Genomic DNA, 288,358 nt, shown 5'->3' on the forward strand with positions numbered 1-288,358 from the left:
ATTTCTCCTTCCTTAGATTTAAGCCTTTTAAAACTGGCAAGGTTATTTTATTATACAGTTATGTTTCTGTGAGTAAATCCACAGGTGAGGGAGATGCACAAATCTTATAAGGATAACAAGATTACTCTTAGTAAACGGGGTTGACGGAGCGCCTGAGTGAATTGTGCAGGAAACGTTCATTACTGAGCTCTCTGCCAGCCTTCATCCTTGGGAACTACTGATACAGTTTACTCCTTAATTCTTAGTCCTTATTGGTTGTTTCCATTGGAAATATCCTGGTTACTACAGTGCAGTTTACTTATTTTGGTATATACTAAGCACCTGTTGAAACATATTTTTTTAATATACCATATATGTGTAAGAAGTGTAAATGATAACTGCTGAAGAGAAATACAGGTTTACAGTTATTTAATATTTATTTACTGTGTTTTCTGTGATGAAACTAGTTTAAGGTAGTTATGACTTCAATCAAATGTTTATTTTACGTTAAGAATGGGCACTAATGAAAACCTTCTTCTAGACTCTAATAAGTATTTAAGCATCCCAGATCAGTGATGAGGATTACAAGAAATGTCCGTCTCGTTGCATCGTGTTCCTATTTTTGATCACCGCCTGCAAAGGAACCTGGGTTAAGTGAAATTAGTCGTAGAGAACCTTTGCGCATGTTTCTGTAGTGAAAGTATTTTCAGGAAGGGCGTAATCTGTCGAGATCCCATGTCACATCCGTGAGGAGATATGACGGGCTTTATATCTCAGTCATATTCTGAGCATTTAACACTAAGGGAGCTCTATCCAATTCAACATCCTCTACAGTAAGTTAAACCTTATCGAACTCCACATTTACCGCACTAACTCAACATTTTGGCGTTAGTGATTTCCACTTCTAGATATCCATGAGATTGTCTAGGTTCTGTATATTTTAACGACACAGATTGGTTTTCGTTATATCGTTGTCGCTTCAACTGGAAGGGATAATCCAGACATGTGTGAATCCTCCTGAAGATCTATTTACATTAGGAGTGGAAATTGATGAACACTACAGAAGTGTAATCAGGACCTTCGTTCGATATGGCTCTGTAGTAACTTTTTGGTTACTGAATGGAATCTCCTAGTCCACAGCATAATGAGTTTAAATACTCGTTTGTGTAATTTACTTTCATTTCATAATATTTCTCACATAATGTGACTATTTACAGGACGTTCAGAAAGTATAACATGGGGACTCTCATCTGGATATATGTTTGTCCTGTGAGCTAGACTTTATAATCATCATTGGACTATGTGTTCAATATGAGTAACTAGTTACTTCCTTATGTTTTGTTTTATGCTGTCGATTTATAAACAGACAATATAACTATTATTTTCTTGCACTCTTCCTTCATTCAAACATCTTCCATTCAAATGTCCCAATAACAAAACTGTGTCGAAATATACATATTGCCCAGCATAATTTCAAAACAAAAACCTTAATTTATGAATTGTTTGGGTTTATTCATTAAAAATTAAAATCTAATCACATAATGAAGGGATCGGTGGATTTTTAATACGTAAATTAGCAATGATAACTAATTCTTTCGGTATTTGATCCCTGCACCGGATTTATCTAACTAAATTGATTTAAAACATTTATGTTTAAAATAATAATTCCATTAAAAGTTTTTTAATACCAAATAAAGTCTTATTATTATTCAATCTTTTATTGTAAATTCTTAATAATGAAAATAAATCATTAATGGAACTAAAGGGAACAAGACTAATTATAAATATATTATTTATGTCAATTTTATTTAATAATTTAATAGGGCTGCTTCCATACATCTTCACCTCATCATCTCATTTAATATTTTATTTGTATTATTATGCTAGCTTTACCTTTAGAGTTTTAATAATAATTTTAGTATGAATTAAAAAAACTAATCATATATTTATTCATCTAACACCCACAAGTACCCCTGGAAATAATGCAATAAATTATTATATAATTATAATATTATTAATCATTTTCTTGATTTTAATAATACTTGAAATTGCAGTGGCAATAATCAAATTTGCTAAATAATAAAACAATCATATGTGTTTAATTTAATTTTTAATTAATTAATAAAAATGTATTCTAGACCAACTAAACGAACAATCAACCGTTTATTTTAGTAGATCCTTGACTTGTTGTAGAGTTAAGTGGAGTAAAAACTATTATTTCTGGCATAGTATTATGATTCCACATATTTAGTATAATATTGTTTATCCTAGGAATTGTAATTGTAATTTTAACTATAAGTTAATGATGACGTGATGTAACCTGAGAAGCAACATTCTAATAATTACATACTAATAAAGTTACACTAAGAATAAAGTGAGGTATATTATTTATTATTTCTGAAGTATTCTTTTTCCTCAATTCTTTGATCATTCTTTCATAAAAAAACTATCTCCAACAATTGAAATTGATTTCCAATGACCACCAGCTGGTATTAAACATTTTAAACCAATAAAAATTCTATTATTAAATAAAATAATTCTACTCTCTTTAGGTATTAGAATAACTTGAGCACAAAATGCACTGATTAATAAAAACCCAAAAACAAAAAAAGTCAAGATTAATTATAATTGCACTTTAAGATTTATATTTACTGATTTACAAACTTATAAATATATCGAAAGTCCTTTTAGTATTTAAGATTCCGTTTATGGAAGTATTGGCTACTATAGATTCCAAACATGTAATTAACGGGGTAATTTTTATTATTGTATCAGTCATTCGAATATTACAAATTACATATTCAAGAACTCGCCGTGTAAGGTTTAAAGCGTCTGCTTGATATTGGCATTTTTTTATGTTGTTTGATAGTTCTTATACATTAAAAAGTATATCAAACCTCCAACTTGAAGCTTCATTAGTTTAAATGAATAATAAATGTAACTATTATTTTTAATATTAATTTAATACAAATAATAATAACCAATAATAATACATTGCATATTAAAAATCAATTCAATTTGAATGTGGATTTAATTCGATTTCATATATACAATTATCCATGTCAATTAATTTCTTTTTAATCGTAGTTTAATTTTTGATATTGAAATTATTTTATTAATCTTAACGATATATAATCTAAACATAATTATATGACTACTTACTTAAATATTATTGATTATTATTTTAATAATTGGACCGTCCCATGAATGGTATCATGGGATATTATCCTGAGTTCAATTGTATTGCAATTGTATTGTATTTATTTATAATATTTAATTTGCGTTCAAAAGGTGCTTATTAAGCTAATCTTAACATAGAAGTGAGAACATTATATTTAGTTTCGACCTAAAAATTTAGGAACCAATTTCATGTTTTAGTTAAAGTCAACGCAGAGGCACCTTATTGTTAATAAGATTATTGAATTAATTGTAAGTAAAAGTAGATAAAAAAGACTTTTCTTAAGGGGTAGTTCCATTTACCTCTTATCCATGTACTTGAATAAAACACTTTATTTTCATAAAAAAAGAATTAAATACCTATAGACTGTTACTAGTAATACATATTCGCTTTAATAACTTCAATATCAAACTCTTAATAGTAAATTAAATTAATAATAAAATTTTAAAACGTTATTGAAAAATATTTATGTTATTTTTAGAATAAAATTTAATAACATTTTATAGATTAACTAAATATAAGGAATTCCTATAGGGCCATAGTAATAATATTTAAGAATTAGACTTTATATAAAAATTTAAATAACCTGATACAAATCTTATATTAACATTAAGTAAATAGTATTTTATGTTAAAGTAATAATTTAACTTACATGATTCCTTCCATAATCTAATGCTCATTAATACTAAGGACAACAAAGTTAATTTAAGTTTTATAGGTATTAAACTGTAATATAAATCAAAATATATTAATCATAATATACTACATCTAGTGAAGATTGAAAATAAATTTCAAGTAAAAATATATTCATACAATATTACTCTAATGAACTAATTATTATGAATTATTCTAATAATAAAATAATAAAAAAATATAAAAAGATGTTAAAATTAACGAAAGTAATCAAAAACTAGATAATCAAATCGATTACTTAATATACATTCATTAATTATATCCTGAGAATAAAATGAGATAAGAATGGAATACTGCGTAAAGTTAAATTAGCTATGTTAAAGAAGTAATAAAGAGACTGACCCTATTAATTATCGCTTTTACTTCCTTTGCTTGACATCTATTAACATTGAAATGGATAACACGTACATAGAAGAAATAGTAATTCGGTAACACCTGACTTCATTATTCTACCATGAAAGATCATTGCAGAACGTATATTATTACATCGGCAAGTTTAGACTACTAATGCGCACATAAATTCATAATTTCCCTCGAGGATAGTGCAACGTGGAAACTAAGCAGCACTTGACTAGATGTACATAACCGGGTTTCATTATCAGGAGTAGTTGTGATAATACTGTAAGGATGTTTGAGATATTAATAAACAAGTTTAGTATTGACAATTAGGAAGACATGATTCGTTAGCCCCGATAATTTTGGTGTAAATGAATTTTGAAGGGGAATACAAGGTAGAAAATATGAAAATGATTCTTTATCAGATCATATTTTTCTTAGCCTGCCACACTTGGAAGCAATCGTCAGGCACTTTAACAAAATTGATGAATCTTAGTCAACTGACCATATGCAGACGCTTAAAGTATCTACTTAGAGTCTCTTTAACTATTTATCTTACGATGATAATAATTATTTATGTGTTTGATGGTAGTTTTTATTTTTAAAAACATAGAAAAAAGATAATCTGAGGAAAAAGTATCTTTTAATATTTGTACCCCTTTGGCACCCTTCCATTTCAACCTCCACCATAATTATCGCGGCTTAGACAATACAAATTAGCTATCGGCTCCTGGAATATTATGACAGTTAAAACGTGGCTTTCCTGTCTATTAATCAGTATGATTGATAAATATTTCAAAATTGATTGAAAAACAAAAAAGGAAGAACTGCAGAAATAGAGTAATATAACGTACAGGAAATATATAATATGAATTATATAGTGCAAAAATATAAAAAAGTAACACTAATAAAACTATATTAATGGTAATAATAATGTATGTGCTGTAAAATAAGTCCATTAACCGACTTTTATTACTTAACACATATCTATGGATGGAGCAAGGTTGAATATTCATGTTCTCACATCTGTTGCCCATGCTTGGGGCTCCGTGTGTAGTACACGGAGCATACGCCTACAATACGTCTATTTCTACTTTGGTATTATTGTATCTATGACAATGCGAGTTCATTGGCAACCTAGTGATAATAAGGAAATTGAATATAAAATGTTATATTCTTTTGTATTGTGATTTCATATGACTTGTATTTATATTATTGCCTCACGAAATAATCTAATGACATTAGGTGTGGTGTTACCATCATAACCACCAGCTGTAACCGCTATGGCCATATACTATCGGTTTGATTTTTATATTACCTACTAAACAGATGAATTAAATAAAACGTACGTATAATACAATATCTTTAGAGACGGATCAGTAATTTTCGTTCACGTAAAACCGGCAACAGTGCATGGCGAGAGGTGTAGAGGAGGCGTGGTCAATCATCGGATTTTTTTGTGCGAACTGCTCTAATGCTCGTGTTCATGGGATTGTTATTTGGTAGAAGTGGCTCAAACTTCAATTAAAAATATGCTCTAAAATTTACAAAATAGTGATTAAGTTTGAACTAATTATTAAATTAAAGAAAATGGGAACGTGTTATTTTCTTTCATTTTTGACACGTATAAAAAGGTTTTCCTAATAAAACCTATTTTAAATGCAACCAAAGTCCAATTTAAGATTTAAAGATATAATAATAAACATATATATTAGTTTATTATCTTATAGGGGCTTATAAAAATTTATGGGTTGAAATAATAATTCAATTGTTATTACCTACCTAATGTTTGTGAACAAAATCAGCGTTAACAAAAGTCCCTGAATTAGACTTACAGGTACCCATATAACAAGGAAAAATGGCGTTGTTGTGTTTCAGCATTAAATAATTCAACGCGAAAAAACTTGAGTACGATCGTATGAGAAATAGCAAAACATGAAACATCCTATTAGAATGATAAGAGCTACAAACATCATAATGAGTGCCGTACTTTGTAAATGAGGAAGACCTAATATTGTCTTGTGCAGATATGAAATATAATTAAGACCAAGAATTCAATATCTAGCAACTAGTATCATTGTAGCAAGAATTAAAAAAAATGATACACTTATAAATATTTTTTCTTGCATTAAATATAGCTTAAGAATATCGTTTGTAAAGGAAATTATTAGCATTGTAAAGTAGTTCTGCTGCAGCAGGTCTGAACGAGGCAAGCATTTCTTCCACGTTGATGTTGGTAATGTGGGTTATATGTAAAGCACGGTACTTATCGATGAACTGATATAGTGTGCTCTGTCACGTGACGCCATATTTCCAGTTCTAACCACTGGAGGAGAAGTTGAATCATGTATGATGCCTTCTTTTTTTACAATCTTCATACATGTATTTATTTATTTCAACTGTACAACACCAATGTACAAGTAGATCCGAATGAAACCAACAATAGATAATAATTATACAAACAAAACGATATCAAGGTATTTTAACATATAGGAATTAATTGTAAAACAGAGAATACGTAGCTCATGCACCACGCATTACTTCCAGTCTCTCAGGAAACCAATAGCATCCGTCTTGAAACAAGAATTCCCGAAAAATTGACGGATTCAGAAGCCGCTTCGCCAGTCTTCAAGAGTCTGGATATGCCGTGGTTTTGAGTATAATTAGTTGGCTGGAAACGCCTACTGAAAACTGACTTCGAGCGAGTCCCTCTCGGCACAGTGAAAGTCACAACTCCAAGCAGGTCAGGACAGTCTCTATCGCCGTTGACCCGCCCTCGCAGAAAGTTGAGGTCTTAATAAGCCCACCGCAAAAAGAGTGGTTGGATGTCGAACAGTTCCTCCACGGTGTGGATTGGGGTCTCCATGTACTGATACCCAAGCCTTAATATTCAAGAGTTTAATAGAAATTGAAGTATATGCAATGAGCATAAAACATGTATGTATCTAAACCATTAAAGTTTTTTGAACTTATAATTTAAAATGTTCAGCATAACTTCTTTATTTAATAATACGATGAGAACAAACTCATTAACTATATTAGTTATTTTTATATATTTCTACATTAAAAGTTTGTGTCTACAGTTAATGTTTTAATACATTTCAAAGTATTCCTGAAGAAAATCTTCAAAGCCATTATTATCAAACAATTAACCCTCCAAGTGGCGGTCATTTTTTCCTGTAGTGGCGGCATGTTTTAGGGCCTCGTGCAAGGGTTTAAAAAAAAAATTATTAAAAATATAAATTAAAAGTAATATATATAGAAGTATATATTTTTGTGTTCAGAATTAAACATATAACAATATTAGTATTTAAAGTTGGCCTTAAAAAAATTTTTACTAAAAATGTTTTTCCATGAAATTCAAAATTTACATTTTTTTTTTAATTTGGGGGGGGACCATACCTAACAAACCAAGTTATAGTAAGAAAACTATAAAAGTGAGATAGCCATTTTGTGTCAAATTTATTCTAGTTTCAGAAAAACATAAGCATTATACAAATTTATGAAACTATAATAACGCTATATAACAAAAAGCAGCGATGCGCATAAATTGTGAAAAAAGGGTGTATATGTAAGTTTGCTAATAAAAGTTTTACTAATACAGTTTTACTTGAATACATGTTATATTGCATATTTTATTACTCAGAATGAAGTAAACTGTACAGCAGCAGGAAAATAAATTCCATAACTTTTTTTTGAAAAGTCGAAAAAAGTTTCATTTTGTCATTACTCAAAACTTTTGCGAAAAACTTTCAAAGAGCAAAGTATAAAATGTTTTTCAAAGCTTGTATTATATCCAAATTTATAAATCTTTGGTTTACATCTGATGGGAAATTTTATGTAGTTTTAGAAAACCATAAACTGTGTCTAAATGTATTACATATATTTTGATTCTACAACTACATGTATTACTAAAACAACAGTATATAGCCTACGCGACTAACAATGACCCTGGAATGGTCCAAACAGTTATCATACATAACCAAAGAAATTACGGTAAATATATATTTGGTTGTGAAAATTGTTATTTCAGAACTAAAAGAGTGCCTAAAATAACGTTTAGTGAGTGAAAAACAATAACAAACTACGTGAAATGAATTTTAGCCAAGTCATTTTGCAATAGCCTACACAGATTCGATAATTCATCAAACATATTTCAGTAAAAAGAAATTTATTTATTCTAAAATATATTTATTTGCACTACTGCAATATCTAACAACTGACCACACACTAAACACAACACTAAAACACAAATAAAACTTACTAATAAACTCGTCACAGAAAGAAATGTGAACGGCAGCGACAACATGGCGGTCACAATGAATTGCATCATCTTCTTTTACGTTCCAAACTACGAACTTGGTACGTTGCAACTACAATACAACGAGGAATAAAAGTATAGTATTTCTTAGGCTTTTTCTTCCCGAATCCAATGGTGCATTAATCGAATCGATACGTTGCCGGAATATACTGTAATGAGTGATTATGCAAGGGAATGTTTGTTTGTCCATCAAAACCATCAAACACTTAGAGGGTTAAACCAAAACGAAAAATATCAATGGCTTATTGGTTTTTACCATTGTATGTAAAAGTAGTTTGTTCTCACTTTAGTTTCAGCATCTATGTGAATGATGATATAACTCTATTACTGAGCAAGTAACTACTGAGGGGTTATTTGTGAAATATCATATTTTAGACCTCACTAATCCAAATTCTGTAAAACATAACTCTTACTCATAAAAAGTTTGTCATCCCGTTAGAAATTGAAACTCGCTATATAAATTTATAGCTCTAAATCTTAGGCAGAGAGTCTGATTTTTCGGAATCTCAAAGTTTTTTTAAATGGTTTATTGTAATTTAAATATCTCAATTTTATACATGTATATATATATATATATATATATATATATACATTAATCTTCAATAATATATCTTCAAATTTATGTTTATTTTCTTCTTATAGCCCTATTTATATTTTTGTAATTTCCTGAAGACGGCTTAAGCCGAAATAGAGAAACTGTTTAATTTAAACATTTACAGATTTATTATTGATGTTATCTCCTATGGTTTTTAAAATATTGAGCCGTACCCATACTTTTTAAACACCCTGTATATATACACATATACAATTTAACATATGCTATAGCGTTTGTTTCATGTTCAGATTTATCAAATTTTTCAACATAACCTTTATATTTAAATATATATTATCTGTGGATTGCAGCCTAAAATAAATGCATTCCGTTATTACGCAACGGCAAATCACGATAATTTAATTTAACACTTCATAGCACTTAATCATGAAGAAAAACTAAGAAAATATTAATTTATCTTCTGTTTAAAAGAGTGAGTAGATGTTAAGGCATAAAACAAGAGAGAACGGAACAAAAAACTGTTCTTGATATTCAATATCTGAACATCTTCAGACGGTAGAGACTTGTGCTCCTTTTATCATTTTAATTGATGCATCCCGTTATTTCAAGAAACTTAAGCCATTTCAACCTAAAGTCTGATTAAATAACACTGTGGTAGATTGTTTTTGTGCATGATTTGTGTAGTAATATTTCCGTTGAGTTAAGATAAAATGTAATAATAGGTGTCTAGTACTACATCTTAAAAATTACTGTTTACTTTAAGCAATGAGAATAAAATTGCATTTATTAAATTCTAGGGGTGATCGTAAAACCATTGGTAAATCTCATTGGTGAAGTTATTGTAATTGATTTACTTGATCACAGTTTTATGGAATTTATCAGATGTATTAGATACTCCCTAATGCGTCTTCAAAATAAAACACACACACACACACAAACACACACACACATATATCCTAGCATATATATATTATATATATATATATATATATATATATATATATATATATATATATATATATATATATATAGCATATATATATATCCTAGGATCTATTTAAAATATACAAATTATTTACTATTTGCTTCTGAGTATATGCAATAATTTATGTTAAATTATTGTTTATTTAGAGGTCATCGTTCTTTTCAAGAGGACAAAAATTCAAAACTGTTAAATGAAGGGTCCACCTGTCCATACTATATAACTGAAAAAAACATACCACTCTGTAGGATTTTGCTGAACTCTAACGGTCGTTTTTACATTGGCCTTATAGGTAACCATGATTGAAGCGAGAAAACCACAAAATAGCAGCCATATGACATTTATACGTGTGATATAATAACACATGTAGCTATTGACATGACATTTTGCATGCAGCCTCAGCATGCATGTAACGCGCCGTGTGGTGTGGATAATTATTCCTTGTATCATACTCACACGCACACGTACATATCAAAATAATTGTAAGGCTTAAAAACCAATTCAAATTTAAATTTTACAATAATGCATCGTAAATAATTTAGTTAATAACGTTTCATAGTACAAAGAGTGTTGTAAAATGAAATATAAATATCTGAATTTAAAGAATACGACAAGAAAAACTAAGAACCGAACTCCTCCAAAATGCATTCAACCATTACATAACCCCTTGAACTTTATATACATTGGGAAATGTTAGTACGAGATAATCTTCCAGTTAAAATAAAAAGCGTCAAAATACAAATACAGTGAATGAATATTATACCCTAGTATGTAAATAACCTACTCCTTGTTAAGGCTACGCGAATTTAACTCAGTTGCACTATTATGATATAAGGAGCTAAGGATGTTTTAACTATGAAGTGTGAAATGTATAAGGCATATACATTTTTTGCATTTAGTGAAATTTTTATGTGTGAAATAGATTAAACAATGTATCGTCTTTTTTAATATTCTTTCCATTATTTTCCACTTTGACCATGTAAACATTTGCAATTAAAATACTTTATCCTTTTTTTATAATTTCATGTGTGGTTGCAGTATACACCAGGAAAGTCTTTCGATTGTTTTAATACTTATATAATGTTGTGAGCCTATTTGGCAAATATCTTTACTTTTTTGTTGCTTATACTTAGCTATTTTAATATTGTTGTGCTATTAATAGAAGGCAGTTCTCTACTCAGACTAAATGTCATTCAAATAGATCAAAAACACTGCTAGTCCAATTTGGCAGCCTTTTGATAGTTGAACATTTCTTTTTATTTTAATTTATTTCAAAAATACTGTATTAATAATAAATGCTAAACAAGTTCAGGGTGTTAATATGCAATGCTTTTGTTTAAATGGACCAAAGCCCTTAGAAAACAATACATGTTTCAAAGGCAACGAAATATTTGACATATACTCCAAGATGTTCAATATATTATCAAACTTTACCAAAGCTTACGCAGTCCTTACATTTCTTAATCAAAAAGCTTTGTCACTAGGAATATGTTCCTTATTCCCTTAAAAACAATACAGCTATCAAAATAATAATGTTGAATTTGTATGTACTTATATTATTTGTCCATTTATTTTAATACATTGTTCATTAGTATCATAATGTATCCTTAAACGATACTAGGTAAATTTATTTAGGCAATCTATTACTCGAATCTATTTATAGAACTTTTATGAAAGGATAAACATTGATAGAGGAATAGTTGTACTATTTTTTCTTACTCACATGTGAAGATTAAAGGTAAACAACCGGTAAATTCATTCTGATATTGTCATATTGATCTAATTAAATCAGAGTTGTTAAATCAACAACTAGTTATACATCTTTCCACTTGGCTTCTCTCATTGCGTTTGGAAAATTTTCACCAGGATGATAATTATGGACGCTATATTTGTTAAATATAATCTTATTTAAACATAAAATATCCACTAATCCTACGTTAATATTGTTATTTTTACCGAAGTAATTGAATGTATAGCCATACTTTAAACAATCTATTCTAGCGACGAAATATTGAAACTATTCGCAATTTTTTCTGTATGTTCAAGTTTAAACTTAACACATAAATATAATACACATATAATTTCCCAGTACACCAATGTATTTAAGATGGTTGTGATAATTATTATTTCTTTTTTTAATATCATTATTTAGTGTTTTTAAGTCTCAGTAAAGCTCTAAATGTTTCTTACAGGACGGCCTTCTTTCTAAAATATAAATATTCTATCTGGTATTCTTTTTAAATTTTCTGTAATTCATTTTCTTGCAACAACTAATACTGCCATGGTGCTCTCAGATATAATATAAATACTATAAAACAAAATATGAGGCTAAAACTGACGACACATCATATACACATAAGAGTGTGTAAAATTGCCGTTATCTTTAATTTGGGTAATTTAGTATTATTGTTAAAGAGACTGTGGTTTTTCCATGTTGATTAGTTTAATCGATTATTAATTCTTCATTCCTCATATTCCCTTTTTTTTAAAATAAAACTACTAACCGTAGTACAAAGTCAAGATGTTTTTATTTTCGCAATATACATTAATTTGTCCACTGACAACTCAAGTTTTGAGTATGAATATGTTGATGTAGCCATCAAGTTTGTTGAGTTTCCCATATCTGTGTAGAAGATGTTGTCACAGGCGAGGATTGCTCTCCTTATAATCTTTCCCTACGCACAGTGGAAAATAAAGTCAATAATGTGTTTAATCTACAAAAGATAACAGGAAAATATTTGTCTAGAAAGTAGAAAGGGGGTATTTTTGACTTCTAGCAAAATATTGCAATCAGTTTTTGCAATAATTAACCTTCTATACATAAAGTGAAAATTCAGTTTGATATTTTGAGAAGACAGCGACACATAACATGAGCTATTCTTCCGATTCTGCTGGAAGGGATATTTTAACTTCTGGGAAAATATACGTTTAACAAATACGTAAATTTGTCCATAAGTGATCTAGTTCAAATCAGGGAATGTTCTTAAAATAACGGTCCTTAAAAGCGGGATTAAACTTTCCAGATTGTTCTATAAAAAATACATTTTATCTTGTGTCTATGCCTTTCCATAACGGTGACTGTAAAGTTTTCTTTTTAAAATTTAGACGCACATACGAAACTATTTTGAATATAATTTATTCAAGAAAACATCCTGTTTTGTTGGCATTTATTATCCAGAGCAATCAAAATTAGATCTACGTATTGTAAAAATTATTAATACTGTATAAGAATTGAAGATTTTCTATACATATATGATGCACCAAAAATAAAAATAAATGTCTTTTTCTTTTATATCACTTTTTTCAATGTATACATTACACAATCTCTTATAAATGAATTTATATAACATATTTATTATCATACATTTTTATTGACAAAAAGCAAAGCGTTATAAAAGTCATATTTTCATTAAATTTAAAGAACTTTTTCTCCCAGATGATATTAGTGTTTAGAGAGTTCCAAAATCTAAAGAAACTAGAAAGTTAAAGAAGGTGAATACTGACATTAACTTTGGTCTTCATCGAATAACAAGACTCTTTTGAAACCCTAGCTGTGAGTAAAAGCTTTGAGCGTGTACCTTATTTTATTCCGTCTTTTAGCATAATCCACTTTCAGTAAATGGATGTTAAGGAAATTTAAACCACATATTAATTGGTGATTTCGAGGTTCCCTTTAGCAGCAGGTGTGACTTTGAAATGATATGTCATAATGGTTTAGAACGTGATATGTACAAGACCTTTTGATTTAGGGAAAAAGTGATTTCATTGGCAGATCGTAACATCATTTTTGTGGTTCAGATATGTAATAATTGCCATTTTAATACCTTAATAATAAACGGTAGACTAAGTAAAATCTGTGAGATAATGTTAGAAATAGCACTTTTTAGTCCAATGAAATAATTTTTGGCATAATAGTATCCATATTTAATGTTTGTGTAAATCTATTTTGAAAATCCACATAAGATAATCACTCTAGAGAAATATCCATATTGGCTTACGATAAGATCTACTAAGTAAAATATGGAACTCGTAGAGTAGTAAATGTGGACTTGGGTAGTAGGCCAAATAAGCTAATAGTAACGAGGTAGGAGTAAGCCACACTACGTTATGCTTAGCTGAGATTGCATGCACAATTGCACTATGTCATATATTACAATGTCACATGATATTATGTAGAATACACATTTAATTATTCGGATATTTTTTTATTGCTTCATGGTTGCCCATAAGATCAATCTAAGAATGTTTTGCAGCCAAAACCTATTGGGTGACATATATCATATAAATATATGCTGTCAATATAAAAATTAAGCTTCATGGAGAATTTCAAACTGATAGGTCAGTTCGTTCCAAGATAGAGTTTAGGAATACGAACAGAATTGAAATTTGTTCAACCCTCGAGTCATTGGCATCGTTAATGCTCAGTCAATAATGCAATGAAAAAGTTACAGGATATTCCATCACTAGAAATTGTAAGGGTTTAAGTAACATTTTTGGCGATTATAACCAGGTAAACGGTTGAAGATAACGACATAATTTTGTACAGTGTATAATATATAATATTTAATATATTATTAATATAATATTTAATTATATTAATAATATAATTAAAAGTGACTGAAGGAAATTATAAGAAATTATATGTATGTACAGGATGAATGTGTGAAAGGACTGAAAACACCTTAGTATTTTTTAAATAATATCAGATTAAATCTACAAACTTTGTTCATATTTATACGGCTACCTCAAATACTGTTTTTTGCAATAATCGTGACATGCATACGTTGTGGGGGGACGTATGGATTTCTATGGATGCAATCCTAGGTCAATATGCATATAACTTTAAATTTATTTTATTTAAAAAAATAATACTGTAAGCTTTACTTCATAAGATTTATTCATTGCAAAATGGCGGTTATAGAAAAAATATCATTATTGGAAATGTTTATTCTGCAAAAATTGAATAAAACAATGTCAGTCAATATAATAATATTATTATTTTTATTCAGATATATTTTTTAAAGGTTTCTCCTAATCTGTTTCTTTTATTCCTCTAAAGTCAATTTAAAAACAAATATATTGATATTTATTAAAATAATTGTATTGTATATTTGGGAAATAGTAAAAATTAATAGGTAAAATGTAATTGTGACTAAAAAAGAAGGCTATATTTATCTCAAACATATAATAATAAATGTCACTGTTATATGAAAAATAGTAAAAGAGGTCATCCAGAGGTGCGAAGTGTTCATGTCGAGACGGGAAAATCTGTGTTTGTAGCGCAATCTAGTATCGGGTGTGAGATTTATTAGGCACTTTGTCAAACTGCCATTTCCCTTCGATTGCTCATGAATGTACGCGAATATATTTCTAACGTACCGGTACCAACGTTGTCTTTTTGTTGTAGTATTTTCAAATGGATCTAATATTTGTAGACTTAATATAATAGAAGCAATTTATGCTACCCGAGAAGCAATTTAAATGAATACAATATATGACAAAACTAACTAAAAGTTTTATTATAATAAATAAAAATTAATTAAGTATTAAACCATGAAAAATGCTGAACGATATGAGTGCTAAGAAAATTGAAGTTCAGTGCTAGGATAGTGCTCCCAAAACGTAAATTGTTATTGCGGTCACCTTCGTAGTAATGTTAGGAACAGGATGGTGACATGAGGAACTATTATAGGCTTCTCTTATGTAACTGGATATTGCCAATATCTGGACAGAAAAGCAGGTCAATTCTATTCAACGTAATACTATTTTACAGTGGTTTGAAGCATTTATAACATTTACCTATTTTCATATCTATGCAATTATACAAAAAACTAATAAAGTATATCTGTGTTTTTATCAATCACATAAAAAATACTGGACCTTTTACTGAAACTTTCAAGGACATTGAAAGGGTGTTTATTTAAACAGTTAGGGAGCAGTATGTATTTCATAGTAGTACTTGTGGGCACTGATACATTACGTAAAACGAAAGCAATTGTTTTAAACGTAATGTAAGCTATTTATAGTATATTTTAAATTAAAATTTATAAAATCACTAACAAAAGGAAATTAAAGTTCAAACTATTACTTTCCTTCCTTGATTTGAGAGTCTAGAATATAACGCTAGTAAGTTGAAAGTTGTTTGAGTCATAATCTTAAACCTCTAATTTGAATTATTACTTTACTATTTAAGAAAAGTTATGACATCAATATCGGAACGCATTTGAAATATGAGAAACAAAACGGCTCGTTCAGCTTTTTATAGTTCAGCATATTTTAAAATATGTTCCATTTGATTTTATGTTTTACAGAGTTAGCATTAATTTATATATATATATATATATATATATATATATATATATATATATATATATATATATATATATATATATATATATATATGGTAATAATGGATCGTTATTGTAAGGTAACGGTATACAAGTTGTATAATCCCTAATTTCTTATTTGTTTACACTTTCTTGTGTTTGTCCAAAACTTAAATCAAAGAAATGTTTTACTAAATGTATTTAAGATCACATATATAATGTGAACTTATAGTGGTGTCAGAAAATTGTAAATAACCGGAAATCCCACTGACAACGAAGGAAGAATCATGATTGTTCCCTCTTTGCATGATATTACTTGGAAGGTTGTTCCTGAGATGCTAAGTAGATGTGCTCAGACAGGAAACATAAGTTTATAGCGCAATCCTGTGTCTGGTGAGAGATTTATTACGCAGCTTGTCACGTTGTCATTCCACTTCGTCTTCCTACATCAGTGGTGGAGTAGATACATGTACTATATGTGGTGCATGTGCACAGACGGGGAACAAGTGTGTTTATGGCGCAATCCTGTGTCTGGTGAGAGATTTATTACGCAGCTTGTCACGTTGTCATTCCACTTCGTCTTCCTACATCGGTGGTGGAGTAGATACATGTACTATAATTATGTAGTGCATGTGCACACACGGGGAACAAGTGTGTTTATAGCGCAATCCTGTGTCTGGTGAGAGATTTATTACGCAGCTTGTCACGTTGTCATTCCACTTCGTCTTCCTACATCGGTGGTGGAGTAGATACATGTACTATAATTATGTAGTGCATGTGCACACACGGGGAACAAGTGTGTTTATAGCGCAATCCTGTGTCTGGTGAGAGATTTATTACGCAGCTTGTCACGTTGTCATTCCACTTCATCTTCCTATGAATGTACGAGAATGTAACACTGACCATTTCGTATTCCCCTGAATGTATCAGTGGTGGTATATGAAATAACTGAATAATGTAATAGTGGAGTAGTATCATAACCCTTGGAATTTATATGTCATGGTATTTAATACAACCTTTTTAAGCAGTGTATTTTGTTTAAAATTTTAATTTCGTAATTCTAGTTTGGAAAACCTTCAATTTTACTACTCTATGTATGTTTTTTACGTGTTGGGCCCTTTCTAATTCATATTTTTTATATATTAAAAAGCCGGTTCTTTATAAACTCGCGATAATGAAAATTACAAATTATAAACCGTACTTGAGAAAATACTTTAACTTTAAAGCGGATGAATTAATTAAAGGCCCTAATCCATAATTGTTTTGGGCATTGTTTAATGAGTATTATAACACCAGTTGTGTTTAGTTTAAGAATTAGGCTATTTACACTGCTTTGAACAACCGATCTGTCTCCCAGTCTGACACCACTTGGAAGCTAACACGGCTTCCTTACCTTTACTATCTGCAGTGTGTAAATCTTAACTTACACTGTGCCGCCATTCGTATTATAAGAATGACTAAACCTACAGGACAGTTGAAATGGTAGTGTTGAAAATATCAATTCATTATTGCAAAAAGTTTTTGCCTTTGCAATGCTTTGGAATATTCTATATTTTACTATGCAGTTTCAAGTACGAAATGACTTTTTAAAATATTTGATTTTTGACAAACGTTTTTTAAGCTACTCGTTCAGGAGCTGAAGCGTACTAATTATTTTATATATCAAACGTTTGAATTCGTTTCAGCGCCTTGTTTCAGTAATTATAGATTTAATAAAAAAAGAAAAAGCAGATGACGTAATTATTAAGTGAATCAATATTGTAATCATATTTTGTTTAATAACAAGTTTGATTAATGTAAACGACGTGTACTTCAGCATAAACATGAAATGCGATGGAAGTATTAACTGGAAATGCTGATGAAAGGTACGGTTTTTCTTCCTTAGTATTTTATTTTTATTATACTTAACTAGATAAACAAACTAAAACTGTACTTTATTGTTATAACAGCCAAGAAGTTACAATACTGTTACAAGTTGTATACAATATTCTTTTAACAAGTGAGAGGCAGTTTTCTCTAAAATTTAAAATAAAAATTGCTAAATATTCATCAAATTGTTCAGTAAAATTACATAATACAGTTAAAGAACAACAACTAATCAAATTGAAATATTTCGACGCTATTTATATTGAAAATTTAAATAATATGAACGTCTGAGTTGATAATTTTGGTAACTGTGCATTATGTCTGATATTATGTAGCTTAAGTATATTTATATAGGACTTCTAATAGTATTTAATATGATGATGGCGTTAAAAGATAATTTTAAAAGGGAATCGGAGAATAGATTGATAAGATGAAAGTGACAATGATTAAAAAAGAAAGGGCCACAAGATTGGTGAGTGACATTCAAGAGGATTTAGAAAATATAAATTTAACAGTAAACTATTGTGTAACTACTCTGTTTTCTAAAAAATGTGTGTTTTGTGATGCAACTAAAAATATCATTCAACATACCTGGTTCAAATTATACTTAACCCTTTATGCTATAGTAAGCACTTTTACAATTATTTGTTTAATATATATCTTACAATTTTACCGTAATAAATATGTTTTAAAAAATTATTAAAAAATACAAAACCTTATAAAAAGGCCTTATAAGGTTGTACATTATTTCCATGGATTTTATTCACCTTTTGTAAAAATATAACTTAAGAAACCAAAACATCATTAAGCTCCTTGCTTTATTATTACAAAGAGACCTATGTGTAAATGTTTTATACATAAAAAATAAACCGAAATATGCTTTCCCGACATACTATTTTGAGAAGAGAAACAGAAAAATTCAATAACGAACATATTTCGCAGATATTGGAGATTAAATTTAAGGAATGAATAGAAAATGTTTATCACCTTTAATTTGTAATTAAAAAACAAAAATAATCTTTCTTGATAAAAAATGACTTTTAATAGTGCTAATTTTACTCTTAAATAAATATTAGTTATTTGTTGATAACATGCATTATCAAATAGCAAATAAAATGCGTCTTTATTGCTATGATTAAATGAACTTAGAAAGGAAATGAATCCATGCAAAGAGAAGAAGAATTTAAACAATAATTTAATAGTGTTAAAATGAATCCAGTATAAAAAGAAATCAATCAGATAAGTAAGTCAACTTTGAATTTCTTACTTTGGATCACAACACTTATTAAAAGTATTATTTATAATTTTTTTTAACTTGTCCCTTAATATACTTTTTATATATTGTTGGTGAGGAAAATTTCCACTTAACAGGAGGAAAAACGTTAAATTTAAAAATAAATGCTCCAATAGAAGTTAGAGTAGTTCCGTTTTGTATTCTGTACATAATATCGTACTAAATCGAATAATGGCATTGAAGAGAAGTGCCACTTCAACTAAGCTAGCTCTGTTCTAACTCCTTGTCGTTAAGATTAATATTGCAGCACCGGTATAATAATTTGAAGAATTCCTTCATAAAAAGGCTTTTCAAAATTTCTCTGTAACAGTTACAATATAATTTGTAGTTTAAAAAACTGTTGTATTTTTAAAGTGTCTATTATTTAAAAAAATTCGAACATGTTGAACTTTTGCATTAAACATAAGGTGAACGTAATTTTGGTTGTTGTATAAGTTATGAAAGTTCTTGCAATCTTGTCGGAACTATCTTTACATATTATCATGGCAAAACGTATATTTAACATAAATAAACATATGCTTGAATAACATGCTATATTAATTAACTTGGTTGCAAACAAATGTTTAAAATTTTATTTAGATACTTAAAAGACTCTTAATAGGTTATGTTTATGAACTGGTATTACTTGGTAATTTAATCATATTTCTCTGCTTTCTTGCCTGGCCACACTGTTTGCAAAATTATTGTCTTTTGGTTTAAGTGTTCTTTGTTGACAGATAATGTGTATGAACAAATGGAATGTAACCTAGCTTCTTAATTGTAGAAACAATTTAGATTTTACATTTTTTGAGTACGTTTGCGATTTCGAAACTTTGTCCACATTTATAAAGTAGGACAAAAATACGGTTAATAGTTACTAAAGATTAATTGTAGATGAACTTACTGATGTTCAACTTTGACGATTGATGGAATAAATCTGACACTGGTTTGTACTATTTTGAGCTCTATTAGTTAATGCACATTCAAACTCTGGTGAATTAGAAATACCTATCTGAAGTCATTTCATTCAGTTACTTATATTTGCGAAACCATCAATGTGTATCGCACAAAGAAGCAAATTATATTGATATTTGTTCTGTCTCATGCTGCATATGGATTCATCGTTATTACATAATAGTGGCGTCACTCGATATATCACTTTAAGACTTATTACTGCAGTATGAAATAACTAAGTATTAAAGTTCGTATGGACTTTACAGTTAAGCAATAACACTCTTATTGAATTAAATAACCGATATAACTCAAATATCGGATTAATGTATCTATTATATTTAATACCTAGTAAATTCAAGAGGAGTATTAAACATATGCAAAGAAAACAGCTTTTCAATTCATTATTATGATTATAACCTAAAAGTTACCATATTTTGTCTACAACCTGTAATAAATTAATAAATACTTTTTAAAGTTAGAAATACGCCAAATCACGGGGTTTATTGATGTGCAAAACTCCAAACCTATAGCACATTTCATTAGGCTGAATTTGTTACATAGTAAACGTTAATGTGCTTTGTTATAAATGTATTTTTTATGTGTTTTTATCGTTGTAATCATCCTAGCTCAATAAAACCAATGCATTTTTAAAGATATTCGCTAATGATCAGCAAAATCCCATGGAATGATACGTACTATTAGCTTCATCCAAAATAGTCCAAATAAGTATAATAGGTCAGTTCGTTTTCGAGCATCGTGTAAACTAACAGACATGAAATTATTCCAGCCCCTTGAGCGTATGCTACAATTATAAAAATAATATCACAAGATTGCGTAACCACTGCTACTCTGAAAATGCTTTATGTTGTGGGTTGTGAAAATTGGTTTTGTTGAAAGTGAAGGAACCCACAGCGCCACACGTTCTGAAAGAACCTCTTTGTCTTGTCATTAGCTGTCAAACCCTTGTCAAATAAATGGACTTGACAAGCTTTAGATTTTGATTGACATCGGTCGGTTCCAATTTTACACAATGTTTTGGTCGTTCGACTGACGTATTAGTTTACATCATTGTACTGATGGGAATATGAAGGGGAACTATCCATACTGACGGTATTATTTTGTTTTTCTTTTGTATTCTGTTTCTAAATTCTGTAGAATAACCTTCTGATGTAAGATATTCGTCTAATAATAGGCTACATATTTTAGTAAACCACATAATAACGTATCATATTACAACTGTTTTTACATTATTTACAAATGTATTTAGTCTGCTATTTTTTCGTTGCAATCTATTACCTATAAGTGTAATTAGAAATATGCACTAATGCCTAGCCACACATATTTGTTAACAAAATAATATGTATGATATATTCGTTTACAGCCGATCAGAAATAACACTTATCGAGTTCCTGAACGATGGGAATCGCTAACACCCTGACAATAAGCACGATTCTGGACACAAGTCAAAATCAAAACAGCCTTAAATGTAAAAGATTCTACATTATTTGCTTCTCAATGTTGTAACAATTTGTTTGTAAGAAAAGAAATCGGGAACTGTATTACATTATTTACAATGTATTATTCCTTTAGAGTGAAAAAAATAACAGGTTATATTGATATTTTGTTTCAAAAGTATATTTTAATGGCAGCAGCTGGTCACTAAATTACAAGTTGATATAAATAAACCTTCATTTATGTCAGTAAAATTATCGATTGATATAATTAATTAATAGCAAATCCATAACATAAACATCATACATCAGTCGACAATCCCTGTTCAACGAAGCTGACTGTTCATTAAATGGCCCTTCGGTAAATATAAGCGAACCACCTACCAGCGAATATTACCACCTTAATAAACGTTATTTTATTATATTCTTAAATAAAATACAACAACCAAACCAAACCAAACCCTATGAAATAGTCCTCAAGAGGAAGTTCACATTTTAACAATTTCAGTAAGGCGGAATTCTAGTGCACAAAAACCATTATTTTTTATTATCAATATTTTCAGGGCCATTCTACATTTACTCTGCTCCTCAGTAATTCGAAAGTGGTGGATAACTGAGATTCTTCTAACTAATCTTAGAGTGTAGTGTTAGTTTATAAACAATATAAAAAGAAATTAATATCATAAAGGAGATTCGTTGATTCTTATAAAACTCTTTTATATAATATATAAAATATCATTTTATTTTATGTGACATTAATTTAAAATGTAAAATATCATGATGTAAAAATATATTAAAACAAAATTTCTTCTTTCTAAGTTAAATACTATGTTCTATAACTATTATAGCGCTTTGATAAAAATTTTCTTAAATATTGGCAGTATATGTTTATTAGTGTCATACGGTACATTAGCTAAGGAGTTAATATGTGTTAACGTAATAATGCAATTAAGAATATGAGGATATAAAAGGCTTCACGACCTATTATCATTAGTAATAGGGTATGAACAGCAAAATGCTAATACAACTAAAGGATTTCTTATCAGGCAAAGTTATGGCTAAGAAGCCTAATACAACACAACCTACAGATCGGCTTAAAGATGACTTCAGAACCGGCAAGCGGATTACTTATAAGGACAGGGTAACTCACCGGACACCCATCCACAGATCATCCACGCTTGTCTAATGTACATTAATAGTAGAGTTTTATATTAAAAACAAAAGCTTTATTTCAGGGTCTACTGAATATATTTTTATAATTTGGGCACAGCTGTTAAATATTTCCTCCACACGTTTGTAGTAAATTTTAAAAGTAGGGATTTTTAATTTTTGTGTTAAAACAAAAATATTTTCTAATAGAAAGAAATTGATGGATTTCTCTGTAAAAGCTAAATCCAAAGCCCTAAAGAATTATTTTCTTCATTGATACGTAATTGAAAAGCTCTTAAGCTAGAAAAAAAAAATTGTTTTACAAATGTATGATATAAATAAAATGACTTGTTTTCCTTTAGAAATGTTAGTAATGATTTTTTGAATTTCAAAGACGGCAAAAAGTTTGCACAATTACTGTAAATTGAAGTGATCGTATTGCAAATTCACGTTCGTGGCCAACGTCAACGTTGGCAGGAGCCCAAAGTAGACGGGCTAGAATCTCAGCCAAAGCCACAAAGCGTTCAGAAAAAAGTAACGTGAGCATAAATTCATGGTGGTTTATATAATTTCTAAAAACTCCTAAAGATTATGTAGACCAAAATGTACGGACGATAGTAAATTGTTATAATATACCTTTGTAACAAAAAAATTGGTACATTATGAAAATAAACCTGCCGGGGTCACTTCCTGCCTCACTTAGCAACAGAAATGGGACGAAAAACAAATTAATTTTCACACAAACTAAGAGTAACCAAAAATGAATCTCTAGAGTGATTGTGTCATGGGTGTCGTACATTTTCACGGGTGTTGTGTAAATAGTTCCATAGTAATCGCTAAGATTCTCGAACTCGAGAAAAAGTTAAAAAAATAAATTGTTATTCCATTATTCATATGAAAAATCCTCTCTGTACTCATTAGGCAGACATAATATACTTTTTTGCTCTGTAATTTTTGAACCTTTTCATACTTAACAAATGAAAGGCATTTACTACAAAAAAAATTTGATATTTAATGGAATGTTAAATAAAATTATATTTCTTGACCCTCTCAGGGAGATATGGATCAGTCTGACTCAAAGAAATGCGGCGGCAACTTCGAAGGTTATGATTGCATAATGTTTAATAGATTGCTTTTCTGTAATGCATGGAGCTCATTGAATAGTCAGACGCAAGACGGATTAAGTTCCTAAGCTGGGGTTCTGTTGTATTCTCAAATGTCTCTGTTGCTATTTTCTGAATAAGGAATGTAGCTTTCTTTATTATCAGATATTGGAAGTATTTGAGTATCGCCAAGATATAAAACAGGACTCTCATTAATTCTACATCCGTAGAAGAATTTCTACAAAACACTGTCTATTTTAACTTAATAGCATCCTGTTGTGAAACGATCTTGAGTCTTACTCCATAGACACAACCTTAAACTTAATATACTTTTCCGCCATCATTTTGAATTATGGCATTATGGAAGATGTGTAGGTCTCATTTTAATTATATAATTAATTCAAATATTTTATAAATATCTTATTACAATATTGAAAAGATTTAAATCTATTACATATTTCAAATGATTCATCTCATAATTCTTTGATTTCTTTGATAAAGTTATACAAGTGTCTATGTTTAATATTATTCCTATGAGGTGTTGACAATGCTGTTCATACATTATGTGCACAATGTTAAACTAATTCCAGTCTTCGAGACAGCATGAAATATATCACGGTCACTCAAAAGCGGACACCATTCTGGCCAGAAGAACGACTCCCAATTGACCCATGTTTACCATACTAAAATTTAATATTAAAAGACGTTTTATTCCAAATCCAAAAACTCTATGTTAAATCGTATACAACAATGGAAAATTATCATGTATACTGGCGGAAAAAACGGAAAGTTTGAAATCTGATCTCGTTACCATCAGGTTAAAGATATTTCCCTACAGGCTCAGCCAATGACATTTTTCAACTAGGTAATTCTTTGTCTAAATATGTGAATACGTATGACAGGTGCAACTGTATATATTACGATGAATGACTTTATTCTAACATATTATTCCTGGTACATATTATATACACAAGCAGAAACAAACCGAGTTTACTTTCGTCTGCAAAACCACACTGCATTAATAATACTGATAAATAAAAACTGCATTATTCAGTAACAAGCATCTACTGATTCTCACACAGCAGAGCTCATTGTTTACGGGCACTTTCATATGAAAACACAAACACCCGTTATACATTATATATATATGAATGGTTCCTATGTAAAATAATTATAATAATCGCAATGTTATCTAGTTTTGAGCTATGTTTCAAATGTAAGAACCTAGGTTAAGTTACGGATAAAGCGATAAAATATTTATACTTAACAAATAAACAAGAAAACAATGAGTTAATACTAAAATGTTAATTAGCTTATATGAGACAATCTCCTTCCATCCAATTTTAAAAACCATAATACAGAGAAGAAGGATTTTACCGTTTACCTTGCATACAAATTTTAAGTTGAGATAAAATGTTGAACCTTTGTATGAAGACAACCAAATCACATGTGTTGATAGGTTACAGAAAACGGTCATATGATTTATGTTTACATCATACTCTTTTTACTAATTTGTTTATTCTGGGGTTTTCTAAAGTACTTACCATAAAAAAATCTAACCAGAGTTACTTTTTTACAGGCAGAATATAAGACTCCCAAATGATTCAAGTTTAACAATTTTTAATAGCAATGCAGAGATAGTAAAGATAATGTTTAATGCCAAATTTCAACTCTCTAGGCCAACCTCTTCGATACTTACTGTGTGTATTTAAACTCGATTTCACAGGCAGAAATCGAGTTGTGTTCATCAGCAACTCACGGAAGAAGAGTTGTTGATCGCTCAGACGGTAAAACGCGTTTTTGAAGCTTGAAGTTTTTCTTTGGCTTCAAGCTACCACGAACTCTTAACCAATCACCTAATGTGTGTATTTAAACTCATAATTGTTAATGACCAATGTTAAGTATGCCATTCCCAACCATTTAAATTGGTTTTCAAAGTTTCCAGTTCAGTAACATAAAAATAAATTTATCACTAAAGAATGTAAAACATGATAGTCTGTTATTCTCATATTCTGATAAAGCCAACTATGAAAAAATATAAATATTTATGTAGCTATCGGTCGTAAAATAAGGACCAATTTGAATCGATCAGGGAATGTGCATCCAGCGAAATACTCAATAAGCCTTTCAAAGTATTCAAAATCTATTAAATTGATCTTTTAATTTATGTTTCAATATAATAAACATATAAATATATTAACATTCAAAGCAATAACTTTATCTAATTTCATAGAACATGTCTACTTTAACTGTATGTGTGATGTGTGTGTGTGTGTGTGTGTGTGTGTGTGTTTTTATACAAGTTAGGGAAAGACAGCCTTGTCTTTGACAGACCAGTGGTTCGAGCCTGGAAATGTCGGACTCGTTATGTTTACGTTGTTCATCAAAACATTGTTCCAACCTAAGACCCTGTTCCGGAGAAGTTCACTACTGCTCTTCCATCAGGTGGTTGAAGTTACTTCTTCTTTTGTTAGCTATGGCGTTGTTTCGGTCTCTTTCTTTCGATGGATCGTAATCACTTAAGGACGTCCGGGTGAAACTGCTAGTCGCGTTCCAGGCCTCCTTTGATGTCAGCATTGCTTTTTTTCTAGTTAAATTTTCTGATTTATAAAAGTCTCCAGATCATGTTTAAGTATGGAATTCTCAACTATTTAAATTGATTTAGAAATGTCTCCATATCATTGTCTGTCGATTTGAAACGAGGACTCGCAATAGCACGCGTTCCGCTTCATCAGGAACTTCGGGACAGGACGAGCGTAGGGAGGGGGAGGGGTCATAGCAAATGTAGCGGTGAAAGCTATGTGTGAGCATCTGGAACAAACTGTGTGTGTGTATTTTATCAGGATAATATAATTTTTACTTATTCTGACTATACTTGTTATGAGAATTAAAAATTAGTACACGTATTACTAATGTTATAATAAAAGTGACACAGTTCAGAAGTATTTCAAACAATAATAGCCCAACTTAATAGAAGGAACTAAAAGTTACATCTACGACTTTACAGTACGACTTTTTAGATATTTTACAAAATTGCCCATTACCCTTTTCATATTTTTACTCTTTGCCTCAGTGCACTGGTCCATTTTTGTTTAAAATTTAAATGTAAATTTCTTTTTATTTGAAATGTTTTCGCGATATCGTGAGATTTTATCATTTATTGCTAGGAAGGGTAGAATAAATTTACAATTTACTACAAATAACTATTGTAAAATATTGGTTACATATTTAGTACTTTATTTGTTATTTATTGCTTGATAATTAGAATTATTAATAGTGTAATAAAGGTTTATATTTAATAAGGGATAACTGCTCGTTTCTAATTATATATTATGTGTGGCTACTGAAATATTTAAAATACTCATCCAATTACTATAGCGTCTTTATTAGCGGTCAAATAATTTATTTTTGTAGTATTGCTCCTCTACATTACCTATTTACTATCTTTTCAAATCTGAATTAAACCATCATTTCATTAGTATAACCTCAGAACTATTTATTTGGTTGAACATCAACAAATAATAATAATTTAATAAGTTATGCATTGCTTGAAATACAGTACATTGGAATACGTCTTTGAGTAATTCAAGTTTTTCACAATGTTTATTCTCTTCCTAAGAAGGACTTTTTAAAGAGGTTTTTCTACCTTAAGGCTCCAATTAGGTAAATATACATTTGTTATCATGGGTATATGTGACACAACATGTTAAAAATAGCCGCCAGTAGAAGAAAACGAGCCCCCAATGGAGCTATAACAAGGATAGTAGCTAAGTTGCCTGGAGTGTTGGGGTCGAGTAAACCTTAACGATGTACTAGTTAGAGCTTGTGTAGCGCCCCCATCTCGTCAAATAAACAAAGCTTCTGTTTTTCTTACAATGATATGAAATTATAACATACGTAATATTATTATATGAACGTATTGTGCTGTTGTACGAAAATGCATTTGTATATGAATATATATATATGATCACCAAAGAAACTCAGAACAATTTTAAAGCATAATTATAGAATAATTAAAGAAAATGTAAAACTCTCTTAATATGTACTATTATTTGCCGATATTATAGTCAGCCAGATAAAAATATGTAACATGAGTTTTTAAGTATTTTATTAGACTACTGGACTCATTTTATTTTTTACTATTGTAGTTCTTAGTTCAAATAACAACAAAGAGGTTATACATAACGAAGCTATGTGGGGAAAGGTTGAATCAATGTGAATATTGAATTTAATCCAGGTCACCTTCCTCCTTAGTTAAGCGTTCCATCATAGCTTCATTATATGTAAAATCATCTACTGTATATAGAGATTGAGTCTAAAACATTGTAGTGAACTTGATGATACAATGAGAATACCTCTTCCCCTGGATTATACTATAGTTTTCTGTACGTCGTGTCTCAGATGTAAAAATTATTAAAAAGTTCATTTTGAGCTTCTCGTCACCGAATGTTTTTAGCTGTTTTCAGGCGAACATTCTTCAGATTCTAGGAGTTAAGTCAGTGACAGCACTGATTCCAGACGCTGAATTAAGAGAAAGGAAAACTGAAGCTAAACTCAATATTCACGGCAAATAAGTTGTTATACAGTATTTTAATTTATTATGGTACAACGTAAATTATTTATTCCGAAATAGGTTTGTATTTACTCTCGCAGGTATTATTTCCCGAGTTCAAAGAGACACATTAATTGCAGAATGGATAAGAGGAAAATCTAGCCGAGAAGTTTCTTACCATCCGGGCAAGGTTTGAATACAAATTGGAAAGTATTTATTTATTGAATACAAAACTCAGGACCAATTTAGCAAACATTTTTACTCAAAGCATATTAATATTGATAAATTGTGTACACTTCTTCTTTTTTTCTATCACCATGTTTCACAAAACAGTATTTGCTGAGCTTGCTCACAAAACTTTGTAATAGTTACAATAATTAAGATAATTTCATTCTTGAGATGCCCTGCGGACAGACAGACGATTATACAAACAATAAAGTTTTACATCCTCCGGCAGATAAATGAGATATAGTACAAAATGCCGAGTGATAAGTTTCAATAACGCTCAACCAAGGCCTACATATGGACATGAACCATCACCGAACTCATGTAGCAGTTATTGTTGTCTATGTAGAAATTGTTGTAAATCATTTTAAGGGTTCAGGTGAAATCTATCTCTTGATATATTTTTGATAATTAATATAAACTATTACTACGCCGCATGTTAGTGTCTCATAATGATTTAATTAAGTCTTTAAAAATGTATTTATACTTTATTTTCTCGTTATCATCATGATTATCCATTATGCAATTGTAAAATGTTTGCTAACGTTCAGGAAAATTCCATCCAATCACATATATTATCATCGAGCTCAATATTTCTAATAAAAAAATAAAGTTTTATAAGAAATTCCAGATTATTCAGTAATAACAATAGTGAAATAATTAAATTTTTGCATATTCAATTACCATGGGTGGAGTAGACATTACATGTATTTCCACAGGTTTCATGTATTTTTGCATGCTACATATTGTTAGTTAGGAAAATGAAATGATGTCAATATATGCTGGATTATCATACAGCATAAATTATTAAGTAAAATAAATGATGTGAAGAACTTATCTGATGTCTTACAGAAAAATTGGGTAAGTACTAGAAGTAAAAAGAGGAGGGAGGCGACATCGTGCGGTCAGACAGATAGAAATAAAATTATTTCAGATCCTCGGGTTATCCAACGAGTAAAGTGTATGTTAAAATGTTTATAACCACACTCCGTTTCATGTTGATAATGTCGGCTATACCAGACACAGCGCAAACAATAAGGTTCGTGCTAGCTTGGGTAGTGCCCCGTTGTGAAACGCTAATTTACCGGTCAATACTCGTTGTGTCGTACCGTTGGTCGTGGTGGCTATGTCGTCAAGTGTTGGGGACTCTCATTATCGAGTACACTTCATTATAAAGGTTGGCCCACAGCCGCTGGGGGTGGTGGGGGCGGGGGTGGCACTTGTTGAGTCGGGGGCGGCGCAAGTCCGTAGTACAGTGGCGGATCTGGCGGCGTAACGGACGTCGCGTTGCTGTGAGTACGCGAGTTAACATTTAACTTGTGTTTTGGTGAGGGGATATGGTGAGCTGAACTGTCTCTTCGTCATTCACTTCGATACCTTTACACGTTGTGTTGGCGGTGTGGATTTATTTCAGTAAGTAATAGTTGGAACATAATTGTACTTGAAATAAAAAATTTGTTGATAAATTAAAATCCTCATAAAATTATGTTATATTATTAAGTTATTTTAATAAAACATATTTGATATGATATTAATGAATAAACAATATTTTCTAAATCGAATGTAGAATAATAAGAATCGGTGTTTAGAGTTTTTAGCAAAACGAAGCAGGCAAAAGAAAAACAATTTTTTTTACGTAATTAACAGGTCTAGGTCTCTCTTACGTTACAATGTAAAGTGTTGTATACATTTAAAGAGACATGTACACTATAAATTGTACATTCTTACAACAGTTCTGATTAATAACATAAAATTATTTGACTACAGTAGATTTTTTATCCAAGAATAAAATACTCCTCAATAATAAAAAGTAGTAACTAAATTATCACCAATAGAATGAATCGTAATCCGGTTTTAAATGCTGTTTGCCTTAGCTACTTCAGTGAATTCAAAAGTGCCAAAATTTTGATTTTGATTAGAAAATAACGAGCTCTTTAACGATTGAATGATCCAATTGCTTTATTGAAATATCTTTCAATTGAAAACAACATTTTTACAGATGAAGAGTTAAATTTTGGAGGCAAGTTAAGCATAGATATTATCTGAATTTAAAATACGATTTTCTATCAAAACTTTATTTTGTGTAAATCAGAAATGTACTGACATATCCTTTACTCACTGTTTCATCCTTGCGCTGAGTCTTTCAGTCTTATAACCTGAAATAATAAACAACAAGCAAAAGGATGCACTGGATTATTGCTGAAGATAATACAGTAGATAAATTACATTGGAAGTAAACGCCACAAATTTAGGTATTGCAACAAATAAAGTCTTCTTATGAAGTTGAAAATGAAAACTGTGACACAATATTCGCCTGTATAATAGAGTCATGATTTACTGTGTGAAGTACGAGCGATTCCAAAACCTTTAGAGATTGGTTTCCAAACAAATTCAAACGCTAAACTATTGGTTATTTTTATCATTTAAAGCCAATTAAAATGCTTTAAAATCTGATTTTCCTCCTTTTTTTTAAATAAAGAGGTAGGAGTACTTCACATTACGTGTCTCGTAACAGGTTTCGCTGAGACTCAAGATGACGTGGAGACAAAGAGGCAGATAATTATACAGGAAATAAATGTTTGCATTCCTCCGGCAATATTGAACTTGTACCAGCTTACTAAGTAATGCTATGGTAGCGCACAGATAAATCACATGGATAGAAATGCGCAATCGTAGATCCTAATCTACGTATAAATTAAGTTTCATGAAAAATTTAAAGTCCATGGATTAAATATTTTTCATGATATCTTACGGATGGTTATGCTATTATTTGTTTCTATGTCATATTTTAAATTTTCATACGACTGTACTCAGTTTGTTTACGAATGTCTTTATTTTGCTCTGTAACATTTTTACACTGCTCTAATAACCCATAAAACACATAGAAATAAGAAAATCATAGAGTAAATAAATTTCTTAAAGAACTTGGTACAAGCATTATGATATTTTAACATGTGAAAGCAAATATATGTCATAAAACATCACTAACGCTTGGTAAGTGACACTCCTACATTGTTGGCCGAGCGTCAGCGTACTATCAGTCTGCAAGAAAAATATTTTTCTCTTTTCTTTACTCTGCAATTTTGAAATTTTCCATAAATCCTCATTTCTACATAGGAATCACTGAGTTGTATGATGGTGGAAGTCACTCCGTGGGATTCGGCTGAGCTTTAATGAATAGTTTTACGTTAGTCTTATGAATAACCTTGATGGCAACGAAAATAGCAGAATAAATAAATTTGTAAGAAAATTAGAACATTCTTATGATATATTGACATGTTGGCATTTTTATTGATGAATCCAAACAAAATAGAAAACAAAATAAAATGGAAAGTAATGTTAGAAATTTTAGCGCACTGTTTTAGTATCTTCTGTAGTTTACCGGAACGTTTTTATATGGACAGTTATATGAAACCTAACTCAATGAACAAAAATGTAAATGTATCATGTACAGAATACATAATCTGTAGACCTGATATTTTGCTACATAAACAATAATGTGTTCTTTGATTGTACACATCTAACTTTGGAAATTGGCTGAGTGTCATTTCGCTCATTTCGCTATAGGATCTTAGTAGGCTGTAATATCTTCTCTTTGTGTACAGAGAGATGTAACAGTTTCTTTTCTGTATCTCTGTCTATATTTTCGCAGAACATATTGAGCAATAGAAATAAGCTAGGCTATATATTTAAAACTTTACTACCAAACTCAGAATGGCCTGTTCTGCAATACATGGTGTGACGTATACTTACTATGTTATATATATGGGAAATAAATATTGACTGCTAATAAAATTGAATTTGTTGGTTAATATTGTAAAAAACTGTTATATTTTAGACTGTTTTTTGTTTTAGATTCACAAATTAATTGATATAAAGTAAACTATTTTATTGTCTAGATTTGAATTCTTTACACGCACTTTTCTTCTTCTTTTGCTAATTAATATTTCAAAATATCACAGTAGTTCAAACTTTATCCATATAGAGTTTCGTTGGAATGAGGCGATAGTTGGGTTGGCGATGATATGGGTTAGTGGTGTTGTCTGCTCGGAACAAACAAAAATGGCAGGAACGTTTAATCACCTTTCACCTGAGCATTCACTGGCGAGTCAGCGTTTATTAAAATTGTATTGTTAATTAAAACCCAGACTAACCAATTTAATTATTTTAACCCCAACGTACGAGTATAATATCACACCCAAGAGCACAAATTGGTATGAGTTTAAACTGGTTTGTTTAAGAACTTGAAACCATAACCATTCTCATTTCGAGATATTCGTATATTTTGAAATACTTTTGTGCTTATACACATATTGAGGGATCTGTAGCTTAATGAAATACTAGAAAATGTTTTCTGTAACATAGATAGCTCTTTTAAAGACTTTAAAATTCTTTAGACTTAAGGTTTGGTTCTTTCTTCTCCAATTGTACTAAACCTTTAAACTTCGAAAAGAAACAAGTTGAGATCACTGGTTTGGTCGGTTTGTCCTTTAGTTGAGAAGTGATAGCGGGTTTAAAATATTTCAAAGGGGTATATTTTTTACTCTAAAATAGGCGAGGTTGGTCCAGGTGCATTTATCTAGTTCTTACGATCCATATAATGATGTTTTTACAGGCTAAACACTTCATCACTAACAACAATTTCCCAGGCTCTATAAAACTGCGGAGGATTAAATTGTAAGGAGGCATTGGCTTCTATAGAACAGGCATTACCAAAGCTCTGGATTTCCTAGAAGAACCAAGAGGTCCAAAACTCCTGAAAAATGCCGGAAGCTGTCACAGGTTGGGAACTTCCAGAAACTGGAAGCCCTTAGAGTTGAAAATTCCCATAGTTGGAAGATCTCGGTATTCACAGTGTTCAGAAACCCATAAAAGTCGTTAGTTCACAGTGACTGCAACCCCTTAGCATATTGTAGAAGTTGAATTCTTTCAGAATCAAGAGATTTCTATGAGTCACGGAATATTAAGTAGGTCGAGGTCTCACGAGCTCCTTGAGGCCAAGTAATCCCAATAGAAAAGGCCAAGTAATATACAAATAGAATTCACATAGGCCCAGAATACCTGTACTTTAAAAGTTTTAAAATATTGTTAGTAACAAAATAATTTCAGGGAATTAGGTGAAGATTACAAGTCACGCGCTTCTAGAACCAGGAAGCTTCTTAATTTCTCAGAGAGTTGGTCTTTCTGAGAAAAAATGCCATAGACAAACTGCCAACATAAAAACTGAAATGTAAAAAACTCGAACAAACTAAGAGGCTTTAGAGGTCAGGAATTCCAATATAAAAATATTCCTAACAGCTGGAGGATTCGAGAGTCGGAAAATCTCTGAAAACATGATCACGCAGATTCCTTAAGCGTCTATAAACAAGCCTCATAACTAGACGTCTTAAAGGCTTGGAAGTTTTAGACATTTAGACCACTGAATCTTCCATATTACAGAATGCCCAAATGCTGAAAGTTGTGGTATACCGAAAGCTAAAGGGTAAAGCCTAGGAAGTTGTAAACCAAATACAGATGTTTTTCACCAGTTTTTACATAGATAGATAACAACAGATCAGGTTGATCAATATATAAGCATCACCGTTGTCTGGAAATGTATATAATGCTTAAGCTTATACGCTAGATGTAGCTGTGTCTGGGTAATAACAAGTAGATCTTCTACAGATTACATTTTTCCAGAGGTGATGTTCTGTTCACTATTGAGGTGGAATGAGAAAAAAAACTTAAATTAGTTTTTTATGGATTAAAATCGAAGCAAAAATAGGATTATATTAAGAAGGAAATCGCCTAGGTATAAGTAAGATTGGGACCAAGTTCAAAAACCCATCACGATTTTCTAAATCCTAACTCAGTTTGACCTTCATTACCATCAATGCTCTTTATTGAGTTTTATGGTAAATTCTCATAATTTATTTGCGTTAGATGATTTTTAACTTTCAATGATTAGTTTAAGTTGTCATTGGAGTAGAATTGTAGCATAATACAATATAAAGGACAAGATCAATATGTTACTCTGTTCCAAACTAAGTTACAACATAATATTCTATGTTGTCTGTTCCTCGTAATAGGCAATTTCCTCCTTTTTTCTTTAGAACATTTCTCGTTTTTCTTTACAAGGTTGAACTCGAGCTCAAAACAAAATAAATTATGAACAATAAAATCAAGGTCTGATTAAGGGCAATCCTAAGAACACCCTTTAGTCTCTAACACCTATACCTACTGTATATAAGTGTTAATAAGCTCCTTCGACGTATATCTTTATATGATGATGAAATAGATTGAAATCCAGGGGCAATCAGAATCTCTGTGAAGAAAAAGATTAAGGTTTGATTATTAGGTCCTAGGGCGAATCTCCCTGAATAGCTCCTGAACTCACAGACTATATTAATTGATAATCATCCCCTAGGGCAGAGTGCTATATCACATCACAACCTCTTTCCAAATAATTATTTCCTTTAACTATCAAAATGTAAATCTTTGAAAATTTTACTAAATTCTGTTAAAGGTTGAAAAACAATACGGTTAAAAAAAAAAAAAAAAAAAAAAAAAAAAAAAAAAAAAAAAAAAAAAAAAAAAAAAAAAACTGCAGGATCCATCGAGCTAAAGACGGAATTCGTCTCGCATTTTGTCTTCACTATTGAACATTGCTAAGAGTTTAATGAATTCAGTAAGAAATTCTTATTCTTGATTAATAGTCTTGTAGATTTTAACCGTTTTAGTGAACTGATGGAAAAAATTATTTTCCCATCAGTAGGTTTTAGGTAAGACATGTTATTACGACTAAATGGTAAAGCATCATATAAGCTAGATTCATGATTAAATTAAGAGAACCATTGGAGTCTGTGTGTCAATAAAAGAAATTCAAGGATACTTATCAACGTTAGATTGTTTGTTAAAAAGTAGGCAATTATATTATTAAACTTTCTTTCAACGCTTTACAAAAAGAAAGGTAAAGCACCAGCTTTCCACCAAACTAGCCACAAAATTTTTATTAGTGGTTTTAGTAGTGTAAAATTTAAGAAACCGCTTATTTGTTTATAAATATTAAGTCATTTCAATATTAAAAATTTTTGGGTTTTACTGCTTAAAAAATAAAAATATTAACATGACATCTATACAAAAATTACAATATTGTTAAAATATGTTTACAAAGTATTATTACTTTTGAATTTGATCCAGATTACAGCTACAAGAGTAGTTTAATTTTTTTCCGAATGTGTTGGAAGTGGTATATAATATCATTTATAACTTTTTATTGTATTAGTTAGAGGAGATGAATTATCCAAACGAACATGATAAGCTGATTGTTACCGTTCAAATATTTTTGCCTGACTTCTCACTGCACAGATGGCAGTCCGAACACCCACTTTTGCCTCAATTTATAACATCACATGAGGTACTCTTGTGTAATTAATTAAGACATATCGCATGTCCCGTATAGTCTGATGCAATAATATGCAATTGGAGTTTACCAATAGTCCGTCATTATTTCAGTTATTTTGAAATTTTACAAATGCAATATTAGTATCACAATGTGTTGTATAGGTCTCGTGTAGTGTAGGCATATATGGTAAATCACTTAACAAGAGGTATGAACACTTATGACATTACCTTAAAGGCTACGAACATTGCACAGGGTTTTAATTTGTTTTTCCTTTCCCTCTGGAAATCTTCCATTTCCCCACATTTCATAAATATCGTTCCTGCATGTAGACGTAAAAAGTATATAATGGCAGGCTATGTGTCCATATATATTTAAATAACAGCATAGTTACTTATAAAAGAAAAGCCTTTTCGAAACAAGATTAGAAATCTGTAGCCCAATTAGTACCTGAAAATGACATAAAGCATTGTTGTATAAAACTTTGTACAGAAGATAAATGTAAATTCTTATTTGAGAGAATTGGAATTATAGTGTTTGTTTCAGAAGCAATGGGTCAACCTAAATGATCCATATCTCTGTTGACGACATGGTAAACTACGATGTCGGGTGTGTTTGTGAAATTTATTATAGGTAAGAAATATGTAAAAACATTTCCCACGTCAAAGGTCAGCGTATTAGGTTTGATGGTTTATTTTACGAACAGGTGCATCCACTTTTACAGCATCATATATCCGATATTTTATAAATAAGTACCTGCTGCTTGCCTTTGGATCCTAAAAACGAAAAGTTTTTCCTTTATAACTGAAGCTTCCATAAAGAGAATAAATTGCAATATTGCTGAAACGTACTGTAAATTGAAGAAATATGAATAACAATCTTATCGTGTGCGTGTTGTAGGTTTAGTAACACTGGGAAATTTTCTCGTAAAGACACAAAAAGCCTGGTTCAGCCTTACCGAACAAACGTTACACTGATTATAATACCAAATAAACCGTCATAAGCGCCCGTCAGAAGGGCGCCGGGATTTACATCAACATTTTGTTCTCTATATTCTTTTAGCTTGCGCACTGTCTTATCCAACTCTATCTCTGTTCCTGTGAGGACTGAAACATAACCAAAATTTAAATAGCGTCTAAAATTATGAAAATTAAGAAGAAATTTGCTAATACATTTCAATTAAGAAATTGCTCTAAAAGGAAGGTTAGCTGAAAACCCGTCATTTATATTTATTTTGCCGAATTAAGTGGAGTAATGGATTTAAGTCACCTACTAATATTGAGGATCAAATTATATCCTAAACGAATCAACTTGCTTAACTGGAGAGTTATTTAAATTTTAAAGTTTTTTTATGAAGAAAAACCTGAGATAAAAATACATTTTTTCAAAGTTCTAAAACTATTATAGCTAATTAAACCTTTAATATGCGACTGAGGTAGCTCGCTATAAAATAACTTAATGAGCTAAATTAGAAAAACGTAAAATAAAGAGCGGAATTCATGAAGGGCACAGAGTACTAACATTTCTACCAAATACTGATTGCAATTAATAACGCAACGCACTGATTGGTTTGAATGGGGTCAGCTTGGTGTTATGCGCTGACTAATTATAAAGCGCAAAGAAAAACCTCAGAGAATTCTGTGTTTCTTCATTAAGATATTAAAGGTTTGGAGTTTTGGGTGATTAAGATAGGGTTTTAACGACGATTTTTAAACAATTATATGAACCACAATTCAATATATATATATATATATATATATATATATATATATATATATATATCTTATATATATAAAAATCTTGAGTCACGATGTATGTTGCCAATAAACTCCAAAAACGACTGAACCAATTTCAATCAAATTTCACATGTATCCGTAATTTAGTCTAACTTAGAAGATAGGATAGTTATTATCTGAATTATTCGCTTATGTCGTGAATATAAACGAATAAAATGAAGAAAAGTTTTCAAAGCGCCTGCACATTATAACCTGCAATTACGAGATAGATACGTATATTAAACAGTGAAACACTATTTGAAGGCGCTAAGTTATGATGTATAATTGTCTAAACTAAATTTTTGGTTGAACTTAAAGGTTGAGTGGTAGACCACTTTGTAATAAAATACATTATGCATGTACAATACATTTTTGACATATTTTCTTGATCGTGACATCAAGGTAAAATCTACATCGGGGTTGGAAATATAATTTACTTCAACCAGAAATGCTCATACGCGGGCAAAACTTACGAAAAGCGTGCGAAGCCGCGGGAAACAGCTAGTATATATATATATATATATATATATATATATATATATATATATATATATATATATATATATACAAAACAATTCTTTTGCTAAAAAAGAGTGACTATGTAGAACAGTTCGTGTTTTTAAGATTGACTGGGTTTAAATACATTAAAATACATTGTATACATCACGGTTTCTTACATGAAAATATACTATTTATAAATTATTTATAGAACAATTTTTATAATTTATAAGCAACAAAATTAATTTTTATAATAATTATATAGCAGCAGTAGTATTTATATAGTAACAAGAAAGTAGCAAATAAAAAAACCATCTCTACACAGTACTGTACAGCTTGTTTTCCAGTAGGTCAGGAAAAAGCCTAATTGCTCAATCTTTATACTATTTGCTAGAATAATAATTTGCTAGAAACTTGCCAAATTCCAGCTTCAATATTATATTGGAATTAAATTGAGTTCGCTAGCAATAATGTCTTGCCACAGGCTTTATCAGCTCTAGTCTCTCGTCAGCCTATTGTCAGAATCGGCAGCATAATTGCTTTACATCGGCAGCATAATTGCTTTATCGGCATAATGCATAATGCTTTATGGGCAGCATAATTCTATACATCTCCCTCAATGCAGGGTGATGGATTCCATTCGATGTCCACTAATTTAAAACGTTATAAAAGTTGGTCTAGGAATCGTTTAGTTTAAAAAAATCAAACAAAAGTTCAAATAAGCCAAAAAATGTATCAACTTATAACTAAACAATTATGTGTTTATAACATTAGGTCACAATTCAGATCAAATCAGGTCTTGTTTGAAATAGGGCTGATCCTCTTTATTGTCTGAATCACTTTGTAAAATTACACATGTTATGGACAAATCAGGTGATATTTTTCATAATCTTTACTTTTATAAGAGGAATAATACATTGCACATAACTTTGCGATGGTAAGGATTATTCGATGCAAAAGTTTGAGGCCCCAATTTTATTAGTTAGATAGATTATTTTGAGAATTTACCTTAAGATTGTCCACAGTGTCCCAAATTTCAATGGATGGGTTACTCTGAAGGTTTGTCATAAGTTTTTGGTCCAAAATGTCTATGGGTTGGGCAGTCTGAGACCTTGACACATGGTTCAGGTCAAAACTGTCAGTGGGTAGGGTATTCTGAGAGTTTGTCATAAGTTTCAGGTCAAAAAAGTAAATACATTAAGAATGGCGCGCTCAATTTAAAAATTTGAAATGTAAAATAATAATCGTGTTCCAAATAAAAACCTTCAATTCGAAATTTATTCCACAAATTCTAAAATGTTCACTAAGGTTAAGTGACAATTACTTTATGGTACCATAAATACTGTGATTGAGTTTTAAAAGTATTCCTGATATTTTAAACAAATTCTAAATTATGTATTTAGACCTACTCGAAGGTAAGTGAAGATTACGTGGCACATGGTGTATCGCAGTCATATCTTGTTTGTAACATATACTTTTAACATTAACTGTTTACCAAAAAATACAATATAAATGAAAGAATTAATAAACGTTATTTAGATCTAACAATATATTGCCCAGTGAGGTTAAGCTATATAGAGGTAAAGAGTATCTACGTACTAAAAGGGTTAGTAGTACCTTTTACTTTTAAGTTATTATGTGAAAACTTCCGTCAGCCGATTAAGCCGTGGTAAAATAGTTGCCGCTATTTTTATGTTTTTCACAATAATTGAGTTTTGTTACTACACATTCAGGATTATAAAAGTGTTTCACGATGTGAACTACAACAATAATGAGGGGTTGTAGCTGTTGACCTACACCGAGGGAGAAGGTCAAGTAAGTTGATGGTTACTGCTTTCAATAAAAGTTGGCAATCAATAACTCGGAGCATCATGTATGACGAGCTCCTGCTGTGTATAAATTTTGTAGCTGATATCATCTGGCCTCAAAAATTAAATGGATTAGAAATAATTTAAGCGATACAGCCACAGTATGTTTTTTTTGTAAGTATACGGTTAATGCCTGTGAGGAGTGAAGTATTTTTTGAAAAATTTCATTATAAATGGCGAAGTAGTTGTAGTTTATCCTATCAATATGTAAAAGTAGCATAAACATATTAGAAAATATAGAACAAAATTATTTTATCAGATTTTTCTTTTCTTCCTTGACACACTTTAAAATAATTCTATCAGATAGATAATAGTGATATCACCGTCAGACAACTAAATAAACAGGCAGAAAGTCCCAATAAAAAATGATAGACAACACATAACCAAATATTTGGTTGCATTCCAAAATAATTTTATGTAACGTAAAGTAGGTGTAATGTAAAATCTGTTTTATAAAAGTGTAGTTAAATTAGTTTTCACTAAACAGCCTTATGGGGGCTTTAAAGCAACTTATAAAATTAAATATTTTTGCATTCTAAAAAAAATTTTGGAATCACACATTAAATTCCACTTAAAAATTATTAGACTGTAAATTATTTTAAAACTGTTATAAAGGGTTAATTTTGTGAAGAACATACTAGTTTATTTCCAAACAGAATTTCAACTTCAAGGTTTTTTATCATTTTCACATTTTAGAATTATTATTTAGTTGCAAAATTGAAAATATATCAATATTAATGATTTTTTCAGATTTTTCTTTCCTTCCTGGACACACTTTAAACAGAACCCGACATAAATAATTGTGATGTTGTTGAGAAACCTCTTAGTTTCATATTATAATATGTGTTTAAAAAATATTAATTAAACATTCTTTAAATGACAAATCAATAATGTAGGTAGTCTTTAACGGTTAAAATCAAATAATAATTAAAACGTCATTTAAAATATTATTTCATATTTCTAAACTAATTTTTAAAACACCGAGGCGCATAAAGTATTGTAGTTATTTATCTTTGCAGCTTACTATTTTATAATAAAAACAAGACTCGTCAGTTGGGAATAAAACTTTAAATTTTCAAACACAAAAAACTTTTAAACATTTTTTTAAAATTGGTTCTTATATTATTTGAATAAATCCGATGAACAGTATTCGTATTATAACTGTTTTATGTCCATAAAATGTAAATATTTGCTTTCAAAAAGAGTAAACCAAATAAAACCAGTTTAGAAAAAAATGTAAAAAAATGTAAACTTTTTTACTAAAATTCATACATTTTACCAAAATAGGTTCTGAGATTATTTTGAATGTTATTATATTAATTCTTATTCAGTTAAAAATACATAATTTATTTCAACGGCACGTTTGGTCATTTTATCGATTGTATTGAACTTCATCTATTAATTATTTAAATTTTCAAATTAATAAAAGTTACAATTTAATACATCACTTTTTTAAAGTCCCTGCAAAAGAAGTAAAGGTTTAATTATGCTAACAAAAATAATTTTTAACATTAAACTGTATATTTAACTAAAAGATTTGACCAAAAAGGCCTTAATAAAATTTGAAATATTGTAATATTAATTCCTTTTCAGTTATTCAAAGACAAGTACATATTTGACTAAGTGAAATCTTGGTAGTTTTATCGTTTATACTGAATTTTATTTATTAATTACATAAATATTCATATTATTCCAATTTATAAGTGATAATATATGAGTTTTTATAAATACCCTGTAAAAGAAGGAAAGGTTTAATAATGTATGCAAAAATCATTTCTACTTATTTAAATGTAGTATTGTTGTTTTCTGTATTCAATTTAAACCGCTCGAAGACTTTGTTCAAAGTGAAAAAGTTTCACTCAGAGCACTCAGCAAGAAAACCGGGTGAAGTATGTGATCCTTGGCTCACAAATGTCTCCAGCTCCCCACTTTGTCTGTCTCAGTTCCCCTGTTACACAAGTTTGCCTGCGACAAATGCAACTAATCATAAAACAGATGTTTTCACTGTCAAATACAGTAGATAGAATATCAGGTTCTATACAGTGTCAAGCAAAACGGCTTGGTTTGTTCCCTCTCGAACAATCTTTAACTTTTTCATGGTGCACACTATTGCTGAAAAAATCCTTTTTTCTGTAAGTTTCGACAAGGAATTATAAATATAGTATGTATCAGATATTTGAAAACATTTTTATCTAGGCAATGACACCAAATAAGACACAAATAAAGTATTTATATAATTGTTTATTTTCAGAAATCACGTAAGTCCACACTCATAATAATTCTGTAAATACTGTAGGGTTTAATATTTAGAATAAATAAATGTATAAATACGCCAACAATTAAAGCGCTGTGACACCTTAAACATAAACAACTTCTAAAGTTATTAATGCATATTAAATTATGTATTATCCTGATGAAATCCACAGATAAAATTACCTTTTTTCGAACTGATCCCTAAATAATATTTTACTAAATTGGTATTAAGTTGGACTTTCAAGTTGATATTCATGACAGTTTAGTTTTAGGCACTAAAATAAATACATTTGTTATATTCTTGTTAATGTTGAAAATGCTACTGTTCAACATTAATAACAGTCCTTATTTTAATAATATTACAATTGCAAGAGAATAAATAACTATTGTAAAGAACAGTTAAATCAGCAATAAATGTTCACAGTGTTAATTGGATAATTATAATCTTATATCACACTATTATCTACGCCATTCTTAAATCTTAACAGTTAAATGAGCAATAAATGTTCACAGTGTTAATTGGATAATTATAATCTTATATCACACTGTTATCTACGCCATTCTTAAATCTTAACAGTTAAATGAGCAATAAATGTTCACAGTGTTAATTGGATAATTATAATCTTATATCACACTGTTATCTACGCCATTCTTAAATCTTAACAGTTAAATGAGCAATAAATGTTCACAGTGTTAATTGGATAATTATAATCTTATATCACACTATTATCTACGCCATTCTTAAATCTTAACAGTTAAATGAGCAATAAATGTTCACAGTGTTAATTGGATAATTATAATCTTATATCACACTGTTATCTACGCCATTCTTAAATCTTAACAGTTAAATGAGCAATAAATGTTCACAGTGTTAATTGGATAATTATAATCTTATATCACACTGTTATCTACGCCATTCTTAAATCTTAACAGTTAAATGAGCAATAAATGTTCACAGTGTTAATTGGATAATTATAATCTTATATCACACTGTTATCTACGCCATTCTTAAATCTTAACAGTTAAATGAGCAATAAATGTTCACAGTGTTAATTGGATAATTATAATCTTATATCACACTGTTATCTACGCCATTCTTAAATCTTAACAGTTAAATGAGCAATAAATGTTCACAGTGTTAATTGGATAATTATAATCTTATATCACACTATTATCTACGCCATTCTTAAATCTTAACAGTTAAATGAGCAATAAATGTTCACAGTGTTAATTGGATAATTATAATCTTATATCACACTGTTATCTACGCCATTCTTAAATCTTAACAGTTAAATGAGCAATAAATGTTCACAGTGTTAATTGGATAATTATAATCTTATATCACACTGTTAACTACGCTATTCTTAATCTCGCCATTTTATTTTAATAATAAACGTTATACACTTGTAAAAGCCTCAGCAATATTTTTTACAATATTAAAAGGTCAGAACAATTTTATAATCACCACTTTCCAGCCGTTTGTAGTTCATTGCACAGGGAGAATACAGAATACAACAAGAACTTAAAAGGGAGTTGATAGCTAATTAAACGACGGAAATACGAATTCCGTTGAATAATGAGGAGGAAGAATATATCTATATTTTAGGATTACAAAAATAAAGGAGAGTATAAAACAGCTAGCGATTTCTTTAGAAAACTGCCCCCAATATAAAGTACAGTCTCCCAAAAACTGCGTGAGATAGTCACGGTGGGGAGAAAGAATGTGCTCGCTTTGTGTTAGGTTTTCTAAGCCGCTTTGTATCTTTATAAGCTTGCCTTTTATGGTACGCAGAACTTAATCTTGTTTCCACATTAACTGATCGTAATTTATTATATTTGCACACTCAGTACTACTTATATTTGTGTTTTGCAGCTTTTGTGCCAACCGATATCAATAATATTATTTTAGCAAGGATTATTTTGGTAAAATATTGCTAGATATGAATACATATCTTTAACTAAACGTTCACACATCTATAGCTCTCAGACTGTAACACAATATTGTATCTATAGGTGATCCGAAATCTATGATCATTGATATCCGGGACGATTAGAATTCGTTTCTCGATCCACTCGGATTGAGGCACTGTTGTATTAAAATCAGAGACGAGTGTATGTGGTATACGTGATGTGTATTAAGACACAAGAACGTCCTTGAAAAAGTCATTATTTTATTCAAAGCTCAGGCAAAACAAAATCCAGTGATCGCAATCTTTATATTGTCATTTTACAAAACAAAGGGCAGTAAAGAACAAGAAGAAGAGGTTAAAACATTGTATTAAAAGGAACTGATGTGATTTAAAGGATCCTTAGTATTTCAGGATGCAGTTGAATTCTAATTCCTAACATATTCTAAAAATATAAGATAAGAATCTGAAATTACCTGGATATGTGTTGGTTTTATAGTCAGACTATAATATTTAGTTGAATTTCAGGCAAGTCTTACTACTACTTTTGTCTCAGAGCTACCTTAAGATCTATCAAAATTATTCCCACAGCTGTCTATATGGAAAACGCTGAAATGAGGCGTAAAACAGCCAGCGTGTTTGTACAAATAACAAGGGCGCAGATGGTAAATTATTGTTCTAAATGATATTACACCATTTAGGACGCAAAGTATAGGCAATTATAGGAAGGATTGTTTTGTTTGCACCTGGTTCTATCCACATCGTTGTTGTCAAGTCAAACATCTATTCTAGCAGCACCCACCATTTTATTTCACCAATCTGAGTTTTTAGCTCTAAAATTAAAAACGTGTTTCGAGAATCCTCTAATATATAGCATATATTATCATATATAGCTAATATATCATAAGAAACCTTCCCAGTCACTATTGAGCCTAAGTTTAAGCCTAATCCAGGAACCGTAGGTACTTTATGTTACAATTCATGTCTTGAGCGCTGGATGGGTATTTAATTGAACTTCCCTCTCTCGATGGTACTCTGTTCCTTTAGAGATTTCAAACTTCTCAACGCTTTTTACCCATTACACGTCTCCTCTACGACTCCATAAGCAATGCAGTTTTTTGATCCAAAGAACCTTAATGTTCATGAGAGGTTTAGGAACATATTCAACTCGTAATATGAACTCGTTGTCTCAGTTGCTCTCTTCCGTATGTAACTTTCTGCCCTTGCTATAGTATAATTTTATGTCATTTTATTTATCAGTAATATATAGGACACTTTATCATTTCAGCCATTAAGCTTTTCTAAATGTGTAAATTACATTATATGGAGATATTGGATGGATGGAAACAGAATAAAAAGTTTATACACTAGCCTTAGATGTTTTGTAATGTAATAAATGTAAATGTGTATAGTGTATGAAATGAGAGTTGTTTGTCGCACTCAAGGGACTGCTCTAACACTCTGTACTTAATTGATCAAACGGCAGACTCAAACCTTGACCTATATGTATAGTATTAAACAGGAAACTGTATAAACATTGTATAATGTGCGCAGTGTGTTCTAAGTTTCATCCATGTAATTTTATGAAATGTGTCATGTAATTACAAGTGAATGCAATTTTGTAATAAATTGTGCTGTGTGTTTGTATTGTGACAATGTTTAGTCACTATGCCAGAAAGCCACTGTAGCAGTGGTAAAGGCAAGTCCACTGATACGTTGAGAAGTATTAAACTGGCTTTGTTTAAACTCAATAATTAGCTTAAGAGAACCTTGATGTTTCTCTTTTCCAAGAATTGTCTTCTAAGAGTAAAACATCGTAACTATTTGCAATGAGTAAAATAGTTTATTAAGCAATAATACTTATAACACTAACAACGATTTAATTTAATTTATAAATATGTTTCTTATCTACCTATGAGGGATAAACGCCACAGGCCATAAGGCAGTGTTATGAGGGATAGGCTATAACAAGGAATAGGCTTGAAAATTGAGGAGCTAATATAAACAAACCAAATCACTAATAAAACATTGAAAAGTTGGAACGTTATAAAATTGTGGTCCGTGCAATATATAATTTGTTAGTTTTAGCAAACTATTCACACAGTTTGTCATAATCCGTAAGGACGCTTTAATCATTATAAGTTTGACCAACTGGGAAATAAACGTCTATTACTGCAGCACCCTAACCTCCAAAGTCCCATTTTCTATGACAAACCGGCTGCTTTCCTCTCTGGAAATCAAGTTAATACAAGAAAGTTACTAGTTTATAATTTCTTTTACCTCTCTTAAAATAGTTGCTACCTTGACAAAACAAGACCTTATAATCCAGGTCATGTGGCCTTCAATAGATTTCCTGCTTTCTGTACCTTGGCGGTTGCTATCTTATTGCTTAGAAACTGATTTATATTGATTGACTCTTATTCGAGATAAATATAAGCTCAGAGACCTTGTAAGTATTTTGAGCCTTAATAGTTTATAGAACTTTAGATGTCCTTATCACTTATAAGGTTAGAATCATCAGAAACTATCTAAAAATAAATTCTATTTTCTACCCAAAATCTTTTTAAATTTTGGGTTTTTTTCATAAAAATTAAATTACTAGTCATATCGTAAAATAGCAAGGATTTACAAAAGTTTAAAAAAACTATGTTTAAGTTTCGTTATCAGTTCTAGTTTACAAGACCTCAACGTGGAACAGTTAAACATTATTCCGTATACAATAGGTTCTAAATTCAGAAAAGATGTTAAGTAGTAGTAGTAGTAGTAGTACAAGTATTTTAATTAATACAGTAGCAATGCCCATGAACTGTTTCAATTTTACTTCTATACTTAGCTATTACCTCGTAATCGCATTGAAGTTTAAAAGATTAAGGTTTTTGAAATTGTTAGGAAGTTGTGAAATAAAAGGTTACTGTTTGTATCTGGTAAGTGTATTGTAATTAAAAAGGTACAAAGTTCATGTTGACTAACTAACATTTAAGTTCAAAATAACATTTTAAACAGTAGACTGACTTAAAAAAAATGTTTGTGAGAATTTGCAACGTACGTTATTTGTAGATAAAATAATTTACAAATATTTCATGTCAACAGAGAAACATAGCAGTTCATTTTAGAACTATTTCAAGCGATTATTTGTTTTTCTTGCACACTTCTCTTATTTCGACGCTATCTATGAGTAAAGTCATTGAAATTATGAACCAATTTATTACATAAAATCCGAAAGTTTTAATATAGTAAGAAATATCTCTAGTTGCTGGTTTTAGCAGTGATGTGTAAACGGCGACTGTTTTTAAACATCATCAAGTTCAATACGTTGCACATGTAGATTCTAGAAAATAAAAACCCGTATTTAAACTTGAAAATTAATTATGTCGTGTTAATATTCTGTTATGAAAAAATGTCAGATTTATTTGGTCTTTACATTATTTACAGATATGTTTACTGTTATTTAATTTCATGTTTAAATCACATAGCCCAATGCTTAAAATAAGTACAAATGGGAAAATTTGACATTAATTCAAATGTAAAAATATTACTCCAATGAAGATTAATTCATTACTAAGTGTTAAATAATAGCTGCTTATGTACTGTATATTGTACGACTTGTGTACTGTATTATTCATGAACTGTATTTAATAAAAAATTAGTTTTTTTGATTTTTAATTATTGGCAATATATAAATTTTAGTCTTATTAACTTTGTATTTAAAGTAACAAAAACAGTTACTCGTATACTTATGCCATGAATAAGCTAATTTCTCGAAATAAGTGGAGAATAACACCTAAATAATAATTGAATTAGTGTGTAACCTTCTTCAACGTAGCATGCTGTTAATTGCTCCGAATATTTCGACTGTAATCGTATTTACACCTGTTTTAATGGCAACTCGGTTATAGGAAAAGAACCTTAAATTGTATTTGTAAACCATGTAAAACTAGTGGATTATGCAATATAATTGAATTATTAAGGATATTGATTTTAATGTGATCGCCGTTATATTAAGCAACCTTAAGCTGTCTTTCGATGTATAAAAATGCGAAATTTAAGTGTATCCAATGATGGTCGATATGTTAAAAATCCCTAACATATTTGCATCTCAAGCAAGAAGTTGCTTGATTTGTGAGATGAATTAAAATCAACTGAATCTATTTCTAGATACGAACTGTCTTATATCTTAAGCAAATGGTTTTATATATTTTGTTGCGCATCATCTGTGAGGCCTATCAAAGGGTAAAAAGTTTTCAGGAGTTAAAATGGGTATAATAACGTTAGTATTTTGAGGATTACAACAATACTATCCACATTGCTGGAATTATTCGTCCGTCAAATATATAGCAACACATGCAATGGTTCCATATCGTATTCATATGTTGACATAGAAAGGTTAGAGCGCGAACTGTCGTTGAAGGAAAGGAGATTAGGTTCGGAGATAGATGGTGCACAATGAAATGGAAATGTTCAATTCAGTGATTGCATGTTCAACACGATGCTCAGCAATAAACGTATGTATTTATGATCAAAGTGTTCCACTTGAGTTATAGAAGTTCTACTAAAGGATTTATGTTTATGGTTAGCATCAGAATTCAACACATAATGATAAAAAACTTTTTATTTTACATTTTGTTGTTTCCAAGACCCCATTGGTGGTACAACACCATGCTGCCATACATATTCTTAAAATATTAAAACAGGTAAATTATAATTTAAGTTATGACTGATTTTCTTTATAAATTACAACCGTAACTAAGTAAAAAACATCCAGAGTGTTTGTTAACGACACAGAGAGCTTTACAAGAAGAAAACACTTTAGAAAAAAACTCAACAAAAGTATGTTAATATGTAATAATAACAACCAGAGTAATCACCAACAAACTAAATAAACATATAGATAATAACTACGTATGTACTAAAAATAAATGCAATAATAATATCAGGAAACGTTTGGTCCTCTAAAGGCAACTACCGAAAACTTAAACAATCATGATCATGACTGAGCTCTTTGAAAACCCAGAAGGCGCCTATTAAACGGGGATCCATTGTAGCTGAGTAGGTGAACATTGTTAGGAATGGCGTTTCCGTGCATGTGGAAACCACCAACCGGGCAAAGAGGTCTGTGGATATAGTGCCAGATGTACCTTTGAAGTTAACTCTTTCAAGGAGGGCAGGCATTCGAGTTCTGAGGTGCAAAAACGGAGGAACAGGACGTCATGGTTTAGGTGGCTGATTCTCTTTTGTTTTCAATTTTAATGTCATGTGCACATATTTAAAGTGTATGAGTACAGCATGTACATAACAATCTACTTATTTAAAGTCTTAAGCCACAGTGATGGAGGTAGCTATATTCTGAAAAACAAAACCCCTTTTTTACTTTAACTCTAATTTTAAAGTTTTAATTGAGCTTTAATTGTTCAATTCAATAAGAGTTCTATCCCAATCCTCTTTTTAAGACAACCCTTCGTACTTGTCAAAGTAATAAACACTTTAGAACATTTTAATATATACTATTGTTATGCACACACACACACCACACACACACACACACACACACACACACACACACACACACACACACACACACACACACACACACACACACACACACACACACACACACACACACACACACACACACACACACGCACGCGCGCGCGCACACACACACACACACACACACACACACACACACACACACACATACACACACACACACACACACCTCGATTCATATTTTAATATAAATATAGGAGTACCTATTTCATTATAGGTAATTATTTTATTTTATTTACTGTGTTTTATGAACATTATCATATTTGCCAAAAAACATGCCACAGCACTACGTAATGGTACAGGTTCTTAATCCAGAACGGTCCACTTCAATGGGATACGTGTACATGGGCTCTATTTGACGTAAAAATGACACCCGTATGACATCTGTGATCAAGGCCAACGCGTTAAACCGATCACAAGCCGAAATGATTGAATGTGTTGGTTTCACAGTCACAACCACACAGCATCAGACGTACATCACCGCCATCACTATTCTCCTCTGTTTTTGAGTATAAGGGAAGGTTTTCACGCCCAAAGTCTAATCTTATTAATGAAAACCACAGTTAAGTCTAAATAAAGTGGGTTTCATTTGGTGGGTTTTAATATTTTATCAAGACATGAAAGAATAATTAAGGCTTTCTTTACGTGATACCACATCAGACATTTGTGCTTGTCATTAGTGAATCTGGAAGATTGTGCGTGTTTTCTTTACATAGGAAAATAACCACATGAGTTACGAGTTACGAGTTTATATAACTTTTACAATTAACTATCGGATACCAAAAACTCAAGGGCTTATTTCCCTTCTTTTATAATTGTAAATAAAGGAATAAACATGATGGCATCGAGAAAAATAAAATATATACAGTTTTTAATAACATGAGCACAATTAAAGATGTGGCAATGTAACATATGTAGTCTAATGAAATAAGATCTAGAATGTTAAGCGACACTTATCTGCATTACTCCTACCGTTAAGTTATATAACTATATCGACATTAAAATTGGAATTATAACCTACTTTGTATACCAATATTAACCCATATTAAATGTATTTTTCAAATACGTTCATATTTTATAATATCGTGAGTTCAATTTTTTCCCTAAGTAATTAAAATGAAATTACCTTAGTAAATTCCAGGAGTAAAGTTATTATACATTTCTTTTACTTTTGCTGTATTTCTCACAACTCGTATGCCAAAAAAGAAAAAAAGATTGTATAATACTCATACTGCACCGTAATCAGTATATAATTTTACAAATGGTTCCTTGTTTCAAAGATATAGGCAAGAATAAATATGCAGTACGGACTCAATTTAATTGAACCAGGCATTATTCCACCTAAGGGTTCTAAAATGTAAAAATTAAAAAAAAAAATGATCCTATGATATAGTGTAAACTATCATTTTGGTGGTGTAAACTACAATTGCTTCGTCTATTGGAAGGAAAAGTTTCAAACAGCATGGGTGTATCGATTAAATTATTCCTAATCCGTTTAACTGTTATGGAAAGATGTTTTTCAGCTAAAAAATATACACACAGCAGGAGCTCGTCACACATGATGCTCTGAGTTATTGATTGTGAACGTTTACTGAAAGCAGTAACCATCAACTTACTTGACCTTCTCCCTCGGTGGAGGTCAACAGCTACAACCCCTCATTACTGTTGTAGCATACGACAACCCGCATAAAACTGTATTTATAGCCCTGAATTTAGTATTTATAAATTCAAATTGTGTACAGTACAAAACCAACACCAATAATTTAATCTGTTGACCGTTTAATCGGATGACATACATTCTGAACATAAGCAATTTAATAACTTACGACGGGAAGGAGCTTAGGAGCAACAGTTTATTAAGTAAATTTTCTTGAACTCTATATTCTTAAAAAATCACTGGGCAGTTTTGCGAGCTTCATACTTGTATATTATATTTTTGTGGTAAAAAGTTCACGTGGAAGTTATTGTGAAATTTCACAATTTGATGGGAAATAGTCAATTGACTGCTTTTGTGGTACACGATATTATTTTTTGGTTATAACTTTATAAATGAGTGCTAATTCGATGTTATTGACAATTGGAACATAAAGCTTGTGGCAAACTCTCAGTGTAATCCACCTATTGACATTTGGTACCGGAAACACGAGGCAAACTCTCGGTAAACCTGATTTTGTCCATAAGATGTGTTCTTTTCCAAAGTTATTCAGACAGTAAAGAGGATCATCCCTACTTAAGACAAAACCTGATAATCCTAATGTGAACGAATGATTTAAACACCAAGTTCTATTGTTAGAAATTATTATTTAAGTTTTTTTAAATTTACTAGCACGGATTACTTTCATTAAAGTTGGAAAAAAAGTTTTGTTGAAGATGGAGCTTGTATTGGCTAATTTTTAATTGTTAACTAAAGTGAATTTTGTAATGTAATCTGACGAAGATAGCCTTGCTATATAATGGTCTAAGAAAATTAAAGTTTTAAATATTGGTTTATGTATTTGATTGTAAATAAGTTAAAAAGGTATTGTTTTAAGTACGTGTATAACGTATTGATCAAAGACTGCGATATTTTCATGTTGCTCTTTATTTTAATGTATTCAAAACCCAGTCAAGATCTTATAAACACGCGCTTTTCTACTTGTTCACTTATTTGAAGGTAAAACAGATTTTGCATATCTTAAATGGTATAATGGATATTGTCACAATCATGACTACCACTATCTTAATGAAGCAATGGAATTTCTCAAAGGTATTACTTTGAGCTTCATAATTAATCAAGCATATAACATCAAGCTGACCTCAATTGAGTGCAATCAATGTTTTATTGAAATGTGTTGTGTTCTCTATCTGCTCATTTTTGCAATCAATACCTCAGAGCATCATGAGTGACGAGCTCCTGCTGTTTGTACACTTGTAGCTGACAAACATCTGGCAATACCAATTACTTGAATTACGAATAATTAAACGATACAGCCTTAGTATGCTTTTTTGTGTAAATATAGTTATTGCTTCCTGGAATTAATTTTGATTTTTTAAAATTTTCTTTGCAATAGATGAAGTATTTGCAGTCTTCACGACCGAAATGGTTATTATATCATAGGGTACTTTTAAAGATATTTGGAGTGTAGTTAAGTTTAACAAATGTACAAGGTTTTTGTACAATTTTTGACATTTTAGAACCATTAGTTCAACCATTTTGCAGTACTTGTGGCTAATTGAAAATATTCAAATGATTTATTTTTTCTTTCCTTCCTTAACACGCTTTAAAACGACACTATGAATAAGTAATAGTGATTTTGTGTAGAAAACTCATAGTTAACCATAATGATAATAACAAAAATATATATAATATATATATATATATATATATATATATATATAAAATATCAATTTACTAATATGACCAAGCAATTTAATGCAAGTAAAGGACCTTAAAACCTATAATTAATTTAAATTGAATTTTACTGTCAAAGCGAAATAATACTCGTAAATTATAACGTCCTTTAAAAGATAATTTCATATTTCAACAAAAGTTTCAAAACTTCGAGGCGCATCTACTGTAATTATTTCTCTGTGCAGCATTCTCTCTTTAAAATTAAAAGAAGTCTTTTAGTTAGAATAGTTTTTTTTTTTTTTTAATTTTCAAACAGCGAAACTCTTTAATATAATATATTAAACTTTTTTGCTTCCTATATTATTTGATTACACCGAATATACAATGTTCGGGCCACAACTGCTTTATGTAAAATAATAAATAAATATATAATATTAAATATTGTAAATAGTATTAATTCCTATTCAGTTACTCAAAGACAAATACATATTTTATTTAAGCGGCAAGATTGACCATTTAATATTTTGTATATATATTTTTTAATATTGAGCTTCATTTATTCATTATTTAAATATTCAAATGATGAAAGTGTATACATAGTTCAATACATTAGTTTTCTGTAAATCCCTGTAAAAGAAAAAAAATAATGCAAACAAAAATCATTTATAAACATTAAACCGTAGTATTTTCCCACTCAGTATTCTTATAAAATCGCTTGAAGACTTTCTTAAAATGAAAAAGTTCCACTCAGGTCTCTCAGCAAGAAAACCAGGTGAAGTATGCGATCCTTGACTTACAAATGTCTCTAGGTCTCCACTTCATCTATTTCAGTTCCATTAGCTGTTACATTAGTTTGCCTATGACTATGCATCTAATCACAAACATATGTTTTCGCTGTCAAATACAGTAGATAGAATATCAGATTCTATACATCATTAAGCTCATACATTAAACAGCTTGCCTTTTATTTATTTATTTATCAACGGTAATACACCATTTTACAGATAGGGATATCAAGATGACAATACAAATTGTAGAAAAACAATACAAAGGTATCAATAAATAACAAAACAATAAAATATTGCAAGCACGTCAACCAACAACAAGCTAAATAAATAAACAAACTTAATAACTAAAACAACAATTCAATAACCAATCATTTTTGTTTTGTTTTGTTTTGGTCAACCAACAATAAGCTAGTTCAATAAGGCAAACTAACAAACTATATAACAATTCAATAAATAGAGGTAACACGAGGAAAGCAGTATAAATAATAACAATAACAGTTTAACAATAATAGCAATAGCTAACATAACAATGACAAGAAACAACGATAACATACATAAACATAAAAACAATAAGTAAGCTCGAGATATAATATATTTATTTATATAGGAGAGCTCCATTCCGGAAAAGAAACATTCACCGGGGAACCCGACTCTGGAAGACTCCTCTGATCACAGATTGGCTGTCATCAAAGAAGTCGAACTGGCGACACAGCTGGTTGCCCAGTCGATGCAAACGTGGAAGAGGGCCGTGCATGATGTAGTTGGTGGGGTGCGACCGACCAAAAAACAGGTTACATGAGCGGGTCAGTCTTGAAGCTCGCAGATCAATACGACAGAGTAGGTCAGGACAATCGACCGTTCCACGAAGAACTCCCCATAGGAATAGAGCATCAGCCTGTTGCCTTCTAGTAGACAGAGGGAGAAGTCCAAGAGAGGCCTCAACTAGATCAATGGGTACATCAAAATAGTTGTAACCCAGCCTAACACCGACAGCTCGGACGAAGCGTCGCTGGATCCTGTCTAAGCGTTCAATGTGATTGTGCTGATATGGAGACCAGACAACAGAACAGTATTCAAGTATACTCCTTACCAAGGACTTATATAGGATATTCAACGCCACAATGCCAAGACCACCCCTTGAAGCTCTTAGTATGAAGTTGAGCATTCGTAGGGCTTTCCCGCAGATGAAGTCAATATGCTTATCAGGGCTAAGATCTGCAGAGAAGACGACACCCAGATCACGGACGATTGTACTGCGAGGTAGTACAGTTCCATTGAGCACGTAGTCAGATACGACAAGAGGTTGGGCAGAGCGAGTGAAAGAAACCAATGAACATTTGGCGGCATTTATGCTCATAGCGTTAGTGATGCACCAGTTCTCAATTAAGCATAGGTTCATCTGCAGTCTCTCAGTGTCAGAAGGGTTCCTAACAGCACGGAAGACCTTGACATCTTCCGCAAACATTAGGCAGTCAACATTTAATGACTTGACCAAGTTATTAATATAGAGATTGAAGAGAAAGGGGCCCAGGCGTGACCCCTGAGGGACACCAGAAGTGGCGGTGAAAGGTCTTGACAGGGCTCCAGCGAAACTAACTAGGAAAGTTCTATCATTTAAGTAGGAGTGAAACCAAGAAAGTAGGCTACCACATATACCATAACCGTGAAGTTTGGCCAGAAGGTGCCCATGGCTGATAGCATCAAAAGCTTTGCTAAAATCAATATAAACACTATCGACCTGAACGCCACTCGAGAAGGCAGACAAAATGTAATCCACATAAATAACCAAGTTGCTAACTGTTGACCTACCCCGGACAAAGCCATGTTGCTGCAGCGCTATGATATTTTTGAATTGGAAGCTCACATAGTCAAGAACTAAGCTTTCGAAAATCTTCCCCAGAACTGGCTGAATAGCAATAGGTCGGTAATTGTGGACATCAGAAGGATCAGACGACTTATGAATTGGCACAATAAAACAGCTCTTAAGTCCATCAGGGAATATACCATCCTCAAGTAATCTATTGAAGATGACTGTAAGTTGAGGCGCAACAATGGGAGCACAGAAGCGCAAGACGGATGGAGGAATCAAGTCAGGCCCAGTTCCCTTGGAAGTGTCCAATGAAGAAAGTTTTCTCTCCACATCCTCAACCCCAAACGAACAAGACGACATATTGATCTGGGTAGAGAAGTCAAACTGAGGGATGAGGTCAGCCGAAGGTCTATATACGGATGCAAAATAATCAGCAAATAGGTTACATATACCCTCAGGACTAGATTCACGTTGATCATCCGAGAAATATTCGTTTGCTCTGGTAGACTCAGATTTCAAGTTCCTGACAAAACTCCAGAAAGCCTTGATATTTAGGGGAATAGAGTTGTTAACTCGCTCCATGTATGTTGCATGGCAAAGGTCACTCAGCTTCTTACAATGGTGTCGGGCCCTCCGGAATTCTAAATAATGCCCATAGTTACCAGTAGCCTTGTATTTTCTGTGCAAGATCTTTTTGCACACGACAGCACTCCTCAACTCAGGAGAAAACCGTGATGGAAATCTACACACTCCGCCTCTCTTCAACGGAGTATGCTTCAGAACAATATCATGAATGGTCTTTTGAAACTTATCGAAAAAATCATGACTATCAGGTATATGATAAAACACCTCACCACAGCAAAGACTAAGCTCATTGTAAACTTCTTGAGTGTTGCATCGCATAAAGTTATAATTCATTGCAACATTGGACACCGACCCACAGGTTTGTACGGGCACCTCGATGTGAAGAGGAGGATGAGCAGCTTCAGAAGGCAAGACAGGATCAGAGGCAGGAGAGACGACACACTTCTCATCACTGCTGAATACAAGGTCAAGCATAACCCCTCGAGCATTATGGACTCCATTAATCTGATACAGTCGGTGCAAGGACATCAGGTCGCGCAATAGCTGAGATGACTTATTGCTGGCAGGTGGAGACATGTCAGACCAATTAACATCAGGGAGATTAAAATCACCAATCAGCAGTACCACATCATAATCAGGACCAGTACTCAAAAACTCTTCAATAATGTCGCAGAAGTTCGAGTAGGGTTCAGTAGGTTTATTTGGTGGTATGTAAAGTCCAGCAATAAACATGGATGGACTTAACGATGTCTTGTTAATTTGAAGAAATACAGATTCAGTTGTGCTAATGCAAGGACTAAGTTCGGTAACCATTATTGAATTCTTCAAAGCCACCAATACTCCACCACCACTAGATTTGGAACTTGTGTCAGAAGATCTATCAGAACGAAATACTTTGAAATTAGAAAGGCCAAGCTCGGCTGAGGATATGTCATCACTCAGATTGGTCTCAGTCAAGACTACAATATCGTATACAGAAACAGGGATGGACTGTTTGATATCTTGAATTTTAGTTCTTAACCCATTAACATTCTGATAGTAGACACTGGTGACTACGCCGCTCAGTTTTTTGAAGCCTGCTTCATTATCTTCGGCGTTCCATTCACGTACCTTATAGTGAGATTCTTCTCTCCCTTCTCTGAGCGCACTTTGAGCTGGTCCCTCAAGCTGTTGAGATGATCACGTTCACGGGGAGTACGATCTCTTGACACTCTTACATCAGCAAAGTCGGGATCGGTGCTACGAAGGACGTTTTCATCAAAGTTTCTGAAGAACTCAATGACAGCCTGTAGAGTAGGAAGAATGAGTTTTAGGGGGCGCGCCTTTTTATTAGTCGCAGCACCAATACGGTAGCACTTGAAGGTAAGATCAGTTTGGGATGGACAGAAGGCATTAATCAAGGCTTGAACCTTATCTGAATCGTGACGCACTCTCATAGCCACATCGCCACTTTTGCTTTCAGGTAAGCTATACACAATAACATTATTGGCACGACGAGCTCTGTCATTAGATTCCTCCAGTATTGATTCTAGATTTTCAGTTTGAGGGCAATCTTTAAGTGATTGAACGTCTTGCTGTAAAGCAGTTATCTTGGACTCATTAGCAGAGACTCGAGGCTCCAATTCAGCAATAGAAGCTTTAATGCTGGATAAATCGTGTTTTATATCCTCTATTCCCTGTGACAGGCCATCAAGCAAATTCAGTTTACTAATAACACGATCAAATTTCGATGACAGATCAGATATTTGAGCAGACACAGGTCTAACGGACTGTGAGTCTACACAATCAACGCGACCACAAGACCAGTTCTTAGTAGTTCCATCAGCAATCTTCTTGTATTCACCGGCAGTAATCTTGACGCAATCGGGGTGAAACCAGCGTTTACAAGCCGAATCACATTCCACCCCTTTGTCAATCACTTTTTTGTAGCAGACTATGCAAACAGATTTATCGGCAAGGTTTGCCATATCAAATTCTTACTTCTTTACCAATACACTGCACCGACCACCGCTAGCTACTCGATCCACCAACAGTAGCCGGAAAACCAGGTATTAGTTATAATGCTGATCTTTTTGAGTAGCGAAGATGTTTGAGAACTAAAAGGCTGTGGATTTCAAAGTGACAGGGATTGTTTCTCTTTATAAATCTGTTGACGGTACTTGTTATTGACAGCTGGACTGGAGAAGAATGGAAAGCGAGGAGCAACAAGAAACGAGATAATACACTCGTCAAACAACCATACTAAGCGAAGCGAAGCGAATTTAAAATATACAGACTACATGCATAAATAACATGCCAAGCTATTGGGATTCAGTTGATTGAATTTTAGTGTCTATGACTTACTGAGTGATGATGATAGCTGGAGATCGTTTGCACTCTCAACGGTAAGTGAAATAGGGTTGAAAAATTAATTAAATTATGCAAGGATTAAACAATAGAATTTAAGAACTAATAGGTAGATGCACTCACTCTGGTTCGATTCATGATATAAATACAGTCTAATTACACCTGAGCACCAATAACAAAGTATAGACAGTAAAATAAATTGCACTGAATAAATATTCATATCAATAAATATTCTACCGAGAAAAAGACGTTGTCACGTAAAATCTTCGCCTTTTTCGCCTCTAAGAGTCTGTAATTGTTTCACGATGAACACTATTGCTGAAAAATGCTGTTTTCTGTTATTTAACAACGAGAAATATTCTACTCTTGTAGATAATAATCATGCTTATACTGTATGGTTTAAACTGCAGAATAAATGTATGTTTATACGACCACTGAAGTGTTATAACAGCTACAAGATAAGAAACTTCCAAAGTTACTAAATGCATCTTAGATTAAGAACTTTTGAAGAATTCCACAGACAAATTAACCCTTTTATAAATGGTTCCTTACGGATATTAGACATTAATAACAGTTTAGCTTTAGGCATTAATGTTTGAGTTTCGATTTTAAAACAAATTCATCATAAAGGTGTTCACAAAAAGGTCTCATAACTTTCTGTAAGTGATTTATAACATTAAACAGACAATGCCATATAAATATAGCCACTAGCCGTCATTTTGTATTTTATATTAAAACCTCTAAAACTAGTTGAGCTAAGGAAACCAAATTTGGCACTTATGTTTGAATACATTAGTGGAAAGTTATAAAAAACTAACTGTTTTTTATATAAAAAATAGCATGAAGGAAACAGGATTGTTCCGGACATTTGCAATCGTTCAGTGAAACAATAAATCAGTAACACTACGTTTCGAGATCTGAAATCTGATCTCTTCTTCAGGTAATAACTAACCTAATACATAATTAAAAACTAGGTTAAAATAAACAAATCATACCAAAGCGTTGTGGCACGCCTAAGTCAGGAATCACAACCACCATGTTGTTTGTCAACTTCACTAACTCTAAAACATGCACTTAATAAAAAACTATACACAACACTAATCATTAAACTGAACTACAGAATACAGGTCACAATGCGTCTGCATTCGTCTACCAACAACCTACGACTGACCAGAGGGCACTAGCCAATGGCAATCGTCACGGCAGACAAAAACAACATGGCGGAAATAAAAAGGAAGAGGGACAGGAATGGGCCCTTTTTATTATTATTGGTTCATGCTAGATGAACTTTTTAAAACCATATTGTGACTCCGCATTGGTTTATTACAAAAAATCTGATACGTTTGATACTTTTGGTTTTATTTTTAGTTCATTTTATATAATTGGCAGCCAAAGCGGCCTAATCTCGACTGATGGTTGACTGATTGGTTCGTCTGCCAATTTAATGTATGTTGCTTCAATTAATTTCCTTTTAAAGAAATGTGGTTCCCGATGTATTATGTCGACTTCATCCCAATTCATAAGATGGTCTTAGGACCAACAATGCTGTGCATTTTTTGACTTTTCTGTGAGATCCTTTCTTATGTAACCCTTACGTTTAGTGGTCTTTTTGTCTCGTCTATGTATTCCCTATTGCAACTACATTTTATACTGTAAACACAGTTTTTGTAATCCTGTGTGCCATTTTTTGTTTTGTTTTTACGAGACTTTGTCTAAGAGTATTGTGTGTTTTAAACTCGGTTTTAATGTTGTACTTTCTACCTACTCTTCTAATTTTCTCCAATAATCCCGACACATAAGGGATTGACATAAACGCAAATCTATCACAATTCTGTTTTTCTGACTCAGGAACGATTCTTCTGGTTCGTTTGCACTTATTTATAACTAATTGAGGTTATCCGTTGCTTCTGAGATCCGATTCAACTTTCTTTAATTCCTCTTTTAATCCATCTTTATCTGAGCACAAGCTCTTTGCTCTATCAAACAGCGAGTAAGCTTCTTTGACAGATTTTTGATGGTTGGATTGATAATTTAAATATTTTCCTGTGTGTGTTTTCTTTCGAAAAACAGTTGTCTTAAGGACATCCCTACCTCTTAATACACACACATCCAAAAAGGGAAGCTTGTTTTGGACTTCCACTTCTATTGTGAGGCGGATGGAAGGAGAAATACTATTAATGTGATTCAAAAACTTATTTAATTCAATGTCTCCATGAGAAAAAATAACAAAGGTATCATCCACATACCTCCACCAAATCTTTGGTTTGAACTGAGCTGTAGCCAAAGCTTTTCGCTCAAATTCCTCCATAAAGATATTGGAGAAAATAGGAGACAGTGGAGACCTTTGCCATTTTGTCTTTTGATGCACCAGCTGTATTACATAATTTTTAATAATTTATACAAGATACCAAATATTTTGAAATTTGTATATGAATTTTAATGGTAGTTTTTTAAACGAAAACTACTTTAAAGATACGCTTGCACTAGTCAGGATATATATATATATATATATATATATATATATATATATATATATATATATATATATGTATATTCGATTTATAGCCTGCTTAAAATGCTAGAAGTAAAAGTTCTTAAAAATAATTTATTATTAATATTGAAAATGTTAGAAAATATGTATCTATTGTAAAGAAAAATTCAATAAGCAATCAATTTTTACAAGGTACAATATTAAGAATATATTTAATTTTATATTACCCGTTTAACTACGATTTACGTAAAAACCTAAACACTTTTGAAAATCTCAGAAATATTGTTATAGTTTCAAAATGCCATTAAATCTGTAAGAACGCCACTTTCCGGCCGTTTTAATTTACTGTATAGGGAGAATACAGAAAACAACAATGTTCAAAGGTGCTTATAACTTAAAAGGGTGATTGGCAATTAAGCGACGGAAATACGAATTCTGTTTGAGAATGGAGAAGAGGAGATCTATAAGGGCTTTCAGGAAATAAAGGGGAGTATACAATTCTAGGTATTAAATTTGAAATTTGCGCTTAATACAGAGTATAGTCTCCCATAAACTGCGTAGGATAGTTACGTGGTGGGGAGGGGTGATCGCTTTGTGCAAGGTTTTCTAAGCCTCTTTGTGTGCTTGCCTTTTATGACATCCACAACTTAATCTTGTTTCCATATAAACTGATCATACTTATGTTAGTTAGCATGGATAATGTCCATTATAATTGCACACTCAAAACTAGTTACGTTAGTGTTTTGCAGCTTTTGTGCTAACAGATATCAATAACGTTTTTTTAAAAAGAATTCTTCGGGTAAAATATTGCTATGGAGGAATACGTTTTTTCTTAACTAAAGGGTTAAATTTCTACCTCTCAGAATGCAACGACATGTCAGAATCAGAGAGGGGCAAATGTGGCATATTGTCACAAGAACATCCTTGAAAAAGTCATCGATTAGCCCTAAGCACAGGAAAAACAAAATCCAGTTATCCCAACCTTTCTATTGAATTTTACAAAGCAAAGTAAACAGCAAGATTAAAAGGATTAATTCTCCTAATAAATTATTTTAGGTAACAGATGAATTATACTTCCTAGTCTATTAAGTCTCAAATAAAAAAATTAAATCTGAAATTACCGAATATGTGTGGGTTTTACATTCAAGCTATGTAATTTAGTCGGTTTCAGGCAAACCATGCTACACTTACTGTATCTGAGTTACCCTAAGACCTAGTCGTTATGGAAAATGCTAAAAGAGGTGTGAAACAGCCTGGGTGTTTGTGCAATTAACATCGGCTCAGATGGTAAAGTATTCTTCAAGATGCTATTACACCGTTCTTGACGCTAAGTATAGGCAATTATAGGAAGGATTGTTTTATTTATACCTGGTTCTATCCACATAGTTTTTGTCAAGACAGACACCTATTCTGGCAGCATCTACCATTGAGTTTTAGCTCTGAAACTAAACACATGTTCGAGAATCCCCTCTAATATACAAAATACAATTCAGGTACCTTCCCAGTAAATACTTGTTATAAACGTCATGGAAAACCAACTATTGATCCTTTTTTTAAAGCCTAACCCAGGAACATTAGATACTTTTCGTCTTGAGCGCGCGATGGGTATTTATTTCAACTTCACTTTGTCAATGGTACTCTAAACGTTTAGAGATTTCAAACTTCTGAAAGAGTACGTCTCCCCTATGACTTCGTAAGCAATGCAGGTTTTTTACCCAAACAATCTTGATGGTCATGAGATATTTGGAAAGCTATTGAACCCGAAATAGTGCCGTTGTCAGAGTTTCCGCCTTCCGTATGTAGTTTTCTCAATGGTATAATTTCATGTCATTTTATTCTACCTGTAATATATAGGACACTTTATTTTTTAAGTTATTAGGGTTCTCTGTATGCGTAAATTATATCATATGTAGATATTGAGTAGATGGAAACAGATTCAAATTTCTGTTCACTAGCCTCAAATGTTGTGTAATGTAATTAGTGAAAACGTATGTAGTGTCTGAAATCAGAGTTGTTTGTCGCACTTAAGGGACTGCCCTAGCACTCTGTCCCAAATTGATCAAACGGCAGACTCAATCCTTGACCTATATGTATCGTATTAACAGGAAACTGTATAAACACTGTATAATGTGTGCGGTGGGTTCAAAGTTTCATCCATGTAAGTTAATGACAGTTGTTATATAATTACGAGTGAATGCAATTTTGTAACAAATTGTGCTGTATGTTTGTATTGTGACAATGTTTAGTCCCTATGGCAGAAAGCCAATGTAGCAAGGTAAAGGCAAGTCCACCGATACGTTGAGAAGTACTAAACTGGCTTTGTTTTAAGTCGATGATTAGCTTAGGAGAAGCATGTTGCTTCTCTTTTCCACTGTCCCTATACGTTTAGCTCTAAGAGTAACACATCGCAAATATTTTCAACGAGTAAAATTGTTTATTAAACAATAAACAAGTTTGTTTACAACTCAAAATAATATAACAATATAATTTAATTTATACATGTCTCTTATCTATGTATGAATGATAAACGCCACTGGCTAAAAGGAAACTTTAAGAGGAATGATTTATAACAAGGAATAGGTTTGAAAATTGAGGAGTTAATCTAAACACACGAACTGGCTGGTCAAAAATTTGAAAAGGTTTACAACTATGATTCTTGCAAGAGGAGATGTATTATGTTTTAGCATACTTTTTACACAGTTTGTCATAATTCGTAAAGATGGTTTAATCATAACGTCAATGACCAACTAGAATGTGAATCCCTAGTATATCAACTGCAGCCACTTAAACTCCAAAGACCCACTTTGGAAAACCGGCTGCTTTCCTTCTTGCAAAAGCACTGACTGTACACACATGATGCACGTGATCTGGTTGTACGTTATGTACAAGAGCTTTTGATTACTCATACCTTATATACTTATTACTTGTAGCTATCAAGTTAAAATTTTTAACTCGTATTAGTAATACACCCTTATAAATTTAAAATCTGTTGGGTTTTTACGTTATTCACAAATATGATTTTCAAATCACATTATATTGAGCTTAGAATCAGTAAAAATGTAAAAAAATGTCTTTAATTTAAGTGTCAAAACATTAATCCAACCTACATTAATTCATGTGTAAATATTTCAATGTTAGCTGTTGATATACTGCATACTGTATTTTCGCAGTACTTGTATTCTCTAATATTCATTAACTGTATTGTATTAAAAACGATTTTTCTATTTTTATTATTAAAAGTATATGAATTTTAGTCTTAATTAATATAAGTTTTTGGAAAAATATTTATAATAATCTGTGTAATGTTCAAGCCTACAGGTTCTACTACTTACGAACTTAATGAAATAATAACCTTCACCTACAGGCATTAAAGACATTACCTTTGTATTTAAAGTAACAACAAGACCTGTTTCGTATAATTATACCGTGGAATAATCTAACTTCTCCAAATAACTGGAGAATAACATCTAATTTAATTGCTACGAATATTTCGACTGTTATTTACACCTGTTTTAAGGGTTACCCGGTAGTAGGTAGAAAACTCAAGCACCTTCAGTTATACTTGCAAACCACGCAATACTGGCGGATTATCCAATATTATTTGAATTACTAAGGATATTGATTTCACTGTGATCACTGTTATACTAAGCAAGCTTAAGTTGTTTAGCATATGTATATATGTATAGCAATGCTACATTTAAATGTTTCCGATGATGGTCCTCATGTTAAATATCTCCAAAATGTTTGTACCTGAAGCAAATAATTGCTTGATTTGTGAGAAATTTAAATTTACTCCCGATTCAAAACTCTGTTATGGAAATAGTGGAACTGTTTTAAAAGTAAAGTTTTAGTTAGTGTTTTATACTTTAAGAACATGCTATCACACATATGCACCGTCTTATTATCCTAATCAAATTTTTTTACATTTTGATCCGCACCATCTGTGAGGCATACCAGAGGGTAAAAAAGGTTTTCAAGGAATAAATAGGTTTTTATATCGTTATTATTTTCATGATAAAGATAATGCTACCCAAATTTATGGGATTTTAGTCTTTCAAACACATGGAAAAACATACAAGGGTTTCAAAACGTCCTGCTCATCTGAGGAATGAGTGAGTAAAAAAGGTTAAACGAGATTTTTACAGTCTTTCAGATATTTAATTAAGGACATAGAGGGTTAAGGGGCGAACTGTAGATGAGGGAAGAGAGAGATTAAGTTCGGAGAAAGATGGTGGAGAATGAAATGCAAATGTTATTTAGTTTATCACAAACGATCCTCCACATTTGCGTATAAAAAGTCTTTATGATCTAAGAGTTCCACTTAAGTTCTACTTGTTCCACTTAAGGACTTTCGTTTCTGGTTAACATCAACATTAAGCATATGCTGTTAAAAATAATTCAATTCTATTTATTTAAAACTTTTTGGTTTCTAAGATTGGTGGAACAATACCATGAAATCATAATTGATGATTTCATAATTAAAAGATTTAGCCTGTTAATGATCTACTTTATAAATTTATAACCCTAACCAAAACAAAATCATACAGAGTTTCAAACTTAACTGTGTCACCAAACGTATCTAAAAAAAAATCAAAATCAGTTTCATCTCAGATTGATCTAAATTATATAATTTGTGTAACTTCATCTGTTCTAAATAACACTCAAAATGTACTTAAAATACAGTTCTTATAAAACGTAGTAGTTGTTTCCACGATATGTAATTAATCGACGACCAATTTGATTAAATCAGTGTGATGTCTTGTGATAAAAAAAGGTAACGACTTCAGGAATGCGTGGAAAGTTTGCAGCGGAAAAATTTAAAAATAAGATAGAATTATGTTTTAAGACAATCTTCCTGATAAAATTAAAAATGTCACTTTGGGGATGCTGACATATACAACATTTTCAAAGGAATCGGCCAGACAGTGATTTTGTGAGACGGATATTTAAAATGTACAGGTATTTCAAAGATAATGAATCTCTTGCCTTTAACTAGCTATGTGGACTAAGCTCGTGAATGGTTACGTCGGTCAAGAACTGCCGAAACGGAGCTAGGCAGAACTGCGGTGCCGTGAAAAAAGTTGCGGTAAAAATCGTGGATAAACATAATCCAGCCGCTATCTTCATAGAAGTAAGGAATGTTACACACACAGAGCGCTCATGTGACCTTTTGCTTCATTCGCAGTACGCTTTTTTCGCATTATCATAGTTGCATGTTTCAAAATACAGAAACTAGTGTAATAGAGAAACAGGCAGAAGTATCACAGCTAACTGTGCCAGTGTGATGTAATTGCATGTACGTTATCAATTGTTCAAACGATCATTGTTCGTTAACGACACTCAAAGCATTATTCATTTAACTTCTAACGGTAAAACTAAAATTTACAGATAATAATTTAAACGTCATAACAAAATTTAAAATACAATTATGGCCATGTAGCTTATTTAATGTGGATAGAGTTCAATAAAGTAGAAGAAAAAGTACTATAAAGCAAAACTGAACAGTAGCTATGCTAATGTGTAATAACAATAAATAGAGTAATCATCAACAAACCATATAAACAGAGGGATAAAAATTACGCCGGTACTGGCAACAGAATAGGTATAACATATCAAGAGAAAATAACGATTTATAAATCTCACATGACAAAAAAGCACCAAAAACTTCTAAAAACAAATGATCATTATAGAGCTCGTTGAAAAACCCACAAGGCGCCTCTTAAACGAGGATCCGTTGTAGCTGAATACGTTAATATTGTCACGAATTGCGTTTCCGTTCTTTTTGGATCATTAGCATAGGGCTGCAAAGAGGTCTCGGGGTATGGTGCCAGATGTACTCTTGAAACTAAATATCAGGAGGACAGGCAGTCGAGTTCTGAGATGTCAAGACGATGCAAATTTTTTTTAATTGCATCTGCACATATTAAGTGTGCTGTATATAAATATCTCCTTAGTTAAAGTGGATATATAAATATCTGTCTTACTCAAGTGTGTTGAAATTGGAGAAACCTACAGTATATTATGAAACACTGATTATTATGTTTACTTCGACTCTCATACCAAAGAGCTTTTTTAGCTAAATTTCAGAAAAAAAATCATACAATAAAGTATGCATACTTAAATGTAGTAAAGGTGCAAAACTTCGCGTGCTTTATGTGGTTCATGAATTTAATTCATCACTAAATTCACCTAGGGTAAAAACTAACAAAAATAATTAAAAATAAGTAAAAAGTAGAAAAATAATTACTAACAAAAATAGTAATTATTTTTCTACTTATATACAAAGACCAAAACCACATAAAATATAGTTATGTTTCAAATACATTTTAAAGTAATTTAAACTCCGAATTAAATTTATTTACTTGTTGGGCATAGAACAATTTTCTTAGCACATTTAATTGTCCAAATGTAAATTAAATAAATTTAAATAACCTAACTGTGCTTTGATAAATAATCCATTTACATTGAAATCCATTCTTCAATGCATACGCAAACAAAGTGCATTAAATGAAATAATATTTGTAATACGACAAAGTTGTATATAATTGAGGATAATTTTTCCATATATGTCCTAGTTTTTCATTGAGGAAACAGTTTTCATACGATCTGATGTATTGCTGAATAATAAGAGGATAATTTGGAAGGAAATTGCCATTCGTGCCAAGAAACGTGCTTTGCGTGTGAAATGTAGAGTAGAACGCGTTATGAACATGAAAGAACTTACCATAGTTGATTACTGTTATGTTTAAAAATGGTTCTGTTGAAATAAAACTTGAGTTCAATCATACTTGTATTTTTGATTCCATAGCTCTTGTTATTGTTGAATATATACTTAAGTCTTGCTATGCATAGGTGACCACTTATCGTTCAAAATAAAACCAAATAACTTTTTCTAAGGAAAATATTAGTTTACTGATTTATTACTTTTCTTTTGAACAGATTAATAAGATGTTATAAGCAAAATATTTATGATTTCACTTGTATACAAAAAATTATCAATGTCTGATATGGCAATAATAAATAACTATTTATATACACAGGAAAGTAATAAATGATATTACATTCTTTACATTTATTTCACTTAGAATCTTATTAAGTTTTAGTAGAGTTACAAATCATTTCAATATAAAAAGTATTTATGGAAGCTATATAAATTTTAGGGTTTTGAATTGGTATTAAAACAATATTTTTATAATTTTAAAATCGTGTTCTATAATTTGTTATGTAATATTTACAAAAACCAAGGAAACATCAACAATTCCAACACAAGGATAAGGTTGATATATAATATTATTTTTTATTTACTAAGCGGACAAAATGTACCATATGTACAAATATATAATACATATAACAACTTACCGTCCGGTTAAATTACTTCGGTTAAGTTATGAATTATCACCACCAAGCAAAATTTGAAATATTTGGGCACTCCGTGTAAGCTATTATGATATAAGTAGGTCGTACAGCACATTCGGTCGTTTAGGCATTTGGAATTCAGAAACAACTATAGATTAATCCTCAGGTGCAATAACGCCTGTGTAAATTAAATTAAGTTTTTTTTAACATGAGTGGTGACTGCATTCCATGCGTCCTCACTCTGCAGCATCAGCTCCACAATGGTGTCTGCCGAAAAATCGCCAACTGTGGTGGCGAGCGTTCGCCTGGCCTCGGCGAAGCGCCCGCAAGCGAAGAAGATGTGATAAACATCATCATCTTCCTCCAGGCAGTAAGCACACCGAGGCGACCTGACTTTTCCCATCCTGTAGAGGTACTTCCTAAAGTAACGGTGCTCCGTCAGGAACTGACACAGGTAGAAATTTATCTCCCCGTGGCCACGATCTATCCAGGGTTGAAGCTCTCGAATGAGACAGAAGGTCCAGCGACCGTCCGATCCTTCGTCCACCTCCGCTACCAAATTAAGTTAGTGCTGCGTATTAATTCTTGCCTACATCTTTGAAACAAGGGATTGGTGGTAAAATTATCTATTGATTACTGTACCGTATCGGTGCTATAAAAAACTTTCTCTTTCTTGGCGTAAAAGGTGAGAAATGTAACCAAAGTTAATAAACATATAATAACTCTACTTCTGGAATTTACTAGGGTAATTTAATTTAATTTACTGACCCAAACTTTTGTACTAACGATATTTTAAATTAGAAATGTGTTTGAAAAACATGGATAATAGACTTTTAATATTATTAAACTAAATAGGTTACAATTCTTGCAATTTTAGTGTAGGTTTTACTATATAACAACGGTTGAGTGCAGATACATACTATGTGTCCGTTAACATTCTATACCTCTTTTCAATATATTACCACGTCTTTAATTGTGCTCAGTTTATTTAAAATGTTATCTATTTGTAAATAATCAGTTTATTTTTAATTTGTAATACTTTAATTTCTCGATGCCATCATGTTTACCTATAAGATTAATGTAAAACTATTCTATAACTTTGAGCAAAATCCTATAATGTAACATACACAATATTCAAACATAATGTTGCTTATGTAGAACATAATTTTGCACAATGTTCATGCACAATTTCAAGTCCGTTTGTCCGTTAGATCCGGAGATATTGTGCTGCAGGCAGTCAGACAGATAAATGCAATATAACAGAAACTATATTTTCAGCCCTCGCGTGATAGACTTCGCTAACGGTCAGCCAAAATGTGAGAACTGGGTTGTGCCGATAGCGGATCGTGATTGAAGGAGATATGTACTATTAGTTAGCATGCGTATTTGTTTTCATAATAGCTATGACCAATAATCGATTGCGTTAAGCACTGTTATCGGAGGAAGTACCATATGGGAAGGACTCTGACGGTGAGACAAATTCGATATCATGCAGGAGTAATATTATTTTGAAATGGGTTTGTTTTGATTACTTTATTCGTGTCTGAAGACACTAGTTACCTTGGCTCGTTAAATTTTAATTTAGAATTATAAAAGATGGGAAATAACGCACTTGATTCGTTGGTATCTGTTAGTTAATTGTAAAAGTTATAAAACCTTGTCAAACACGCATTTATTTTCCTATGTAAATACCACACAAAAATTCGCACAGTTTGCTCAATAATTAAAAGCACAAATGACATGATATCAGTTAAATAATGCTTTAATGTTATATTGCATACTTAGTTAAAATATCAAAATCCACCAAACGAAACTGAAACTTTATTTAGACTTACCGGTGATTTTCTTAGGGTTTCCAGTATTAAAATTAAATTTTGGTTATAGAAAACGCCAGTTATATTCGAGAACATCGGGAAAATAGTGATGGCGATGACGAACAGCTGAGACTGTGTAGGTGTGACTGTGAAACCCATATATCTGGTCAATTCGGATTGTGATCGGTTTAACGCGGAGCCCTTGAGCACACATGTTACATTTTTACATCAACAGACTTCTCTGATTTATATACGTACATCTATTCATTGAAGTGGACCATTCTTGATCACGTCTCTTTAAAATTACGTAGTGCTAAAGCACGCGTTCTGGTAAAGATGGTAATGTTCATAAAATGGAGTAAATGAAATAAAATATTGTCTGGCTGTTAATCAAATTAGTACTCCCATACAAAAATATTTATTGAGATATATATGTATGTATATATAATTATTTATATATATATATATATATATATATATAATTATAATTATATATCTCAAGTATTTTTATTTGTTTTTATTTAAATTTTGAAATTCTCATCGCTTTACCCCGTTATTTGAGAATAAGCCGATAGCTTTCATACTACTAATATATTAATTTTATTATATATTATTATATATTATATTATATGATATATATTGTATTATATTATATATATATATATATATATAATATATAGTATATATTAGGAATATGGCAATAATCTGACGTACAAAATAATGTCATTTTTTTCTTTTTTATTGACTTTTATTGAAGCATATCACCGGAGAGACTTTCACTTCTGACTTTCCACCATTTTATTTACATAGATAAAAAAGATTAGGAAGTTCATGTTAAAAGTCGGTGGTTTAATCTCGTTTTGTAGTACCCACCCTATTTCACAGGAACTTTTATTATTTGTTCACTGGCATTTAGCCTAATTATTTAATGAACAAAAATGTGCATGTAGGATGTGGAAAGATATTCAGAAAAGTATTTCATCGAATACTTTAAATTGTGCAAGAAATTTTAAGTATGCTTGTGCATGTCTTACCATAGAATGAGGCTGAACGTAGTTTGTGTGTAAATTTCTGTTCTTTATGATCGTACAGATATGTCCGTCTTTGTGCCCAAAGTACACCACGAGATTGAAATGAATAACTTTGCAGAACATTTTTGTAATTTACACAACATTATATGAGTGAAAAACAACTACTCTATATATCAATCCAAAAAAAGAGTTGATGCAGCGTGAGTTTTTCAGTACGTTGGACTTCAATTGTTACTACCCCCTTTATGTATTTTATGTGTGATTTTATTTATTTAAAATCATGCAGAATTTTAATAGCTAAATGTATACCTGATAGAAAGATACGTTCGTTTGCATACTCAAATTTAAATTCAGTTCATTCAAATTAATCATTTGAATTAAAATACTTCTCAAGTGAATCAAGGCTTATTGACGATACGAATTAAAACATAAAAATTTTCAGGCACACCCTTTTATTGCTTATTCGATTGTTTTGATCACTTTTATTTATTAGTTTGTAAGTACCTACATACATTTAATAAACTGTGCCAAAATGAGGCAGATAATAAAAAAATTTACAGCTTTTCCACACGGCAATTAACTATCCTATCCATATCATGCACTTGGAATAAGAGAACATTAAAAATAAACTTATTTAAGATGTAAGAAATCCCCGCTATAGAGAATGTTGAGGTGTTTTGATTTGTAATTTTCTAGATTTGGTTTCAAAATTGGCCAAAACATTATGGTATCGATTTGCATTATGAAAGAATTTGGAATCGGTGGTATAAATAAAACTTCAGACCTTTGACACCATGAAACGAACAACACGAACAACGTGAAGTGAAGTTAGAATATAGTCCATATAGAAAGATCCAGCCTATAATTGATCTTAATGAGAATTTTTTAATTTTTTAATAATATATTCTTAAAAATACCATTAGCATTATTAAAAAAACAGTTTGGAGCTTGAATTATATAGTACAGCGAATTATATAGTTGGGATTTCATATTTAACCTTCGCATTTACCTCATTCACCAAAACATTTCGGAACAATGGTTTAACTTTCCTTATCTTATTTAATAATCTGTCAGACGGTGTAAATAAAGGTTTAATATTATTTTCAAAATATCTCATAAACAATATTTCCATTTACTCGTAGCAAAAGAGTTTCTGTAATTCAGAGAAACGGACTGTTTAAAAAGTTTCCATAATACAATGGAACGTAGTCACAGATGTTGCAGCCACTTTATAGCCAGACGAGTTGCAAACTATTCATCTCATCCTTCAACAACAAGTCCATAGTATATATGAGTTAAACAGGCATGATATTTACAGTTCAACTCACTGTAAAATGATATTTTGTTTAGTCGGAAGCAACTTCTAGCGAGCAAGGTAAGTTTGTGTACATCATTCTTTTCACAAGATAATTATTAAAGTGGAACTGTTACTTAATAATTTTAACTTTATTTTAATTGTAGACAAAAAGAGTAATCGTGCCATGTGACGGATTTCAGTTAAAAACTATTATTATTATTACCATGTATCATATGTATATTCTGACGCATAGCTGTTCTCAATGTTCAGGTTAATAAAAATATTCTGATTCTGATTTCTTAACCTACTTTTATAAATGAGCTGTTTTTGGAAACAAAACATTATTTAAAAACGTTTTTGTGTCATACAATTTTGATAAAAACTGGTTTATTTATATTTCAGAAAACAAAAAGTAAATGGCCGTAATTTTAGAAAATATAAAAAATTATTTTTAAATATATTTTTATTCTATAATACCATCTGACATGGACCCTTATATCAAGTTTTGTAACAGTAATGAATACAAAAACAAGGATAAAATTGTTTTAATAAAAATAATAGCATAAAGCTGTAAAAGCTTTAAGTATTGGTTTAAGTATTTTAAATGTAATAAGGTTAGCATGTAGCTGTTAAACGAAGTTGAATTAGAAAAAGTGATTCTCCATTAGCTTAGAAACACACATTGAATCTGAAAATGCATAGCCAGCCCAACCTGTATGTTACACCCTGTATTGGAATGTGTTCTTTTTTATACATAAACTTATCATCATGGAGTAATCATCAATTATATGTTTTTTTAATTTTTAGAAATTAAACAATCCTTAATTTTTTCTATCCTTAACTGGAACATTAGGATAAAGTAATGTTACATTAAAATGTATGATATATTCGTCTCTATATAGAATAACGTCTTTGAGTGATTCCATAAAGCCGTATCTGTTTTTGATAGAATATGAAATAAAAACCTTCTGAAGTTTTAAGGATTTTCAACAACCATAAAGACAGAAAATATATATTGGGGACACTACTGGACGCGTCCATTCCCGAGTATGTATATTTTTTGGAGGCAATATAATTTTGGAGTTGTGGGAATATGAACTATAAATATAATTGGTTGTCTATTAAATTTTTTGTAGTTAAAAAAAGTTTGAGACATTGATTTAGAATATTTTTGGATTAGATGTTTCGGAATGATTTATGACATATAATACAATACATGATTACAATAAAACAACTTATTTTATATAATACATTAAATAAACTACATTAATTTAGTTTAATTTTACTGGAAAGTATGAAGGGAATATCAATAAAGCTCCAATGTTTGCCTAATCCTCGTGTCTCATTACCATTCAATGAGTTTGAGATTCAATGAGATAAAACCGAATGTGAATTGGCATGGAAACTAATATGGATACTTACGTGGAATTGTTATATTCTTACCAGAAATAGTAAGAGAGGATTTATTTATTATTCCACCAATCGAAAGCAGATGAGAGAGTTTGTGAATTGATATATTATTATCTTAGATTTCAAGATTTCCGTGCAGCATACGGAGTGGTGCAACTAAATGTGGGAGGGGGTAATGGCGATTACTGTTAGGTCTCATGACTCAAACTTTAATCGAAGAAAAATAAGTATTAGACAAAATTAAACAACATTTGCGATCAGTTAATCATGTAATATATAACACTGCTTACAGTCAGATAGTATTGCGCAAATGTTTGTTATCCCCGCATTCAAAAATTATAATTTTCTACTGGGATGTTATGTAAAAAAGTGTATAGGCGTAATTTTCAATGAAGATAAACTGAAACACACTGGAGAACGGATTAATAGGAGATACAAGTTGGATCCTTGGCTGAACCAGCAGAGCTCTTGCAAAGTTAGCGGTTATCTTGTTCCACCTTGAAATACTCATGTAATAAGAGAACTCAGGTTATAAATATTATTAACAGTAGAATTGAGATCAAAGTTTATTAGTAGCTTTTCGCTCTGAATCGACCAAATCGAGAGTCATTCGATTGAGTCCAATAAAAATACTATATTACCTACTTCACTTTTTGAGGCTAACTCAACCTCCAAAAATGGTTGACTTGGACAATTTCCTAGCGCACAAACCATTGAGCTCAGTAACACCGATAGCCTGAGTTCTAATACACACTTCGTTCTATGCTTTGAAACCATATTGCCATATTGCATGGAATCACTAAGCAGTGTAAAACAAAGCCTTACCTCCGTGTCACTTACATTGCTGCGACTTTCAACGTGACTTTGCCCTCTCGATAAGGAATGGCTGATCAGCGTGTAGCATCGACACAGGGATGGCTTACGTTCCATTTATAAGTTTCATTGATTTCAAGTACATTTGATTTACCATTCGTTAAGGTAATTTCATAGTCAATATCCACCGGGTCCAGTTCATAGCCATTCATAGCCATTTCATAGTTTCATAGCCATTCTCAGCAAGGTCCAATAGTAAAACAACTGTCCTAATAGTGTCTAAAACTATAAATATTAAAACAATTCTTGATTAATAATATTTTGAATGAAATAATGGAATTGGTACATGCATATAAAGTTCAGCGATACATTTCGAGTTGATCATGTGAACTAAACTTTTGTACTCAACTCAGGCAAGTGTAGTGTAACCAGTCTATCACACAATAACAAGTATAATAATACTTAACCCGAAGTTAGTATTCGATCACACAATTCATGTAATATTAAATTGATTTAAAATAGCTCCTCCAGCTCAATTGGAAAAGTGGGTAGATTTTATGACAGCTGATAGTATTATAATTTACTTTTTCACAGTTCAAGATAAAAATTAGCTTGCTATCAATTATCTAGGCTTCCAGAATATTTATTTTTTCTCTAGGTCCATAGTGAAATAGTTGTGAATTATTCTGTTTCTGTAGATTTTAAGTAAGTAACCATTCGCAAGGAATAGGTACATCTCAACGTAGAGTGTCAAGCAAATTTACACTAAAACTAAATAGTTTTAAAATCGTTGGTTAAATTAAAACTCATTTTCAGCACTTGAAAGTGTTGTTCAAAATGTATTTCTAATTTGGTACAATGTATTTAAGAAGTATCGAGTTAAGAGCAAATGTAATGAACATTATCTTCATCATATCAACTGATTGCAAGCTCCATTGTGTTTGAAACGCTCTAAACTACATGCTAAACCGTATCCATTGTTTTAAGAAAATCATTTTGGAGGCCATATTTACTCATTTTATTTTTTTAAAGATTTTTACCTTTACTTCTCAGCATTTAAATTGGTAAAATTAGTAGGAATTGCATTGACAGCTTTCTATATACACATTACGGAGATAACATTGTCACTTAAAAGTGTACAGTTTTAGAACTGGTTTAGGCTATCAGCTTGATAAAATATATATTAACAGGCAATACATATATACAAGGTAAAATATCTTTACTATATTAACTTTAAAAAAGTATTAACACTTTTCAATTTGGTCAAGAGAGCCACTAGTAAAGCCACTGATTATTTTATCTACAGGAGATACATCACTCAATTGGGCGTGGTAGACTGAGCTCCGAGTAAAATTCCAGTTATTTCTGAATGCGACGCTAAAGCTGAGACACATAAATTTGTTTGATACCGTTCCGGGCGTTACGCCAGTCCGAATACTTACTTAAAGTTCAATTTGTGGCATAGGATAAGTTGTTTTTTACATAACTAATCCAAAAAAGACATAATTCATATTGTGCATCAAATTTAATCCCGTATTTCAATCATTAGGAAATTTAAGTTATTTAAGTTACGTTTGAATTTTTACAGTGCAGTATTTGCATTAGAATTTGTTTTATAGATGTCATTTAGTGTAGGCTCTGAGGTAAAAAACAACAGACTAAAAAAGGTACAAATAATTATAAAAATTAGTTTCAAGTTTTCGAACATTTTTCAGTATCTGTACTTGTATGCATAAGAAAGGTTTGTGATATACAGGTTGTTTGTACATATATTTGTAAATACCCGCATTATTTCTTACCAAGTGTAAGCTTATGCAACAAGGTTAAAACTCTATAGCTCATTTAATTGTGAAGAAATGACATAAATTTGTTTAAAGAAGATCAATTTAGTAAGTTGGAGTTGGAAACTAAGGATTAGAAGCAATGATCTAACCTAAATGTTCAGAATCTGTAAAGCCGACTTAGGAAACTAAAATTTATGTTGCGATTGTGAAGTTAAATTTGCATTGTAGGTAAAAGATATGTCAAAATACTACGCAGTCAAAGGTCAGCTTATCAGGCTTGATGGTTTATTTTATAAATAGGCCCTCCCACTACTACAGCTTCAGATAAACGAAATTCAATAAACAAGCATCTGACGTTGGCCGTTTTATCCTAAAAACGAAAATATTTTTCATTATACATGAATTTATTCTCATCATGGAAGCATGATGTAAATAAATTTCAATATTATTGAAACGTAATACAAATTGAAAACAATATGAGGATATGTTGATTTCAAATTAAATTTTCAACAATGTTATCACATTCGTGTTTTAGGTTTAATAAAACTTATCTTTTTATAAAGATACAGAACGCCTGGTTCAGCCTTACCGAACAAACGCTACACTGATTATAATACCAAATAAACCACCATAAGCGCCTGTCAGAAGGGCGCCGGGATTTACATCAACATTTTGTTCTTTATATTCTTTTTTTTTCTTAGACTGTCTTATTTAACTCTATCCCTTTTTATGTCAGACTTGAAGCACATCAAATATTAAAGTTACGTCTAGTAATATTTCAAAAAAGAGAAAAGTTTGCTAATCGCTTCAATTAAGAAATATCTCAGTTGAACAAATCAGATGTTAAACGAATCACCTCAATTAATTAAATAATTATTTACCTTTTAATTCTTTATGAATACAAAAGAGAAAACGTTTGATAAAGATGAATTTTCTCCAATTGAATAAAATTTTGATAACAAATCAAACCTTAAAGATGCGACTGAGTTGGCTCGCTTTAGAATAGCTTAATGAGTTAAATACGAATAACGTAAAATAAAGAACGGATTTCATGAGGAGCGCAGAATACACACATTTCTGTAAAATAATGATTGCAATTAATAACGCAACGCGCTGAATAGCTTGAATGGGGTCAGCTTGGTGTTATGCGCTGACTAATTATAAAGCTCGTAAAGAAATACCTCTGAGAAATTCCATTGCCTCATTAAGATATGAAGGATGTGGGTGGTTAAGATACGTTTTAGAATCACAATTATGACAAAACATTATATCCATTATACCATTAAATACATACAAACTCTTATTTAACTCAAAATAAGTGAACAAATAGAAAAGTGTGTGTTTATTAGATCTTGACTGGATTTTAAATACATTAAAATAAAGAGCAGCACCATAATGTCACATTATCTTTGATCAATACACTATACATAAAGTATTACAAGAACGTTTTTTCAAATTTAAAAAACATAATCCATGTTCGTCGTTTTACTCTATTTTATGTGGTTTTAAAGAAGTTCCAGAAAACAGTAACAGCGTTAAAAATCGTTGTCTACATGGCCTAAAATTAGATAAGGAAAAACGCCAAACCAATCAGCCTTATACTATCAGTTTCACAGCACCTTTGAAAATATTAAGACTTTGTTAGAACCACGCAGAACTGCAACTTATTTTACAGGAATTACATTGAGTTGGCCAACAATAATATTGGCTCCAGTCAAGGTTACACCAATAAGCTTCATCTGCTCTAGTATCTCGAGAGCCTATTGTCACAATCGGCACTATAATTGCTTTACCAGTTATTCTATATCTCCCTCAATGTAGAGTCATGAATGCTGTAGATTTGATACAATTTCCACCACTTTAAAACGTTATAGTAGTTGGTGAACCAATCGTTAATTTTCCAACTAAAATATTATCTTATTAAATTTCTTTCAAAATTAGGATGCTATCAGGAATAGTCTTAAATAAAGCTGATCCTCTTTACTGTTTGAAGCTTGTGGACAAAAGCTGGTAACATTTGCCATAATTTCTACTTGTACAATGCACATAATTAAGCAGCTATGGTGAAAATAATTATTCAATGTGAAAGATTCAGGTAAAAATTTAATGTCAAGGAATGGGTTACTCTGAGTTTTCCACACGTTTCAGGTTCATAACGTCTATGGCTGGATTACTCTGACAGTTTGCCACAGGTTTCAGGTCTAAAATCGAAATGGGAGGTTTACTCAAATATTTTAGTTCATTTTTCCAATACGTAATTTTAAAGGGTGTATTACACTGATAGTTTTCCACAAGTTTCAGGTCCAAAATGTCAATAAGTTCTGAATTGTGCTCATTTATAAAATTCAAATCATAAATAAATATTGTGTTCTAAATCAAAACTGTCAATTGAGCATTTAGTTCTACAAATTCTGTAATTTATACTGTAGTTAAAATGTTTTAAATAACTGTTTTGCCTCGCCATCTCGAAGCCATGTTACGCGACAAGTGATTTATCCACCCATATTTAGTTTGTAACATATACTTTTAACATGGAGGTTTTACCACAATAGTACAATATACAAGAATGAAGCTATTATGAAAAATTAATTCAACCTTAATCAGATCCAACGCTAATACTGATAGAATTAGTAGCTCCTTCCATTCTTAAATTACTACATAATAACTTCTGTCAGAGGCGATTAAACTGTTGTTTATTTATTATTGTTGGTTTTTGTGCTGTACACATTTGGATTTTATTAATACCAATTCAGGACTATAAACAATGCAGTTTTATGTGGGTTGTCATGTGCTACAACAGTAATGAAGGGTTGTAGTTCTTGACCTCCACTGAGAGAGAAGGTCAAGTAAGTTGCTGGTTACTGCTTTCAGTAAACGTTGGCAATCAACTGCATGGAGAACCATGTGTGACGAACTCATTCTGTGTGTACATTTTATAGTATACAAACATCAGTTACAAAATTTTAATAAAATATAGATTATTAAATAGATACAGTTACAGTGTACACTTGTACACTTTGTAAGTATACGGGTAATACTTCCGAGAAGTTAATTTGCTATTTGCAATATACGAAGGCGTTGTAGTTTACGATATGAAATGGTTATTGCATTATGGTATACTTTTAAGATATGTGAAGTGTAGTTAGGTTTCTAAATTTCTTTAAGATATTTTATAATATTTTAATTTTAGAACTATTACTTGGTTCAAAAATTATAATACTTAAATAGCCAAAAGTTTTTTAAATTTTTAAATACAAAATACATTCAGAGTACCACCTATCGTTTTTAGAATTTTTGGTTTTATACATTTATTGAAAAATTAAACTGAAAAACAATGTTTATGTTCCTATAAATAAAAAAAATATACAAAATTTCTCTGAGTTGTAAAAAACAATTTTAAGACTCCAAATTTAGGAGTTACTGTGCCTGTAACCACAAGTGTCGAGCTTGTCACCTGACAGTACAATAGACCTAATGGAGGTGATATGGCTATGGGTCTATTTTAGGATACTTAACATAGGTTAGGGCTTTTTGGGGCAGAGTTTTCTTATTGCGAGGATCTTACCAAGCAGAGTACATGATGAATTCGATACAGTGCAATGTCGATGATACTGAAAAAGTGCTAGAGTCACATACAGGACTTGAACCTATGCTCTCAATAATGTCTCTCTAGTAAAATTAAGAAGACCTAAACTGTAAATAAATTCTTTGGTGTATTTTTTCCTGAGTATTCTATTCTGAGGAATGGGATTATTGACGTGAATGATGGTAATTTGAGACTTACAGAGTGAGAAGTAGAATTCATCAACATTATGAAACAATAAGTGTCCTTTTAACCACATAAGTTCCTTCTAATACAATGTATTAACCTCTTCTTCTTCTTTGTACACTGCTTTTCTTTGTAGAATACCTAAAGAAAGTTTGACATCACTGGATTTTGTTTTGCCTGTGCTTTATCTAATCTATAACGTGTTCAAGGATGTTCTAGTTGCCATATACCACACACGTCCATCTTTGATTTTTATATGTCATATTCAATACAATCCAAGTGGATTGGGAAACGAATTTCTAATCATCCAGGATATCATGTATCATAGATTAAAAGAAACCAAACAATGTTATTGATATTGATTGACACAAAAGCTACAAACACATATATAACTGATATTGAGGGTGGAATTATAATACATCCGTCCTAACTAAGATAATTACGATATGTCAATGTGGAAACAAGATTATATTCTGGATGCTATAAAAGGCAAGCATACAAAAAGGCTTAGAAAACCTTGCAAAAAGCGATCATCCATTCCCAACACGACTGTACACGATTTGTGGGAGGCTTTACTCTATACTGAGCGCAACTTTCAAAAGAAATAACTAGCTTTTTATACTCTTCTTTATTTCCTGAAAGCCTGAAATATAGATCTCCTCTTCTCCATTGTCAAACAGAATTCGTATTTCCGTCGTTTAATTGTCTATCTCCCTTTTAAGTTTTAACCTCCTTTGAATATTATTGCTTTCTGTATTCTACCAGCACATTTAATTAAAATCGGCTAAAAATTTACGTTTCCACAGCTTACATGCCTTTTGAAACTATGAAACATATTTCTGAGATTTTAAAAACTTTTTTATACACATAAGGTAGCTATGGCAGGAAGGGTTGATTCAATTTGATTGTTGAGTTCATCTTAGTTTTATTGCAGCGTCTGTTATCTGGTGAGCTTACTTGACATAGTGATATGGCATTTTAACAGTGGCTTGAGGAAAGAGTGAAATGAATACCACCATGCCTTATCGATACATTCTTTACCTACAGTCAGAAAAACAACAAGAATCTTATAAAACAAAACCTTTACTATTATTATAGAATTTTACAGGAACTTAATAAGTAATGTTTCCCTATACAGGAAGTAGTTAATGTTTACTCATATGCCATAATAGGCTTTTCAGACCTATGTCTGTATCTATTTTTCTTTGTGGGGACAATAACGCAAACTCACTTATGGTACTGAAAATATTTTAGACTGAAATATAAGTAGACGCTTTCGAGATTTTGTCATTTTGGTATCAATATAAAAATGTTTTCATAACGTCACGATCTTCTCACAACTTTTATCTAAAAAGACATGAGATTTGCTTCAGGGATTTATATAGCTTGCATTAACTCCAAGGATTTATAGAATTGTCATTATCCTTGTGATAGGGTTCAGATAATTGTTTATGTATCTTAAAAATTGGTGGGAAAAATATACTTAGATGACAGGAAACAAAAATGGTGATGTCTAAAGCCCTTTACTCAACAAGCAAATTTATCCATATACTCTATGGATACTTAAGACTAGAATTCTGATCTCATTTTGATGTAGGTTTAAATATGATACAGATAAAGATGGGTTGTCGTCATGATTAAAAATCTTATTTTTATCGAGTAGGAATGAGTTATAGGTTTAAAACTTCTGTCTTAGAGAAGATAAATTCAAGTTTATTTCCGAAAAAAATAACATTAGAGCGGTTTACCCAGCTTATATTCTTATATCAGTTGTTTTTAAGTTAAAAAGTAATTTTAATAGATGAAAAAGCATTTTACAAAAAACCCAGTTTTATTGTTTACTTTTAGATCTAGTTATATTCAAGCGCAAGGACTCATATTGACATTGACAATAAACACATTATATCAGCTACATAAATTCTCACTTTTACTTAAAAAACGCTATAAAAATTTAGAATGTTTTTAAATGAATGGACACTCGAAGTTCTATAAAGGCTGTAAAGAGAAACATAACAAAACACAGAAAAACGCACACAAAAATGCACACGATTTGTGTCATTTTTACAAAATTATATGTATGATAAAGAGTCTTCCTTTATATAAATTCTGAAAACGAGCAAAACCATCCAGATGCTAAGCGAGCTTTCCAGGACGTTGGGCTTGCATTGTTACTACTCTCTTTATATGCGTGATTTTGTTTATTTAAACTCATGCAGGATTTTTGAAGCTAATTGGATTTTGATAGAAAGGGACATTATTGCCCATGCTCGGATGTGAATTCGGTTAATTAAAATTGATCATTTCATTTAAGATACTTCCATATTAGAATTGTATTGAATTTCTGTATACCAAAAATTTATCTCTTAATATTAATATATTGCTTTGAGATTTGCCTCATTAAGCAAATCATTCTGGAACAATGGATAATTTTCTTCGTCTTATCTAATAATCTATTACAAAGACGGTGTTAAGATACAGGTATTTCATGTTATCTCTCATATACCTCATAAACAATATTTTCACTTATAGTAAAACATCTTCTATAGTTTAAAAAATGAGCAACTTGGAAAGTTTCTATAACACAATATAACAGAGTCACGGATGTTGTAGCCACTTTATAGCCAGAAGCGTTATAAACTATTCATCTCAGGCTCGGAGTCCTACCACCTTACTCCTTCCAGTAGTGTATTCTTGAACAAGCCCACACTCTAGCTGAGTGAAGCAGACACGATTAATATTTAAAGTTCAATTACTGTAGAATAATATTTTGTTTGGTCGTAGGCAACTTGTGGTACAGCCAGGAGTGTTTGTGTCTTTCTTTGTACAAGATAGAGATAGTCACTAAAGTCCGGTGTGACTAGATAGTCCTTAACTGTATTTTAATTTCAGGCAAAGAGTGATCATGATCCGTAACGGCATGGATTTCGGTGAAATATTCCGGAATTTTCAAGTGAAATCAGTGGTGGACTATAAGCTTTTAGTCAAAAGTCAAATTATAAAAATGGTCTTTGAGACAAAGGCATCTTATGACGTACAAATAAAACTAATCGAGACCTTTGTATTTGGCTAAATTTGTGTGTGGTCAATGGAAATTTATGGAATTGAATAAAGATATTCTTGGTTTTTATAAACTCAGCTTCGTAAAGGAAAACTACCATCAGTCATGGCAAAGTAAAAATTGAATTCGAATGTAACGTTATTTAAAATATGAATAATGGCAGGAAAGTTTTAAGCAATATTAATAAAATGGCGATTCTCATAAATTTAAATAGCCCAATCTGCCATTTCACCTTTAAAGTATGTGCAATGTGTCAGCAAATTTGATAACTTTACGCCAAAAAAGATTTAAGAAATTAAGCATACTGCATGAATTAAAATAAAAGCTACTTGTTTTCAATAAGAAATATATGATTTCTCAAAAAAATAACTTTCATTGTTTTAATCAAAAATATAACCGAATTGAAAGAAAATGTCAATAAAAAAATTATATATTATCTTGATTTCCAAATTTTCATGCAGGCTCCCAGTAGTGGAGTTCAATGTAAGATGGGGGGGGGGGGGTAATGGTTGTTACAAAGCTCCTATGGTATCTCATGAGTTCTAAAGTACGGTAGAATGTTATGAAGTATGAGACAATGTTAAACAATGTTAGCAATCAGATAATTATGTAACATAAACATACGGTCATAGATAACTAGATTATTCTGAAAATTATAGACACCTGCTGAAGCTATTTGCAAATTTATCTATATATAATGTTCAATGCACACCACCAGAACAAACGGGAGAAACCGTTATAATCTGAGACACAAGTGGGATTAAACCCGCAGAGTTCTATTAAAGTTGGAGGATATCTTGTTTCAACTTGAAATATTCATATTCTCAGGGAACTCTTATGGTAAATTTTCCTATAGCACATACCATTCTTCTCAGTAACACAGATAGCCTGAGTTCAGTAACACACACTTCTCTGCCTGCTTTCAAACTTTATTGAGTACATGAAATCCCTCAGCAGTGCCGAACAAAGCCTAGGTCTGTGTCACTTACATTGCCGTAATGTTCAATGCGATTTTGCTTACTCGATAATGATTGGCTGAGCAGTAGCGTGTAGTATCGACACTGGGATGGCTCATGTTCTATTTAAAAATTTTGATTATGATCGATTTCAAGTGCATTTTATTTCCCACTTGTTAAGGTAATTTCATAGGCAATATCCAACTGGCCATTCTCAGTAATGTCCAATAAAACTACTGCCCTAATCAGTACCTAAATTTATAAATATCAAAACAGTTCTTGATAACAAATATTCTGTATGCAGTAAAGAAATTGGTACACACTCGTAAAAATAGCGATACTGTTTAGGAGTTCTCTTAATGAACTTTAAAGTTTTGTAACCAACTTATCACAGAGTAATGTAACCATTCTATCACTCAATAACCAGGCGATTATACATAACCTGAAATTAATATCCGGTCACACAATTCATATAATATGAGATTGAATAAACGTAGCTCTTCAAGCTCAATTGGAAAAGTGGGTAGATTTTGTGACAGCTGATAATATTATTAATTATCTTTTTATTACAAATGATATATCTAAAACTGTTTGATATAAAAGCTTCCAAAACACTTTTTTTCTAAGTCCAGAATAATGTAGCTGTGAATTATTCTGTATCTGAAGGTTTAAAGTTACAGCTATTAGAAAGGGCCATTCATTAAGGGTTCAACGTAGATTCAAGAAAATGTAGACCAAAACTCCAGAGATTTGGCCCTGGATTACTAAGGGTAAAACCCTTAGTTACATTCCAAAAAAATTATAAAAATATGAATTTGATGATCAAGGTCTATTTCAAATTTTGTGAGCTGTCGTACAATGATTTTGAGAAGTATCAGCATAAGAGCAACACGAGTTGTGAATTCTTCAAAAGTAATAGACTGTATTAAAGAATAATTTAAAACGAATATTTTGCTGTGATTAGCACTAGCCTTCATTGAGACTGGAAGTGGCGGAGACTGCACCCCTTCTCTGGTATTGATGACTAAAAACTTTGAAGCTCTGAAGAATGATTTAAAATGTATGATGTGATAATGAGGGTCGACTTTAAAAGAAAAATGTAAGGTTAAATAGATAAAAAAAATAAATAATAGAGGTGTACAAATGTACCAATTGTATTAAATTGTAATTCTGGGGTAACTGGATTACCGGTGGAAGGAGTAGGCCCAGAAGAATGATAAGGACTGGACAGTACAAAAGAGGCTTCTATCAGCGAGGCGCGCATCGCAGATGGGAGTGTTTGATAACGAAATTGAGAGGTAGGGTGAGGTAGACGTGCCGAACCTCCCGTCTCAATTGATCTGTAGAAGCAGTAGCGAGTAAAGTCTTTGAAAGTGCTTAGAGTTATTCTTGCTAATTGGCATCGAACCTGCGGGTAAGTGAACTTTTTAACTGGAGTCCAGTAAATATTCATTCTTAATTATTTTGAATAATTTTGGGGAAATAAATATTGTAAAAACTAAATTTAATGGGAATTTAGGAGGTTGTCCTTTTTATCTGTGCAATATAATACTTGTTGGTGCAGTGAGCACATGTATATAAAATTTTATGTAAAAATACTAAAAGAGTTTTGTGGTTGTTACAGATGCTTTCAGCAATTTTAATTCTCTAACACAGAAGAATCTTTCATTCTCTAACACTGAAAAGAAGTAATATTTAAAGTAAAGTAAAGAATTAGCAACAAAATAAAATTGAATTTTGAAGATAAATTAAAGTGAAGAATTGCCAGATCAGATTAGAGTGTGAAAGTTTTGAATTTTAAAAAATTCAATAAAAGACAAGCTGTAAGAACTTTGTACATTTTTTGAGTGACGAATATATTAAAAGTTTGAACTTAAAAGTCATTAAGAAGTTTTTATTTTAATTTTAAATCCAGTAATTATTTTCAAGAAGAAGTTTTATTTTAGTTTGAACTTTATTTCTTTCAGAAGATTTTCGTTTCCCTTTTTGAACCTTCACAAAAATTTAAATTTCAAAGCTAACCCCTCATGTGCCAGTAAAACGGTACACAAATAATGCCTGTAAATGGGAAACAAGTGAACATGATAATCATCGTATGAACTGATTGTAGGCTGCAACTTGCTACATCGTGTTTGCTAATCCCTAAACTGGATGGTAAAACCATATCCATTGAATTGAGAGAACCATTATGGAAGCCGTATTTACTAATTTTATTTTTTAATGATTTTCACAGTTACTTCTCAGCATTTAAATTTATAAAATTAGTAATAACTTCCTCTGTACATTTTATGTAAAAAGCATTGCCTGTTTTAATAATGTGCAGGTTTAGAACTGGTTCTGGCTTCCAGCTTGATAAAATATATATATTAACTTACAATCTATATAATAGGTAAAATATGTTTATACAAATAACTACAATTCTTTTAAATTATACCTTTAAGACATGAAAAGCTAGCTAGCTCACTATAAAATGGCTTAAAGAGTTAAATGAGAGAACAGTAAAATAAAAAACGAAGGTCGTAAAGAGCGCAGAGCACACACATTCTTGTGAAATACTGTTTACAATTAATGAAGCAACGCACTGAATATCCTGAATGGGGTCAGCTTGGTGTTATGTGTTGACTTATTTTAAGGCACAAAGAAAAGCCTCTGAGAAATTCCGTCGCTTCATTAATATATGAAAGATGTGGTAATTTGAGTGCTTAAGATAGACTTTTTAATCACAATTATGGCAAAAAGTTATATCCATTATACCATTCAATGCATACAAAATTTTATTTAACCTAAAAATAGGTGAGCAAGTATAAAAGTGTGTGTTTATAAGAGCTTCACTGAGTTTTAAATACATAAAAATAAAGAGCATAAAAATGTCACAGTATCTTTGATTGATACGCTATACATAAATTGTTACAAGAACTTGTTTGAAATTTTAACGACCATAACCCATGTTCGTAGTATTTGTCTTTCTCTTTATGGTTTTAAAAAATTCCAGGAAACAGTAGGGACGTTATAAACCGCTGCCTGCCCAGCCTAATAGTAAGTTAAGAAAAAACCATATTAATTAACCTTATACTGCTAGTTTTATAACAGAATTAAGAATATTCAGATTTCGCTAGAACCTTGATCAATTCCTACTTCAATATTATATTGGAACTACATTGAGTTCGCCAGCAAGAATATCTCAGCGTTATACCCTGAATACTTCATCAGCTCTCATCTCTCGTCAACCTATGGTCAGAGTCGGCAGTTTCAACGATAATCCTATACATCAAACGCAATGCAGAATCATGAATACTATAGTTTTAACTCGGTTCCCGACCATTTGAAACGTTCTAAAATAGCAATACTAAATAAAAATAGTCTAGCAATAGTTGATTTTGAAAAAATGAAATTAAATTTTCTAATAAACCAACTAATATATTAACTTATAATTAAAACTTTATGAGATTATATCATTCGTTCACAATGAGAATCTCATCAGTCTTAAATATTGCTAATCTCCTTTAATATCTGAATCACTTTGGAAAATTACACATCTTATGAACAAAATCAGGTGATATTTACCGTCAAGTGTACTTTAATAGGTGAAATATTACATTGCACATAATACCGTTGCTATGATGAAAAGCATTATTCAATGTGAACGTTTGAGGTACAAAATCGCATTGGGTAGATTACTTTGAAAATTTACTACAAGTTTAATATCCCAAATGTCAATGAGTGGGGTACTCTGAATGTTTGTCATAAGTTTCAAGTCTAAAATGTCTATGGGTGGATTACTCTGAGAGTGTTCCACAAGTTTCAAGTCTCAACAAAAGGTTTACGCTCAGAGAGTTTGCCACGTCTTTCCGGTGTAACAATAAGTTCCGGTGAACGCTCATTTATAAAGTTCAAATCATAAATAAATATTGTGTTCTAAATAAAAACGGACAATTGAGCATTTCCCCACACATTCTGCAGTTGTCACTATGGTTAAATAAAAATTACTATACGGTACAAACCACAGAGTATTGGGGTTTGTAACTATTTATAGATTAAAGAATACTTAATTCTTTCGCCATGGCAACTTGAAGCAAATCAAAGGCTGTTACGCGACAAGTGATGTGTACACCTATATCTAGTTCGTAACATTTTAATCAGCACTTTTTACCACAAAAATCAAATATACAAGAATGAAGAAGGAACGAAAATCATGTTAATTACATCGAAAGCGAAATTACCCTTGTACACGATGTGTAAGCAATGTAGATGTAAAGAATATCTACATACTAAAAGGGTTTGTAGTTCCTTCCATTCTTAAGATACTAAATGAAAACTTGAGTAAACCAATGAAATCGTTGTGAAATAATTAATTCCTGTTGGTTTTGTGTTTTACACAACTGGATTGTATTACTACCGATTCAGGACTATGAACGACACAGTTGTATGTGGGTTTCCGTGTGCTACTACAGTAATGAGGGGTTGCAGCTATTGACCTCCACTGAGGGAGGAGGTCAAGTAAGTTGCTGGTTACTGCTTTCAGTAAACGTTGACAATCAATAACTCGGAGCTCCTGCTGTTTGTACATTTTGTAGCTGATAAACATCTGTCAATATAAGTGAAATGAATTAGGAATAATTTAATCCACACAGCCGCAGTATGCTATTGTTTTGTAAATACGGTTAATGCTTTATTATAATTATTTAATTAAAAGATGAGACAAAGTTGAAACACTTTGAACATTTGTTATAACTGTTTTGGTAAGTGATTTGAAGTAAAATAAAAGATTAAGTGTCTCAGTTTTGTCTAACAACCAGAATGTTTGCATTTGAAAAATTCTGTATTTTATAATTTTTGAGTGTCCGCCATTTTGTAATGCGTCAACTGTTTTGCGTCAGATTTTCGCCAAAATGTTTCTAATTAAAAAGAGCTTTAATTTGATGTACGACTCGACCTATGCTTCTATTTAAGAATTTTCACCAACCCCTAGCGGGACGTCCCCCATAAGCAGGATATCAAGGTGAAATACATAAAATAATAGTTTTATATGAGCAAAAGCTTGATGTAAATTTTGGTTCTTATATTGTAATTAGTTCAAAAGTTATTAGACCGTCCCGGGACTTTTCAGCACCCCTGTATATAGAGAGTAGTCAGGTTTCTAAATGCCTTTAACGTTTGTTTGTTCTTTTCACATTTTAGAACCTTTACTTAGTTGCAAAATTTTTATAACTAAATATCCAAAATGCTATTGCATTGTGAGCTAACAATCACATTCTCAGTAGTACCATACCATATTAGAACTCCGGGTTTTCTGAATATATATAGACAAATTTCAACGAATATCATTCTTTATGTTTTAATTTCCTCGAGCTTAAAAATTTCTTATGATTAACTCAAAATATAAGATCCTAAATGTTAAGTTACGAGTACCACGCCTTTAACTGCAAATGTCGAGGTTTTCACCTGATAGTAAAATACACATTATGGATTTGATTTGGCTACGGATCTTTTAGCATAGATAAACATAGGTCAGGGCTGAGTTTGCTTAGTTTGCCTACTCTTGGTGAACTCATTATTCACAGTCTGTCTGTTTCAGCAGATCTATATGAAATATATAGATCATATATGCTATTATATTTTTCCAATATTCACTGATTGTATTCAAGTATACAATCCTCCTAATTCCATCTTACTCATGAAGAACATGATCATGGTGTTTTATCGATCTTAGTATTTATCTTTCGATTGGAGATTATTCGTTTAACACTTCAGGGATAATGATAATAGTCCAGGAACCACTCAATCTAGGGATTTTTCATTACGAATCCAACGTCAGCAAGTTATTTTTGTTGGAGGCTGAAATTGGATAGTACCAAAAGCGTTAAAATATAAAAGATAATAATTCTCTCAAATTTTTCTTTCCATATTAGTAGACAAACTTAAAACCAACCATTATACATAAGTAATTGTTATATCACCGTCAGGAAACTAAGTCAAGTGACTGAGAGTCACTATCAAAGTGAAGTTTATAATATTTATTATGTTACAAACAGAAATGACCCTAAGGTTACTGTAAAGGTAAGTTTGAAGTTATGTCTTATAATATATCAGTATCTAAAATTAACTGTAAAAGAAGAAAGATTTAATGATGCAAAGTTAATGAAAAGATTTTTGTATGTGAAAAAGTTCCTCTCAGAGCACTCAGCAAGAAAGTCGGGTGAAGTATGTGATCCTTGGCTCAAAATTGTCTCTAGTTTCCCTCACAGTTCCTTTGTTACATTAGTTTGCCTGCAAGTAATCAGAAAACCGATGTTTTCACTGTCAAATATATTAAACAGTAAATATTAATAAGACATAGATTATCCAGTTAAATTGTAACATTTTCTATAAATAAATGTATCAATGCAATAAGATTTGAAGAGTTGTTAAAGTTACGGTATTTTACAAAAAGCACTTCTAAAGTCATTAATGCATCTAAATTTGGTGTTTCCTGATAAAATAGACATATTCATTTATCTTTCCCGTACCCGTATTGTTGTATATATATACACACTCTTTTAATAACATTGAATAACAAAAAGTAAAATTAGTCCCAGCGGATTAAGTACTTTTTGTAATACAAGGTTGATTGAAAAATTAAATTAGGCTATTGCAACTGAAAAAAATGTAATAAATATATATATATACATATACATATATATATATATATATATATATATATATATCAATAAACATTCAATCTCAAAAGGTACTTGATCCGCCGGGATTCGAACCCAGATTTCTCAACTTGCAGTAGTTGATTATAGAAGTAAATTGAAATAGTTTCTTGGTATTTATCTTATGTCTACATTAAAATACTGCTACAGGGAACACTTCTCAATATTTTGAATCTATTTTACATAAAAGTGAATTATGACAATAAACTTTAAAATTGTTTGCTATTTTCCAATGTAGTGAAACCTGACATCGCCGCCCGCACACCCACAGCAAACATCAGGGAAGCGCGCGCCCATGGCGGCGAACGGGATGCCGGATCAAAAAAACTAGGTAAAAAAAGAACACCGTGGTCAGCATACCTCAGGTTCATTTACTTCGAAAAACACAGGCCTATCCTGTCAATATAATTATGTATAAATATATATACTATAAATTAAAAAAAAATAAAAGTGCCTGCAGTAGTATAATCTCAAACAATCTCCGTCAGGTGCAACCTGCATACAAAAATTAGAAATGCCATAATTTGAAACAAGAAATGCCAATTTCCACCCGGTATCCTTCGGCTAAGGGCGGGCTCCTAATGAAAATCCAAGAAAATAACTAAATAATATCTAAAACTAACTTAAAACTAAATAACAAAATATAAACTATATAAATGGCAACAATAACAATATCACAGGGTATCACAGGTGTTGAATAGTAGGTATGTCCATCATGGTGGCCGTCCTTCAGCAGCTAGCGCAAAGGCGAAGTTTCTCTGCGACCCACGCATGATGGAGAGATGACAGGATAAAACAATTCATCCCTTGGACCTCATCAGTGAGGGGCCGTCAACTTAGCTGCACATGTTAGAAGGAGAAATGCTCAGCAAAACTAACAAACACTTAAATTTAAACAAAATAAATTAAAACTGGAGCTGCTCCTAACTAGTACAGCACGGCTCGGAGTCTTTGCCACTCTCCGGAAAGGCCAAACGCCTTCAAATGGTCAGTCGCCTCTGCAGCCAATAAACCACACACACACACTATATAAAACACACATGAGCCGGGGAGATATAGGTATAGAACCGGCTCAGACTCCCCCCCCAAAAGGAGGAACTCCCCTCTGTTAATTTCTTCAAAAATGAAGAAACCAAACGAAATGCCTCTCCCCCCAATGGTTGAAGAAATATATAACCGGAAACCCTTAAGTCTGCAGAAGGGAAAACCAAGAAAATCCAGTTGGAGGCAAGAAAAACCCTCCAAGAGTAGTGTGGGTACAAAGAAGAACACAGGACCTTGATCAGGAAGAAGTAGCAGAGGTGATCAGGCCTCTGGACCTAAAACCCTCCCGCACAGACCTAAAGAGAAATCACGGATGACTCCGGCAAGGCTTCAGATGGGATATGTGCGCCTTCCTGAAAATCTTCCCGGACTGAGGATCTCCCAGTCGGGCAGTCACCGGAGTCAGAAACTTCAAGATGCGGTGGGGACCCAGTCCACCTGTAGCAAAGTTTAGCAGCTCTATTGTCCACAGCCGAACTGACTGGGTGAGCCTTGCAGTAAACTAGATCCCCCACCTGGAAGGGATTGGCAATACGACCTTCGGTTGTACTTCCTCCTTACTAACTCCCTAGCCCGAATGAGATTCCGCCTGGCTGCCTCCCAAGTGGCTTTCACATCGGAGTACCAGGAGGTGGCAGAAGATCGCTAATTTTCCAAAGGTTCGCCAAAGGGGTTGTTTGGCGGAAAGCCAAATAATAACTCGAAAGGTACCGCCTTGTGACTTTCATGCTGGGCCGTATTAAAGGCAAATTGGATCCAAGGTAGTTGTTGATCCCAGGTGGTCTGATTTTCCGCATGAAAGCAATGAGAGCAGATCGAAGATTGCGATTAAACCGTTCGGCGTGAGAAGGCTGAGGATAGAAAGGGGAAGTAGTCACATGGCGGATTCCGTGCCCAAAGCACATTCTTTTAAAGATATTGGAGACAAACTGTGAACCATTATCGGAAACTAAGGGTGGCAGGGATTCCAAAGTGTTGAAAGAAATGGTTACGAAGTGCTTGCACCGTGAGCTGCGCGGTAGCACTCCGCAATGGGAACAACCAAACAAACTTGGAGAAGGCATCCACACAAACAAGTAGGAACTTATTTCCGGACTTGCTACGCGGGAGAGGCCCAACATAGTCAATGAAAACCTTCTCCAAAAGGGTTTTTTCCGCCACCTCAGATGACAAAAGACCCAACTTGGTATTTTGAGCGGGTTTGCTTAGCGAGCACAGTTCACAAGAACGTACTCGAGCTGCAATATCCCGGTCCATACCTTTCCAGATGAACTGATCCCTAATCTTCGCGATGGTCTTATGAATTCCTAGATGTCCGCCCACAGGAGAAGAATGAAAATACTGAAAGACCATCGGTACAAGAAAGCTTGGCAGCACTAACTTAGGTTTTCTCCGCTGCTTGTCACGGGCAGCATAGAGCACCTCGGTACAGAAAATAAGGAGGGTGGGCACCTCCGTTTTTAAGCTCATTGATGATAGCAGTCAGCTCGGGATCCTTAAGTTGGTGTGGGAACAATGTCCGAAAATGCCAGAGGAAAGTCTAGGAGCACGCCACAACAGGGCGGCTCTGATAAATCCTGGTGGTCGTTGGGTAAGGTGATACATCCGTGACAGAGTGTCCGCTATGATATTTGGGTGCCTCGCACGTGCTGCACTGTGAACTTAAGGGCAGAAATTTGGACTACCCAGCGACCAATCTTCCCGAGCTGACGGGGTGGGCAAGGAGCCAAGAAAGTGCCTGTTGTCGGTTTTCCAACAAAAATTCTTTATGTTCTAGGTAACGCCTGAACTTGTTAATTCCAAACACGACAGCCAAACATTCCAGCTCATAAACAGAACAACTCTTCTTCTCACAAGGGGTTAACGTGCGTGAAGCATAAGCTATGGGCTGCCGGATACCATCTACTTCTTGCGATAAAACAGCAGCAACGGCTAAGGAGGAAGCATCAGTTTGCAAGACGAACTTACGACTGAAATCAGGCATAGCCAAGACTGGAGGCTGCATCACTGCCTCTTTCAGCTGCTCAAAAGCAGCCTGTTGCGCTTCACCCCACTCAAACTTGGCACCCTTTTTCCTAAGAGAGTTCAGAGGGGCCGCCACTTCAGCAACATTGGGGATGAAACGACGATAAAAATTTATCATTCCCACAAAACGGGCAATCCCCTTGGCATCCTTAGGAGGAGGAAACTCCCTGATTGCCTGGGTTCTCTCTGGATCATCCGCATCCTGAACCCCTCTAGAGATGATGGAGAGCCGGTCCAAATCCGCAAAAGATGCGGGACGGCTACAAAAAATCAAACGGGAGCGTTCTTCAGGGTTTAATGCCCTCCAAAATAAGGTTCACCAACTCCGTTTCGCTCAAGCTCAAGCGCAACACCCGGGCTACATCCCGTATCTCCCCGACAAAATGGCTCAAACGTCTCATCTTGGTGCCTGAGGACGATAAACGCGTTCCACCCGCAAGCGCTCCCTAACCCCGAGCAGGTACAAAGAAACTCCAAGATCTCGGCGTGGAACTGGTCAAAAGTGGCACCTCTCTTAAGGCAGTCTAGAAGGCGATCAAAAAGGGGCCTTAAGGAAAACAGCGCTAAAATCTGCATAAGCATGGCATCTGTCATACCAGGAAATTCCTCTCAGTTTAAAAACTTCCAGAAGAAAATGGATAAGTAAATTAGTGTCAAGTCCATCAACTCTGGGGAAGTGTTGTAACACACTCCCCAAAGGATGAGGCAGTTTGCCAAAGCTAGAAAAGGAAGGCACAACTATAGATGAAGCCTCACCAGCCGCTTCAGGAGGGCTACCACCCATCGGAGACATAGTAACTCTGGGAGGCTCGAAAGAAAGAGCGGAGGATGGTTAGCAAAAGTAATGGTAAGTGGGGAACCTCCGTTGGAGTGACAGAGGTAAATAGTACCCCCTTCTCCTTCACCGAGCGCACCTCACTCAAACCATCTAGGGCTTGTTTTAATTATTACTGGCCGAAAAAGCCCCAACTTTTTAATTTCAGAGTCTAAACTAGGAGCCGACATAAGTAAAAACTATTCTGTCACCCCCAATGTAAAAAGCTGAGATGCCAATCTAGCCTTTTGCTGACCCGGACATGGGAAGTGACTCAAAATTAATATCGTCTTCCAATTCCTCCATTCGGGTTTTACAAAACTCAAATTCTGTGTTAGTTTGGAACTCTGCATTCCAGCTGCGGTCCAACGCTATACAAGCCCGTAATTGAGCTCTTAATGCCCTCACATCTCCCTCGGGCTTCTGTCCTCTCGCCAGGGACCTCAAAAAACCAACTCGGGCTTGCGTAGGATGTTCAGGCACCAGAGAAAAAGCCATACCAAACAATTAAGACAAATAAATAAACAATAAACAACAAAGCGTACGCAAAAATTACTTAGTAACCTAAGTGGACTCAACTCACAAAAGGCTTACACTGACGAGGTCCAAGTGAAGAACTTAAACACCTGCTACCTAATAGAAGGATACCCTGCAAATACACTAACCACAACCTACAAACACAGAAGCAAAAAATATAAACAAAACAACACATTGATAGGGGAGAAGTAGAGTACAGTTAGATAAATTTAGCGGTTAAGCAATTTAGAGTCCCTTGCTCCCTGCAAAAGGGTAAGTCTGCAGGAAGCAAGACACTAAACCAATTCCACCCGGTATCCTGTGCTAGGGCGAGCTCCTAATGAAAAAAAATTGTGTACTCTAACCTCCCCCTACCTAACACTAACCTACACCAACAAACAAAACCAGAACTGAGAGACAGCTGAGAGAGCAGCTAACCACGCTCTGCTACCATTGAAACCTGACATCGCCGCCCGCACACACCCACAGCAAACATCAGGGAAGCGCGCGCCCATGGCGGCGAACGGGATGCCGGATCAAAAAAACTAGGTAAAAAAGAACACCGTGGTCAGCATACTCAGGTTCATTTACTTCGAAAACACAGGCCTATCCTGTCAATATAATTATGTATAAATATATATACTATAAATTAAAAAAAATAAAAGTGCCTGCAGTAGTATATCTCAAACAATCTCCGTCAGGTGCACCTGCATACAAAAATTAGAAATGCCATAATTTGAAACAAGAAATGCCAATTCCACCCGGTATCCTTCGGCTAAGGGCGGGCTCCTAATGAAATCCAAGAAATAACTAAATAATATCTAAAAAACTAACTTAAAACTAAATAACAAAATATAAACTATATAAATGGCAACAATAACAATATCACAGGGTATCACAGGTGTTGAATAGTAGGTATGTCCATCATGGTGGGCCGTCCTTCAGCAGCTAGCGCAAAGGCGAAGTTTCTCTGCGACCACGCATGATGGAGAGATGACAGGATAAAACAATTCATCCCTTGGACCTCATCAGTGAGGGGCCGTCAACTTAGCTGCACATGTTAGAAGGAGAAATGCTCAGCAAAACTAACAAACACTTAAAATTTAACAAAATAAATTAAAACTGGAGCTGCTCCTAACTAGTACAGCACGGCTCGGAGTCTTTTGCCACTCTCCGGAAAGGCCAAACGCCTTCAAATGGTCAGTCGCCTCTGCAGCCAATAAACCACACACACACTATATAAACACACATGAGCCGGGGAGATATAGGTATAGAACCGGCTCAGTAGCGGGTAAACGTAAGTTTTATAATAGAACAGCCAATGATTTATGATTATTTTGTACAAAAAAATAAATGTTATGTTTTAAATTATTTTTAGTATAACCATATTTGATACGAGATACAGACTTACAACTTACAAGGTCTCTAGGCTTAAATATCTTGTACTGGAGCAAACTAATGCAAATTATTTTCAAAGTTTTCGAATAGGGACGTAGATATATAGAATCAATGAAATATACCAAAAGGTCTTGTGAACTGAATTTGTTCATTTGTAAAGAAAGCAACTATGTTAAGAGAGTTAAAAAAAATTATAAATAGTAACTTTCTTCATAATAACTTGATACCTACAGGTAATCAGTATGTAAGGATATCAGTAAACCTCCGCTCCTGTGAACTAAGTATACTCAGAGATCAGGTACTTCATAAGAATGTGTCCAAAAAGTACCTTTACAGGTTAGCTTGCGGCAGTAACGATACACTTGAGACTTTCAGATTCCCATAATGAATAAACTTTCCTTACGGACTATGACAATCAGTGTGGGTATTTTTTAAAACTTAATACATTTTATATTCTAAGAGACATAATTTTATAACACTCCATAGATTTTTTTATCCGTCATGTAGCTCGTTAGGATTAGCTCTTTAATTTTATAGCCTATAGATGCTTCCTCATAACATTTCCTTGTAGCCAGTGGCATTTATCACATAAATAGATAAGAAACATATTTCTACATTAGAGTATATTGTTATTAATACTATAAGTTATCAAAAATTATTACTGTTTAATAAACTATTTTACTCTTTGAAAACAGTTACGATGTTTTACTCTTAGAGCAATATGCATGGAAACAATGGAAAAGAGACTCTACAAGCTTCTCCTAAGCTAATTGAGTTTAAATAAAGCAAGTTTAATATTTCTCAACGAACCAGTGGACTTTTTTTACCGCTGGTGCAGTGGCTTTCTACCATAGTGAACAAAAGTTGTCAAAAATACAAACATACAGCACATTTATTACAAGTCTGCATTTACACATAAATACATAAAAACTTACTTGAAACTACATGGATGAAACTTTGAACCCACTGCACACGTTATGCAAAGTTTATACAGTTTCCTGTTTAATACGATACAGATAGGTCAAGGTTTGAGTCTACCGTTTGATCAATTAGGGATATAGTGTTGCGGGAGACTGTACTCTATATTTAGATCAACTTTCAAAAGAAATAAATAGCTTTATATTTTCCTTTTTATTTACTGAAAACATAAAATATAGATCTCCTCTCAACTGTGGTATACAATTCGTATTTCTGTCATTTAACTATTTAAGTTTTAACTCTCTTAGAATATTATTGCTTTTTGGATTGACCCTTTAAAATCTTGACAGGTGAAAGTTGCGCCTGTACCATGTTACTGGCTATTGCAAGTTGATAAATATACTACTGAGACTTTTTTACATTCATTATTTATGGGAAATTGTGAAAAAGTGTCTTTCAAAATGGGATGTATTTTAAAGTTATTTTAAACATTAACCTTATGCAATTGAGTACTTATTTACTTGCTCTTAAGAAAATTAACTTTTCCCTTAATGTTGTAATGTTAATCTTTAATAAGTAATTAAGAGTGTTCTATACTGTAATTTTTAATCATATATGTATTTATATATATACAAATGTTTTCCGATCATATGTTAGTTTAGTTATTTAAACACATTTATGTGAAAGAAACAGCCAAATACAAAATAATTTAATCGTAAAAAGTAAGGGCTCTGTGGTGTAATGGAAGCACATTCACCCCGGCAAGTGAGAAATCTGGGTTCGAATCCCGCGGATCAAGTAACTTTTGAGATTGAATGTTTATTGATATTTATATATATATATATATATATATATATATATATATATATAGATATATATATATATATATACTTATTACATTTTTATAAGTTGCAATAGCCTAATTTAATTTTTCAATCAACCCTCTAATACATAGAATACCATTTAGACACCTTCCCAGTACACTTTAGGAACCATCGTTCACAAAAATCAACAATTGAGCTTTCTTTATTAGCCTAATCTAGGATGATAGGTGGTTTTGTTATCACTTGTTATGTTTTGAGTGCTGGATGGGTATTTTTTTTTACTTTCCCTCTTTAGATGGTGCACTGATCGTTTAGAGATTTCAAAAATGTCGTCGTATACGGGGTTTTTACCCATTAAACGTCTCATTTACGACTCAATACGCCATGCAGTTTTTTGATCTAAACAATCTTGATGTTCATGAGAGATTTAGGTACCTATTTAACCCGTAATAGCGCCGTTTTCTGAGTTTCCCCCTCCCGTATATAATTTTCTCTTCTTGCTATAATATAATTCAATGTAATTTTATTCTACCACAAATATATATTACACTTAACGACTTATTAATTTAGCCATTAAGCTTCTCTGAGTGTGTAAATTATATTATATGAAGATATTGAATAAATGGAGACAGAAGCATATTTCTATACTTTGCCTATACAGAAGCCTTAGATACTTTGTAAAGTAATTAGTGTAAGTTTGGATGGTGTCTTCACTGAGGGTTCCCGTGCACTCAAGGGACTGCCCTAGCATTATATCTCTAATTGATCAAACGGTAGACTCAAACCTTGACCTATCTGTATCGTATTAAACAGGAAACTGTATAAACTTTGCATAACGTGTGCAGTGGGTTCAAAGTTTCATCCATGTAGTTTCAAGTAAGTTTTTATGTATTTAAGTGTAAATGCAGACTTGTAATAAATGTGCTGTATGTTTGTATTTTTGACAACTTTTGTTCACTATGGTAGAAAGCCACTGCACCAGCGGTAAAAAAAGTCCACTGATTCGTTGAGAAATATTAAACTTGCTTTATTTAAACTCAATTAGCTTAGGAGAAGCTTGTAGTTTCTCTTTTCCACTGTTTCAATGCATATTGCTCTAAGAGTAAAACATCGTAACTGTTTTCAAAGAGTAAAATAGTTTATTAAACAGTAATAATTTTTGATAACTTATAGTATTAATAACAATATACTCTAATGTAGAAATATGTTTCTTATCTATTTATGTGATAAATGCCACTGGCTACGAGGAAATGTTATGAGGAAGCATCTATAGGCTAGAAAATTAAAGAGCTAATCCTAACAAGCCACATGACGGATAAAAAAATCTATGGAGTGTTATAAAATTATGTCTCTTAGAATAGAAAATGTATTAAGTTTTAACAAAATACCCACACTGATTGTCATAGTCCGTAAGGAAAGTTTATTCATTAAGGGAATCTGAAAGTCTCAAGTGTATCATTACTGCCGCAAGCTAACCTGTAAAGGTACTTTTTGGACACATTCTTATGAAGTACCTGATCTCTGTGTATACTTAGTTCACAGGAGCGGAGGTTTACTGATATCCTTACATACTGATTACCTGTAGGTATCAAGTTATTATGAAGAAAGTTACTATTTATAATTTTTTTCAAACTCTCTTAACATAGTTGCTTTCTTTACAACGCAAATGAACAAATTCAGTTCACAAGACCTTTTGGTACATTTCATTGATTCTACATCTCTACGTCCCTATTCGAAAACTTTGAAAATAATTTGCATTAGTTTGCTCCAATACAAGATATTTAAGCCTAGAGACATTGTAAGTTGTAGGTCTGTATCTCGTATCAAGTATGGTTATACTAAAAATAATTAAAACAACATTTATTTTTTGTAAAAAATAATCATAAATCATTGACTGTTCTATTATAAAACTTACGTTGACCGCTACATTGGAAAATAGCAAACAGTTTTATAGTTTATTGCCATAACTCACTTTTATGTAAAGTAGATTCAAAATATTTAGAAGTGTTCCCTTGTAGCAGTATTTTGATGTAGACATAAGATAAATACCAAGAAGCTATTTCAATTTTCTTCTATAATCAACTACTGCAAGTTAATATAATTGCAGTTTAACAAAGTAAATTTTAGATAATTGGTAAAATATTTGAGGTAAAAAGTCCTTTGAAGTACAAAATGTAATGTTTAAGTGCTTCAGATTATGGTCCTTATGTTACAAAAACTTGAACATTTTTGGAACTGAAGCATCTAGATGTAGAAAAAATGTAATAAAATATTGTAGAATATTTCCCGCCCGTTAAAAACGATTTGTGGAAAAGGTACAACTGTTAAATATAGTTGTATTTACTTTTTTATATACAAAGGGATACGAATAGTCATTTACGGGTACAATGGTTTTCTTTAACTTCTTCTGCACCAGCTGCGAGGCCTAGCAGAGGATGAAAAAGGTCACAAATGGATGAAATGGTTCTTACTCATCCTGCTAGATTTTTGATATTTTTAATATTTCAAATACATAGCAAAACACGCAGGGCGTTTCAAATTTTCCAACTCATCTGCGTGCTACTAAGTAACGTAAAAAGAGGTTATAAACTATGTCAGATATTAAATTGAAGACGTGGAGGTTAAAAGCGCGGACTGCATATAACGGAAGAGAGATTAAGTTCGGAGAACAACGGTGCAGAATGAAATTCAAATATTATTCAGTTTATCACCAACGATGCTCCGCATTCGTGTTTGACTTGCAACATTAATCCAAGTCTTTTTAAGCGAAGAGTTCCACTTAAGGTTTACTAAAGAGTTTATGTTTCCAGTTAACATCAGCATATTATACATATGCTGATAATAATAGGTGATTTTCCTCATTTCAACTTTATTTTAAATTTTTATGTTTCTAAAATGTCATTGCTTCCATAATACGATGCTACAATATAATATGTATATATTCATAACAATAAAACAAGTAATTTGGGTATTGCCTATTTCTTATTTTTGTCATAGCTTATAACCACCCAAAACAAAAACACAGGGTGTGAATTTTGACCGCGCCACCAAGACTTTTCTGAAAAACCAAAATATTAATATAATTCAGATTAATCTAAATTAATTAATTATTGTTACTTTCATTTGCTCTCGAAAATATACTCTGAACACAAAACACAATTCTTATAAAACACAGCAACTGTTTCTACTTCGTTGAATTAATCTGTGAGCAACCTGATTTCAATTCAGACTGATATATTGTGATTAAATCAAGTGAGTTTAAAAGTTATATTGGAGAACTCATATATTGCAGGGTTTAAAGGCGTTGGAAAATGTAATTTGGAACACAAACGTCAATAAGGTTAACAGTTTCAGAAATGTATGGATAGATTGCAACGTAAAATGTAAAAACATATAATTAAAAGATCAAATCTCATATAATACCTAGCAAATCTCAATTATCGGACAGGTAATTTATTAAAATAACTGAAATTAAATTACTCCTGCCCTTGGCTTAACAATATAATATTAAAATTGTAATTTAATATGGAAAGAGAAAACATCATAGTTCAGTTTGAAACATATCGCTCAAATAGCTTATGTGGTAAAGACATAAAATTCTGTGTACGACAAATAAAATGTATGTTAATTTACCCATAGATATACTGTAAGTCACATAGACATACTGTAGATTTAAATAACAACCATAAGTAAAATTCATAAATAATGCACAATTAATCGTGTTGAGGCTATAATGGAATGTTATTAGTTACAGCTATTTTAAAGAAACTAAAGCTTCAGTAACAAATTACACAAAGTTACTTTAATAAAATACATACAAGTAAAGTAGAAATTACAGTTCATTATATCAAAACCTAGTTACAATGTATGTTAATTAAAAGCCGAACTGATTAAACAGGATTAAAATGCATGCTTTTTAGAGTTTTAAGAGTTTTGTTTTTACTTTGAAAACAACACTGCTCTGATGAACAGTGCTCTAACCTCATAAGTCTCATAAAATCTCCAGAACGAGATGATTATGATATTCCTCACAATCGACAGACCTCGACTGGTGGATCCTCAAACGTCCACGGAAACTTAATGACTATGGTCTTCGCGCTCTCTAGATGAAGGTTGAGATTCGCCTATCAGTAGGCTTATCAGTCGCCAACAATGCGAGCAGCAGTGCTGTGACACAAATGACGTTACTCTCATCTTAATAAATCGGACAACTTTGGGCATGCTCCAAATCTGATGAATAATAAATGAGATGATATTTTCCGTTTAGTAAATAAAATGAGATTTTATAACGTCACAATCTGTTTATTTGTATCTGGGTCCCCATGATATCTCGAAAACGAACTGACCTGTTCACTTGAAATTGTGTGGGCTAATTTTATATGAGAAACAGAGTTAGATTATGGTCCATGTCACTACATGGGGTTTATTGAATGTTATGGAATACCTTTATATTGGTCTTATGGATAAACATGGATACGAGGAAATATTAGAATAAATTAACTTGTAAGCAGATGAGTACTATATTATGAGATTTGAAAAAGACAGGTTCGTTCGTAGAGTAAAAAAAAAAGAAGGAAAATCAATGTTAAAAATCAGTGACTTACTTTGGTTTTGGCCCACTCTTGCACTGCAGTACTCTCCCTAGCTTACCGGAATCTTCATTATTTTTACACCTCTGTGAAACTTACTTAATGAAAAAATCTGAAAATTTACCAAAGTATGCCAAGAATTTTTTTTCCATAATTTTGCATAACATTTCATTTCTATATGAACAAAAAAGTATTCTGCGATCATATATATCCAAACAGGAAATTTGACTGCGAGTACTTTGTTTGCCAATTTCTGTTACGTATGGCTGTGTGTACGTCTGCCTGGCCGAAGGACAGACAACTCGAGAATGGAATGAGTTATAGATTTGAAATGTTTAGCCTGTAATGTGACACTTGGTTTATATCAATTTATCCATGTGCAAGCGCAGATTAGCTCATTTGAAAAGTTAGGTTGCACCTCTGTATTAACGTTTTTTTCCATGGCCTGTCCGTTCAACCAATTTAGGTTTATAGTTGGAGCTCATACCGTTTGTAACACCCACATTTCATCTCAGTTTTACCCGGAATTGAATCACGTAAATTAAATAAAGCGGTGGTGTAAAATTAATGGTCTAATAGTTAAAATTTTATTTTATGTTTCACCTCGGAGACACAATTACCAGTTAATCCCAATTATTAGCGATCTTATAATATGTTATATCTCTCATTGTAATGAACCCATATATGTATATCATTCGTTTAATATTCAAGAATATAACACAGTTTGTAAATATACATTTTATACAACATAAAGGTGGGTTACCGTCATGACTACAAATCATATTTTTATCAAGTATTTGTCCGAATTATATCTCAAATTTCTCTAAAATAAATATTGAAAAAGGAGAAGATTTCCGACAAAAAGACATTTTAACTGCGTATCTTGCTTATATCGGTCGTGTGATAATAATTGTTTCAGTTAAAGTAAAAGAGTATTTTTTTAAACTATAAATTATCCCAATTTGACTGTTTATACTTTAAATCAAGGTATATTCAAGTACAATGACTCGTATCGTTAATATTTTTGACTACAAAAACTTTTACAAGTTTTCCTAAACTAAATTATAAAACCATTCAAAATCAATGGATATTCGAAATTATAAAAAGACGTCAAAGACAAAATAAGTGTACACAATTTTTGTCATTGTCACAAAAGTATATGTGTGAAAACCTCGCTCTATACAATTTATGAAAACGTGTGAAACCATCAAGACGCTAAGCGAGTTTTCCAGGACGTTGGGCTCCCTTTCTTACTACTCCCTTTATATGCGTGATTTTATTTTTTTACCTCATGTAGGAATTTAGAAGCCAATTGGATTCCTGATAGAAATGGACGTTATTGCTCATGCTCGTGTGTAAATTCCGGTCAATAAATTGATCATTTGTATTCAGATAATTTAAGGGAATATTAGAAATTTATTAAACGTACAAAGAACATTTTTTTGTTAAATAATGCCTTTATTTATTATTCAAATATTCCGTCATTTTAATTTCATACATTTGTAAGTCCATAAGTACATTTAATAAATAGTGCCAATGTGGGGTAGATACTAATGACATAAAAAACTCCATAGCTTTTGCACAGGGTAAAAATTACCCTATTCACCTCCTACACTAGGGGTGAGAGAAAATAAACAATAAACTTATTTACTATGTAATAAGTTACCACTAGAAAGCATTAGAGTTGCATAAATTTATAGATTTCCAGATTAGGTTCAAATAACGATTTGAAACTGGTTAACACAACAGTGAGGTCCATAAATATACCTAATATTTACCTGTCATGATTAAGTATTTCACTTGAATGAGATTTACTTCATTAAATAAAATATTTCAGAGCAATGGAAGAATTGACTTCTCTCTTGTCTAATAATCCTTAACAATCCATTAGCAAAAAGTTGTTAAGGTATAGAGATTTCATATAATTTCTCATATATATCATAAAAGTATTTCCAAAGGATCTAATGTAGAGTAGGAAATGGGCCGCTTGGAAAGTTTCCTGTGTTACGGAATATAACAGAGTCACGGATGTTGTAGCCACTTTATAGCCAGAAGCGTTATAAACTATTCATCTCAGCCTCGGAGCCCCTCCACCTTACTACTTCCAGTAGTGTATTCTTGAACAACAAGCCCACAGTGTAGCTGAGTGAAGCAGGCACTATTAATATTTCAAGTTCAATTCACTGTAGAATGATGTTTGGTTGTAGACAACCTGTGGTACGAGCCAGGAGTGTTTGTAGACATCTTTCTTTGCACAAGGTAGAGATAGTCACCTAAGAGGTGCTGTGACTAGATAGTTTTTTACTTTATTTGAAGTTTAGGAAATTAGCATGCCATGCAAAGGAATGGATTTCAGTGAAATATTCTAAAAATATCAAGGGGAATCCGTTGTGGAGGCAAAAGTAAAATAATAAAATAATCTTTGAGGCAAAAGTGTTTTATGGCGTAAACATTAAACAAAATTAGACCTTAGAATATGGCTACTTTATGTAAGAAATAAAATAATTTTGGTTTTTATCAAAAGTTTGGCTCAGCTTTATAAAGACAAAGCACCAAAAATCGTAAACATAGCTAATTAAAAAAAAATATTTCAATAATTACGTTGTAAAAAAGTATGCTTTAAATTTCTTTAAGCATTATGTCAAGAAATTACGATTTTCATAAATTTAAATTTCTATTACTAAAGAAGAAAATACGAGATCCCAATAATTTGTATTCTATTATGACCAACCATTTACTTAAGCCATGCTAAGAAGAATGAATGAATGAAAGATTGGATGTGAAACAATCAATGTATATGAATTTAAAAAAAATCATCAGAGTTATTTTTCATTGTATTTGAAGAAAGACTAAAATTTAAATTAAAACACAATGAAATAATATAAATCATCTGTCATGTCGCTTTTTATTATATGTGACTGCAAAATTCCCATCTTGGCAAAAAAAAGATTTTCGGAAATTAGCGTACTAGGTGTATTTAAAAAGGCTTTTTTATAAGTAAGATACGATGTTTACAAAAAATAACTTCAATGAATTGAATCAAAGATAAAATCATATTTAAATGAAATTTCAAAAAACCCACATTAATTAATTTAATTAATCAGCGAGGTTTCAAGAGAATATCATCAAAGATTTAATGTTTGTCTAACCCTTTTGCCTCACCAAAGTTTTCATGGGTTGGCATTTGAGTGAGATAAAACCGATTGTATATTGGAACGCTATTTATTATTGTACGTTTTTATCTATTGTAATGTGTAGTTAGTACCCCTTACTTAAGCTCCACTGAGAGTTGTAATATTCTTATCAGAAATGGTTTGATGACAGATTTTGTATTCCAGAAATCGAGAGCAAATAGGAAAGAATCGTGATTTGATGTTTTGAATTATCTTGTATTTCTAAATGTCTATATACGCTACTAAGCGGTATATATATATATATATATATATATATATATATATATATGTATATGTATATATATATATAATATATTTAAAAAACCAGTAAATCTCTTATTGTGAAACTGATAGACCCCTAGAAATGTCAAAATGTCATGTACAACGGTTTCTAGACAAAATGTTCTATCAACATGAACCGAAACAATCAGGGAAAGGCATTATAATATGAGATACAAGTTGGATCGTTGGAGAACCCGCAGAGCTCTCACAAAGTTGGTGCTTACCTCGTTCCACCTTAAAATATTAATATTCTCATAGAACTCTAGTGGTGAATCTTCTAAACAGCTGAACTTGAGAACAAACCTCATCAAGAGCTTTTGGCCATGAAGCGATCGAACGCAAAGGCATCCAATCGTTTCAGTTAAAGTATATTAAGGCCTATAATACATAATACTTATTTCATTCTTATAATGTTAAGGCACGCTCAGCCTCTAAAAATGGTTGTCCTACACTTTGTCAATTTAATGATGCATATTCCATTCAGCTCAGTGTGGCAAACACTTCGTTGTCTGTTTTCAAATCATATTGGGTTCACCGATCCAATACTAGTTCCGAACAGAGCCTAGGTCACTGTTTCATTTACAGCGCCGTGGTGTTCAATGATTGGTTGAACAGCAGCGTGTATTATCGACACTGGAATAGCTCATTCACGAGTTTAATCGATTTCAAGCGCATCGATTTCCCATTAATTAAGTTAATCTCATGTTCGATTTCCTCCGTGCCATTTTTAACAAGGTGCAATAAAATTACTGTCGTAATCGTAATAGTTAGTGTAAAAGAATTGCTTACTAACAAATATGCTGCTGCATTGACAATAATTTGTACATACGTATAAAGAATATTGATATCTTTGAAGTTGATCATGAGAACTCCTAAACACTAAAGGTTTGTACTCAAATCAGCCAAGTGTAATGTAACCAGTTTATTACTCAATACATAGCCTGAAGTTTGTATTCGATAGCACAATTCATATAATATAAGATTGGTTAAAAATAGTTCTTCCAGCTCAATTAAAAGGACTATTTAAAATGAAAAACGGACGGTGTGAAGCAAATTTATATTAAAACTACAGAGCTTTAATACACTTAGTTTATAATGTTCTGCCCCTGGCCCGCGCGCCTCTCTGCGCTCCCTACCTGCGTTTCTATGCCGCTCTTTTACTTCGAATAATAATTTTCTTAAGGCAGTGCACGTTTATGGACAGCCCCTGTAATTCAAGTATGTCTTTATGTCAAGTTTAACTTTCCTTCCTCTATCATATATTTATCGAACACGTCTATGGAGGGGAGTCCATAATACGTGTTTCTAGACGTTATTATCAATGGAACTAATATTTTGTAAGAGTGTGTTATAAAGTCTCCAATATCGACTTCTTTACAGAATATAAACATGTATCGACCTTATGGCTCAATAAAGTTACATTATCGTCATGGGTGACCTGAACTCGGTCTGACTCAATCTTGTAAGCCTACATAAATATACAAATGACACTTGGCTAGACGTCATTATTGTCTCTGACCTAGCACATGTGGTGCACCACAGACAAATTCCTGCCCCCGATCATTCCAAGTATGATCTCATCTTTGCGCCTATAAACTCCAAACATTTATGCAAAACCTGATCACTTATAAAAAAATACAGGGACATGCTTCTTTTCTCGCTGGTGAATTTGCTCTGCTCTGTCATGAAGCTTACTGCAACTAACAATTTGAATAATATTATTATAAAATTTAAATAATTTATAATACATTTATTCAATATAGTTGCACCAATTGTTCAGAAAACGAATTGCAAAATTCCCCACTCTTTGGATGAATGATTTCATAAGATGTAAAGAAACAAATGTATTCAGGTTTCCGAAAGGTTAATAGTTCAAATTGTACACACGATTGGGCTTCTTACAGACGCCAGATCAGAAATACCAACGTTATTTTTTATCACAGTACTCTGTCTATTAAATAGTCACTGTGGAACGGAGTTAAGAATCTAATTTGGAGTCGTATTTTAAAATAAAATGTCAATGCCCCGATTTGTTTGATTTTAATATAATTAATGATTATTTTGTAAATATTTCAAAAGATCAATCCGTAACTCGCGATTATACAGCTGATCTGAGGGCTACTCCTCGGGAAGCGTCGGGCCACGGGTTTTTCGTAGCACCTGACAGGAGGCCTTAGTTCACTTGTTCAATGCAACGCGGTTGAAGCTTATAATATACCAGTACGCTTTCTGAAATATACGTTGGCAATAATACTGCCTATTATGGTGGGAATTTCATATTCTTCATTAAATTTTTCCGCTTTCCACAATACTCGGGAATATGCTCTAGTTCGTCCATTAAAGAAAACGTCTAACCCTCAAACTCCTTCTGAACTACGTATTATTCTATAATGTCTCTTAAATGCCTTGAAAAAGTAGTTCACCAACAGTTTGCTTTACTCAATACATTTTAATATTTTAATTCCAATCGGGATTCATGTCTAATCACAGTACCAACACATACAGCTTTGTTGAAAATCACTGTTTATTTCCGATTGCCAATGGATCAAAGACTAGTAATAATTTTAATACTTTTTAACTTTGCTTAGGCCTTTGATTGCATAACAGCCACTTCTTCTCATTACAATATGGTTTTCAGATGGTTGTGTTAACTGGTCGGGTATTATTACCTCTCTGAACGACAGGAATGTGTGAATAATTGAATGTGAATGAAAGGAATAAAATATCTGACTGGAAAAGTGTTACGAGGGGAGTTTTATAATGTTCTGTCCTTGGACTTCTTCTCTTATCACGTTACATAAACGATATTGCTTCAATCGTAAGGTATTTACATATCCATCTTTACGCTACGCTGATGATTTACAAACATACCTTTACTGTAGTAACAGTATAACAAACGAAACACTTCCTTATCACTACTCACCTTAGATATTGAAGCAATTGGCGTTTGGGCTAAACAACACAAGCAATGATTATAGGTAACTCAAGGCTGATTAACCTATTACCCTCTGGACAAAAGGTCCAACCTAAATATTCCAAATCTATATTGACAATATGGTAAATCCTAATGTGTGGTGTATTCATGAAGTTAACACTTGCATTCTAGTTAAAAGTATTTCAAAATACTTCCCAAGAAAAAGTTCAGCTTATTAGGACTGATGGTTTATTTTATGAATAGGCCCTCCCTCTATTACAGCATTTTATAGCCGAAATTCAATAAATAAGCCTCTGATGTTGGCCATTGTATCCTTCAAACGAATTTTTTTCATACCTTTTTGGTATACCTGAAGCTACCATGATGAAAATACATTTTTTAAACGTAATATAAATTGAAGAAACATGAGGATATGGTGAGACTAAAATTTTGTTTTCAACAAATATTTTCTATTATATATATATATATATTTAGTGGGGTGATAAATATCTCACCTATTCAAATTAATTATAGTTAACACATCACATGCTAAGTGAATCGACTTTCTTATTTGAATAATTATTTAAACTTAAAGTTGTTTGGTGAATATAAAAGAGAAACCATTTGATGAAGAGTAATGTTCTCTAAATTCCTAAAATTATTAATCCAATTTTAACCTTTAAGATGCAAATGAGGTGGGTCGCTATGAAGTAGCTTAATTAGCTAAATAAGAAAAACGTAAAATAAAGAACGGCATTCCTGAAAGACGCAGAGCACACACTTTTCTCTGAAATAATGATTGCAATTAAGAAAGCAACGCACTGAGTGAACCTGAATGGGGTCAGCATGGTGTTATGCGCTACTAATTATATAGCGCAAAGAAAACCTTGCGAGAATTTTCCGTTTGTTCCTTAAGATATCAAAGATGTGGAATTTTGGGTGATTAGTATAGGTTTTTAATTATCATTATGATAAAAATATATTCCCCATACCATTTAATATATACAACAAAAGTTTTTGCAACAGTTATTGAACAAGTGTATCAATCAGCTAGTGTCTAAAAAGATTTGACTGCGATTTGATTACATTAAAATAAATAGCTGCACGAAACTGTAACAGTCTAAAACCTCGATTCGGGATCAGGAATAGTACAGTCTCAGATTAATTTTCTCCAATTTACAACGTTATTAAAGTTATAATTCATAAACATCAATATTAAGATAAAACTAAACAATTATATTTTTATGGCGTTCTTTCACAATTAATCCTCTTTACTATCTGAATCACTTAAAAAAAGACTCCCATGGACAAATTAGTTTGTATTCGCCATATTTTTACGAGTACTTGTCTATTCATAGCCACCTATGTGGCTACACTATTGCAAATAATATCGCACCTGTTCTGGGAAAGATTTATTCTATCCAAATGTTGAGTTTGCTCCATTTGACCTTCGCTCAGGGGAGTGTCGTAGCGTCTTAATCGCTGACATTTTTAGATCTTATCTAGACTTCAGTCTGTGACAGTGTCAGATTTCAGACACATTAAAATCAATTTAAAATTTGACATATGGAATTACATTAAAAATATAGAGGTCAGCACTTCCATAAATTTATATTATTTCACACCAGTAAATTAGATAAATTGCAATACATAACAACCTGAAAAACGTATATGTTTATTAGCTGTAAGTTGTAAACGTGTTTGAAATAACTGTAAATAAATATAAAGATTACCTTATTGAGTAGGTTAGGAATAAACTAAAAGGAACACCATTACTTAAGGCACAGACAAAAAGGCGTTAAATGAGACATTGGATGGGTTACTTTGAAATGCTTCTACAAGATTCTGTTCAAAATGTACAAAAATCAATAGATGGATTATCCTGAGAGTTTTTCACAAGTTTCAGATCCACATTTTTAGTGGATGGGTTATTTGAGAGTTTGCTACAAATTTCTTGTTGAAAAGGACATACATATTTGAAGAACGCACACATTTATAAAATTAAAATCCTAAATAAATATCGTGTACTTAAGATCTGCGAGTTGAGAACATCTTCTACAAATACTGCACTTTTAAGTAAAGTTAATTAGCAATTACTATACTTACCGTACCTCAAAAACGTTACCTAACAGGTACTTTTATTAATTGCTATTAGTATATTTCACTATTTCTACAAATCCCTAATTTTTTCACTATTTCAACATGAAACTAAGCGAAGCCTGTTATGAGACACGTGATGTATCGCACCCATATTATGTTTGTAGTATATAATTTTAACATTGCCTCTACCACTGAAATACAATTCATGCTTCATCAATATAATGAATGAATTAAACCTTATGTTTTTAAATTTAAAAGAATCGTTAAGTAACTAAGAGAAAACTTCGTTGTTGAATAATTGCTTTTTTCGCTGTACACAAATGAGTTTTATTACAACTGATTTAGGAGTATACTCCTAAATTGTTTATAAACAATAGGGTTTCATGTGGGTTATAACACTGTGTAATATACTTATGTAGCTGTTGACCTCATCTGAGAGAGAAGGTCAAGTAAGTTGCTGGTTACTGCTTTCAGTAAACGTTGGCAATCAATAACTCGGGCATCAACGTGTGACGAGCTCCTGCTGTGTGTAACTTTTCTAGCTGATAAACATCTGTCCATAGAAATTAAATGGATTAGGAATAATTTTATTATTCCAACCAGAGTATGCGTTTGTTTTAATTATACGGTTGATGACCCCGAGGAGTAAAGTTGATGTTTGAAAAGTTTATTTGCAAAAGTACTTGTAGTGCACTACCGACATGGTCATTATATTCTATGATACATTTCAAGATGTTTGATATGTAGTTAGTTTACTAAATTTCTTCCCTTTTGTTTAGAAATCTCACATTTTAGTAATTTTTCTCTGTTGCAAAACTGTATAATTTAATGTTCAACATGTGCTTTTAATGTGAAATACAAACCACATTCAGCTGGTACAATAATACCATACGCTTTTGGATATTTCGGTTTTATATATTTATTGGATAAATTCAATGAATATAATTCTTAATGTTTCAATTTCATTGACCTTAAAAACATTTCCGAAACATCTGACTTCTAAAAAACACTAACACTACAAATCAAAGAGTTTCCATGCCTCTAACTGCAAGTATCGAGAGTGTACTTTGACAGTAAAGTACACCTGATGGAGATGGTTTCGCTACAGGCATAGATTGTGAGAATGGATTATGGCTTTTGGGACAGAGTTTGCTTAGTTGCCATATCCTTTGTGTACTTATTATTCACAGTATGTCTGCTTCAGCAGGACGGGTATACTATTATTTACCTCCAATGTGATAATGGTTGAGTTCAAGAACTCAAGATCCCATGATTCCATCTAACTGAAGAAGACTGGTCTTGTCTTTCGAGTGGTGATTATTCATATAACACTTCCGAGATAGTTATCGCTAGTCCAGGAGCCGAGAGCTAATTTGCATTATATAAGAACACACTCCAGTTGTTATTAATATTTATATAGGAATAGTTTCTAAGAAATTCATCGCTAACATGCTAGTTTTGTTGGAGGTTAAAATAGGACGGTATCAAAAGTGATAAAAATATAAAACTCAATTATTATCTCAGATTTTTCTTTCCTTGTTTGATACACTTAAAATTAGTATAGTCGTATGGCATAAATAATAGTTACAACCCCGTCAGACAACTAAATACAGAGATTTAAAGTAGCCATCAAAGAGAAATTTATGATAATTGTAATGTTACGTATCAAATTAACCCTTGTAAAAGTAATCATGAAGATATGGAAGATATGATAATAACTGCATTCGTGATGATGGAATGTAAAGTCTTAAAGTTTTTAAACTTTTCGGCCACCATTTAAACATATGTGGTTAAGTTCGTAGTGATAAATGTATTTGTATGACAAATACATTTAAAGAGATTTATAAAAATATGTATGTTTCATTCAAACACACTGAAAATCGAACATTAGACCTATGGATTTTAGTAAAAATTTACTTAAGAATTCTTGAAAATATTTTAAAACTGTACTTAAGGGTTGATTTAGAGGATAACTCTCTCAAATGAATGTTATAATGTAATGAAATATGTAAAATATCAATCAACCCAAATAACTAAGCTATTCAATCCCAGCAAAAAGTCCTGACTAAAAATCAAGAATTCAGGTAGGATTCTAGTGTCATAGTCAAATAATAATGTTAACGTCTTTTAAAAGATAATTTAATATTTTGAAGAAACATATGAAAACACTGAAATGCATATGAATTTCTTATTATTTCCATAGTGTAGCTAACTATTTTTAATAAAATGCAAATCTCGTTAGAATAAAAAATTAAATTTCTAAGCAAAAAAATCTTGTATTATATATATATATATATATATATATATATATATATATATATATATATATATATATATAACGGTTTATTATATTATTTAAATACACCTAAAATGCAATGGTCAGGTTATTACTGATTATTTTATTATACAAAACTGAGTATAGACTCAAACTTAAGTTTCCAACAAGAATAAACGGAATAAAATGGATTTGTAATAAAATTAAACATGTTAAATGTTTACAAAAATTTATACATTTCACCAATAAATTATTCATGAAAATTTGAAATATTATTATATTATAAATATTCTAATATATCAGTTTAGATGGCAAATATTTAAATGTAGTATTGTTTGCCTCAGTGTTCTTTAAACTACTCGAAGATTTTGTGCAAAGTGAAAAAGTTCCACTCAGGACACAGCGAGGAAACAGGGTGATCTTTGGCTTACAAACGTCTCCAGTTTCTCACTTCATCTATCTCAGTTCCGCTGTTACACAAGTGTGCCTGCGGCTAATGCAACTGATAATGAACATACGTTTTCACTGTCAAATGCAGTAGATACAGTATGAGGTTCTATATATTAATAAGGAAAACAGAATGCCTTGTTCCACCTCTAACAGTCTGTAACTGTTTTATGGTACATAATACTGCTGCAAATGCTTTTTTCTGCTATTTTACGATAAGGAATATTCAATAAAATCATTTAAGTAAGTGTCTTTGGCATTGGCAAACATTTTTATCTTGGTAATGACACCACATAAGGCGGAAATAAAGTATCTATGTTATTGTCTATTTTTAGAAAGCACCAATGTGTTTACTCATAATAATAATCATTTTTATATAAAAAGAATGGTTCAACTGTTTTATGAATAAAAGCATAATATTTATACCAACAATATGTCACAGCTAAAATAAAAACAAATACTTCGGAAGTTAATAATGCATCTGAAATTAGGTATATTTCTGTTGAAATTCACAGATAAAATTACCTTTCTTTTATCTATGTCTTGATGATATTTGACTCGTTACATCGTATTATTATGTTGAAATCATAACAGTTCTAATTTAAGTTTAAGTACATTTTTATATAGCACACATGCATTTGTGGACGATTGTATGACGAGGATCACATACTTCACCCGGTTTTCTTTCTGAGTGACATATATATATATACAATACATTTACAAATGTGAGTGTGTGTTTTAGTAAAAATTCTTACTATTAATGTTAATTTACAAGTGTAACAAATAATTTAACCGCTGTAAGAAAAAATAAATAAGCAATCAATTTTCATTAGGTAAACATTTTAAATGATTTTAATTTTATATCAACAGTTTAAGCCACATTATGCTTAAATCTCTCCTGAAGTCTCAGACATATTTTTAACTGTAAAGGCTATTAAAATGGTTTATAAAAGCATTTACCTGGCTCGCTTGTACAAGATTATACACGGAAAGTACAAAAAAAATTGATAAAAGGGAATTTGAACTTAAAAGGCAGTGGATAAGTAATTAAACGAAAGAAACACGAATTCTGTTGGAAAATGGAGATCTATACTTAAAGCTTTCAGAAAATAAAGAAAAGTATATAAAACTGGTTATCATTATTGAAAATTAAAATTAATATACAGTACAGCTCACCACAAATTGCATAGGCTGCCAATGTTTCGGTCTCGGAGGGGGTTGGGTGTGATCGCTTAGTGCATGGTTTTCTAAGTCCCTTTGTACGCTCGCCTTTTACGGCATCCAGAACATAATCTTGTTTCAATATTAACTTATAGTACTTATCTTACCTGGGAAGGATATTGTGTATTATCATTCCACATTTAATACTAGTTATGTTATTGTTTTACAGCTTTTGTGCTAACCGATGTCAATAAAATGGTTTTAATGATCAAGAAGTCTTTGGTGAAATATTTTTATGGAAGAGTAAGTACCTATTAACTAAACGTCCACATTTATACTTCTCAGAATGCAACGCAATATTGCTTCGATAGGCGCTCAAAAATCTACGATCCATGATATCCGGAATGATTAGAAATCCGCTTCTCAATCCACTCGGATTGAGGCACTGATGTGTTAAAATCAGACGAGTGTATGTGGCATACGTGATTTGTATTGACACAAGAACGTCCTTGATAAAGTCAATAATTTATTGAAAGCACAGGCAATATAAAATCTAGGGATCGCAACCTTCATATTGTTGTTTTACAAAGCAAAGCACTGTACCAAAGACGATGAAGAGAAAAATATATTGTATTAAATGGCACTGATGTGGTTAAATAGATCTTCATAACTTAAAGATACAGGCGAATCCCACTCCACAGATCACAAATCTCAAACCATGTGCCATTTCAAGAACCTCTTTCACGAGAATGTAATATTCGTAAATATTACACAAAAGGAACATATACTTTTGTATCAGTTTGATCTTCTTAACCTACATAAAGAGACATTATTGAGTTAGAGATGGCACATATTTCAATCCTGTTTAAGACTGAAGCATTTGTTATCTGTTCTATCAACGTTGTACTGTATGGACTCTCTATTGCATTCTGCTTGATAAAATCTTCGACTTAGAAAGGGAATTGCCTCTCTTATAAAACAATTCTAATTGACCAGATGTGTGGGTTTTACATTAAACATTTAGAATTTATTCGGATTTAGGCAAGCTCTGTTACTATTTTCGTCTTATAGATACCCTAAGACCTATCATAAGTATTCCCAGTGCTACCATTATGGAAAACGCTAAAGAGAGGTGTAAACCAGCCAGCGTGTTTGTGCAGTTAACAAGGGCTCAGATGGTAAATATTACTATTCAAGATGCTATTACACCATTCTTGACTTGAAGTAGAGGCAATTACAAAAGATTGTTTGTACCTGGTTATATCCATATCGTAGTTATCTAGTCAAACGCCTCCATATCCACCTATCACTTAACAACTCCTAGCTCTAAAAATAAACTGATTTTTCCAGAATCCTCTAATAATCAAATATAATTCATAATGTTTTTATAAAACTTTTAATATAAACATCCTCGAAAATAATCTATTCATCCTTCCTTGTGAGTATAAACCAGGTATCGTAGTTAGTTTCTGTTATCACTAACCATGTTTGAACGCTGGATTTGTATTTCCTTTTTATCTGCTCTCTGTCGATGGTACTCTGATAATTTAGAGATTTCAAAATTCTGTGGGTGTAAGGGCTCTTTGCCAAATATACTGTCTCCTTGTTGGAAGCTCTACTACTTGATACGATATGCAGTGTATTGATCAAAACAATCTTGATGGTCATGAGAAATTTATAAACCTATTCAACCTTTAATAGTGCCGTTGTCTGAGCTAACCCCTTCCATACATAATTTCCTCCCTTTGAAATAATATGAATCTCGCATCACGTCATTGTATTCTACCAATAATATAAAAAAGTAATATATATATATATATATATATATATATATATATATATATATATATATATAGGACACATTATATAATATAGATTCATTGAGTAAATGGAGAAGGAAGCACATTTCTAAATAACTAGGGTTAGATTCATTGTAAAGTAATTAGAGTAAGTGTATATAGTGTCTGAACTGAGGGTTGTTTGTCGCACTCAAGGGACTGCCCTAGTACTCTGCCTCTAATTGATCAAAAGCCAGATTCAAACCTTGACCTATCTATATCGTATTAAGCAGCCAAACTGTACACTTTGTATAATGTGTGCAATGGGTTCAAAGTGTCATGTATGTAATAATTCCAATAAAGTTATTATGTGATGAAGTGCAAATTTATATTTGTAATAAAATGTGCTGTGTGTTTGTATTTTGACACTGTTTAGTCCCTATGGCAGAAAGCCACTGTAGCAAGGTAAAGAAAATTCCACCGGTACGTTGAGAAGTATTAACCTGGCTTTGTTTAAAGTCAGTGATTAGCTTAGGAGAAGCTTTTTGCTTCTCTTTCCCACTGTTTCAATGCATTTATTTAGCTCTAAGAATGAAACATCGAAACTATATGCTATGAGTAACATACTTTATTATACAGTAACAATTTGTTTATAACTTATAATATTAGCAACAATGTACTTAAGTTAAAAAATATGTTTCTTAACGATCTGAGTGATAAATTCCATTGGACATAAGGAAAGTTTTATGAGGAAGAATCCATAAGAATAGGTTTGAAATTGAGGAGTTTATCTAAACAAACCCATTGAACAACCTAGGGATGGTTTGATAATTATAAGGAAGGCCAACTGGAATCTGAAATTCTCAAATATATCATTACAACCGGATGGTTTCCTTGTCGCAAATACACTGACTGAATTCATTCTTATGGAGTACGCGATCACTGAGTGTACGTAATATACAGGAGCTGTGGCTTACTGATAACCTTACATACGGATTACATGTAACTATCAAGTTAACTTAAGAAAGTTACTAATTATAATTTCTTTTAAGATACTTTGTTTGAAGTTTGTTTTTGACAATGGAAGGAGTTTTTTGAAAAGAACAAGATTTTTTCCGGACTTTTGCCATCGTTTAGTGATACAAAAAATCTGTAAAATATACGTTTAGAGATCTGCAATTTGATCTCTTCTTCAGATAAATAACTAACCTAACACATAATTACAGACTAGGTTAAAAAAAAAAAAAAATTATAACGGAGCGTTGTGACACGCGTATGTCAGGAATCACAACCACACGTTGTGTGTCAACTTCAGTAAACTCTGAAACATGGACTTAATAAAAACCTAAACACAACACTAGTTATTCAAACTGAACTACAGAATACAGGTCACAATAGGTTTGCATTCGCCTACCAACCACCTACGACTGACTAGAGGGCCAATAGCAAATGGCAATCGTCACGGCAGAAACAAGATGGCGGCATAAAAGGAAGGAAACAGGAGTCAGTTCACAAGGCCTTAAATCAATTTCTTTGTTTCTGTACCTCGATGATCCCTATTTCATTGATTTGAAAACAATTTGTATTTATTTCAATGTATTTTTATTTAAACCTACAGGCCTTGAAAGTTTTTTTATTCCTCATATTTTACAAAACTTTGGCTGTTTGTATTTCATATACGAGTATGAATGACATCATAAAAAACTACTTAATAAATAAGTAGCAAGAATCATAATACAAATACTAAGATTATGATAATATAATAGTTTGCATTTTATTATGTCTTTTCTATCTAAGACCATAATAAAACATGGGGTATTAAATATTCTCCGTATTAAAAAATAGCATGGATCTAAAAAAGTTAGTGTTTTTAAAACTTTTCTAAAGTTTACTGTCCGAATTTTAGCTCATTAATCCAAACTGAGACACATTTCAAAAACATTCTGAATAGACATAAAATGGCGAGAAGTGTTAAGTTTTAGCAGTATTAAAAAAAAATATGATACCACAGTACCCAGGATCTGTTTCAGTTTAGTTCTATTATAAACTTATTGCAATATAATCTAGTTTCAGTTGAAAACAGTCATATTTATAAAATTGAGAAGATATTTGAGAAAAAATGTAACACTAAAAACCAATATAAATATGAAAAGTTCAAGATTTTGTGAAAAGAGTCTAAAAATGGGCGTGTCTACTCTCTAATCTTTGTTCGAAATTCATATACATTAGCTAATAACAAAGCTTAAAAACTACAAATATCACGTTAAATGACTATAATTTTTTTCAAAATAGTTTTCCAATGAAAAATCTGAGTTTTTATGGAAGTAATATATATTTCTGAAAACATAGAGTACTTGGAATTTGTGGTACAAGAATGTAGAAATATGAGTAGAGCAATGCAATTTATGGAGAAAGTGTACAATTATTTCATTGTAACAGAAAAAACATAACCGTGCGATTTAAAAGTATTTTAGTGAATAATTCCTATTTCCTAAACATTTAATTTATTTTGACATTATTTATGAGTAAGGGAACTGAATATCACAAATTTAATACATAAAATCCCAAATGAATGAACAGTTTTTACAAATAACCCGAGGCTTCTGAAGTACTGCATAACGTAACTCCGACTATTTTGAAAAGTCATCAGATTCGTTTTAATACGGTGCACATAGATTAGAGAAAATGAAACCAGTATTTTAAACTTTATAATTGTTATTTCACTCATAAATACGAGTTAATGAAATATAATATAATGAAATAAATAATAAATACAAAATTCCATCCATACTATTCCTACTGTAATACAGTACTATGCAAAAAAGTGAACAGTGAGAGGTCTTTACATAATTTACAACTATTCCAAGCTTTTACTTTTATTAAATGTGATATAAGAATCACGTGATATTGTGTTTACAATCATTGAGGATGGGACAGGTTTAATTTTCTACAAATGTCAAAAAATTAATCCGATTGACATTAATACATATGTAAATGTTAGCGTTATATGTACCATAGTTCATAGATTGTGCTGTATAGAAAATAGCATTTATATCATTAAAATATTAAAATCAATGAATTATTGTATTAAATAATATAAGTTTTTATTAAAATACTGATAATAGTAAACATCAGTTTTAGGCCCAGTACTTTTTATAATCTACATAAATGATCTTTGTGATTCAAATTTAAATGGAAATATTACATCTTTTGCAGACGATACAGCTTTATCGTATGTAAAAAATAATTGGGATGATATTAGAGCAAGAGATGAATTCAGACCTTAAAGCACTGCAGTGGTGGTTTTCAAAAAATAACATGTTATTAAGCCCAGATAAAACTAAGTACATCAATTTTAGTTTAAAAACAGATCAGCAAATTTTTAGTAATTCAATTTTGTATCGATGTGTCAATTGTTTGTGTAGTAACATTCAGTGCCAACAGAACTGTGCTGTAGTATCCCAGTGCGAAAATTTAAAATATTTAGGAGTCATGCTAGATAGAGAAATCAACTGGAAGACACATATTGAAATTTTAAAACGCAAACTAAACAATATTTTAAGATTTTTTTTATTTTTTACAATACGTTTGCACTGAAGAAGTGTTAAGAATGCTGTACTTCTCTTTGGTCAATAATAGGCTTGACTATGGAATATTTTGTTGGGGTGGAGCCTATGAAACAAATCTAAAGCCACTTCTAACTCAACAAAAGAAATTCATAAGGTTGATTAAACAAAAACGAAGAATGGAGAAATCCTTTCCTCTTTTTGTTGATTTAAATATTCTTCCCCTTAAATATATGTTTGTTTATAAAGTTTTAAAAATATTTTATGTCATAAGTGGCAATTTACCAGAATTAAAAAATAATTACAAAAACAAATTAAGAAAGCAAGAGCCAATACCAGTTCCAAAGCCTAACTTAGCATTTTTTTCAAATAGTTATTGTTTTTTGGGACCTAAAATGTTTAGTATAATTTCTTCAATTATTAGTTGTGAGAATATAAAGTTATTTTCAAAAACAGTTATTGGGTTTTGATAAATTAGATTTTCTTCTCTGCATAGATTCCTAGTTAATTAAAGAAAGTAACAGTAAATTTTAGTTTGAATTTATTTAAGTGGATTTTCATTTGCTTTGTAACTGCAGCAGCACACTTTTAATGAATTTTTTTAGGAGCTTATAAAAAAATCAAAGTTTTATTGAAATTTTCTTTGAGCTAAAAAATATTTTTGTAATAAAAGGAACCTCTCCACAGGCACTTGCCTCTAGAGGCCCTAGTTATTTTTGAAAATATTTCTTTTAATTTACGAGTGTTTTTGTTTTAATTTTATTTACAAGAATTTTACATTTTTATTTAAGTTTGCTCATTAGGTTTGTACATTGTGTATACATTTGGTTGTTTAGGTTACTTTATTGATGTATTACATTGTGTATACCAATGTATATAATGTGTTATTGTAATATTTTCAAAAATAAATTCTATTCTATTATATATTTGAAGCTTGTAGTTCTGCTACTTTATATTAATACGCTATTAATGAAATACTAAAATTTGGACAGACATTAACTTTGTATATTAAGCTACAATAAGATTTTTGTCGTATAAATATTCTGTGTACTAAACTAATTTTCCCAAATAACTACAGAATAACATTTAATCAATCATTGGACAAGTGCGTCAACTTCTTCAAACTGGCATTTTCGTTAACTTCTACAAATATTTAGACTGTTATTTACGTCTGTTTAAAGACAGGCTGATAGTAAGTATGATACAAAATAATCTTCAATTGTACCTGTAAACCATACTGGTGGATTATCCAGTATTATTGAAATTCATAGATATATTGATTTAACTATGATTGCCACTGTTCCATGTAAACTTACGCTGTCTCTCGACGTACAGCACTGCAATATTAAAGTGTTCCGATTATGGGTCAAATGTTTTTTGGTCCTTGTGAAACTATGTATTTGATTTGTGAGATATAAAAACCTACCCCTAACTCAGCAATGTGTGACGGAAATGGTAAAACGGTTTATCACATGGTAAAACGCATCTATTGCAATAAATCAAGTTTAATTTATTGCAATAGATGCGTCCCATTTTATATTTTCAGCCGATGGTTTTTTTTCTAGTTTAAACTGCACGAGCTATGAACGCCAGCTGCCTAGTAAAGGGTATGGTGTCACTGAATAACATACGTCTTATACTGTTAGTATTTTCAAAGATAAATAAAATATTCTTTAAATTGTCGGAATTTGTTATTCTTAAACCAAATAACATTGTACACAAAAGAGATAAAATTTCAAGGTAATCTGGAAGCAAGAGAGAAAAGCAAACGGTTATGCAAGAAAGTTATACGAGAACACTCATAATCTGATATTCAAATTAAGGAATAGAGGTTAAAACTGTTAAAGTTTGGAGTACAATGGTGCAGAATGAAATTGAAATTCTATTCAGTTTATCACCAACGATGCTTTGCATCTGTGTTTTACGTTTTAAATAAATAAAAGAGTTTCATTTTAAGCATTTATATCTCTGGTTAAAATCAGCATATTATAGCATATGCTGATAAAAATCGGCGAAATCCCTCATTCCAACTTCCTTGTTGATTTAAAATTCGCTATTTCTGAGATATCATTGGTGGCACTTTAATCCATAATATAAATTGATTGGTGCAATCCCAACTATTCATATATCTTAGACAGAGACAAGTTAATCAACTCTGCAAAGCCTATCGTTTCATCTCGGGGGTTCTGACTGACATACCTGAATAGATCAGAGTTCATGTTGATTAAGTAATCTTCAAAACACGCATTGGAAACGATCGGCTGTGACACAAATTATCTCCCTGCAGAAGTAACATTGCTGCAGTGTAAACCGGCAACGAGTCTCCGAAAGATGTAGATTTAGTTGTCTACTTGCAGTAGAGTGACCGTAGCAATCAAATAAAGAATCTGAACCTTGCCAACCCAATTTGTTTATATCCTATTTTTCCACGGGGATTATGGACAAAATGGATGCACCACACATAAACACAAATAGAACAGTGACTCTGAGAGAATTAAACTCGTAACGAATAAAATGCAAAGCATTGAATCTTTGATCCCTAAACAAAAGTGTTTAAAATAACGTACATTTTAGACAATCTGAGTCATATACAAGATGATAAAATTAAAAAAACCGGTATAGCCTACTCGTAATTTACAGTAGATAAATACATTTCATAAATTTACCTATTTCTGTGAGTTAGGGGCAGTCTCAGAAAGTAAATTAATCTGAAGTCACTAATTACTCGTACACACATATTTCTCCAAATATCTCATTATCTGTTTTTGCTGCCATCTCAAAGTGCCACTTTCCTACTTTCTCTACTAAAGCTAATCACATAAATGATTAAAATTGCCCTAGATAATTGACCTTTTGTTTGTTTCATTTGCTTGTCGAATACACTTGAAAATTTCTACAACGACGTTTAACCGATCTCCAGTGTTTTATATACACCCCGGTAAACAGTTTTACAAGATAGTAAGCCATTTTACATGTCACGTAATAGGCTTCGCTGATGTTGCATGCACAATTTCAAGTCTATAACTCATTTCACTATGTGCTTATTTGCTAAAATGTAATATGGCTGTATATACTCAGAATTTCAAATTTATTTATTTTGCAGTTATATCGTTACGTATACGACCTATGTAAAAATATTCCATCGCTCAGTCAAATCCCATGGAGTGACAATAACCATCATCTAGTTTAATATTGTTTGTATAGAGATGAACTTTCTTGCAGGCAGAGAGCCATAAATAAGTACAAGTTTTTCCAGCTTGTCGCGCTATTGGCTTCGCTAACGCTCGTCAAATTACATGAATTTTTATTTGATTTAACATATTAAAATCATTATGTGAGAATTCAAAATCCTAGAAGAAGGTTATATATTTACTAGCGGTGAATATTATAAAATAATCTCACATATATGTATATATATATATATATATATATATATATATATATATATATATATACATGATGTTATTGATGTTATCTTTTTTTCTAAAAGATTTAAAATATATTTTTCTTAAGAAATTTGACTGAAATGGGATTCATTCTCTCACGAAAAGTTCTGATGAATCTATACGAGGAAATATTTATATACACCTTTAGAGTGACTCTCAATTTATATAATTATATAAGAAAATTAGTCACATTCTGTATGTAAAATGGAGATGGAAATAAACATGATTTTTATTTGATACTTTTTTTTTGTCAAGCGTCACGACAGATGTACTGTAATCATATGTGCACATAATCACATGTCTATCTTTAGTTTCTGGTTCTAACATTTGCTACATCTTTGTGTTTTAAACAAAAATTAATAGGAATTTCCTTATAGCAAATAGTAACAGGATAGGTAAGTGACACGTTTTGAGCCAGACACTTTCGTTTCAGGCTAGTTTAAACCTATTGCAGCTGAGGGTGTGTAAATCGGGTTACGAAAACTTTAGGAACTTTCTGCCCAAAAGCGTAATCCGTTAAATTAATCAGTCAAAAGGGCATAATATGACACACTTTTCTCCATGGATTTATAGAAACAGTATTCATTCTAAACTACTACTACATGAGGTCCAAGTCCACGAGGAGCTTAAAACAGCAGCTATACAACATAAAACAAGTCTCGTGAAATTCAGGACACGACAGTCACAAAGGATTTAATCTCTTCAGCACAGATCCAAGATTCGATACACATGAGTATATACGCTTCGAGCTAACAAATAGATAATCCCTCTTGTACACTCTTTTCATGAAAACCATTCGATTACTGCAGTATAAAGTACTCTTTCAGAATAAAAATGTTTTTTTGGTTAGGAATATTTCATTTGTTTCATCAACAAGTTATATGCCTGTAGTCCTTATAGTCAAATAAATGTTATGTTAATTTAAATTATTAATATAATTATCAATGTTTTTTATTTACTAAAAAACTATTTATTGCATAAAAACATTTTTATTCGCAATAATTTTACCCTGAATTGCTTGATGTTGCCATAAAAAGTAGTTTTAAGTACTAATATGAATAGCTAATCAAATAAAAAGGTATGGCTTAGTTGTTTTTTTAACGAATGACAATGTGAGAAATAATAAGAAATGAAGCTGTTCCAATTAAACGCGTTTAAACTTGGATAATTAATGTTAAATCTTTTTAAATAAAATTAACAAAAAAAACAGTTGATTAAAAAATTAAAGTTTCAGGACTAGTTTTAACAAAATTGAGAACAATTTCTTTATTGCTATAATGTTATCAAATACATGTGAACAGTTAAATTCTGGGATTATTTATTTATAACTAGCCAACCACTAGAATACTACAACTAATATCCGCCAACACAGTAATTATCTACTAGAGGTCAAAAGCAGCCCACTTTTAAAGCATGAGCTTCAATAAAGCAGAGAATTTCAATTAACTGGAGAGAGCATACCAGGTAAAATTAATAGTTGCCTTTTATGCTTCATAACATAGTTTATGTTTACAACCAACCTTGCAATTGTGAATATATAATCATTAGTTTAAATATTTCACGCAGATATTACTTCTTACGAAAATTATATTTAGAATATTATCATATCTCCTTCTAGAAAATGCGGGATCTGAGTAAATTTTCTTTACCTGATAAGATATATTAACTTGTATCCTTTTTTAAAGTCACTGATTTGCAACTTCCGAAAAAGTAGGTAAATTAAAACACATTTGAGCTTAACATAAATTTTTCATTATAACTTGCCACATTATTTTTAACTAGTATTTTTAAGTTATAATTTCGTTATTTAAATAAATATGAAGACTGGTTCTGTCGCAATCAATCTGAACCAAACAATCAATCAATCTGAACAAAGTCCAGCCACATGTTACTGTTAAGTAACCTGATAAGTACTCTCCGCAGAGTCTGAATAATGTCAATCTAACGAAATTATATTTACATAATAAAGTTCTCAGGCACATTAATTGTGTCAAGTAAGGTTTTTCTACGCCATGGAACTCATATAAAACTTATATAAAACTTGTTGGAACTCTTGATTTCGGTTAAATCTGAGTTTAAATTAAGTACAATATGTACTTATTGGGTTCTCAACATCTATTATTGTGATTATTTTCGATAGTTAAATTACTATTTTTCACCCTCGTATTTTTAAAGCTTTTACGTATTTTTTAAGCTTTTATTCAATTTTTTACACATTTAAAAGCAGAAGCCGTTCATACTTATGAAAAGCACAAGACAACTCCCAGAAGTGTAGAACTGCACTTATATTCATCAATACGTGTAGTGAAAAGCGACGAAAACCAGGTACTTAGAGCTTTAAACTTCTTGAGTTCTTTTCGTGTTTAAGTTTCAGGGGAACGTTTGTTATATCAATCTCAGTTTGAGAAATACTACTCTTATAATCTAGTGGACTCATATACGCTCACTAGCTCCAGTCTCTCAGCTTGTATGTCACTGCCTTATGCCAACTGTACGAAAAGTAAATGCAGTATCTTAGGCCTACAAACTGGGTAGAATTAGCAAACAGCTCCATAAAGCATCCTATCTAATTGTGCAGGTAATTATTTTGCAACAAGAGCTCTAGTGTTTGACTGGCCTTTCTGAGCTAAGAATTAACTAAATTAACGTTTAATTAAAAATTAAAATGTAGTGATCTGCATAATGTTTACTGCGATTGTTATTGATGGTGAATTTGTTGAAATATTGACATACGGTATTATAGAGGAGATTTTCAATTGGAACGTACAATGACTGGAATATAATTTATGACATTAGTTTTCTTACGATGAGAAATTTTAAAGCATAAGTTTAAAGAAACATAAAGATAAATGTTAGACAATGTTAGTTTATGTTAGGTTACGATAAATTATGTTTAGTTATTTATAAAATTAACCAAGCTGTGTCAAGCAACAAATTCCAAGCCGCACTTAATCTGAACCAAATATAATATGTATGAAATAAAAATTTAAATTAAGAGTAACACAACACATCTAAATACTAACACAGATTATCAAAAAAGTACTTAGCCGTGCACTAAGGATAACTGGTACCTGTACTTTGTGGTTAAAAAAGCGACAATCGACAGTTTTATGGGACTGCAAAGGAGGAGTTAGGTACTTTGAATCTGTCGGTCTCGTATGTTTATACCTATGCTGTAGATGACTTTTACGCTAATACGCTTTGAGTGTTTACGACAATCTTCTTTGCCCAGCTAAAATTTAAATTACTTTGTATGAATGGTAAATACGTATTTAAAACGTATTATTTCTGTTTTTTTATTGAACATAATGTCCAGCAAAATGTGCAAAATATTTATAATAGTTGAGTTGTACTGAGGGCATATTTTTACTAATAAAGTACGTTAACATTTTTTTTATTAAAATGTGCACATACGTCATGTTTACCACTATGCCGTATAGAATCCAATTGACATTAAAAATTTTACCAAATAAAATTGGCATGTCCTCAATTTAAAAATATGCTGTTTTGTTCAGAAAATAAATGTTTGTCTTCAAAAACTGTTTAATTCATTTATACTCGTATTTTTGTGCTAAAATAGAGTGAAATATTATTTTCAGGCGTTATTTTGTAAAACCCCGGATCCACCTTTGGTGTGTGTAGGGAGGCAATTTTCCTATAAAAATATTTCCCCCTAAAATACATTTCTAGATTCACATTTGATTATGCGGGCCCGCAAACTCTAATTAAATCCTTGTGTCGTTCTTTAACTTCAAAGGTTGCCGACACATGCTCTGGCTGATGGTTCTTTCACGAATGCCAAATTGTCATTGCGAGTAACCTACAACCTTCCACATAGCGAGGTTAGTACATACTCGGACGTGATTGGTCTGAATCACGTGACATAACAGAATTATAATCATGAAAATTTACACAACACACAAATCCTACCCGTAACAATTTCATTACAAATTTGATGTAAATAAACTCTCAATTTAGAGAATAAAACGTTTTATAACAAATTAACATATGATATAATAAACATGGGTCTATTTTACATTGATGTTAAGGAATGAAGGGGGAAAATCCAAAACTAAACAAAATATTTTACAGATCAGTTTAGATGAGTTGTTTTGTTCAAACTAAATACTCTGAACAATACTCTAAACAATTATTAGTACCTGATCAATACAGATTTTAATAATACATTTTTCATGGAACATTATTATAATCGTATTTACGTATAATTTACAAGGATCAAGTTAACAATGGATAAGACATATTAAAACTTGGGCATAATTTTAATTTTGATACACCAACAAAAAAGTTTAAATTTTTTAAATAAGTAAAGGAATAAATTAAACTAAAATACATAATATTCTAAAGCATAAGAAACAGAAACAGTTTCAGAACTAAAAAGTAACTGTCGTATATATTTTGCTTTTTCAGTTGGACTTTTTCTTAAAGAAAGAACAAAGAGAGTTGTTTACTATCTTTAACACTGATGTATTTAGTGATTTAGTTGTGTTCAGTTAAAGTGCTTTTACCTGTGTACAACCTTATTCCACCTAAACCCTGTGTATTACTGGGTCAGTGTTTTTTACAAAAACAATAAAAGAACATCGGAAAATCTCCAGATATGTGAATGAAGAAATTGTGTTACATTTGAATTAATTGTTTATTTGATTTTATTATAAAGCAACGTTTAATACACTCACACTACAAGAGAATGAATATATATTTTGTAATAACGAGGTACATTCAATATATGCTATATATATATATTAATTATTACTGATGACACAACAGAATCTTCTTCGTCATGTCTATCTGCGATAAGTAGTGATTCAGAATTCTTAGAGACTTAAAACTTGGCACATAGGTTCCTCTTAATCCAGGGAATAAATCTTTTAATTTAGGGGTCAAAATGAACAGCAAAGTTGCCCTTGCTAAGACGGTATATCGATATTCGGACCAAATTTGTAGCCATAGGTAGATATAGTCGGGATGAATGTACGTATGTGTGAATAAATGCGTGAATGACATCACAACTCAAAGAGCATAAAGATACTCTTACAGTAAGTTTGGTAAAGACTTTTGTTACTATTATTCATTTGTCTGTATATCTCGAGAACAAACTAGCCCAAAGAATAGAAATTTTTACTCAGACTTGTCAATTCATAAAATTAATATGTAAAATAGTAGCACATATAGCTGTAGACTTAATATTTTGCATGTAGGTAACGAAGCCTATTTAGGGACATGTGATTTTGTGTACTCCCATTTTGTAGTAGAATGGTTTAAAATATAAGACAAAAGTAAATAAGAGGTTTTATTTATCAGGAAACAATTTAATGATTATGACCTCTTTTGAAATTTATAAAAAATAAGAACGGTATAAAAATAGAACAACACAACATGGTATTAAGATAATTAGGTTAGTTTTTTTTTAATTTCAATTATTAATTTAGGTAAAACCTAATTTAAGTTTACCTAAATTAATTTAGGTAAACTCATTAGGATAAAAAGGTGAAGTAAGAAGTTCTAAGATCTGTTTATGCTGAGGAAGCACATCAATCTTCCAGTACCGCCATTAATCATAGCCTTTGCATTCTTGTTAAATTATTTATTACGTTTCTACAAGCTATTTTTAAAACAACGTCAGGCTAAGCAATTTAGACTTACTGAGAACTATATTAATCAGGAAACACCATCAAGGATAAAAATTATAAATTTATTTGTAGTAACCTGTTAGTTTTACTTCCTAAGTTCTGACTCGTATACTGTTGTACTTGAAGATATTATTTTTCATGTGTGTATATTTTACTTTACATAGTGCTGGCATTGTCCATATAAGGAAGGTTTAAGGTGGCTCCAATGAAAAGAGGGTAACACTGTACATCCAACGTGTAAAATGTAAAAAAGACGTTTAATATTGGGTCAACAAGCAATACAATCTAAATTATTATTATGAACTATATGCAACCAATTATAACATTAATTTTACTATTAAAAAAATTATGTTAATCATAAATAGATTTAAAACGGTTCAGAATCATTTTAGTAAACGGTGTATTAACAGTATTATTATTACAACTCTTCAACGCTAAAATTCAATGGTTTATGCTTAAATATAAAATTGTCTATTTCAGTAATTTTCTCTTCCTACGTTACAGTGTCTAGAATGACTGTAGCGTTTCCTTTGTTCTGAAATTGGCCACGGAAAAGTTTAACACTCTGCATTAAAAAGCAGTTTATGTTAGAGTTAGTACTCTAAATACTATATTTAAATATTTTCTGTATTTTATGAATACGTGTTTTTGTTGTGGGGGAAGTGTTTTGTCAGTCTGAGTTTTTTAAGTTTTGGAGATTTTCTTTTCTGAAGGATGTTGTTGAATTAGCTGTTAATTAACTTTGTGAGCATTCTGTGGCCCGTAAATCAGTTAAAGCTCTTAATTTCGTGACTGAAATTGAGTCGGCTGTTTCCCTGGTATCTGAAGAACAGGGTACCGGTAATCGATTTTGATGCGAGGTCAGTCTTTTACTGAACACAATTCCTCCCACAAAATTCAATCTTAATAAGGAGGAACTATGGGTTGTATCCATCCTGGGTAAAAATGATACAGTAAAAATCTTACCATCCGACAAAGAAAACGCTACTGTTATACTATACACAGAGAAAAGACTGGAATTTTTAACGCTGGCAAATATACTTTGTTATATAAGGATCCAACTAATGCGTTTGTTCAAAAAATAGCCAAAAGTCTTTATAAACATGGATAAAATTTTTCAGAAAAATTCATATCTACACTAATTCAGCATCATACCAAAGTCCATACATGAATGGCCTTCCTAAAATCCACAAAACCTCGGACCCCTCTCCGACCTATAGTTAGTTGCCGGAAATCTCCAGAGTCATCTTCGCTCATAGAGACACCGAACTTATTGAATTTCTGTCCTACATAATCAGCATCTCCCCCTATTCACTTTACTAGAGAGGTAAAATTTAGAAACAAATTGGACGTGTATTTATTAAGAGATAGAGAGGACCTTAATACAACGCCTTATCGCAAGAAAACACAAACGGGATAGTATCAACATTTTCAATTAAACCATCAAAAATCAGTCAAAGAAGGAGTAGCATACTAATGTTTGACAGATCAAACAGCTTGTGCTCAGACAAAGATAAGATAAAAGAATAAATCAAACACTTTAAATTGGATCTTTAAAAAATTTATACTCTCAGACTGTCACAAATAAGTACAAAAGAAACAATATAAAAATCCATTGAGCCAAAGAATACAAAATAAATTACGTTCGTATCGATCCCTTATGTGACGGGACTACCGAAGAAAATTAGAACAATAGGCAGACAATATAACAGAACATATTTTAGAAGACAAAACACAGTTAGACAATCTCGTAAACACCAAAACAAAAAAATGCCAAACAGGCCTCAAGAAAATGTTTGTACAAAATACCATATTCTTGCAATAAGGAATACATAAGCGAGCCAATAATTCCACTAAATGCGAGAATTCAAGAAAATAATGGAAAATATCAGATAAGCAAAACTGTAAAAAACACTGTTGGTTTCAAAACCATCACATGAAATGGATGAAGTCAACTAATTACATGGAGAATTTTCTTAAACGTAACTTATTAAAGCTTCATACATAAAATAAGCATAGCAACCGCTAAGTTGACCTTCAGTTGAGGTTAGACCACTTTGGGTACCAATATTAAAAAAGGAGTAACTAGGAAAGCCAATAAACAGTGAATAAATATCGAATAACTAACAACTCGCAAAAACTTAAACAAAGAATAACAAGGAAACTTAATATAAATTATTAAACAGATTAGAGAGATGCAATAAACAAACTAATGCGGATTCACAAATGGCTTTGAGAAGTTCATCTAGATATAAACAATAATAAAAAAGCCCACTCACATTTCCTCCTTTTTGCCGCGAAGATCTTGTTTCTGCCATTTACTATTGGCCTCTGGTTAGGTCTTTGTGGTTGATTAGTGGGTACAGACCTACTGTGACGTCTTTAGTTCAGTTTCAATATTTATTGTTTTATTTTTATGTATGTTCTAGTTAGTGCTCATGGAGTTGACAGAAATCATGGTTGTTTTTATTCCTGACTTGTGTGTGTCACATCTCTCTGGTATGATTTATTCATTAGTTTGTAGTTATGTGCTAGGTTAAAATAAAGTAAAGTAAAGCATTATTTTACTAGGCGAAGTTAGGACTAAGAAGCCCTCTCTAAAACGTAATCTGGGGACTAACGACTTAACTGACGGCTACTTTCAAACCACCATCAATGGCCGGGCAGGTGGGCAGCCTGTAAGGACAGGATCGCTCACCGATGACAGCACCTACGTTCAACGTTGATTGATTCGGTTATCGTGAGATCCCGCTACTTGTACTATGGCATTGTTAGTCCTTAGATTAAATATTCACCTGAAGAAGAGATCAGTTTACAGATTTTGAAACGTAGTGTTACGATAATCACTGGAGGATTCTAAATATAAGACAATCTCATTTACTTACAAAAGATAAGTTTATGACAATGTAGCTTAGTTTCCAATTACCATGACAATACACTCAATGACCTATTGTTGGATTAAAATGTAATTATTTTATTAAACATTCATTTATTCATAATAGCTTCCACCTAATGGTATAAGTTCATTAAGGTTTATTAGAGAAGGTTTTCAACTTCTATTCTCTATACCTTAAAGTTTTTTATATCACTTACTGCATTACTTACTTCACTATACCTTGTTTCCCTATACTAAGGAAAAGGGTTAGATGTTATAAATGAAGATTCTTCCGGCAAAGTCATACAAGGATAGCACAAACTTTTCTATCGCAAACAAAATTTTATAGTGAATTAAATACACTCTAAGTTCTAAGTTTAAGTCTTCTCTACTCTGTTACCAAGCTGATTTTAATCTGAAGAGACCATTCAGAAGAAGGGGTGCATCTTTTATCCCACAAGGAATTAAACAAGTTATATTTTATAAGAAACAATATCTACAGACAATTATAGTGACACGTACCGAATAACGATTTCTGCTATATATTACGAATGTTTCATCTCTATCTTCAAAGAGGCTGTGATAGACAGTTTGGTGAATTTAATTATTTATTGAAAATTTATAAGTTAAACACTTGGCTAAGCTTTCGGGAGGTCAGGCTGGTGGTGTGCTAAACTGCCGAAACATAGCTAGGCAGACTGCATGGTTTAAAATACAGAAACTGAGGTAATAAAAATACAGGCAATAGTATCACATCAAAATATGCTGTTCTGATATCAACACGCGTACGCATGATCTTTGCTTGACAGTAACTCACACTTAAATCTCCTATTTCGTTCAATTTTAATGTCATGTACACATGTCAAAAGTGCTTTAGTATAGCACACACATAAAAATCGACTGAAATATACTTTTATTCAATAGTAATGGCAGTTGAGAAAACTATTTTCTACCAGATCAAGCTATTTGGTTACATTTAATCTCATTCAGAACTTTCAATTCAGCCTCTAAGGTTTTAACATATTAAATTATTTATTCAAACGTTTATAGATCACTAATATTTTTTTTTATTTTATAGTTTATAAATCCATCTAAGGTAAAAACTGACAAAGATTGCTTTTCCAGCTTGTTCGTCCACTTCAACACAAAGACCTAAACCATTTAAGATATAGTTTCGTTTTCAGTAAGTTTTAATATCATTTGAATTACTCTGAATGTAATTAATTTACTTGTGGATTATAGAAAATATTATTCTGAATACATTTAGCCTTCCAAATGTAAATTAAATAAATGTCATTAATTATACTGTTTCTTAATATAACTTCTATACTTCACTACATACGCCAACAATTTGCGATAATTTTATATTTATAATACAATAAGAAGGAGACAACTGTGGATTTTTTAAATAACTTTCAGGTATGTTCATCCTAATTCTATCACAACATCATTTATGGACATTATACCTTCGATAAAAGGAGATGTTGTAGTGAAGATTTATGTTTTCCAAATCGTTGAGAAGTTTAATAATTTTATACCTATGGATTGGATTCACACGGTTCTGACGGAAAACCTTCTAACCCTGTCTTTCGTTCAGTTCGTTCAGTTTGAAAGTTGCCTTGTTTCCACTTCTGTATTCGTATACTTTCCTGCCTCAAACTCCAATGATAAGTGCTTGTTAAGTTTAAGTTACTTAACTTAGAATTTTAAAATAAGGGAATTAATACTTATTTACACAGGTATTATGGGTACCCACTGTGACTACGATACAATAGCAGAATAAATAATTAATATGTAGACAAATTTAGTACTATCCTATGAGATTTGAAAATTTGATAGGTATATTCTTAGAGTAAAACGAAAAAAATGGGATTGGAAGTCAATTTTAAAACTAGGTGACAAGATTACATTTTAGCTCACTCTTGCTTTTAGTACCCTCCATGTCTCATACGAGAAAATTTATTTTTTGCACACTGCTATGAAACCAAATTTAGCTTACAAACATAGGAATGTGTCATGTGGCAGTATACCATGAGGAATATTTCATTCCTAGATTTTAAATTGCATTTATATATATATAAATGTATATAAAAAAATATTCCGTTTATATAAAACGGAATATTTTCTATGATAGTACATGTCCATCCATCGAGTTTGGCTGAGCATACATTTTGTGTCAATTTAAGTTTTGTATGATTGTACACGTACTCGAGTGTCCATCTATATGCTCAAAGAAAACTTCAAGAATGAAATGAGTTATAGATTTGAAATGTTACACAAAGCCAGTTACACGGAATGTGGGTTATATGAAATTTTGTAAAATGACACAAGCGCATGGGCAGAGAGGCTAATTTGAAAGAGTTGGACGTCCACATTGACGTTTTTATCGATAGGCTGTCAGTTTGAAGTGTCAATTTTCACCGTTGTATCAATTTAGATTTCTATTTGGAGCTCATATCGTTCGTAACATCTAAATTTCATTTCAGCCTGTCAGTTAAATATATTTGCCTGGAATTGAAGCATGCAAATTATAGTAAGTAGTGTTGTAAGATTAAAGTTACAACTGTTACAGATTTACTTTTTGTTTCAACACGGATACACAATTAACAGCTAACCGTAATCCCAAGTACTAGAGATCATATAATATTAACTGTAATGATCATGAAATAGCCCTGATGTGTACATAATTCTTTTAGTATTTAAGAAAACAACAGTATTCGTAATATAACAAGTATCACATACCAAGTTACAGAAACACACCAAAACAAACTATTGAAACAGTTTGCAATATTCAGTTGGGTCGACAACGGCACAGAATCCAACTGTTCTATTGGCACAGAGAATTAAAACAATACAAACAGAATAAGTAATGAGTTCAAGAAATGATTTGAATTAATCACATCAGAAAGGGGACAGATTTTAACTAAGGTAATGTTAGTGGTAATAGAGAAATTTGATGATATTTTACATATTATAAATGAAAATTAATTCCAAATAGTTGATGACCTCTAATTCTGAGATTGACTGGACCAATTTGTTTAATTCCAAGGAAGTAAAAGAGTGTATGTAGAAGAGGATTAAATAATTTACCTGGAATATTGTAGAGTCAAGAAAAAACGTTATGTTTTATGATCCAAATGTAATTGAAACTCAACTGTCAGCCTTCATCAACTAAGAGAAAGGCTACCTCGTTTACACCGGGAGGGAGCTTTATGTCTACCCGGGTGTGCTGTCTGCGATGAGCGGTCCGAGTGAATAATTAAGTTATTTATTTGGATAAGGATTAATAAACAGATACGAATAATGTGGCCTAGTTTGCACCGGACGTTACTATTGCATATTTTAACATTTGAGAGTAGTTATTGTGACATATGGTATCGCGAACTTTTTGTAGATATTGGTGTCCTCTATTAAAATGCAGTTCATGACTTTTGTCTAGTGTCAATAATTTTCGCAGCGTACGTGATACATTTTCAAAGATTTCATACGGATCTGTAACGTTTCTGAAAATACTCTATCACATATGTTAATCAGGGATAGTGTAGAAATCAAATGATAAAAGAATTTTTTAAATTGGTATTTTCGGAATGTATTCAGTGCAAACAAACAAATCTTTACTCTTTGTAAAATAAGTATTAAAATAAATAGGGGTTGCCAACAACAATATGTTGCCACAATAAATGACTTCATGAGCTCTAGTCAGTCTATTTTCAGAATCGGCAGTATAATTGCTTCACCGATAATTCTATACATTATTTTAAATACAAGGTAAGGAATACTACAGTTTGAATTCAATTTCCATGAATATAAACCGACATCCAAGTTTTCCCAATCGTTTAATTAGAACCAACCAAAACAGAGGGTTCTAGTTTGCCAACTGACATTTTAGCTTATAACTAAAGAATTATGAGTATGTAACATCCGTCTACAATTTGGCTACAATCGGGTCTTCTCGTAAGTAGGGTTGATAACTCTTTACTGTCTGAATCGTTTTGTAAAACTACACATCTTATGGACAAATCAGGTGATATTCACTAAAACTTTTACTGGTATATGTGGGCTACTAAACCGCACATAACAGTGTAGCTATGGAAGTAAGGGGTTATACAATGTGAATGTTGAAATTAGCTCCACCACCTTTCGCTCAGTGTAGTGTCTGGGCGTCTCTATCGCCGACTTTTTTCGATCTCGTTAGACGAATGTTCACTCCAGATTCCAGTAATCAAGTTTGTGACAATGTTGGAGTTCAGACACTGCACTGAAAGGAAGGAAGTGGAGATAAACTCAATATACGAAATTACGTTAACCTAAAAGTATACTAGCCACCAAGCACCTAAATAAATTAATGCTATTTTTAAACAGTAAACTTGATACGAGTTGCATTATATAACAAAGAAAAACTGTATTATATTTAGTAGTGATAAGTTATTTAAATTTCGGACAAAGCAACATTTTAAATAAACATAACATTCATTTTGACAGTAAATTAAGAATAAAAGCATCCCAAGGGCCAACACTACTACAGGTACAAGACAAGCCTTGAATGTGGTATTCATTAGTGGGTTAATCTGATTGTTTGCGACACATTTCAGGTCCGAAATGTCAATGGGTGGGATACTCTGAAAGTTATGCACAAGTTTAAGGTCCAAAGTATTAATAGGTGGGTTATTATGAGAGCTTTCCAAATGTTTCAGGTCTCAAAAATCAAAGGCTGGATTACTTTGTGATCGTGCCACTAGTGGCAGGTCCAAATGTCCAAAAAATTCCGAATGGCGCGCAAATTTGTAAAGTTAAAATCTAAAATTAATATCGTGCCAAAATAAAACTTTTAATTGAGAAATGGTGTAATTTTCACTAAAGTTAAGTAAGTAAAATTACTACATGGTACCAAAAATACAGTAATTTGGTGTGTTAGTATGATGTATATGTTCTAAAAATATGTTTTCGCTATGCCAGCTTGAAGCCAAGCTGAGCATGTTATGCGACACAAAGTAGTTTTAGTTTATACTACCTACCTGGTCATTATATTATATGACACCTTTCAAGACATATGCACTATGTAGTGTATTACGTTTCGAACATTCTTCAAAGTAGTTTATGACATCTAAATTTTACATCATCTTCTTAGTTGCAAAATTGTTATACTTAAATGGCCAACATTTAATGTGTTTTTTCAATGTGAAATTTAAAAATCATCCAGCGTAACACCTAGGTATAAAACTAATCATCAAACATCAGTTTTAAGTATAAATTCAATCAAGTAATATGAAAAAAAAACTATTAGATCCAAGTAACAATCTTTAACCCAATATAAGTAATTTTACCATACTTTTACTGTCAAAGTTAGATAATACTGTAGTTATAAGTTCTTTAAAAGATAAATCTTTATATTTTCAAATAAAGTTTGAAAATACTAAAACGCATTTACTTTAACGTATGCTTTTGTTTTGTAAGTAAACGTTTAATCTCTTCGAGAATTTCATTTACTTTTTCCAAATTTCTTTGCAATAAGACGAAGTAGTTGTAGTCACACTTAGCAAGAAAACCGGATCAGATATTCGATCTTTGGCTTGCACACGTTTGCCCTTCCCTACTTCATCTATCTCAGTTTTGCTGTTACATTAGTTTGCCTGGGACTAATGCATCAAATCTTAACACAGATGTTTTCACTGTCAACAGTAGATACAATATCATGTTCTATAAGCAGAATAGCTTGCTCTGTTCCAGCGGTAACAGTCTGTACACTCTTGCTGAAAAGTTATTGTCACTGTTATGTCACGACTTAGACTATTCAATTAAATCGTCTAAAGCAGTGTTTCTCAATCTTTTCTCATTCATGACACGCTATAGTACGAGTACATCAACAATATCTGCACAGCACAGTAACTATAAAGGAAAACCCTACTCAGTTTCGACCCGCAAACGAGTAGTGTTGAAAGTAAATTTGACAACAATTCGAGAGCATCAGTCTAACCTTCCACCGGTAGTCGAGTAACTCTGTTCCAGTATTAGTCACTCGTGACACGTTACCTTGGTTTCGCCTCATTTCTAAAAAAATCTTACGTGAGTTTAAGTGTGTTGTTTAAGTTAATAAGTGGTTTAATTGCAATCTAAAAATATATATGTTTATAGTTAAAAATAAAGAAGTTTAAGATAAACCAGAATATTTAAATTATAGCAGTAACAAAGATGATACGACTCTGTACTAACTGGCAGTGTTGTGAGATTGACACAGGAAAATATAAAACAACCCACTCCTACTGCTACGATTCGTAGTACCGTAACGATTAATAACCTTTGGGTTTACTTTCAGTGGCTCTGAGAATCGTCCTGTGCCACAATCTATCGTTTGTGGACAAATCTTAGTTCCAATGAATTCATATCCCTAGTAAACTAAAAGCCATTTAAACAAAAAAAACATATCTGGGAATGGCAAGATTTATTTTAACCGACTCTTGTCATCGTGAGAAAATAAAGAAAAAACTTTGGTAATACAAAGTTACTAGTAGGGATAAATCAGAACTGGTGAGCTATAAAGTATCTGAAATAATAACTAAAAATGCAGCCTATTGCTGGATATATCATTTTACTATACAGACAGAAACGGTTAAGAATAGGGTGACAATGCAGAGAAAGAAATATATTTGGTTCAGCTATCAAACGGTACTATATCACGGCATATTAATAACATGTCTTCAGACATCCAATGCAATGTGTACGTACAAATCTAAGCGATGTAGTATTTTCTCTACGGTTCGATGAGTCGACTAATATTGGTAACAAATGCCAATTGCTAAGTTACATCAGATTTGTTCATGACAGTTCAATTATTGAACAATGTCTGGCTTGTTCTGAATCATCCACAACATCAACTGGAGCACTCATGTATGAATCCATATCCAGTACTTTAGAACATGGATTGACTTTGAAAAACTGTCTATCTGTTTTGTACTCATGTTGCGCCAACTATAGCTGAAAGATTGAAAGGATTTTTGTATAAATTTAAGCAGCATTTTCCAAATTCAGGATCAACGCATTGCTTCATACATCGAAAAGTTCTAGTGGTAAAGGCCATTCGTGCGGAACTTAAAATTGTTTGAGTGAATATGGTAAATTTATTTAAATAAAAGACTCTTAAAACAAGACTTCTCAATGAAGTATGCCGAGAATACGGGATACGTGAATATGAAAAGGTAAATCATTGCAGGTTTCTTAATTTTTTTTAGAGACATTATTGGGTTAGTACAGGTTCAAATACTGAATGACTGTATCACGTATAATCTGCATTGTACTGCAAGGACTTTATTCTGCTTGATAAGATCTTCTCACAAGGCAATTCCACTGAGGACGACAAAATAAGGTTTTAAAGGGTCGCTCGTTAAATAATAAAAAAACTACCGTATTTGCGTTTCAATGTCAGACTATAGAATTTACTCAGATTTAAGGCAAGCCTTGCGGATGTAGTATTATAAGCGCCCACCAACATAATCGGATGATTATTATCGAATGATGTGGAATCATCGATATTCATGACCATGCAAAGGACTGAAAACAAAATGTCGTACCAAATAAAATATTAGATATTTAAAAGATCAATATGGTTTTGGCTAGTTTTCAATCTTAGAAAATAATGTATACATTTTAATATAATTTACAAATTAAAATATATTATATAATTACAACAAAACAACATTTCATTTACTTAACTTATGTATTTTCAAGGATAAACGTGACTACTTGTTAAACAAAGAAGACACGTACTTCACTGCTCTCGCCGCCATTAGTCGATAACAAAATACATGATTTTAATTTTAAATTTATTTTCAAACACGTTTTTTACTTAGAATAAGTTTTTAATGATGATGTCAAATTGAATTAGGTTTTAGTCTTAAACAATGATAATTTAGAGAAAGCTTTATTTTGATAAGTAAACGAATTGTATTCGTTTATTTATTTTGTTTAAAATAACTAAACTGTATTTAAAGTACTATTGAGCCACGTAGTACTAACTGTTATTTCACAGGGTAGACTTGTTTTTTTATAGGATTTAAAAAATGCTCAAATAGATCACCACCAATAATTGTTATTGGAAAAGTAAACATCAGAGCTTATTTCTATTGTGTTAAGCTCTTTGTGTTTCAACCATTTAAAAGATTGCTCAAAGTTTATAAATTACATTTTGGGCCAATATCTGCATATTCATTGACAGTGTTCTTGTCGTTGTCACTAGCCTCCTCCTACATAAACGAAAAATAACAGCTGGTAATGACGTCACTAGTCTGATTGAAGATAGCTGATAATGATTAATTAATTATGAAAAATTCTATAAGTCAAATGTCTTATTCGGTAGTATCGATATTTAAAATAATTAATCATCAGCCAATTGTGTTGGTGGCCGCTTATTGTAATGTAGCCAGCCTTGCGAATACGTTTGTCTCAGAGCTAATCCTAAAACTTATTCATATTATCTACAGTGCTATTAATATTGTGATCACTGATGAGAGATGTAATACAGCTAGCGTGTTTGTGCAATAACTAACGGCTCAGGTGATGAATTATTGTGTAAGATGCTATTACAACTTTGTTGACTGGAACTTATATGTAAAGGACCGTATTGTTTGTACATAGTTGTTTTCACATCGTTGTATTAAGTCAAATGCCTATTTAGGCAGGACCAACTAATTAGTTTTTACCCCTTAAACTAAACAGATCTTTTAAGAATTCTCTAATATGTAAAGAATATCACTGAGACATCGTTCCAGTAAAAGTTAGAAATTGTGACGTGTACTTTTTCTGTTTTACCTGAGCAATTGTTATGTAGAACTGATCACTCTACATAACGAAATCTTACATCCAAATGAAGAAGCGCGCATTCATTGTTGCTGCAATAACAGAACGGTCACTGAATTAGACGCCAATCAGCTGTTCAAAATAAAGGAGTTAGGCTAAGGTGAGCCATTACCATGCCATTGATAATTTTGTCGCTTGCGTATGTCAGTTAGTAAAATTTCAGTATTAATAATTTTGTCTTTACAGAATTAAATATCTACGGTAAACTAAGCCTTGGGCCTCGTAGTAAGATTGTCAAGTCCTGTCGATAAACGTAGGAAATTAATACGTTATCTGTAATAAATTAATACTAATCTAGTCTTTTAATAGTTCACGGAGATAAATAGTTGTAAATACGTGTTCATAGTGTCAAATACTGTAACCACAAATTGTTTTCTGTAAATTGTACATAATTAGCCGAGATATTATCTCGTAACAATTGCATCGTCTCTCATAAATTTCCTTACTAAACTTGTTAACTGTTCTATAAATAATTGAATCGGTAACTTTATGTCCTAATGTTTGTATATTATTTAGTTTTACTCAGAATAATTGTAAAGGCCGTTGTCATGAAATTTTATACCTACCATTGCCGTGAAGTGTATACATTAATGCATTATGTTAATACTTCAATACACTTTACTATAATTATTGGAATTAATTAGTTTAAGTAAGAACAAACGTAATTAATTTTTTCTGTGCCAGAATAATTATGCTTTGTGTTTAAGACCAATATTGTATATCATTGTAATTGGCAGATTCTGCGCTTTTTTAATGTACTTATGTTTATACATTAAACATTTTCTTTACATTTTACTGGCCGCTGTAAGCTAAATACGAGTATGTTAGACACACCAACAATAGTGACAGATGTTGCTGTTTTAGTCAGCTGGTTTCTTTTAAGTTAAGTTTGACATTGTTTTCATGATTGATTATAAGTAGTGTTTACTGATTTCAATGAGCCGCAGAAAATGAATAAAACTGACTTTATGAAATTAAAGTTTCAATATTGGATTGCACGGACGATACAAACGACGGCTCGTGTGTGTGTTTTGGGTCCGCCCAGTTGGTGAGTAGACTTTACACTACTTATTCCATCGTGCTTCCCTGGGAGGTCCGGACTAACTCCGTCAATGTCATTGTGGAGCCTCTACCTATCGGACTAGGCCTGAATAACTGCATCAGGGTGGATCCAGTTCCGACTTTGACAAATGGGACTCAACTTTAATTTAATGTCTAGCCATTATGTATTCATGTGAATTATTGTTTTGTAATTTTGTAGTTCAGGAATATGGTCATCATGATTTTGGCCACTGTAATTTTGTATTAGTAATCGGAGCGCTCCTACCGTAATAATTTTTCGTATTTTTAATTTCAATTGGCCAACGAGTTAAGTTTAAGTTAAGTTAATATATATTTGTTTTATTTAGTTTAAAACCTTAGCACTGTGAGAGAAATAGGCAATACAGAATGAAATATGTGAAATATTGGTTTTAATTTCTAATTGCCTGATATTTAATTAAAGACCTTGCAACTTACTATTAGAAAATAATCAACCGAAATCTGTGGCTAATTTAAGTACCTAAGGCTTAGTGTCGTAAACCTAATAGTTCTTGCGTTGCATGGTAGTGGTCTCGATTGAGCATACCTGAGGGCAGGAAACTGTTTCCTTGTTGGAGACCTGCGACTTATCACACCCCATCAACAAGGTGGCGCCCTTATTACCGAGCAAACCGTAACCATCTGGGTATCCGTCAATCTTAGTAGTCCTCTGTCACTGCGCAAAGAAACTTGGTTGTCCTGGCCGCTCTACCAATACTCACGCCCTTCTCCACTGAGCGAGGCCGACAATATTGCTAACCCGCGAGGAGGGGTGGCAAACTGGCGCCCAACGCGGGGCCCCTTGTGTTAGCACCTGACTTTCACAGAATATAAAATTTTATTGAACTTGTGGGTGTGGAATATTTTGACAGATAGTATTTAGTATTTTGTTGTTTGTTAATATTGGGAAAACACTGGTAATGTCTTGTTAATCGTTGATTTGCATTCTAGTGTTGTTTGTTTGGTTGGAGAGAACTGCATTTTTAGGATTGGCTAAAATTAGTGCGAGGTGATATTTCCATGTGGGCTGTATGAATTGTTCTGGTTATCTGGTGAATTTTTAGTATCCTACCTCACGATGAATGCGTATCATCTTCGTAAGACTGAGATTATCTACGAACTTAAAATTAGGAATGTTGATACCGATGGCAACGCTAATGAACTGAGGAAGCGTCTGACTCAATGTTTTTCGGCTGATACCCAGGTTGATGAAACCGTTGTAAACTCTTTGGATGCCGATACGGAATTGGAGGAATGCCAAGGGAAGTACCAGGACTTATCTTCGCTAGTGAGTGATTACGAAGGCACGAATAATGACAACGAGTTTCATCGTATTGTGGCTCGTCTTTGGCATTTGTATCTCCGAGTGGAGAGAATTCCGATTGGAGCATCTTTCCGATAGTGAGCAATCGGAAAGTAAGGAAAAGTTGCTGAGTAGAAAGTAAGGAGCTATTGGATTCTTTTAGAGGGACTTCTGATTCGAAGAACCAACCGGATCCCAGGACATCGGCAGGTGGTTTTCAACAGCTTCAACTACCAGAGGATGGAGCGCAAGGAACTAATTTTGAACTGCCCAAAACTTTAGAGTTGGCATTTTAAACCAAATAAAACCACTGAAGACGACGAGAACCTGGCGACAGAAAGGAAACTTCTAGAGGAATGGCGGAATAGGGAAGAAAGAAAAACTACAACAGGAAAGGCGTCACCAAGAGGAAATGGCTCCAAAAGGAAGAGAGAAAACTACAAGAAGAAAGAAGAAAACAGGAGGCAAGATGGAAACAAGAAGAAGGACGGCTGCAAGAAGCCGAAGACAACAAGAAGAGAAATGGAAGTTAGAAGAACTGCGACTTCGAGGACCTCAGCAGAGAACAGAAGAAAGAATCCCGCACGAGGAATTGAGAGGTCAAGAAAGAAGAGGACCTCCAGAGGACAACTGCCTTCCCAGATTTTCACTAACTCGAAACGACACAGGCGCTAGTTTCCCGGCCCAGATATGTCCCAGTCTACAAGTGGGGGCTAAAGTTTGACAACTCCGGACCAAGTATCGCTGCATTTCTTGAGAGAGTAGAAGAACTTCGTCGGGCAAGAGGAGTCACACAATCAAGAGCTATATGAGTCTGCGGTTGATTTATTTGCCGGATCAGCGCTTGTCTGGTACCGTGCTGCGTCTATTCGGATTCAGTCATGGCATCAGTTGACGAGGGAGCTCAAAAAAGTCTTTCAGCCTGCGGATTATGACATAAGACTTCATCAGGAAATCTTTAATCGGCTGCAGGGAGATAATGAGCCGATAGATCTGTATATAGCCGCTATGGAGGGTTTATATGGAAGATTAGCAGTAGCTGTTCCTGAACCTACTCGTTTAGCACAGATCTATAATAACCTGCACCCTCAGCTGCAAGATCGATTGGCACTTTGCAGCATTCAAACTCTTGAACAGTTGAGATCCATGGGGGACGTAGAGCCGAAGCGGGCCGACTAAGTATGGTTAGAATAAGGCCCGCAACTACAAGGGAAAATACCCTTGAACCGGACCTTGCTTATCACGATCAGAACCACCCACGAAAACCTTTATCCGGACGTGTGGCCAGCGTACAGTCTGCAAATTCAGACCGCCAGGACCCTGTCTGCTGGAATTGTGGAGATAAGGGCCACCGCTTCAGGTTTTGTAGTAAACCAAAACGAAGGTTTTGTTTTGGTTGTGGAAAGGAGGACGTATTTAAACGAGACTGTGTAAAATGCTGCTCAAAAAAACGGGCAAGGCAAGGGGTCAGAAAGGAAGTAGGTGGTTCTGGCTCCTTGGATACTGAAACCATCCCGGCCATAAAACTATGTCATTCATAGCCAACAAGAAGACCATAGGCCTTATTTGAAAGTGAGGGTGTTTGGCCGTGAAGTTACCGCCCTCTTAGACTCGGGAGCTTCCCAAACGTTTTTAGGTGGACATGGAATGTGGATTTTGAATCAGTTTCCCGCTCGCCTTCAGAGTGCCAGTGGACGCTTTGTAGAAACAGCCGACTCAACACGCCATGAGGTCCAGGGCTTTGTCAATCTACCCATCACTTTACAGGGCCGTACTAAAAGTCTAAAGGTTTGCGTTATACCATCACTGCAGCATACCTTAATTTCTAGGCATCGACTTCTGGGAAATAATGCACATTGTTGCGGATATGCGCAATCGGAAGTGGGACTTTGCAACGAAGAGTGTGGATTTATTTTGTGGTTATGTTGAGGGAATCACATCGGAAGACAATCTAACTCTAGCAGAGAGAAAACGGCTACAAGATCTTCTCGAGGAGCATTTCGAGGATGAAGCCATCAACATTGGGTAGAAACAGACCCGTGTGAAGCACGTCATCGACACTGGGGGTGTGCCACCAATCAAACAGCGGTACTACAATGTATCCCCTGCTCGTCAAAAACTCATCAATGAGGAGCTAGAACCGCATGTTGCAGTTAGGGGTTGTAGAGCCTTCACAAAGCGCCTGGTCCTCGCCAATTATGTTACTGGATAAACCTGATGGTAGTAAAAAGGTTTGTTGTGGACTTCAGGGCGGTGAATGCAGTGAGCCGAAAGGACGCCTACCCTCTACCACAGGTGACCGCTATCCTGGAATAGACTCGATTCTTATCTAGCCTGGACATTAAGAGCGCCTATTGGCAAATTGAACTAGACGAGGCAAGTAAGGAGAAGACCGCGTTTGCAATACCGGGTCGTGGCTTATACCAGTTCGTCACGATGCCCTTTGGTCTGTGCGGAGCTCCCGCAACATGGCAGCGCTTCGTTGACACAGTCTTGGGACCAGAGCTGGAGCCGAATGTCTTCGTCTATCTAGACGACATTATAGTTGTGACATCTACATTTGAGTCCCATCTGAAAGAGATATTTAGAAGAGTTCGTGAAGCAAAGCTCACCCTCAATAGAGAAAAGTGCAAGTTTTGCAGGAGAGAACTGAAGTACCTGGGCTACATTGTCAGTGGGGAGGGTTTGCGAGTCGACCATGAAAAGGTAAAGGCGATTGTGGATATACCAATCCCCCGGAACCAAAAGGAGGTTCGTCAATTTATTGGAATGGCCTCGTGGTACAGACGCTTCATTCCCAACTTCGCGTCACGTATGACTCCTTTGACTTCCTTACTGAAACGGAGAAATCAGTTCGAATGGACTCCAGAAGCCGAGATGGCCTTCCAGGACGTAAAATCCTGCCTGATTAGCGCTCCAATATTATCCTGTCCAGACTTTTCGAAGCCTTTCACAATCTCCTGTGACGCCTCAGGCGTGGGGATCGGCGCTGTTCTTAGCCAAGACAGTGAGCAAGGAGAAAGTGTTGTTGCCTATGCCAGCCGCAAATTAACTCGGCAAGAGCAGAACTTCTCGGCCACTGAAAGGGAGTGCCTTGCGGTGATCTTTGCTGTGGAGAAAATTCCGGCCTTACGTGGAAGGAACCAGGTTCACGGTCGTGACAGACCACTATAGTTTGCTTTGGCTAAGTAACTTGAAGGACCCGACAGGAACGTCTGGCTCGTTGGGCTTTGCGATTGCAGCCCCTATGATTTTCACCTAGTACACCGTAAGGGGCAAGAGAACGTTGTGCCAGATCTTCTCTCTCGGACCACTCCACCGATATCGACTGAACCCTCTCATCCAGACGTGATTCATTGTGACTTGATTGAGATACCCAGCTACAATACAGGACCAGTGGTACAAATGAATGTTGGAAAGGTTAAAAATGGGCCCTCAAAAATATTGTCAGTGGCGAACTCAGGAGGAGAAACTGTGGAAGAATGTGAGCACCCGGGAACCCTCGTTTCATCACCAGGATAACTGGAGATTAGTACTCCCAAAAGATCCTCAGATCCAGGCCTTCTTCGAATGCCACGATACTCCAACTGCTGGACATCAAGGTGTGTCAAAGACCTATAAACGTATCCAACAGCTGTACTATTGGCAAAAAATGCGGAAGGATGTAGCCACGTATGTTTCAAAATGTGCTGTATGTCAACGGACTAAGTACGACCAACAACTCCCTGCGGGCGTTATGGGCAGCAGACGTGCAGTTGATTCTCCATGGCAGAATGATCGCTGCAGACCTGATTGGCCCTCTGCCACGATCAGTAAGAAGGCTTTAAGTACCTGTTGGTTATTACTGACACGTTTACTAAGTTACTCAGTCCTACGACCTCTCCGAGCTGCTACGGCAAGGCTCGTGTCTCAACACCTGGAAGAGGACATCTTTATGGTTTACGGAGTACCACGGTACTTCATATGTGATAACGGGTCTGAGTTCATCGGGAAACCAGTGAAGGACCTTGCCAAACAGTACAATGTCAAGATTACTACTGAACGCAAGTCGACACCCACAGGCGAACCCGGCAGAGAGGGTTAATCGGGATATCGTTGCTATGTTGCGAGCTTATGTAACAGACAACCCACCGGGAACGGGACAAAATTCATTCCAAAAAATAGGTTTTGCACTCCGCACCGCGCATCATGAGGTGACACAGCATTCACCCGCGTTTTTGAACTTTGGGCGAGGAACTCGCTACGTCGGGAGACGGATATGAAGTTTCTTAACGATGGTTCGGGTGTACCCTCTACCGAGGATTGTGGTCCCTTTAGTGAGAAACTACGAGAGCTTAAGGACATATTCCAAGAGGTTTCAGAGAGACTGAAAACAGCCCATGAAAAAAAAATGCTAAACGCTATAACCTGCGCAGACGACCTGTGACTTATAGAGTGGGAGACGTCGTCTTGAAAAGAAACTTTGTACAGTCTGATGCTACTAACTACTTTGCAGCCAAACTAGCACCACGCTATGTTGGACCCTACGTAATAGTTGAACAGGTATCTCCTCTGATCTATAAGCTGGCGGACATGGACGGCAAGAAGATAGGCCAGTGGCAAGTGTCGGACTTTAAGAAATTTCGGCAGTGAAGAAAATTTGGGAAATTTTCTGCCGCATAGGGGGTGTTTGTGACGTGTACTTTTCTGTTTTACCTGAGCAATTGTTATGTAGAACTGATCACTCTACATAACGAAATCTTACATCCAAATGAAGAAGCGCGCATTCATTGTTGCTGCAATAACAGAAACGGTCACTGAATTAGACGCCAATCAGCTGTTCAAATAAAGGAGTTAGGCTAAGGTGTGAGCCATTACCATGCCATTGATATTTTGTCGCTTGCGTATGTCAGTTAGTAAAATTTCAGTATAATAATTTTGTCTTTACAGAATTAAATATCTACGGTAAACTAAGCCTTGGGCCTCGTAGTAAGATTGTCAAGTCCTGTCGATAAACGTAGGAAATTAATACGTTATCCGTAATAAATTAATACTAATCTAGTCTTTTAATAGTTCACGGAGATAAATAGTTGTAAATACGTGTTCAATAGTGTCAAATACTGTAACCATAAATTGTTTCTGTAAATTGTACATAATTAGGCCGAGATATTATCTCGTAACAATTGCATCGTCTCTCATAAATTTCCTTACTAAACTTGTTAACTGTTCTATAAATAAATTGAATCGGTAACTTTATGTCCTAATGTTTGTATATTATTTAGTTTTACTCAGAATAATGTAAAGGCCGTTGTCATGAAATTTATACCTACCATTGCCGTGAAAGTGCATACATTAATGCATTATGTTAATACTTCAATACACTTTACTATAATTATTGGAATTAATTAGTTTAAGTAAGAACAAACGTAATTAATTTTTTCTGTGCCAGAATAATTATGCTTTGTGTTTAAGACCAATATTGTATATCATTGTAATTGGCAGATTCTGCGCTTTTTTAATGTACTTATGTTTTATACATTAAACATTTCTTTACATTTTACTGGCCCGCTGTAAGCTAAATACGAGTATGTTAGACACACCAACAATAGTGACAGATGTTGCTGTTTTAGTCAGCTGGTTTCTTTTAAGTTAAGTTTGACATTGTTTTCATGATTGATTATAAGTAGTGTTTACTGATTTCAATGAGCCGCAGAAAATGAATAAAACTGACTTTATGAAATTAATAGTTTCAATATTGGATTGCACGGACGATACAATCGACGGCTCGTGTGTGTGTTTTGGGTCCGCCCAGTTGGTGAGTAGACTTTTACACTACTTATTCCATCGTGCTTCCCTGGGAGGTCGGACTAACTCCGTCAATGTCATTGTGGAGCCTCTACCTATCGGACTAGGCCTGAATAACTGCATCAGGGTGGATCCAGTTCCGACTTTGACAAATGGGACTCAACTTTAATTTAATGTCTAGCCATTATGTATTCATGTGAATTATTGTTTTGTAATTTTGTAGTTCAGGAATATGGTCATCATGATTTTGGCCACTGTAATTTTGTATTAGTAATCGGAGCGCTCCTACCGTAATAATTTTTTCGTATTTTTATTTCAATTGGCCAACGAGTTAAGTTTAAGTTAAGTTAAATATATATTTGTTTATTTAGTTTAAAACCTTAGCACTGTGAGAGAAATAGGCAATACAGAATGAAATAATGTGAAATATTGGTTTTAATTTCTAATTGCCTGATATTTAATTAAAGACCTTGCAACTTACTATTAGAAAATAATCAACCGAAATCTGTGGCTAATTTAAGTACCTAAGGCTTAGTGTCGTAAACCTAATAGTTCTTGCGTGCATGGTAGTGGTCTCGATTGAGCATACCTGAGGGCAGGAAACTGTTCCTTGTTGGAGACCTGCGACTATCACACCCCATCAACAAGGTGGCGCCCTTATTACCGAGCAAACCGTAACCATCTGGTATCCGTCAATCTTAGTAGTCCTCTGTCACTGCGCAAGAACTTGGTTGTCCTGGCGCTCTACCAATACTCACGCCCTTCTCCACTGAGCGAGGCCGACAATATTGCTAACCCGCGAGGAGGGGTGGCAAAATCTAAAATATTGAAGTATTGAACTTTTCTCTGTCAGTCTAACCAAGAAACCTTAAGTCGCTTTTGTTATCACTCATCATGTCTTGAGCGCTGGATGGATATTTATGTCTACCTCTTGTCCGTTCATGGTACTCTGATCATTTAGATCATTCGAATTCTCTGGTTGTAAAGGATTTTACCCGTTAAGCCGTCTTCACCTATAAAAGGACATATGTAACACATAAAGATTAGTAAATAACAAAGTTTAAAAAGTAAAAAAAAACTTCTTGAATGGTTATATTCCGGTCAAAATACCTTTTTAAAATAAAATAGGCCGATTTTTTTGAAAATAATATATTTATGGCAACATTTAGTTTACAGACTACGTAAAATACTAATTTTCCAAGAACGTAACCGTTCATTGTATGCATATTTCAAACTAATATTTCCTTTTTATTGGATCTTTCGCTTATTTGAACACTATTTGCCTTGGAGCTATTCACCATTTAATAAACAAAATACAAAATTAATGAAAAGTTTTTAATTAGTTAGAAATGTCCCCAGTTGCTGGTTTCGGCAGTGCTGTGTAAACTAATCGCGACTGTTTTGAAACGTCATCAGATTCCTTTCAATACGGTGCACATGGAGACAATAAAACCAGTATTTAAACTTTAAATTGGTTATTTCACACATACGCTCTATTGAAATAACTGGTACATGCAAAACTCTATTAAACGTATTCTTAATATTCTACTATGCAAATATGTCAAATCTGTTATGCCTTTGCGTTACTCACAATTAAGCTAATCTTTTTACTGTTATTCAATTCTATGTCAAAATAACGTAATTGTGCTTAGAATCTGTAAAATTGGAAAAATCTTGACTTCAATAAAAATCTCAAGACATTAATCCAAATTTCTAAATTGATATTAATACAATCGGCATTAATAAATGCTTTATATTTTATCCGTACATACGTTTATGAAAGTTTTTGCATTAAAATGGATTTTAAGCTTCTTAATGAAGATAAATTATTTTTAGATTTAGTATAAAGTAATATAGGTTATTGGAAAAATACTTATTATAATACAAATATGAAGAATGTAATTGTAGCTATTGCATGGTACTATTACAATAATAATGATGTAATAATTTAAAGACATTACCTTCATATTCAAGTCGCAATAAAAACTGTTTCGTATAATTATGCCATATATTAATCAAATTTCTCTAAATATCTGGGAAATAACATTTAATAATCATTGGAGAAATGTGTCAACCTGGCATGCTCGTTAATTTCTACGAATATTTTGACTGTTATTTACACACGTTAGGCAACCCGGTAGTAATATAATATACGTACACTCGATTCTACTTATAAATCAACGTTGGTGAATTATCCAGTATCATTCAAATTGTTAAGAATGTTGATTTCACTGCTATCACCACTATACCAATTAACCTTAAGCAACTAGATGTAGAAAATATATAACAAAATATAGTAGAAGATTTCCCTTGATCAATCAATGTATTGCGGAAAAAGTAAAACTGTTTATAAATAAAGTTTTGTTTACATATTAACGACTAAAATATATTTTAAGGATCTAAGAATATAAATAATCTTTTATCTTTAGCCGATGATTTTATCTAAACTTATCTTTGTACCATTTGTAATGCCTAGAAGAGGGTGATAAATGTTACAAATGACTGAAATAGGTCTTATACCGGGAGTATTTTTATTAATATAATCATTTCTATTCAGATTTTCGAGATATTTTATTCTTCAAATAAATGTAATGACAGCAAAACATACAAGGGTGCCAAAATTTCATGTTCATCTGCGAGCTAGTGAGTAAAGGACACAAGAGGTTATAAAGTATATAAGATATTCTAATGAAGACATATATGGTGGGCGGACTGCAAAAAGCGGAAAACAAATTAAGTTCGGAGAACAACGATGCAGAATAAAATTTAAATATTATTCAGTTTATTACCAAAGATGCTCCATATTCTTATTTGACGTATTAAATAAATCCAAGCCTTTCTAAGCGAAAAGTTCCACTTAAGTTCTACTAAAGGATTTATGTTTCTACTTAACATCAGCATGTTATATATATATACCAATAATAATAGGTAAAATTCCTGATTTAACTTTATTTTTGTGCCGTATTTTAGATTTTGCCATTTTTGAGGTGTAATTGGTGCATATTTCTAAATATCTAGCTCTGTACCCTTAATGCCATACATAAACAACTTACCTAAAAGTACTTTATGGCAAATCATATAAAAAACTTTACTTCGGTCTAGCATGGTTAAAGTTAAATGCGATTTTTTTTTTCAAAACATCAAGTATTTTAGAGACAACCTTTTCAACAGCATCATTCATTCAAAAGCATCAATAGTAAGAAATAAAACAATTAATAGGTGTTTTAGATTATTTCAAGAATTCTTCATAGCTTATATAACTCTAACAAAAACAAAAACATACAGGGTATTCATCTTAAGTGAGCTACCATACTTATCTCAAAGAAAAGAATCAATACCAGTTATATTTATCTAAATTAAATAATTTGTGTAACATTTGCATGCTCTCAAATACACAAAAAATAAACATAGAACATAGTTCTTATAAAATATAGAAATTGTTCCCACACCATTTACTTATTCTGAAGCCTACTTTATTAAACTTCAGACTGATGTCTTGTGATGAAAGTAACTGAGTTTAAAAGTTCCATTATGGAACTGAGAGTTTCAAAGACGTTGGAAAATGTTATTTGCAACACAAACGTCAACAAGAGTAACAATTTCAGGAGTGTGTGGAAAGTTTGCAGCGGAAAATGGTAAAAAGGAGATGTAATTACGTGCAAATAAATCTTCTAGATGTAATAAAAATGTCACTTTGAAGTTGATGAGATATACAGAATTTTCAATGGAATCTGACAGATGGTGATTTTGTGAGACACATATTTTAAAACTTATAGAAATTTTAAAGAAGCCCTTGATTTTAACTCCATCATTAATGGAAGTGTTTCAGTATAACGTGTTCTGGAAGGTTTCAGGACTAGCATATAAATAATTGGTTTAGCTTCATCGAAGCATACCACTCGAAGGACATAACAATGGTAATTTTTGTGTCTCTGTCTATTTTTCTCTAGGTTCACACGATATCTCGAAAAGTAACTAAACTTTAGACTTGAAACTGTGAATGTGTCTTCAATTATATATGAGCATCACTAAGTTCGATGATTGTCAATGTTACTTCATGGGATTTTGGTGAGCGATAACTACATTGATCTTATGGATAACCAAAATAACTACGAGAAAATAAGAGAATAAATACATTTTAAACAGATTGAGTACTATCATATGAGATTTGAAAATTGGACCGGTTCATTCATAGAGTAAAATGAAAAAATAAAATGTAAAAACAATGTTTAAGTTTTTTGAAAAAATTTAATTTTGTCGTACTCTTACATTACAATAAGCTCCTTGTTCACCGGGTGTTCATAATTGCTCTGCTGTGCAACCTAACGTAATAAAAAACCAGTTCGGGAGTTGGAGATGGTGCCTTCCTAGTTTTACGGGAAGAGGAGCTTATCGCCGCTGTCCGATCTCTCCGTAATAGAAGAGCGCCTGGCCCTGATAGCATACCCTCTGAGGTCCTCGCTCTCGGCATGGAGATAAATCCAAGACTCCTTCTGGACCTGTTCAAGATGGGCAAAGTCGCCAGCTTGGCCTGTCTGTTCGGTCCTGACATTGTAGACTCGGCACAGCTCATTTTTTCGAATTCTTTAGTTGGCATGTGTGGTGGGCTTCCCTCTCTGCTGAGATCGGTTTGGCGGTCACTCCCGAGAACATTGATGGAGTTATGCTCCCGGGAGAGGACATTTGGCACTATGTGAAGCACTATTTCCAGTCTGTATTTTGGGCGATTAAGGTCGACGTCGATCCGGCTTAACTCTCTGATGCCCCCGACGAAGAAAGCCCTAGTGGTTCACAGGTCTAGCCCGAGGTAATATGTTAAATAGTTCCAGGCTAGTTCCTTAGTGATGAGACGGTTTTTTAGCCGATACTCTGTGGGATGTCGAGCCTGCGGGAGTCCAGCACTATTTGAAAGACAACAATCCACTAAGTGTGCGCAAAAAGCATTTTAACCTCCTTCCCTCCAAGAAAAACAAAAACCTAATAAACAAAACTTTAAACGTATCACATAGCTAGATATTTCAATAACTATGCAGCAAGAAATGTTTTATTCATTCGTAAACTTTAATTGTTTATAATAAACAAGAATGTGTTACGCGATCATGTACAGGGTGCATAATTAAAGTAATGCTCTTTCATGATTTTATTGTGACACGAATATTTATCGCAGCGCGCTCGGGCCGGTCGGAAAATTCCTTCCAAATTCTCGCCGATTCTCAGTTCGCTCCAAGCAATAAAAATGGTAGGACGGTAGGTCTTTCCACGAAGTCTGTTTTTCGATTCTGTCACGACGTGATCGAGCGCATGCTGGCTGGAATATATTGGTATGTGATCATGTTTTATGTGCATCTGAGGAAGAGTGCAATGGAACCTTATCAAAAGCTTCAAGAGGCTTTTAGGAGGAATGCATTTTGAGATTTTAATGCGTATGTGGCACACACACACACACACACACACACACACACACACACACACACAAATATCGCATCAAAACACTACTGATTTTCTCGTCAGTATTTGACGTCAGATGAATAGTCAATTTGAGTTTCTACCGCAAGGACACACTGTCAACGCAGAATATTTGTTTGGAGGTGCTCAAGAAACTGAAACGCCGGGTCGCGACTGTCAGACCTGAAATAAAAAACGCCTTCAATTTTTCTACGAATACAATGTACCAGCCACACGGTCTTAGTCGTTATCCACTACTTGACCCAGAACAAGACTTCCGTGATGCCTCCTTACAGCCCTTACTTGACTCCTCAGCTTTTGATCCCCCGAGTGAACAATGAACTGAAGGGAAAACACTGGTGTCGGTGGAGAAGATCTAAGCTCACGATACAAGGTTCCTGAGAGGTATTCCAGTTGAGTTTTCCGCGGTCCAGCCCAGTGTGCTTTTCTGGCATGCCAGAATCATTTTCAACGGGTGTAATGACGCAAGAGAAGTATATTATTAAGTTTGAAGAATTTTAACCATTGGCAATAATCGTACGAATACATATTTTTTTATTAGAAGATGTGCATTGTGTATGTCCAAATAGAAGATTCAACTAAGCGTATGGTTTTTGCTAATTTCTGTTATGTAATTGTATGTAAATGCCAAAGGATATCTGGAGAATGGAACGGATTATATATTTTAAATGTTTAGTGACGCTTGTATCGTGAGACCTGGTTTATATATTTTTTTTTTTTTTAATTTTACATACGCATGCGCAGGTTAGCTAATTTGAATGATTGAATTGGACCTTCGTATTGGCCGTTTTTTCCAATGGCCGTCAAATTGAAGAATCTTTGTTCACCGTTCAATCAATTTATATTTCTAGTTGGAGCTCATATCGGTGGGAACATCCTAATTTCATTTCAGCCGTTCAGTTTAATATTTTACCCAAAATTTAAACATGTAAATTAGAGTAAATATGATGTAAGGTCAAAGTTCTAATAGTTCCAGATTTACTTTTTTCAACACGGAGACACAATAAACAGTCAATGCAATCTCAATTACTACATATCTTATAACAATTCATTGTAATTGTGATTCATATAATAAGCCATGTACAGGTATGTATATCATTCTTTTAATTTCCAAGAATATAACAATATTTTTAAATAAATATACATTTGATACAATATAAAGATGGGTTGCGGCCATGCGAGTTTTCCAGGTCGTTGTGCTTCCATTGTTACTACCCCTTTGTATGTGTTTTTTTTAAATTTAAACTCATGCAGGGCCTTTGAAACCAACTGGATTCCTTAGAGAAACGTACGTTATTGCCCATGCTCGGATGTAAATTTGGTTCATAAAAATTAATCATTCGATTTAAAATACTTCAAGAGCACTTTATAATTGTACAAATCACAATCATATTTTGTCCTGGATTACCCCTTTACTTCTTTTTCGAATGTTTCGGCCACATTATTTTGAAACATTTGTATGCCCATACGTACGAGTATATTTAATAAACAGCGCCTAAATGGGAGAGAGAAAATAAACTAATACATTGAATTGGACTGTAAGAAGTTACCACTATAGAGCATTTATATAGTTTATATACAGCATTACAGTATAAATACTATTTTAGAATACTCTTTTATTTTTATTTGAGTGATTTGGTCTTATTAATTTCATACGCGTGTATTTTACAATTCCATTCGTAAATTTAGTAAACAATGCCAAAAAGAGGTAGATACTTAAAAAAAAACACGTACGTACTTTCAAAAAGAACGTCGCAGCTTTTGCATATGGAAAATAACTACCATATCCATATCATGCACTCGGTATAAGATTAAAAAAAAAAAAAAAAAAACTAAACTGATATATGATATAAGAAGTAACCCTATAGTACGGTTTAAATTCAAAGCATTCCAGATTAGCTTTAAATATAGTCCTGAACACCCGTAGTATTGATTTGTACTAGAAAAGGAAGTTGGCATCAGAGGTGGAATTTAGAACATAGCCCCTTCAGATGTCTGTCAACTTGGAACGAACAAAACCAATACCTCAACCTCTATACGTTTCTGTATCTCATAGCCATTTGGTGAAGTACAGTTAAAATACAGTCCAAGGAGATAGATCCAGCCTATAATTAATATTAATGAACATATTTTATTTATAACCACATATTCGTAACAATACCTTTAGCATTAATTTAAAAAGCGGATTATGCGGAAGCTTGAATTATACTGTAAAGTGAATCAACTGTTTAAATATAAAAGGATTTACGCTTGGCTCATCCAGAAGTGGGATCTATAAATATACCTTAAATATACCTTTCATTATTCAATATTATACTTTGAGATTTATCTCATTAATCTAAAAACTTCGGAACAAAGCAATACTTTTCCTAGTATTTTCTAATAATCCTTAATAATCCATTAGCAAAACGTTGTTAAGGTACAGAGATTTCATATAATTTCTCATATATATCATAAAAATATTTATAGTAAAGGATGTAATGTAGATTAGGAAATGGGCCGCTTGGAAAGTTTCCGTAACACAATATAACGGAGTCACGGATGTTGTAGCCACTTTATAGCCAGAAGCGTTATAAACTATTCATCTCAGCCTCGGAGCCCTTCTACCGTACTACTTCCAGTAGTGTATTCTTGAACAACAAGCCCACAGTGTAGCTGAGTGAAGCAGGAACTATTAATATTTCAAATTCAATTCACTGTAGATTGATATCTTGTTTAGTCGTAGGCAACTTGTGGTCGAGCCAGGAGGAACATCTCTTTCTTTGCACAAGATAGAGATATACGTAGGCTAATACAGACAACCTTTTAAGCATTAATTCAAGAAATTCCGATTTTCAAAATTGTTATTTCTCTAATAAGTAATGGAAAGATATGATATCTCAGTAATTTGCGTTCTAATATGACATAACAACCATTCTTAAGGCAATCTAAGAAGAATAAATGAAAGAATGGATGTCCAGTTAAAAGTCGTTTACCGTCCAAAACAGATCATTACGATATGGTTTGTCAGCGTGTATGTATTAAACACATCATTCATCAAAAGCCATATTTAAATGAAGAATTTCGTAAAACTAAAACACAATTAAATAATATAAATCATATGGCATACCATTTTTATAATATATGCTTTTCACAGCACAATTCCCAACCTTACGCAAAAAATAAGCATACTGTTTGTTTGTAAGAAAGATATGATATTTCCAGAAAATAACTTTAATTGGTTGAGTTAAAGAATAAATCAACTATGATTTTCACATTAAAAATTAAAAATATAAAAAATTTAATATAAAACGAATGTCCATAAATTAGATAGTTAAAGTTCATTTTTTGCAACATTTAATGTTAGGGATTTAGTGAGATAAAACTGACTGTATATTGGCAAGAATGTTACTTATATTACCTGGTGAAGTATGTAGATATATTCCCTTATACTCCACTGAGAGTTGAAATATTTTTACCAGAAATGGTATGAAGAGGGATTGATTTCGTCTTTTCCAACGATTGAAATCAGATTTCCTGTATAAAACGTTTATCATGATAAAATTTCATGTAGGCTATCCAGTGGTGTACCTGTGTCAGAGGGAGATAATAGTTGTTACAAAGCCTCTGTGATGTTTCATGAATTCCAAAATAATTTAAAAATCTAAGAAAAAGAAGTATTACAAAGTTAACAAAATTTGCAATCAGACACTTATGTAACATATAACATACCTCATAGTCACATTTTATTGTAATATCAAACACCCGGTAATCTCCTATTCTGAAAATGAAAGACATCTACTGAGGTCATATACAACAGTTTGTAGATTAAATATTCAATGAATATTAACCAAAACAATCGGAACAAAGAATTATAACACGACATACAAGTTGAATCGGTGGCTGAATCCGTAGAGCAAATTTGGAGGTTATCTTGTTCCACCTTGTAAATATTCGTGCTCTCAGAAAACTCTAGTTGTGAATCTCGTAAACAGCTGAGCTTCAGATCTTATCTATTAAAGCTTTGCGTTCTGAAGCGACGAGATTGAGTCCAGTGAAGCGCCTATATTACTTCATGTTATATTTTTTAGGCACACTCAACCTCAACAGTTGGTTTTCCTACACTTGAACAATTTCGGGGCGCACAGGCATTCAGCTCAGTAACGCTGATGCCTGAGTTCAGTTACACTCACTTCGTTGTCTGTTTTCAATCCGTATTGGGAGCATGTAATCCTTTATCAGTGCCGAACAAAGCCTTTGCCACCGTGTCATTTACAGCCCCGTGACGTTCAATGTGACTTTGCGTACTCGACAATTATTGGCTGAGCAGCAGCGTGTAGTCTCGACACCGGGATGGCTCAATTCTATTCACGAGTTGGATCGATTTCAAGTGCATTTGATTTCCCATTTGTTAATCATAGTCGATATCAACCGGGCCATTCTCAGCAAGATACAATAGAATTACTGACCTAATCGTACTTATTAGTGACTAATACTACAAAAATTAATATTAAAATTTGATTAGGTATTATTGTAGTACCTAATAGCAAATATAGTGTATGCAATAAAAAATTGTTTGCATAAATATAGAGTATTTGGTCATGAGGACTCCCAAACACTAACATTTTGTATTCAACTCAGCCAAGTTAAATGTAATCAGTTTACTGCTTAATAAGAAGTCGATTATAGATACCTGAAGGTATGTACATCCTGTCGTACATTCATACTGTTGTATGAGATTGATTACAAATAGTTCTTCCAGCTCAACTAGAATAAGTAGGTAGGTTCTGTGACAGCTGATAGTAATAATAATTAATTTTTTTATTTATTAAAAATATTTATTATTACATTAGGCTGATTTACGTATATACAATTTGCTTGACGTCACTATACTTGGTTGAGCAACTATAAAAAAATATTGTATTTTGAAATTGACTGTATTATTTATAAGAAAATAGTATAATTATTAGTATAATTTTAGAACCTTTGCTAGAACTCTTGTATATGGCAAAGAGATTTTATACTTGTTATGCTAATTATTTGTATTATTCCAGGGAGGCATGGCGATGTAGACGGGAACCATGGGTACTCATCAATCCCGCCTGGACAAGACGTTGAATCACGAAGAAGGTAATTCCACTTTTACGTGTTACATTTACTACATGCCACATATTAAACCTACAAGATAGCGCCCTCATTTTACAGCGGTGAAATGTGTACGATGTATTAGTTAATTGATAATAGTTAACTGTTAGGTGAATTAATTAGTTACGTGTTAACTCATGGAAAGGTCATGCATGTAATGGATTCAATTTCGGGTTCCTAAGTTGATAGTATGTGGCTATAAATAAATCAGACAAATCTTTACAGCAAGATAACATTATTAACTAATAAATAATTGGTTTCATGTATGAGAGAGCGATCTAGCCAACTGGTGTTGACAATAAAAGACAACTGAGACTTGTCTTACTGTTAAACAACTCAATAATCTCGAGTTTAAAACGAATATTTACCAATATAATGTAATGAAAATTTTTGTCCCATTGTAATTGTGGCTTGGGATAGTAAACGTTTTAAAATAGAGCCCTTTAAAACAGGCATTGCGGTCAAGGTCAAGAGTATTTTGAAACAATTGTTTTGTTACTACTTTCTCAGACTATAACAATAAGTTATTTTGTATAAACTGACTTCCATTAAGGACATACAAATGTTAATAAGTATATATTACTTAAAATAAATAGATTATTCTAATTTTCAATATGAGGCTATTTATTACCAACAATTCTGACTGTAAACCTCAGATGTGATATTCCATAATAGAAGTAAGACGATCAATGACATGTTTACTGACGAATTAAAGTCAATTATAGGGTGTAGTAATGATTTCGAAGTTTAGTTTTATGCGGGTCACTTTTATTACTTAAAAGAATATCACCCAGGGATAACTCGACCAATTTCAGAATTAGTTATTACGGTATGCGGAGTGTAAAAGAGAACTTTTAATTTTACTGATATTCCTGAGAGGCAGTTAGAGATTGGTATGAATTAAACCTGAGAATAGCGGTCTGTATGGGCTGTAGTTAAATAAATTTTGTTGTCTTTAACTATTAAATAACACGAATTATTCAGGATTTAAAGTTGGTTGGTGTGATATAGAGCTTTGCAATATCATGTCACGTCGAGTTTAAAACATCGTTTAATTTAAATAGTGTATTTTATTAGTGTATCATCTGAAAGTCAATATTAGCCAATATGTTAATCTTAACGATTATTTCTATAGCAAAAAGTGTTAAATGGTGGTAGGAAAAATGTTTAAAACGTTTCTCAAAAATACAGACATAGGAGGCAATACATTTCTGCAGATAAACTATGAAACAAAGAAGTAGCGAGTCCATGACAAATCTAATTCGAGATTATTTGTTGTAAGCTATGAGGAATATGTTATCATCCCTAACATAAAGGATGGAAAGTAGTGGGTAAAAAAAAAACAAAACAAACATATTGATCTGAATTTATTGAACTTGGTTTGTGATATTATATACAGGAGAGGAGACCAGAAAGTAATTTCAGGAGAACAGTTCAGGTTTTGACGGCGATGTGACGTTTGGTGGCGCAATATGTCTGTCAGAGATTGATCGCTGCTCGTCTAAAATCACTCAAGGAATGTACTTAACATACTCCAACGTCGAAATAATGCTACAAGAACCTATTTGCATTACATAAATACTTTGCTTTGGTGTAAAGCCAGAATCCTTTTTATCGGATAACTAACTTTTCATCCCTACTAAAAATGTAGTCTACTACGTAGTACAGAGCACATTCTGAAGCATACAAATTTACTTAATTTTAAATTTTTACATTCTATTTATGTAATGCTAAATAAAATTTTCCCTTACGTTCTGTAATTTCTAATCACTAATTCGTTCAAGCTATGAATCTAATTTACATTCTTATTAGTATTTAAGGACAGTTTTGTTTTTGTCAAATATGCCTCTTATCAGTTACAATATGTCATAGTCTGTTTACGAGTTCGTTATTCTGCTGGTTTAACTTTCAAGTTGTAAGTAAGTAAGTAAATAAGAATAATTAACGTGGTCCTTATTATTTATTTTTAGTTTTCCCACAGAATAGTACCAAGGCTATTCAAGTCTCTGAAAGATCGCTCAATATTAACTAATTTAATGTCCACCTAACTTAAAATATCGCGAAAAACACTTTTAATTTCTTCGATTATGGTATTAGAATAGATTAAAAATCCTAATAAACAACAAAACACTATATATTCCGAAAATCAGGAAACTATTCAAACACCCCATTTTGTAGTTCGAGCGTTGCGATGTTTTAATAAAAATCCAGCAAGATATTTCACTTTATTCATGCAAAAGTTGTAATAAACTGCGAGCGTGCTAAAAGTGATTAAACCCTGTTGTTAATCAAAAATACAAATATATTAAAAAATAAATTATTCAACTAAATAATTTCGTAAAAAATGTCGAGCAAACATTCAATTTGAGGAGGGTTTTTGACATTAGACCCATATATAGTTAAAATGAATCTTCTAATTATATTAGGGATATACAAATCAATTTTCATGTACATATTCATGTACAAGTCCATGTTCCGATTATTATAGCTGAAAACAGTATTTGGATTACACGCAACATTGCCATGGTGGGAAAGGTTGATTTAATGTGAGTGTTGAGTTTAGTTTCAGTTCTCCTTACCCTTAATGCATCGTCTGCAATCTGATACCGTTACAGACTTGACTCCTGGAATCTGAGCCATGTTCGTGTAAAGAGATTGAAAATAGTCGCCAACGAAGAAGCACAAAAAGAAGAATATAAATCGTTTCCACATCAGAAAAACATAGATTACAAAACATAAAATATAGTTAATCCAGATTAATTGGTGATCTAATTACCTCATCAGGTGCTCGATTTATTACAGCATCAGATACTGCGTTAAGGGGAAGGTGAACTGGAGCTAAACTCAACATTCATAATGTTTAATCTCATTATGTTATACATTTACCTGTATGTTTATCTCGCGTGCTATAACGAGAGTATGGGTTTAATTTTCTATTTGATTATTTTGATGTATTAAACAACCACTATTAAAATATAGCTTTTCGTTGAACTTAAATCGTCACAAACTAATATCCTTAAATAATATGCTTGTGTCAACAAACTAATATCCTTAAAATCAATAAATATATTTAAAATAAGGTTTTACTTTTACACAACTGTGATGTTGTGAAAATATTTGTAATATTAACAAATTAGAAATATAAATTTATAGGTTTAACGTTATAGAAGTAGTAAACGTTATATAGCAAAATGTAAGCATTACTAAGAATGGGGCCTCAATTTATAAATGACCTTTGTGAATTTATAATTTGTATAAGTTATATAAAATTGAAAACCAAATGTTGGGTTTCCTCCATCCCATTAATATAGAAGACCAGAACAGCAATTTCGTATAACAAGACTGTCCAACCTCGTGATGGATCGGAGGTAATATTGTAACAGTCTTTCCCCGCCAGTTTTAGCAGATTAAAATTTGAAGATACTTGAAATTACGAAAACATAGTACCAATGGAATTTTTATATCTTAAATATAATAAAATTTTCTAGCCCAATATAAAACAGTTGGGTTTATCAACCATATAAAATACGAGTAAAATGTTCTTATTTAATTGTTAACGTATTTACATTTAATTATTGAGAATGTAATTCACATGTACTGTTAACTATAAGTACACTTTCATTTATTTAATTTCTAATGAGTTATTTAGAACTAAAACCCTGGCTTTAGCAGGTCACACGCAATGTAAATTTATGTTTCAATATTTCTTTTTTGCGTATTTAAGTTTTCAATTTTTCAATGGTGTAATCATTGTTTCAGTCAATTTTGACCACTTCCAAATCCTACGGGCGATTGGCAAAGGCAGTTTTGGCAAGGTATGTAAATCAAAGAAGTAGTCAATATTTGTGCAAATTTGGTAATACTTAAATGTGTATTTAAGTAACTATTCTAAAAAACATTGCAGTTACTCAAACTGTTAAACTCAATTACATCCTTTAATCCTATACAATCCTATAACCAGAAGTATAACTTATCTCATTCTATGTTATCATCGGATTTCACTATTTTTCTCAGGTTTGCATAGTTCAGAAGAAGGACACGAAGCAGATGTACGCAATGAAGTACATGCATAAGAACCAATGCCTTGAGAGGGATGCACTAAAAAATGTCCTCAGGGAAGTCGACATCCTCACTCAGCTGGAGCATCCTTTTCTAGTGAACCTGTGGTTTTCATTCCAGGGTGAGATTGTTGTAAATGTTTGTACTTTTTTCTTTGTTTGTTTTTAGTGCAATACGTTCACTTGTTACCATAAATGGCATTTAAACCAAACTTTATTTGCTGCCATTATTAGGAACAAAAGAGAAATGAAAGTTTGATCAAAGTTTTGACTATTATGTTCTGTGTCTCTACTCTTAAATAAAGAATATATAAATTATTGCTATAACAATTAATCTACTCAATATTGTGTATTATTTTCAAATCTTAAAATATATTTCCGACGCAAGAAAATATATTTGTTATAAATGTCCATTATGATAAACAAATGTACATAATAACACCGTGTCTTTCAGCCCCTTTCTCTGTGAGATACATTATGTGCACACTATAATAGACGGAAGATGTTTTTTCGTGAATAAATTTCTATCGAAGTTAAATTATTTATTTGACATGTTCACATAAAATGTAGTTGTATTAAGTCAGTTGAAACGTAGTTGATCTTCCTATGACGTGCTTATTTCATTATTAAAACGTGAGATATAAAACATCAACGTCAAATTCACAAAAACTGAGGTTAGGTCCGTTTAGATAAAATCAGGATACAAGAAACCGTTTGTGAATTGTTTTATAAGGGATATGGTTCCATTATCCAGTTTCTAGGTTTGTCTTTTAATAAACAAAGGTCTAATGTAAGTTTATAAGTAATTTTGTAATATAAATGTTCCTCATGACGTTATAAGTTCTTGACAACAGATGTTTAGATTAAGAACGGCAAATACATCAATTTCAGAAATTCATTTCAGTATATTGGATCCAAATGCTTTAATAAATTGTCCCAGTATTTTAAAGTATTCAGAAATTAGTGAATGTTTGCAAGAAACTTAAGAATCTGGCTACTTGAGCTTGGCAGTTTGAATTCCTTAAATAAGTGTTGCAATAGTGCAAATATCTAATCAATCAGTTTTAAAGATCTTTATAATATAGTCTGGATATTTCTTTGAATATGATAGAAACATTGGCCTAATACTGCTATTTATTGTTTTATCTATATTTATAAATTCATCTATGCTTATTAAAACTATTTAAAAATATTTTTTAAGATTTTCTACTGAGCTAAATAGTTTAGTTATTATGTTTCTCTTCTTTCAGTTTCTTAACTATTTTTTTGTGTGTGTGCATTTTAGTTAGATATTTTTTTTTCTAAATAACTATCTCGTAACTTCTTAACGAGGCATTTTTAATTCAAAGGAGAAATGAATCATTATATGAATTATGTTCATTTTAAAAAAAAAAAGGGGGGGGGGGGGGGGGAAATATAATATAAAAAAAACTTTTACGAAGGTTGTGTGTGTCCGTTCCCTCTGAATTTCCTAGACGATGTGAATTGCTATAAATTCACAATAGGCAATGAATTCTTCATGCCCTATACCGTTGATACAGGTAAGACCTGTTTAAGTTCACGAGTCAAGTGATATGATGAACCGCAGCACATAATTGAACCATGAAAACTGTACTTCATGGCTTAATTTAATGGCACACGTTTATGTGTCAACCACATTAATTAGCTACCAGAAGTTATTGAAATATAAAGCCACTCAATAATATTTGAAAGCAGTGGTTTTGAAGCACTTTACTGGTGCAGTTGTTTTTTGTGCTGTTTTACAAAATCTATGGAAACCCGCCGAGATGGGTTAATCAATAATAATCAATAATGGTTAAGGGGACCCGGACAGTCCTTTTACGCTAATGTTAAATTGTGTATTTTGTGGGAACACTTTCTTCAAAATCTATTAGAGATATCCAAATGAAATTTTTACCACACATTCTTTGGCATTATTAGTACACTTTAAACACAGGGATTTTAAAAAATACAACAATTTGTTTTAAAAATTTAATTTTTTTTATATGCTGCTAATTTTTTACTTAAAATTTCACAAATAATATTTTTATAAAATATTAACTAATGTGCCTCTAATTAACAAAAAATCATCGTGTTAAAGTGTTCAAATAATAGCCTAGAAGATGTGTAAAAATTTCAGTCTGATATCTCAAATGTATTCTTGAAAAAAGTGTTCCACAATGTAAAAAAATGCAACTTTCGGAATCGCGATTTAAAGTAAATGCGTACCATGTTCAATGTTGTAAAACAACTGATTTTACCTACAAATTGTGTTTAAAACAGCAGGCCAGCCCCATAACTTGGATTGTCTGTGTCTTCTTCCGTTGTCCTCCCCAGCTTCCTTTTTAGATTGCCTCTTGGTCTGCCCTTGCCCTTTTCTATAATTCAGAAGAAGCGCGCATTGAATTTCGAAGCCTCTCGGTGTCTAGTAATTTCATTGTAAAACAGTGTTTTTGCCAATTGAAATGCCCAAAATTTCTGTAGGACCGTTACATATAGTAATCTGTCCCGATATTAAAAGTTGAAACGGCTTCATAAACTCCAAAATATAAGGTCTTTATACCCACAAAATCCAGTTTATTTTGGTGAGGCGAGCCCATATCACACTATTTACACTTTCGTAGGGTTTTAGTTCTATTTGTGTAAACACTTTTTCAAGAGATCAGGATCTAACAGGCTCCTAAACACTGGCCTCATAAACTCCATAATAACTGAGGGGGATATTATTTTTTATATTTGTATGTCTCACAGCAGTTACCAGAGGTCGTTGATACTTGCACCAACTTTCAGCGCCTTTTGGGCAAAGACCATGTTGAGGATTTTCATCACTGGATGACTTGTGATGAAATAAAGCCCATATTCCTTGCTTCATCTCTTCAACTGTATTGCTCCTTCTTATGGCTTGGCCATAAATAGGCCTGGAGCTGGTCTATAGCACTTTGATGAAAGGCGGTTTTTTACTATTCCAGTGGTTACCATCAGCAAGTTTTATGGAATTATTTTATAGGACTTTAGTTTTGTGTACCCTAGTAACCCATCCGCTTTTGTATGTGTCTAATACAATCTAATTTGTCTATTAGGACATCTGCTCCATAAGGCATCATCTCTTTTAACTGATAAAGTAATGAGTACTACAACAAATAAGTTGCGTTGCTCAGCTATGAGGTGTTGTTTTTCCTTGCCAATATTTACGTAAAACACACTTTCGAATATTTAATTTTTTTACGAGTGCTAATAAAATTTAAAATATAAAGTGTTGTATATCAAATGTTCACAAGAAAATAGTCTACAAAAATACATTAAAAAAGTGAAAACGTAATTTTTAACCGAAATTTTTACTGTCCGGGTCCCCTCAATGGTTAATAAAAAACAGAGCTGGTTTACAGATTGAATGAGTGAACGAATGAATATTCTATCAGAGTTATTGCTATTCTTCAACCATTCATTGAAATAGAAATAATGTTACAACCACCCTTTCTTTCACCAGTCATTTACTCAGATTCTTTGTAGTGGCAATATTATCTTCTATACAACGTAGGTAAGGAGGCGGGGTTTTTATTCCGTAATTAGATATCCAACAGCTTGGCTAATTTTAATTGTAAACGTGTGACTGTTTCATTAAATAGTTTACAATTGAAATTTAGATAAACTTCTTCCATAAATACTTTATAGAAGAATAATCATAAAAAATTTAACTGTTTAAAAGGCCATTCTTCAGAGATAGAACGGGATTCAGTGCAAGAGACAGATACTTTTAAGCTAATAATTGATGAGCAATTTAATTAAGTTTCTCGATTTCCTTTTATTGCTGCCAGGTTCTAATGCTTTTTTTTTGCACTTTTTATATTGATTATTTTCAGATCACCTATTCCAATTACTAAATATTTCATTCAACTATGCTTATAAATGCAAAAGATAAAGTACATGGTGTTAAATTATGCTACCTGATTGGTTGAAGTACAATGTTTCTTCTCAAGGATTTAAAATTTTCAAGTAACTTTTTATACTATCAAATACTGTAATAGTTATAAGCAATATAAACTACTACTACTGAATTAATACTACACATGTTACGAGACGGAACTTATATTTATTTACACAACATTGTGAAATTTAGCTATATAGTTTTTAATGTATAAAAAAATAACAACCATTAAAAAATGGTTCAAATTCATATCAAGAACATCTCAAGAAATGTATAAAGAAAAGAGATACATTCATATGTTTTTTATATTGACACAGATAGCATGAAAATATAAGTAAATTCGGTTGAAAATAAGTAAGCATGGAACAGGAAACAATGTTACCACAGACAGTGAGACCGACAGATTGCCCCTGCACTGTGCTTACTAACCAAGCAGGAGAAATCTCCCTGTCTAGTGGCGATATATCGCATTGATGTTGATATATCACAAACAAACGTATTGGGGAATAGAGTATTTATATTATCGTATTTCTCTTTTCTAAGCTATATTGTTTACTGTAATTGTCAAATTAAGATCAATGTCTCATGTAGGATACATTGGTGTGTTGATAGATGTATAGGAATTTATTCAAGTCCATTAAAATTCATTATGTTAATGTTTTCTAAAAATATTATGGGTCAACAGCAACAATATTTAATACAAAATGATAAAAATGTACGGATTTAAAAAAATAAATAAAAATTTTGGTCTAAATACAAATTTAAAATTTTGTAGTACAGTTATTCATAGTATAGCTATGTTTGTTTCAATAATCAATGAAACTATATTTGGCTTGAAAATATCCTACATAAATCCCAACTATCACTCCTAGAATTGTCAATTTTTTTTATTTAGATAGTTTTGGTCATTCACATACCGGCATGTGTTAAAACTGGCTCTTAAAGTGGTCATCTTCATTGCAAATAAATAATAAATAAACGTTTATTCACTCCATTAAAGTATTTTATAACAAATTATTGGATCGAATATTGATACAACATAATTTGTAAATAATGAAATGAAAAATTACACATATATTATTATATCTACATGTAAATGTATCAATACTATTAAATTTAAACTACTAAAATACTAAAATCCTACCACAATGTAATGATAGGATTTTAATTATGATCCCTGATACCTGTTCAAAAATCCAAATTATCATTTATAAAATAAGCCAGTTTAGTATTCTACTGTCAAAAATCTACTTTGTCTTCCGACTTATTTGAGAAGATTATTATAATAATATCAAGAAATAAGAAATGCTAGATTTGACGTTAATGTAGCAAATCGTAAATATTAATATTCCAATGAATATAACTAAATTTTTATTGGAATTATATATACACAGTAAAAGTCCAATAAAAGCTCAAAGTAATTTATATGTATCAAGTTTTAAATTAGCTCCATGAGAAAAATGTTATACCTCTTTCATTTTTAAGACTTTATTTTTATTCCTATAATTACGGAAGATGTCTAATTTAAAACATATTTTTAATAGACATCAAAAAGTTTTTTTTTAATAGTTTTAAAGTAAAGAATTCACAAAATCTTTTCATCCCGATCATCTTGTTTCTTTAAATTACAAAATTATACATTTTACAGGAAAAATTAAAAGGCATTTGGATGCGTATTAATTATATCTTTAATAAGAAACTATTAACACAAAGGTACGATAAAAATAAGGGCATAAAAGTGCATGCGGTTTATCATTGTTATTTATAAAACTCAAAAAAAATCTCAAGGTAGTTTCAATACAGTTGGTTCTGTAGTTTGGGTGAAAAAATATATTTATTTTAGTGTAATAAAATTTAGTTTTAAGAAGATGCAGCATCAGCGTAAATCAGCGTAAACCATAATCTTCAATGTCTAAACGTCAAAACCACGTTAAAGTGATACACTTATAGGTAGATTTTGGATAGAAAATCGGGTTATTAGAACTGCTTCATATTAGCATTTATGCTCTATATAACTTTACCGAACATGACTATCAGAACACAAAACCACCCTAACTTCCAAAGTTTATATTGTACATTCTACATACCGCGGCTTGTGGAAACTCCTCAAGGCAAGTTAATACGTGGTACAAAATTTTATCTCCGCTGAGTTTGTTGGTCAGCTTGATACGCTATTCGCTTGAATATGATGGCCATTATATTAAAATAGTTACAACATTATGTATGGATCTAGTGAAAATGTTAAAATATTTTGGAATGTATACAACATTTCTTAAATGTAAGTTTTTTTTTTCTTTGATGCTTTTGAGATATAAATGTTGTATAAATACTATGATAATAAATTAATCACCAAAAACTGGCATTATAAATAATAAAAAATGTGACCATAAATATGTCGGCCAAGTTCATTGTCCAGCTTCGAAGTCCATTTCGTTTCAGTAATGAATCTGGTATTTATAATTCTCCAGAGTTTTTTCGGATAAATTTAGTATTGTCGAATAAAACTTGTATTTAAAAACAAGCCATTTTAATATTATGTTGTCAAAAATCTACTTTGTTTCCAACAGAACTGTAATGGTTATTATTATAATACTAAGAAATCGACAATGCTACATTTGACATTAATATAGCATATTTGAATGCACCGTATTTTACGTTAACTGAAATAACGCCTATCCTTTTTTACTTACAAATTAATATCCATTAGTGACAAATGTATACTGACATGATTTAGATAATATCGTTTATAAATGTATCATAATTGTTATGTTCTAATAAATAATGTTTAAATGTTTGAAATAGGTAACAGTTATATAACAACCCAGCTATGGTGGGAGGGTCTTATTCCATGCGAATTGTTAGCTCTATCTCACCTCATCTTAGTGGGTGGGGTGTCAGAAACCTTCCACTGAATTTAGCTCTTGGAATTGGGAGTCCATATCCACATGAAAAGATCCAGCAAAATTATCATCGTCAATTATGCACCAGATGGGATAGTGAGGAAATCTATTACTCTAAACTAAACTGGATGGCTTTTGTGTTTACCAGAAATTTGAATTTAAAAAACAAAGTACATATAACGTGGCTGTGTTGTTAAGGGTTTATTTAACGGGAATGTTGCGCATTGTTCTAGTTGAAGAGATGCTAAAAATTGGTGACGAGGAAGGTTAAGAATTCTTTATATCGTTTCGACCACAGAGACTTATAAGAGAAAGATATTAAATTTCGTAGTTCTGGAGCCTCTTCGTTACAGACTTCAGAGGATCATGACTTCAGATTCCAGTAGTCAAGTATGTGACATCGTCAGATTCCAGACGCAGCACTAAGAGTTAAATTTCGAATTCACTTTAATCGTGATACTTTTAATTTGATAAAAATGTCTTCTACTTATAATATTTACAATAGTGTACCATGTTCATAAAGCATTTGAATTTCATCTATTATCAAGGTCAATAATAATAGATTCCTTTCTCACAGCATCAAAGTAGGGAAATTTTACACGTCCGGCAATAAAAAGACTAAAAAAACAATTTAAAAAGACGCTTTTGTTAGATTTCATTTCATCGATTGGAAATTTATATTGTTCTTGAAAGGATGAAAGATACTCAAAGTTTAGTTTTTTTCCCCCAGATGAAGAAGATCTCTTCATGGTGTCAGATCTGCTTCTGGGAGGAGATTTGAGGTACCATATCGCTCAGGAGGTGCCTTTTACTGAGGATGGAGTGAGGCTTTACATCTGTGAGTTAGGTTCAGCTCTCGACTACCTTCAAAGTAAAAGTATAGTTCACAGGTACTGTTCGCTCAAACATTGAGTGTTGTAGATTTTATAATTGCTTTACTAATACAAACCCCAAATACAAAGATTTTATTAATAGTACAGGTTGTTTTGTGAATACTGCAATACACTAGGATAGGATTCATGAAAACAGAACTTGAATGATTGCAATTGTTCTGAAATGCTTTTTTTATCCCTAGTTGCTATTTCATATTTTTGGGGGAATAAATTTCATATTATGATCGGTTTCGTAAACTATAATAAAAATTTAAACAATGTTAAGACAGTGTAAAAAAATAAAAATTGGCTCTTTCAAATTATCATTAATTCTTTAAAGGAAAATTTAAACATGGAATTCTGTTAAGAACCTTAATGTAAAATTTATGAAAATCTTTAATCTGTATAAAACTCATAACTAATCTGTGTGAATCTAATTTAACATACATATCTATAACAAACAAACGATATCATAATGATAAAATTCTCCAACAAGATGTGACATTTCTCTTGAGATATTACAGAAAAAACGGAAGTTACATATGAAATTGTTAATTATTAAGTGGTATAATTTAGTAATAGTTAGTAATTAGTAATTTAGTGGTATAAATAGTAATAGTCCTCTAACAATCGTAGGACGTTTTCAACCGTTTAATGAATTGTGTGTGTGTGTGTGTGTGTGTTTGATTAAGTATTAGGAAACAAAACACAGTCTGGTTCTTAAAATGTACCCCACAATTGCCTCATTTTTTTATATTTTAATAGAAACCTACTCACTTCTATCAAGAATACAAAGCAGAAAATGAAAAAAAAAGTTTTTTATAGTTATACAAATATTACGTTTTTATATTTAACTTAATAAAAATAAATATGCAAACCCTTAGGGTAAGCTAATAATAATAATATCATAAAACGTGCAAAAAATAAGTATCTCAATAATATTTTACGTTACACCAACTTTAAAATAATCAATTGATGATGTTCAAGTTACAACTATCGGATTGCAGACAGTTACTCATTTTCAACAATATGCTGTTTTAACAATAAAGCGATGATTTTTATTTTAAGTGAAAACCAACTGATGATTGTACATCATGTTGACATTTTTAACACTCTTAAATGGTACTTTAAAAGAGATTGCTGTATACTACAAGAATGTGTTTAACCTTGGTCAAAAATTTCGCGACTTATTTTAATAACTTTATATTTATGAAATGTATTATTTTGCAATTTTAATACAGAGGGGTGATATTTAGAATTCCATTTGGAAGAAATTAACGGATCGAATTTTTAAAATGCCGACTGGAAAAATAGTAATGATTTGCAAGTGACAATTCATAATATAAGCAGTATGTAAAATGTTATTGTTTGTGAATTTGTTTTAATATAGGACTTCCTTTGTAACTGCAGAAAATGGTGGCTAAGAGTAGAGCAAAACGTTGTGGACATTGTCCAATTGTATATTTTTACATTCTGATGTTATTAATCATTTCCTACATTAGAAAGTGGTAACGAATCGCCCTGCATAAACACTTGTACGTCACATAATTATTCTTCTACTATTTTTTAATGTATTTAATACTCGTAAAACAATCAATTGAAGAAATCAGCAGAAATTACTCAATTTTAATTGATCCATTCTGTAACTGAAATCCATTTCTCTATAAACCGTTTAATCAGCTCTCGACATGGCAATATTCCTCCATTGAAACTTAAGTTTCACTTGAACTAGAGCTCAACATATAATGTTTAACTATTTTCTGAAGATAATGGTGCATCAGGGCATGTTGGATTTTAAACTATTGTGTTTTCGAGAGGTGTGTGTTATTTTGCTCAGAGGCCCAAGGAACGATATGAGTATAAATTTGATATGTTCAATAAAATTGTCATGAAAAATCCAGTGATTTGATGAAACCCAAATTTTGAATAATCCTATCTATTCTACTGCAAAACGAATGGTAGATATGGTAAACTACTTATTTGAATAAGTGGAGGTTCAAAAATATAATTTTGTGCCTTATTTTTAATAACACAATGGATTTCATAGTAGAAACACTGATTAATGCAAGGATTGTACGAGTACATGCAAACAGCATAAACTCATTAAGTTTTTCATTTGCTTGTATGATTTCAGAGACATAAAACCGGACAACATACTACTAGATGAAGAAGGTAATTTACTGGAAACTAATTTATTATACTCTTATTGTGATCTGGTGTTATAAATATTTTCCAATCATATTTGAATCAATCTCTGCTTGAGAAGACATACTATCGATAAAGCTATAGTTCACCAAAGTTATTATTTGTGAAGCAAAAGCAATAAAAGATTGAAGCATAAAGCTAAGATAATTTTTACCTCATGCCTCAAAGATTTTCGCTATTTTCGGAACAACATAAAATCCATGTTTACAAAAGCTCTTCGCTTACCCACGCTTATCTGCTTCTAAAGTTTATTGCTTTCAGCCCCTTAAACAACATTCACTGCGTTGGTAATTTCACATGGTAAATATTTTTATTAATACACGCCACATATAAACAGCTGTAAACAGTCATTTGAAAAGTAGTTATAGCACCTCCCTTTTTTAAGATTACTATTATACACAGGCGTCCATAAATTACTCTATCATATTTCACTTATATAATTTTCATATCATAATTTATAACAAACTTCTTACAAACTGTAGTCTCATCTAGCTTAATTTATGCCAATATGTCAGTTTGTGTTTTATAGACCAAAGTTATACCTTTGAACTGAATAAAGACATAAAACTCGAACTTTGCAACTCATCAGTCTAATAAACTATTCTTTAAAATAAGTTAAAGCAATATTACCTACGGTTTATAAATCGTGACTACCTAAAATTGACTAACTTTAATAACTACAAAAACGAGAGATTTATTTTATACAATATTTAGAGGAATAGTAAAGTGTAAGTCATGTTTACATGAACATTTTAATACTAAGTTTATTTTGCTAAATAAATAAACTTTACCAAAATACGTTTTATTAAAAATAGAATTAATGTTGTATACGCATTAATTAGTACGCATTGGTTAGTTTGTTTGTTATCAATCATATATTTTTTCAGCTAAGTTAGTTCAATTTAATAAATAAAAATAAGAAAAAATGAGCTAATATATTACTGCTGTAAAAGTGTTTGAAGCTGATTAATCTATTTCGCTAATGAAAGAATAAAAATTTATTTTATCAGTACATTCAGTAAATAAAGCTTTATTTGATAGGGAATTAACATTCTCATTACATATCTTTCTATAACGTAAAACTTCAGTTTTCTAACTACGGTTCTAGTTGTCCTTTATATTCTAAATAATTTGATGTCACCGTATGTACCTTTAGAATTGGAAGTTTGTTCGTAAAGTTAAAGAATACCTTACATTATGTGCATAACCTAACGCTGAATCATAATAATCGCCTGAGGACACTATAGAATAAGAAGTGGATGCTGCTTTGGTCTCTTGTAATATGAAACATGCATATACAGTGTTTCGTAGGGAAGTATCAATATATATTTGCCTGAAAAAGAAGGGATGCAAAAGAGATATGTTAAGGATTTACATATCATAGGATAGCTAAATCCACAGGAGGTGTTTTCTAAATAAGATAAAACCAATAATATTTTAGTGAAAATATGATACAGGGTGTAAAGTAAGTCCTGATACGTCTGAATATCTTCCAAACGGATTAGATATCGATGTACCATTTTCACCACAGTTATTAAAATGACTTTTTTGGAGAATAAGCAAATCCCCCCCTCTTTTTAAGGTGTTAGTAAGGGGTAATTTTAAATTTTCAAACTGCAACCTCTATCTTGTGGCATGTCATTTTAAAGGTCTACTGAACAGAAACATTATGTGATGAATAACTAAAATAATATCTACTACGTTACTAGAAATATTTATGAGCATATAAAGCAAACAATTTTAATTGTGTTGTCATATCTTGCAAATATTAACACAATGTATTCGTAATATATATCAGTAAGAATTTGAGGTTCCTAGCATATCCCTTTAAGTAGTATTTAATTTTGTTGTTGTGCATAGTGTAGGTAAGAGGTATCTTTTTATAATTGACATTAAAATGTAAAGGTTTATGCGACTAGCAAAAGCTATTATCCTATAACGTTATGCTAGGAACGTCGAAGTGATTTTTTATTCATATCATTGTGTTTTTATTGATAAACCTTTAAAATGAAATGTCATAGGATAGGGGTTGCATTTTGAAAATTTAAGGTTTCCCCTTCTACCTCCTTTAAAATGGGGGGGAGGATTATTTTTATCCTCCAAAACATCCATAAAGTATTTTAATAAGTATGGTGAATGTTTTAATTTATATCTCAATCCGTTTGGAATATATTCAGGCGTACCAGGCCTTAATTTACACCCTGAGATTTAAGGGGTTATTTGCCCATAACCTTTGCTAGGAACGCCGTAGAGATGTTTTATTTATGTCATTTGTGTTTCTACTAAATAGGCGTATCAGAACATAATTTACACCATGCATTGACAGATAGCACAATAACGTACCTGATTTCTAATCAGCTTGTTGTATATGTTCAAGGGCACGCGCACATAACAGATTTCAACATCGCAACGTTTCTCAGAGACGGCCAGTTAGCAACGTCAATGTCCGGGACCAAACCTTATATTGGTGAGTATATTTTACTTTTAAAAGGCTTTGAAAATAAACTGATTGGTGGATTTGTTGTGTGATTTAATTTCAGTAAACGTCTTTCACTAAAGCAAATAATACTTCCAAAATAATTCCTAATGGCTCTAATATATACATTCGTCATATATACGTAGTTATTTTAAGAAAAATAATAAAATAAATCAAAAGACAGATGTACACAATTGCAAGTGTTGGCGTAGTGGAGGAGTTACTGTGAAGATTTTGTTGAACAAAGAAACATTTGACGGATGTAGTTTAAGATTCACTGGATTTCTTCCGATAGCTATTAAGCTCTTTTAAAATTATACATTAGGGCCAGGGAGACTAAAACTTGATTTTGGTCAAATTTTATATAAGATTTCTCAATAGAAAAAAGGTTGGACGGTATTGCAAATTTAAAAAACATGTGTTACCTTATTAAAGTTAATTTAATGACAGCTTGGCTTAACCGCATAAGGTTCGATAACGTTAAAAAGATTTGACAGTTCCGTATGATAATTCTAATAAATGACCAAAAGCATGGGCCCTATATATTGTAATTTTAACTCATTAAAAGTTTAAGGGCAACAAAACTTTTTACTCAGGATGGGACACTTAGTGCTCGCGTAGGTTATATACGTTTGACCTTCAATCCAGTACACATGTACTTCGTGATTCTATTTGTCATTGTACTAATTATAATCTAGCACTAGTAAATCCTATCTGTTAGTACAAGAAGATGGTGAGTTATGGTCTGCAGAATAACACAGAGATATTGTGAACGTGCTTCCTATACAAGAGCACAATAACAGTAACGGTAGCATGGTCTGCAAGAGCCATTACATTTACATACTCACAATGGCAGCCCTCCACGGGTTTTAGTTTCAAGTTTCACCTTTATACTGTAACCTTCATTTCAACTACATGTTATAAGAGTTCCTTATCCAACTTTAAGATTATGAAACCGTCTACTTAACAAGCGACTGAAACAATCAATGTACTATAATGACTATTATTGACCAAAACTTAATTTGCATGTATCTCGCAGAGGTAATCAACATGTTATAGGCATTTAGAACATAATAAGGACATTTTAAATACAATATATTATGAATATTCATGTTTAATCTTGTTAATTTAAAAACTACGACCTATATTTTATTACACATTCAACGTAAATAACAGTAGCAGTTACTTAAACTGATTACAGTCCTAACGATAATGTTAGTTCACCAGCAACAGCTGGAGTCACCTTAAAATTCCTGGAAAGGTTATGACATAAATATGCTCTATTAGTAATGATACAGCAAAAGTTATGTCATAATAGGACTTCAAGTTCTTGGATTTCTTATTTTATTTTGTCAACAATATATGAAAAGATTTAGTACCTGACCATACGGAGAAAATTAGCACAAGATTGTAATTTGTGTATATGGATTAATTTAAATTTTGGCGGAATGCTAATAGAACTGTAATATGCTGGTTCTTTTTATGTGACTCTAATTGTTATGTATATATCGTAACACACACTTTTTATCCTCATTTTAAAAGTAAATTAAAAAAATGAAATGGATATTGTAAAAAATTTTTGTCAATATTTGTTTTAGATAAATTTAGATTATATTATATTTTTACCTAATTAATAGCGAATAAATTCAAATGAAATTGTGTATTCATAACGCAGGTAAAAATTTTATCTGCCTAAAATTCTATATTATTTATGATTACTTGTAAAAATGCACTGAAACTGTAAAAGTCTAAGTGACTTTTCAAGATGTACTTAGAAGAACTGGAATAGTTCATTTGAAGTGGCAAGTGAATTTAACAAATTTTTTCAACTGTGGCTGAACCAGACGACTCATTTTCGGATAGCCATGATCCATTGACATGTCGTCTATGGTTCTTTTTCCTGTGAGTGAGGTGGAGTTGGTCCGTATCGTGCGGGATTTGAGACCTAAAAAATCCAGTGATACCAATGGCATGTCTGTGTGGTTGCTCAGGGGTTGCTTCAAATACCTCTTGACTCCAATCACCCGACTGATCAATCTTTCATTTGCTCAAGGCGTATTCCCGTCGGCATTGAAGATTGCCAAAGTTATCCCAATTTTAAAAAAGGACGATGCTTGCATTCCAAGCAACTATCGTCCAATTTCTATACTCCCAGTTTTCAGCAAAAGTTTCGAAAAAGCTTTACTCAACAATATGAACAATTTCTTGATCGTTACGAGGTTGTATGTCCCGAACAATTTGGGTTCAGGAAAAACAATTCAACAATCGATGCTGTAACGAATCTCATTTACAATGTTGTCGAGGGCCTAGAGAGGCGAGAGCACGTGCTAAGCATATTCCTCGACCTCTCTAAAGCTTTGGACTGTGTGCATCATGAAACACTGTTGCACCAGTTGTGGTCAAGTGGTATTCGGGGACTGCCGCACGATTGGATCTCGTCTTATTTGAAAGTGCAGATTGCGAGTGTCTTGTCAGGCAAACTAAAAATGCCCTACGGTGTCCCACGGGGATCAATATTAGGGCCAGTCCTTTTTCTAATTTACGTCAACAGATTGAATTCTGCAATCCAGAATGGAAAATTGATTCAATATGCTGACGACACGACTCTCTGCATCAGATCAAAATAAAAAAACGAACTTGAAATGGAGTCATTCATTGAATATAATTCATGCATCGAATATTTCTCCAGAATCAATCTGAAAACAAACAGTTCAAAATCAAATGTCATACATTTTTGCCTTCGGCAACAACAAGAGCAAGACTTCGACCCGCGGTGATGGTGGACGATTTCCTTCTGGAAGAAACGGACTCTGTTAAGTTCCTTGGAATGTACCTTGATCGGGGGCTGACATGGGACGATCACATTGAAAACGTTTGCTCTAAGGTTGCTTCGGGAATTTATGTCCTGCGCAATCTTGCAAGATTTTGTTCGATGGATGTATTAAAAATGGCCTATTTTGGTCTGATACATCCACATTTAACATATGGCTTGAGATTGTGGGGAAGCTGTTCCAAATACAGATTTGAAAGAGTTTTCAGATCTCAAAAGAAAGCCGTAAGAATTCTTTCAAAATTAAACCCCAGAGAGTCGTGCTAATATGCCTTTAGGGAGCTTGGATTGCTGACCCTTCCCTGTCTCTATATTCTCGAGGTGGCCTTGTACTGCCGACTTAAATGCGAGTTGGTGCGGGGCAGGAATGTCCACCAATATGGGACTAGAGGCAGGAATAACTTTCGAGTCGAACAGCACAGAACAGCAGCTTTCGAAAACTTACTATCTCAAGTTGGAGTCGGATTAATCAATAGGCTCCCTGAAGGCATCAAACAACTCAATGAAACAAAAAAATTCAAAACTCGACTAAAACATTTTCTTATGTCAAAGGCATTTTACTCAACTGATGAGTTCATGATGGGCAGCTGGGATGAAAATTTTTGAAATTAATAACCACGAAAACCCCGGTTCTGATACGTACAACAATCGTATTGCATTGAATGTATTTACCTTGACCAACATCATTTATCTGATGTACTTATGCACTTTTTATAGTTAGTTGACGCATGCCATGCAATATTGTAATTGTTTCACGCAATAAAGAATATTATTATTATTATTATTAGTAATAATTTGAAATCGTTGAATTCAGCTTAGGATTAATTAACGTTGACAATCGTTGATTTACGGAGACATGGTCAGAGCTGCATTTTGACAACGTATTAAACGTAGTATTGTTCCTCTGATTAATTATGTCACGTAACCAATCTGCTTACGATTGCACCATACCACACTGTAATTAAAACATAAAAACATGTTCAGTAAAAATTGATTAAAACTATCTGACAACACCCTGCCCAGCGCCGGAGATCTTCTCCTGTGTAGTGGACGTCTGTGTTGGCTACAGTTTCCCGGTTGACTGGTGGTCTCTAGGAGTCACCGCCTACGAAGTTCTGGCGAGGGAGCGGCCTTTCGACATCCATTCAGCCACGTCAATAAGTGACGTACGTACCCTCCTCGGCAACCCCGTCACTTACCCCAAGTCCTGGAGCTCTGGCTTCGTGGACCTTATAAGTAAGGTAATACATTTACCTTATTCTACTACTTATTTTATAGTAGGGGTTTACTTGAAACGACTTAACAGGATGGCTATAAGTGCACGTAGTAATTTTTTATTTTTATTTTTATAGTTTCATGTTTATAAATTGACTCAAAAGAGCGCACTTCTAAGACAATAATGTTTGTGGTATAAAAACTTACCTCGTTCTCATGATACAATATATTGAAATGTATTTTGGTTTTTTTTAGATTAATAGTGAAATTAATTATTATACTGTGATCGTATGCGATACTGATACCTTTATACACTGTCTAATCCTACCTCGCCTCTTTGTTATTGAAGAACTTATGGATGCAATGGTCAGAAAGGAAAATGTAAAATTTAATTCAATCTTTCTCGTTATTCCAGGATTCGTTCTGGCGTAGTGTTTTGAGTTACTTGTGTTTACAGAAAATTTAAAAGAAAGCAACAAATAAGTATTTCCTTAAGTTTTTACAAGCAAATTCTACTAATATTTGATATGAGTAACAAAGACTATATTTTTGTCATTATAACTGAATTTCAGTATGTATTTAAAAAATAATAAAGGTGTTTTCGAGGTCTTTTATATATAAGAATATTTTTATTGGGAAAGGTTCTAGCTACAAACCTCCTGCAATGTAAATAGAGGAGTTATTTTTTATAGTTGTAGTTTTTTAGTTAAAAATATTAAATGACATAGTTACGTTGTATGTTGCTATTGAAAATAATTGTTATAATAATAATATTTATAAATAATACCATATTTAAAACAAGAATAATGCAATAAATATCTGAAATATCCTTTGCACCATGGCACGGTATTCTAAATGAAGCACATAGTTTATCACAAAATAATGTCTTCAAGTATATAAACGTCTTACCTCGAAACTCTTCTGTAAGATTTGATAATTATGTATTTACTTATAGCAAAGTGAAATAATATATACATATAATATTATATATATATATATATATATATATATAATATATATATATATTTATAGTATATATATATATATATATATATATATATATATATATATATATATACTATAAATAGTTGTATGTAGGCACCCTGTGATAGTATTTTTATCTAAAGAAATTTATTTCTATCGGTTGACTAGGTTATGAAACAAATAATGTGTGATCATTATTTATTTTTAAGTAGTATTAATACTATTAATTATCTTTTAAATTGTTCTAATATGAGTCAGTAACGTATATTTACGTGATTGGAGTAAGTATAAGAGCTCCTAGCAGAAACCCGAGTATAAACGTGTAACAAGGGAGTCATGAGCATCTATCTATTTAAAACTAAATCCATAAAATTGATCAGATAGGAGAAGGTCTTGTGTAGATGTTCCGATCTCCACCCAAGTATAAAATTAAGTGTACTATCCGTGTGAAGTTTTACACTAAAAATTACAACGTATATTTTTTATGATTTTTTATTTTTTAATGAAAGCACTTTAAAGCCCTCTTTTAAAGGTAGCATTATTTATTGTATATATATATATATATATATATATATATATATATATATATATTGTATATATATATATATATGTGTGTGTGTGTGTGTGTGTGTGTGTGTGTGTGTGTGTGTGTGTGTGTGTGTGTGTGTGTGTAATTTTTGTAATGGTAAGTAAACAGAGCTTTTTGTAAAATAAAAAAACAATTTTACTGCCTTATTAATAATGCGTAACTAAAAAATGTTTAAATATATTTCAAGAATTATTTGAGTAGCTTGAGACAGCCGATGGCCGTACGCTCTAGGAGGTCGGGGATTGGATCTGAGTTAGAGATAGTGCAAGTTCAAATCCTGTCTGTGAGTTTAGCACTTTTTTATAGCTACTGCCAACCTTGTGCTTTATCGTCTCTCACCCTTACTCTGTTTGATAAGGTTATCTCACAGGCCAGTGGCCCATTAAGACGTGCAGAATAAGGCTAAAAATGGGATCGGCCTCTTTTAAAATAAATATGAGCATATTTCTAGAATTAAAAATATTAATAAATACTAGGTATAACGCTCTTTTAGCTAGAACGCAGAATTATTATATATACAATTAATTGCTTATATCCTGTCGGAAAATATGATAGAAATAATTGGAATACAACACTGAGAATTGGAATGTGCTCTCTTTAGCAGATAGTTTCAAACCTCAATACTCAAGGAACATGGCGCTGAACATTATATAGATATAATTTACTCTATGGAATTCGTTCTGTGAAGAAGAAGACAATACCACGATGCATCAAGAACTATCAGTGGTGATAATACTATCTCGTACATGTCTCACACACCTCCACGTAAGTGGGCTTATATCCTCATAACACCCATGTGTGTGTCAGAATTAGAACACATTGCATAAACCGCTCCGCAGTTCTAAGAACAATTAGGAATGGAATTGAGAACATTAATCATATAAATACTTATGCCTAAATATAAACCAGGCTATCTCTATCTATTCCATCGCGTCTTCTTTTAAACTACGTGCAGTGCAAAGATATAGATAAGATATAGCAAATCATATAACTTGCTTGACAAATAATATTCTTAATCAAATTGAATAAAGTAATGGCAAGTTTGTAATTACAGTGGCAGAATTAAAATAACATATTTAACTACCATGTTCAAGTAACTGAAATGTAGCCTAAACAAATTCACACTCCAAGTTTAACCTCTTGGTTCTAAAATCGTAACTAACAGCGATACAGTTTAAATTATTCGTAGCTAGTTGACGACTTTGAAGATGTGTAAAGTGCTTTTTATACATTCAGATGATTATACAGTACCTTTCTACTAAATTAAAGTTTTCTCAGAATCAATCATTGAATAATTATACTTTAAAGAACACTCTATAGAAACACCAATAACAGATTTCTGAGAAGTTTTCGCAAGTCACTTATCAGCACCAATTCTCATTCAGTACATTATTCAATTTTCATGTTTTGAAAACAAATCACTCTAGAAATGAAAAGTTTCTTTCACATTATTTCCTTTAACATTAAATTTAAATATCCAGTAAACTCTTTCCATGTCCAGTTGCTGTGTGTCGAGCCTGGAGCACGGGTCAGCAGTCTGGAAGATCTGAGACAAGTCGCTTGCCTCAGGAGAACAGACTTCGAGCAAATACTGGAAAAACAAACCAAACCGGCCTTTGCACCACCGGTAAGTTCTTACCTTTTTTTTGCTAAAGTTTACATATATCTTATATGGAGGAATTCGTTGCCTTTGCGCTCCTTTGGAGCCAGGTCGAAGTCAAAATAATTTATACTTCACTTTACAACAAAATGCAATAGATTAAATACAATAATCAAACGCGCAATAGAATAAATTGTAATCCAGAATAGCCCATGAATAATTTAAAATAGAAAATAAGATATCTGGCACCTAATTATTATCTAAATAATCCTAGATGTCTCATGGACCCAAGAATTAGGTGTTGTCTCACGGGGCCTTTTTATGGGTACATTTTTCATGCTACTTGGCAATTCATAAATTATTCGTGTCTCATCTACCGTAAATATAATACAAATCACTTAGACATAATAGTATAGACCACTACATATTTTATTGAGTTAATTTTAAAATAATGTTATTGTTAGTTAATTCTGTTTATGTTAAACTCATTTTGTGTTCAGTCACCTGTTTATCATATTCTTGGTTTTGATAAATTTAATTTAAATTACAATAATAACTTAAAATAAATTTATTTCCCTCCTCCACGGTTTTCAAAGCTGTTAAAACAAAACTAAACCTTTATTTTCAAACTTTTACTATCAAAATTCCCTCCAACTAATATAAGCTACTGTTGAATATCAAGACTACAAGCAAAAAAGCTGTGAACAACATTGTTGACAAACTGCCACGTGTTGCCTGCCACAACTTCTCTAGGCTAGTAAATAGACTTTTATTTGAGCACCAAGCTAAAATTTGTTTTATTACTTTTAAAACCATTAGACACCACAATCGATCTTGAGCAGCTCTAACTTCGGAGGAAGTTATCAAGAAAATCGTTTAAAATTGGAGGGTATCAAATGGGTTAAAATGATGGAAAGATTTTTTCAAATCATAGTTTCACACAAATCCAACAATCAGTCAAGTAATAAATATTACATCAGCGTCAAATAACTTGCAAATACCCATATCCTTAAAATAATGACTTTCAGACTCTGTATCTTCGAGCACTTGTCTGATCTTGATATACCTTCTATATGTGAGTATTATGGTCGTCTTTAAGGGTATCAAGCAATGAAAAATTAATTCGAGGATAAATTATCGTCGTATGTTTGCTTGTTTTAATAATTAAAAATATATGAGTAGTTCTAATACTGGTACTGAAAAGTCCCATCGTTCATAATAAACACTTCCAGTACACAATTGATATGATTGACGCCGTAATAACTGGATGGCGAGGAGCTTATTGAAATTTTAGTTAGACAATAATTCAATATTTGCATCTATTTGCAAAATATATTTTAAAACTTTAATAAAACTGGAGGTTTTATGCTTTATATTACGTGTGAAATTTAAATAAATATATTCACCTTAATTGAAAGACAATTGTATATTATAAAATGATGAGATACAATTATTGAAGTCTAAAAATAGTGAAATAAAATAATATTAAAGTAATAAACTATTTTAAAATGCTTTACAACCGTAACAACATTTTTTCGCTAGTTCCAGTTTGATTAATTTGAAAGAATGTTTATGATTGCTGTCTATTTGTGCGAAGTAAATTAGCGGTGTATTACAAGATAATTATAAGTTATTATGATTACCAGTAGAAACGTTTTTCCCTGTTTCCATACTGCGTAGTTTTGTGTTTATATAACCAATTAAAGCTGAAATTACCAGAACAATTGCCATATAAATATTTAATATAAATTAATCATTGGCACTGGTTTAATTAGTTTTATTAGAAATTATTTTAACAGTAAAATAAATTTTAAATAATTAAATAATATTTTAATTTTAAATGATTTTCTTAAAATATTACACTTTTCATAGATATGATCAGCGTTTTATTAATTTGAATATTTTCCAATTTTTATTCATCCACAACATTTCTGAACTTACCGTGTTTACATGGTTTTTGAATTAGTATGGTTTATTATTAAGCAAACGTTAGTAGGAATTCGCATATGTTACAAAATGTATATCACAACGTTTCAAGGATTGAAATCCATCCTCATTGTCAGGTGAGAAAACAGTTAGTATTTGAGGGTTAAAATATGCGGCAATGGCCTGCCACTGAAAAGAAAGGAACAAGATAAGGAGATTAAATGTAACATACCCGGAGAATGCTTGGAGTCCAGACAGGATAAAATGAACCTAGGTTTTATCACTGTACAGGATACATGTAACGTAACACACGGTATCCTAATTTTGCCTGCACTGATGTGACGTGTGTTTGTACTCTTGAGTAGGCGAATTAGGCGCTAACATGGACTCTTAAGGAGTTACTTCAACATGGGCTCTCATGGTGATATTTTAGCATTGACCCTTGTTGGAGATACATTAAGGTACGTCTTAACCACATACATCCTTTATATCTCAACACTGACTTTCCGCTTTAACACCCATCTACTGCTAGGTAGGTCCCATGTCGACCTATTGACGCCAAACATTAACGCCCACACACGCATATCTGATCGTTCCTACCGGGGCCCGACACATTCCTATTCCTCCCCGCTCTTAGCCGAGCGTATCGCTCGTACGCAGATTTGACCGCCTATTTTCTAGCGATGAATACATGACATACGAGTCTTCAACCATCCACATCTTTCGTGTGCCGTCACTCCTCGCTTTCCCATTGCCTCCCGTACTTACGGATATCGCTTATAATCGGATTTTACCGAACAATATCCATGAATAGGCCAACCACTGCCCGTCTATACTAGTTTCTCGGACATTTAAAGGCCTGAACCTGCATTTCTAATGTCACTCACACTTTCCTAACACCTCTCAATCTTCGGGTCTGAACAAGGCGTATTACGATTTCTAACAACGTAACGTATGCATACGTCAATATCTTCCCACCATTCGAGTGCCCAGAACGTTGTAATGCCTCACACTGAACCGCACACTGCGGGGGCTTCTTCGATTCTTAGAGTGATCTGATGGCTTGGTCAAAATACACAAAGAGGCTAAATGGGCTAATAAAGCCGGAGCTAATAGAAACCAGGAAACCTTTCAGTTTAAGTTGCCCATAATGACTCGCCTTGCAACATTGTAGATCCAGAGGTCGCAATACACTGGAATCAGACAATCAGAGCTTTTAAGTGATTGGAAAGCTAAAAACACTAATAACTATCGGATACCTACTTCAAACCAAAAAGTATACATTACATTAATCATAATCTATTTCCAAGTGTGGTACATATAAAGACTGTTAAAAACAAAGTTCAATCTCCTTAAAAGATAAATGTAACACTAATCCAAATTAACTCGTAATTTTAAGTTTGCTTAATAACATACAATATATAATAAATTTATATAATTAGTTGTACATTCATGTATACGAGCAGTTAAATTATTTAAAAAAGTTGAACTCATTTACAAAGTAACAAAAAATATTGACCTAGGAAATAGGCCTGCATGTGTTGAAAACACGGACGTAGGCTGGAGTTGCTACCATGAAATTGTGGGCGTATTGTAATATGTGGTTGTCATTAATAAACGCGCGTTGCCATAATGTGGGTGTTACACGCGCGCCCGTACAAACATAAATTCATTAATTATGAATTCATAAATTCATGTCAATCTAAGCGAATAATTAAAAGTAATAAATACAGAAAGAGCATAATCTCGTATACAGTAATTGCTTGCAGAGGATTACAGTGAATTCATTAAAGTAAAATAAATTATTAATTAATTAAAATTATAATGAGAGCTACATAAGTCATTCATAATTGTCGGTAGTGGAGTGACAGGTTAGATCAGGAGGAGAAGGCCAATGTTAGAAGTAGTCCCGTCCGTATTCAGCCGTAATAATTGATTCGGCCTCGTCAATACTGATGACGACAACCATTCGTTTGAGCGTTGACCGTTTCTTACACGAAAATACAGATGGTGAATCGAAAATGTGGTTATCAGGAAAATATTTTCAAAGATTTCTAGATAGAAGACGGGATAAGTAGGAAGAGTTAGTAGTTAATATTGATTTACTAAATTTCGGTTTCAATATTCTGTGAATATCCAGTATTGTGAGATTGTGCAGTTGTTGAGAAGACTGTTGACAATTTCTTATAAATATGAGTGAGGATTTTTGTTATGAAGATTTTACGGATTGATAGAATGGCGGTTTCTTGATATAAGTTAGGATATCTCTTACAATTTTTGTATCCTGCTTTTTAGATTGCACCACCTGTTACAGAACCACCTGCAAGTGTTTTTTTACTCTCCGGCTATTATTACAAATAAAACAAAGATTGGTAGCAGGCTAAATATGCAAATTGAATTACTATATCGTTAGAAATGTCAGTTAATTGTTCAAATACGAATATGTATTTTCCTGTTCACCTTTTCACATATTTAATATGACAAGACCATTTTAAACGCTTGTCAAAAATAAAGCCCAGATATTTATAAGACGAGACATTTTTTAATAGTTGAACAGGAGCAAAATCATTATTATAACAGACACAATTATAGACAACTAGGTTGCTCATAGTCTGTGGACTCCCTGAGAAAAATATGCATAAATTTTGTTTTTGAGATATTCAGTAAAAGAAGATATTGAAAAAAACCAATTTTTAAGACCATCTATACATCCGGTCTAGACTATTTATAGTGCCTGACTTACCTTCTAGTCATGGTGAATACATTATATACACACCTTTAGGATTGAGAAAGATATTGTGGAAAAGTTTCTATTCCTGCCAAAGAAATTCACTTCCAGTGTAATTAATTAGGTGCCACGATTTATATATCCTTGGTGTCATGATAGGACAAACAATGGACAGATGGAATCTTTAAAAAATTAAAATAAGCAGATATTTCGTCAGAACTGAAATCTTGATTACTGCAAGAAATTGGGATGCACATGATAAATTTATGTTATTTATAACTTACATGCAGTAAATAATGGCAAATGCTGTGGTATGTAATCTATGAAGATGAGAGGGTTTGAACAATTTGAAGAAAATTTCACTTCTTGTAAAGATTGTATATTCTATATGATGAAAACATTGATTCAATCCTAAATACTATTTTTTTTTTTTTTTTTTTTTTTTTTTTTTTTTTTTTTTTTTTTTTTTTTTTTTACCAGAGGGACCACCTAAACTGTGACCCCACGTTTGAGTTGGAGGAGATGATTGTGGAGGCTCGGCCGTTACACAAAAAGAAGAAAAGGTTAGCGAAGCAACGGTCGCTACGTGGATCGGTCAGTGTTGATATCACGGTAAGTAAACAGTTATATAAAAATTGTATTATTACACAACTGTATAATTTCACTAATTATCTTAAAATGTAACTATTTAAAAGGGAAAAGTGCCATGTTTATTTGTTAAATAAATAAAAGTTGTTCAACTTGTAATTTATGTTTGGTTGGAATAATCAAATAAGTTTACTTACAAATGAATTTGTATAGTTTTGTATTGAAAATAAACCAACAAATCAGAATGTAGAGCTATCTGCATTAAAGTTAGTATATGTTGCAAAACATATCTTTATACTATCATTTATTATATTTTATGAACTAACAATGCGCTCTGCATTGTGAACGTACTAAAAATAAATTGTACGTATTTTACTTTCATTTTAAGACATGCAGTGTTTATACGTGAAAAGGAAAACAAATGCAAAAAACATCCACAATGAAATCTAAGCGCCATATCTAATAGTACAGTTTTTAAAACTTTTTGTTGATATTTTTCATTGCGATACAAGTTTGTGAATATAAGAGTAGTTTCCGGACATTTTCGTTATTTGAAACAAAAAATTGTTACTCTAACCTTCTAAGTCTGCCATCTGATTGCTTTCTCAAGTGGATAACTGATTTAAAACATAGATTATAAACTAAATGAATAAATAATAGCAATAGGTTGCGACACAAACTATTAAGGTAAGAAAACTCAAACTATTATAAATTAACCAAATAACAAAAGTGCACTGTGTTTCAATTTACGTGATATGTTTTAGTATTGTTGTACACGCATGTTTTTAAGAAAGTGTTCAATAAATGAATACGCACCATGTTTGCTGTAATTCTGAAAATGGTAATAATTTGTAACAATTACAAACTTTCCACCGTAAAAATACTTTAAAATAAAACATTTAATGATTTAATACATGACAATAATACTAGGTCTAACACGTAATGTTTATAAATTTTTCAATTTGTTTTTACAGAAATTATAATGTCTTGAAATGGAAGTACAAATATATACAGTGTACTTTAAATTGTGAGCGATGTGTTTATATGTAAAACTGAACTAATTTCGCGCTTATTATAAAAATTAATGTTATTGGCATATAATCCACATACAATTGTTTGAACAATTAGGTATATAGGTAATTAATATTTTAGCTATGGATTTTATGAAATATACAATGGTAAGAATATTTTATATACTTCTTATGTCAATTAGTTACAGTTAATCTAATGTACAGCCTAAGGCCATTTAAAATGATTATATCTAGTAACGAAAATACACAACTAAGGTATTGTTTAAAATTTGTCTTTATAAATTATAATTAAATCAAATGAATGTTGACTGTTACTTAATAGAAGTATGACTTAAAATTCCACTTTCCTCTAACCTGAATTAAATTTGATTCAATTTTAGGCCATATGAGTTAATATTGTGATAAATCCGGTTATTGCTTTCATACTAGGGTTTAATAGTAATTTAGAATTTAATATCAACCAGATTTCTAAATCAAATCGTTCTCCGCCTGCAATCCTTTTAGAATGATCCAGGAGACTAAAAACTTGGTGTATAGGTTGTTATTGGTTCAAGGGAGATATCTACTGATTTTGTGATCAAAATGCTAAAGATAAATCCGTACGTCTGTCTGTCCTTTTGTGCTATAACCTAAAAATATAAACTTAGAGACTTTATGCTTCTTACATAAGCTCTTGGTCTAAATAACGAGTGATTCAGAAGTCATAATGTCAAAGAGCATTACGTAGGTTCATTTATCCGAAATTGGGTGTTAATATCTTAAAAAAGCATGTGTTATTTTAAAGTTAATTGGTATTTTAAAAGTAAAATATAGGCTCAGTAATTTAAGTATCTATTTGATTATCTTACAAAAGTGTTAAGTTTTTCTTAGGTTATGTTATTATTTTTTTAATTTTATTTAATTAATCTCATTTATTAAATTTTATTTAAGTATAACATTTTTTGTTCAATATACTTTAAGAGATCTAAAAATAAAAAGATAAAATTAGATAGAACATCAAAGGTATAATCTTGAAACCTTAAGAAATACCATGTTGTATAGTTAACAGATGTTTTCAGTATTCGTCGCTTGCGCTTTATGTTCATAAATATCTGAAAAGTTTACCATATAGATTGAACTTCCCCAGTTTTTTAAGGTATGTCAATCCAGATAGATCGTCAGCTATACATATTTTACATGTTAAGTTACAAATTAATAGTAATGGATAAAAGCTAGGAGACATCCAAGCCAGCGTTACCATTCAAATCTAACTAACTGATGAACATTTTTCGTACTTACACACACACACACACACACACACACACACACATATATATATATATATATATATATATATGTGTGTATATACATAAATACGTTTGTTGTGTAAGTATAATATTGAAATGTTATAGTACTTTCCTAAGGAAACCTGGGATCAAAACACAAATACTCGTATCCAATATCCAGAACCAATTAGCATTATACAAGCAAAAATCGCCATTTTTTTAATATATAGGGAAATTCCCAGATAAAAATTAATGTCAGCTGCGCTAATTTTGGTAGAGGTCGAAATGGAAATGTACCAGAGAGTTTATTTCAGATAATATTTGTTAAATCTGACAGACCAATTGTCGCTACACGTAAATAAATGTTAAACAGACTGTGTGTTTATACACTGCAAATTGGGACTCAACTCCTACACTAGTTTTTACATCCGATAGCTTTGTAGCATACATTAAAACGGTTTCCTTTAGAAAAATATTATTCATGAATGAAAACATTTTTATAAGAAAGTTACACAGACTGGTTAGCAACGATAAAAAATTAAATTTTTATAAATTAAAAGTATTTATCTGCTTCATGCACAACGGTATAAAATATTTATTTGACACAGACTATATTAGCCTATATAAGTATTTTAGAAAAATTGTATAAATGAACTCTAAAAAACAGATACCTTATACAGTGCTATTTATATCTAAATTGAATGTGCTTCACATAAGTAGACACTTAGTATATCTGCAGGATGTCGATCTGGAGGAACATCTGTCAGAGTTCCGGACCTACAATCGGGAGAAGGAGCTGGTCCGGCGGGAGATGGAACGCAAGGAACAGGACTGGGAACAGGAACTCATAGAGGCAATGAACGCTTCAACAGTTAGCACCAAGTATGTTACAATCAAGGTCACTGTTTAGTATTAAGCTGGTATGGCGGGAGAAGGAGCCCAAGGAACAGGACTGGGAACAGGAACTCATAGAGGCAATGAATGCTTCAAAAGTCAGCACCATGTATGTTACAATCAAGCTCACTGTTTAGTATTAAGCTGGTACGGCGGGAGGAGCCCAAGGAACAGGACTGGGAACAGGAACTCATAGAGGCAATGAACGCTTCAAACAGTTAGCACCAAGTATGTTACAATCAAGCTCACTGTTTAGTATTAAGCTGGTCTAGCGGCATATGTAGCGCAAGGAACAGGTTGCCCTACTGCCGCAGGAAGCTCCCATGTTGTTATTCCTCAGTCTTTCTCAGTTACCAGTGGACTATGAAAGTGTTATTTTACGGATATGGTGCCAGTGCACTTGTTCAGTGTATTAGCATGGATTGGATACTCAAGGTGTTTGCGTATTTGACGTACAACCTATCTATGACATTGGTGAAGTCATAACTACAAACAGTTTATTTTGCATACTTAGACGTAAGCCTTATGGTTTTTTATAACGCTATGATGACAATAGTGTTATTTTTTGTATATAGCGAGGGCAAATAATCGAAATCCCATCCTTGTTTAAGATTTAAACTACAACTAAAGTACTGTTGACGTATAGCACTTCCTGCTAAAGGTTATAGCACTCAGTGGGTTATACGCTACTCAACAAGAACCACTTCATAGAGAATTTGAAAAGTAACACAGTAGCTCATTATTTTTAGCAATTTCCAGATTTATAACAACACTCCAAATATCATTGCTACATTTATCGTAACTAAACAGTTAAATGACAATCCTACAGAGGCATGGTAGCTCTTGATGTTTATATAGAACGTAATTGCGAATATAACATCTGTCGGCATTTTTAATTCAATCAAACACTTCTGGAAAAGTTCTCAACAATAAAAGTTAGTTTAATTTCTAAGGAAACTAATCCTTACATTTCTTGTTAAGAACTTCACAGACTAACCGATACAGAATTTTTTTCTGATATTACACATTGAGATAAGGTTTCTTTCAAAGATTTCTGTAACGTAATAGATTTCCTGTCAGGAAGAAATATCTCACTCTCTTTAAAGTATGATAATCTCAAGGGCCTCTTTAACAACAGCGTTCTGAGTTGTTACCTCGCTGTTTCGGATTATCATGTTAACAAAGAGCGTCACATATCAAAAGTTTCGTTATCAATGATCGAAAGTCTTGCTCTTATTCTTATTGTACAACTATTTTTAAGGAACACATTTCCTCCATTGGAATAAAATTATCACAAAGGAAACTTTTATTTAAGTTTGTGATTTAATAAGTGCACGGAGTTAGTGTCAAAATCTATACATTTATATATTATGTGACTATGACTCTAAGAGTTATAAATATTATTAAATATTCCAATTTGAACCTTAAGTCGTGAATTATTTCTCAAAACCATGCTCTGGACACCTTGTAATTTTATAGATTTAAACCCAAAATTAACACTTGTTAACAAAGCATAGATCATTGAAGCCTTTCGAAAATTACAAATAATTAATGTTCAGTAAAATTGGGATGGATTCTCTGGAATTAATAATTTTCAGTCGACGTGACTTAAAAATGTAACGATTTGAAGAAAAGGGTATAACGTTCCTGCGAGAAATACCGTTAACCTACAATAATAGGAATCTTTATACACCTTTATTGGAAAGAGATAGAGCCCAAGATCTAACGTAATTTTCTAATGAATAATACCGAACAAACTAGGAATGTATGGAGTTTAATTATTATTTGAACAGAAAAACTAAGGAATAAATGATGATCCAGAATAGTTGTTTTACACTCTTCGAAAAGAGATATATGCAAAACTTTACTTTGGTTGTTCACATAATGCAAGAAAGTGGAAAAACCTTTTACTCCACATAGTTCTCTAAGGAGATCCGAGCGTTTTTTTGGTGTCTGTATATTCAGAACAAGGTTAGGGTGGTAGATAGGTCCTTAGATGCCATGGTTCAGACACCCGAGGTTTTGTGGTAGGTAATCTAAATACCTCAATATGAAAGTGAGGCTTTTCTGTTTCAGCATCTAAAATTTAAATTAGAAATCTCTTATGTTTATCTTGTAAAGATTTTGAAAACTAAGGCATTCCTATCCATTCCAACAGTCATAATCTGTAGGTAACTAGACCTACCGACCAATTCAGTTTGGTTAAGTTTTTTTTATTGGCTATTTCTACTTGCAAGTATCAGTGGGAGATGGACCTGCAGGGAGGCCTAACTCAATTCGTGATTTATGAAAACATAGATTTACATCAGAATTAATACAGTTATTCTATGAAGCAAATATTAACCGATAATAGTTTGTTAATATTAGCTAGAAGCTTTAACTACACTGCAATAACTATTCTGAACTTTCTGTGAAATTACTTATCATCACCTTCAAACAAAGCCAGAAAATCTATATAGTAAATTGTAACACAAGACAGTAATGAAGTCATCCTTGAGTCAGTAGGGCGAAGCGCAAGGATCGCCAATTATTTTTGAACAATTAACCTGAAAATTTTACACACACTTTTTATTTGGTTTTTAGTGGTTATAACCTGTTTGTATTTCATAATATTTAAAGAGAGCCAAACACAAAAGTTGATTGTAACATTTAGAAATAAATTTCCTCTAGGACAGAAAACGATCATCAGCCAGCAGGTTAGTTTCTATGCGAGTGGAATTATAAGATTATGTATCAGTACGTTTAAAATATTAAGCAGTAATATTTTTCTCGGAATATGTTTTAACATGGATTCTTAAAATAATCAGTTATGTAATTAATAGTTCATGTTCAACATAAAGAGAATGAAAGTCACACTTTTTACCGAATATCCAATTAATGGGTTTTCATGGTTGATTGACGCTGGTTAAATATTATGTACATGTTAGGTTGAAAAACCTTTTCTCTTAGAGGAAATTCCTCTATCGATTAAACTAAAAACTAGATTGTTTGTACAAGTCAAATTTGTTCTCTGCTTGTAGACTGTTTTCAGTGTCTTGCAGTTTCAAAATGCAAGATAAATTTTTAATTTTATCATAAATGTACCGTAAACCTGTTGGCGATGTTCCAAAATATCTTTTGAAGATAAATTTTCGGAGAACTGATGGTATAACATATCCTTCTAGATATATAAGTTAAACCTTCGTTTGATTGCAAAAAATGCAATTTGGTTAATTCATGGCAGTTTGTGTTGTTTATACAGCTCCCCTCAACCAGGTCACAGTCTAGGAATTCCGAGTCCGAACAGGAGGAGGTCGTCTTGCAAACTGAACGTGACACCTTCCAGTGTTCAGACTCGTCTGGCCGCTACTCCTTCCAGAACTGCAAACCACAGTCCTAGTAGTCCTCCAGACACCATCAAGAGTCTCAACTACTCTCCCACGATCGTAGTTACTGATGCCCAAACAAACGCCTTCCAGTGATTCCAGACATTCAGTGCACGGACTCGTATTACTAACAACAGTGTAGTCGTCAAGACACATTAAGAGTCCCGACCATTATATCAACAACTACGTTATTGATATCCAAGCCTCTTACTTCCAGTGACTTCTGGTATACCACAGACATGAAAGTTGTCCAGAGTTCCTTAGCATTATTCATGTTCTCCAAGTTGTTTCTTGCAGAATAATACAATTAAGATTCTTTGGGAATAACAAATGTAACTTTGCATTTTACCGATGAATAAGAAAATAAAATCCAATGGTTTTGGATGTCACTTTTAGCATGCACAATAATTTTACCTATAATACACCTATGTATCTTAACAAACCTGACTACTTAACACTTAATGGTATGTGTAAAATAAAGTTCAATGACTATATAAAGTCGTATTCGGTCATTATCGGTTATCAGACCATTTCTTTCTTCATCTTTTACCATCCTGTTTTGCTCATTTCGTTTGTATTGCTAGCAATACAAAAAGTTTTAATCTATACTTACTTATTTCGTATATGCTATCAAGATATTTAGTCACCTCCATTTACCTGTTCCAAAATATAGAATAGTGTTACATTCACTATTACACAACGTGAATTGTACTCGGTGTTACAGACACGCGCCAACATCTATCCCCATCACGTTTCATCAAAAGAATGAGACAAAATCACAGTTCGGAGAAGCATCAAATTACAAGAATATCCACAGTTAACGTCACTGAAGGGACGTTCTTACTTAAAATTATTTTATACACCGTAGACCAAATATTCAATTTTGATTTTCATGATTGACCCTGTTAGTCATGATTTGTATCAGATTTGTATCATTTTGTATCTTTGGTAGTTCATCCAATTAACTTTAATACTCATAACATCGTTATAACTTATGTTACAGTATAACCTTTCAATGATTAAATAAATATCTATCACTTGGAGGCATTTAGGCACTGTGTAAAACCTACAAAATGAAATATACTAAAGTTTTATTGCTGTATGGTACAGAGCCAAGAATTATTTTAATAAAATATTTCTAGTGAAATAAATAGTGGCCTAAAACAGCAATGGACATATTTTACGCCGAAATGGAGTCGTCGTACTTTTAATGCTTGATATTTTCAAATATGAAATAGATGAATTAGTTTTAAAAACGAGTTTTTAACTATTTAAAGGCTGACTCAGTATTTTTATTTCTTAAAATGACTAATTGGTAAAGCAATCATATTCTAATAAAATGCTGATTATCTATATCTTATATTTACGATAATTTCAAATATAGTATTCATTTTCCAATTTCCAGTCTTTGTGAATAGATGTAAATAGTTTAGAAATCACGAAGGTAGATTAGCAAGCAAAACATTTTTAAGTGTTTAGTTAAGCAAATTGAATATGGATTTACTAAATGTTTAAGTAAGTGTCTAAGCAGTGATTAATGTAATTTATTTTTAATCCTGTAAGGAACTTAATTTATGAGACTAGATTTGTAACAGTATAGAATATTTTTAAACGGCAGTTGATATTGATTTGAATGCGAATCATATTTATAGTTTTAAGCCCTAATTGATGTTTGCATATCTCTGCTTTGGTGTTTCTTAAATTTCATATTTTCATTTTATTATTCGGGTAAAGAAATTATAGGTACAGAAAAATCAAATAATGTAATAATTGATCATAGTACTGATCCTAAATACCAAAACTCTCTTTTGAGTGGTATTGAAATAAATTTTGTTGATTATTGAGGAATATATACATGTGTATAATAATATTAATATCTGAAGATAATAATATGAAAAAAATCATACTGTCGTTAGGTATTATTTTAATAAGTATTTTTTATAATATACTAATAATTAAGTAAATTTAAAACTTGAAAGTAAATATTGCATTATTATATACATTTTTTAGTATATTATATTTTTCCCCCTTCATATTACTGATAGTCAATGTAACGTCAACAACAGTTTTAACTTCACTTTCCACATAGCCTAAACTGAAACCTACCACTTTCGGTATGCGTAGAAAATCATCTCAGAAACATATATCTATATTTTTGTAGAACATATTCACTAAATAAGCAAAGAAATGCTTTTATGACGCTATTTTCAATAAGTGAATAACTAAGTACTTTTATGCGCCAATTTCATGACTGTGATCAACGATTTACAGTTCATACTTCGTGGAAACGTGAATTAATGGGTGGCTGTTTTGGCGGCTATCTTGATTCAGCATCATTTGAATAATGATATACTTCATGCACATTTATTATCTTATTTTAGTCGTAAAGTTAAGTAAAGCTAAAATAAATACGCATCCAAACACCTGTTTAGTTTGTTTTTGCTATTTTTATTGGTTATCATAATAAAAATATAAAACTTTTTATAATTAACGATTTACGTATTAAAAGTATAAAGTTTTGCAAGAAAAACCAACAAGTAATTAGATGCATATAATAATACTTTAAATTGAGATATCGCTCATAGTTCTACGATTAAAAATAAGGTCGTAAAAGTGTGTGAAGTTTAACATTGTTCTTATGGAAGAAAAGTAAAGGTACTTTCAGCTTTTGGCTGAAGTGGTTTTCCACAGCGAGGGTGAAATACGTTAGGAATATTATTCATTCAGTGATACATGTTGAAGCCGTTAAACTCAGTTTATAGCTAATTATTTGTTTGACTTATATTAGATATACAGAGTGAGTTTTATGTCCTGGCACACCTGGATATAATTTAAACGGCCCCAGATATCTATGTGAAACCTTGACCCTACCTATTATAACACATTTTTTTAATTTTTCAAGTTGTTGAACATTTTGTCCCCCTTTTCTAAATGGGGGTAAAGGGGGGCAACTATACATTTTCAAATACAAACCCCTATCATGTGACCCCTCATTTTAAAGGGAATAACAAAAGAAATCCAATAATGCAAACTAGAGGTCTCTACGTTTATTTTAAAAGATTTTATGACAAATTTACAATAATAAAATCAGTAACTGTCTTGTCCTGTTTATCGTAACATGAGTCAACACTAACGCAATGATAGGGGTTTGTATTTGAAAATGTTTAGTTGCCCCCCTTTAACCCCCTTAAGAAAAGGGGGGCAACATTTTCAACAACTTGAAAAATTAAAAATATATGTTATAATAGGTAGGGTCAAGGTTTTACGTAGATATCTCGGGCCGTTTAAATTATATCCAGGTGTGCCAGGACATAAAACTCACTCTGTATTTCAGTTTTAAAAAAGATTTCAAAACTTAATTTTACACAAACATTCTTATGATCACAAGTTAAACATGGAACCCTATTCTAATTTGAAAATCCCTCCGGGCTACGACCCGCTGATCTCTTAGTAGCACAAAATTCCACTTTGGGCTCCAAAAGCCGCATTAGAACAAAGTTGCTGAATACATTGTAACGATTTGAAAAGTTGAGCAACATGAGCGTTTAGTTTTATTCTGGCCTCATAATTATTCCATAAGTATCTTTTTAGCATAGGAATATGCAATGAGTATATTTATGATTATAACTATGCCACACCTTATAAAACCCAAATCATAATTTTAACAAGGAAAATGGAAAAATAATTGATTAATATTTTTTACATAGTATATTTGTAGGTTTTACAATTTTTTACTATACTTTGAAAGGTTCTGAGGTGTTGATAGATTGATTTGTTATTTTGAAAAAAAAATCACAAATTAAAAACATATGATGATTTAAAAATGTCTTGAACAATACTTAGTTCTGGAGTTTCGAAGATACTTCATTCGTATTAAGTGACAATCAACAAGGACCAGACGTTTAGAAGTTAGGAATAAAATATTTTCACTGCTGGAATCACTTGTACAATACCTTTAAAAAATTCATAGTAGTACCTAGAAGTACATGAGAAACGTAAGATTGTAGAAATACCTATAAATTTGTAAGTAACGCTTATGGAATAGAACGGAAAATATATTCTATTGCATAAAGTAACAGTATTTTGGGAGTTTCATTAAAACTAGTCGATTAAAACTATATTTATATCAAGTAATTTATTTATTTAATTAGTGAAACTATATCCGTATAACTGACCAGCTTTATCAAGTTAAGATTAATATAAAAAATTAAGAGATTTTATGATTACGTTTTATTTAATCCTCTTTAAATTAGATTTGGCTTTAATGTAATCACTTTCCTAAGTAGTAGTTTTACGTTTTATGTACAGTATATTTACGAGTATATCAAACGTATTCTGGTCCAAGAATGTAAATATGTATAGTTGAAGGTTGTACATATGTAACAAGATTGATATATTTTAGTATACTATTCATCGGTCTTGTATGTATAAGTGTGCGTTACGTCATTGGAGCACTTGTGATATGATGTTATACTCTATTATTGAATACTAGCAATAAAAACTGTATAGATATGATTGTATATGACTATCTTATGTTTAAATTTTATAATTACGTATATTAACATTAATATTTACAAGCTGGAATTGGTTTATACGAAATAAACCTACTACAAACAAAAATATTGATATTTTTCTTATTTTCGTTACCTTCGTCACTATGTTTGCTATAAGTTTCTGTATTATTTATAATATATTTTCTATGAGTATTTTCTGAGCTCGTTACTCAAATTACATGAGCTATTGAACTTTAAAAAAAGACATATAAAGTTAGTATGTTTTTTTTATTTTGGGCCTTTTAAACTATACTTTATTTTGACATTGTTTAAATGTACTCGTAACTGCATTTAATGCGAATACAATTATTATAATACAAATTTACCTTCTTACGACGTTTGCAATATTGTGAATTCAAAATGCATTTAATCTTTAGGACTTAGCGCATTTGAGTGTATTACAAAATGCGAATAGCGTATTGAGTTAATTAGAGTTTTGGTTGTTCTGTCGTCGATACTTCACTATTAGGGACAGAGACGCCTTGTTACCGCATTGTCTCGGAACACAATAGACCGCCTCTTTTGTTCCAACACTCTCAAAGTAACTCCCTGGAGCAACGCTTTGATTACTTTTTCTATATTCGTGTCGGATCTTTCTTGATTCAGTGGGAAATACAATAAATGTTTCATTGCTGAGCAGCTATAAATGTTATTTCAGGATTTGTTGAGAGAGTAAACTAATTCCCAAGTGAGGAAGTCAATTAAACTGGGTTCCTCGGGAACTTCCTCAAGATTAGGAATCGATCAACTCTGCACCACCTGCGCTCAAGTTTTGTGACGTTAAATGGCACCTAATTCTGTATGAAGAATCAAAATAGTTTTTTGTATAATTTTCAGTATACCATAATATTTATGAGGGCACTAAGATAGGACTTGAATTTTAATCATAGTGGAAACATACATTCATATAAAACGATATTAATATGTGCCATTTTTCTCATGCACTCAAGAATCAGTTATGATAGCTATTAAAGTTCTCATTGGAGGAATTAAAAGTCTTCTAATGCATCATTAACAACAATAATCAAAATCTTTTCCTAACTGTGCTGAAGAGTCAAATTCTATTTGGTTGAACATCACTTTATGAAGAACAATTTTTAACGGCTAAAAATAATGTTTTGTAATAATGCACAATAACAGCTCTTTTTGATTTTTAAGTTGGTCCATGTAATAATGCTGTTACCTAATAACAAAGATCTGAAATATCAGCTGGCGCACAATTAAAAAAAACAGCTGTGATACGCTAACTTGATAGTATAAACGTAGGAAAAATAAATAAAACGTGTATGTAAAATTAAAATTTGGTTTCCGTATGAAAAACCCCGTTGTTTATTACCCTGATCAAAGGTGTGTTTAGGAGCTTAATCTTATTTCGGATCGTGGCTTCGACTAGTTCGTTAAACACAGTTGTGCATCGATAACAAACACATTTGTTTTTAAGTAAGAAAACTAATTTATATTTTATCATAGTAATTGATGTGATAAAATACAATAAAGTACAATAATGAATATTGTTTGCATTGTTGTGTTTGTATTCAACATACTATAAAGTTACTATTTGGCATGATAATGATTTAAAAAGAAAAAGAAATTTAAAACACCCACAATCACATATACTGTATATACAAATATAAGGAATAATCAAGTTCATGGTGAGTACTTTTTTTAGTACTATTCAATTATTTCTGGAATTGGTTATATTGAAGAATTATTGTTGCAATAAAATAATCTCTATTTGACCTAGAGCACACGAAAGTAATAAATATCGAATTTCCACGTACAATTTAGTTTCTGTTATTGAACGTAAGGTCTATTAAATTAGAACAAAATTAAATTATTTATATTCTCATAATTGCTATTATATTAAAATCAATTCAAAATTCAGTCATAGAAGATTGCATTTTAACTTGATTAAAGATTGATTTTTAACATGGTGATATTGAAGAAAATTATGTCATAAAATAATGAATGGGGACAACGTTTTTGAATAGGTTTACAATTTTGTTATACTACTAACAAGATCCAACTGTAAATTAATTGAAATGATAAAAAATTTCTCATTTTTGATTGAACTCCTCCTTGAAATTTAGACACTGTTTAAACTTGAAGTAGGAAGTAACCATTTTACATATTCTACTACATGCAGGTCGCCCAATCGACATGGCAAGTGTGAATCATGAGAAGTGCTGAAGAACAAGAATATGGTGGATTGGCCATAAATCAACAAGCTCTCCTTGACACAGGAGACCTACAGTAGTGACACGAAGCTTCAGATCCACCTTTATACTCCTACTTGTAGGCTATACAAGTCAGAAACAATTTATTTACAATTTCTTGTCTCGTTGGAATAGCTTGAAGACAATACAGATTAAAAAGGATTATTTTTATTTGGAATGTCGAGTGTCTATTTACTATTTAAATTATTCAAAGTTTTTAAGAAAGAGTTCTAATAAAGACAATATTGAGTTATTTTCAAAATAAAACACGTTTCCGATGCAGGGAGAACAAACTAATAGTTGATCTCCTTATTAGTAATATACACATTTACAATTACTTCAGAGAAATTAAGTATGTGTTGTGAGCATAGTGTTATAAAGTGTTAATAAAACTCGTTTTGTAAACATTTTAAACTTAATGTTATTATTTTAATATGATAACCCATTTAAATCTATTTTTGGAATGTCTAAGTTTAAGAATTGAGAATATTTCCGCAATATTTAAAACTTGTTGAAAGAATCTTTCAAATTAGAAACATAAGTTTATTATAATTCTCCTTTAATATAACATGTTTTAAATGAATGGGGTTACTAAATCTTTTTTAATCTGAAACTGAATTCCATTACCAACTTCTTGATATTAGCAAAGTTAAAATACCCTCACTGAGCTGGTAAATTTTTTCTACTGTCTGATTTATGTCTGTGTTCCGCTGGATATTTCGGGAATAAATTAAAATGTTATACTTTGCATGAAAAATAATGTATATATTAACAATTACTAGTTTGATTATCGTGCATTTCTTTCCATTGGACGTGTCTTACTATATTCTTAGTAAGGCCTGTATGCAACATGGAACCTGTAGATTTTAATTGTAAAATTATTATAGTATAAAAATATACATATTGTCATGATAATATCATAAAACATTTTATATTAGTTGTAAAAGAATTAATATTCTTAAACATTGTTTGGATATATAACTGATGACGCGGTTATGATATCGAAAGATGTTTTGGAATATATTTAAAATTATATATTATTTTTAATATATATAATATATTTATAACTATATTTAATATTTGTAATTTATTTTTAGTAAAAATGTAAGCACCTGCAACGATCCAACGATTCAACGAGTGATTCAAGCCGACTGTTATTCATCAACCAAGACTATTGGATGTCGTATCGCACGTTCGTATTTTAACAAACTATTAAAATATAACAAATAGTGTGACGAAGAATAAGAAATCTGGACAAATACAGAATTTTTAATGAAATATTTAAGTATAATATATGTAATGGTTAATAAGTGTTTAACCTTCAGGAAAGGAACAAGCAAATAGTAGAGATAATACGTATCAATTAATCAAGCTCTTCTAAAATTTTGTTTCAAGTTGCATATAAATAAGTTCTTTTTCTTATTTTTAATCTCAAAGTTAACTCACACTTAAGGGGAGTAGACCACTTAAATTTTTTTGTTTTTCGTTTTTGCAGTTTGTAAACATGTCCTCTATACAATTACTCGTATATATAAATGTATATGTTTTCTAATGGTAAGTTAGCTTAAAACAATATAATCTGCACGCATATATATTCAAGACGGCTTGCACGCAACTTCAGTCCTCACAACGAGCTGTGCAGTAGCCTACTAATTAATTGGTAATGCTACACCATCAAGAGCATTTTAAAAGCATTGAACACCACGGCTCCTGAAAAAACGATACTATATATTTAGTTTTTTCTGTTTTTGTGGTGATGTTTGCGTTTACAGGAAGCAAATCATTAGTGGGAAAACCCCACTTTTGTTACTTTATTTTACGAAATACTCGTGGAAAGTGTATTTTATTGTTGTATAAAATGACAAGATCAACAAAGATTTTCAAACGGAGGAAACCTTTTGGATGGTACCTTGACAAAGCTACGCCAAGGTCTAGGCCTAAACCTAGTGATGAAGCCAAAGTTCCAGAGCCAGAGAAAGTACTTCAAAAGTAAAAGTAAGCACCATTATTAAAGAATATCAGCAGTTTGAATATGAAAAATTTTAATATGATATCATAGACCTAGATGTTGTACATATGCTTGGGTTTTTCCTGAAATAGCCATTTGTCACAGTATAGAATAGAATAGAAACATTTTTTATTTCCAAAAACATATACACCAAGATATTATATTTATTTACATTTGATAAACAGTAAATTATCCTTTACTATACTTACTAAGTGGCGATAAAATAAAACAATTTAATTTTAAGTACAGTAGTTAGATAAATATTATTTATATAATTTAAGTAAACTATATATTACATATTAACATATATTCTACAATGGAAATTAGCCTACATGGGCAAGCAGCCTGTGCGTAGGCTAGAGTCGTACTAAAAAGTTTATGCTATAAGGTTTTAAGGCATAAAATGTAGAAATGTTGTGTGATGAAGGAGATAAGAGATAATACTGTCGTATTAGACAAAACTATCGGTAGAATTAAGACCACATACACAAGACCGTGATATGAGGAGCGCCGGGGATGAGGAGGGGTCAAGGTCAGGTTGGTCCCGAGTCTGAGTGAATGAAAGTCTCGGATCCTTGTACTCCAATTTGTAACAACAGTTCTGTGACATAATATTTAAATTTTGTAATACTACCTGATTCAAATAAATTTAAGTTCTGAAATTCGTTACATATGTTTCTAAATAGAATATTTGAAATATAGTAAGAATTGGGTTTTGAAAAGGATTGATCTAATCTAATTACATGAATACCAACATGTTCTGAATATCTTGTTTGGTAAGAGTGCAAGAGTGTTTCTGGTATTTTTGTAGATGTGAATTAGTAATTTTTTTATATATATAACTGTCGTAGTGAAAGTAGGGAGGATTCCTGAAAGAGAGACTCAGTTGGATAACGCACATTTCCCCTCAACCCTGCCTTTAGTATACTCTTTTGCGTAATGAAAAGAGGTTCAAGAAGCGTTTTACACGCACCGCCCCACGCGATGTTATCGAAGGAAAGAAGTGACTGGACGTAAGCATAATACGCTAATTTTATCTCGTTTCCGTCTAAAATTTCACTTAGTTTCATAAATGCATAAATATACTTTCTAATTTTGTTAAGAACATATTCAACGTGCTCAGACCATTTTAAGCGAGAGTCAAAAACAACTCCCAGGTATTTGTAGCGTTTTACTAGCTCTATTTCTTTGCACCTACATGTCGAATTCGAGTAACTACCACACTGATGAATTATTAGGTCTGTCAAATTATATTCTGTACTAGAATGCAGAGAAATAGGCATAAATTTTGTTTTGGAAATATTCAATAAAAGAATATTTTGGTCAAACCAATTTTTTTAACGTCTTTAAGTTACTCATTGTATTTAATTTAACATCTCACCAGTTTTTACTTGAAATGAAAATCAAACTGTCATCGGCAAACAAATAAAGCTTCCCAAATAAATTAATCCTGAAAATATTATTGATATAAATAAAAAATAAAACTGGTCCTAACGTACTGCCCTGGATTACCCTGTAATCGACAGTTTGTTCGTCACTATTATGTTCACAGATTGAAACCACTTGACGCCTTTCTTTGAAATAACTAATAAACCAAGCCAAAGCAGTGCCGCGGACGCCTATAGCTACTAATTTGTCCAATAAAATACTGCGATAAATTGAGTCGAACGCCTTTTTCAGGTCTAAGAATATGAGCATGCATCTATTGTTTTTAGATAGATTGGTATTTAAATCTTTATTTATGTCAAATAAAGCATCATTTATACATTTGTCACGCCTAAATCCATACTGATTTTCACTTAAAATGTTATTGTTTTCCAGGTAAGATACTAGCTGACCTTTAACTATTCGCCCTAGTACTTTAGAGAACACGCTTAGCAAAGAGATTGGACGGAAGTTGCTTTTATCGTAAAGTCGTTAGATTTGTGTATGGGAATTATTTTTGCCAATTTAAATTTATCAGGGAAAATTTCTGTTGAAATTCTGGTATTAATTAAATGTGTCAAAGGTTTTAAGATAAAGTGAATATTATTTGTAAGAAGGTTAACCGATACCCCATCCAGTCCCGGGGCAGACCCTTTCCTAAGTGCAGTCACCTGTCGTAGTACATCTTGTTCCGAAACAGTACACAGTGTGAAGTGCGTGCCCAGTGTGTAGTCAGAGTCCCTCACTACTAGCACCCCTCCTGTGTCTATTTGTGTTGCCAGGTTACTTCCAACAGCGGAAACCAATTTATTAAAATCATTGGAAACTTTTTTAAGAGCATTGGATTCATGATGGCTCCTGGAAGATGCTTTGTAATGGGAAACGAGTCCTTGGTGTTGACTCTTCCAGCTAACTCATTTATAATACCCCAAAATAATTTTGTATCCCTTTTTGTCTCATTTAATTTTGTTCTATAATATTTTCGCTTTGCAAATTTTACAGAGTTGGTTAAGTGCTGTCTAAGACCATTGTATTGTTTTTCTATTCACGGTTAAATGGTTGCCTTTTCAAAATATTACTCATTTTATCCCGTTTACGTATCAGGTTTATTAAATCAGTAGAAATCCAGGGCTTAAGCTTTTTATTTCGGGTGGTTACGTTTTTTTCCTTTTTTCTCCTTTTGAATTATTTATAATATGATAAAAATTAGTAGTGCACTCATTGACATCAAAACTGTCCAGGACGGATTCCCAGTTTGAGTTGGAGAGAATGTTAGTGAGCAATGTTTGGTCAATGTATGTGATAGGTGCTAGTGGAGTATCAGTAGACCTACTGACAGCCGTGTTGAGTGTTATGTTGAGTCCTGTACTGTAGTGGTCTGTGACTGTAGTCTGTAACACGGCTGCACGGACCCTATTCATGTCGTCGTAACTCACAAAGATGTGGTCGATGCAAGTCATGCTATGTTCCGTCACACGTGTGGGTTTATCCACACACTGTACAAGTCCGTAACCGTTAAGACAGTTTAAGTATCTGTTTGTAATGTCGTCATTACATGTAAGCAAGTCTATGTTGGCGTCTCCCAGAAAAATGCACCTTTTCCTTCGTTCCATGTTATTGTAATAATTGTCTAGACTCTAGAGCGTCAATAAAATTATTTACATTACTATCAAATGTTCTGTAAAAAGCTAGTATGTTAAAACGTTTGTTTGAGTGAGTAAAGTCTAGTGAAATTCCGTAAACGTCCCCCAATGTGGTTTGTGTTGTAGTTACGGGTAACCGTTTGTTAACCAAGATAACCACGCCGTCATTCTGGTTCCTAGTCTTATCAGTGCGTACAAGTTCAAATCCGTCAATGTTCAACTCACCCTCACCTGCCCTCAGCCAACATTCGGTCAGAACAATTATATCTAAATATTCCACCATAGAATTGAAGTAAACAAGCAACTCGTCTATATTTTTTGTAATGCTCCTAATATTAGTATGGAATAAATTGATATGATCTAATTTGCTATTTAAAGAAAATGTATAGAATTCTTTATATTCTTTCAAGCTATTTATTTCTAAGCAGTGATTCGCATAAAAGCCATCATCAATTTCAAAAAGCATTTTATTTACTGGCTGCTTGCCCGCCCAGTACAAATTATAATATTGCAGTAATAATGTGTCCGTAAGAATAACTGACTATTTTATAGATCGAAAGTTTAAAACTTTAATAACTAAATGCACCTTATCAGTGCTTTCATTGGTACTAATTAGTTGGGCGAATATTTAACTACTCAAAGGATTACAATTTGAATTTTTATAAATTACATTCTTACATTTCCAATTAAAACGTTATAAATGTTATGTGAAACAATGGTAGAACTTAAATTAAAATAATTTATTATTTAACGTCGCTCCGACGAAAATAATAAGTTAAAAATTAAATTAAATTATTATTAAATTAAATTAATAAATAAAAACAAAAGAAAGAAAACATCTGAGAAATGATTGTTTAGCTAAGAGCCGTTCGTAATAAATTAAATTAAAATTATTTAATTTAACAAACGTAATCTACAACTTTTTTAAACTAATTTTTAAACAACTAAATTAAATGTTTGTTAACGCTTTGGTGAAGTAAAGCGTGCGCATGTTATTCCTATAAAACTTACATAGTATGGTACTCATAAATAATACTACAACCATAAATCTGTGTAGTTATAAAAACAAAATTTAAATTCTTTAACGAAAATAGTTATTAATATTTATGAAATAGTTGTAGTGAAATTGTTTGTATGTTAAATAATCAAATAACATTTTATAACAGTAAAAAGTAACACAAACGAACTGTAGATTGACTCACATAGTTTATCCACTGTTTACTTGCCGTGTCCTGGACTCTGCTCACGATCTATCTCCTCGACGCTGCGGTAGACTCGGATGGCGCGAGATTTCTCGGTGTGGCGTACAAACACTTTGCCGTCCTTACACCATGCGTAAGCCAGGGAGCCGTCCTTTACCTTAGTCTTGCAGCGCCACAACAGGTCCTTGGTGTATAAGGTTAGGTGTTCGTTCACGAACACAGGTCCTGGGCTGAAGGTTTCATGAAGATCCGTCGTCTGGAAACGTGTCTTCTTAGCTGCAGCGAGCCACTCTCCCCTCCCGGAACGCCGGGCGAACTGGACCACGATGGCTGGATGGAAGCGGAGATTTCTGGGTGCCGATAGGCGATGGGCGATGGAAATGTCACGTTGATCAAATGCTAACTTTAGAGCTTTCGCTACTGATTCCAAAACTGCGGACACGTCTTCTTTTTCCGTTTGCGGGACACCACGTATTTCAACATTCGCCACTCTTGAATATTGTTCCTGCTCGATTACAGAATCTTCGAGTTCGTTCACTCTACGGACGAGGTCAGCGTTCTTAATCTTCAGTTCCTCGCAATCTTCTCTAAACTTGTTGTTCTCGTCCTCTAAGACATTAATCTCGCCACCACTGCAGCGAGAGAACTTTCCACTTTGCACATGCTCTAATTTAGGGAAGTAAAACTTAGCTTAAACTGTTCACTGTCCTGCTTCATCTGAGAATGTTGAGCATGGAGAAATCTTCTGTGTCAGACTTGCTTCCAATGGATGTCGAATCCTGGTGGCAGTCGTCACATTTTCAACCTGCAACACTTGTGACCAGAGCTTTCAGTTTTGCGGCAGTACGTATGCGGCAACACCCAGTATGGTATTCAGCCTTGCACTCCACACACTTAGCTATCTCCGTGGTATTGGAGAATTCCTTGCTGCACTTAGTACACACCATTGTTCACAAAACACAATTTGATAAATCAAATATTAAACACAAATTACTAACGTTGTAAATACGAGCAGTATATGCTTACTGGTTATAACAGGCACTGGGCAGGCAGGCACACACACGATCTACAATAGTATGGAGCTCATATCGATGCGACCTTCCACCTTGACTGACTGATAACGGTAGAACTGGTATAGATTATTTGACTATATATTTGAACTAAGGAAGAAGTGCTAACTCTCAGTTGTGCAAAGTTTCTACAGTGATTGATATTTTAACGTTACCTCAGGATTACTGCTTAGGAGGGTTAACAGAATACTTCTTGCAGTATATACGGAACTTTTGAGCTATAGTTTTTAACGGCACTTAAAAATATAAAAAGAGCTAATGTCCTTACTCCAACACGTTGTACTAACCTCACTTGATTTTGTATTGCATTAAGAGTATATCCATTTCAAAATGTGTGTCTAATAAATTAATATGAAGAATTAAAGAAGTGGTAAGAACCTAAATATAGATTCTATTAAATAGAAGGAAACTATAAATAATTTTCTATAGAGATAAACAATGGTTGAATGTAAACAAGTAATCCTAGAACAGCTCGCGTTATCATGCTCTGAATGTGAAATAAGAGTCGGTGAAAGAAATAGCCAACTGAAAAAGTCTAAAAGCCTTGCTGATGAAGACGGCAAAGCGTATGATATCAACATTAGCTTCGTATATGCGTTGCAAAGCATCGGAGTGAGACAAGAAACTGGACAAGTGTTCGCAGGCGTGATGAATTTTCATAGGCCATCTACATTTTCCAAATACAATAAATTACTATTGTTCTTGACTCAGATTTTATGTCTAGAGTCGACGAAAGAGACAGCTAAAACGGCAGTCACAAAAAATTATGGAGATCGAGACCTTGCATGTGTCATTCATGGGAGCTGGTTTCTCATCGCTCAGTGGTGTTGTTAGCGCAACCAGTGTAATAACTGGACAGGTAATATATGCAGAAGTTATGTCAAAATTCTTTCAATGTAAAGAGAGATTAGACAAAGATCATGAGCACAAATGTATTGCCAACAATTCCGGCACCAGCGATGACATGGAAGTGAAGAGAGTGACAAAAATGTTTGAATGTTACGTTCAGAAACAAATTACGGAATAGGGTATAAATATTACTTGGGGAATGGAAACTGCAAAGGCTACGAAACTGTAAATTAACTCTATGAACCCGATTTTTTTATTGATAAAATGGAGTGTGTGGACTACGTCCACTGTAGACTTTCAAACATAAAATCTCTAAAAGGGTTCTTACGTATGGGAAGAATTTAGGTGATAAATAGAGATTGACTGGGCATAATATTGATACATACAAATTTACTATATCCCCGGCAATCAGGAGGAATGTATAAAAAGGCATACTCGTACAAGCTATGAAGACTGCAAAGTGCAAAGTGCACCAACTGAGGATAATCCTCAGCATGCAATGTGTTCAAAACATGCTAAAACTTAGTGTAAGTACCAAAAAGTAGTCGAAAAGGTCGAATAAAAATATGCAGAGCACACTCACCTACCATCAACTGTTCTGGAAGAAATAAAACCGGTTTTTGGCACCTCGCCAATCCTATCCCCTCTCAAAGTGTGCCCATGGCGGAGTCTTCGAACAATGTATAAGGAGCCGTATTCTCAAAAAAGTATTTGTCAGACTCTAAACATTACAATAAAATTGGGTGTGTATGATGCTATTGCAGCATATAACAAAGTCAACGTAACAAATTGTCTGTAACTCACTTATGAGTCTGCCTGCCAGCAAAAACTGAGTATCGGCGATAAAGATGATGAATGACCGCAGAGTGACTAGAGCGGACAAGGCACTGGAAGAAGTTCAGAAGAAGTGTAGGCAGTAGGTCAGCCTAAAAAGAAAACAGTTTGAAGCTGAGGAAGATAACAACCCAGCCTATTTACCTGGCCACAACTAATCACTAAGTAATTGTATTTGCTTTTGGACACTTTCATTTTTTTTATTTACATAGTCTAAGCTATATTTTAGTAACCATAATATTACACATTTAAAATTAAAATAGCCTACACATTTAGACCATTTAAAATTTATCGTTCAGAGGATTGAAATCATAGCCTTTTTCTATTTATTTTACTAATCTTTTGCAGAATACGAAGAACGGATAAAAGCCTTAGAGGAGCTTTTAAGAGATGTATCAGAAAAACAAACTGTAAAAGATCAGAATAGTGAACAAATATGTAATAGACAAACTAGGTTTTTTAATATTATAAAGTCAAGTAAACTATTTATGTATTACAACTAACGATATCTCAACATTTGGGATATTTTAAGTATTTCCTTGAGCGGTTTTAGATGATCAATATCTGACATATATATTGCTCCTCCAAACGTCACTTCCCCGTCACAACCTGAACTACTGTTATTGTCTTGTCTGAGCTATGCAATAATACGAATCGAGTTCAATAAATTCGCATCAATATATGTGTTTTATTTATATCTGTTATTAACATCTTCACTACACAACGTTTTTCAAAACCTACAAAATTTAACGAATAATTATAACAAAATTATATGTTACAAACTTTAAAAACGCTACCTTAACCATGTTATTTATATTTGAAATATTTTTACAGAACAGATTGAGCCATAATACGTTAGTGGCTGAGCGTTACTGAAGCTCGATGACTGAAAACGTCTATCTGTTACCCCGAAATCTTGAGAATGAACTGACCTAAATCTTGACATTTTGCACGAAGCAAAATATATATAAAATAAAAATCAAAATTGATGGTGGTGCATGTCATCCCATGGGATTCGGCGGAGCTGTAAGGAATATGTTTACTTTGCTATTGTGGGTAACCATTTTGACAACATTAAAAACATAGAATAAATAATTCTTACACAAACTGAGTACGATCATGTGTGATTTTAAACTGTGATTTTATAATCAGAATGAAATGAAATTTTCAACCTTTCCGAAACCTTTTACGTGACCAGTGTTATGTTGTACTAGCAGAGATATACCGTGCGAGAAAATTTATGTAAAAGATTCTCCGTGTTGGTAGTCATATACAGTGCTAAGGGCATTTGTCTTGAAATGTTACCCTTATGATTAATCAGCGTGTTAAAATAGCTTTTAGATTACAAAGCATCAAAAATATTATAGACTTGATATTGTTAGCGTAACAGAAACCTCTGCGATATTTGTCTGTGTGTCTTTCAGTTTCCAAAATGTAACGCATAAACTGTTTGGACATCCATATATTATTTTTTTTATTAACAACTGCCGTTTGCTGAATCGTCTGCTGCATTGGCTGACAAGAATGCCCCTACCCGTGCTCGGAGTGCAGGTTTACAAGCAAGCCATCCAAGATAAGCTGAATTTATTTATTTCTAAGATACCTCACATTGATTCAGAGAGTACAGCATTCAAAACTGATATTAGTGCAATACAATTCTATAATAAGGAGTTTAAGGATGATACAAAAAGCTATATTTAGTGTTTTAAGTAAATTACTAAGTAGATATAATATAACAGTTCTTTCGTATAATCATTTTTCCGTTGTTCTACTTCTGTTAAAACTGGTTATGTAAAGATTAAGATTTATAATGAAATTTGAGTTCTATAAATAAAAAAAATCTTTGATTTCAACTGCCCTCATAACAAAAATACTGTTTTCGTCCTAGCCTCAGGTTTCCTTCTCAGTTCTAAATGGAGAAGACTTTAGTACCGTATAGTATATGTTTAATTGTTTCCGACATTTTATGATTCAAATTAAAAATCCAAGAATCTTTATTTAAGACCAAATACCTGTAAAAAGATTTAAAGTTTATTATGTTTGTATGAATGGTACTAGTCTAATTTACTGTGAAAAGATAAACTACGCTAATGCAATTGCTGTTTGAATTTAAATTTCAGAACTAAATACACTTAACTGTTTTTGATTATTGTTAAATATTTAATGCTTTTTGTAAGAACAGATAGATTAGTATTTAAACTTTCATGACACTATTTTATATTTTTTTAACAATTATTCGAGAGTTGTCTGTCAATGAAACACACTGATACGATTAGGGATGTATATGGAATAAAATCATTGCTTAAATAAAATATATTTTTTCATTTTAAACATAAATTTGCCATTTTTACTTATATTTTACATATAGTATACAATTTCATATGCAGTACAATTAAACAGTCCAAATAATTTCAAATGACACAGGAATGCCTACAAATAGGTAATATCACAACATAGGAAATCGATCTTCTATATCTATCTAATAACCGACAGTGAAAGGTACAAAGGAGTTATTTACTCCGATAGTGTAAATACGACATGTCCCAATATGATTGTCGGAGATATCAACATCAAATGAAATACTGCGATCTAGACCAACAAAAACGAAGAGATTGCTTCTGTATTGACGTGATATTGTTTTCCTGTACAAACTTACTTATTCTGTACACAACTGCTGTTTTACGTACAAAGAGAGGCAAACATATCACGTGTAAGAGAGCGGTATATCCAACAGGTTTGAATAAAAACAGAATTTTACTGGGGTTAGTCTTACTTTTTATCATCGATAATCTTGAGTTTAAAATAAATATTTACTAATGAGTAATTATTAAAACTTTTCACATTGTAATTGTGCTTTGGATTATTAATATAGCCCATTGAAAACCAAGCAATGTTAGGAAGGTCAATAGTATTTTGAAACAATAGTTTTTGTGAGTATAGATTGTAGACTACAACATTAAGTAACTTATCTTCCATTAAATTACACAAATCATATACACACACACACACACACACACACACACACACACACACACACACACACACACACACACATATATATATATATATATATATATATATATATATATATACACACACACATAAACTATGTGTATCTTTCAATCTGAGACTACGTATTGCCAGCTATTCTGACTGAAAAAGTAAACCCTTAATGTATTGTAAAGATGATGGTATAGGTCTGGGTGGGAAAATATGTGGAATTACAATATCTATTGTAAGCTAAAACTACTGGGTATTGACGTTTGCATAAATATCTGTACAGCTCAGAAGTGATATCTCACAATATAAACAAGACGATAAACGTTATGTTTTAATGTAAAGGTGATCGTGGATTGATGTAGTTGTACTAAAGTTGATTCATGATTATGATGGGTACATAGTTAGTGTAATATGTGTAAGGCCACATATTACTGATAAAGTAAAGTCAATTATAATATGTAGTAATTATTTCCAATTTCAGATAAATGAGGGTCAATTTTAATATTTTCATCGTTTTCAGAAATGGTTATTATGGTGTGCGGGGTGTAATTGTTAAAAAGAGAAATATAAATTGAACTGATATTCCTGAGAATAGAGACGAGTAAAGATTGACATGAATGAAAACCTAAGAGTAGCTATGGCTTGTTGAAATATTGTAAAAACTCATACCTGTCTGTATGGGCTGTAGTGTAGTTAAATAAATTTGCTTTTCTTGAAATAATAAAAACGTAAACGAAATTTAAATATTTATATAAAATAAAGAAATATGAGCTAATACTTTTACGCTGATAAACTATGAAACAAAAAAATAAGCAAATCTGTGAATTATTAAAATCCAGATTATCTTCTGTTGGCTATCGTGAACATTTTATCATCCCTAGCATATAGTAGCAAGGAAATAAGAATAAAACACACATAGTGTGAATGTATTTAACTTGGTTTGTGATATTACATAGAGCAGACCACACAGTAATAGTGTTTCAGGAGAACAGTTCAGGTTGTGGCGGTGAGGTGACGTTTGGAGATGCAATATGTCTGCCAGAGATTGATAGCTTCTAGTCTAAAATCACTCAAGGAAAATACGTAACTTACACCAATCATCTAAAATAACGTTACAATAACCTCGTTGTACTAAATACTTTGCTTTGGTGTAAAGCCAGAATCTTTTTTTGCCGGATAACTAACGTTTCGTCCCTACTAAAAATGTACTACGCAGTATGCATCAACTATTCTCCTAGACATATACATTCATTATCATACTAATATATTTATTTGTAAACTATTACATTATAATTGTAGAATGCTAAATAAAACGTGCTCCCTTCCGTTCTATAATTTCCAATCACTAACTCGTTCCAAGGCTATGAATATAGTTTGCATTCACAACAATAGTATTGAAGGACACCTTTAATTGTGTCAAATTTGCTTCTAACCAAGTAAATTATTTGATATATTTTATATTCCGTTGATAAGTTAATTGATCTTCTGCTTTAGTTTTCAATATGTAGTTCTTGTTAGCTAACGTGCTCTTTGAGTTGTTTATTGCAGTTTTCCCATAGAATAGTACTCAGGCTATTTAAGTCTTTGGTCTAGGAATATATACTCAGTATAGGAATAGTCTGAGTGTTGACTAATATAATATCCACCTAACCAGAAATATTACGAATAACACTTTTGTTCGATTAGATTAGAGTAGAGAACACTTTTTTATTAGAATAGATTTAAAATACAAATAAACAAGAAACATACTATACACTCCGAAAATTCAAGAACATCCAGAAAAGTCCATTTTGTGGCCTCACACAAAAACACTTTGTTATGCGATTTTCCACTAAAATAAAGCTATATACACAACCTTTCTCATGTACGTATCCGAAGTCAACTTAATTCTTATAGTTGAAGATTGTATTTAGATTATGAATAATATAGATATGGTGAGAGGGGTTGATTTAATATGAACGATGAGTTTAGCTTCTTCTAAATGCAGTTTGGAATCTGATGCTATTACAGATTTGACTCCTGCAATTTGAGCCATGTTCGTCTGAAAAGATCGAAAATAGTTGACGACGAAGAAGCTAAAAAACTTAAATTTTTTCCATATCAGAGATACGTAGATTAAAATATAGTGTAATCCAGATAAATTTGCATTTCCATTCACATTCTGTAACAACATCAGATTCCAGACAATGCATTAAAAAGAAGGTGATTTAGATTTAAAGTCAACATTCATTTTTGGATTTCGTTTAATATTAAGATTAAACCTGCATGTTTCTCTTACGTACTAAAACGAGAGCATATATTTAATTTTCTATTTAAATTATTTCGACGTATTTAAATACCTACATTAAAATGTAGCTTTCATTTACATTTTAAAATCGACACAGTTGCTTGAGTCAAGGAACTAATATATTTAAAATTAATAAATTAATTAAAATCTGAATTTATTGTTTTAAAATTGTTAGTGTTTTTAAAATATGTGTAGTTCTTACAAATTAGAAAAATAAATTTGTAGGTTTGACATTTCGACCAAAAGTAATAAACCTTTGATAACAAATTTTAAGTTCTTTTTTAAAACGAATGTGGCCTCATGTAATAAATTACCTTTGTAAATTTATGATTTGTAAATATAAAATTAAAAACCAAATGTTGGTTTCCTCCATCCCATTAATAAAGAGGAGCAGAAAATCAATTTCGTATAACAAGAATGTCCAACCTCGTGATGGATCGGAGATAATATTGTAACATTCATTTCCCTGCCAGTTTTAGCAGATTAAAATTCTTGAAGATTCTTTTAGTATTACCAAAATACAGAATATATGGGATTTTATATCATAAATATAATACAGTTTTCTAGCCTAATATAGAAACTTTGAGTTATACAACAATACAAAATATGACTAATATATAATTCTATGATATATTTAAATTTAATTATTGAGATATAATTTACATGTAATGTTAACTATAATTGAACTTGCTATTTCTTTAATTTTAATGAATCATTTAGAAATATAACTCTTACTTTAGCAGGTCACAAACAATGCATAGTTTATTCAATATTGATTTTTTTATGTAATTAATTATTTATATATTTATATCAGTCAATTTTGAAGTTATAGCTGTAAATCTTATGTTGCTCTATTCTTATTCTTAATTAAGGAAAATGAAAATGAATCCTATTAAGTAAAGTCTTTAAAATTATTGGTAGAAAGTTAATATAAATAAAAGAAATGAGTTTTCAGAGACTAATTTCGTAAATAGAGATTTTCTTTATGTCTAGTTCTGAAAAGTTATATAAAGTTATAAGTAAGTTTACATTTACTTAAAATTACTTAATATTGTGTATTTCTTTAGTGCACTTGGGTTGACACTAAAAAATATTTTTGGTATAAATGTCCTTTATTATAAACAAATATATGTAATTACAAGGTGGGCATGTTGGCATAAATATGAATACCAGAACAGACGTTGTGAGGTAAACTGATACGCAGTCATCTACAGGCAGAATATATATACGTACTATATATATATATATATATATATATATATATATATATATATATATATAGAAGAATACATATTTTAAATTCTTTAATACAGATATTTTTTCCACTTGAGTATGGAAGTTTGGAATTCCTTAAAGAAGTGTTCCAATAGTGCAATCAGTTATAATAATCTTTGAAATATATTATGCATATTTCAATAAACTTGATAAAAACTTGTTTTAATACTCTTTATTATGTTATCTGAATTCGTATTTATCATTTATCCTTAATACTAGTAAATATTTGTTAAAATTGAAGCTGGCGTTGCTGAGCTAAATCCATTAGTTATTATGTTACTCTTTTAGTTTATTAACTATTTTGTTTTTGCAGTTTTCTTAATAGCTGCCACATAATTTTATAATGTGGCAGTTTAATTTATAAGACATTATTACATTTACCTTTATTGTAAAAAAGCAGCAATAAAACTTTATATTAATTATTTTCATTTTCATACTTTACAAAAATAGAAAGATAATAAATTATAAGGCATGTGCTGACACACATATGTCTCAACCAGATTAATTGGCTGCCGAAGTTATTGAAAGATTATTTGAAATCACGTTTGAAGCACTTCACTGGTGCATGTGCTTTCTGTGCTGATGACGAATCTATGGAAATCCAACGGGATGATTAATCATCAGCTATAAACAGAGCTGGCTTACAGATTGAAGAGAGAACGAATAAATATTCTATCAGAGTTATTGCTTTTTTCAACGATTCATTGAACTACAAATAATGATCAGCCTCTATTTCCCCTCCTATCACCCTTTCTCTCAACAGACCTTTTACTCGCAACTATATTATTTGTAATGGCAATGCTATCTTCTATACAATATAGGTAAAGAGAGGGGAGGATTTGTTTTGTAATAAATTATCTACTCAACAGCTTAAGTAATTTTAATTAAAAAGTGCGAATGTTTCATTAAATAGTTTAAAATTTAAACCTGGAAAAAGTTCTATAAATAGTTTGTAAAGAAATAATCAGAACATATTTAGCGCTCCAATAGTCAATTCTTCAGAGATGGAACGCGATTCAGTTCATGAGACAGATACTTTTAAGCTAATAACTGACGAAGCAATTTGATTAAGCTCCTCGATTTCCTTTTTGTTACCAGCTTTTAATGCCTTTTGCTGTTCTATGTTGAATAATTTCAGACACGTCTTTCAACTACTTAATATTTTATGCAATCTATGCAATCAATGCAAAAGATAAAGTGCTTGATGTTATATTACGCAAACTGAATAATTAAAGTACATTTTTCTCAAGAACAAATCTAAAAATAACTTGTTTTATACTATCAAATAATAGTTATAAGCAATATTAAATTAATACTTCACATGTTGTGGATGTAACTGAAACTTATTCGCATACAATTTTGAATTTAAACTATGGTTGATTCGAATGATTGGATGAATTATTAAGAACAATTTAAGAAATGTTCAAAAAAAGAAATACGTTGATATGTTTTTGTATTGAAACGACAGTCACGAAAACACAAGTAAGTTCGGTTGAAAATAAGTAAGCATGCAATGGGAAAACAGTTTGACGACCACGCAGGAGCAAGCTCTCGATCTTGAGAATCTAGTAGCGATGTATTGCATTTGATGTTAATATATCACAAACAATCTCAAATTTCAAATGAGAAAAATGTAGTGATAAACATTTTTTTATATATATAAAAGTCAATAAGATTTAAAAATATAATACAGTACTTTAAACTATGGCTATTTTTGTTTTTAATAATTAGTGGTTCTTAAAAAGATCGTGCAATAAATTGAAATCTCCCTTCCATCACTTTTAGTATTATAAGAATAGTTTATTTTTAAGTACATAAAATTCACAAGTTTCGGTGATATATTTTGCTGGCATGTATTAAAATCTGGCTCTTTTAGCAGCCACCTTCATTGTACGTGTAAGTACATGATCTGGTATATAAATATATAATCTAATACTTGTAAGTATATAATCTTATCTGTTAGTACAAGAAGATGGTGAGTTATGATCTGCAGAATAACGCAGAGATATTGTGAACGTGCTTCCTATACAAGAGCGCAATAACAGTAACGGTAGCATAGTCTGCAAGAGCCATTACATTTACATACTCACAATGGCAGCCCTCCACGGGTTTTAGTTTCAAGTTACACCTTTATAATCTTCATGTGATAAGAGTTGCTAATGCAACTCCTTTATATAAAACCGTGGCTTTAACAGTTGAATGAAACACTCTATAAATTATAATGACTATTAATTGTAAAACGTAATTTTACATGTATATCGCAGAGGTAATAAACTCAACATGTTATATGAATTTAAAGATAATAAAGGCATTTGAAAAGCAATAAATTGAGAGTATTAATGTTTAATTATTTTAAACATTATATTAATGAAATGGCAAAAACTAGCTTACCAAAGTATTGATATCATTAAATCATAATTCAATAATAAACCAAGGATTAATTTAAATTTTGGTAGAGTGCTAATGGAACTGTAATATTTTAGTGTGCCTTTAATGTTTTTATATGACATTATTTATTTTGTACATATTTTAACACTCACTCTTTATCCTCATTTTGAAAGCATACATCGTTTAATTTAAAAAATTAATTGAGTATTGTAAAAAAGGTAAATTTTGTTAATATCGTTTTAGATGAATAACAATTTTATTAAATAGTTACCTAATTAATAGTTAATTAATTAAAATAAAATTATGTATTCATAACGTAGATAAAAATTTCATAATTTTTATCAGCCTAAAATTCTATATTATTTATGTTACCTCGTAAAAATGCACTGAAACCGTGGAAGTCTAAGTGAATTTTCGACATATACTTTGAAGAACTAGAATGGTAGTCTGAAATTGTTGAATTCAGCTTATACATTACGAAGACAAAGTCAGAGTTGCATTTTGACAACGTAATAAACGTGCTATTGTACATTTGACTAATTATGTAACTTAATTAATCTGATTACGATTGCACCATACCATACTGTAATTTAAGCATTAAAAAATATATTTAGTAAAAATTTATTAAAACTATCTGACTAGACCCTGCCCAGCGCCGGAGATCTTCTCCTGTGTAGTGGACGTCTGTGTTGGCTACAGTTTCCCGGTTGACTGGTGGTCTCTAGGAGTCACCGCTTACGAAGTTCTGGCGAGGGAGCGGCCTTTCGAGATCCATTCAGCCACGTCAATAAGTGACGTACGTACCCTCCTCGGCAACCCCGTCACTTACCCCAAGTCCTGGAGCTCTGGCTTCGTGGACCTTATAAGTAAAGTAATACATTTGCTATATTCTACTACTTCTTTTATAGTGGGGATTTCCTTGAAATTACTTAACAGGATGCCATGCACATAATGTCATGTTATGTTTTCTAAATCGAAACCAAAAGGTGTCTTCATTCTCATAATACAACATATCAAAATTAAGTTGAGTGTTACTAGATTTATAACGAAAATAACTAAATATGTTTATTTCATTGCTTCAAAGTATTGGATGATTATGAATTCCAATTAGAATAAATCGTTTATGGATTTTATACATTCATCAATTTATAGATTAAATATTTAAAGACTCGTTCTATCAGAAATTAATTGTTCTACTGTGATCATATGTGATACTCATACCCTTATACATTGACTGATATTGCATCGTCCCTTTGTTATTGAAGATCTCATAGATGCAGTGGTCGACAAAGGAAAATCTAGTTTTTTCCCGTTATTCCACGATTCGTTTTGCCGTATACAAAATTTTGTGAAGTTCCGTGTGTATACCAAAGTTTTAAAATAAAACAGTAAATACGTATTGAAAAAAGTTTGTTCTAAATAAATGTTGCTGATTTTTGGTACGAGTAGCTAAGACTATCTTTATTATAATTATAACTCAATTTCGATATTTTATTAAGAAATAAATATAAAGTTTTTTACGAACTCTTTTAGTGTATATTTTTATCTGCAAAAATTCCAACTACAAAATTATTGCAATATCGTAAAGAAAATTGTATTTCTATACTACGAAAACTCCTTAAGGTTTTCCTAGTTTAATAATAAAAAAATTAATTAAATAGTAACTGCATTTTGCTATTAAAAATAATTTAATATTATGACTATAGTATACATAAGTGATACCCTATTAAAACAAGAATAATGCAATAAATCTCTGAAATATGCTTTGTGTTGTGGCACGGTGTTCTCAATAAAGTACATACTTGATCACAAAATAACATTTCCAAGTATTCATTAAACGTCTTACCTAGAATTTATTCTTTAAGATTTATTAATTATATATTCTCTTATAGAGAAGTGATAAATATTGTTTATAAAACATAAACACACACACACACACACACACACACACACACACACACACACACAAATATATCGCTACTCCCTACCCTGTGCTGCATCAACTCTCACTCTTATTCTTTTTGATAAGATTATCTTACAGGCCAGTGGCGCATAAGGACGGTCAGGATATTGTTAAAAATGGGATCGGCCTCTTCTATAAAAATACGAGCGTATTTCTGAAATGAATAATATAATGAAATACTAGGATAACACACTTTCAGCTAAACGAAGAATTATTATACATAATTAATTGCTTATATGCTGTCGGAAAATATAATAGAAGTAACCGGAATATGACAGTTTGAGAATTGTAATTTGCTTTCATTAGTAAATAGTTTCAAACCTCAAAAATCTAGGAACATGACGTTGAACACTATGTATCATACCATTTAACATTTTTTTAGTTTATTCTGCTAAAACTTTTTGACAAATAAAGTTAAATGGATGCAACAGGAGAAGTATTAGTGACGACAATAACTACCTCGCATATGCCTCACACACCTCCACGTTAGTGGGCTAATATCCTCAGAACACATTGCATACACCACTCCGCAGTTCCAAGAACAATTAGGAAGTGAATTGGTAACAGCAATCTTCTCACTACTTATGCCTAATTATAAACCAGTTAATCTCTATCTATATAATCGTAGCTGCTTCTTAGCTACGTAAATTGTAGGGATAGGGATAAGGATTAACAAAAAATAGAACTTGCTTGATAAAATATAATTCTAAATCCAATTTAATAATTTGAACAAGTTTAATTAACAAGTTAATTGAACAAGTTCACCTGGTAAAACAGACATTCTTTACTTTTACTTTTTTCTAATGCAATGAATTAATGTCCAGTTTTTTTTAACTAGAGATGCAGAATTAAGAAAATATATATTTAACTACCATGTTCAAGTAACTGTAATGTAGCCTAGAAAGTTTGGGAGTAAGCTAATTTATTCTTTAAGTATAAACTCTTGGTTTTAAACTCGTAATTAACAGCGATAAAGTTAGTATGTATAGCTAGGTGACGACTTTGAAGATATTTAAAGTGGATTTTTATATATTCAGATGATTATACAGTAACATTCCACAAAATAAAAAAGTTTTCTTAGAATTAGTCATTGATTTGTTATACTTTACCAATTCCATTCAATATAAAAAAACCATTAACAGATTTCTGAGAAGTATTCGCAAGTCACTTATCAACAACAATTCAGTACATTATTTTCTTATATATACAGACTTCTTACAAATACTGGCCAAACCTGCCTTTGCACAATCTATAATTTATTAATTTTTTTATAAAATTGACATAGGTCTCATGTGGAAGAATTCATTGGCCTCGAGTTCCTGTAAAGCCTAGGCCGAAGTCAAAATAATTTGTACAGGTAAATACAACGAATCGTATCAAGTCTTTTCTAAAATTCCGTTGACAAAAGTAACTAAACCTAGGATAACTAAACATTATCTACTACAAGAGTGAGCTTCCTCGATTGTTAGTGCCGTCTGATGGCTTTCTCACCTAGAATACACAAAGAGAATAAATGGGGTTGAGGAAGCCACAGGTCATGGAATCCAGGACAGTTTACAGTACAAGTCATTCTAAATTATGGACTTAACTTACAACGTTGTAGATCCAGAGGTCGAAACACCCTGGAAACAGATAATCATAGAGCTTTTGAGAGACTAGTGACGTCAGGTAAGTAATACAAGTAAGTATCAACCTACTTTAATAAAAAAGTATACTTCCCATCTAGATGCTTAAATGATCAAACAGTCCAATAAAATAAAAATTTCAGTTATGTGGGTCTGACGATGTGTTCTTTGAGCACGAAAGGCCTCACAAAATAAAACTTTTTCATTTTATTGGACTGTTTGATCATTTAAGCATTTAGAATTTCCAATAAGAAGACGCTGGTAAAATGTGTTCCCATCTAGAGTATATCTAGTTAAATTTGCTGTCTTTTCCCAAGGAATAAACTATATACACACGTGTAGGTTTGAGAAATGTGGAAAGTTTATGTTTCGGTGAACAAAATTCATTTCCGGTTTAATGAATTAGACACTACAATTTATATATACTTGGTGCCCCGTTAAGCGAAATAATGCACAAATGTAATTACTAATAAGTTTGAATAACCAGATACTTCGTCCAGAAACCATCTTGATTATTGCAAGAAATTGTGATGCAATAGTTTCAGATGCCTTCATATGCAAGAAAAACATAGTGGAAACAATACACTGGAAGCTAACTTGTACCTGTAAAATTACAAGAGACAAATAGTTAGAGTAGTAGAAAATTGATGACACATATGTTTCTCATTTTTTATCACGCATATTTTATAGAAACACCTAATCATTTACCCAAAACCTTAGTCATCAACATAGAATTCACATACTACAAATATATAGAAATGTATGAACTTACGGAAGACATGAAATATGTATACTATTTATAACTTACATGCAGTAAATTGTAGCAAATACTGTGATATGTAAAGTATCAAGTTTAAAGGTTTTCCAAAAAATATCAATTTCAAAGAAGATTTCACTTCTTTTAAATATTGTATATTCTATATGATTAAAACATCGATTAAACCCTAAATAGTATTTTCTTGTTTACCAGACGGATCACCTAAACTGTGACCCCACGTTTGAGATGATTGTAAAAGCTCAGTCGTTACACAAAATGCAGAAAGGGTTAGCGAAGCTGCGGTCGCTAGGTAGATCGGTCATTGTTGATATCATGAATTTTTTGTATAAGACAACTGTTTAATCTAATTAATGAACTTAAAATAAAACTATTTATAAGTTAAAATTACAAAATGTTTCTTTGTTTCATAAATGAAAGTTGTTCAGTTTGGAATTTATGTTTGGCTGGAATAGACAACCATGTTTACTTTCAAGGCAATTTGTACACCTTTTAATGGAAAATAGATCAAAACATCAGAAAATCTGAATAATAAGTTAGTATATGTTGACAAAAAATATTTTTACACTGTAATCATAATATTGAATGAACTACCGTGAAACTAGTTAAAAATGGTGATATTTCGAACCACTTATATTATTCGTGCTGAGTTTATACTAATGAAAGTAAATTAATTTAGAACATTGCATGATCGTTATTTACATATAATCCATATATAATGGATTAGTGTAGAGATAATTAATATTTTATATCATTCTTCTGTAAATTAGTTATATTTAAACTAATGTACAGCTTCAAGCCAATTAAAATGGATATAAAGCATCTGTTAACGGAAACACACAACCACCGAAGCTTTTAAAATTTATCTTTATAGTTAATAATTCAATTAAAGACTCTAATTAATGTTGGCTGTTACCCACACAAAAGAATAACTCAATAATCCATTTTTCTCTAACCCCCAATAAATTTGAGCCGATTTTGGTACCATATAAGTTAATCTTGTTATAAAGCTTGTAATTACTTTCATATTAGGGTTTAATACTAATTTGGAATTTAATAAGAATCCCTTCCAAATCAAATCGTTCTCCGTCTGTTCGACGACTCGTTATAGAGAGGTTTCGGATACTATAAATTTAGTATACAGATTCTTATTGTTCCAAGGAAGATATCTATTGATTTTGGGATCAAAGTACCAACAATCAATTCGTACGTCTGTCTCTCCTTCTGTGCCATAACTTTTAAAAGATAAACTCTTGAGACTTTATGTTTCTTACATACAGTAGGTCCAAGGAATAACGAGTGATCTAAATGCCATAAGGTCAAAAGGAATTAATAAGTTTTTCCATGCGAAATTAAGTATTAAAGCCTTATAAAAGCATGTTTTATTTTATAGTTAACAAGGGTTTTCAGTATTTGTTGCTTGCGCTCTATAATGAAAAAATATTTGATTAAAATTACCATATATATTGAACTACCCCACTGAGTTTTTTCAGGTTATGCTGCAACCAGATAGCTGGTCAACTGTATATGTTTAACCTGTTAAGTTACAAATTAAAAATATTGAATAAAAACAGGGAGACACCCAAGCCAGTTTTACTGTTCAAATCTAACTCACTGATGTAATTGTTTAGTACCTTCTTTGGTATGATGAAATGATTTTCATTTTCAATGTATGTATAGTATGTTTGTGTATTGTAGCTACTTAATACAAAGTAACGAAAATATATAGGTCAGCTGTGGAGTTCCTACAATGACCGTAAACTGCAGAACATTAAAAAAACATTAACAATATTATTAATATAAATAATATTGTTAATGTTTTTTTAATGTTCTGCAGTTTACGGTCATTGTAGGAACTCCACAGCTGACCTATATATTTTCGTTACTTTGTATTAAGTAGCTACAATACACAAACATACTATACATACATTGAAAATGAAAATCATTTCATCATACCAAAGAAGGTACTAAACAATTACATCAGTGAGTTAGATTTGAACAGTAAAACTGGCTTGGGTGTCTCCCTGTTTTTATTCAATATTTTTAATTTGTAACTTAACAGGTTAAACATATACAGTTGACCAGCTATCTGGTTGCAGCATAACCTGAAAAAACTCAGTGGGGTAGTTCAATATATATGGTAATTTTAATCAAATATTTTTTCATTATAGAGCGCAAGCAACAAATACTGAAAACCTAAAATTTACATGGAAATGAAACCGTTAAATTTTTTTAAATTAATTTCATACGGGTTACTAGGAAAACCCTAAATTGCTCACTTATTGTTATTCTTTCAGCTACTTGTAACTGTAGATAACATATTTAAGTACTGTATATGGATTTTCTCGCATGTAAATTCAGTTATGAAATTCGATATTTTTCAGCCGTAACCTATCCATGTATATACTAAAGGTTTTTCGGCCCATGTATATACTAAAGTCTCCACCCACAGCACCAACTACTCCTTCGTAACTCCTAGCCATATTCTTACTCGCGTAGTCTGTCTGCAACCAGCATACATGTATATCCTATGTATTCATTTAGTTTAAGCACCACAATCTAAACTACTTTAGTTGACGCTGTTTATATTATATGAGAATTTAAAAGTTTTATAATTTATACTCCAACATCAAATAGCTTACACATCGCTAATTACTTGTAAGTAGAATGTGCTTCGCTAAAATAGTCACTTTGTCTTTCTGCAGGATGTCGACCTGGAGACCCGTCAGAGTTCCGGACCTTCATCATCCGGCGAGAGATGGAGCGCAAGAAACATGACTGGAAACTCATTAAGGTGGTGAAATTTTTAACAGTTACCAAATATGTTGACCAATTACTGTAAATCTGTTTTAAACTGAAAACGTTTAACTATTTATGTTCATGTTCTATAGATAGTTAGAACATAGCGATTTTCAGTACTTAGGTCACCCAAAATACTTTCTTAATGTACTTGTACTAATTATACTACTTATATTTGATAAAATATTAACCTAAATTTCAATTTGTTGTCACTACAGAAATCTTTTTACTATCGTAGAAAACTCTGTGTAATATCGGAAAACAAGTTTTATATCGGTTGGAGTTCCTACCAAGAAATCAAATTATTAGTTAACTTCTCTTACAGAGGTTAACTAAGTTTTATTGTGCTTGATAAGTTTTCCAGAAGTGTTTGATTAAATTAAAATTGCCAAGAGATATTTATCTTCGTACTTACGTTCTATATAAAGGTCAAGAGCCACACCACCTCTATTAACTGTTTAGTCACGAGAATATAGCAACGAGATTTGGTGTGAAGTGGATAAAAATAATGATCATTTTTGAACTTTTTCAAATTCTCTACGCAGTAACTCATGTAGAGTAACATATCACACACTGAGTACTATAACATTTAACAGCTAGTGCTATATGTCAATGGTACTTTTGTTGTAATTAAAAATCTTAAACAAGGATAATAGGATTTCAGGTATTTGCCATAGTTATAAACAAAAATAGAACACCACGTTTCAAGGATCCCGTTTCAAAAAAAGATAGTTAACAAGGTTAAGAATGCAAAAAGTTAACAAATTAATGGTGATGAACTGTTGTGTATCATGGATAAGTATACGTTAAATAAATCAAACATCTTGGGTGTCCACGATGAGTGGACCAAGCACCATCTATCATAATGCACATAACAAGCGCACTGACGCCATAGCTGTAAAATAATACGTCCATAACCTACTTGAGACTTTTAAAAACTAAGGAACAAACAACATGGGCACTTCCTGTTGCTGGGCGCCACCGGATGTTGGAAGGGTTTAGAAGAAATCCGATCTTCAGCTTACATTTTCAATCTGAAATTTATATTACTTTTTCATATTTTATTGCCTCAAATTTCTTTGATTGATAATTTTTTAGGCTCCGTAGGTATTTTTTTTTAATATTGGTAGCCAAAGTGGTTTTCATACTTTTTTTATAACATATAGGTGAAAATTTGTATTACAATAGAAAATGTCCGAAATATTATTACGTTTTAAAATTATCCATCGTCAATAAAAAACTTTAGAATAAGTCTTACTAAGGAAATTAAAAATCCTTTACTTAAACTACTTATAACTGTATATTATAAAATGAAAACAAAATATAATAATCATATGAACAATGCCCAACCGTTTCCAAAAGAGTTTAGGATGATAATTTCAACCTTAAAAACTGAAAATGTATTTCTATGTCATACCGATGTTATTGGTATCTTAGGTCCAATAATATCAGTTGAATTATAAACATGTTCACACTGAATGAACAAATCCTTGAGAACTCCATTTTTGCCTCAAATCCATTCAGTATAACAATATAATATTTAGCACTTGTACAATTTCATTTAGTATACTATTAGTTGAAAACCTATTGAATGAAAGAGGCTAACTTAATTTTTAATTTACTAGATCAAAAAAATTGAAAGAAAAAAGCCTAAAGAAGATCTCTACAATATTACGGCCATGTAAGTGACGATGTTGGCTGTGAAGTTTTAGTACACGCAGTGTGTCAATAGAGTCACCTAATCGGCTAGCCAATTTCATTACTTGGAAAGGGGTAATACAAATACTAAACTATGAGCTTCCGGACTAACTTAATACTAAACTGTAAACGTGATTTGATCCTGTAAGGAACTTAATTCATCATACTAGATTTGTAGAATATTTTTAAACGGCAGTTGATACTGATTTTAATGTGGATCTTATTTATGTTTGCATTTCTCTGCTTTCGTGTTTCTTATATTTCCTATTTTCATTTGATTATTCAACTGAAGAAAGTAAAACCATGAAAAATTAAACAATGTAGTAATTGACCATAGTACTGATACTAAAAAATCTTTTTTGAGATATTGAGTAAAATTGGGTTGTTTATTGAGGAATATATATATATATATATATATATATATATATATATATATATATATATATATATATATATATATATATATATAAATTATTAAAAGGAATAAATATTGTGTGTATTGTTATGATTTTATTTATACGACTATTTTATTTTCTGATTTTATAATTATAATGCAACATAAATTTAAACCAACCCCAGTTTATACGAAATAAACCTACTACAAATGAAATTAATATTAAGTTTTACTTTCATAATATTCGTGAATATTTTTGCAATACATTTTAGGCCTTATATACAATATATTGTTGGTAATGTTTTCTGAATTTGTTACTCAAATTACAACGGCTCTTGATCTTTTAAATAAAAAAATACGATGTTCGTAAGCTATTTTAAAATTTTTGATCTTTTAGACTGTACTTTATTATGGCATTGTTTTCATGTACCCATAACTACAATAAATTCAAATTAAATTAATAATATAAAGAAGAAATAAATATAATTTTGCATTCTGACGTCCCTATATTCGTCAACGTCAACTCTGTGTCATGTTTGGACGACGCGTTACAGTTATGTTGTGGGTCAAAATGAAAAACACACAAATTAAATGCCACAATGACACATAAATAAATAAATAAAACAGAAAAATAAGAAACCAGTTTATGACTCAGGCCAGTTATTGGTTTTAATTCCTTTGTGCTAACTATATTACATTTCAAAACAATAATGCAAATTTTGACAAAACTTGATTTTATTGGTAAGAAAGCACTAATAAAGTTACAGTTAATTCTAACATTTTAGTAAAATAAAAAATAGATTAAAATTAAACTTAGTTGAACATATATATATTTTAACAGTTAAAAATTTTTCATGTTTCAATATTTCAGTTTTTATTTTCAACTACAGTAAATGCTATCAATAGATTCAAGTGACTTGTATAAGGAACACTACCTATGTTTAGAGTAAACGGTGTGTCTCTTTGTAATGGATACGATAACTCAATGGTCATAAATAAAATACTATGCACACTAGTCATTTTGGTTGACTAATTTGTCTTGGAGAAACCGCTATATTCGTTAGGTAAGCTTATTATCGGTAGAACAAAGTATATTTTAAGAAATATATTTCGTTTTATACTCAAAAGTTATTTTACATTATGTAACCATGCGTGATTCTCAACAGCTTTTGAGTTTGCGAAAAAATCCGTCTCGGTAAGTTTTGGAAATACCTAGTATAATGAACATTTTATATTATATTGAAATATTTAAAGTGAATTATATTGGATTTAAAGTGAAATATAATACAACTTTGGATAAAGCAGTTGTAAATACTATTCTTAAATCGTATAAAAAATACTCGAGACTGAAAATAAAAATACAAAATTATTAAAAATAAACAAAATCTTGGCATTTGAAAATTTTGAAATGAATATCAACTTATTTACAATAAAAATATATATTCAACAGTGTAACATATAAAAACAAGCATTTAATTGTTAAATTTATTGGGACTAAACAAGTGCCTTGATTTCATACCAGCTTTATTATTGAAATATAATCCTTACTTTGGACAGTAAAAAAACTATCGAAACAAAATCAACTGTATAACAAGTGTTTTTAATTTTCCTTTTCTAAGTATTGGGTAACCCATCTCCAGAGTAACCATTTGTTTTTATGTTCTAGGTAGGCTATCATTGGAATGAATAAATTGCTAAGCATTAAAAATTGTATCTTAAAAGTAATTTTATCAAGAAATGTGAATGGCGTATTGAGTTAATTAGAGTTTTGGTTGTTCTGTCGTCGATACTCTATTGTTAGAGACAGAGACGCCTTGTTACCGCATTGTCTGGGAACACAATAGAACGCCTCTTTTGTTCTAACACTTCCAAAGTAACTCCCTAAAGCAACGCTTTGATTACTTTTTCTATATTCGTGTCGGATCTTTCTTGTTTCAATGGGAAATACAATAAATGTTTCATTGCTGAGCTGCTATAAATGCCTTTTCAGGATTTGTTGGGAGAGAAAAGTAATTCTCAAGTGAGGAAGTCAATTCAATTGTGTTCCTCGTGAACTTACTCAAGATTAGGAATCAATCAACTCTCCAGCACCTGCGCTCAAATTTTGTGACGTTAAATTTAAGACACCTAATTCTATATAAAGACTCAAATATCTGATTAGTTTTCAAACCATAGTATGTATGAGTACACAAAAATTGGACTCAAATGTTACTCATAGTGGAAAAATAATATACTCATGGCATATTATAAGTTTAAAGTTTTATTTACATACATTTATATAATATTTATATATACTATTTTATAATACGCTAATGCGAAAAAGAATCATTTTTATCACGATTAAAGTTTTCATTGGAGGAATGCGTCTTGGAACGCATCTTGAACAACAATAATCAAAATCTTTGCCTAACTGTGCTGTCACATCTGTATAGGATGAACAGTCAAATTCTATTTGGTTTAACATCGCTTTAAGAAGAAGATTTGTTAACAACTAAAGTATTGTATTCATATTAATGGACAATAAAATCCCTTTTTGATACTATAATGTTGGTCCATGCAGTTATTGCTTTTTTACCTAATAACAGGATCTAAAACATCAGCTGGCGCACAATTCAACCTAACCTCAAACTTTCTTATTTTGCCTGGAAATGCTACCACAAAACTGTGATACGTAAATTTAATAGTATAACTATGTTGAGGTATTAATTATGAAATAAAACGTGTAAGTTCTAATTTAGTATTCCGTATGATAAAAACCATTGTGTAACATACGGATAAAAAATTTGTTTAGCGCTTAGTCGGATTTCTGATCTTAGTTCTTTAAACACGATTGAGCATCGATAACAACCTCTTTTGTTTTTAGTGAAGAAAATTAGTCTTATATTTTACTACAGTCATTGCTATAAATATTGTTTGTATTGCTGTTTATTTTCTGTTTTTATTTCTTATACTATTAAGTTTCTGTTTGGCCTGATGATGATTTAAAAATAAAAGAATATATTAGAAAAAAAGTATTTGGAGACTATTTTTGGAGAGTTTTTTTGGATTTGGTTATATTGAAGAATTATTGTTAGAAAAATATTCATTTAGTTTTGAGTGCACGAGATTAATTTAAACTTTTACATTTAAAGGCACAATTTAGTTTCTGTTATTAAACATTAGGTCCATTAAAATTACAATAAATTGAAATTGTGTTTATATTGCTTTTCATAGTTTCTATATTTAAAAAAATTAATTCTATTCTCAGTTATACAATATTTAATTTTCTCTTAATCAAAGACTAATTTTGAAAATGGTTACAGTGAAAAATAACTCGAACTAATAACGGATATGTACAAAATTTTGAATAATATAAGAAAAAGTAACAAACCACATTAATCGTATTACTCAATATTCAAATATAAATTAATTAGAATGATAAAACATTTCTTATTCTTAATTGAACTCCTTCTGGAGATTTAGACAAAAAACTGTTTAAACTTGAATTAGGAAGTTATCACTTTACATATTCTACCAACATGCAGGTCGCCCAACCGACGTGGCAAGTGTAAATTATGAGAAGTGCTGATGAACAGCACGCCATTTATACTTTATTCCATTAGCACAGCATGTTATTCTTTGTTTGAAGTTTGTTTTTGACGATAGACAGATTGAGAAGGAAACAATGATTTTTGAACATTTGCCTTCATTCAGTGATACAATACAGTTAGTAACAATACGTTTCGAGATCTGCAATCTGATATCTTCTTCAGGTAAACGACTAAACTATTCATGACCACAACAGCCATGTGGTGTGTTTATTTCATGCACACTAACTCTAAAACGTACACTTACTAAAAAAGAAAACTAATTACTTCAACTCAACTACTGAATACAGGTCACTATAGGCCAAGCAAATAGAACTAACAAGTGGCCAATAGTAAATGGCGATCGTCACGGCAGAAACAAATCGGGGGAAAAAAGGAGGAACGCGATTGGGCCTTTCTATATTATTGGTTCGTGCTAGATGAACTTCTTACTGTGACTCCGCATTGGTTTATTAAAAATTTCTAATCTATTTGATACTTCAAGTTTTGCCTAATTTCAACTGATCGGTTGGTTTGACTGTTTAATGTATGGACGCCTTTAGATTAAATTACATTTCATTTAATTAATTTCCTTTTGAAAAAATTGACGATTCATCATTAGACGGCAGTTGTAGATATGCAGCCGACGTGATAATAAACGTCACAGCCAGCTGTGTACACTCGCGTGTTCAGACGACCAACTACCAGTTCACTAACCTCACTTTCCTACACGAGGCAGTAATTAGACTAATTTTAAGTTTATACTTGGAATCCTCACACAATTAATTTTCAGATATCTGAATAAATCCTAATTTTACAATAATCAAAGAGTATCAGTAACGTACGTCTACTCCAACTTGCTAGTGTTCTCCTTTGAGTAATAAATTGCTTTTATTTTAAAATTTATATAGGGTAATATATTTTTATAGACACCTAGCATAATTGAGTAGGTATTTCTGAGCAGAATAAAAGACTCTTTTCAATAAAACTCAACGTTCTAAACCTCTTGAAAGACGTAAATTTTTTAATATTGTAAAATAGGATATTGAATTACCCAAATAAAGCGGGAATTTCTTAATGGATGATTTTTTATAGTGTAAAAGTATCATGATAATCTATTATAGGCCGAGTGGAATATATTGTCTAGATGTGGTTAGTAATAACTATAGATTTTATTGTAAAATAAATAAGTAGATAAATATAAACACAGTGGGGTTCAAAGGGAGTCTGCAAGATGAGAATACATTCTTGTTCGTATAATCTTTTTCAAAATTTTAACACTTTTTTTAATTTTGCAGGTATTTCCTAAAAAGATTAATCTTAAGAGCAAATGAGAATAAAAAGTTCATAGTTCAGTATCCAAAAAGGATGTTTTAAAATCAGTTAAAATCACCTACCGAGAAATGCAGCTTTTAATTAGACCACTTATGCGAACTCCTAAGAGAAAATACTCTCAATCTTGAGTCACAGGAATCTGTCTTCGAATGATCTACTTAGGAAGGAATGAAAATAATAATAATCCGCTCTGTTACTCCGTTTGTAAATCAAGTAAGAGTTGTGAATGTAGTAACTGAAAGTGCGTGAAGAACTCAGGGTCTGTATTTTTAACTGATTTTGAAAAAGTCATAAAATTATTTTTAACGTGTTTCTAACGTTTGTTATGTAATCTTAAAGTTGATTTTGCTCTATATCCAGAGCAATCCTGATCTCGTTTATTCTTTCTTCTTTAAGTTTATAAGAAATGGGGTTTTCTGTGTTTGTAAAGTTTCAATGCTGGTTCATTAACCTAGCATTCTAGGCAAGACTTTTTAATATCTTATTAGATTCAGTCAGAAAAGAATTGATTTAGGGTTCCAAACCTAAATTGCACTTTGACTAAAACGATATTGAAAATTTTTAGAATATACTGTATAGTTTATTTATTCTCTGACCAATTTCACTGCAAGTCAATATATTTTTATATAGAATACAGGATTAATTGAACCTACAACATATTTACACCACCATAATGATTTAGGAATGTATAACTTAATAAATACTAGCATAGACTCTGTGGTGTCCGTATGTGTAGAAATAGAACCAGAATATTTTAATTAAATTGATAATTTTTCTATTAAAGAAAGAGCTTAACATGGCAGCCTTCCATTTGGCTGAGCCATCTTTTAGAAGTTTGCATCTGGTGAGCCTACTATAAAAACTTCTGTGGTTAGGAATATGCACTAATATAGAACTCGTCGTGATTTCTTCTTGCTACTCTTTATATGAAACACCAAGATTGACAACTTTTATTGTAACACAATTAAATCTATAATATATAATTATCTATAAAAAAAACAGACAAATAAATGTCATGCATTGATCAACATTGAAATCAACAGGTTTCAGAATAGTATTAGTTTATCAAATTAACAAAATTGCAATAAAATAACTATAGAGTTAACTTTGGGAAGCGGAATGGACATAGCAGTTCTATTGTTTTAGACTAGTTTGGGGAAATCCTAGTTTTGTACGGCTTGTTTCAAAATTGGTTTTGAAGAATGTTATTCTAAAAATATACTTTCTCTAAATGTTGCAAAAAAAGGTTTTGATAATTGTTACTGGAGGAAATTTCTCTTTATTCATTAATGTCTAAACAATACAGTCCCTGTGCACTGATAATGTTTGAGCTGATGAATGAAGAAATGAAAATGCCAACAACAGCGCTCTTATCACTATTAGTACATCACGCATACAAAGCCTTAAGGCAATATCACTGACGCCTGACTGATGCATACAGCAGCCTAAATGCACAATGTATGGTCACAGTTTTTTCATCTATCTCCGTTCATTATTCTTTTCATGAAAGTAAGTTTAATACATCCATGCATTTAATGTAACAAGAAAAGTGAATCATTGCATATTATAACATTTGTATGGTGCTTTAAATGTGTGAGCCAAGTTTTTGCTATATATTCTATTGTTATTTTGATGTTTCTCTGTCCCTCAGAGGCCAAATAAATTATCTTATTGCTGTAATGTTTTGAATGCTCTCTTTATTGTAAGAAAGGCCGATTAGGTATAAAATGATAGTGTTATGTACAGTGAATTTCACTCGACAACTCTGTCGATACAAGTTTAAGTTTTACTTAGAAATTGCATGAACAGGATATAGTTTTTAGACAAGAGTTTACTATTTAATTTTGTTCTCCAACTTAAACATTTGTAGCTTGTTTGTAGATTTTAGATTACACTTTTTACATAAATCATTAACTACAGCACAGCATAATAATGAAAGGTCACATTTGGAAACGTCTGGTGTAAAAGATCACAGTTCATGAATGTGGATGAAGCATAACTGGTCGGAAGATCCTATTACAGAATTACGTCACTTGGAAACGCCAACGTTCCGCTCCCCGTTTCCGATGGGCTTAATTAAATCCCTCTTAGTCTGGGGCGAACCTTCCTTGCCAGTCCCTACTCTTACACTAATCATTCATAAAACTGACTCATCTTTTATTAAGAAAGCAAGTCTATAAAATTACTTAGTAATGTTTATATCACATTCTTTATCAAATAACAATTTGTGTTGCTAATGTATCTATAATCATATTTTGTGAAAATAAATAAAGTGTCATTTTGATTAAGGTGAGGGAATCATAGATTTAGCCCATTCTTTATGTACTATAAGTTATATAATATGAGAATTAGACGATTGTAGTTATGATTATTTAACATAAATACATGTCTAGGTGTTGTGATTATTTGCTTTTGTTCTTCTAATATTTTTTATCAAATTCAGATTGACTTGTTACACTACTTGATATAAACATTTTCGATATAAGATGCAAGTTCAGAGAAGTCCGCCACCGTGTTTGACCTTACAGCACTGATATTGATTTCGTTGTTTACGTTATGAAAGGTCATGACCTCTTCTTGTATCCCACTTCTGTTTCCGCCATATCAATCTGTAGTCTATGTTTCAATACCATATGTTGTTTAATTTCAATAGTAAAATATTCCTTAACATTATTATAAAACCGAATCAAACAGATAATCTAGTAACATGTATACTACTATTTTAATATAGTTTTAACTGTGTGTTATGATATCTGTTGTATCTTTGTTCCATGTCAGTTCATTACATATTTACATTTCACAAAAAAATTATGGTTGCCTGTAAAGTCGGTTTTACGGGCGAAGATTTTACGTGACAACGTCTTTTTCTCGGTAGAATATTTATTGATATGAATATTATTAAATTGCACAATAGGAACAAGGAAATGAATGAAAATAAGAATTGCACAAATTTTAACTATAGAAATATATTTTGTTTACTAAAACATTGTACATAATTTAAAATTAATTAAAATTTTTTATTGTAAATGGTAAAGTTGAATAAAACATTTACTAAAATTGGAATTTGAAATTCTTGCTAAACACAGTTAAATTCTAACTTCGCGCGTGGTGATTGGTCGGTTTAGTTCGTTTGTTTGGTCGCACTATTATGACAGGTTAGAGGTTATAATTTGTTATTTTAAATGTTTGACTAGCAATACGCGCTGTTTCTTCTCAATCGACTGAATTACGATTGATTGCAGAGTGATTTAAACTAATAATTTACTTAACACTATCAACATTTGTCAATAGTATGACATAACCTATAAACTCAGTTTCTCAACTTTTGTGTCAATCTAACAATTAATCAATCAATCATAGTTTACGATAATGAAATATCAGTGTACAATTATTTACCTTTATTGTTGTAGTTGTTGTAAATGACGAATCTAAGCACTCCACATTTTCACGAATAAACATAGTTATCTGCTTTATCCCGTGCGGATCCCGTGCGGCGGACCCACTGGACGGGCATCGTAACGTTACCGGGCGTTACACTTTTTCATGAGTGACTCCGAGCCGCAACCTAATTTAAGACGTTGTCACGTCAAAAAACTTGTACTTTAATAACGGTGTCTTGAAGATTCTCTTTAATGCGACGAGATTGCGACTAAAAAGTTTTAGCGGCGGCTAATGCGATCATATATAAAAATTTAGAACAGACCAGGTTTAGATCTAACTTTATGTCAGAAAAACATTATCCTTCTTAATGAATCCTGGAAATGTCCCATATTTCCGTTAAACGTTTTTTGTACCCAACATTAAGTCTTAAATATTTCACTTCACAAAGTCACATAAAACGTTTCATAAGGTCTTTTGATAAAATATCTAATATGTTATCCAGTTAAATTATCGATAAATATCCTAAAAACTTTTAATTAACTCATTTTCCAATCTATACATCTCATATTTATGAACGGTAAGTACAGACTGCCAAATAAGCGGTGAAGGGAGAATAGGCTCTCTCCAGTGCTACATGAATAGTTCACAGTGCCAGAAGCTATAAAGTTGGTACGAAAGCAAACTTACTCTGCTAAATTAACTTAGTTATATTGTGTCAAAGTTTGTCAGTCATCATTACCGTTAAACTTCTATAAGATAGACACTGTTGCAAAGTAATTTTTCTATGAAAAATTAACAAAAGGTTTCATAAATACAATTTTAGGGCTAAACTGTATCCTGAAGGAGTCATAAAGTGTCTTGTAGGTCAAATATAAATTTATCAAAATTTTTCCTTCAGGACCAAGACACTTAAATAATGGATATTTTCTCTAAATATTAACATGAATCTTTTCTAAAGTAAGTAGGCGTCCCTGGATAAATAAGAAATCAAATCCCTTCATAATTATCGCACATTAATGCACTGAACCTACACTCACCTCTATTTTTGGTTTCATCATCCGCGCTAGTAACAATATACAGCTTAATTTGTTTTATTGTTATTATCTATTATTTAACTCTATACTTAATCTTGTGTGAGCAAAAAAGTTCAAGGAATGACTTAGATAATTAAGACACGTAGTAATGTTTTATTTTGCCCTTCTAACGAATATATTTACCACTTGGCTATTCTATGTGCATCCCTATAGGTATTTCTTTATATATCTTCCTTCATAATTCATTCATATTTTTATTCAGTAAGTGAGGTTTTACAGCAATATCCAACTAAACATTCCAATAAAAAAGCCAGGGCACTACAACGTAAGAGTGTGCTGAAGCCAAATATTGTTTGAAGCTTTTAATATCGACTCCTTTATATTATTATATTATACTATCTCTTTTAGTCTAGGAATAAAAGTATAATTTTTTATAATCTCGTATGATTGTAATAATTTTGTTTAACAATTCATTTATTTAGCTATAATTTTGTTTCAATCATGATTATCCATAAGACCTATGCACCACCATCGAAGCTTTATCAACAATTTCAAGTCTATACGTCAGTTCGTTTCCATTATATTGTGCGGACAGACAGACATAAATGAAATTTGTGCAGCCCCACGAGCAAAGCTCAACGAATAATATTTTCAAAACTTATTCTTAATCATGAAACATTACCTTCGTTTTTATGTTATCCATGTTATTGTTAGTATCCTGCTGAAAATTAGGAAGAATGAAGATTCTGAATAAATATATAGCTCGAAATAATATTATATTTGTCAGTTTTATTTCAATGAATAACACTAGACACAAGCTCCCCATGTATAAAAACAACTAAAATAAAATCTATTCTATTCATATCATGAAACGAATGTGGATGAAAAGTTCCATAGTTTCTAAATATAAAGTTTCAAGATTATGAGAGTCCTTATACATTTTGATTGATTCGTACATTTTGTTCGTTATTAAATTAAAAGAAACAAACAGCAGCAACTGAAATTTAAATAAATATAAATATTGTACTACGCAAAAAGATAAGTATATAACGAATCTTAAAATAAAATCATATCAGTAAGTAATAAAAGATTTATGAATAGAGCAATTATATTAAAATCTCGGCTATTAATAGTCATCAATGATTTTTCTCATTAAAACATTTCAACGATTTGTTAATTAAATCACACTACTAAAACGATGTTTAATAATAATATAGGTATAATGTAAATAAATACGTGTGTATTTGAAAGTCTCTAAACAAATAGGTTGTCATAATTATGATTTCAATCCATATGAGTCTTAAATAATGTGTACATATATTTTGCATAGAATTGAAAGTTTGCAAAGAATTTATAATGAGTAAAATCTTTCTTATTTTACACTCATTATATTATGTGTTATTAATACTAGTGAAATATATAGTGACGGTTTGTTATATTTCATAAGAAAGACCTAACAAACAGGTTTGTCACACTTCCTTATTATTACGTCGAGGAGACACTAATAATATGTAATAATGGCTAAGAGAATTTCAAATCAAGTATCTTCTCATCTTCAATTTCACCAGCTATAAAAAATTATTGAGCTTCACAATATAGGCTATCACTAGGGTATCCTAAAACTAAAATTATTGTGAAGCATTCCCAAATTGGTTATCAAGTTGTGGCAATAGTGAACATGTATCTAACCCATATTACTTAAACTCATAAACTTAAAGGGTCGTCGTGTGCAGAGCAACAGTCCAATTCAGTCTAGAGGTTGCAACTTGCATACTGATGCGATAAAATTGTGACACTGAGTCATCCACTATTTACTCAATAATTACTAAACAGAACAAAGTAATAAAAATCTTAGTCTCAGTATAGTATAGAGATTGAACCTTTTTACCAAAGGGTAAAATATTGGAATGGAGTCTGAATGTGTAAACTTTGACCTCTAGAGAATAAAATGACGGTAGTACGTGGATACAGTCCATTACTTTACGGAGTAATAATTTTATGTTACACATTAGTGCGAACAGTTAATTTCAGGCCTGAGTGTTTACGTCAGTACCTAAAAATAAACTCATGCTCAATAATTTATTGTTACACATTAGGGCGAACAGTTCACGTCAGTTTCTTACAAAACCAGAGTTTGTTGTGTTCACTTTAGTACAATAAAAGCATGTACAATAATTTATTCATTTTAAAACTTTGTCAGCTTTCTTACTGATGATATTGACGACACACCATAACATGACATTTATGTTTTGGTTAAAAATTAGCTAAACCTAATATTCAGCGGCCGAAAAATATTTTTATATTTGTCCGTTTGTAATCCGCAGTATATTTGCAGAATGAACTGACCTGTAAACTTGAAATTTTGCATGAATTGTGTAGGTGTGCGTGCGTGCGTGCGTGTGCGTGCGTGTGTGTGTGTGTGTGTGTGTGTGTGTGTGTGTGTGTGTGTGTGTGTGTGTGTGTGTGTGTGTGTGTGTGTGTGTGTGTGTGTGTGTGTGTGTGTGTGTGTGTGTGTGTGTGTGTGTGTGTGTGTAAGCAATATCGAGATCGCTGATAGCGCATATCATCTATGGATTTGAAGTTGTGAATAAACCATCATTTTTACAAAATCAACATGAAGTTTGATTCCAATTTGTGCAGTTACCGCACCCCACTTCGCCCCTCACCATGCGGCGTTGCAACATTGTTGTATCAGCTGTCTCTCAGTATGAGCCGACGCGACGTGACGACTTCTCTCCTTGTTCCGGTTGTTAACATCTGTTTTGTTCTTCGGCGTTAAATTATTTTGCATGTTTTATTACATTAGAAATGTTTTGTTTGATTGCTGAACTTAGTGGATTATCCAGTAACTAGTTATTCCAGTAACTTCCGTTACATCTGGCAACACCGCGCCACAACCCTGGTTAAATTAATATGTCAGTTCTAATGTATTGTCTAGATAACCCGTGAATACAGAGCAGGTTAAAATAAAGAGTTGTTATTTGCTTACACTATGCTTACAATACTTTAACTCATTCATAAAATAGTCTTATATATTAAGTCATAATGTATAAGTAATACTTATAGCAACCAATGTACCAATACAAATAATATATTCGTATGGTAGTAAATAATTATCTAAGTATAGCATCGTTGTAGAGTACTTCCATTTGCTCTTAGTTGTTTATACAAGTTCAAGTGACAAGTTCCTGCGACAATTATTTGTGCTGTTCAAATAACCTATTGCTTCTAAAAAAATCTAAAATGCCACTTAAATTAAGTAAACATATGGTTGTGTTGTTACATTACGTTTACAAACAACATCATTAAGTGCTCTTTCATCTTACTATTAGTACTGCGTCTGATACCTCACACTGATATAGATTGAATGACTCCTGGAATCTGGAGAGATCTATAAAATGTTTTTAAAGGTGAAGCTACCTAGGTGTCTCTAATGTCGAAGTGATGGAAGGAGTTCGATTCGAACGTCTTCGTCGCAGATTTGTATGGATCATTTCAGATAGACGTTAACTCCACATTGTACCAATCTGGCCTATCTGCACCAGTGTTAAATTTCAGACTCTGCAATAAGATGAAGGTGAAATGGTGCTTAACTCGTTGTACTCCTAGTAAAATGAGGTTAAAATAGAAATATATATACTCGTAAAGTGTTCTTTGGCTTTAAATCATAGACAATTTTTAAAGATTCGAATTGTGATGAAAGCTACAAATAGATTGTCTTCCCAAAATGTATGTCTTCATTACAGCATTCGCAGAAAGACACCAAACAGGACATGTATTTTGAGGCAGTGGAATATTTATTGGCGACTCTCCTGCCAGAAATGTATCTAAAGAAAGACAAAGATTATCTGGGCCAGATTCTACAGACCTAACACCTAGTTCTGAAGAAGCAATAGGTTATTTGAACAGCACAAATAATTGTCGCAGGAACTTGTCACTTGAACTTGTATAAACAACTAAGAGCAACTGGAAGAACTCTACAACGATGCTATACTTAGATAATTATTTACTACCATACGAATATATTATTTGTATTGGTACATTGGTTGCTATAAGTATTACTTATACATTATGACTTAATATATAAAACTATTTTATGAATGAGTTAAACGTGAAATTTGAAATAACTATTCAAACCTAATACGTGTAAGAAATATTTTAACTAACTAATATAATGATTTTTGGGGAGTAATAAATAATACGAGCAATGAAGTTGATTAGTAATGGTATTGGTGCCTGTTTATAGCTCCACTTATGGCTTAAAGTTTTATACACCTTAAGAAAACAATTCCAATTCTAAAAAAATTTTTTTGTAACATATAACGAAAGAAAATGATCGAAATCCTATTATTCTCCTTAATCATAAATTTTTAACAGCAAACTTTCAAAAGTATTTTTTATCACAGTGTTATCCTGTATTATTATTAATCATTACTTAATACACTGGTTTTATTCTCCTTAAATGATATATAAAATATTGCTGGTAAATTTAGCTTGTCCTATCAAATTTTAGATCCATTCACCTACTGCATGATATACATATAAGGTTATAATGAATTGTTGCTTGTGCCGTGGGATACGTAATCGAATATGATTGTGTAACATCAAGATGAATATTTGTTATGATAATTCTGTGGTCTATTTGTTAAATTAGATGTTTAAGGTACATTAGAATATATATATTTTAAACTCTGTATAACATCCTTTGCAAAACGTTTTTTCTGAAATGGAAAAATACAGACGTTACTGTAGCGGTAAGGTAAACTGTTTTTATGCTCTTTCCAGGAATCCAGCGGGACCGAAAATCGCTCTCCCAACGACGTTGCTACATAAAATATTCAATACTGCGGTCTGAGCCAACGGCATTGCTTCTTTGTGTAATACGAGTTCCGTTCATACTTTATTAGAAGCAATAACTAAACGTGTAAACATTTTATAAATTATGTTTTTATCCATTGCTCAAATCTCCAAACATTTCCATTCAATATCAATTATTTACACTGTGAGTTAAAGCTCTCTTTAGTTTTTAAGTGGTAAATATAGAGGGATGGAACTTGGAACATCTTTTTAGCAAAAATGGGCTTTTTGGGTGGGGGGGGGTGTTTGAAACTTTTAAATTTAAAGTTTAAATCTATCCAACATTCCATCCCTCCATCTTAACCCATAAAAAACTAAATATAGTGCATCCATACTTTTAACTCACACTGTATACAAAGTTCAAAAATTCTACAAGATTTAACCCCTAGCTTTGAAACTGTGGTTTATAAACTTTATTCTCTCATCCTTAATTGACTGAAATATATCATAATATCGCAATGGGGATAGAGTTATATAACTATGACCAGCAAAATGATTAGTTGTTTTTACTTTTCGTATGTTTGTATCTTGAAGTTCAAGCATATCAGCTATGTCCTGACTCGAAAATGATAACGTCAGCGAGGACTTGCTTGCTAAACTTAACATTGCCCTCTTTAAAAACGTAACTAGGGTGGTATATAATAATAAATCCTGAAAGTTATATTTTATAATTGAAAAGCTAAGTCACTCATTATCCATGGTTGGTCGTTTATGATTGGTTAGTTATGGAGTCTTACCGATGGAAAATTTTGAATATTAAGTTCTGAGAAAAATAAATCTAAGGAAACTACAGCAATTTTTCAGCGTACAGTGTACATACATATGTCCTCCATTCTCTGATAAGTATTGTATGGAATGAAACCGTTAACTTTGGCTAACATCCTTTGATATAAATAACAAATTGCAACTTGTATTATATTAAAGTATTCTTATCTAGTATTGGCTTTATTTCTTCTTCAACAAAGTGAGTTTCTATACCAAGTCATCTTGTTTAAAATCCTATAATTTTTATCTCCAGTCACGGTATGAAAGCGTCTTTGGGATCCATTCTTGCTGCAGTTTAGGACAATTTATATAATTTATATATAATATAATATAATATATAATATATATATGGTTTTTTGTTAAATTAATGTTTTCTCTTGTTATCTCTGTAGATTCAAAATAGTATGTTAAATAGAATATTCAAATAGTGATTTCGTTGGTTTTATCCAAAATTATATAAGTTTTCTTCCGTTACGTAGTCAAAAATGTTTCAGGATCCACATATAACTATCATGGATTAAAGTGTAAATACTGTTTACAAATTGTAAGACCTTATAGATTAAAATTTGATTACCACATCGTTGTTCTGAGCGCCTTTGCAAGACCAGACAACTTAGTTGGAATGACAGAAATTTTTGGTCTCAAGCGTCAAAGTTGTGTTGAATAAAATATCAATGGATGACAAGTAGGTTTACAGCCAATTTTAACTTACTAAGGCCAACATATAGTGGCTTAAATCCTAGCTTACATTTATGATTTTTTCAGAAATGGATCGGCCTCCTCTAAAAATTAGTGATGAATGAAACTTGCAAACAATATTACTGATAGTTATTCAGTGTTTGCTGACCTTCTCCGAACCCCTATCACTCTTAATCGCAAGTTAGGTCAAAGCTAGAATCAAGTTGTAATGCCACAAATACACACTTGAATTCTGGTCGGTCAGCCAGCGTAACCACAAACTGTCCAAACACTCTGCACACAGCCAGGTAACTTTCCCGCTTGTGAATATGCGAACCTATTTCTGTGTAACTTGTTTTAAATTTATTGATACAGTGGTAAGTATTTTCAGCTTCTAACCAACTAACGTAGAACTTTTAGAATCTAACACCTTTACTGTTATCAATAAATCGTTAGTCAAAGATGAAATATAAAGAATATAATGTAACATTAATCTAACAAAATACAATTTAGTACAAAATTAGTCCATAATTAACACACGTCTCTAAATTAGTCCCTAAACACACGTAATGCTACTGTCCTCAACAGTTTAACAAAGAAGAAAGTTTTAAAAAGATATAAATGAAACAATATACATATGTTATATAATTGTATACTCATTTAAAGAATTTAGTATGCCAATAATAATATGAAATAATGGTTCAAACATACCTTAAAAGCCTAATATTAAAAATCGAGACAAGTTAATGAGATGATGGCTTAGCTATGTGACGGTTTATTAAATTTCGAACCAAGTACGATTGTACATTTTTTGTTGAATTATATCCTAAATGCGTTTTGGTATAATAATAGTGCAATCATTGCGTATCATATTTTTTTTATTGAATATGGTCACATGTTTTTTCGTTTCCCGGCTTTTACAGAATTACGAGTTTTTTATTATGCCAAATGAAAGAATCTTGAACATGAACCGGTACTTCATTCTAGACGAAGATATTAGTTTTTATATTTATACATTATTAGGCTTACGCTGTTATGAGCTTGTGTAGATGAGATACAATAATAATATAGAGTTATTATTATTAATATGCTTTCCTAATCCGTTCTAACAGATATCTAACCTTTACACACTAACATATTTAGATCAACTAAACATTATACACCTTAATTCATCTTAAGGATCAACTAAAAAAAACTATAAAAAGGACTGTAAAAAAACTACACCTTCTGAATTTTTCTAATATATCGAGATACTAGAAAAATGTCCATATTATTTCAGAAAAACATACATTTTCTCTTTTTTGTTTGATTTCTTTGTTGAACGTATTAAAAATTATATGACGCCTAATTTGTGTATACCAAACATTTGGGTGCCCTACGGCTCTCTGAAGTAACCAAATATATGGTGTTTCATATCGCCTATTAGAATGTCCAATGGCCAACTACAGAAGCTTATTTCTAACAGATTCACCAATTAATTGACCCCAAAAAGTCGATTTAAAATAATTTCAACTACGTGAAAACATAGGATGTTCCAAAAACAGAGGATTCTAATCTTAAACCTCAAGAACCATAAACGAAAAATTTGTTAAGTTTTGAACGGCATTTAATGTGATTTGGAACTAGCATTTAACATTTAATACTTTTGGCTCTAAACGTTTTTAAATTGTCTTTGAAGAATCTTTTATAGTGGTAGAACATTTTTATAACACGGCCATGCATTATATTAATTGAAAACTCGTTAATCCTGATACACTTAAAAGATTTATTCATATTACAGAAATGGTAAACGAAATCAAAATTTACTGTTTCATACACATCGCATCTACATAGTCTCTAGACATTTAACACCGATGGTTTTAAACACTCTGTACAAGAGAATGTAGTTGTGGTGAGGTTTTTTAGGACACGTATATAAACGGAACATGTAAATGATCCACATTCTTCAGTAACATGCAAAGGATGAGTGTAGAGAACAAGATGAGCAAACATCCAAGAGTAAACTCACCTCCTGGGATGGCAATCTATGCAAGATTTTCTCTTTTGTTTACCGACAAACACATTTCATGCTTCATATTAGTTCAGCCTTTGAGCTGCAGTACTGTAAGATACATGGTTATTTATAAGCATATTTATTAAACAGTTTTGATTTCCTGACATAAAGAGAATCAGAACTTCATTGTTCATAAACATATTCCATACGTTTCTCCTTAAATAATTTCAATAGAACTCGTTTACTCGAAGAACGTACATGTAAAACGCTTTCGTGATTCGCTAAGAAATAAAATTGTTATAGATTGTTCCCTCTTAACAATATAAAATTATACTGGAGTACAAGTCAAATATCATCACTAAACTCAGAAAATTTCATTGTACATTTATAGCTACTGTAATTTTATATAAAAGCTATCTTATTAAACAACATTAAATCTACAATATTGGTTGTGCGAGAATGGGGAATATGTTATTTTAAGAAATAAAACAACTGTTGAAGGAAGTTTGTGATAATACTGAATATGTAATTTGCTTGTATTTCGGCCCCGATGGGAATAAGGGGAAAGAAATTTATTGCCAGCCAGTTATAAAAGGTCTATTGATGTAACACGCATCACTAGAGTTTGTCATAGCCACGGAAATGCATCCAGATACCTCGATCATGCACAATGGACAATCCGCACATTGCAGGGCAAAAATAACCAGTTTTGTTGAATATACAGTGTATATATATTAAAGAAACTGGTTCTTTTTTGCTATAACACAAAACTGTTACTAAATTACTATAATGTAACATAGACTGCTAAACTAATACATTTATGGTTAATTCTAATAACACAATTATTAGGTACTACGAAGTCCTTATCTACTACTTGTTATTAGGATATACTTACGTGCGCCTTATTATAGATAACCTTAACAAGTGTTCACGTGATCTGAGCTTGAATTTGGGTACCATTTCGAGGAATGTTTCTCTCATTTCGCCAGAAGTGAGGGGTGGAGCTGAAGGCGTCTTCGAATCTCGCACTGATAGCCATGGATGTTTCCGTTCGGCATTTTCCCAACCTCAGATCACGTGTCAGATCGTCAAACTTCTCCGGCGTCAGATCACGTTATAAAAATTAGGACCTGATCTAAGATCGGGAAAGTTCTGATTGGAAATGCTACTCTGGCCATCAGTGCGGGCTTTGGTGGTTTCTTGGGAGCAACCCCGCACTGCTGTAGAGAATTGAAAAACATTCCTCGAGATAGTACCCTAATTCAAGATCAGATTGCGTAAGCACCTTTAAAGGATATGTTTAACTTTGTTACTAATAGTAACATATTTACGATAACATAGTCTAAACCTACTTATCTCGCATAATAACATTGGATAATGTAGTAACATTTATATTCATAGCCTCATTGCTTGCACGAGAAATGGCCTGTTATGAGAATCCAAAAATTAATTATGAGAACAAATCATTCAGTCCAGCTATTCCTGAAGCAACAGTATCACGGTCATAGGTTAACATTTAATTATATGTTCCTGACACTTACACTCCAGATCTGTAATAGCAACAAGTGCAGTGGTTATTTACATATTTTATTTGTTTTCAAATACGTTTATCCTTCAAAATATTAAAAGGTAAGTGAGTGCTATACTCTTTTGTTTGGTATATTTTACAAGTAAACATATCCTATATTATTTATTCATCATAATATTATTACTTTTGATTGTGCAATTTTAAAAATGAAGTAATTTGGTTTAAATAGTTTTAGCAAGGATTCGTTACTTATAAATATCGTTGATTTGATAATATCGATTATTAGAGTGTTGAATTTTTACTATACTGCAGCCGTAACTATACAACTATAACAACTTATCAACTTCGGGTTATAAACTGCCATCGAGGTAAAATATCCCAGGTTAAGTGTTAGAGAGGGCTTCTTAGCCCTAACTTCGCCTGGTAAAATAAGACATTCTTTACTTTTTACTTTTACTTTAAAATATTGCAAGGATTAAAATTAGTGTAATTGTATATTCTGACAAAATATAATTTTTTATAACTATACACATTTATAATTCGCTCTGATGTTTTGTTTTTAAAAATTGTCTTGTAACATATAGACAACTACACTTCATAAAGATAGTTTGGACTTCAGACATTCAAATTCTCGCAACGAATAATGTAACAGAATGCAGGAACTAAAATCGCAAACGGCTCAATCCAACTATTTAAGCATTAGGTATTTGACTATAAGAAATTTAGTTTAGCATCCAATGTATATAAGCAAGATAGAGTTCATTAAGGTCCTATGTGGTAATCAGGTGAGCGTTAGGAAACATTTTGTTTGATTTTTATTGTGGAAAACTATGACGGCTGATACATAGTAACACATATACCCTAAACATACTCAGACGACTATCATCTTTAGAGGGCTATATTTTGAATGAAATTTTATTTATATATAGGTAAGAATGGACTACGAGTATATTATGGGGTTTGGCTGAGTTTTATTGTTACACGATAGTTTGACACAGTTTAATTTTATCTATCTGCTGGGGATTGTAAGACTTTTTCTATATGATTGCCCTTAGAGCATCTCAAGAATTAAAAGAAAATCTATAAACACTATAAATGTTGCGCTGACCTCTGCAAAGCCTGTTACGTTAAACATGGTAGAGCACCTTATATATTTAGGCTAAGAGAAATACCCTTGCCTAATTGTATTACTATCTGTACTTGAAAGTTAATATGCAGTGTAGAATAAGTAAGGTGCTACTAGTTGAAACGCTCAATAAGTATTTCAATGATAAAATGTTACATTGTGGGCTCATATTTGTAAGCCTGGAAAAAAATCAAAAGTATACTTTCCTTAACATCAGTGGCTTACTTTCGAACAACATATAACAAGCGACTATGGAAACAATTTTAAATATTAAACTTGACTCAAATGTTCGAAAATTGATATTTCAGTTTTATGTTTACTGCATTCTGCAAAATAGCTACATCCCTACACATTGGAGTACGATATTATTGGTGATAATTTCACATGATATTTTGTATCCACTTCACTCTTAATAGGCCACTAGCCTATTTTAATAAATATTTATTTAAATTTACTTTACACCCACAGTGTATTTCGTACATTTATCTACTCCACGAAACAGTTAATATTGCAGCAACCACTTTTAAAACTCGAAAGCTTAATTCAGGTACGTAGTAAATTTATACATTAAATACCTACTGGTTTGTACTTGTATATTTTCCAGTAACAAATTGCAGTATATATTTTCTGTAGTAATTGTCTTGTCAATTTACATTGTTAATTCCACCGTTCTTAGCACCCACATACATGTATTAAATAAGTAAATTTATTTATTTGTTAAGTATCATATGAAATAAGAAATATTGCTGATTATATAAATATTTTTATATCTTTATGTAATTCACGCATTTCTAGGACCGTTGGGACATGTCAGATCAATTGCTCATATATGATTAGCGGAGCTGTAAATTTTACTCAATGAAAACAAGAAACTAAAAAGTAAATTTCTTCGCTATTTTTCAGCCAATTATTAGGTCAGGACGTGTTGAAATATCGTAAACAATTATTTTCTGATCATTCGTAATTTTTGTGAATTATATTAGGCCCTACTGCATTATAAATGAAGGAAAGTTTAAAAATATGATTTAACTATTAATTACAAAGTTTATATATGACTATACTAAAACTCGTAATGAAAATAACTTAGGAAAAATAAAGATACTTTGATACAAGCTCGTTTGTAGAACCATATTAGAGTTGTAATAGGATTCGGTATTACTGGTGCAGCTGGCTTTCTTAGTTGGCTAAAATTGCCAATTCCTCTGTTATTCACTTATTCTTTGTTTAAGCCAAACATAAGAGACATTAACTGCATTAAAATTTATAAGGAGTGGAATGAATAGATTTCATGGTTTAATTAAAATAATAAGAGATTATTTGTATATATCTCTAAAATACTGTTGTGTGGTAAAGCAAAGTAAGAGTACACCAAATAAAGTTTGTAGTACAGGCATTTCACATTCAACTCTGAAAATTTTCTGTGAACATATATACAGACAATCGTGGAAAACGATTTTTACAGCTTCTGATAGAAAGAGACACTATATCGGCCGGGTTTATATGATTAAATGACGTACAGTCAAATTCCATGGTTGGGCCAGTCAAGTACCAACACTGTACACATTCTTGTTTATGTACAAATGTAGAGTCATGCACAATTTAAAGAGTTCAGATGAAATATTTCACGAGACATCTTGCATCATCATGCATTTTTGTTTTGTTCATCAAAATGGGCATAATTGCAGTGTTTAAATAATAAATTCCCACGCACCAAGTTAATAAAATATATTTTATGTGTCGGGATAGTTAGGCTACCTATTTTGAACACGTCATTAGTTGAAATCTTTATATAAATGTAGCCTACTCAATTGTGCAGCTTATTTTTTTTATTCTCGTATTTTCTCTTTGTCTTCATGATTACCAATAAGACCAATGTAAATATTCATTAGTGCTTAGCCATATGCCATGTAGTGACATGCGTCCTATCAACAAAGAAACATTTAATCTTCCGATACGTATGTACACTTATATAGGGATTTATTAATAATTAATTGCAATATTAAACCTTTAATTAACCTACCTACAATTTAAATATTTTTGTGAAAAATCTCATCTTTTAGTTGCTAAAGAAGTAAAAGCTTTATGAATGACTTTGGTTTGTGACATTTTAATCTAATTATTATGCTACATTCACCGTTAATGCGTTCAGTCTTCAACAATGGATGGGACGTAATTGATGGTGTGGGCAGTGCACATCGTCTCTCATTAAAGTGACTGACAGCACGCTGGAAATGTAGGCTGCACAGTAAGTTTAGAAAAAGGTATTATGCAAATGGGTATTGTGTATGTAAGAAACACAATACAAACCTATTCGAAGTTAATTACCCGTACGTCTTTTTAACTAAATGTTCTATGTTTTGAAAGTATTCAATCAATTCGGAATTACATATTTCAGATACAGACCTCTTTCCTAAATCTCTAATTACTTGATAAAGTGCGTTCATTTGTAATTTTAAGGCCCTTTCTTGCCTGTAAATGGAATAAACTCAAACTTTTCGAGACTTACATTAATTAGATGAAAGTATGAACAATCCGTATGGATACAAAACGCTTTTGTCTGATAACATTTTGACGTTTTCACAATTTACTACAGTTTTTTCTTTAGAGTCATTTAAAGGGGCCTACTCACACCACTAAACTAAACTGACGTATTTAAGTTCATATTTTGCTTCTTTACATTAGTTTCCTACAATAATACCCTTGCTGGCATTGTAAAGCGTATTACTGTTATCAATGCAGTAGTTATATTATAATTATTTTTATGATAATAAGTGTAATAAGTTTTAAATATAACAACTATAGGGATCTTTGGTCAACGAAATTTTGGTATTTACCATCGTTATATGTTAAAGAAAAAATATCCGTATCACTTGTACAAAGATCCAACTTGTATTACTTACATAAAGAGTAGCACTGATTACCCGCGCAAGGTCGAAAATATAAATGCTGTTATGCAATGCTCATAGAGAAAATTTTAAACGTTACATCGATTTGCATTCGATATCAAACTGCGGTGGCAGTAGAGTTCTCGTAAATCGATAAGTACTTAATTTTAGCCTTCTTTGTGTTACGTGTGTTTCTGCTCTTGACTTCCTGTGCTCGTGAAAAGGATCCTGTGCAGCGACAAATTCCAGGATTATTTTCTCCTGTCTAGACTCCAATCCGTTTCCGGATATGTTCAAAATGTATTTTCTTTAAAGAAAGAAACGTACTGTAAACTAAAAAAGGTTTAGTTGTAGTCTATTGCTTCACTTTCTAAGATTTATGTACCAATTATCTTCTTACATGACGAAGATGTTAGATTTGAACCATTGAAACGTTGCGTTATACATTTTACAACACGTAACGATGGCAAATGTCAAAATCCTATTATCTTTTCAAACCTACCATGGTTGATAACACACTGTAAAGAAAGAGTCATAGGTATGTTTTTTATGCTAACTAAATTTTATTACACAATGCATTGCCGTTTATTAATATTAGTTCCTACGGTCAGGTAGTAGGAGGGGAGTTTTCATGTAGGTAAACAAACTGTCAATTTGTTGTTAATGGCAACCTAATACCACAAATAATTTAATTTAATTGACGCAACAAATGCAACGAAGGCCATAGAGTAAATTATTGATAATAGCCCACCTGCTGATTGTATTTAGTAATTAAATATTGCATTGGATTCATCTATCAAACTAATAATTGAAAACGGGATTAACTGAGATAGGATTTCATGTATGGCATTCCAACATTTTCTATTAACTCACTTTTTGTGTGTCTGTTTAATATAAATATTTAATAAATTGTAATCTAACTTTGCAAATACCTCGAGCTTTGAAATTCTAAACATAGCACTTACGATAATAATAGACAGCATAAAAGTGCAATCCATACTTTACTGTGCAATCCAGGCCTACTACGAGACTCGTATATTCTTTGTTCCCCTCGGGTATAACTTTGTTTGCCACTGTAAATGCAGTCTTTATTTGTGTGCAATTTTATGTATGCTAGTAAAATCGGAAATATTACAATTAGTTTATCTATTATAAAATGTTTTGTTGCGCAGTTAAAACTTATTTATAATATATTTTAAAATTAGGTACCACGAGGCTCAACGTTTAGCGCAGTCTCTCCCACTAGTTAATGAAAAAGTTGATGACTATTTTTGTGAATAAGTTACTTGGAGGTCTGAGATGCAGTTCGAAACTCCAATTCTATATCGAAACTCCACTTTTTCATCGGGATTTACTCTCCAGGGCAGGAAGTTGTTTAGTATTGGGCGAATCCCCATAAATCGCAATAAATATCTTCAACATAAATTTCATTTGTACAACTAGTCCTTATCAGATTAAATATAACGAAAAAATTTAAAAAAAGGTGCGAAAACAAAATGGCGGATAACAGGATAATTATTGAGTTTTTAAAGATTAAATGTGATACTATTATTTGCCTTTAATCCAGGAAAAATGCCTAAAAATATTGGTTCAGAGTTCTGGGACACTGTAGATTATTTCTAAAACACAATTTTGCAGGATTAAGGTCATAAAGCGAAATATAATTACTGGTATATTTCTTATTGAATTAATATTTCTTGCTTAATTTTGTTGCTAAGAATGCAAAATTTAACTAAATCTTTCAATACGGGAATAAATAATGTTATGCTTGCAATAAAGTTTACAGTAAACTAAATACTTTCCCTTAATTGGCTGAAAACTTTAGATATTGAATGAAGCGTAAACCTGGTGTGCATCTTAGTTTAAATGAAAAACGCTGGAAAATTCATTATGGTCAGAGTAAAGTTTAATTGCCAAGTCGTTGTTCTCAGTGTTTGAGAACACCAGAAAACTTCGTTGAAACGATACAACTTTTTCCATTGCCAAAAGTGTCAAAGTTGTATCGGTTGTGAAAAGTTAGTAAAGAGTAAGCACCGTCACTGACACGTTACAATCCGCATGGCCAGCATGTTAGGTCTTAAAATAATTGTGTGATGAAGTAAATAAATCACTACTCAAGGGCCTAGGATGTGAACAACATAATGCTCTTAAATGATTCGTCAAATTCTGAAGGAACTTTGGTTGATCAGCCAGTGGCTACCGTAAACAGTCTAAAAGCCGTATTAACTGAAGTTTAGCGAAGCTGAGATTTATTCTTAAGGCTGGAAGTATTTCATTTATGTATGTCTATCTATCCGCTCGATATCCCGGAAACAAACTGATCTAAATAATGAAATCGTGAATGAAGCTTCAGTTCTGTATGAGAAACTCTAGTTCTCTAAAAGTCACTCCAGGGGATTTGGCTTAGTGTTAGTGACTCTTATATTGCTCTTACTAATAGCCATCAGGGAAACTAGAAAATTTGAGTATAATGAAAATTCTAAACAAAATCAATACATGCATAAGAAATTCAAACATGTTGCATGGGACCTGTATAGTAACATTACACATGCCTAGATTTATAGCAACTTGTTGTGTATAGTATTATTATTTAAACAATAATATAAAACCCAATTTGTCAGAAAGATCTACATGTATCATGTGGTAAGATATGGAAAAAATGTCATATGTAGTCTTTGCATGGTTTCATTTCTACAACAATACGTCATTTTTGTATAAAATTTTTTTAAGGTTTTACTGTCCATCTATCTGTCCTGATTTTCGCACGTTTTAGAAGGTTTGCCACCAGTAGAACATGGCCTGGTAGAACACAAAGTCGAGTATTGTGCAGCTTTGCTTGAAGCCTCTGGACACATGGTTGCTTCAAAGCTCTGTTCCTTTTCTTGTAAAATAAATCTCCTTCAGCTCTTTTGTGGCGCGCTTTCCGAAGTGTAGCACCATTTGTGAGGATTACTTGGAAAAAAGCCCCAAAATACTGAGATTATAAAAACTCTTAAGTCGACCAACTTTTACTGCGGCTGCTTGTGGCCTTCCCTGCATAAAATATGACATGAGTGAATTGGTTAGGGTTGTGGTGGACTATGTCCAGAACCAACAGTGGCTATTATCGAAGAATAGATACCCAAGCTCCCGGAAGATCAGAGATACACTCTTTTTCACGTTCGTTCACTTCTTGAAAACCCCGGAGACCGCATAATTCAAATATCATTTTCCTTGATGGTCCCGGAGGATTCGGAAAAACCTTCCTGCTGCGTGTCATACCTGCACACTTGCGCAGTTCATCAAGTTGCATTAGTCATCAGCAGTTTGAGCATCGCAACTGGGAAAATGCTTGGAAGATCAACACCTCCACAGCATGTACCGACTCCCACTTAAACCCGGCAACGGGCCCAAAGTTTAGAACAACACAAACATGTCTCAGCGCGTAGAACTGATTAGAGCTTCACAGCTCATCGTCTTTGTCAAGGCACCGATAACGAATTTCTAGATCTTCGAAATCCTAGACCGCTCGCTTCGAGATCACATGAAACACGATGTACCATTCAAGAGGAAAGATCTTCTTTGCTCGGGAAACATTCGGTGCATCGAACCCGTTGTTATTAAAGCTGCTGTGACGTGCGTTTCCCTTCGGGCCTCGCGTCTGTCGTGACTTTACCACGTCTTCTCTCTAACGATAACGCACAGCACGAGCAGTTCCCTTGACTACTCTGACTTCCTCTTCACACTAGACAATGGCACTGTTCCATCCACAGCTTTCGGGGAGGAAAAAGAGAGTAACGATCTTATTCATCTGACCTGGATAAAGAATGTCACTTTGCTAGAAGCTCTAATCTTTTCTTTCGACGTCCTGTGTGTTTATGATCACTTTGCAATCCTCTCGACCATGAACGTGAACGTCAAGAAAATTAATTACTCCATTGGCAGTCGATTTCATAAGTTGAGAAACACCGATTCTGTGGCCAGGGAAAACGATGACCATCTTTGCCTGGAAATCTCTACTGAACCAGGCTACAGGCAAGGGTGTTCCAGACTAAGTCAGACTCAAGGTTGGCTCGGTTTGCGTCACAATGAAGAAACTAAACATCACCAACGGATTTGTTAACAACACTGTTTGGTCGTTATAACGGCAATGACCAAACAGTTGATAACTGTTAGACGTTATCACGACGCCCAATCTGTCGTTATTACTAGAATAATGTTACTTTTGCGATTTTTAAGGGTTAGCCGCTGCTTATCCTCAGATGCTAGCATACTCAATGGCCGGTCACAAGAGCTACGGTTAGACAACAGATCTTGTCGTAGTTTCTCACGCATCCTGTGAAGCAGAGTTCGACACCCCGAAGATATCGTAGACCTTTCAGCCCTGATAGTGTTTACATGAAGAAAATCGTATATTGTTAAATTCTTCACTAAACCTGATTTTCAAATGGCAGTAAGCTAGGGGATCTGCTCAAACAATGCTCTTTGCTTGGATTGACTAGAGGGCCTACCAAAACAAAATTCCCCGTTGACGTAAATAGGTTGTCTGTTAACATGTAAATATCTCTACGTATACATCTACGTTTGCCAGTCTCTCTGTGGCAAGAATGGTTACACAGTTCTAGATTAAACAATTTTTAAATCATAGCGCAAAAGAGTATAATCACCAATAACTATTTTTATCAACTGAAACATGAACGCTGAAATATAATTCTACATAGACAACGCGTTGTGCCTTTTCAATCATCCAATTTCAAATTTAAAGCTCTTAAAATTATTGTAAAGTTATTTTAAGTCCAGTTACAAATTGTTATATGGATCAAATATTGTGTTGGTTAAGAAGGAATTTCAGTATATGTTGCCCAGGTTTTATATACTACAATATCTGGACGAATTTCCATATAGATTGAACTACAACATTCAGCTCTTTGCAAGATTAGGTCTACCCGGACGGTTCATCACTTTTCCTTGTTGCAGTGGTTAAATTATAAAGCACAGCCCCAGACAGCTTCTTTACAAAATTTTAGTTTATTAAGCTCGTTTCTTTTGCCATAATCCCTTACTTTTTAAACAATTTCTACTTCTAAGCATAAAATAAATAAAATAAAATATAAAATATAATTTTTTAATAAAGTCACTTAAAAATTCTACAAAAAACATATTGAACTTTTACACCGATTTGTTGGAGGGATTTAAAATAACTTTCTACTTATATAATTGGTCTACTTTTTTAGTGTCCTTTCCTGCTTTCTAAAATTTAACTTTGAAATTATATTCCTTGATTATAAAAATAATGTAGTAATATATCAAAATACCTATCAGAGGGATATTGTAGATTCTCTTTAAACTATACAAGTTGGTTTCAAGGATCCCCTTAACAAGAACGTTGTAACTTTGTTACTTCGCCGTTTCAAGTTATCACATTACCAAGAGCATCACGTAGTAAAGGAATCTGTTTCCTTGCTCAAACTTCTTATCTGTAGTCCGACTTAACAATTACTTTTAGAAAGGGTTTTCCTCAGTTTAAATACGTAATAAAAATAAAATAATAACAAAACTAATAAAAGTACAGATAGTTTTAGTTATTGCTAGGATTAATGTCGTCAACAACATACCTAAGCAACGATAATTACTTAGTTAAAATAATACATTAAGTAATGTTCGAAATCAATAATGATACAAGTTGTTTTAACAGCTGCCCTTCTTGACGTTATAATCTAGGATTTCTGGCTAGAAGTTTAGAAATTTGAAAAATTTCATGTAAACAGATCCTGGCGCTTTCTAGTCTGCAGATTCGTAGCAAATTATGGCTTAACTAAGAAACATGGGATATTTCGATAATGTTTATTAATTCCTCATTCATTTTAATTGATACAATTTGTAAAAAGCTAGAAGATTAAAATGTAATTGAGTACTTTTAAATTTTTTATTTAACAGGGGCACAAAAAGTTTAAATGTAAAAATGTTGTACACTTGTTTCGAGTAAAGTAAATAAATTACGTAAGACTATTATATATTGAATTGATTTTTTTCACTTAAAAATGTATATGCAACTATATTTCGTAAGCACGTTGATAAGTATTTATATTTACAGGCTGTAAGCCTTTTATACTTAACAAATTTGCTACAATTACAATATTTGGTATTTAATTTCCCTGCTGATATTCAACTGTGTAAATATCCAAATCATTTCCAATAATTTGTATTATTAATAACTTAATCGACCGTAAACTCATTTATGTTATACGCAGTAATTCTACAAGATATGGGGTTGATTAAATCCACGTTTTATTAAAGGAAAGTTGTGATTTATGTCTCATTATTGAGGTTGGCGCTGTCTTGTTAGTGTAATAGTGAAATTGGAGCTACCTCGTTAGTGCAATGTTGATATTAGCGTGGGCTTGTTTACTGTGCTGAAATTGGCTCTCCCCGTTAATGCAAGATAGAGGGTTAGCTCCTTAAGACAATCGAGCTTCGAGATATGAGTTGCCTTGTTAGTGCATTGATGAGATTGTCTTTTCTCTGATGAAATTGATGAAATTAGACCTTGCAGAATATTTATTTTGTACTAATTTTATAAATGCAAAAGTACCTTTCTTTGTTTTCCTATCAGGAGTAAACTATTCAACTGATTGTAATGGAGTTGTACATGGATATTCTTAGAGTGCCTGGGATTAATACAGGCCTATTCTTATCTCGGAAATTCCTCCGGGCTACGCCCCACTGTTCTCTAAAGCAATGAAAAATGTCATCTTGCTCTCTAAAGTTTGAAATATTAGTTTGAAGATCCTGACAGCAATATTGTATTGTGACAGCAATATTTTATTGTGACAGCACGATCATTTGTCTAATTAGTTTACATTTATATAGTGAAAGCATAACAAAAATAACACTTCCTATTTCAACATCTTGGCAACAAGGCCAACCAATTAATGTTTTCTGCACTTTATCTCAATAAACCGAATGTGAATATGTACACATAAGATATTGAATTTGGTTTCCTTAGACGTTGTGCGACGGAATATTTACAACACCTTAATGAGAAAAAAGCGAAGGAACTGGGTATTAGCATAATTCAAGAAACAATTAGTCCTTTATTATAGCAAGCGGAATCTCAAAACAATACACGAAACACTAAATCTAATTTTATTACAGAAATCCCTCGAGGGAACATCGTATTCATTTCTCACTGATGAGGAACACGATACTGATTAGGTATATAAATACGGACCGAGGAAATAGTATCATACAAAAACTAAATCACTTAACTCTTTACTGTCGGTATAGTTTAACATTATATATCAAGTCAGTGTGAAGGGTAAAATTTTGTCTCTCATTCCACAATAATACATTTAAAAATACAATCTTGCATTCGTACGTACAACCCGTGGACTCGTAACACTATTGTATCCACTTCCAACACTAGACTCAGTCTTCAATAATGGTGGTTTTCCAATTATCAGCCAAAAGTTCGTTGACATTATAAAATGCATTTGACGTCAAAACACGTTTTAGACGAATTTTTAAAGCCTTTGGCGTTGGACCATTTTTTATTAAATATGGCATTCTGTTGATAAAGTGTTCATAAATACCGTTATGAGTCTACTAGTTTGCTATTTGTGTATGCCTCTTGTTTGATATCCGTGAATGTCTCTGCCTCTTGTCAGTGCAAATTTCGACATACAGAATAATATTGTTTCCAAAGTGTACATACTTCAGATTAAGTTTCCAGTGTGTGTGCAAGAATTTAACCTTTGTTTTTTGTATACACACTGCGAGTGTCCGAAAATCGCATGTCTAAAAGTAAATATATCTTTCACAATTCTTCTCAAATTTAGTTTAGAGTAAAATGGAGAGATCTTCAAAGTCATAAACTATATTTTAACATATTTCTAATACTTTTTGTGTAATCATAAAGATTATTGTATTGTATATCCAGAGCAATCCTAATCTCATTGATTCTTTCTATCTAAGATTATAAGAAAGGAAGTTTTTTATGCTTGTAGTTTCAATACGGTTTTTAAATTGATTTCAGCAGTTCAAAATAGTTTTTTTATCTTAAGAACAAAGTTACAATCAAATAATTATATAGTTACGTTTGAGCAGTGAAATGGAATAGGCAGTTCAATTGCTTTATATCAGTGTGGAAAACATCCTAATTTTGTTTGGCTTGTTTAAAAATGTTTCTTAAAATTGTCTTAATTTTCTTTGAAGAAAATTAGTCTGAAAATATATTCCCTGTAAATTTGCAAAAATATTTTTGACATTAATTATTGATAAGAATTTCTCTAAGGTAATTAATGTATAAACAATACAGTCATTTTACGCTAATAATGTTTGAGCTGATGAGTGAAGAAATGAAAATACCAACCACAGCGCTCTTTACCACTAATAATACATGACGCACTCAAAGCCTTCAGGCAAAATCACTGACGCCTGACTGATGTATACAACAGCCTGAATGCACAGTCTGGTCACAGTTTATAATCTTATTCGATATTTTATTTGCTGAAAAGTTTTGAATTGTCCCTTTTTATAAGAAAGGCTGATTCAGTATATAAATAATATTGTTATATAGGGTGAATTTCACACGATAACTGTGTCGGCACACGTTTAAGTTTTACTTAGAAAATGAATGAACAGGAAATAATGTTCAGAGAAGTGTTAATTATTTTATTTCTTCCATCTACATACAATTTTTCAGGTTACTTATAGATTTTAAATTAAAATATATTTACATAAATAATGTATTACAGCACGACAGATATAATAATGAAAGTACATATTTGGAAACGTCTGGTGTAAAATATAATAATTCATGAATGTTGTGGATGAAGCACCACTAGTCGGTAGATCCTATTACAAGAATTACGTACACTTGGAAACGCCAAAATTCCGCTCCCCGTTTCCGATGGGCTTAATTAAATCCCTATTAGTCTGGGATTAAACTTCCTCATCAGTCCATACACTTTCACTAATCATTCATAAAACCTACTACTACTATCTACCGACTACTATCTTGTATTAAGGAAGCAAGAATATAAAATTTCTCATTACTGTTTATATTGTTTTTTTCATTTGAAACGTTTAGTAGCTCATGTATTCAAAATCATATTTTGAAGTTATTATAAATACAGAGTGACTATCTTGCGGTGGGTGGTAGATTTAGCCCATTCTTTAGATAGTAAAATTTATATACAACAAGAATGGCCTCATTAGAGGACTGGAGTTATTATTCTTTGACATAGATACAGGTTTAGGTGTTATGAGATTAGGTCCTGTGATACACCACGTGCTCTTCGTCAAGTTTCAGTTATTAGTTTGTTTATTTATTGACAACCAAATGAAGTGATGAATGTTAAGCAAGAATAACAATTTTTTAATAAGAGCCACACTGCCGTAACGGTTAAAAGTTGGTTCATTGCTATTCTCAGTCGGTATTCTTGCAATAAATTATTTGATTTTTTTGTTGTGATTGAAATATTACACTACTTGATATACACGTATTCGACATAAGGTTCAGTCCGACACGCTAACGCTGCTACCTTTAATTAACAATAGAACACTAGTATTCATTTCGTTGTTTACGTTATGAGAGGTCATCACCTATTCGTGTATCCCATATTTTTTTTCGCCATTCAAATCTTTAGTCTTTTTTCTATGACAAGTTGTTGTTTATTTACAAAACTTTTGAAAGAAATTATAAAATTGTATTCTAATACAAAATTATGGTCATACGTCTTATGATATTATAATTGCGAAAGTACCTTAGTTTCTTTGTTTTGCTTTCACGTGTAAACTAGTCCACCGATTGTCCTGAAATTTTACATAGACATTTATACGGTTCTTGGGATGAATATAGACCTATTAATATTTCTAAAGTCCCTCCGGACTACGACAAAATGGTTTTAAAATAGCAAAACATCCTTCCTTGGTGTGTAAATTTGCGAAATACTAATTGAAATATCCTATAAAATGTAAACAACTGTTCTGAATAAACATTTTTTGCAGCACAGTTATATGTTTAATTAATTTAATCCCCATTTCGAAATTATTTACATTTATAGTGTGTAAATTCTCTAAGGATTTTCTTCACACCGTTTTTAGATCTACCTCGGAAAACGTCCTAAAATATGACTCCCTCTGAAGCAGTCAGGAAAAACTATTCTAGGCGAAAGTTTGCTGTCCTTTTCTATTCAAATAATGTACCAATTCCAACTCTAAATATTTTAAGATATTAAAAATACTAAAATACGTAAATAGTGTCATTGTTGATGTACTTTTAACTGTTATTTTTTAATAGATATTTAGTATTAGGTATGCAAGACAAAGTTACTTTCTAACTTTTAATATAAATTAAAAACTTTTATAAAACCAATCCTAGTTGCCTTTTGATAGAAGTAACCTTCTCTGATCTGTGATTTATATTTTCTTGATCGGGAAATAGGCAAAATCAAGTATAGAACAAAAATACTAACAGCGAATTAAATTGCAATGGCAATAAGCATCCACTTTTTAACTTATTTTTTTGATCGTGGCAAAAAGGTAAACTCACATTGGCTTTGGAAATATAATTCACTCCAACCAGAAGTGAATGTTCGCACGTGTATGTATGAAATAACATTAACTGTTAGTTTTCTATAATATTCCCATAGTTATGTATGTTTCTGCAAAGTAGAAAATATAATAACATGAGAGAAAACTTATACTAATATTATAATATTCAACGGTTTATTATGACGACTTGTATGAAACGTGTATTCTATGCCAAATCATAATCCGTTGCGATCTGTTAAGAAAAATTATGCTTTAATGACGGCGTCTTGACGGTTCCATCTAATTCAACCAGATCGCGACTATAGCGTTTATGCAGCGGTTAAGGCGACCCGATATGTATAAGATTGCAGCTATTACAACAATTAATGTTTTTTTTAATTTTTGATAAATATAAACAAAATTAGATCTAATTAACTATACACATTAATATTCTGCTATTACAAATACTTCTCAAATTGTAAAATACCATTATAGTTAACAAGTCGATAAATAAAGAGCTTTTCAGTACTGAATATGTGAGATCAGATTGTACAGTACAACACTTGTCCTCTGACGTGGGCAGGAGTATCCTCTAGTTTTCCATATAAGAGTAATATAGTCCTAAAATATAGCCCTATTAGTAGGTTATTATGTTACAATTTTTACAAGAATTTATAACAGACCAGGATTAGACCTAACTATATGTCAAAACAACGTTATCTTCCGTATTAAATCTTGGATATGCCCTATATTTCTGTTAAAATTTATTTTATTTATACAACATCAAATCTTAAATATTTCACTTAATAAAGTCAAGTACTCTTTGAAAGATAATTATTCTTTACTTTTTAGTTCATTTATAATAGCTATGTTAAAAAGTGTTAGTTAATCCATTTTTCAATACATACATCTCTAAATGATGGAACGGTAACCTCGGACAGGCAAATACACGGTGAAGGGAGGATAACCTCCAGTGCTACATGAATAGTTCACAGTGCCAGAAGCTATAAAGTGGGTACAGCAGCAAACTTACTCTGCTAAATTAACTCCGTTAAATTGTGCCAAGGTTTGTCAGTCATTATTACCGTTACACTTTTATAATACAGACACTGTTTCAAAGTCAATTTTCTATAAATAATTAATAAAATGTTTCAATACATTTTTAGGGTTAAAATGTTTCCTGAGTAAATCATAAAACTTTATTGAAAGTCAAATATCAATATCATCCTAATTTTTCCTTCAGACACAGCAGTATATATTTTCTCTAAATAATATCAACACGGATCTTTCAAAAGGTAAGTAGTGCCTAACCCTGGCAATCGTAAAATTAACAAATCAAAAACATTTATAGTTATTGCACATTGAAACCAACTGAAGCTACTCTCGCCTCTGCTTATTGTTTCCTCATTACGCGCTAGTAAAAATCGAGAGCTGAATTCGTTTTATTGTTATTATTTATTATTAAACTCAATACTTATTCCTATTTGAAAAAAAGATAAAGGAATCGCTGTCATAATTAGGACAGGAAATAAGGCGAATTTAAAAAAGTGCAATTATAAGTGGAAAACTGATATTTTAAAATCAAAATGATGCACAAAGAAACTTTTATGATTATGTTAAAAAGGGACACCTCGATTAACTTGTGAGAGTTTATATCCAACCATCTCCAAAGATATCTCGAGAAACATTTAATCCTGTAGATTTTAAACGTTTCATGCAGAATAACTTCCAATATAAGTAATGATAAATTCAGTGCTAGTTCATCCATGAGATATTCTCCCTCATTCATACAAGGGGATATGGGGCATTTAAACATTTGTTTTCTGTTTGACTAACCATGTGTCTGTTTATATGTCTCCAGGACATCTTGAGAATAAAATGAGCTATATACTTGATATTTCTCATACATCCTCAGAGAAACCCTCTGTAAAATTTTTGTTGCATGCAACCTTATGACCAGTGGGTTAATCCTGATTTGTTAATAGGTCTATATACTATGATATAAATCGTGGAAGACCACATTCATCGAATTGTTGTTTTGAAATATGTGACTTACAACAAATCACAATGTGTGTTTATTTTTATTGTGAATGTTATTTTTTCAAAGATAACATTTAACGCAGGTGAATGTTATTAGGTAGGCTACACTGATAGAACACAATATAATATGTAATAGCTGAAACAGGATGTACCGTTACTCAAAATGTGTCAGTATTGTGCATATAAGGTGAAGTATTGAAGGTATAGTACAAGAAGTTGGTGGCAAAATATCCTGAGACTTTTATATTACTGGTCTTTGTAGAAAACTGCAATCTCTAATTTTATATAGGTAGAATTACGCCACACCATGTTTCGCTTAGTTTGAATACAACATTTCAAATCTATATAGCTTATTTCATTTAGGTTATTTCCTAGATGGGGATAGACAAACAGACATAACATGATACAGAAACGAAATATGTTCACATCCTACCCGCAGATAAAAGAGAAATTGTGTTACCCTACTAAGTGATAAGAATCGATAACACAGCCAAATTCCATGGTTAGGTAAGCAGTATCAAAGAATTCATTCATTTATATGAAAAAAATTAATTTTATAGCAAAATACAAAGAGTACACACGGAATTTTTATTAGATAATTTGCAACATGATTTATTCATATCTTTTACTTGAACTCTGCTATAAAACTAAACTTACTGAATAAAGAGTACTGAATAAAGAACAAGTTCCAGTGTTCAAGCGAGGGTACTATAACATAAGAGTACGCTGGTCAAATAATGTCTCCAACATTACAATACTTTAATATTGATTCAAGTCAATAGAATATAATAATATAAAATAAATAATGATATTTATATTTTTAGTCTGTAAATAAAATCATAATCTTTATAAACTTATATTATTGTAAAGATGTATCTATTCAGCTATTATCTTGTTTCCATCATAGTTACGCATAATACTAATGCAAAAATATTCAATAACGGTAACCCAAATCCAATAAAGTGACATGCTCCATCATCAAGCACAATATTCATCATACTTAAAGGAAGCTTCATACACAATGTAAAGTCTGTAGATCAGTTCTTTTCCAAAATATCGTGCGGACAGACACCTCTACAAGTAAAAATCCTCCACGAATCAGCCAATAATATCTTCAATATCTTATTCTTAGTTATAAAATATTACTAACATTTCTTTATTTTTATGTTATCTGTGCTATTGGCAGTATCCTGTAGAAAATTATTAGGAACAAATATTTGACTCGGAATTATATTAACTTTGGCAGTCTTAGCTCAATAAATAACGTTAGTTAGTAACTTCGCTTGGATAAAGGTATCTCAAAATAACCATTTTATATCCATCTCAGTAAAAAGTACGACGATTAAAAAGTTCAAAAATTTATAAATAAATATACAGTTGCAAGATGATCAAAATCTTTATCCTTCGTGTTTGATTCTTACCTTTGTTCAGATACAAAAGAGTTTTCCAATAACAGCTTAAACGTAAATAGAAATATTTCATTACACATCAAATACATGCAACTGAAAATTAATCAACTCACACTACTAAAACACTGTTAAAAACCTTCCCTAACTACCAGAACATTTTATTGTTAGATAATATAGATAGAAATTATTAAAAATGGTTAGGATAATAATCAATTATTAATTTATATATCTTTACAAACATTTGTACGTGTATTTTATGCAGTGTTTGAACATGTGTGATTCGCTTTACAACTTTCTTTTGTTTCGTATTTTATGTTTGTAACATTTTAGAGTGAAAGTTTCTTTTTTATTTTACACTCATTATATGTGTTATTTTGACATTAGTGACATTAATCGTGGCGGTTTATTTGCTTGTTTACGACGGATCTTACTACAACAATATTTGTCAGACTTCCTTATTTTTAAGTAATTTAGTGACTACTTACCAAGAATGTGTAACAACGGTTAAGAGAATTTCAACTCAAGTAACTCAACCTTTCTCCAATTTCACCAGTCATAACAAATTATTATGCTTCACAATATTGACTAAAACTAAAATTATAGCTAAGCATTCTAAGTTTTAGAAGTCAAAATTTTTACAGCGCGTCATTTAAAATCGTAAATCAAAAAGTTCGTCGTGTGCGGAACGATAGTTCCAATTCGGTCTAGAGGTTCTACATTCCGTCCCTATACGATAAAGTTGTGACAGTGAGTCTTTAAATTCTACAATGGACGCAATAATTACAGTTAAAAAAAATTATGGTTGCCTGTAAAGTCGGTTTTACGGGCGAAGATTTTACGTGACCACGTCTTTTTCTCGGTAGAATATTTATTGATATGAATATTATTAAATTGCACAATAGGAACAAGGAATTGAATGAAAATAAGAATTGCACAAATTTTAACTATAGAAATATATTTTGTTTACTAAAACATTGTACATAATTTGAAATTAATTAAAATTTGTTATTGTAAATGGTAAAGTTGAATAAAACATTACTAAAATTGGAATTTGAAATTCTTGCTAAACACAGTTAAATTCTAACTCCGCGCGTGGTGATTGGTCGGTTTAGTTCGTTTGTTTGGTCGCACTGTTATGACAGGTTAGAGGTTATAATTTGTTATTTTAAATGTTTGACTAGCAATACGCGCTGTTTCTTCTCAATCGACTGAATTACGATTGATTGCAGAGTGATTTAAACTAATAATTTACTTAACACTATCAACATTTGTCAATAGTATGACATAACCTATAAACTCAGTTTCTCAACTTTTGTGTCAATCTAACAATTAATCAATCAATCATAGTTTACGATAATGAAATATCAGTGTACAATTATTTACCTTTATTGTTGTAGTTGTTGTAAATGACGAATCTAAGCACTCCACATTTTCACGAATAAACATAGTTATCTGCTTTATCCCGTGCGGCGGTCCCACAATTATCTGCTTTATCCCGTGCGGATCCCGTGCGGCGGACCCACTGGACGGGCATCGTAACGTTACCGGGCGTTACACTTTTTCATGAGTGACTCCGAGCCGCAACCTAATTTAAGACGTTGTCACGTCAATAACAGGTATCTATGCATCAATATAGTCTACAGATATGGTAATAATGTATGATAATACAGAGTGTTAAAATGAAGGTAGTTCGTCGAAACAGTCCATTAGTTTATTGAGTAATAATTTACTGTTATACATTAGTGCGAACAGTTCATGTCACATACTGACAAAGTCTGTTTGTTTTATTTTACTTCAGTGCCCAATAAAAAAGCACATACGTAATAATTTATTCATTTTAAAAATATTGGTAGCTTTTTACTGATAAGGTTAACGACAAGCCATAACCTGTAATGGGTGTTTTGGTTGAGCGTTAGCTAAGCCTACCTATCTGTCTGTAAACCGCAGTATATCATAAGAAAGAACTGACCTATAGACTTGAAATTTTATATGACGCTCTCTTGTCTATATAAGCAATATTGCGATTACTTATAGTACACACCATTTATTTTAAATTTTTCATGAAGCTTCTTCATTTTTATAAAAGCAACATCGGCTTTTATGTTTGTGCATATTTCTCCATGATATTTTTCTGAGCGTTAGCGAACATTTTTACACTGGTCTTATGGATAACTCAGAATAAACAAATTTAAACAAAAAGAGTATAATAATAATTTGTATTGTAAACTCATGGAAATCCTCTATTTGTAAGTCAATAATTAAGTAAAATATTTGTACTTTATAGAAATACTAGGAATTATTCCTGGTTTCACACGTAATTTTTAGTGAAAAACAGGGATATCCCGGGAATATTCCTTTTAAATTACATTCTAAAAACTTTCGGGTTAGGTGATAATTATTGAAAATAATCCAACTTCTGAACTATTTTAGATTTAATTTCAGACAGCATTGTTTTATGATCCGCAAGTCAGAGGGAGAAATAGTTTGTATAAGTAACGTTAAATAACCCCGATGTGGCGACGTCTTTCCTCTTTCGCGTTATTTACATTTGTTTTGTTCTTCGGCGTCTGATTATAGTGCAAGTGTTATTTTATCTTTTTTGTTGGATTTGTGAGTTTAATCTATTATATTATCAATAGTTATTAATATGGATTTTTGCATATTTTGGGGGATACATATATGTATGTGTAACATCTAAATGAATATTTGTTATGGTAATTGTTTGGTATCTTTATGAAATTTAATGTTTAAGCTATATTGGAATTCAAAATTTTCAACTCCGTATAACGTTTCTTGAAAAAAGATTTTTTCTGGAATCGCAGAATACAGACGTTATGGTAGCGGTAAGGTAAACTGTTTTTATGCTCCTTCCAGGAATCCAGCGGGACCGAAAATCGCTCTCCCAACGACGTTGCTACATAAAATATTCAATACTGCGGTCTGAGCCAACGGCAATGCTTCTTTGTGTAATACGAGTTCCGTTCATACTTTACCAGAAGCAATATCTAAAATCGATCTGTGGAAAATAAATATTTATGGTTAAAGCGAAACTCTTATAAGATAATTTCCCTCACTACAGAAAAAATAAAACATTTTTATCACATGCAAGTTAAAAGCATTTTTATTGGAAATTTCAAAGGCATTTGTAATTAAGTCCCAATATAAACTAACTGGAGTTGTAAATGCAAATTTTACAGCATGTACCTGAGCTTCAGTTATTGACATGTTTTAATACATTTAAAAATAAAATTTCGGACATAAAAATATTTCAATACCTTTAATTTTAATTTTTTAACCGATAACCGATAATTTAAAACCGAGTTAACCACTCCCTGAAGCTATGTATAACTCACACATACTAAATACTTTTTATTACCAAAAACATATTTATCTGGACTTACAAAAAATGTGTACATTAAATGCCTGTAATATGAAATGAAATATGCCTTTATTCAAGAGGCAGAGCTAGGGCTATTTAGCCCTCTCTACCACTCAACCTCACATAATATACAGATATATATATATATATATATATATATATATATATATATATATATACATATTTACATTTAATGACCTTAAAACTATAACAAATTATATTTTAAATTAAAATTAAAATTGTACCAAAATATAATATCACGTGCAACTATGAACCGATTGAGGTTCTATACCTAGTCATATTGTTTACATTTTTATTATTCTTTATCTTCTGTCAAGGTATTAAATCTCTTGGGGATCCATTCTTGCTGCGGTTTAGTGCAATATAATTTGAATATAATTAGGTTTTTGTTAAATAAATATTTTCTGTTGCTATCTATGTAGGTTAAGAATATTATGTTCAAAAGATATATCATAAAGGGTTTTTATTAAAAATATATGCGGTTTCTTCAGTTACGTGCTCAAAAGGGATTAAAATATAATTCCATTATACAAAAAACCGTTAAATAAATTCATTAAAGCCGGAGTAAAGTTTGAATACCACGTTGTTGTTCTGAGCGCCTTTGTTCAAGACCATACAATTTGGTTCGAATGACTAAGTGTTCTTCTCAAGTGTCTAAGTTGTATTGAATAAAATATCAAGGGGAGACATGTCGGTTGACAACCAATTTTAACTTACCGAGACCAACAGATAAGCTTAAAACCTAGCTTACATTTATGATTTTTGTGTAAAAGGGGATCGGTCTCTTATAAAAAATTAGTGATAAATGAAATATACAAATTATATTAGCGATAGTTATTCTGTGTTTGCTGACCTTCTCTCCCCCCCCCCCCCCCCCAACTACTCTCAATCACAAGTTAGGTCAAAGCTAGAATGTTGACGCAGGGGAATCAAGTTGTAATACCACAAATACACTTGAATTCTGGTCGGTCAGCCAGCGTAACCACAAACCGTCCAAACACTCTGCACACAGCCAGGTAACTTTCCCGCTTGTGAATATGCGAACCTATTTCTGTGTAACTTGTATTAAATTCATTATTGTTTCTGAGAAAAGTAACAACAAGTCTCATCGTCTAACCGACTAACGTAGAAGTTGTATAATCTAACACCTTTGGAGTTATCAATACATATTCAGCCAATGATGATATTTAAAGAATATAAATGTTTATAATATTATTAAAGACAAACTACAATTTAGTACAAATTTAAAGTAGTTCATGATTATTGAACGCTCGTAACACTTTTTTCCTTAATAGTTTAAGCATAGAACAAAGTTTAAAAAGGATATGCATAATAGAATATAAACAAGTTCTATAATTGAATACTGAATACTGTACTATACCCATATTAGCACATTACGATTAGGTAATGATCATAAACCTTAATCTATCTTAAGAATTGAATAATCCTTCAGCATTTTTTCGATTAGGAGATATAAGGAAATTGAAAAATTTTCCAATTTCAAAAAAGATATATATATATATATATATATATATTTGTTTTGTTATAATTCCTTGCTAAATAATTTGTGTATACCTTTTTCCAAGATATAACGTAAATTTCCACTCAGTAACTATAAATATAGATTATTTCTCACAGTTTTTTTTAAAATTAGAGATAGTTATTTTCAAAAACCTTAAACGTAAAAAATTTTCAATTTCGTACGGAATTTTGTATGGGAATAGTATCTAAAATTTTACATTTTTTTGCTATGGAAATTTTAAAATAATTTGAATTGAATTCTAAAGTCATAGAACAACGTTTAAAAATACAACCATGCATGATATTATTTTAAGCTTGTTGATTTTGAGGTATTGAAACAAAGTTTATTTTGGTGAGGATGCGTATCACAGGAATAGCAATATGAGTTAAAATTCACTGTTTCCTACATAAAACATTTTCTAGCCACTAGATATTTAACACCTTCTGTGTGATCTAAAATGAGGTCTTAAACCCATGGTCTTACACTACAGTTTAAAGAAATTGAGTCATAGTGACGGGATTAGTACGTAATGCTACGTTTGTGTTGTAATTTGTCATTTTAACCTAAATTTTAATAATGTGTACTTCTGTTAATTTTAAAACTCTTCCACCGTTAAATTCTCTAAAAAAATAATTTAATATTTAAAACGCAAACACATGCGTGTCACTACGGTCCTGGAAGTATCAAGTAAAAGAACACTCAGTGAAGGTAATTATATTTTTCGAATACTTACTATCGTTCAGTGATAAGTACAAAAAATCAGTAGAAGAAGTTTAAATTGTACATCTGGAAGCATAAGGTAACAGATTTTAATCATTGTACAATTGTAAACGTTCAAAAACTATTGCTTAAGTCTTTCTATCTTAAACAGTTTGTTTTAAACACACACGGTCATGTATTATTGTTGCTCCACACTCTTCAGTAAAAGGCAAAGGGATGAGTATAGAGAACAAGATGAGCAAGCAGCCAAGAGTAAACTCACCTCCTGGGATGGCAATCTAAGCGAGATTTTCTCTTTTGTTTATCGACAAACAAATGCATGCTTCCTATGAATTCAGCATTTTAGATGCAGTATTGAAATATAAAAGAACATAAGCATATTTACTTTACAGCACAACGTTCCTGAGAGAGTAAGAAAATCAGAAACTTTAGTCTTCAAATAGTTTGCCTTGAACCTTTTGGTTACTTTACAAAGCGTTCATGTAAAACGCTCGTAACGATTCGTAAAGAAATAAAAGCGAGAGAATGTTCCCTTTTAACAAGATTAAACTATACTTGAGTGCAAGTCAAATACCCAAACACAGGAACTATCATTGTACCTTTTCTAGCTTTTCGTGTTTTATAAAAATGTATCGAATTAATCAACATCGTTTCTACCATATTAGTTGTACTGAAATTGATGGAAAATATTTTTGTAAATAAAAATATTTTGATAACAATGTTTGTAGTAATATTTATTTTTCCTTGTATTTCGGCCTCGGTGGGAACATGGAGAAAGAAATTGTATGTCAGCCAGTGACAAAAGGTCTATTGGTTCACACTCATCACGAAAGAGTCTGTCATAGCAACGGAAGCGCCACCCGATGTCTTGATCACACGCTATAGACAACCCGTACATGACTGGGGTATATTTTGTTGAATATTATGATTGGGGGCGGGATTGGAAGAGTACTGTATTGAAGAGAGAAAAAAACCATAGAGACTTAAGATGGTAACGGTTTTTTAACAACGGTTTCACAATCACTTGCCTGTAATGATGGAGCAGTTGCGAGAGTTAAGGGGGTTCGGTATGCCCTATCCTTGCCATGTTAATTTGGCCAATTTTATGTACCTTTTTCTCAGAAACCTTTAAAGCTATCATCATCAAACTTTAGGACACTACTATTTAGACCTTTGTTAACATTTAGAGCGGAACAAAGTTTAAAAAAAAGTTTTTATTTAATTTGTTGTAAATAAAAATTTATTAATTTTTTTAAATAATTTATAATTATAATTTTTTAATACAAATTTAAAATATATTTTTATAATATCTTCCGCTCTAAATGTTAACAAAGGTCTAAATAGTAGTGTCCTAAAGTTTGATGCTGATAGCTTTAAAGGTTTCTGAGAAAAAGGTACATAAAATTGGCCAAATTAACATGGGAAGGATAGGGCATACCGAACCCCCTTAAAACCCTACTGAGAGTAGCGTCGGGTTGAAAATATAAATTAAATTTGGGATGTCTTTTAGGGGTATGGGAAAAAAGTTTCACTCTCACTCTTTCTCCCGTTAGACCAAGGGGAGCACTACATTAATCTATAGTATTATATAAAAGTCTAAATGTCTCTGTCTGTGTGTTACTCAATCACGTACTATTGGACCGATTGTATTTAAATTTTACAGGAACGAGCGTAGTCGTTGATCGTCAATAAGTTTTTGGTAACCATCATGGCAATGAAACAATCTCTGAATAGATAAATTTTTAAACAAACTGAATACAGTGATATGGCATTTTAGTATGTTACGTAGTAATACATATAGCCTAAACATCCTTACAGGACTATTATCTTTAGAGGATTACATTTTGCATGATATTTTATTTATGTGTAGGCAAGAATGAATTCCATAATAAGATTGGGATGAGTGTTATTGTTACTTTCACTAGGTTGCCACAATGTTCTTTTAACTGCCGGGCGGTTGTAAAACATTTTTCTGTACGATTGTTCCCCTTTATATGCTCAAGAACAAAAAGAGCTAGAAATTAGAAATTATGTACGTAATCTCAGGAAAGCCTGTTACGTAAAACATCGTGGAGCGTCTTGCATGGTTAGTTTAAGAGTAATACCATTGACTAATTGTATTTCTGTATATACGCGAATAATATGATACTATATCCTATACACTATGTATTAAGTTGGTTGTCACTAGTTCAAACGCTCAATAGATATATCAGTGATAAAACTGTACAATGAAGGCTGATATTTGTGAGCCTGGAAACAAACGTAAAACATTTTCTTTTTTTACATCAGTGGCTTACCAGTATATCATATATGTCTTGTTATATCAACATATAACAAAGTGACTATGGAAACAATTTTTAATGTTAAACTAATGCCTGAAAACTGATATTTCAGTTATTGGAGGAATATGTTCACTGTATTCTTCGAAATAGGTAGTCTATATATTGGCGTAAGATACGATTGGTATCAATGACGCATGATATTTTGGTATATATGCTATTACATTTCACGCTTAATATATAGTTAGCCTGTGCAATACATACTTATTTAGATTTATATTGCACCTACATTGTATTTCTTACATTTGTTACGTCCACAAAACATTTAATATTATAGCAACCAATGTTACATATAACTTTAAACCTTAACTCAAGTACGTAGCAAAGTTATATACTAGTATGTACTTATACTTTTTCCGATAGTACAGGTTTCCTCTAGTAATTTTTCTTTCAATTTACATTACTAATATCAAAGCATCCTGTCAAATACCAAATATTCTTGTCTATATAAATCTCTTCATAGCTGTATGCAATTCACACATTTGTATGACTGATGGGACTCATATATATGACTATGACTCATATATATATCATGACTATGACTATGACTTGGCTCATATCATGATTACCGAAATTGTATACATTTTGTATTGAATTTTCCCCATTGACAGCAATAAAATAAAAGTCAATTTATTCGCTAATGATCAGCCAATAAATAAGGTTAGGTGTTAAAATATATTAAGACAAATTAAGTTTCCTAATCATTTGTAATTATTTTATAAAGTTGAGTTATTACGGAACAAAGGTTCTTTAGTAACAAAATAGCATTTATGGAAATTTTTAGTTTATGCTATGACAGCTCTTTTAGTTACCGCAGTCTGCAAAAGAAATTACACACACACACACACACAATGAAGAACTTTATTTGAATTATATCACTGCATTACGAATACAGGGGAACAGTTTAAAAAATAATATTATAATATAAAAAAATTATCTATGACTAGACTAAAACTTATGCATGTAACGTAGGTAAAAGACATATGATTGATAAAAAAAGATTTTAGAACCATATAAAGAGGGCTATTCAGAACATAAGTAACGTTTTGTAATTATTAAAAGACCAAGAACAAGAAAAACGTTTTCTTATATACATGTGAAAGAGGGAATAAATCACTACATTTATACATAATCACCATACAATGTCAGGCACTTATAATACTAGTGGATAAGCTTTGAAATTCGTGTGTCATTCTGCCGCTTTTAATCTCAGCCACTCAGTGACGTGTACCTACCTGGAGATCCTCATCGTTGTCACAACTCTGTGCTGTTATCGAGGTCTTCATTTTGTGAAGAAGTGAAAATAATTTGGAGCAAGATCAGGAGTGTACGGGGGATGAGGAAATACTTCTCAGTTGAACGAGTTACGGTTTGCCATGTGAGGTCGGACATTGTTATGCAAATACAAAATTTTTCATGACAAAATTCTCCTCGGCGCTTGTTTTGGATAGCTCTACTAAGATTTTGCAATGTTCGGCAGTGCCGCTTACAGTTTATTGTTGCACCACGCTCGAGAAAATCAATACGAAGTCGGTTATCATTAAAAATCATTTAGTAAGTTAAAAAAAGGTAAGCGCGGAGATGTTCCTGTTGTAACGTGTGGACTCCGAGAACGAGCACATGCGATTGGCGCGCGCCTGGAAGCGTCAGGTGAAAAAGTTCCTTACTTTCTGAATAGCACTCGTATTTGACACAAGTGGTGGTATGCGAAGAGCTGTAATTTCTGTATTGTTATGGTGAGAATTTGTAAAAGAGCTATTTCCGAATAGACACGAACTTATTGTAATAAAAAACTGAATATTCTGACATTTTGCAAAAGATGATGTAAATATATTTTGTAGTAGTATATTTATTCTCAAGTGCCACTGTACAGTTGAAATTATACGTTAGTATTATTTATTTTCCTTAAAATAAAAGAAAATCATGTAATTTTTATCTTATAATAATAACAAAATTGTTATCATAAGTCTAAAATAGTTATTGGCATGAGGTGGCTTTAACTAAATTTGTATACATTTTAATGGGATTTTTCTGAGACTATATATTGAAATAAATATTAATTAAATCATGCATATGAAAATAGGCACATTGAAGTATATATAATAAAAAATAAGGTTACTGATAGTAAATAATAGCAATTAATTATCTTTAGTTACATGCTAGGAAATAATTTCCACGTTGTAAATAGTCTCTTACTTAGACTTTGTTTCTTATTTTCCGAAATTTAGATTAGAATAACAGGTGAGGGAGCTGTAAAACTCGTATAGAAATAACCAGATTACTCTTAATAAATTGAGTTGATGGAATTGTGCAAGAAACTTTCATTACAGCGCCCATTCTCCTCCTGACATAAATCGGTATTAGTGTTATAGTTCGCTGGATAGGGCGTAATAATTGTATGGACAGTGCACATTATCTGTTATTAAAGTGATTGACATAGCACTGTGGATGTGTAGGCTCTACAGTAATGTTTATAGAAGAAGGTAAATGCAAATTGTTTTATCCATGTGAGACACACAATCTAACTTCTTCAAGTTAATTACTTGTTTGTTTTATACCTAAATTTTATATTTTTTTAAAGTATTAAAACGATTGGGAATTTTAAGTTAGAGATCTTTATCTTAAATCTCTTATTACTTGATAAATTTCATTTATTTTAATTTTTTATGTGCATTCTTCTCTGCAGATGGAATTATCTCAAACGCTTCTATATTTGCATTAACTAGATTTCAGTATAAACAATCCGTACTGAGACAAAACTCTTTACTCCGATAATATTACGTCGTTCTTACAGTTTATTATAGTAATTTCTGAAGTTTATTATAGTAGAGTGGTTTGAAGGGGTCTAACTCCACCACTATATTAAATTGATGTATTCGAGTTTATACTTTGCTTCTTTACGTAAGTTTGCTACAATAATAACCATGCTGTCAACATAAATCATATTACAGTTTTCAACGCAGTAGTTTTATTATAATGGTTTTTATGATAACAAGTGTAATGAGTTTTGAACATAACAATTGTAGTCTTCTTTGGTCAACCAACTTTTTATATTTACCATCGTTTTATGTTGAAGAAAAAAAACAATCCGTATTATTTGTACAAAGCTCCGACGTGTATAAATTATGTAAAGAGTAGTTCTGATAACTCGTTCCAGGTAGGATATATAATAATAAGTGATAAATAACAAACGTAATCATTCCGTCACGATATCAATTGACGAACAATTTTCATATTTTCTACAATTTGCACGGAAAATGTTCTCAAAATATAGTTCCGTTCAAAAGCTGTGTATATCAATATATTGCCAGATGTGGAACAGCAGTGGCAGTAGAGTTATCATAAATCGATAAGTTCGTAGTAATTTTAGACCTAGCTGTTTGTTTCTGCTCTTGACTTCTTGTTCTCGTGAAATGCATCTTGTGCAGCGATAAAGCCCGGGTTCATTTTTCTTGCCTGGACTCCAAGCCGGTTTTCGGGTATGTTCAATATTTTCGTTTTTTATTCTTTCATTTTTAGTTGCCGTCTATTGCTGCACTTCCTAAGTTTTATGTACTAATTATATTCTCATTTGACAAAGAGGATAGATTTGAACTATCGGAATATTGTGTTATACATTTTATAAAATATAACAATGGCAAACGGCCGAATTCTACTATCCTTTTAAACCTCTCATAGTTAATATACAACTGTGAACAAGAGTTATAGATATGGTTTTTTATGCCGGCTAAATTACACAATGTATTCCCGTGTATTAATATTAGGGTCTACGGTCAGTTAGTAGGATGGGAGTCATTATATAGTGAAGATTGTATTAATTTGCATTGTGTTCCACACAAATGTACACAGATACTGTTAGCCTTTCAAACCAAGGTGTAGGAGTATTTAGATTTGAAGGCTAATTGTATATGATCACTAAATTATCGCTGTCAAATTCATAATTTTAAGTTTTATAATGTTAATATTCTATTATTCCTAAAATTTCGTTGTCTAAAATACAATCGCCGAAAAATATATCTTTTATTATATAGTACTGGAAAATATTTACTTCGAATAAAGTTTATTTTGACCTGTCAATCGAGATAAATTTATACACGTAATTTCAAAGTGATAATTTAATCTTGTTATTATAAAGCTTTTACCTGTATATCCCAGCTCAACAGCACCAACATTTACCAGCTTTAACCTATATATATATATATTATTATATATATATATATATATATATATATATAAAAAACGTTTAATATGTAACTAGTTCATCGTATAAAGAATTTGAGTAATCGTTTTTGAGATTTATGTCATTCATATACTATCTCTATGTAGTATTTTAAATATTTCATCAGACAACCTCTTTAAGACCTATAATACTGTGACCGTGTGAATTGAAATGAACCAGTCACGGTATTCTTTACTAAAATTTCACCCGATAAAATGTTGACAATTTTTGCTATGGAAAAGTTATGTCGTTCCACTCAAACTTTCTGATGATGTCAAAAAAAGTCGCTCAGGACAACGACGTGGCAATCAAACTTTACTCTGATTTTAATGAATTTTCCAGACGGCTTTCATTTAATTGTGCTAACTTGCAAAGCAGTTTTATACTTCATTCAATACCCACGGCATTGATAGGTAGCCCAATTTACAAAGTCAAAGCCTTCTTTTAGTAAAAACAGTTTAATTAATTATTTTATTTTATTTTCATATTTTTATGTATATAGTATTTATTGGTTAACTAAAAATTTTATTTATTTTCTTTTTTAGCAATGGAATTAAGCAAGAAATTATTTTAAGTTAATACCAGATATCGGCGGTTTCCAGCCGAAATATCCAGATGTATGGTTTTCCAGAGGCGTTTTCAGAGGGAATTCCGAGAGTCTTGAGGCTGAAACTTCCCACAGTCTAAAGGCTAAGAGATATCTACAGCCGGCATAAGGAAACACTCTATACATGGCTTATTGTTGGTTTTTGGAAATTTGATTTTCTTATTTAAAATATCCAAACAAAAAACAAAGAAACTCACGTGTTGGACCAGATACGGCATATCTAGGAAATTCCAATAATATAATGATTATTCATAATGTAGTATTGGAATGTTTAGGTTCTCTTCATTTTCATTTCTGCTTAGTGTATCGTCTGAGACCTGACAATATCAAAGACTTGACTCTTGAGTCCACATCTACCTGAAGAGATCTGAAAAATGTCAGTGACGTTAAAATAATGAGTCTCTCAATACTCGCATTGAATAAACCCTTTCCAACACAGCTATGTCTTGTGTAAAAGGTACTAACTTCACCGGGAATCCCACCTCTTGCTAGAAGATAGTACCAATAATTTCACCACAGAGTCTACAGTATTAAAAATAAACTATATACGAGGTGTGTTCAAAAAGTATTTAACATAGTAAAATAAGGCAAAATAAGGATGCAACCTCGGAATGAAAGATAATAAGCTAAAAATTTGCATACGTCTTTATTTTGATGGTATAAGACCTACCTCAAAAGTCTCATATTATCACGTGTACGCGTCTTTAGATATTTAAGGTCAAAAGTTCATGAAAATCAGTTTTTTGCAAATATCTCGTTTCCCTTACGCTAAAATGACTTTGAAGGTGGTTAGAAGAAATTGTTAGAACGGGGAATTCTCTTCAACTTTTGTCTGAAGTAATTTTAATGTACGTTCAACCCTTTTTGAGATACAGCGCAAAGAGTAGGGGACCGCTTACCATGCGAGGTCAGCCAGTAGTAGAATACAATAAATACATTAGTTATATTGTTAATTATTCATTTATTATTATTATTATTAATTAATTACTATTATTATTGTTATTATTTATTATCATTATTATTAAATATTTATTATTTAATATATCGAGACGAAACCACTACAACATATATCATCAATGGTGGTTTTCTCTTGCATCGCGTTGTATGGAATATAGATGATACTATCTCTGATATTTTGAATAAATACGTCAAAATATTTACAAAACACATTTATGGGTCAAGTATCTTTGTTGTATTTGATGGTTACTCAGACAACACTAAGAACATTAAAGCAATGGAACAGTTAAGAAGAACTGCTGGTGTGTGTCAAAATCTCACGAAACTCCCTCTGATGAAACAATGGAGGTGCCAATCAGCCAAGAAAAATTTTTATCGAATTCATCTAATAAAAAAAATATTTATAGACATGCTTATCAACAAATTAAAGACTGTTAATATCACTACAAAACAAGCCATAGATGATGCTGATGTTCTCATTGTAGAAACAGCTATTGCAGAGTCTGAACTTAAAAAAAAACTTTCTGTCATTGTAGGCGAAGATATTGATTTGCTAGTTATCTTGATAGAATGTGCTCAATCACATCAACAAGACATCTTTTGTAAAAAAATGGGTAAGGGTAATGTGGAGACAAAACTGTATTCATCGAAAAGTTTTGATAAATACCCTCATTCTAAGAAACACATATTATTTTTACACGCATTTAGTGGTTGTGATATGACTTCTGGGCTTTATAAAAAAGGTAAAAATATCGTTTATTAAAATGTTCGAAAAACATCACGATTTAAAATCAATCAGCAGAACTATTTAAACAAAAAACTGCTCTGTACAAGAATTATTTGAAAATGGGAGTACGTATTTTCTTAGCAACGTATAATGCTCCGAAATCAGAAAACGATATAGACTCTTTTCGATACACCCAGTTCATCAAATCAACAAGACTCAACAAACCAGTGCAGTTATCAAGTCTTCCTCCTGCAAGTACAGCAGCTCGTCAGCATATCCTTCGTGTCTATTATTAGACCCAAATTATGTTGGGAAATGATTTAGAACCCCAGGAATTCGGCTGGGTACTGCCAAATGAACTTCTGGGACCAATAACAACATTATTATCACCAGCACCAGAAGAAACTGCTGAATACAATATTTTGCAATTGCACGAAAGGTTGTGCTTCTAATTGCGGATGCAGGAAATCAGGATTGCGATGCACTTTTAATTTGTGGGCAGTGTAATGGACAATCATGCCTCAACGTTTCATCAACTTCAGATGGTTTCAATGAAGAAAGTGAATATGCACCTGATATTCTTGAATCTTTCTATTTGATAATTTAGTAAACGAGAATGATAATAATGAAATCCGATATTGAACAGCCAGAGGAAGAAGAAGAAGAAGAAGGAGGAGGAGGAGGGGAGGAGGAGGAGAAGAAGAAGACGATGAACAAGAAGAAAATTAAAACAAAAATATTAATCACTAATAATGAAAACAAATATTTTATATTTGTAATTTTAATAAATTGATTATTGGATCAATAAAGAAATATATAATTAAACTTCATTTGAAATATTTCTTTTAATATTGTATGTTTGGCAAAAATAAAATAAGTATTATTTAGAGAATACATTAATTTATAATTAATAATCTATAAATATGGTATATTAAATAATAAGTAATAATAAAATTTAATTATAACGATAATAATGCTAACAATAATAATAGTATTAAGTAATAATAATAATAATAATACTTATAGTACGTGAATAATTAACAATATAACTAATTTATTTATTGTATTCTACTGGCTGACATTATCGTATATAATGTCGCATATGTCGTATATACAGGTAAGCGGTCCCCTACTCTTTGCGCTGTATCTCAAAAAGGGTTGAACGTACATAAAATTACTACAGACGAAAGTTGAAGAGAATTTCCCGTTCTACAATTTCTCTAACTACCTTCAAAGTTATTTAGCGTAAGGGAAACGAGATATTTGCAAAAAACTGATTTTCGTGAACTTTGACCTTAAATATCTAAAGGACGCGTACAACGTGATTATATGAGACTTTTGAGGTAAGTTTTATACCATCAAAATAAAGACGTATGCAAATTTTTAGCTTATTATCTTTCATTCCGAGGTTGCATCCTTATTTTACCGGACTAATTGTTAATTTTGTGTATTTTCAAAAATTATTTATTTATTCGTGAATATCTAGTTTGTCCCCTTCAAAGTAATCCCCCTGGGATATTATACACTTGTGCCAACGTTTTTTCCAATCCTCGAAGCACTTCAAAAAATCATTTTTTTGTATCTTGTTCAGCTCCTCCTTCGATGCCGTCTCTATCTCGTCAATCGTGGCGTAGCGTCGTCCTTTCATGGGCCTCTTCAGTTTCTGGAACAAGAAAAAGTCACAGGGGGCCAGATCTGGGGAATACGGTGGCTGCGGTATCATTAGTGTGCTGTTTTTGGCCAAGAAGTCGCGTACAAGCAGCGAGGTGTGAGCAGGAGCGTGGTGCAAAAAGTCAATTTTTGTTTTTCCACAAAATCGGGCGTTTCTGGCGGATTTCTTCGCGCAAATTGCGCATAACTTGCAGGTTAATATTCCTTATTCACCGTTCTACCATCTACCTTTCTACCACCGTGGCAAGAACTCATGATGCACCACGCCCCTGCAATCGAAGAAAAACTGTAAGCAAAACTTTCACATTCGACCGAACTTGGCGTTCTTTTTTCGGTCTTGGTTCGTGCGGCAGCTTGCCTTGAATAACCATAAACCATAAAGCATTTTAAAGCAAAACCGCATTAAAATTTTATAATATTTCGTTCCTACTACTATTTTTCGTAATATAACAAAATCCTTAATTTCTTTAAAATGCAGACAAATAAAGTTTTTATATTTATTTTCATGTTAATTAATATTTTAATTTTATATTTTTTAGTTTTTATTATTAAATAAATTATTTATAGTGCATTGTATTACCATATTGTATTTGCTTACTTGTTACTAAACTTATAATAAAGATACAAATGTACGAGATTGAGATTTAAAAAGAAAGATAATGCTGGATAGGTTGATTACTCAGAGGAGAAGGGTTCATTGGATGATGTCAATTCACCGACATTGTTCTAGCTTAATACCTGGCTTCATCCAGAGTGACACTTCCAGCTCATTCAGGGCATCCACAGCGTAGAAACGAGTCCATTGAAGAACTGGTCAATTAATACACCTGTTTATTGTCACTAAAACAGTCACTTACATCGTGGTGGGATCCATCTGTCTATCGCACACGGGACAAATTTCAGAACGGTCCTCCTACTGCTAACAGTAGCAAAGGGAATCGGGACCTGGACGGCACTACTACAGCCAAAGAGACCACAGAGTTTGTTGAGATACCACTCACTGTCCTGCCGAGACGAGATTCTTGGCGACTCTCATAGTACAAACGGGACAAGAAAGTGCTGTACTTTACGATTGACCGCTACCGGAGCACGTCATGCTCAGACCCACTTCAAAGTTACACTGTAAAGCGGGGACAAGTGGGATTCGAAATATCCCTCACCTTGGTAGAGAGAGAATAATACCGCTGCTGATACTTACATAAAGCGGAGAGTTTCAAGACGCTACTGAGGGGTTGGGCGTCAAGACACTTGTCTTCCCGCCATAACGCTTAGGAAAGGCATACAGACGTCGCGCGATATCAGCCCGCCAATAAGAAACGGCCTTCACATCGGAAGATAGGTTGAAGGTACACTGATTCAGCTCACCGAACTATAACCTAAAAATTCCTAAAATATTTCAATTCATAACAAGGGATTTTCGTTCTAAATAGTTGAACTAAAGGCTACTCTAACAATATATATTACAAATATTATAGAGTTTACATGTATATAACGAAATATAAGAAATAAATACTATGTTTCCACGCTGCATTTCTTTAATTTTAACAGACTTGTAGGGATAAGAAAAGTTCTATCAGTTTGTCCACCTCATAATCAATTAGCTCTTCCTTTTCCCTGCTTCTACATGTAGTAATTAGGAGTGGTTTTCAAAAAAGAGTGTTTTCATTTGATGGAAAAACACACGCAGAAAAAAGTTTCCTTCTATTCACATTCACTCTTTTGCTTTAAAGGTTTTCTGAGTTTATTGAGTGGGAATGAAGATCATGGCTGAAAAAATGAGGTGAAACATTCAAATCAGCGTCTTGGTAAGTGGCCATCCAAATATGTTCGCTCAAACATTTTACCAACCAACTCTGAGAACTGCTCAATATACTAACATTTTACAGGTCATCTAACGCTATGCAAATGTGAACCTCGATTTATGTATATCAATTCATAAATGACGGATTTTTGAATGATTATATTAGTTTTTTAAATCACTATTAAACATGGGACTACTAAATAGAGCTGCTTAATAATTTTTAAATCTTTAGTTTAATAAATATACATAATGTCACAGATAAAATACAAATGATTGAGTGAACACGGTTGGATGCAATATTATTGGAATATTTAGAGGAATTTAGTAGAATATTACATGGAATAAGTGTAATATGATACAATAATAATTTATTTTTAATAGTCGTTGTAAGTATCTGTCGATATAAATGTCATACATGCTTTGGTCGTCTTTCTTTTTATCTGACCGTTAGTTAATTCTACGACACTTTACCCACTATTATAGCAGCTAGTTTGCAGTTTTATTATTCTGATTCTAAAGTAAAGGCTAATTGAATATAATAATATATGATATCTGGATACAAGAAGAATAGACCATATTATGTAATAAAACATCTTTCAAACATTTATAAAGTTCCTCGCTTTGATATTTTTGAGAGAGAACAGAGTAGGAATTAAAAGGGCAGAATTGCACATGAAGAGCAAAAAGGCCGCTTCAATTCACAACCACTCTGTGATTGTAAAGCATCTCGGTATTTGTTGTGTGTGAATGAATCATCACAGGTGATAAGTGAAGTGTGACATTGAATTTGAGTATACTGAATTATTTATATATGTTGGACTAGGTTATATGACTTACGTCAAGTAAAAAAGACCAATGTTATAATACAGTAATAAATAAAAAAAGTGTGAGTACAGTCGTAATGCGGCCAAGGCAGTGTTTAACACAATTACGCTGACTATGGCTTTATGATTATTTTTCATCTATTCGTGGTTTGACATTCAATTTCCTTCGGAAAACAAGGGACAGCGGGTGCAATACACTTTTCCAATTACTTTCTGAACACTCATGAAATAAGTGATAGGTAAATCAATAAAAATCCTTATACGGTCCAGCCATTTTAAGAAAAATTCAGTTTTTCAACACAACTCCAGTTAACTTCGCTGATATAAGTATTACACCTAAAGCTTTCTTAAGACTGCACTACATTAATTAACTACCAATATATTCCTATCAAATGAATCAGTTGAATAAACAAATATTTCAAAGAATTCACTGGCAGACGGAAGTCACGTGATCTGTGAAGATCGCTGTCCAGAAACACTCCAAGAGTTTTCATTGAGTTTGTGACTTCCAGGCTCACGCCATGAAGCATCACTTGCGCAGAGTTCTCCCTTACAAGTTGCAGCACACGAGGTGCTGCTATATGGAATACTGAACACTTACTAATATGGCCTTGAGGCCATGATTGATTGATTTGTAATTTAATAATATTGTATGGGGAATACAATTAAACCTCTATACTTGTGAATGAATTTTTACGCAACGGAATGCCGACGTCATCTATATATTTGATGTAATATTGGAATTTGTGCTTTAATATTACTTAAATATTTTAATTATATTAATTATATTTAAGTATATTTAAACTGTTGATAATTGTTTATATTCTTATTGCTAGTATACTAGATAATTGGGTAGCATTTCTTCTAATAAATACTATGTTATAACATCGTATACTTTGAAACGAAATAAATCATTATTTCATTACTTGTCCATCAACTTCAGTTTCCTAGCTGCTCAATGACCGGTCACAAGAGGCAAAGGTCAGACAAAAGAATATTTCAGAGCCGATATACAGACTGAATGTATCTCCCACGACCTGTGAAGCAGAGTTCGACGCCCAGAAAACATCTCAGACCTTGTCAGCCCTGATAGCGTTTACGAAGAATATCCTGCTCAGGCACACCTCGTTCCTAGAAATATGGCAGACTTCAAAGAGAATTTAATCAATACTATCAGCATAAAAGAAAGTCCAGTCAGTCAAAGGTGTTTCGTTTGTAAATATGTATATATGTATGTATATATAAATACATATATAAAACGCATTATGCATTGTTAGCCATCCACTCTCAAATTTCAAGTCACCAACATTTTTGTAAAGTTCTTAAAATTAAAACAAAGAATAAAAATAATAATAACAATAATAATAATGGAATCATATTTTGAGGAAGATGAAGAAAAGAATTTTCAGTATTCTTCGGCCAGACTTTATAAATGAATTTTCATTTAGATTGAGCTACAGCATTCAGCTCTTTGCAAGATTAGATCCACCCGGGCAGTTCATCACTCTAACGTGTTGCAACGGTTAAATTATAAAATACAGCCGCAGCTAGCTTCTCTGCCTGATTGCAATTATTTAATCTCGTTAACTCATTTAATATGCTATAATTCCTTATTTTTGTAAACGATTTCAAACTTCAAAAATTATTATATAATATACACTTGTGTATAGTTATTATTAAAATGTTATAAAAATTATTTTTTATCTTTCCTCTGCTGGTTTTTTCAAGGGACTTAAACTAACTTTGTACTCCCATAATTGATCTTAACTACATAGTTTTGTAATCTTTCTTGAATATGAATATAATTTAATAATATATCAGAAATAAATGGTACTATTTAAAGTATACAAGTAGGTCTCAAGGGTCTCCCTAATATGAACGTTCTAACTTTGTTACTTTGTAAGTAGCAAACATTAACAAAGAGCATGACATAGCAAAAGAATCTGTTTTCTTGTTCAACTTTATTATATTTCGTCCGACTTAATAATTACTTTTAGAAAGGGGGTTTTTCACCGTGTAAATAGGTAATACAAATCAAATAATAGCATTACTAATAAAAGTACCTAAGCAACGATAATATCTTTTAAGTAATAATTA

The 288,358-nt window shown here is 32.0% G+C and overlaps 1 protein-coding gene across 1 annotated transcript; it reads left to right on the plus strand.

Moving 5' to 3' along the window:
• The first annotated feature begins 30,204 nt into the window (after window positions 1-30,204).
• LOC124359813 (serine/threonine-protein kinase 32B) lies at window positions 30,205-199,380 on the plus strand. The gene is made up of 12 exons (XM_046812861.1): window positions 30,205-30,354; window positions 160,817-160,892; window positions 164,667-164,722; window positions 164,922-165,087; window positions 172,521-172,680; window positions 174,797-174,834; window positions 177,245-177,334; window positions 181,197-181,414; window positions 184,463-184,588; window positions 189,696-189,827; window positions 192,839-192,981; window positions 196,235-199,380. The coding sequence occupies exons 2-12, from the start codon at window positions 160,844-160,846 to the stop codon at window positions 196,452-196,454; spliced, it is 1,398 nt and encodes a 465-aa protein (XP_046668817.1). The 5' UTR covers window positions 30,205-30,354; window positions 160,817-160,843; the 3' UTR covers window positions 196,455-199,380.
• Window positions 199,381-288,358: the final 88,978 nt, after the last annotated feature.

The sequence above is a fragment of the Homalodisca vitripennis genome, chromosome 4 (assembly GCF_021130785.1).
Source record: "Homalodisca vitripennis isolate AUS2020 chromosome 4, UT_GWSS_2.1, whole genome shotgun sequence".
NCBI lineage: Eukaryota > Metazoa > Arthropoda > Insecta > Hemiptera > Cicadellidae > Homalodisca > Homalodisca vitripennis.

Excerpts from the sequence above, each read along its gene's own strand:
- LOC124359813 (XM_046812861.1), top strand. The coding sequence starts at position 160,844 with ATGGGTACTCATCAATCCCGCCTGGACAAGACGTTGAATCACGAAGAA. Across the intron at positions 160,893-164,666 it reads GACGTTGAATCACGAAGAAG|TCAATTTTGACCACTTCCAA; the intron begins GTAATTCCACTT and ends TCATTGTTTCAG. Across the intron at positions 177,335-181,196 it reads CGGGACCAAACCTTATATTG|CGCCGGAGATCTTCTCCTGT; the intron begins GTGAGTATATTT and ends CACCCTGCCCAG.